Genomic DNA, 279686 nt, shown 5'->3' with positions numbered 1-279686 from the left:
CTTGGCATTTCACTATTATTTAAGTATTAATGGGCTCTAGTTTCCTCCGTAGTTGGCCACGAAAAATAATTCTTGGTTACTTCTTTTGTAGTATGCATGCACGAACTAATAGTGAACGTTAGTGTTTTAGCATGCAATTTGGGTATAGTGTGTTAACAAAGGTTTTTCGTTTTTCAAATTTGAATTTTACTACTAGTTCCATTAAACTTTTTTTTTTTTTTTGGTTGTTCCAAGAGATGTAGAGGTAGCAGTTGGGTGAGCACATTTTCACGTAAGCCTTTGGCAAAACAGTTACCTTGTGGAATATACATTTGTGCATTGGAAATATTGTAAGGAAACAGCTGAGGAGCAAAAACCAAATGTAGCATTTCCTAATAACAGTGAGATAAATATCAGAGCCACCACTTAAAGGACCTAACTTACTGCCTAGAGACTGTGCCAGGCATGTTCAGACACCTCATTTAATCCTCCCAATCTTCTGAATTATTCTCCTTTGATAGACCTGAAGCTCAGAGAAGTAACTTGCTCAAGGTTACCCCATCAGTGAGTGATGGAGCCTGGCCTGTCTTCTGTGACCTTATGAAGAGCTTTCATAGGGCTTTACTGAGTACATTGGCACCGCCGGCCGGACAGAATGACCAGTCTGGTCAGCGTGGCCTATTTCCGGTACACATTTTAGCCACTCTACCCTTTATACCTCCCTTTTGATGAGTCGCTGCATCTCTGCGTCTGACTTCATGCCAAAGGGAATTACGGTAATTTCACCACTTCTGCCTCATGAACTAATGAAGCACCTATAGTGTCGACAGGAAACTGTCTTGGGGTAGATACCTTGTTGTGTAGAACTTTCTTAAGCATTGCAGCGAGTCTTCGCATCCCTGACCTGCGGAGTGCTAAAAGCCAGAAGCACAACCCACCCCCTTCGTTGGACTAGCAAAATGCTTCCAAACATTTCTGCGTGCCCCAAGTTTAGAACTACTGAGTGTGAAAATAGAAGACGCCCTCATGTTAAATATATCCCTCCCTACCCAAAAAACTCAGATCTACATTTTTCCTTATGTGGATGGTCTATCAGCCACTGCAAGAGCCGCTGCAATGCTATTTTGACTAAAAGGCTTCACGACTTACTAGCTGGGCGACCTTGAACTAGGTAGCTAAACTTGCGGAGCCTCAGTTTCATCTGTAAAATAGGGATGAGGCTTCTCACTCGGAGCAGTAAGCTCCAGTGCAGAGCGGTCGTTCTGGGCTTCCGCCCCCCACCAGCTCCTGTCCCTTTCCTCATGGCTCTGAGAACGTGGGAGATCACTGCCTAATTTACCTGCCACAAGGTTAAGGAGCAAGGACGTGTAAAGAAATGAAGTCAGTGGGGAGAGGTTGAGTCCCAGCTTCAGTGCAATTATCTTTGATGGCACGAATGGAGAGGTAGGTGCTAGTCCCCTGGTGGGTTATGTAGTGGCTTTCCCATTTTGTAATGGAGAATTTTCACCTTGGCCCTTAACACCATTTGATTTTACTGAACACAAAATACAGGTCTTGGCTATTTTGGAATACCTTGTACACAAAGATCCCTTAATTTATAGAGGCTAGTTCCGTTAAGCACAAAACTTTATTTAGAACAAATAAAACCAACTCAGTTTCTGACTCTGAAAGTTTATTCCACAAATCAAAATACCCCTCAAATGTTGTCTTTTCATAATTGTAATGGTGTTTTAACCACTTTGAGATTGTTCCAGAACTGTGGGCCACTGGACAATATTAAAACTGGGGAAGAAGAAAGAGTTTTAGATACTGCCTAGGTGGCAATTTAGAGTTAAACCACCTACGCATCGTTTGCCTTGGTACTGGGATTAAGTCCCATGAAATGAAAACTAGCATCTGGGGCGCCTGGGTGGCGCAGTCGGTTAAGCGTCCGACTTCAGCCAGGTCACGATCTCGCGGTCCGTGAGTTCGAGCCCCGCGTCAGGCTCTGGGCTGATGGCTCGGAGCCTGGAGCCTGTTTCCAATTCTGTGTCTCCCTCTCTCTCTGCCCCTCCCCCGTTCATGCTCTGTCTCTGTCTGTCCCAAAAATAAATAAAAAAAAACATTAAATAAAAAAAAAAAAAAAAAAAAAAGAAAACTAGCATCTCTGTCTGCATGGCCTGGGATGGAGCCCTCTATCCAGGGCTTCTGCCCTACCTCTTGAGGTCAACTGCCTGGAGCAGGGGAGTCAGCTCTGTCCAGCATCCAGGCTTATTAATTAGGGCCTCTGCACCTACCCGGAGGAATAAAAACCTTTTCTCGAAATCGCAGATTTCTTTTGATCACCTTTACTCTCGACACTCCAGAAGCCACACACCGACAAGAGGTTGTCCTGTACAAGCAGCTGAGGAAACATGCCGTCCTTGCTGGTAGAGGCTCTCTGTGATCCATGGATATCCTATCCTTCCCGTCCCCTAGTTCTGACACCACATCGACCAAGTGGTTGTTGAATGAGTCAGTGCATGAGTTCGTGACTGCAGGTGGCAAGACTTCTAAAGAGAAAACTGAAAGAAGGCACATGTCTTTGCTCACAGAATTGAGGCTAACTTTCCAAAATCGTAGCAAGATATAACTCAAACAAATGTGAACCGAGTTGGGAGCAACTCCAGTGTGAAATGCACCTTTCTGGGCGGTCGAGCTCCCGGATACCATCGTCCAGCCCTTGAGCACAACTTGCCACGTAGCTTTTTGTCCCAGGTCTGCTTCTCTGCCCTTCTTGGTCCCATGGCTCACACCCAGGGGTCTCTTCACACCTTTTCCCAGCCTTTTCGGTTTCAAAGATTCCCATTATAATAGGACTGTTCCCAGAAGCAAACACCTGGCCTTACTGATCCCCAGAGGATTACAAAAGGGAACAATACTACAAAGGAAGACAACTCCAAATGAGGCTCTGCGGTCCCCATCCCCAGCAGCAGTCAGGAAAGACTCGGTTCCTTGTCCAGAAGCAACACTCATCCCACACCCCAAAGGAACTGCTTAGTCCAAAAGACGGAGAAGATGAGCAACAGGGTGACACTGAGGATGACAGCCATCAGGTAAGCAAAGATCCGGAACTGGGGGTTGCGGAAACACTCCCTCAGAGAGTAGTGGCTGGGGACGGGAATGGGCAGAGACCTGGGGGAAGGGCCTGCGTCCTGGGGGGGCCCAGTTTGGCCCCCGGGCTCAGGGCCTAGGTCCAGCGTGTAAACCCGGGGCTGGCGCAGGAAGTAGCGGCTCTTAGGCTGGTCCTTGAGACAGAGCTGGTGGCCTTCCAGGATGACATGGTGGGGCTCCAGGCGAAGCAGGGTGAGCACGGCAGTATCCGTGGGCAAGTCCGTGACAGGCTGCCCAGAGGCCAGCACCGTGGGCTGGCGACAGAGGGGGCAGAGCAACCGGCGCCGGGCTGGAGTCACCAGGCTGAGGTGGGCCAGGCATTCCACGCAGAAGGAGTGACAACAGTCCAGCACTTTGGGGGTGTGGAACGTGTTGTTGAAGGGGTTCCAGCAGACAGGGCACTCAGGCTCCCGGCCCTGCTGCTCGGCCATCCTCAGATCGGACACCGCGAGGCCTAGTAGGAATGTCCTGGCAGAAAGGGCAAAGGAGCAAAGGGACACCCATTGAGCCCCATCCTTGTGCCTGGCCCTAGGCAAGGAGTCTGTGTGCTGTTGAAAGATACCGTCACCCACATTTCACAGATGAAAAAATCAGCAATTTGTTCCAGACCACCCAGTTCCTAAGCTGCCAAGGCCGGGGCTCCTGCAGCATGCCTTCTATCAGGGCAAAGGCCTGAGCCACCCCACTGTTAACAAGCTGCCCCTGGAGGAGACGGCACCCTGGCTCTGGACACGGATAAAGTGCGCCTTGTGTTCCATGTGATCACCCTTAGCTCCTCAGACTCCAGGAAGAGGGAATGGAACCAGTCAGTGGTTTGTGTTACAGGGCAAATACTTCCTTCCCTGTGGCCTCAAATCCCTGACTCGTGCGTGCAGAGATGGCCTTTGTGAATCCCCCAGTCTGTCCCTCTGGGGACAAATGCCAGGCCCTCTTTCCCTCCTCCCACTGGGCTATCGGGCCAACCCTCCAGAGCCCATTTGCCCATTCTGCGCAGGGCACTGCACTGGCCCGGCAAGGGGGGCCCTGGCGAGGCTTTTCCCCTTGACCTGGAAGCTTAGAGACACCCAGGTCCCCAGATCAGCCCTTCCAGAGCCTCCTCCCAATACTTGGCCTCTCCTGGCTCCTCCTCCCTCCCTCTGTCCCGGGAAACCCCAGGGCACCCACCTGGGCTTCCTTGGCACTAGGTCGGGCAGACTACCTGAAGGACCTGAGGCTCGGGTCTCTCCCTCTCCTGAATCCACAAAGCTTCGGGAGACGGCCTTCCCTCCACCAGCCGCCAACCCCCGGGCCCGTCTCCATGGCAGCACACACAGCACCTGGAGCTGCCAGGGGGCCCGAGCTGCGGCCTCCTGAGCACACCTGCCCGCGGCAAAGGCCACGGAGCCCCCTGGGTGGCGGAGTGGGGAGGTGGGGGACCAGAGTTCCCCCAGGGCGTGGCACACAGTCAACCGTGGAAGCCAAGCGTCTGCAAGATTGTGGCGGTCTCTTCAAGACCTGGGATTCAAGACCTGGGAAGGGAGGGGTGGCGATTTCCTTTTTCTAGATTGTGGAGGGGGTAAGTGAGCCTCTGGGCTGCTTCTCTCCCGGGCCCCCATTTCTTTCCTAAAGTGGCCAAAGCCTCCTCCACACACAAAGGGGCTGCCTCCCCTGTCCTTTGGCTGCTACGATGTTCACCTGCTACACAGTCTAAAATCTCTGCACATCCTCTCTGGTCCCCTTCTGATCATTTTTTTTTTAAGTTTTTTGTTTTTGTTTTGTTTTGTTTTAAGTAATCTCTACACCCAATGTGAGGTTCAAACTCACAACCCGAGATCGAGTCGTGTGCACCTTCTCCTGAGCCAGCCAGGTGCCCCCTTTCTTTTCTTTTCTTTTCTTTTCTTTTTTTTTTTTTATGTTTATTTATTTTTGAGAGAGCATGCACCAGCAAGGGAGAGGCAGAGAGCAGAGACAGAGGGACAGAGGATCCGAAGCGGATTCTGTGCTGACAGCAGTGAGCCCAATGTGGGGCTTGAACTCGAACCGTGAGATCATGACCCGAGCTGAAGTCGGACACCTGACCGACTGGGCCACTCATGCACCCCAAGACGCCCCCTTTGCCGATCATTTAATGTGCCCAGGTAGCTGCAACCATGCAAGTCTTGCTGCCATCTTTGTTCTTAGAACACAGACAACCAGCCTGGCAGGCACTGACCGCTGAGATCTTAGAGTCCAAAGGCCGGCCATCTCTCCACCCTTGGGGACTTAAAAGGGGGAGCCAGGAAGGAGGACAGTTCCAGCCCCGCTTCCCCATTTCAACCAGAAACACCTGGCTTTTCCCATATCGATCGCTTGAATAAGCTGAGTGGAGCTGCTGAGGGGAAGAAAAAGTTTAAGAACCATTTCTCCATCCTAACCACTCACTTTGCAGACGGGAAGCAAGAAGTGACTCTCACCCAAGGTCTCCCAGCTCGTCAGTGGTGTCACCCAGTGGTGACACTAGAGCTTCCAGCTCACCACTATGCTGCTGCTTAAAGACAACACTCGTCCATCAGTTCACCTGCCGGGTGCGTGTTGTTAACTACATAGTAAGTGTTTGCATCTGGCCCGGGGATTCCTCGCACCAGGAGTCTCTCGTGGCAATCCGGGAACCACGCACGGAGCTTGGGGGAACCAAGTCTCTCTTGTGCGCCTCACATGACACCATCTGCCCTGAGTTGAGACCTGAAGCAAAACCTGCTTACACTCTCTTGTCCATAGCTTCCTGCTGTTCTCTCTTCTGTCACTGCTCCGCGTAGGGAAGAGGAAACAAAGGTATGCAGAAGGGGGATGGAACAGTCCTGGCCGAAGCCGGGAGAGTTTACCAAGGATGATGCCTTCCCCTGTGGACCATTCATCCATTCTACAGTTACTAAGTCATTTAATGTTTATTTCATTTTTGAGAGAGGGAGAGCGCAGGTGGGGGAGGTGCAGAGAGGGAGGAGGACAGAGGATCTGAAGCCGGCCCTGCACTGACAGCAGAGAGCCTGATGTGGGGCCCAAACTCACGAATCATGAGATCATGACCTGAACCGAAGTGGGGGGCTTAGCTGACTGAGCCACCCAGGCGCCCCTACAGTTAAGTTATTGAGCCCTCACTGCGCGTGCCCCGGAGCTGGGCACTGGGGAAATGATGAATGAAAGAGGCGTGGCTTTGACCTCAGGGCATTTAGAGTGCTAGGAGGGAAAAAGCTGACTAATGAGTAGTGGGCAATGACTAAACCTACCATTTTACTCCACGCTATAAAGGACAGAAAGAAAAATGGGTTTAGGGAACAGGCTCCCTAGGAAACCACCAGGGAAGGTTTCTTCAAAGAGGTGGTGTGAGAGCTGAGTCTGAAGCACAAGAAACCAGCCGCGCAGCATGGAGGAAGAACACTCCGGGGCCATGGGAACAATGAGTACAAAGCCCCAAGGTGAGAAAAGCCTCTGCCAGATTCAGGAAGTGAAAGGAGGTGACTGAGTGTAGTGGGTGGAGCTGGAGCAGGAAAATGGCTCAGGATAAGCCAGAGGGAAAGCCCCAGGCCCTGGGGAGCTAATCTGGATTTCATTCGGAGGGATGGGGGAGGGGGGAGTTCATCCTATTTCCATTTTATTTTGTTATTTTTTTCCAATTTCCACTTTAAAATCACTGTTGCAGGGGTGCCTGGCTAGCTTGGTCAGTAGAAGGTTGATCTCTGGGTTGTGGATTCGGGCTCCATGTTGGGTGTAAAAGTTACTTAAAAATAAAATATTTTTAAAAATAATAAGAAGGGGCGCCTGGCTGGCTCAGTCGGTTGTCATGATCTCACGGTCTATGAGTTCGAGCCCCACATCGGGCTCTGTGCTGACAGCTCAGAGCCTGTTTCCGGTTCTGTGTCTCCCTCTCTCTCTGCCCCTTCCCTGCTTGCTGTCTCTCTCTCTAAAAAAAAAATAAAGGAGAAGAAGAAGAAGAAAAACAGCATTCCAGCTGCAGAGCAAACAGACTGAAAAGGACAGAGTAGAAATGGCAGACCATGAGGGACTTTATCACCAGGCTGGGGTGGTGGCACTTGATGTAGGCCAGGCCATGGCAGAGAAGGTCAAAGGGATGGAGGAAGAACTGTCTGTGGAGATGAAATCAAAGGCACTTTCCAAAAAGCAGCGGACAGCGTAGATTCTGGAACCATGTTGTTCAGGCTCATGACTCCAGATGCGCTGCTTATTAGGGCTGTGATCCCAGTTGAATTGCTTCACCTGTGTCTCAATATCTTTTTTTTTTTTTTAATGTTTATTTATTTTAGAAAGAGAGAGAGAGAGCACAAGCGAGGTAGGGGCAGAGAGAGAGAGAATGAAAGAGAATCCCGAGCAGGCTCCACGCTGTCAGCGCAGAGCCCCAGTCAGGGCTCGAACTCCCAAACCAAAAGATCATGACCTGAGCCAAGATCAAGAGTCAGCTGCTTAGCCGACTGCACTACCCAGGTGCCCCCTCAATGTCTTCTTCGGAAAAGGAGGCTGAAAGTAGTACGTCAGAAGAGAAGGCTCTTAGAGCCTGGCATCCGGCAAAGACTACGTATGAGGCGGTTGGCATTATCCCTGCAAATGGATTTGAGAGAAAGGTCAAGCCTCGCCATGAAAAAGGTTCTGTGTTGAGCTTTGAGGGGCTCTGAATTCCAGAGTGTGTATGAAGCAGACCTTTAGTACTTATCAAAGCCTTAAAATGTACATGGCCTTGGGGCACCTGGGTGGCTCAGTCAGTTAAGCGTCTGACTTTGGCTCAAGTCATGATCTTGCGGTTCGTGAGTTCAAGCTCCCTGTTGGGCTCTGTGCTCACAGCTCAGAGCCTGGAGCCTGCTTCAGATTCTGTGTCTCCCTCTCTCTCTCTGCCCCTCCCCAGCTTGTGCTCTGTCTGTCTGTCTGTCTCTCTCTCTCTCTCTCTCAATAATAAAAAAAGAAGGTACATGGCCTTGATTCAGAAGTTACCCCACTGGGCATCTGTCCCATGGACATAATCAAGGACTTCTGCTAAGGCTTGACTGTAGAGATCCCCGTAGAAGCACAGCTCTAACAGCGTAGTATGGAAAACTGCTTACTCGTTCAATAGTGGGACGTCAATTAAAGATATTCTGCTCTATCCCCGTGAAGAGACATTTTGCAGCCTTTAAAATGATGTGATAAACCATCTATTAATGTGGAAATGTTTGTGATGCCATTAAGCAAAAAGAAACAGTAATAAAACCCTATCATGACCGTATATCCAATATATGTATGCAGTGGAAGAATTGTCTGGAAAAACAAATACCAAAATGTCAACAATGGTTATCTCTGGGAGTAAGATTATAGGTGTTTTTTTTGTTTTGTCTTAAATTCTCTCATCTGAGGGGCATCTGGGTGGCTCAGTCGGTTAAGTGGCTGACTTCTGCTCAGGTCATGATCTCGCGGTTCGTGCTGTCAGCTCAGAGCCTGGATCCTGCTCTGGATTCTGTGTCTCCCTCTCTCTCGACCCCTCCCGCATTTACATTCCCTCTCTCTCTCTCTCTCTCTCTCTCTTTCAAAAATAAACATTAAAAAAATTTTTTTAAATTCATCTGAAAATTCTTTTTTTTTTTTTGAGAGGGAGCAACTGAGGGAGGGGCAGAGAGAGAGAGAGAGAGACAGAAATGCGGCTCACCTGGGGCTCATGTTCGCCTGAAGCAGGGCACGAGCTCACCCGATGCAAGACTTGAACTCGCAGACTGTAAGGTCATGACCTGAGCTGAAGTCAGATGTTTAACTGAGCCACCCGGGCGCCCTCTCGTCTGAGAACTCTACCTTTACTACAGTACAATGAACTTCTATTACCACGCTTAAAGATCTCTCCCGTACCCCCAAAGCAGACCTACATTTTCTGAAGTTCCATGGCCAAAGCCATAAGAGGCCATTCAAGAGTAGGAATGATTACTGTCGCATGAGTGCCTGGGCCCTTATCTGCCAGGGTCCCCTCAGACATCCACTGTTGTTCCAGGATCAGCAGGTCAGAGACCAGCCTCTCTAGGACAGATTCCGGCCCTGTGTCGGTGTGTCCACCCCCAAGGCAGAACATCTCAGCTGCAGTAAGTCCTAGACAGCACCCCAAAGGCATCACCATGGTCTGTGACCAAGTCAGCCAGATACTGCCTGTAGCGTCGCCCCGAAGTTTTTGCCCTCAAGAGGAGAGAGTTAAGAACTAGCATTTTTACAGGACTTCACAGCTTACGAAGGGTCTCGGTCCTGGCTAGGATCTAAGTGTAGCAACTCACATCTTGATTTTATGATGGTCTTTTACAACTTTTTTCCATCTGATCAAAGCCATTTGATTCTTTAAAACCACCCTGTGAAAGGAAGCAGGATCGGGAGTTGAAAGTGTATGGGCTTTGGAACCAGACTTATTTGCTGTGTGGTCTTAGGTAAATGGCTTATGCTCTCTGAGTTTCATTTTTCTTTGTAAAATAGGCTAATAATCCCGCCTTTGAGGCTTGCCTTGTGAGAAAGGGATAATATCTATCATGTGCCCAGCAAAGCACAGCAGGGGCTCAGTATAGTTAGCATGACAGTTTTCTTTCTTCCTCCTTTCCTTCCTTCCTCCCTATCTCCTTTCCTTCCTTTTTTACTGTTTATTTTTGAGAGAGAGAGAGAGAGACCATGCGCATGCATTCACGCTCGCACACGCACAGGGGAGGAGCAGAGGGAGAGAGAGAGAGAAGCTTTTTTTTTTTTAACGTTTATTCATTTTTGAGAGACAGAGAACAGATCGTGAGCAGGGAAGGGGCAGAGAGAGAGGGAGACAGACTCCAAAGCAGACTCCAGGCTCTGAGCTGTCAGCACAGAGCCTGACGTGGGGCTCGAACTCACAAACAGCGAGATCATGACCTGAGCCGAAGTCAGACACTCAACCGACTGAGCCACCCAGGCGCACCGAGAGAGAGAGAGAGAGAGAGAATGAGAATGAGAGAGAGAATGAGAGAGAGAATGAGAATCTTAAGCAGGCTCCGCAGCCAGAGCAGAGCCCGACTTGGGGCTCGATCTCATGACTGTGAGGTCATGACCAGAGCTGAAATCAAGACTGGGACATTTAACTGACTGGGCCACCCAGGCGCCCCAAATTAGTACGATAGTTTTATACCCATTTTATAGGTAGGGACGCCAAGGCTCAGAATGTGAAGTGGCTTAAAAAAGAAAGAAAAAAAGAATGTCAAGTGGCTTAAGACCTCACAGCTGAAGAAGGGCTGAGCTTGAAAGATGGTCCCAGGAGCCCTTTCCTCCCAGGCCGCAGCATTCACGTTGGCCGACGGCACTGCCTCTCAGGGCTCTGGGACCCTGTGTCCCACCCATCCCTCCGTGCCCCTCTCTGGTCCTTACCTGCTTCCTCAGAGTCCCCTCCGCCTCCTCCTCCTGTCCCCAGTGCGGACCCTGCAGCGTGTGCTCTGTGCTCTAACTTCTCTGGGCCTGGTTTCCAGGCAGTGGGGGGCGGGCCTCATTTGCATGGGTCTCTGGCAGCTCCTGACCAGGCTCTGGTTTTCGTCCTCCTTCTGATGACTTTGACTGTCGGCGCTCACGGGGGACAGCCTGGGAGCTTTGGTTTTCTCTTCCGCCTGTGAGTCACTCTAGCTTTTTCTCTGAGGGGGTCAAAGTCCCTCACCCTTGCAGACCTCTGCTCTGTCTTGATTTCCTGCCACAACTGACTGTTCAGCCTTGACTCCTGCCCAACCTTACTTGGAGGGAAAGCAGGATATCTCTGAAGCCACTTGTCCCTCAGCCCAGATAACTACCCCCCCCCGCCCCGCCCTGGGCCCCTACAAACCGAAATACAAGGGGCTCTTGCAAAATATTAAGGAAAAGGCAAATCATCCAACAGAAAAACAATCAGGGGGCGATTATTTAAGCTAAACGTGAAGAGACTGCGTCAATCAAGTCAGATGTCTGGCTGAGGGTCAAGTCCTTGCTCAGAATCCAGACTCTACTCACTAGCAGTAGAGGCGAGCAAACAGTCTTCTCTAAGCCTCGTTTTCTCACCTGTAAATGGGCATCATAATTTTACCTGCTTGATCTGCAGATTACATGAAATACCACTTGGAGGGTTCACGGCACACAGGAAATGTTAACTACGGCTCTAATGCCGATAGGATCTGGAAGATCGCTGAAGGGAAACATGACGGGATACGCACATAACTGCTCAACCTCATTTATAATTAGAGAAACTCAAATTTAAATAAGACACTGATTTGGGGAGCGCCTGGGTGGCTCGGTCAGGTAAGCACCCGACTCTTGCTTTCAGCTCAGGTCATGATCTCACGGTTCACGAGCTCAAGCCCCACGTCGGACTCCATGCTGACAGCAAAGAGCCTGCTTGGGGTTCCCTCTCTCTCTGCCCCTCCCCTGCTCATGCCCTCTCTCTCTCTCAAAATAAATACATCAACTTAAAAAAAAGGACACTGGTTTTTTAAAGGGACTCAGTTTAAGATTTGTCAGTCCGCTAGGGAAAAAAAACCCCGCCACTATCATTAAAAGTAATAATGGTAGTTTTCTGGGTGTTTTACTGAACGCTGTGATCTGTGATGGCGAATGCCCCCAGCAATCCCAGGGAGCACAGTGCCTGGCGATACGGGACACAGAAAAATCCGTGACTCTTCCTTATTCTTCTGCAGATAAGGAATCTGCAGCTCAAAGCAAGGAAGGGATTTATTTGCCCAAGGTCTCATGAGAACCACTTAATAGCTGGGCCTGTAAATGTGGCTCTGAAATCTGTGCCCTTGCCTTACCCTCTCCTCAGTGTAAGACACCTTTTCTGGCCCCCTCACGGTCTGTGTACTCAGACTCCTCTAACTTTATTCCTTTACTGACCTTTTCCATAGGCTTTGGAGGATAAACAAATAAATGTCTTTTTCAAAATTTTTCATAATGTTTTTTTTTTTTTTTTTTTAACGTTTATTTTATTTTTGAGACAGGGAGAGACAGCATGAACAGGGGAGGGTCAGAGAGAGAGGGAGACATAGAATCCGAAACAGGCTCCAGGCTCTGAGCTGTCAGCACAGAGCCCGACGCGGGGCTCGAACTCACGGACTGCGAGATCATGACCTGAGCCAAAGTCGGCCGCTCAACTGACTGAGCCACCCAGGCGCCCCTCATAAAGTTTATTTTTGAGAGAGAGAGAGAGAAAGAGCGAGGGAAACAGAGGATCTGAAGCGGGCTCCATGCTGACAGCAGAGAGCCCAATGTGGGGCTCGAACTCACGAACCACAAGACCATGACCTGAGCCTGAAGTCAGACGCTTAAGCGACTGAGCTACCCAGACACCCCTAAATAAATGTCTTTGGTTGGCATTGTAATCAATTGTCCTGGTTTCATCATTTTATGTTTCTAAAATTATTTTATTTTAGAATAGGTAACATATTCATGTGAAAGATTTGATTTTGTGGTGAAAATGTTGTGTTCTTCTCCCAGCCACCTCAATGCCCTGAAAATTAAGGTTATTTAAAAAAAAATTTTAGGGGCGCCTGGGTGGCTCAGTCGGTTAAGCGTCCGACTTCGGCTCAGGTCATGATCTCACGGTCCGTGGGTTCGAGCCCCGCGTCGGGCTCTGTGCTGACAGCTCAGAGCCTGGAGCCTGTTTCAGATTCTGTGTCTCCCTCTCTCTGACCCTCCCCCGTTCATGCTCTCTCTCTGTCTCAAAAATAAATAAACGTTAAAAAAAAAAAAACAAAAAAAAAACCTTTAAAAAAAAAAATTTTTTTTTTTCACTTTATTTATTTATTTTGAGAGAGAGCAGGGGAGGGGCAGAGAGAGGGGGAGAGAGCAAAGAGCCTGACGCGGGCTAGAAGCCACGAACCGTGAGATCATGACCTCAGCCGAAATCAACAGTCGGACAGTTAACCGACTGAGCCACCCAGGTGCCCTTGAAAATTAAGGTATTGTACTGTCAGTTTCTTTTGCATCTTCCCAAAGAAATTTTATGGCCGCGCAAACAAAACTCCTTTGGTAAAACGTCTATGTGTCTCTTTTCCTCCTCTTTACGCAAATGTGCACATGATATACACCGTTCTGCACCTTGCCTTTTTCACTTAACAATGCACCTGAAATATCATTCTGGATTAGTACCTAAAAAGCTTGTTTTCAGTTTTGTAATGGTTGCATCGTATTTTATTTTTTTATTTTTATTTTATTTTTTTTTATGTTTATTTATTTTTGAGACAGAGAGAGACAGAGCATGAACAGGGGAGGGTCAGAGAGAGGGAGACACAGAATCTGAAGCAGGCTCCAGGCTCTGAGCTGTCGGCACAGAGCCCGACGTGGGGCTCAAACTCACGGACCGGGAGATCACGACCTGAGCCGAAGTCGGACACTTAAACGACTGAGCCACCCAGGCGCCCCACATCATATTTTATTGAATGAGTCATAAATTACCCAACCATTCCCCTACTGATCTAATTCTTTCATTTTAAATATATAAATATTAGCTGGAGGGGCACCTGGGTGGCTCAGTCTGTGAAGTGGCTGACTTCGGCTCAGGTCATGATCTCACAGTTCGTGGGTTCAAGCCCCACATCGGGCTCTGTGCCAACAGCTCAGAACCTGGAACCTGCTTCAGACTCTGTCTCCCTCTCTCTGCCCCTCCCCTGCTTGCGCGCTCTCTCTCTCTCTCTCTCTCTCTCTCTCTCTCTCTCTCAAAAATAAATAAACATTAAAAAATATATATTAGCTGGAAAAATAAATGCCAAAATGTGGGATTTAGATTAGCCTAGAATTGTGTGAAATTAAGGCTGTGGACTCCAGAAAGTTGCCAATCCCTGGGGAAGATCTCTAAGAAATTTTCCTCTTTCTGAGCTGGAGACAGAGGGAACTCAGGTGTGCCTGGAAGGCCTGAGGTCCCTGTCAGCTCTACAATTCCCTGCTTTTATTTATTTTTTTTTTTTAATTTTTTTTTTTTAACGTTTATTTATTTTTGAGACAGAGAGAGACAGAGCATGAACGGGGAAGGGTCAGAGAGAGGGAGACACAGAATCTGAAGCAGGCTCCAGGCTCTGAGCTGTCAGCACAGAGCCCGATGCGGGGCTCGAACTCATGGACCGTGAGATCATGACCTGAGCCGAAGTCGGCCGCTTAACCGACTGAGCCACCCAGGCGCCCCTACAATTCCCTGCTTTTAAATTTCACTGCTGGTTAACCAAGGTTAGTGGAGATTCAAGACACTGATTCAGCCCAAAGGATCTGCTTTGTGTTTGACAGTTTGGAAACTATGCTTTCTGGTTTGGCAGCATTCGTGCAAACCATGAAGAAGTTCGTACACTTTGACCTAATAATATAATTCCTCGGACGTGCCCAAAAGACATCTGTGACATGGAGATTTATAACATGAAATATACATTTGATCCTTCTATTCCTGGCACAGAGTTCCTAAATCCCTTGGAATTTCCTAAGTGATGGGAACACTAAACGTGTCTTTTGTTATGTGAATGAGAAAACTTTTGGAAAGCGCCCAGGCAACCTAAAGGTGGCTCGTTGCCAGGGCAACCAACCTTGTAATCTTGGGGTTGGAACTTTCAGTCCAGCCTGAACACCCACCCCCTGGGAGAGGAGAGGGGCTAGAGATGGAATTCAATTGCCAGTGGCCATGATTTAGTCAAACATTGCTCTAGTGAGGCCTCCATAAATCCCCTAAAGGATGGGGTTCAGAGAGCTTCTGGACTGATGAACACAGGGCAGTGCCGGGACAGGGCAGAGAGGCTACATGCCCCGTCCCACATGGCCTGCCTGCCCTATGCGCCTCTTCCATCGGGCTGTTCATCTGCAGCTTTTATAGAGATAAAAGCCACAGGCCTTTACATACCTTCTATAATAAGCCCGTAAGGATAAGCAGATGCTTCTCCGAGTTCTGCGAGCCACGTTAGCAAATTAACCAAACCCAAGGTCGTGGGAACCTCCGATCTATCTGTAGCCAGTTGATCAGAAGCCTGGGTGATGAGCTGGACTTATAGTTGGTTTTCTGAAGTGTGTGTGGTAATGGTGGGGGCAATCTTGCGGGAGCGAACCCTTCACTGTGGGAGCTGACGTGATCTCCAGCTAGGTAGTGTCACAATTGAGCTGACCTGTGGGACATCCAGCCGGTGCCTGAGAACTGCTTGGTGGTGGTGAAATATACACATGCGTTGGAATTAGTGTCACAATCAAAATATGCCTGTGTCTTTTGGTTAAGTGAGGATGTTCATCGAAGTTTTAAGTTAAAAAAAAAAAAAAAAAAAGATTGAAAGAAATATAAAAGCCCAACTATAGGGGCGCCTGGGTGGCTTGGTCAGTTGAGCGTCCGACTTCGGCTCAGGTCATGATCTGACGGTTCCTGAGTTTGAGTCCCGCGTCAGGCTCTGTGCTGACAGCTCAGAGCCTGGAGCCTGCTTTGGAGTCTATGTCTCCCTCTCTCTCTCTGCCCTTACCCATTCGTGCTCTGTCTCTCAAAACTGAATGAACGTTAAAAAAAAAAAAAAAAAAAAAAAAAGCCCAACTATAGCACATTAGTTGAGTAGAAAACTACTTTATCACTTAAAATGATGTTGTAGAAAAATTGTTATTACTTGTGAAAATGGTCACGACATGTCGTAAATGGAGGCAGGAAGGCAGTTTACAAAATGGTGTGTGTAGTGTGAGCTAGATTGTGTAAAACAAACTATACATAAAGACTGAAAGAGGGGCACCTGGGTGGCTCAGTCAGTTAAGCATCCGACTTCAGCTCAGGTCATGATCTCGCGGTCTGTGAGTTCGAGCCCTGCGTCAGGCTCTGTGCTGACAGCTCAGAGCCTGGAGCCTGTTTCAGATTCTGTGTCTCCCTCTCTCTCTGACCCTCCCCCGTTCATGCTGTCTCTCCCTGTCTCAAAAATAAATAAGCATTAAAAAAAAAAAAAAAAAAAAAGACTGAAAGACCGTGAGGCAAAATGTTGTATCTCTCGGTGATAAGCTCGCTGGCAGTGTCATTTTCTTTTCATTTATATTATTCTAAGTTTTTATCAGTGAATATGTATTCCTTTTGTAACAGGAGAATTCACTTGGAAAATCAGTCAGCCAGAGTTTTCTGCAGCCAGGAAATCCAGAACTTATAAAGAAAAACAGGGAGGGCATGTAAGTAATCAGTCAGGGCGTTGCAAGCATTGAAATAAAAATAAAATAAACCAGGGTCCTTTTCCGGGTCACTGATTGTCTAGTGAGCAAATGCATTATCACAGTGTCTCCAGGTGGTCAAGGCTAGGGAGTACTTTGCAAACAGCGGAAAGTTTTTTCGGGAAGATACCCAGGAGAGAGAGCGAGGCATCTGAGGAATCTGAATTGAACTGATTTAGTTCATGCTGGGGGGGGGGTGAGGTCAGCCAACCAGAAAAGCACCTCATCTAAGCAGTACCTTGGAACCGGATGAGTGAAGAGTCATGAGACTTGGTGCAGTCCAGCCAAGGTCGGCAGTGGAAGCGCAGGGTGGCATGGCTCCATCTGGGGAGGAAGAGGCAGCAGAAGGCAGTGGAAGGGCAGGGGAGGGTGGAGAAAAGGCGGTAACGAGGCAGGTTTTGGCCAGGTGAAGAGGGATCGTGTTTAGTGAGGGCAGGGCCACCTCTCTCCATGGGGCACTATATTATCATCACTCAGAGTCTTGCCTCAGACCCATCCAGAGTTTGGGACAGTCCCAGCGGGAAGGCATCGCCCGGAGATTGTCCAAAATGCAGAGCTCAGGCTGACTCCAGACCTGCTGTCATAATTTGCCTTTTTGCAAGACCCTTAGGTCTTGTCTTCAGAGTGCAGGGATTTTGGAATTGTGGATAAGGGTTGTGAACTATTTTCTTATTTTCTTTTTAGCATGTATCAGATGGTTAGAAATACTGAATGGGACCACTTCCCGGTATTAGCTAACCTCAGACTTAGTAGGAACTCCAAGATCTAGCTATTGTTTCAAATATAAAGTAGTTCATACACTTCTCATCAAGCAGGTCACATCCAGCGTTGTTATTCCCGGAATCCACAGGGTTCTGTGAAGAGCAGTTGGATTTGGGGGCACCTGGATGGCTCAGTCGGTTAAACATCCAGCTTCCACTCAGGTCATGATCTTGTGGTTCGTGAGTTCAAGCCCCACATGGGGCTCTTGCTGCTGTCGGCGCAGAGCCCGCTTTGGATCCTCTGTCTCCCTTTCTCTCTGCCCCTTCCCTGGCCCCTCCCCTGCTCTCTCTCAAAAATAAATAAAACATGAAACAAAAAATGAGTGAAATGAAGAGTTGATCCCAGCTACCATTAATGTGACATGTCAGAGCTGCGGCTGGAACTTGAACTCGGGGCCTCCACGTCCTGGCCCTGTGCCTCCCTTCCCCTGCTTTCCCTGGCAGACTGCGCATGAGCTCTTGGCCAGCCTCCCCGCCTCAGTCCCCAAGCAGAGAACAGTCTCCAGCTGAAGGATGAGGAATAACAAGCCTCCCACATGTGCCTCCCGGTATGTGTAGGAACACGGAACTGAGATCGGACGGTTCTCTGTCCACCTGCGCTGTGAAGGAAGCATCTCATCTTTCCATCCCCCAGACGTTCAGCCCTGTCGGGGTGGGTGGTGGAAATTAGCCCTCATTAAGTCCTTGGGTTAGTTAGTCCAAGCACATTGAGTCCTCACACTTATTCTGAAGCCTTCCTCCAGGTAAGTCCTGCCAGGAGGACAGTGCCAAGGAGCTGGCTGGAGGCTGTTTGTACCAGGAAAGTCCAAGGAGTTCCCGGGAAAGTCTCCAAGGCCTTCTCCAAGTGCCAGGAGAGACGCTCCTGGGCCAGGGCCCCTTCTGCTCTTAGGATGCTCCGCTGATAACACTGGCAAAGGGACCCTTTCGGAGGGTCGAGATCGGGAAACCGGATGCCTGCCTCCTCTCTGCGTCTGCAGGCATCACCGCTGCTCCTCCTGGGGCCCCACAGTCTCTCACTTTTCTCTGTGGCCCCTCTCCCTCATCTGTGGTACAATCTGTATCCGTGTTGTTCCCCTTCTTTTGCGGGAGTTTATTTTTTAACTCTTTCTGTAGTAAGTGTTCAATGCAGAAAAACCTAGAAACTCACATGAATGTAATAATCCTGACACTTAGGAATCTTCTAGGGGCTCTGCCTGAATCGTGTACCGATCCTGACGACAGCTCTGTGGGGATCGATGCTATTACTGTATCATTTCCGTTACACGGATGAAGGCACAAGGCACGGAAAAATTAAGTCACTTGCCCAAAGTTGCCAGGAAAAGAAGTGGCAGCCTGGGATTTGAACCAGCAGCCTGGTGTCGGGAGTCCACACCCTTAACCGCCACGACCACCACGCCTCTTTATAAGGATTTCAAATGTGATTTTTAAAACTAATTATTATAAAGATATGTGATCCTCGATGAACTGTTTTGTAGCCTTTCTCTCACTTATCTTTCTACATCACAAAATACTCTTCTAAACCTTTTCTTCAGAATGAAAGTAGTCTTGTTTTTGATTGTAAAAGCAATAAAGGAAATAGATTTATGTGTCTCCTTGTACATGCACTGTCTCTGCAAGGACACACAAGATGCTGGTAATAGGCAGACATGGATGAGAGGGAGCCGGTTTGTCCTATAAACTTTTAAACGTCCAACCCTTGATCTTGGCTCAGGTCATTATCTCACGGTTGTGAGATCAAGCCCTGCATTGAGCCTTGGGCCAGGCTGAATATGGAGCTGTTTAAGATTCTCTCTCTCCCTCCCTCTCCCTTTGCCCCGCCCTTCAAAAAAAATAATAAAACTGATTTATCCTCATTGCAAAAACAAAAACAAAAACAACATAGTAAGGCATAAAGCAGAAAATAAATTCATCTTTAAACTCAATACCCAGAGATGACACCGATACATTAAAAAAAATTTTTTTTAATGTTTATTTATTTTTGAGAGAGAGACAGAGCACAAGTGGTGGAAGGGGCAGAGAGAGAGAGAGAGAGAGAGAAACACAGGATCCAAAGTAGGCTCCAGGCTCTGAGCTGTCAGGCCAGAGCCCGACGCCGGGCTTGAACTCACGAACTGAGAGACCATGAGCTGAGCCGAAGTCAGACGCTCAACCAACTGAGCCACCCAAGCACCCCTACACCGGTACATTTTTACTCCATTTCTTCCAGACCTTTATCTATGAATGTACAGACACGTACAGATTTATTTTTACCCAAATGGGACGATGCTGTGTGGTGCTGTTTTGTTACCTGTGTTTTTCAGTTAGGGCAAATCATGGACAGCATTGCATGTAGCCTCATTTTAAATGTCCTCATGGTTGTTAGTTATGTGAAGTTGGCCAGTTTCCACAAGATTATTTCTGAATGAACTGAGAGAGCCAGTGTCTGGGCAAGACAGTGCTGGCTGCCACCAATTCCCATCACCCCAAAGCTGGGCTCTGCACTTTGATGTGTTCAGACCCTGGGGAGATAACCGCTGAGAAAGGATCCCACTTTCTTCTGTTTGTGATCTTTAACTGATGTCATTTATTCCATAGGTCCAGACTCTTCCTACCTGCCCCCGTCCCTCGCCTTCAGGCCCACCACCACCGGGACACCACTGAAAGCAGTGGTGGCCAGGGCTCTGGCCGGAAGAACCAGTCCACATGTCCGAAGACCCGAGTTGCCATGTGGGTTCTGCCACATGCTGTGTGCTCCTTGGCAAGTCATTTTTCTTCTCTGCAGAACGGAGGTAATATACTCCACACTGCCTGTCTCACAGTGTTATGTCATTGGAAGACTCAGATGAAATTATGATTGTGAAAGTAGTATATGAAATATAGAGCACATACGTCTCTGTATTTGAGAAAATGAGGGAATCCTGGATTCCGGGATGTATTACAATTCTTCACGGAAGTACTGGTTACTAGAATGTGTTTGGCTTATGGAGAATCAGCAAGCTATGAACGTAAGGCATCTGAAATTATTTATGATTGCTATGCTTGAGTTAAAAGTTAAAAAGATATATAGTGGCTTGGAGGGGCAACTGGGTGGCTCAGTTGGTTAAGCGACCCACTCTTGATTTCGGCTCAGGTCACGATCTCGCAGTTCATGAGGTTGAGCCCCGTGTGGGGCTCTTCACTGACAGTGAGGGGCCTGCTGGGGATCCTCTCTCTCTCTGTCTCTCTCTGTCTCTCTCTCTCTGCCCTTCCCCCACTCTCTATAGCTCAAAATAAATAAATACATATTTTTTTAAGTTAAAAATATATATAGCGGCTTAAAAAGAATGAAGTTTCATTCTCTTTCATGTCACAGTCTAGCTGGTCAGGCTGGTGGAACAGCTCAGCATTTCAGGGTTATTCGGGGCTCCTTCTCTCCTGCTGTTCTGTCATCTTGTCCTCATCTGAATAGCTGAAGCTGTCCCTGGAGGTCTGCAATGCAGCGAGTGGGAAGGGACCGTGAGTGGCAACCCCAGACAAACACGATCTTTTGGAGCTAATAAGGTAGAAGTTACACACATCACTTCCACTCACAGTCCACCGACAAGAACTTGTTCTCACGGCCATGCTAGTGGGGGATGTAGGCTTCGGAGGGCAGCCTGTGCTAAGAGATGCCCACTCCAGGAAACATTAGCGGACTGCTGCATTTTTCAGGATGAAGCTTTTCTTTACTCTTTCTGTTTTCAAAAGGCTATCCAGAAGTAGTGAAGCTCCTTTTTCACCAAGTGACCTGAGTTCTATACTTGTAATTCCTATGTCAAAATCAAGGTCGTTTCAGACTGAAAACATGTCTCTCGATACCAGTGTTGAAAACATTACATTTCTGCCAGGAAGTATTTCTTCAGTGACGGTAAAACTCAGAACTCTTGGGGAATTTTCTTTAATAATCATTGTTCAAGAAGATAGTGATACTGGGGACTTGATACTTTTGTAATACTGATGATATCTAGTGTATCATAAAACTTTAATAGCTGGTAGCTATTTTATTTTTTAATGTTTATTTTGAGAGGGCGGGGTGCAGAGAGGGAGAGGGAGAGAGAGAATCCCAAACAGGCTCCAAGCTATCAGTGCAGAGCCCGTTGTGGGACTCAGTCTCACAAACTGAGAGCTCATGACCTGAGCCCAAATCAAGAGTCGGATGCTTAGTCAACTGAGCCGTCTAGGTGCCTCTATTTTATTTTATTTTTAAATTTTTATTTATTTAAGTAATCTCTATACCCCACATGGGGCTCAAACTCATGACCCTGAGATCAAGAGTCACAGGCTCTTCCAATTGAGCCAGCCAGGCGCCCCAGCTGGTAGCTATTTTTAAAAAACAATACTTTGAATACAAATTGGGACATAAATTATATACATCCTAGATGCACTCAAATTATATCTTTTCCAGATCATTTTTAAACTTTTGGTAAAAATAGGGGCGCCTGGGTGGCTCAGTCGGTGAAGCGTCCGGCTTCGGCTCAGGTCGTATCTCACGGTTCATGGGTTTGATCCCCGTGTTGGGTTCTGTGTTCACAGCTCAGAGCCTGGAGCCTGTTTTAGATTCTGTGTCTCCCCATTTCTTTCCCCCTTTCATGCTCATGCTCTGTCTCTCTCAAAAATAACCATTTAAAAAAAAATAAACTTTTGGGGCGCCTGGGTGGCGCAGTCGGTTAAGTGTCCAACTTCAGCCAGGTCACGATCTCCCGGTCCATGAGTTCGAGCCCCGCGTCGGGCTCTGGGATGATGGCTCGGAGCCTGGAGCCTGTTTCCGATTCTGTGTCTCCCTCTCTCTCTGACCCTCCCCCGTTCATGCTCTGTCTCTCTCTGTCCCAAAAATAAATAAAAAACGTTGAAAAAATAAAAAATAAAAAATAAAAAAAATAAACTTTCAATAAAAATAAAGATCATCTTGTAAGATAATTTCAGCCACCAAAAACAAAAAAAAATCTTTTAATAATCATGACTCATTTTTCCTGAAATAAATATATTTTCAAAGATTTTTTAAAGTTTATTTGTTTGTTTGTTTAGAGAGCGGGAGAGAGTGAATCCTAAGCTTTGTCAGTGCGGAGCCTGACGAGGGGCTCTGATTCATGAACCATGAGATCATTACTTGAGGCAAAACCAGGAGTCAGATGCTGAACAAGCTGAGCCACCCAGGTGCCTCTAAAGATTTTTTAAAATTTTTTAAATTTTTTTTTTTAACTTATTTTTTAGAGAGTGCAAGCGGGGGATGGGTAGAGAGAGAGGCAGGTAGAGGATCAGAAGCAGGCTCTGTGCTGAGAGCAGTGAGCCCAATGTGGGGCTCGAACTCATGAACCGTGAGATCATGACCTGAGCCGAAATCGGACACTCAACCAACTGAGCCGTCCAGGCTCCCCAAAGATATTTTATTTGTAAATAATCTCTATATCAAATGTGGGGCTCAAACTCACAACCTTGAGATCAAGGTTCACACGTTCTACCGACTGAGACAGCCAGGCGCCCCTCGGAAATAAATATATTTAACTTATATAAGCAAATATATAAATTTCTTTACATTTTAAATATATAATTGGTCAGATTTCAAGGGATTATCTGCTTTTCTGGAAAAAAAGGTCAACTGTCTTTGGAAAATTTCTTTGCATGATTTTACAGGAGCAGCCTCTAAAATGAAGTGTTCAGTGAATGTCCAAAGAACAAATGAATGCATTGTCGTAGTGTGCATCAGCTGAGACTACCTGAGTAGGGCATGTGAGACTAAAAACTCCTACACAAACATTTGCGTTTATTAATCTGCTTTCCACTTAAAATGCACAGATAAGAATTTTTTAAGTTGAGCAAATGCGTAGAGCTCAGGGAAACAATTTTTTTTGCTAAGAGAACCCCGCTAATTCATCAGAGGCCTACGATTCCCTCACATGGACATCCCCTCTGGTCCTCTTCCCCGGGACCCCCTCCCAACCCACTCCCTTAGACTTCCTGACTACAAGTTCAGGATGCGCTAGGACCGTCCCCGAGACACCTGTGTACGGTTTCTGGGCACCTGGCCAGGAGGGTCTCCTCGGAGCCAAAAAAGTTAGTAACTGGTCTAGAAAATACACACACAGTGTCAGAGTCTACGAATTTCTAAAATGAACTTTGTGACATCACGCAATGACAAAGGAGTGGGAAGGAAAGTGTTCTGGCTTTGAGTTGGGCAGACCCTGGCTCAGATCTCCGTTCTTCTCTTTCCTCTCTCCGTGTGTAACCTCGGGCAAAGGACTGAATGTTCCCGGGCCTCAGCTTCCTCATCTGCGACACGGGAATAACACGATTTGTGGCGAGAATAAACGTATCCAGACGGCTGTGGGTGCTCAGTGAAATAGCTTCCTCTCCCGCTATCCCTTTGTCCTTCCAGACCTCAAAGATCCGTAACTTAAGGAGTCGAAGGGAAGCCACAAAAGGACTAAGAGTTTAGAAATAAGATCTAAGGAGAATGGGTGAAGGAATGGTAAATGTTTTGTGAGGAGAGGAGAGTGTTCAGTCCAGACAGAGAGCAATAATTAACTATGGTTATCCTTTATAAGCGCCCGCTACCTTGCTTGGCATTTAATATAGTTTTGTTCAGTCCTCAGAACAGCACTGTCAGGAACGTGGGATTATTCGCTCCACATTATTGGTGAGGAAACTGCTATTTTATACACCCAAGTGCACCCAGCTAAATGGAGAAGTGGAGAGTCAAACTCAGGACTGACACCTTGCACTAGCTTAAGATCATCCCATGGGGAAGCTGGCCCCAAAGAGGAACAGGAGGGAGACAAGGAAGATGGCTGTCATCTCTTGGTATCAGGGACAGGCAGGGGCCAGGGAAGACAAGTACAAAGGCTTTCTTTGGTTGGGACTCATCAGAAAGGGAATCCCCAGGCCTCTGTTGCCTTATGTGTGGACTCGCCTGATGGCAGGAGGGACTCTATCCTCCGTGAAGGAAATGGGCTTGTGAGCACCAGGCTGGGGACTGATGTCTTGGGGGCCACACAGGCTGACCCGAGCACTGTGCCCCTCCTCACCCAGGAGGACTCACTAGCTAGCACACGGTTGAGTCCATCCCTCTGTTTTCTCTATGTTCTGTTGTTGTTGTAAACTCCCATTTGGCTCACGCTGGCCATTCCCAAGAGTTTATATAAAACTAACTAAAAATATTAAAATGTACAAATGAAATTTGTTGTAGCCTTAATCTTGGAACCTCTCCATTTTCTTTCTTTCTTTTTTTTAATGTTTATTTTTGAGAGAGAGAGAGAGAGAGAGAGAGAGAGAGAGAGAGAACGAGTGGGGAAGGGGCACAGAGGGTAACACACCAAGGCAGGCTCCAGGCTCTGAGCTGTCAGCAAAGAGCCCGATTCAGGGCTCGAACCCCCGAACTGTGAGATCATGACCTGAGCCACTTGGGCGCCCAGAACCTCCCCATTTTCTTATGCACAGAACAGGTTTGACAATTAGGATTCTGGGCAAGGCCCTTGGGCTGTTGGCCTTTCCAAGCCACCTGGGGTCTAATTTTCATGCCACCTCAGCACCGGTCTAGGACGTGCCACCTCCTACTCTGCGCCTCCTCCGAGTAGAAGCCAAGACTTCTTTCTTGCCCTAACTTTGGTTCTTCACCTTGCTGAGGAGCAGTGACTGGAGCTTAATCTCATGTCTACAATCCATTTCCGCTATGCAGCTGCGCTGTCCTTCCCCATCTGGATCACCGTGAGGCTGCCAGAACGGTGTGCCTCCCCGCTGCATCTTCTTCTCTCGTGAAGACACGGAACAGGCCAGTTCGACAGACTCAACCCTGTGTTCTGACTCACAGAGGCCTATCACTCTTACACATGCAGGGCACCATTTGGAGCCATAAACTTGGTTTTTGAAGAGCGGTTCTAAAAGGTCACTGAAAACTGTGTTTGGATTTCACCTCGATGGAGAACTTTATGTTTAGTTCATGTTTCTAAACTGCACCTGGACTTAAACTGGCTTCTAACCCTGATATGCCTTCTGAGTGGAACTAAGCAGAGAACCCTGGTCCCACATCACCGCCCACCCCCGCCCCCCGCAAGATCACAGGGAAGAACAAAGCCACACTAAGAAAGGACAGGCCACGGTTTGAAAGTGAATGTCTCTTGGCCTCAGAATGCTGCCACCTCCCGCAGTGCCAGCCCTTGGCTGTAGTCCACTCTGAGCAGGTGAATTCCTCGGCTGAAACTCGCACACAGCAAGGAGACGCTGTCGCCAACAGCCAGGGAAGTCAAAGGTCCTGATCCGTCCAGGGACAAGGTGAACAGGCAGGCTGGGGGAGGAAGAGGGAACCAGCAGCTTAGGCCAAGAGCGCGGCGTCATGGAATGCGAGGTCTCTGAGAAAAACGCGGGTAAGTAAAGCGCGCGCTACCTGCATGGAACCGTATAAGAGCAGCCCCCGCGCACCAGCGGGGAAGTCAACCCGGGGTCAACCGCACGGCTTCAACTACAGAGAATGGCACATGGACCAAACAAGATGTGTATCACTTAGAAGCACGTTCAGACAGTTGGGGCCTCACCTGCAAGGACATGTTAACACATTGCCCTCAATTACCACCTGCCCAGAGAGCAAGGCAGGGGCCAGGGCAGAGGAGGACCGATAAGGACACTGATCTCCAGCTGCTGGCCTCTGGGGTCTTGCTCCCTTCAGGACAAAGGAAATTGGGACCCGAAGGCCAGTCTGAGGGCCTCCAGCTGACACAGTCTCCCCCCGTCTCCATCTTGGAGGCCGTAGGGGCACACCTGGTGGGCAGGGCAGCACTTTCAGACCTTGTTCTCCCCCGGACACGGAATCCCAAAACAGCTCCACTGGGCAGCTCCGGGTGGGGCACAGCTGGGCTGTCCTCCCTTTGGGAGTTTGGCCCATGTGACCACTAGACATGATCTCACATCTTTTCTCCGAGGGGGCTCCCTGCCCTCCCCTCCCAGGAGCTAAGTTTCTGGAAGATTACCGTAAGAGGGATTTGTCGTGAGGTTTGCTAGGTTAATACCGTTCCCTGTGTCTGACAGAACCCTGTGTCCAGGACAAGAGAGTATGGGGGCACCTGGGTGGCTCAGTCAGGCGAATGTCCGGCTCTTGATTTTGGCTCAGGTCATGATCTTACTGTTCGGGAGATCGAGCCCGCGTCAGGCTCTGGGCTGACAGCGTGGAGCCTGCTCGGGATTCTCTCTCTCCCTCTCTCTCTCTGCCCCTCCCCAACTTGTGCGCACTCACTCACGTGTGCTCTCTCTCCCTCTCTGAAAAATAAGTGAACTTCAAAAAAAAAAAAAAAATAGCACGGAGGCAGTGGGGTACTAGGAAGGCAGCTTTCTGGAAGGAAAGAACCCACCACCATCACTCACAGCATTTGCCAGTTTTTGGGGTGTAAATACTCCCGCTATGACCGTATTAAACGTTCCTAAATATTTAGCAATCAGCCAGCAGGAGTGGGGTCTGACACACCACTTTACCGTGTTCCCTAAAACATCTTTCTCTCTGGTGCTCTGAAGTGTCATGACCTTGCTGCGACCTCAGACCTTAGCTGCAGCATCGAAACAAGGCAGAGACTTGTTTTTCTGAGACTGTCTTACTTTCTGAGACTATCTTACTCTACCACACCCCCACCAAAAGCTGAGACTCTCATTTTAGTCCTTGAGAAAGGAATTTTATTTTTTTTTTTTAAGTATTTTTTTTTTTTTTAAATTTTTTTTTTTCAACGTTTTTTATTTATTTTTGGGACAGAGAGAGACAGAGCATAAACGGGGAAGGGACAGAGAGAGAGGGAGACACAGAATCGGAAACAGGCTCCAGGCTCCGAGCCATCAGCCCAGAGCCTGACGCGGGGCTCGAACTCACGGACCGCGAGATCGTGACCTGGCTGAAGTCGGACGCTTAACCGACTGCGCCACCCAGGCGCCCCTAAAGTATTTTTTTTTTGATGTTTATTTATTTTTGAGACAGAGAGAGACAGAGCATGAACAGGGGAGGGTCAGAGAGAGAGGAAGAAACAGAATCTGAAACAGGCTCCAGGCTCTGAGCGGTCAGTACAGAGCTGGACGCGGGGCTCGAACTCGCAGACCGCGAAATCATGACCTGAGCCGAAGTCGGACGCTTAGCCGACCAAGCCACCCAGGCGCCCCGAGAAAGGAATTTTAAAGTGGCCATCCTTGTTCTCCTTTCCAGACATTTTGAGCATCACATGTTAAAACCTGGTGAAGAACTTCAGATAGAAAGAATACTAAGAGCCAAATATAGTTGATCTCTCAGGAACTGGTCTATACAACATGGTACCAGGGCTCATGTGGTGATGGCTTCTAGCCAGAGGCTGAACAGAATCCTGGTCCTCCCGTAACCACTCGGGGCCTGGATAGTGGTAGGACACAAGTGGGTTTGTATTTGCTGAGCAATGGAAAGAGTTTCAAGGAAGCTTTTAGGACGCCACGAAGCTTTGAGAAACACCAACAGCAGGCTCCTTACCTCCAGTATCTTGGTTCCAAATCTTCACTTTGCAGTCATGTGATGAGGTGGCAACTGTAGGCATCAAGGCTAATGCTCTTGGTAGAAAGACACAGGATGTGACAGTCTGGAAATGCCCCTTGTATTCACATATTCTATTCCGCGTCTGCCGTAGGTCCCACAACTGCAGAGTAATGACATAGGCCAGCTCATACATGCATACCTTCCAGCTGCATATGTGCTTCAGTCACTGATTTCCATCTCCCCGCCTGCTCATGAGCCACCCATTCCTTCCACCTACCTACTCGCATGGCCACCCCTCATCTTCACATCCCATCCACACACCGAATCATCTATCTGTCTAGCAGTTATTTTAAACATCAGTTATCTCCAACAACCCTGGGTAAGGGTGTGCCAGGAGAGTTGTTCCTTCCACAACAACTAGGGAAGTGAAAGCTCCACGCCCTACAGCATGATGGGACAGTATGGGGTTGCCTACTGTCTTTTTTAAAGTTTTAATTCATTGGGGCACTTGGGTGGCTCAGTCGGTTAAGCGGCGACTCCAGCTCAGGTCATGATCTCGCGGTTTGTGGGTTTGAGCCCCGTGTCAGGCTCTGTGCTGACAGCTCAGAGCCTGGAGCCTGCTTTCAATTCTGTGTCTCCCTCTCTCTTTGCCCCTCCCCTGCTTGCTCTGTGTCTCTTTCTCTCAAAAATAATAAACGTTTAAAAAAAAATTTTTAATAAAAAAAATTAAAGCTTTTAATTTATTTAAGTAATCTCTACACTCCATGTGGGGCTCAAACTCATGACCTGAGATCAAGAATCACATGCTGGGGCGCCTGGGTGGCGCAGTCGGTTAAGCGTCCGACTTCAGCCAGGTCACGATCTCACGGTCCGTGAGTTCGAGCCCCGCGTCAGGCTCTGGGCTGATGGCTCAGAGCCTGGAGCCTGTTTCCGATTCTGTGTCTCCCTCTCTCTCTGTCCCTCCCCCGTTCATGCTCTGTCTCTCTCTGTCCCAAAAATAAATAAACGAGGAAAAAAAAAAAAAATTAAAAAAAAAGAAGAATCACATGCTCTTCCAACAGAGCCAGCGAGGCACCTGGGGTTGCCTACAGCTCAAGAGCTGCCTTCTATCAGCCTCTTGGCCCCTGGGGGTCCTGTGGAGACCGCAGAGTCAGGAGCACCCTTCTCGTAAGTACACATAGGCGCAGACTTTCTGATTTATTGTCTACGTGCTGAACCTCGGTGTATGAAGATGAGACTCCACAGCAAAGGAGGTGCTGCCAACCCCACTCTCACTGATATGAATCAGACCAGCCAGAGAACAACGTGCAGGGAGGAGAGCCAACTGAATTGTGTGCAAAAAAGCGTAAAATCACCGGACTCCGTGTAATTGAGGAGAATAACATTCAGAGGAGAGAGTGATCCGAATTGTGTCCGAAAAACAATGAAATCACAGGACGCCATGTCAATTGTAGGAGGTGGAAATGTTTAGCTTGGTGAAGAGATGCTACATCAATAGCCTGGGATTCAACACCTCAACCTACCACTTGCTAGAGGTGTGGTCATGGGGCACCTGGCCGGCCCAGTCGGTAGAGGTGTGGTCTTGTGCAAGAGATTTCAACCTGCCATGCCTCTATTTCCTCATCTGTAAAATGGGGATTATTATAGCATTTAACTCATGAGGTTGTTTAAAGGATTAAATGAGATAATGCATGTAATGTGCTCAGGCCAGTGTCTGGCATGTAATGTCTGATAAAATGGGGGCTGTAATTGTTTTATTCGGACTAGATGCCCCTTTAACCCATATTCTACAATTAGGAATCCAAGGTACTTTGGAGGAGCCGAGGCAATCTAACCCAAAATTAACTGCAAGGAAAGATATATGCGTGAGGGATGGGGTGGGCCCTCAACCAACACTGGGGCTTCAAGCTTCCTGAAGAGCTTGAGGCTCCTTTCCTGTGACCACAAGTACAATGGGAATACCCTTGGCTCTTCAAATAATCCCTCCCCTTTCTAAGCCCTGCTGGGAGTAGGGACATTAGCAGGTAGGGACATTAGAAGGTTCTGTGTTTAGCACCTTTCTATCTTGACTCTCATCACATCCCTCTTTCTGCTACCGATTCAGAGAGCCCAAGGCTAATGGAGGTTTCTTGAAAGAAGCTTCTGGAATGTAAAGGCTCACTTACAGTATGCACTTGGAATAGGCCTGAGCCATTAGTAGAGCCTGCCTGTGTAGCCAGTATAGACATGAGGTCAGAGTAAGTAATTTGCTCAGCAACCAGACACCTGGACCCCCACAGTCTCTTACCGTGGCTTCACAGCCTTCCCCTCCAAAGCCGTTGCTGCAGGAGATACATTTGTGTCCATCCTCACTGACCTCGCAGTAGGTCTGAATATGCTGCTTTGTGGGAAACATATGCGCTACCTGCAGCCCCCGACTGTCCCATAATCTGAAAGGAATTACAGCAGGAAATAAATTCGTGGTAAATTTGTCTGAAATACCAACTACCATAAGTCTCGGCTCTTGGCTGCTTCGGGCAGTCACGTTTGTCATGATTCACCTAAAAACAGGAGTATGAACCAGATCAAGCTTGGAGACTCCAAAGCTGCCAGGAAATAACCAATTTGAAAGACATCTGAGCTCTTTCTATTTTGAGATCCAGTTAATAGGAATTTAGACCAAGCATCTTAATTGTACAAGTTAATTTGTTAATCTGGCCCTTTGGGATACTGCTTTCAATGGAGAAGAGGATATTTCTGTGCCTGTGATTTAAAAAAAAAAAAATTTTTTTTTAAGATACTTATTATGATACAGAAGAGCAGTCACCATTCTAGAATCAGATACAAAAGATTTACAGGTCTTGGCCTACCTGGGCCATGGGGTCCATGGGGGAGTTTTTTATTCGATCTCTCATCTCATTTTACCTCATTCCTGCTATTTTCTAAGTAGAATGAATCTCTTCTGAGATCCAAAGTTCCCAGTCTTACTTTCTGCTCAAGAACGATTTACTTCTTGACTCCCCTGGTAGGGATTCCAACCCCATTTCCCTAGACAAGGCTTCACCCGGGGGCTGGCACCCAGCGGTGGCAAGTGGAGCCGGGCAGCTCGAAGTGGGGGACAAGCTTAACGTGAGCTCAACCTGAGTATGTCCTGAGCTTAATGTGAATACATTCACACATCAGGTGAGGGGGCGGGGGGGCGGGGGGGGGGGGGTCAGACAGAATCAGCTGCTTCAAAGCCATCCAGGACAGGGACTTTTTCCTGGCCCGACTTCCTGGCTTCCAACCTCTAACAGACCCCAGCCCCAGAGAAGGGCAGAAGCGGAAGGGCAGAAGGCTCTGGAAAGGCACAGTGATGTGGAGAGCGGAGGGGGAAGGGAGTCACGTCGGCACGGGAACCACAAACCTTCACCAGAAACCCTTTCCCAGCTGCTCAGTAAGCCCACCTGATGGTTTTATCTTCAGAAGTCTGTAGTATATATGGTTCCTGGGGGACCCAGCACAAGTGAGTGACCTGGGAAAAGCAAAATTTTCAAAACTTCTCCATACCGAATCATTCCTCTACTGTAATTCCTGTAAACTGTGCTTGGGGCGACTGGGTGACTCAGTCCTTTGAGCATCTAACTTTGGCTCAGGTCATGATCTTGCAGTTTGTCAGTTCAAGCCCCGCATCGGGCTCGCTGTCGTCAGTACTGAAGCTGTCGGCGCAGAGCCCGCTTCGTATCCTCTGTCCCCTCTCTTTCTGTCTCTCCCCTAATTTGTGATCTCTCTCTCACTCTCTCAAAAATAAATAAACATTGAAAAAAAAATCTGCTAAATAACACCTCTGCCCTACTTCTCAAGGATGCTGACTAGTACATTTGACTTGGAGGGGTTCTATGTTTTGCAGACACCCACTAGTCATGCTCCACTGGCAAACCCCGGATGAGCAGGAGCAATGGTAGCAGCTCTGGGCCAGTTGTGAGTACCCAAACGCATGCAGGCGCCCAAACACGCGGTAGAGAGTTGCCGGCGAGTGGCCGCTAAGGCGAGCAGCCCCCGTTCTACCTTCTACGTTCTACGGTGGGACCATGAAACCCTAGTCTAAGGCCTCACAGGGTTCAGAAAGAGTGTTCTTTCTCTTCATCCCTTGTAGCCCCCTGCTGGACAGGCATGAAACCATTTTCAAAACAACCCAAGGGGACAGGATTTTCTTCCAGCAACCTCCACAAATGTGGAGGGCATAAGGCAAGCATACCTTGCCATGGATAGTTGTCTTCGAAATTGGAAAAGATGACTATGACTGACATTTGATGACCACTACAGGAACATCTACCATGTCAGGTCACAGGATCCTCCCCATTTTATATATGAAGACATATTCTAATTGACTGTCTTGGGGTAACACAGCTTAAAAGTGATGGATGTTGGGGCACCTGGCTGGTTCAATCAGTACAACATGTGATTCTTGATCGCGGGGTTGTGAGTTCGAGCCCCACGTCAGGTGTAGAGGTTACTTTAAAAAAAAAAAAGGGATGGATCCATGATGTGAACCCAGGTATGACTGACCTCAAAGACTGTGGAGTTTATATACCAGTCTGCTACCAGAAAACGCTGGTCTTCATAAACACAGCAAATTATACATAAAGCAAAGGGTCCCGCTTATTTCTCTGCACAATGTTACATGTACAGAACACACAACAAGCATAAGTTGTGAGATCCTGGAGGACGAGGATTGTGTCCTGGGCCGCTAACCCTGCTCCTAGCACAGAAGGTAAGGAGTAACTATATTTTGAGGGAATAAATGAGGACACTACTTAAAATTCTGATATAAACTAAACAGAAGATCTCAAGAGAGCATCCAATCTGATAACCCTGAGAGGCCGAGTTCGAGGTAAGCAGTAATGAGGACCCACACCTCTACTGCCTGGCCATGGATCTTCTGATCTCTCTCTCTAGATTTCTCTGCCTCACCCCATGCTCCCTCCTGCTGTCCTGCTCTGTTCCAAGTTTGAGTTCCTACCAGGTTCCTGGAGATGGAAGCTGTCTCTGCACACTGGCCGGTCCCAACGTCCCACAGAAGCAGGGTGTTGTCCCGAGAGCCAGTACACAGCTGTGAAGAGTCTGGGGAAACGAGGCAAAGGTGGGTCCGTGAGATGGGCCCGGCACGGGGCTTTTCAGAAAGCACAACGGCGCTGGGAAGAGATCTGTTTTACTTCACCTGGACTCACGGCCAATCCAGTGACCACCATGGCGTGGCCAGAGAACTGCTGCCTTGGTTGCGAGGGGCCGTGCAAGTCCCACATCATGACCATCCTGTCACGAGAGGCGCTGAAGAACTGGCTCGATCTGTGCACACAGGCTATCTGCTCGAGAGAAAAAATGCTCCAGTGTGCTGGTCTGATTGGACTTTAAAATGGGAAACAGGGCGGGGCGCCTGGGTGGCTCAGGTGGTTAAACCTCCCTCTCTTATTTTTGGCTCAGGTCATGATCTCCCAGTTTGAGAGTTCGAGCTCCAGGTCGGGCTCTGCGCTGACAGTGCAGAGCCTGCTTGGGATTCTCCCTCTCTCCCTCTCCCTCTGCCCCTCCCCACCTCTCTCTCCCTTTATCTCTCAAACTAAATAAATGAACTTAAAAAACTGTTTTAATGGGAAACAGAGGGATGAGGGTGTTAGGGCTTGAGGCTCTTGCATGCACGGCCCTTGGCACGTCAACACCATACTCTGTGCCGCGGGAGTTGTTGGCTGTTGCCCAGTTTCATTCTGGCAGAGTTTCCATCCCGATTCCGATATTTAGTTCATTTAGGGGGATTCCAGAGAGGCAGTTGTAGAAATTGGCCTTCTCTATCATTTCTGCTGCAAGCTCACTCTACCCTGTAATGCTTTCTTAACAAATTAACATATTTTTTAATTTTTTTAACGTTTATTTATTTTGAGAGAGAGCCACAGAGTGCGAAGCAGGGGAGGAGCAGACAGAGAGGAAGACACAGAATCCGAAGCAGGCTCCAGGTTCTGAGCTGTCAGCACAGAGAGGACACGGGGCTTGAACTCACAAACCACGAGATCATGACCTGAGCCGAAATTGGATGCTTAACTGACTGAACCACCCAGGAGCCCCAACAAAATTAATTTTTACTTAACCATTGTTGGCTTTTTAAAAAATTTCCCAACTAGACTGGAAGGTTCCTGTCATTTTTCTGGCTACAGTGAACACACAGGCAGCCTTCAGTACATGCCCCTGTGGAGTTTAGGACAGTCAGGGGAGTTATTCTGAGCTGTTCTCTGCTTACCACCTGAGCTATTAAGGGCTTGGTGACAAAATAAAAATCGTGTCTAATAGGCCTGCAACAATGGCTGAGTGAACGGTCTGCTCTGTTTTTCCTCGAGAAAGGGTTCACAGCATCCAATGAAGCCCTTGCGTTTTCCTTAAGACTGAATACTCAATCACCCTTATTACACAGAGCTCTTGGATACTCCTTTGTTCAGTTCCAAATTCCCTCCACGAGGATAACCCTTTGCTAAGTACCTTAGTGATTTCTCGTTCGTGTCCTCTGAAACGTCTCACCACATTTCCAGTTTTCCAGTCATAGGCCACGGCTGTCTGCAGAGGGTCATCACAGTCACCAGAGTCTTTGTAATATTTCAATTTTAAGTGAATTTTTATTTAACTGAAACAACAAGCCATCACTTCATTCCCCACCTAATTTCACCCTCTCTGTCGAGCCTTGGGGCTTTATTGTTGCCTCCCTCCTCATGTGCCCCTACACAGTTTCTTTCCTTTCCTCCTGACCAACCTCTAGGACCATGGGTCACTCCTTGGAGCCTTACTGATGGGTTCAGAGGATACTCCCCAAGGGGAACTGACTCAGGTTGAGATTCTGGTTGTAGATGCTGAAGTACAATTCTACATGGGATTATAGTCTTTCCCCCTACTTGTATCGTACTTTTATTTTAGTGTATTTAAAAAAATTTCTCGTGGCTCAGTCATTAAGCCTCTGACTTTGGCTCAGGTCATGGTCTCATGGTTTGTGAGTTCAAGTCCCACATCAGGGGAACTCGAGCCCTGCTTCGGGTGAACGCCGCCTCTCTCTCTCTTCAACCCTCCCCCCTCCTTGCCTCTCCTAGGGATTCTCTCTCTCTCTCTGCCCCCCACCCCGCCCTGCTCACTTACACCTCTTTAAAAAAAATTTTTTTTTTTTTCATTTTTTTTCAACGTTTTTTATTTATTTTTGGGACAGAGAGAGACAGAGCATGAACGGGAGAGGGGCAGAGAGAGAGGGAGACACAGAGTCGGAAACAGGCTCCAGGCTCCGAGCCATCAGCCCAGAGCCCGACGCGGGGCTCGAACTCACGGACCGCGAGATCGTGACCTGGCTGAAGTCGGACGCTTAACCGACTGCGCCACCCAGGCGCCCCTAAAAAAAATTTTTAAAAATTTGCCATCTTAAAAAAAATCACCATCTTAATAATTTTAAGGTGTGTAGTTCAGTGCTGTTAAGTATATTCACACTGTTGAAAAACAGATCACTCTTTTTTTTCCTAATTTCAAAAAAAAACCACCATAATCCCATCTGCCAAAGAGAATCATTATGAAAACTTTCTTTGTATCCTTTTTCCAGGTGTATACTTTAATATTTTGTTGTAAGCATTTCTCCTCCTGAGCAGGAGACTCCCTGTTTAGCATCCTCTGGCCTGGTCTCCGATAGTTCATTGCTAGAGAGTTAAGGAGCATGTCAGCACTGGACCTGGTTAAATCCCAGTTTCTTCATTTGTAAAACAGAGAGGCTAACCCTTCCCTACCTACCTTGAACACGTGAAGATCATATAGATAAAATTTGATACATCTAAGATGATATTGACTTTAAGACGAAATGCTGCCAATTAAATTATGATTACCATGCTTTATCATCAGTTTTTATTGTATTTATTTTTATTTATTTTTAAGTAGGCTCCATGTCCAATGTGGGGCTTGAACTCACGACCCTGAGATCAAGAGGTGTACACTCTATGGACTGAGCCAGTCAGACGCCCCTATCGTCAATGTTTAGATGCGTACTGATTTCCAAGGTGCTAAAGTAAAAAAGCATGAGCGTCTTAGAATCCGTGAACTACAATGTGAAAATGAGAGGAATTAAAAGAATCACTTTTGCTACCAATGTCCTAGCTGTGAGTGCTGTGATAGATCCAGATGTGGGGGGTGGGGGGCCTTCCTGATCCAAAGTGACAGTGGGAGGAAGGGCAAGGGCACCGAAGGGCGAGATCATGACACACACCAGGGTAGGGATTTTGACAAAAGAACTGCATGAGAGACTGGAAGTCTTTTGGCGATGAGTAACTCCTGCATCTGTGTGTGGGTATGAAAATGGATTGGTTGGAATAACACTCTGCATTTATAAAAAGCACGTGGGTGGTCTGGCACATCACCAAAGATCTTACCACCCGATCCTCACCACTGTCCTGGGAGGCTGGCGTTATCATTCCCATTTCATGGATACGGAGACTGAGGCTCAAGGCCAATACACGACTTGCCCAGAGAACAGGAAGAGTCAGAGCAGGGACTTACACCCAGTCTTCCTAAGTCTAAAGCCCATGGTTTACACTACTCAACATGGCTTCCAGAAACGCGAAACCAGCGCCCCCTTCTCAAATAGCTTCCCACGTCCTCAAGAAGCTGGGTCCCTGTCAAGCACGCAAACCCCACCTTGTCTTTTCCTCCAGAGACACACAGGTCTGAGCTCAGAGCAGCAACGACAGACACAGTATCCACGTGGGCTGGGCTATACTCCTGACAAGCTTTAGTTTGAATTCTCTCTTCTAGAATTCCGTCGGGCCTGCTAAAGAGAGGACGGCAAATGAGAGGCCCACCGGTATGGAGTGCAGCAGGGCCAGGGGAAGAGGAGGTGGGCTACGGGAGAGGCTGAGGAGAAACCTGGAAGAGGGGTACAGAAAGGAGACCCACGGCCATTGCCAGAAACGGGATTATTATCGCTGAGCACGTTCAGAACGACTGAAGGACTGGAATCCGATAAAGGGGAATCCTGAAGCCAAGAAGCCAGGAGTCTCTGCTCACCCTGGAGATTATTCCCAAAGCTGCAGGGCCCCTCTCTGTGTGGCTGTGGACACTAGCTAATCAGCTGTTTCTCATCCACAAGAAAACAGACCCAACTGACTGTTCCGGGAAGGTCATCAATAATCGCTCTGGGCCTTCTCTTTCTTTAGTGGAGAATTAAAAAAAAATTTTTTTAAACATTTCATTTTTAAGTAATCTCTACACCCAACAACCTCGAGATCAAGTCACATGCTCTACCAACTAAGGTAGCCAGGCGCCCCTTTAGGGAATTTTAATGCACGTGATAAAACACGGGATCCCCGTCTGTGTAGGACTGCCGTACCTGTACTTGTAAGTGCTATGTTTGAGTTTGCTTTGCAGTTTCCCCATCACTGCATAGGATCTACACAAAACCTTGCAGGGAGGAGACCAGGGCAGCAGCATCCCTTGTGGCTGCTGGAAGATGTGTCCCCTGCTGAGTAAAAAGAACACGTACTGTTAATTTTGTTAGACATGATAATGGTAGGATGCTTATGTCAACATAAATACTTCTTTTTTTAAAAGACGAATTCATCGTGCTCATTCGCTTTTCCTCCTCTCCCTGCCTCCTCTTCAGGCTCTGGGAACGCACCCTCTGGTAGAGCTTTAGCAGATCAGCGAAAACAAAAACAAAAGTAATTAAAAAAAAATTTTTTTTAATGTTTTTATTTATTTTTGAGAGGGAGAGACAGAATGCGAGGTGGGGCGGAGGGAAGGAGCAGAGAGAGAGACACACACAGAATCCAAAGCAGGCTCCAGGCTCTGAGCTGTCAGCACAGAGCCCGAAGTGGGGTTCAAACCCACAAACCATGCAATCATGACCTGAGCCAAAGTCAGATACCTAACCGACTGAGCCACCCAGGAGCCCCAAAAACAAAACGAATTTTAAAAATACAAAGAGGTTTCTCAACAAGTTAATTGTAGAATTGCCGTATGACCCAACAATTCTACCCCTGGGAAGGTAGCCAAAATAATTGAAAATAGGTGTTCAAACAAAAATTTATACATGAATGTTCATGGCAGCACTGTTTCCAATAGCCAAGAGGTGAAAACAACCCAAATGTCCAGCAATGGATGAATGAATAAACAAAATGTGGTATGTCCATACAATGACTATTACTCAGCCAGAAAAAGGAATAATATATTGACACATACGATAACCTGGATGAACCTTGAAAACATCACACTAAGCAAAAGAAGCTAGGCACAAAAGGCTACATATTATATGATTCCATTCATATGAAACATCCCTCATCAGAATCTACATAGACAGAAAGCAGATTAGTGGTTGCCAAGAGCTGGGACGATGGGGGAATAGGGAATGGCTACTTTAACAGGTACAGAGTTTCCTTTATGGATAATGAAAATGTTCTGGAACTAGAAGGTGGTGATGGTTGCATAACATTGTCTGTATACTAAGCAATAACAAATTTTATGTTATGCATATTCTACCACAATAAATACTAGGAGTGTGTATTTGAAAATAAAAAATAATTTTCACCAGTGAAGTTTCTCGAAAAGAGCCTTAGTTATTCTAAAAGGTTATAACCTTCCTAGGGTGTCTGTTTTTTTAATAATTTCACATGGGGCAGCTGGGTGGCTCAGTCTCTCAGTCTCTCTGCCCCTCCCCTGCTTGTACTCTGTCTCTCTCTCTCTCTCTGTCTCTCTGTCAAGTATAAATTAAAAAATAATGGGGCGCCTGGGTGGCTCAGTCGGTTGAGCGTCCGACTTCGGCCCAGGTCACAATCTCACGATCGGGGAGTTCGAGCCCCGCGTCGGGCTCTGGGCTGATGGCTCAGAGCCTGGAGCCTGCTTCTGATTCTGTGTCTCCCTCTCTCTCTGCCCCTCCCCCGTTCATGCTCTGTCTCTCTCTGTCTCAAAAATAAATAAACGTTAAAAAAAAAATTAAAAAAAATAATAATAATTTCACATGACACTTCTCAAAATTAGTGTGCCAGGTCACAGGTAAGAATGAGATACTAGGGACATCTGGCTAGCTCAGTTGGTAGAGTATGCAACTTTTTAAAAAATTAATTCATTTATTTATTTTGAGAGAGAGGGAGGGGCAGAGAGAGGGAAAGAGACAGAATCCCAAGCAGGCTTCTCACTGTCAGCACAAAGCCCCATGCGGGGCTCAAACTCACGAATGAACCGTGAGATCGTGACCTGAGCCGACTGACTAAAACCTGGCTAAAACCGACTAAGCCTCCCAGGTGCCCTGGTAGAGTATGCAACTCTTGATCTCAGGGTCATGAGTTCAAGTCCCATGATGGGTGTGGAGCCTACTAAAAAAAAAAAAAAAAAGAAAACAATGAGATGTGAGAGCTAATGACACTAAGTGAGACAATATAGGTAATGACCCAGACCAGCAGTTCTTAAAGTATGATCTGAGGACCGGTGGGGATTCCTGAGACCCTTTCAAGGAGTCTGTATGGTCCTCCTTTTTCCAACCACATCTCTGCGTGAAGCTTGATTTTCTTCTTACACTGCAACCCCAGTAACGTTGCAATGGATTGAATGCAGAAGCAGATACAAGAACCCAACTGCCTTATGTGGAAGACAAACGTGAACAAGAATTGCAAAAATGTAAAACAATGCCACTCTTTTCCAACCCATTTTTTTAATGTTTTTATTTATTCTTGAGAGGGAGAGAGAGGGACAGAGAGAGGGGAGAGAGAGCCCTGATGTGGGGCTCAAACCCACAGACCATGAAATCATGACCTGGGCCGAAGTTGGACGCTTAACCGACTGAGCCACCCAGGTGCCCGTCCAACCAATTTTTTGTGTGTTTTGGAAAGCACTTTTTTTTTCTTACTTTTTTTTTTTTTTTTTTATAGGCTTTAAGTTAGGGACTTAAACTCATGATCCTAAGATCAAGAGTCACATGCTCTACCAGGCAGCCAGCCAGGCACCCCTAGAAAGCATGTTTTTCATAAAATTACTTTAACATGTAATGGGTTTATTATTATTATTATTATTTGAAAATGAATAAGTAAATATTTTTAAAATATCTGTTTTAACATAAGGGGCACCTGGGTGGCTCAGTCGGTTAAGCGTCTGACTTCAGCTCGGGTCATGATCTAATGTTTTGTGAGTTTAAGCCAGGCTCTGGGCTGACAGCTCAGATATTGGAGGCTGCTTTGGTTCTGTGTCTCCCTCGCTCTCTGCCCCTCCCCCGCTCGCACTCTGTGTGTGTGTGTCTCTGTCTCTCTCAAAAATAAATAAATATTAAAATATATTTTTTAATTAAAAAACTTCTTTCAAATATCTGTTTTAATGTCAATAGGTTTCAGAGTAGAACCCAATATATAACTTACATTAACAAAGCTCTTTGAGATCCCCACTAATTTTCAAGAGTATAAGGAAGTCCTGAGGCCAAAAAGTTTGAGAACCACTGGCCTACAACTTAAGTAATGTCAACAATGGGTGGTATATTAGAATAAATAGAATTATTGTTTTTCAGATTTATTTGCAATGTCCCCAACAACTAATAAGGCTAGAACTAAGACAGGTGAGTTAGACATTCAAAGATGCTAATCCACACATTCACTCAGAAAACACCTCCCAAACACCCAATCTGTGGAGCTCTTATACTGGTGGCCGGTGAAACAGGAAAAAAGTGACAGGAAGACATGGCCAGTGTGCGTTTATCTGCTGGGACTGAAGATCTGATGAGGGGCTGATCTCAGCTACTCTGGGTCACGTGTCCGCTGCAACTAGCCCTTCCAGAAGCCAGACGGTCGAGGGAAGTAAATGGGGGTGGGAGTACTCACTTCCCATCTCCTCTGTGACTCTGTTTAAAGTTTAGAAGATGAGTTTCTTATGGGCATGACTGGCCCAGCTCTAGGAAGAATGGTCTACAGGAAGAAAAGTAGCTAAAATTCACCAAGTATTCTCAGTCATACTATTAAAAAACACTGTTCCAGGGGCACCTGGGTGGCTCACTGGTTAAACGTCTGACTTCAGCTCAGGCCATGATCTCATGATTTGAGCCCCACGTCAGGCTCTGTGCTGACAGCTCGGAGCCCGGAGCCTGCTTGAGATTCTATCTCCCTCTCTCTCTGCCCCTCGTCCGATTGTGTTTTCTCTCTTTCTATCTCTCTCTCCCTCAAAAATAAATAATAAATAAATAAATAAATAAATAAATAAATAAATAAATGTTAAAAAGAAAGAAAAAAAAAAAAACAGGGCACTTGGGTTAAGCATCTGACTTCGGCTCAGATCATGATCTCATGGTCCATGAGTTCGAGCACAATGTCAGGCTCTGTGCTGACAGCTAGGAGCCCGGAGGCTGTTTCAGATTCTGTGTCTTCCTCTCTCTCTGCCCCTCCCCCCCCCAAAATAAATAAACATTAAACAATTAAAAAAAAAAAAAAAGGTTTTCCAGAAGAATTTCAGCTTACACTTTGAGAAACTGCCAGCACTGACCTCCTGACAATATGGGTAGCCAGTACAGAAGCACAGTGCAGTGAAAAGAACACGGTGCGTGCCAACAAGAGCCCTGGCTCCAGCCCCAACCCTGCCTCATCCTACCGTGTGCCCTTGGGTTCCTCCATTTCCTGCTCTGCACCTCGGCTTCCCTATCTGTAAATGAGGATACCAGATTAAATAACTTTTGGTAGACTGTGTACTCCATGAGAGGAAGGACTCTCTCATATTCACCTTTGTACCTCAAGTGGCTTGCACGGTATGGCAAAAACATTTCTTGTTAAGTAGCGAATCTAAGGTCCCTTCTAGTTCAGACATCCTAGGATTCTCTATAACGGGCATAGGATATGCTGACAGAAAAAATTCCAGGATAATTTTCAAAACTCTGGGATGTTGTATTGCTTACAGGTAGATAGAGGTCACAGGGCTTCCAATCTGCCAGCGTAGCCCATTTTTCAACATTATCATCAAACTGAGGACAGATGCCATCCATAGATTCTAGGTCACCAAAAACAGCAAATGCTATAAATGGATTGGCTTTGCTTAAAACTGATTGGATTCTTAGCCGATAGCATCTGGAGAGCCACATTTCCCATGTGAAGAGCATTCACAGGACATTCTAAGCAAAAGATAACTTTTAGAATGACTTACCCCCAAACCAGTAGGATTTTCTGGGTGAGCTGCCGTATTCAATGCTTTGTAACATTTATCCTTTGGAAAATAGTGCAGGCAGCCACTTCCTAATCTCTGTAATTATTGAAAAGACGCTTAAATTAATCTCTTCTCTAAGCATGTTTGTTTGCACTGAAAGGAGATTCACAAGGTAAATAAAGACTTTGTTTAATTAAAGAGATTGTTAAGTGTAGTTTTCCCACACAAAGAAAGAGATATCTTACAAAATTCCAAGATCATATAACCGGCACATTTCTAAAATTTAGGGAAAGTATACCAAAATGTTAATTATGTATCTATTTTAATTAGTTAATTAATGAATTAAAGTTAGTTCTATACCCAATGTGGGGCTTGAACTCACCACCTCAAGATCGAGAGTCACATGCTCTACTAACTGAGCCAGCCAGGTGCCTGGGTAGATCTATTTTTAAATATACAAAGTAGGAGGGTGCCTGGCTGGCTCAGTCAATGGAACATGTGACTCTTGATCTTGGGTCATGAGTTCAAGCCCTGCTTTGGGTGTGGAGCCTATTGGAAGGAAGGAAGGAAGGAAGGAAGGAAGGAAGGAAGGAAGGAAGGAAGGAAGGAAGGAAGGAAGGAAGGAAGGAAGGAAGGAAGGGAGGAAGATACAAAGTAGGGATGGAGAGGCACCTGGCTAGTTCAGTGGGTAGAGTACGCAACTCTTGAGCTTAGGGTTATGAGTTTGAGCCCCACGTTGAGTGTAGGGATTACTTAAAAATAAATTTTTTTGATAAATAAATAAATGAATAAACATACAAAGTAGGATATTTTAAAAAAATTTTGCCTGGCTAGCTCAGTTGGTAGAGCATGAGACTCTTAAATTTTTTTTTTTTTTTTCCAAGAGACACAGTGACGAGGGGAAGGGCAGAGAGAGAGATCCCAAGCAGGCTCCACACTACCAGCGCAGAGCCCAACGAGGGGCTCAAACTCAAGAACCTCAAGATCATGACCTGAGCCGAAACCAAAAGTCGGTGGCTTAACTTAGGCGCCCCATACAAAGTAGGATATATTTAAATGCATCATTAAACATTTTTGTTTTACTCATAGTACTTCTATTCAAAAAGATTTTTAGATTTTTTTAATGTTTATTCATTTTTAAGAGGCAGAGAGAGACAGCGAGTGGGGGAGAGGCAGAAAGGGAAACAGAGTCCGAAGCAGGTTCCAGGCTCTGAGCTATCAGCACAGAGTCCGATGCAGGGTTCAACCCCACGAACTGTGAGATCATGACCTTAACCGAAGTTGGATGCCTAACCAATCGAGCCACTCAGGCACCTCCCCACCAAATTTTTTTTAATGTTTAGTTATTTATTTTTTGAGAGAGAGAGAGAGTACGAGTACAAGTGAGGGAGCAGCAGAGAGAGAGAGAGAGACAGAATCCAAAGCAGGCTGCAGGCTCTGAGCTGTCAGCGCAGAGTCTGATGTGGGGCTTGAACCCCAGGAACCGTTGAGATCATGACCTGAGCCAAAGTCAGGTGCTTAACCAACTAAGCCACCCAGACACCCCATTCCAAAAATTTTCAGAGCTGACTGCTTACTTCAGACCTTACTATTTCTGTAAGAAAGACAATTTCTCCTGTTTACTTATTTTTTTTAATGTTTGTTCATTTATTTTTGAGAGGGAGAGCATGTGAGTGGGTGAGGGGCGGGGAGAGAGAGAGAGAGAGAGAGAGAGAGAGAGAGAGAGAGAATCCTAAGCAGCTCCACACTCTTAGCACAGAGCCCGATGCAGGGCTCAATCTCACCAACTGTGAGGTCATGACCTGAGTTGAAACTCTCCTGAGTTTCCTGAGCACCCCTCTCCTGTTTAAAATAATACCTCAATAAGTATGAATCATAGAATTTGAGATATGGAAGAGTTTTTCAAAAACATCACATATAGGGGCGCCTGGGTGGCGCAGTCGGTTAAGCGTCTGACTTCAGCCAGGTCACGATCTCACGGTCCGTGAGTTCGAGCCCCGCGTCAGGCTCTGGGCTGATGGCTCGGAGCCTGGAGCCTGTTTCCGATTCTGTGTCTCCCTCTCTCTCTGCCCCTCCCCCGTTCATGCTCTGTCTCTCTCTGTCCCAAAAATAAATAAAAAACGTTGGAAAAAAAAAATTTTAAAAAAAAACATCACATATAAACCATTTATTTAATATTTGAAGGGGCACCTGAGTGGTTCAGTCAGTTAAGCATCCCAATAGGGGTCTTCATCTGAGGGTAGTGAGTTCAAGCCCTATACTGGGCTCCATACTGGGCATGGAGCCTACTTAAAAAAAAACCAAAAACAAAAACAAACAAACAAAGAAAAAAAGATCTGAAGAATCAGGGAAGAAACATTATTTGCTCAAAATTCTAACTAGGTAGGTCTCCTGACTTCTAGTCCAGAATTTCCCTTATGAACATCTACAAAGAAGAAACAGTTTTAGTGCAGTTTAACAGCTCTATTTTAAGAATTCAAATAAAAAATTCTAATTACCAACTGACAGTGTAGCTTATTCTAATTTTTTTTTTAACGTTTATTTATTTTTGAGACAGAGAGAGACAGAGCATGAACGGGGGAGGGTCAGAAAGAGAGGGAGACACAGAATCCAAAACAGGCTCCAGGCTCTGAGCTGTCAGCTCAGAGCCCAACGCGGGGCTCGAACTCTCAGACCGCGAGATCATGACCTGAGCCGAAGTCGGACGCTCAACTGACCGAGCCACCCAGGCACCCCAGGGTAGCTTATTCTAAAAATGAAGAGTAAGGGGTGCCTGGGTGGCTCAGTCGGTTGAGCAACCAACTCTTGACTTCAGCTCAGGTCATCATCTCATGGTTTGTGAGACCGAGCCCCACGCTGGGCTCTGGGCTGGTGGCTCAGAGCCTGCTTGGGATTCTGTCTCCCTCTCTCTGCCCCTCCCTCGCTTGCACTCTCTCAAAAATAAATAAATAAATAAAACTTAAAAAAATAATAAAATAAAATAAAACAAAAATGAAAAGAAACACAGCAGAGTCAGAATAACATTTGATTTAGTGCATCGGCATAGGAATTAGACAGACTTAGGTCTGAATTACAGTCTACTGCGGCCTTGGGCAAATTGCCGAAGCCCTCAGGGTCTGTTTCCCATATGTAAAATGGGATAATATCTCTATCACTGGGCTTCGGTAAAGATTAAAAATAGCACTTACAATGTGCCAGGGACTATTCTAAATGCTTTATATTTATTGGCTCTTTTGATTTGTTCCACGAGCCTCTGAGATAGATGCTGTTACTATCTTCAGTTAGCAGATGAGAAAATCGAGGCGCAAAGATGTTAAATAACCTGCTCAGATTTACAGATAAGTTGCAAATAAGTGGCAGGGCTAAAACTTGAAGGTAGGCGGTCCGACTCCAGAGGCCGTGTTCTCCATCAGCTTACTATACTACATCTCTGCTAAAGCTAGCGCGTAGAAAGCCCTCAGTTCAACCTGGCAAATTGTCAATATAAAATGACAGCTACTAGCATGATGGATATATTAACAATGATCTTGCAGCTGAAAGGAGCAGTTTCTGCCAACTTCACCCTGAATACTACTATTTTTTTTTTTTTTTTTTAGTTTATTTATTTTGAGAGTGAGAGGGAGCGCGAGTAGATGTGCAGGGGAGGGGCAGAGAGAGAGAAGGAGAGAGAGAATTCCAAGGACTCTACACGCTCAGTGCTGAGCCCAATTCGGGGCTCAATCCCATGACCTCAAGGTCACGACCCGAGGTGCTATCAAAGAATTGGGACACTTAACCGACTGAGCCATCCAGGCGCCCCTTAATACTACTATTAGTACATATATATTAAACATATGTAACAAATATACACAAAGAACATACACTGGGGCGCCTGGGTGGCGCAGTCGGTTAAGCGTCCGACTTCAGCCAGGTCACGATCTCGCGGTCCGTGAGTTCGAGCCCCGCGTCAGGCTCTGGGCTGATGGCTCGGAGCCTGGAGCCTGTTTCCGACTCTGTGTCTCCCTCTCTCTCTGCCCCTCCCCCGTTCATGCTCTGTCTCTCTCTGTCCCAAAAATAAATTAAAAACGTTGAAAAAAAAAAAAAAAAAAAAAAAGAACATACACAAATAGGTATATGAATCTGAAGGATATCAAAATGAAGCTAATTATGTCTCCTGACCAGAGTGACTGATCATACCAAGAATTCATTAAGTTATATATTATATAACTTAAAGGCAATTTAAAATCTCAATGACAAGGGCACCTGGGTGGCTCAGTTGGTTAAGCGGCCAACTTGGGCTCTGATCTCACGAGCCCACATTAGTCTCTCTTCTGTCAGCACAGAACCCATTTCAGATCCTCTGGCCGCCTCTCTCTCTGCCCCTCCCCTGTGCATGCATGCACATGAGCTCTCTCTCTCTCTCAAAAATAAACATTAAAAAAATAAAATAAAATCCCAACAACAAAGTATATGTACTTGGATAATGTCCATGTAGTTGTGATTTATTATGAGACTAATCTAAGAAGTGAAAATACTATTGTTATCTTCCACTGTTTATACTGTGAACACATAATATACTTTACAGGAGGGGCAGTGTCTTGTTCATTTTTTTTTTTTTTTAACGTTTATTTATTTTTGAGACAGAGAGAGACAGAGCATGAATGGGGGAGGGGCAGAGAGAGAGGGAGACACAGAATCCGAAGCAGGCTCCAGGCTCTGAGCCATCAGCCCAGAGCCCGACGCGGGGCTCAAACTCACAGACCATGAGATCATGACCTGAGCTGAAGTCGGACGCTTAACCAACTGAGCCACCTAGGCACCCCTGTTTTTGTATCTGAGCTTTAAACACAGCCTGGGAGAATGGATGCAGTGCAAATATCTGGGGAATGAATGAATAATTGCACACTAAAGTGAAGAGTCTGCTTGGCAAGAAGTTTTGTGGGGTTTTTTTTTGTTTTTTTTCAAAGTTGGTTCCATGCCCAATGTGGGGCTTGAACTCAAGCGACCTTGAGCTCAGGAGTCGCATGCTCTACTAACTGAGCCAGTCCGGTGCCCTACAAGCTTTTTAAGAACCCAACAACATAAGGGTTCTTTAAAATTGACCAGCAGCAAAACATTCAGTGAAGTTACCTGAGCTTGGTCCCAGATTTTGGTCAGGAGAGGCTGGGGCGGGGCTTGGAAAAGCCATAAACTCAATTATTGGCTTTGGATATCCTTGTTGTTTCCAGATAAAACCAGGCCTAAATCTGAATCCCAGAAACCATTGCTGCCCCAATTTGCTTTCCAAAGACCTTCAGACACCCAGTGGTCACTCTAAACATAACTCAGTGGGGCGCCTGGGTGGCGCAGTCGGTTAAGCGTCCGACTTCAGCCAGGTCACGATCTCGCGGTCTGTGAGTTCGAGCCCCGCGTCAGGCTCTGGGCTGATGGCTCGGAGCCTGGAGCCTGTTTCCGATTCTGTGTCTCCCTCTCTCTCTGCCCCTCCCCCGTTCATGCTCTGTCTCTCTCTGTCCCAAAAATAAATAAAAAACGTTGAAAAAAAAAAAAATTTAAACATAACTCAGAGAATTCTCATTTAACTCTCCAGTGCAGTATTCTTTGATAGACTCCAGCATATATCCAATTGTTATTTTCCATCAAGAAAGCGGGACTCAGAGGGTTGTGACTTGTTAAAGGTCACAGGAGGCAGAGCTGGGGTAATGGATCTTATTTCCCTGGACTCCTGGTCCACTGTTCATGTAAATGCTGATTTCATATCTCCTTCCCTCTCCCCAAATCTCCTTCTGTACACAAGACATCAAAACGAAAGCTCAAACACAAACAAAACCACAGTGGAAGCACTGGAAGAAGGTCTGATTCGACCCTCTAATGGTAGATAGGGGAAACTGAGGCCCACAGAATAAGTGGGTCTTGCCCAGAGTCCCACAGGGAGTCAGCACTAAGGCCAGAAGTTCCAAGGTTGCCCCAAATTTGGGGGACAACCTGTGTACAATTTTTCCTTCCTGTCTCTTCAGATCACAAATGTCCCCCGTTATATCCATGTGGACTGCCAAAGCTTATTTTTGATGTGTTGGGGGTGGGGTGGGGTGAGTAGTTCACCCAAACGAGGTATATAATGCCATCCAACCCAAGGCCTGCCCTAGAACTTCCCGCTTTGGCCAGGTGGGCTGCTGCAGCCTGCAAAGCGCGAGGACTCCCACAGCTCTGCCCGTCCCTCCCATACCCCTTCCTCCCCCCATCGTGCTCCATACCCATCAGCCGGCTGGCCGGGCCGGGAGCTGGGGCCGGCAGGGGCGCCGAGTGGAGGGAGTCAGCAACCACCACGCTCCACAGCCTCCCATGCCACCGCCCCTAGCAACGAGGCGCGCGTCGCTAGGGCAGGAGTTCCGCGAAAAGCCTCCGGGCGCTCTCCCGGCCCCCGAACTGCAGTTCCGCCCATCTGCAGTCTCCCCGAGGCCGGGCCCAGAGCACCCTGGCCTGTTTTCTGACTGGAACAATGCAATGATGAGGTTCCAGAGAAGAGGACGGTTCTGCCCGAAGACCGCGCTGTCTGGGAATCTACAGAATGCAAGAAAAGCGGTACCACCGAGAGAGTCACCGAGAAAGTACTGAATAAATGTCATCTTTTAAATAGTTATTCGCCCCCTTGGAGGTGTTGTTTTAGTTTTTGGAGTTTTCCATGATTCCACCCCGTGATCTCTCCCTTGGACCCTTTCCCAGGTCCCCCCACTCCTATTCCTTTCATTCTTTCTTTCATCAAACCGTTACAGCCCAGCACCACAGCAAAAAGACCCCTCAGTATCATCTTGAGATCCAGTGGGAAGACAGTTCCAGAAACGAACAGCAGCTGGAGTTGCATTGCTTTCAGACTAGAGTCTATTCATTTCTGTATTCCTAGCGCACAGGGCTTGGTGCAGAGTAACGGTTTGTTGGATGGATGGATGGATGGATGGATGGATGGATGAACGAATGAATGGATGAATGGCATCCTAGCCAACATTTCTCTTGCACCTAGTAGGGATCTGCTGCAGGCCTGATCTCCCAGCAGAATCACCTACAACAAAGACATGTGGAGTTTCTGAAAGCTGGGTGACTGTGGGAACAGGAGTAGGGGTGGCAAGAGGAAGTTACCTTCACAGAATAACAGAGCTGGCCATTGGCTCTATCTTCCAATGCGAAGAGGGAATATCCTCCACAACAGTCCTGATGGGGGATCCTTTGCCTCTGTTGACTTCCCTCCCTGATGATGCACTCCTTACTTTTCTGACAGGAGCTGAGGTCTACCCCCATGCATCACTGATCTTAGTTCAGAACTGAGGGCTCTCTCTACAAACTCAATCTCTTTTGCCCACAACAACCTCGTAGACTTCAACCAGGAGAGACTGATTGTTTTGCCCTCAGGCACTGGGCTAGGCTCAGGGTAGCTTAGAGAGTTGACTTACCTGATCCCTGCCCTCAAGATTTTCTTCCAGAAAAGGCTTCAGGTTTAAGGCACCTGAGACTCCCAAACTGGTATCTCTAGCCAGACTTCTCTCTACACCTGTAAATCCACCTGCTTTCTGTCCTTTTCCACCTGGCTGAATAAAATACACTTCATTCTCAACGTGACTCACCCTGGAAACATCATCTTCCCCCCAAACCTGTTCTTCCTCTTTTCTCTCTGAGTGCTGGGCACTACCATTCACCAATCACCCACCCACACCAAGGATCTTGGAGTCATTTGTAACTTTGTAACTTCACTCTCTCTTCTTTGTTCCAGAACAAACCCCAAGACTTCTGAATTCTTCCCCTGAAATAGCCTTTTAAAAAAAAAATCTGTCCACTTCTCTCTACCCACCACCTAGTTTCAAGCCAACATCATGCCAGAGTGTGATAGATTAAAACTGGCCACAAATTCTTTGTAGTTTCTCCCATCAGGGCTGGTCTAGTAACTTATTTTGATGAATAGAATGTGGTAGAAGTGACATCATGCTACTTTTGAGTTTCAGCCCCAATTTGCCAACCCACAGAATTGTGAGCAAATAAACACTTGTCATTTTTTTTTAATTTTTTTTAACTTTTATTTATTTTTGAGACAGAGAGAGACAGAGCATGAACGGGGGAGGGTCAGAGAGAGGGAGACCCAGAATCTGAAACAGGCTCCAGGCTCTGAGCTGTCAGCACAGAGCCCGACGCGGGGCTCGAACTCACGGACCACGAGATCATGACCTGAGCCAAAGTCGGCTGTTTAACCGACTGAGCCACCCAGGCGCCCCTAAACACTTGTCATTTTAATCCACTAAGCTTTGGGGGTGGTTTGTTATAGACCATAGATAACTGATATTCAAAATAAAGTCCAAATTCCTTCACTAGGTCAATAAGGCTTGGTCTATATCTCTTTAGCCTCAGCTTCCACCTCTGGCAACCACACTGTAGGTTTCAATGGTCTAACCTACTTGCAGCTTCTTGGCTCACCTTGCTGCTGCCTTTGAATCCTGGCACACAGTGTTCCCTCTGGCCAGGGCATCTCACCTGTCCGTCTGGCTAACTATCCTCAGCTTAGAGGCCATCTCCCTCTCTACCCTCAGGTCTTCCCTAACCATTTCTCTCTTCCTCCAGATTGAGTTAGCTACCCTTCCTTTGTGCTTCCAAGGCCCCCACACTTTCCCTAACATTGTGTGATTTCCCATTTATTGGCTTATCTCACTGGATTATGAGCTCCATAAAGGCAATGACACAGTCTTGTTTACACCTGTATTTATTGCTGATGTCTAATACAAGATCCAGCACAGCACTGCAATAGAAATTTCTGCTATGATGGAAATGTTCTATGTTTGTACTTTTCGATATGCTGGCCTCAAGTCACATGTGGCTACTGAGCACCTGAAGTGTGGCTAGTGCAACTGAAGAACTGTTTGTTTGTTTTTTTTTTTAAGTTTATTTATTTTGAGAGGTGGGAGGGGCAGAGAGAGAGGGAGAGAGAGAATCCCAAACAGGCTCCATGAAGAGCCCGATATGGGGCTTGAACCCATGAACCTTGAGATGATGACCTGAGCTGAAACCAAGAGTTGGATACTCAACCAACTGAGCCACCCAGGTGCCCCTGAAGAACTGAACTTTTTTTTAAAAAAGTTTATTTATTTATTTTTTTTTTGAGAGAGAGAGAGAGAGAGAGAGAACAAGCAGGTGAGGGGCAGAGAGGAGAGACAAAGAATCCCAACAAGGCTCTGCACCATCAGCAATGTGAGCCTCAAACTCACAAATGGAGAGATCATGATCTGAGCCTAGATCAAGAGTCAGATGCTTAACTGACTGAGCCATCCAGATGCCCCCTGAATTTTAAAACTTTTTTTTTATGTTTATTTATTTATTTATTTATTTATTTTTAATTTTTTTATTTTTGGGACAGAGAGAGGCAGAGCATGAACGGGGGAGGGGCAGAGAGAGAGGGAGACACAGAATCGGAAACAGGCTCCAGGCTCCGAGCCATCAGCCCAGAGCCTGACGCGGGGCTCGAACTCACGGACTGCGAGATCGTGACCTGGCTGAAGTCGGACGCTTAACCGACTGCGCCACCCAGGCGCCCCTTTATGTTTATTTTTGAGAGAGACAGAGACAGAGAGAGAGAGAGAGAGCACGTGCACAAGTGGGGGAGGGGCAGAGAGAGAGAGAGAGAGAGAGAGAGAGAATCTGAAACAGGCTTCAGGCTCTGAACTGCCAGCACAGAGACCAAAGCTGGGCTTGAACTCATGAACTGCAAGATCATGACCTGAGCCGAAGTTGGATGCTTAACTGTCTGAGCCATCCAGATGCCCCTAAATTTTAAATTGTATTTAATTTTAATGTAACTTAAGAAGCCATCTGTGGTTAGTGGCTATGGTATTGAACAGTATAGGTTTAGCACATAGTAGATGCTCACTGAATATTTTTGAAAAAGATTTTTTAAATTAATTTTTTCATGTTTATTTATTTTGAGAGAGAGAGGGAAAGTGCATGTGCACAAATGGGGGAGGGGAAGAGAGAGAGGGAGAGAGAGAATCCCAAGCAGGCTCTGTGCTGTCAGCACAGAACCCAATGCAGGGCTCGAACCCACAGACTGTGAGATCATTACCTGAGCGGAAGTCGGATGCTCAACCGACTGAGCCACCCAGGTGCCTATATATATGTATGTGTATATACATATGTATGTATATATATGTGTATGTATGTATATATATATTCTTATATATATATATACATGTATGTGTATATATATACACGTATGTATATATATATACATACATACACATATATATACATTTTTTAAGTTTATTTTGAGAGAGAGAGAGAGAAAGAGTGAGCATGTGGGCAAGCATGAGTGGAGGAGGGGCAGAGAGAGAGAGAGAGAGAGAGGGAGAGAGAATCCCAAGCAGCCTCTCTACTGTCAGTGCAAAGCCTGATGTGGGGCTCTATTCCAAGAACGATGGGATCATGACCTGAGCCAAAGTCGAGAGTTTGGATGCTTAACCAACTAGCCACCCAGGCAACCCCAGATAATCCCAATTTTATAAAAATAAATATGCTCTGTGCGGCAACCAGATTGGGTGGAGGCTGGCGGCTTGGGTGGTGAAAGAATTCACCTAAAGCAAAACAAAGGAGATAGAAGTTTATTGAATACACCACAAGAGAGCAAGCAGGCAGAACAGCAAAAGAGAGACTGTCTACCAGGAGGCAGCGGTGGGGGGCTACAGTTAAGCACTGAGTGAGGTACAGGAATGCATGGAATTTTCCTTTTATGGTAACTGTACCTGGTTCTAAGTACCCTATTGGTAAGTTAGGGCCTGTGGATGATATTATGAGGTGGGTCGCTTAGTGAACCTGTTTGCATTCAGCCTGGGGATCACTGGGGCCCTTTCACCTTAGTCAGGTTTTTATTGCTCAAGCCTGTTGCCTAAAAGCGGCCTCTCCATGTTCCCACCTATGTCATATGGTAGGGGCTAAAGGATATTCTATTGTGTGTGAGGATGTAAATATATAGCACCTTTTCAGAATGTAAATTGTGTGTGGTTCTTTGGTGAGGGGGGAGCAGAGTTCCTGGCATAAAAAGAAATTTTGCTCTTGGTGGTTCCTCTGCCTGGAAAGCTCCTTCCCCCGATTTTCTCATGGTTTGCTTGCTGTCTTTTTCCAGTCACCACGCTGCTGCTCCAAGAGACCTCCTCCATCATCCTTTCTAGATCAGCCCTCCCTCAAGCCCTGTTTCTATGTGCTTGAGTACTTTTCATATAGCTCTTCTCACTTACCAACATTATTTACATGTCCTTTTATTTTGTTTGTTCAGGAGAGTAGACTTTGTTCTTCTTTAAGGTTGTATTCTCAGCGTCTTAAATACGGCCCAGCATATAGGTAGGTGCTCAATAAATCTGCTGAATGACTAAAACGTAACAAAAGTGTCCATTCTTCTCTGTCCCCAGCTCAGGGTGTTCTGCCTAAGCAAGCCCTAAAGTTCAAGTACAGCCCTCCTCACTCCCACCAAAGCTCCAGAGGTCATTTGAGAGCAGCAGCGCCAAACTTTTTGACCCTGATTCTCAATAAGAAATACATTTGGTAGTGCCTGGCTGGCTCAGTCAGGAGAGCGTGTGGCTTTTGATCTCAGGGTCATGAGTTTGAGCCCCATGTTAGGCACAAGGATCACTTAAAGATAAAATCTTAAAAAAAAAAACAAATACATTCAGTCCCCAGTGCTCACACATGTACATGAATACGTAACTGAAATAAAGAAACTGTACTAGGAGCAACTCTTCTTAAGTTAATTTATTTGAGGAGAGAGAGACAGAGTGCAACTGGGGGAGAGGCAGAGAATCCCAAGCAGGCTCTGTCTGCACTGTTAGTGCAGAACCCGAGGAGGGGCTCGAACTCACAGACCACAAGATCATAACCTGAGCCAAAGTTGAACGTTCAACCAACTGAGCCACCCAGGCGCCCTGTAGGAGCAATAATTTCTCTTTTTTCTTCCTTTTCTTCCTTTCTTTCTTTTTTCTTCCTCTCTTCCTTTCCTCCTCCCTTCCTTCCTTCATTCCTTCCTCCCTACCTTTCTTTTGTTTCTTTCTTTCTCTTTCTTTTGGAGATGCTGGTCTCCGAAAGGTCACCATTGCCCTGGGGCAGTGTTTATATGGGTGGTCAGAGAGCCCATTTGTATTTTAGTTTCAGGGCAACTGCTACAGTTGCAGATTCCTGGCTCCACCCCAGATCTAGTGAAGGAGAATTTTAACGGAGAATGTGAATGCTTAACTACCCTCTCCCCCAACCACCTCAGGTAATTCCGAAGAATAAAGCTTGAGAGCCACACTTGGGAATTTACGAGTATCCTGAGGCCTTGTGTGGGAACTTGGGTCAAGCACCAGCACAGGAAGGGAAGGGGCTGATTCTTCAGTTCCAGTCCAACTCAGCCCCTGAGTTGATCCCAAGTCTATAAAAGTAAATCCATTCCCACCCAAGCCCCTTGCAATTCCTAGTCCTCTGCCTGAAGTAGTTCTGGCAATGTTGCTGCTGCTTCCCTGACTGGGGCCCTCCCAGGGCCACAGACTGCTCCCCAGGACCACACCCAGTAAACAGGCCTCACTTTTCCCAAGGACCTTAACCCCTACTGCCTCTGGCCTCCACAGTCTCTTTTCCTTCACACAAAATCACTTCTGTTTTCTTTGTTTCATTGTAAGGTTTAATAGCCCTCTCCACCCCCACCCCTTAGAACAAAGAAATTCTAACCCCAATCTCTAGTTATGGTGGCCCATTTCCAGCCCCACCCCGGGAAGAGGGTAAATGCTATGATGAAGGCTTCACCCTCCCACTAGAAACGACTTAAAAAAAATTTTTTTTTAACATTTATTTATTTTTGAGAGACAAAGCATGAGCGGGGGAGGGGCAAAGAAAGAGGGAGACACAGAATCCAAAGCTGGCTCCAGGGTCCGAGCTGTCAGCACAGAGCCAGACAACCTCGAGATCATGACCTGAGCTGAAGCTGGAGCTCAACCGATTGAGCCACCGGGGGCCCCTAGACATGACTTTTGATGCCAGGAATGCTGCTTTCCCCTTGCAAAGTACCTCACACAATTTACATTCTGAAGGCCTGCTACAACTGTATTTACATGTCCTCACATACACAATAAAACATTTTTTAGCCTCTAGTGTATACCATACTCCCAACACCCAAGCTCGGCACTTTGCATACAAGATCTCATTTAATTCTTGAAGCAGCCCTCAGAGATAGATACTATTATCACTCCCCTTTAAAAAATGTTTGGGGCATCTGGGTGGCTCAGTCCGTTAAGCGTCTGACTTGGGGTCTGGTTTGAGAGTTTGAGCCCGCCCTCCTTGGGTTCTGTGCTGACAGCTCGGATCCTGGGCCTGCTTGGGATTCTGTGTCCCCGCTCTCTGTACCCCTCCCCTGCTTGCACTCTGCTCCTCTCTCTCTCTCTCTCTCTCTCAAATATAAATAAAAACATTAAAAATTTTAAAATAAAAGATTTGGTTGTAAATACTTTGGGGGAATCACCCTAATACAGATGTTTCTCATTGGACCTTAATATGCAGTTAAAAAATCATTAATCCTATTAGCCACAAATCAAACTGCCTGAATTCCAATCTCATTGCTACCAATTAGTAACTGTGACTCCTTGTAAGTTACTTAACCTCCCTAAAAATGGGGAACATCGTAATACTTTCCTTGTACTATTAACAGACGCTTAGCAATTGCAGCCGCAGTCTGTGCTCCAGATCTTATTTTACCATTAAATGCTCAGCACAAATCCGTGAGGCAGGTGCAGACGCTACCCCCATGTTACAGCCGAGGCCATCGAGGCGCTGTCTGGGAGCAGATAAATGGGATTTGAGTCCAGGTAGCCTACCACCAGAACCTAGCTTCTAGCTACTTGTCTCAAGTTGCCTCTCAAAAAGGGCTGCTGTATTACATGATAAAACGCTTATGAAGCGCTTAGCAAAAGTCTGGCACTTAAATGCTCAATTAAGTTTCCTACGGTCACATTAATGTTTGGTGTTTTATGTTTGTTACAAAACTAACACGTATACAAACGCGATTTAATTCAGCAAAAAAATCACAAAAACAGCCGAAGCGGTTGGACCCTGGGCGGGGGTCGGGGCTGGGGCGCGGACGCCTGGCGGCAGGCCACCCGCCGCCAGGGTAGGCCGGCAGGAAGCGGGGCGGCCGGCGCTCGGGGACACCCGTCGGGGGCCGGGGGCGGGGTCAGGGAGGCCCCGCCCAGCAGCCACCTGCGACAGGTGGAGCGCGCGGCGCCGGGCTCTCGGCCATGTCTGCGGAGAGCTCGGGGCCGGAGCCGGGGCCGCTGTGCCCCGAGCACGGCCAGGCTCTGAGCTGGTTCTGCTGCTCCGAGCGACGGCCCGTGTGCGCCGCCTGCACCGGGCTGGGCGGCCGCTGCCGGGGGCACCGCGTCCGCCGGGCCGAGGAGCGCGCGGAAGAGCTGCGGGTGAGCGGGCGGGGGCGCCGGAAGGCGGGGGGCGCCGGAGGGGAGGGGCGCCCGGATGGCGCGCAGTTGGGGATTTGGCGGAGACCCGGCTGCCGGTCCAGGAGTCCAGGCTCGGCCGTGTCACTGCTGTGGAACGAGGCGGTAAGGGTGTGGCTTCTGGAGTCACGGGAGACGTGAGTTCGAATCCCGCCTCCCGACCTCCCTTGGAATCTCGCTCTGAGCCTCAGTGTCCTCACGTGTAGTCTGAGGGCGCAGTTTTGGGGGTTGTTGTGTGATAGACCTAAAATAATGGGTGAAATGCTCTTTAGCCTACCACAGAGTGGTAGATCCAGCTGCCCCCTCCTCCTCCGTTGCTTTTTTGGGGGGTGAGAGCCGGGCCTGGCGTTGGGCAGTATGCGGTTCCACTGCTCCAGTTGCCCGGGACAGCGTGTGACCCATCCCCCGCCCTGGTGGAAGCTGACCTGAGATAAAACCCGGCTCTCCTATCCCCTCAGCCCCTGGGCTCAAAGCCCCTCCCCTCGTCCACTCTTCATGCTTCCTGGTGAGGTGATTTCTTGTCCCTATCGGGGTTGGCCTTGACTGTACTCCAAGCTGCTTTCACCTGGGTAAACGGAGGTGGGCGGGTTGGATCTTAGAAGGTTCCTGTTGGGGCGCCTGGGTGGCTCAGTCGGTTGGGCGTTCGACTTCAGCTCAGGTCATGATCTCACAGCTCGTGAGTTGGAGCCCTGCATCGGGCTGTGTGCTGACAGCTCGGAGCCTGGATCCTGCTTCAGATTCTGTGTCTCCCTTTCTCTCTGCCCCTCTCCCACTCACGCTCTGTCTCTTTCTCTCAAAAATAAATAAACGCTTTAAAAAAAAAAAATTAAAAGGTTCCTGTTGGACCTCTTAATCTAGAGTTTCTCCCGACCTCCACTCCAGTTTACCCCCAGGCTGGTCACCTTCATCACCACCCCCACTTCCCCACCCATCTGCTGAGATTGAGGAGCCCAAGTCACCCTAGGTTTTCCTCCCTCCTTCCGCCCTAGCTGTCACCCCTGGGGATTTCCTTGCCATTCCATTAAGTGGCTTGATTTCCCCACCCTCACCCAGGTTCTGCCCATCTGTGAGGCCCTGAGGGCTCTCCCTGGGGACTCAGACTGGGGTGTAATAAACACACCCAACTGGCCTAGAGGGATTCACTTACTCAGTGACACCTGAAAGCTCCTGGTTGGTCCTACCTGTCACCACTATCCATCCTCAATAAGTGGTGATGAAAATCAACTTGGGTAATGTGGTATAATAAACTTGCATCATGGATAGAAACTTTATGAGTACCAGAGCACTTAAATATCCATCATCTCACTCCATCCAGACCAAGCTTTTGAAGTGGTATCCTATCTACATTTTACAGATGAGGAAACTGAGGCCCAGATCAGGGCAGTAACTCCTCCAAGGTTCCTCATATTCAGGAGCTGGACCAAGGGAGTCATTGACTAGGCCAGAGAAAATTACCTCTTTGCTTCCGTTGAGAGAGGAAGTGATGCTAATGGGTGTGAGATTTTAATAAAACCCTTTTTAAAAAGTTGCCATCAGAGCTGAATCTGAGTGGTAGAAGGGGATGAAGGCTGAGCAAGGGTGGCAGGCCTGGTGCTTGATTCGGAATGAAGTCAGCCTTCTCTGAACCCCTCCCCGCCGAAGCCCTAAGCACATTCTTCTCCTCTGCCTGGAGGGAGGTGTTTCTTGCCCTTTCTCCAATTTTGAGCATATTATGGCATTTGCACACTCTTTCTGCTGTCCTTCTAGCCAGCAAAGAAATTTTGCCTCAGGGCAAGATGGTCACTGAACTGGGCACCTGCTCAACTTCTCTCCTCCCTTCTGGATTCTTGTCCTGCAGCTTTTTGGAAGCTAGTCTCAATTTCTTTGGCCCTGTGGCGTGCGGTGATCACAGCTTCCTCCCAGCCAGCCCAGTATTTGTGTGTGTGTGTGTGTGTGTTTCGTTTGTTTGTTTTCACTTAGTATTTGGACCAGCAAAGTATAAGACTAATTCCTGATTGTGGGGCTGGGGGAAGGCCTTGCAAGGGCTGCCTAGAAGAGGAGCTGAGTTGCCTTTTGACAGATGGAACTGGGGCAAAGCTCCAAGGGGAAGTAGTGGAGGAGCTGTTGGCTAGGAAGGAGTTCAAGTTCCTGGAGAAATGGAGTGGAAAAGCAGGGCCTGGCCGTATCTTCTTGGACAAGTTACTTCTATGGGCTTCAGCTTCCTCATTTCTTTTTTTTTTTTTTTTAATTTTTTTTTTTTTCAACATTTATTTATTTTTGGGACAGAGAGAGACAGAGCATGAACGGGGGAGGGACAGAGAGAGAGGGAGACACAGAATCGGAAACAGGCTCCAGGCTCTGAGCCATCAGCCCAGAGCCTGACGCGGGGCTCGAACTCACTGGCCGTGAGATCGTGACCTGGCTGAAGTCGGACGCTTAACCGACTGCGCCACCCAGGCGCCCCTCAGCTTCCTCATTTCTAACAACTCTCCCCTGCTCTCCTGGGGGATGCTCCCAGCTTTGGGGGATGGGAACCGCTGAACTTCGTGGGGTCAGAGAAGTGGATGTTCATTCATTCAACAAATATTTATTCAGGGCCTCTTATGTGTAGGAGGAACTTTCTTCTAGGTAGTGGGCCATAGAGAACAAGTCAATGTCATGGTGCTCATGTTCCAGTGGTGGGGGGAAAAATACAAAAAAGTAAACAAACACATAATATGCAGGCAGAGAGTGATAAATGCAAGGGAGATCTATAAGCAGAGTAAGGGAATGGTGTGTGGGGGTGGCCGGAGAGGGCTTGAGAAGGGGTGACCCTGAATGGAGTGGGGGAGGGGACTTGTAGATAGGTGTATATAGGATACAGTGACTACTGGACGCAGGAGGAGCCACAGGTGCAAAGACACTGTTGTCAGGACAAGTTTTGGTGTGTTTATGGAACAGGAAGAAGGCCGGCGTGGAGAGTGCTAGGAGGTGACACTGGAACAATAGGCAGAGTCACATCAGACAGGGCCTTGTTGGCTAAAGTGAGAAGCTTGATCTCACTGTGAGGATGCTGGAAAGCCATTGGAGGGTTTTGAACAGGGACATGACCTGACCTAATTTCCTTACACAAGGTGGCAGTGGCTAACTGGGGGCCAAGCCCAGTGAGGAGGCTCTGATAGCAGCTTTTGTGACAGATAATATGATGATCTGGGTAGAATAGCAAGAGTGGAGGTGACCAGAAGTAGCCAGAGGGGAGAGAGAGACAGACAGACAGACACTTTGGAGCCAGGGCTGATAGGATTCGCTGAGGGATTGGATACATGCAGGGTTGGAGAGTAACTCCTGGGGTTTGGTTAGGGTAATGAGGTTTTGTTGTTTCACCAACGGGGATAATTTAGGGAAAGGCCGTTTGAGAAGCCATGTTCTCCCACTCAGTTGTGGAGAATCGGGGAGCTCGGTTAGAAGGAGCATTGAGTGAGGGGCGCTTGGGTGGCTCAGTCGGTTAAGCCTCCGACTTTGGCTCAGGTCATGATCTCAAAGTTCATGAGTTCGAGCCCTGCGTCAGGCTCCGTGCTGACAGCTCAGAGCCTGGAGCCTGCTTCAGATTCTGTGTCTCCCTCTCTCTCTGCCCCTCCCCTGCTCTCTCTCTCTCTCTCAAAATAAATCGACATTAAGAAAAAAAAGGAGCATTGAGTGTATGCAGGAAAGTGACTGTAATGTTGAGCCACGGTTTCAGAATAAGGAGAGAATCACCAAAAAAGTGGGTGATGAACACTGAAAGTGGTAAGACTGATATACTGGCGGTTCCCGCTAAGCTGAAGAAAGAATTGTTGGACTGGAGAATCTAGAGTTAGTGATGGAAGTGGTGGAAAGGGTGTGGGCCTTTTTTTTTTTTTTTAAGTTTATTTATTTATTTTAATTTATTTATTTATTTTAATTTAATTTATTTATTTTACCTGCTTATAGCAGGTAAGCAGGGCAGGGGCAGAGAGTGAATCCCAAGCAGGCTCCACACTGTCATCACAGAGCCCTATGTGGGGCTTGAACTCACGAACCACGAGATCATGACCTGAGCTGAAATCCGAAATCGAGAGTCAGACCCTTAACCAACTGAGCCACCCAGGTGCCCCAGGGGGTGGAACTCTTGAAATGAAGATTTTGCAGGTGCTATACTTTTTAGTACTAATGAGGTCTGGGATATGACGGTGGGTGTGAGTGGCTGAGGTGGGGTAAAAGGGGAAAATCACTGGGAGAGAGTGAATGGATCCACGAGGATCAAGATGCCATGGGTGTCATTTGTATTGCAGAACAAGATTGTGGACCAGTGTGAGAGGCTGCAGTTTCAGAGTGCCAGCATCACCAAGTATGTGGCTGAGGTCCTGCCAGGAAAGAACCAGGGAGCAGTGGTAGGTAGTTATCTTTCCCCTCTACTCTGGACCCCTCCTGGGATAAGACTCCAGCCTTAGGGGCATGGACTAGCCTAGGATCCCTTCCCAACCTCGCAGACTCAAACTGTGCTACTAGCAAAACGGTTTCCCATCTCTCTGAGCCTTGGTTTTTGCCATCTGGGCAGAGAGGACTATTCCCAGTACCACACTGGGGCAGATACTGCTGGAAAATGACTTTCTTGGGGTAAAGCATCAGGAAAGGTAGCATTCTTCCACCATCTAAGTATTTCGTGGTCAGCCCCTGATTTACAAAATAACTTCAGGACTTTTACACTGAGTATTCTTTTTTTTTTTTTTTTTTTAATTTTTTTTTTTTTTCAACGTTTATTTATTTTTGGGACAGAGAGAGACAGAGCATGAACGGGGGAGGGACAGAGAGAGAGGGAGACACAGAATCGGAAACAGGCTCCAGGCTCTGAGCCATCAGCCCAGAGCCTGACGCGGGGCTCGAACTCACGGACCATGAGATCGTGACCTGGCTGAAGTCGGACGCTTAACCGACTGCGCCACCCAGGCGCCCCTACACTGAGTATTCTTTATGACAGTCTTAACGCAGTAGGTGGCAGTAACAACCCTGTTTACAGATGGGGAAATGGGCCACATAGAGGTTAAGTGACTTGCCCAAGATCCACAGCCTCCTGCCAGAGTCAGTTCCAGGGTCTGGATCTTCGGACTCCCAGGCCAGTGCTCCTTCTGCTACCCCCACTGCGGATCCTTTATTCTGTTGCCCCATTGCCACTGCTGCCTCTTCACTCTCAAGTATGTCCCCCACAGGTAGGGGCTGTGAATTCTTTTGCACGTCCCCTCCCCTCCCCAACATGTACATGGAGCAGCCTTGATACTGTCTTAGTCAAGGTTCTTTTGATTGTGTAAAAGGAAACCCAGTTGAACTAGTATGAGCAAAACTATTCTGTGTCCATTTTTGCTTCTCTCAGCATGATGGTTTCTCTCTTTTTCTCTATCCTTTTTTTTCTCGTTTTTTTTTTAACATTAAAATTTTTTTTTTTTACTTTAGTGAGAGAGAGAGAGGGAGAGGGAGGGAGTGCAAGCCGGGGAGAGGGGCAGAGAGAGAGAGAGAGAGAGAGAGAGAGAGAGAACGAACCTTAAGCAGGCTCCACACTTAGCACGGAGCCCGATGTGGGACTCGATCCCAGGACCCTGGGATCATGATGTGAGCCGAGTCAGATGCTCAACCAACTGAGCCATCCAGGAGCCCCTTAATTTCTTGCCTTAACTGCACTGGCTAGGACCTGAGTACAGAGTAGCAGATGCTGACTTCAAGGGGTATACTCATCACATTTCATCATCTATGTATTTATTTAACAAATCTATTGAGTACCCACCACATGCCAAGGGCTGTTGTTCTGTGTGCTAGAGATTCCACAGTGAACAATAAAAACATGTGAAAAATCCTGTTTCTGTGAAACTTACATTGTAGTCAGGGGGGAAGGATAATAACAATAAATACATGCTATGTCAAAAGTTGAAAGGGGCTACGGAGAAATATAACACGGGAGGAAGGATGTTCCTTGTTGAGAACGGGGGTTGCAGTTATAGATGCTGTGATCAGGAATGACCCAATTAAGTATTGATATTGTATTGATACAAAGTTTACAGAATGGTCCATATATCTGGGGGAAGAGTGCTAGAAAGAGGGAATGGCAAGTGCAAAAGCCCTAAGGTGGGAGCGTATCTGGCACATTGGAGGAGCGGCAAGGAGGCCTGAGAGGTTGAAGCAGAGTAAACAGGGGAGAAGGCAATAGGAGGTGAAGTCAGAGGGGCAGGGAGTGGCGGGGGGAGGTGGATAGCATCCAGAGGGGCTTTGCCTTTTGTTTGGGTAAGGTGGTAAGTCACTAGAAATTTCTGAGCACAGTAGGATGACATGACTTAAGATTAAAAAGGAGCACTCTGGCTGCTGTGTTGAGAAGGGACCATAGGCAGCAAAGGTAAAAGCAGGGAGACTGAGCAGGAAGCTGGTACAGGAATCCAGGTGAAAGTCAAGAGTCGTGTGGACATGAGTGATGGTGAGGAGTGTCTGGATTCTATGTGTATTCTGAAGGGGGAAACAGTGAGATTTGCTGATGGAGTGGATGCAGGCAAGAAAGGGAGAGGAGGCAGGATAACTCTTAACTTTTTTTTTTTTTTTCCTTAAATTTTTTTACTTGAGAGCTGGGAGGATGGGGCAGCCATTTACCATGGGGGAGAGTTACCCAGAGGTAAGAGCATGGGCATTCATCCATAGAAATGGAAGGCAGAGTGTATAGACACAGGTGCAGGTAGATGGGTAGCCTGACCCAGGGCTCGATCCCACGAACCTTGAAATCATGACCTGAGCCAAGATCAAGAGTTGGACACTCAGCCGACTGAGTCACCCAGGCACCTCCTTAAAAGTTTTCATTTAAATTCTTGTTTGTGTGTATTTAGTTCTATGCAGTTTTATCACATGTATAGATTCATGTGACCTTTCCCACAACCAAGATACAGAATGGTTCCATCATAAGGATCCCCTGTGTTACCCTTTTATCACCAAACCCCCTCCCCTCCATCCCCTGTATCATTGTTGTACAAAATTCTGAGTTTGGATTGCTAATCTTAGTTTGGGTTTTTAAAAAGGATTTTTGTATCTATACTCAGGAATGAGATTAATTTATGAATTTCATTTCTTACAGTCCTTTTCATATTTTGGTGTCAAGGTTATATAAACTCTATCCAATGAGTTGGGAAACAGAACTCTATTTTCACTGGAGGAATTTGTGTTAAGATTGGAATCATTGTGCTTTGAATATTTGGTGACACCCCCTGTAAAACTATCCGGGCTTGGTGTTATTTTTGTAGGTAGGTTTTTTTTTTTTTTTTAATGAATTCTTTTTGTTGTTGTTTTTTTGTTTATTTATTTTTGAGAGAGAGACAGAGTGTGAGCAGGAGAGGGGCAGAGAGAGAGGGAGACACAGAATCCAAAGCAGGCTCCAGGCTCTGAGCTGTCAGCACAGAGCCCGATGCGGGGCTCGAACCCACGGACTGTGAGATCATGACCTGAGCTGAAGTCTGACACTTAACTGACTGAGCCACCCAGGTGCCCCTGTAGATAGATTTTTAACTACTGACTCATTTCCAACCATGACTATAGTATTCTTTCTTTTCCTTTGGTTTTAGTAAATTTTTTCTAGATAAATTACATATTTTGTCTATTTTAAAATTTAATGGCATAAAGTTGTTCTTAAATTGTGATTAAAGTTGCCACAGTTTTGGGGCGCCTGGGTGGCTCAGTCGGTTAAGCGTCCGGCTTCGGCTCAGGTCATGATCTCACGGTCCGTGAGTTTGAGCCCCGCGTCGGGCTCTGTGCTGACGGCTCAGAGCCTGGAGCCTGTTTTGGATTCTGTGTCTCCCTCTCTCTCTGACCCTCCCCCGTTCATGCTCTGTCTCTCTCTGTCTCAAAAATAAATAAACATTATAAAGTTGCCACAGTTTTGTCTGTTTTGTTAGTCTTTTTGAAGAACCGGCTTTTAGTATTTTGATCCTCTCTTGTATCTTTCTTTTTTTTTTTTTAAGTTTGTTTATTTTTTCTAGTAATCTCTACACCCAGTGTGGGGCTTGAACTCAACACTGAGATCAAGAGTTGCATGCTCTTCCATCTGAGCCAGCCAGGCACCCCTCTTTTGTATCTTTTTTTTTTTAATTTTTTTTTTAACGTTTATTTATTTTTGAGACAGAGAGAGACAGAGCATGAATGGGGGAGGGGCAGAGAGAGAGGGAGACACAGAATCCGAAGCAGGCTCCAGGCTCTGAGCCATCAGCCCAGAGCCCGATGCAGGGCTCAAACTCACAGACCGCGAGATCGTGACCTGAGCTGAAGTCGGACACCCAACCGACTGAGCCACCCAGGCGCCCCTCTTTTGTATCTTTAAATATAAGTATATTGTTATTTCCTCTTATCTTTCTTTTTTTTTTTAATTTTTTTTATTACGTTTATCTACTTTTGATAGAGACAGGTAGAGCACAAGTGGGGGAGGGGCAGAGAGAGAGGGAGACACAGAATTGAAGCAGGCTCCAGGCTCCGAGCTGTCAGCACAGAGCCTGATGTGGGGCTTGAAACCACCAACCATGAGATCATGACCTGAGCCAAAGTCAGACGCTTAACTGACTGAGCCACGCAGGTGCCCCTTTCCTCTTATCTTTCAAATTTTTTTCTTTTGAATTTTTAAAAAATATATTCCATTGTTTTATAACTCCCCTAGCTGAGCACAGTCTATACATTTTAGTCTGACTTCTTTCTCAAGGTCAGCATTTAGGCCAAATATTTCCTTCTAGGTATTGCTACAGGTACCTCTCACAAATTTGATGCAGTATTTTCATTCAGTTATAAGTTGTTGGTTTTTTTTTTCTTTTTACAGTTTATTTATTTACTTAGATAGCATGAGCAGGAGAGGGGTAGACAGAGGGGGAGAAAGAGAACCCAAGTAGGCTCCGCACGGTCAGCACAGAGCTGGATGCCGTGCTCCATCCCATGAACTGTGAGATCAGGACCGGAGCTGAAGTCAGATGCTTAACCCACTGAGCCACCCAGGTGCCTCTTTCCCACTAATTTCTAACTTAACTGCATTATAGTCTGCATATCAGTTGTTTGAAATTTGTTGAGACTTGCTTTATACCCTAAAACATGGTCACTTTAGGTAAATGTTTCTCTGTACTTAACAATGTTTTTTTTTCTGCTAGGTTTACTGACTGCTGACAGGGGCATTTATAGTTTCACATCATGCTGTCGACTTGTCTATTTTTCCTAATAATTCTGTCCATATTTTGGTTTTCTTTCCTTTTATTTCAACTTCTCTATGTACTTACATTTTAGGTGTATCTTATTTTTTTATTTAAAGAAAATTTTTTTTTAATGTTTGTTTACTTTCGAGATAGAGACAGAGTGTGAGTGGGGGAGGGGCAGGGAGAGAGGCAGACCCAGAATCCGAAACGCTCCAGACTCAGCTGTCAGCACAGAGCCCGACATGGGATTTTTTTTTTTTTTTAATGTTTATTTATTTTTGAGAGAGACAGAGACAGAATGCGAGTGGGTTAGGGACAGAGAGAGAGGGAGACACAGAATCCAGAGCAGGCTCCAGGCTCTGAGCTGTCAGCACAGAGCCCGATGTGGGGCTCGAACTCAAACTGTGAGATCATGACCTGAGCCGAAGTCAGATGCTCAACCGACGGAGCCACCCAGGCGCCCCCCGACATGGGATTTTAACTCACTGACCGCGAGATCATGACCTGAGCCAAAGTCGGACGCTTAACTGACTGAGCCACCCAGATGCCCCTTAGGTGTGTCTTATAACTGGGTTTTGTTTCCTTTTTTAAAAAATCCAATCTGAAAAAAAAAATTCAATCTGATAATCTCTGCCTTTTACCTAGGGAGTTTAAACAGTCTATCACTATTGTGGTTGCTGATACACTTGGATTTATAGCTATCATTTTATGTTTTCTATATAGTAGAAACATATAGGAGTTTCTATGCTTTTTCTGTGCTTTTTCTTCCTTTCTTGTCTTTTGGGTTAATCAACCCCTCCTCTGTCTTTGTCCCTACATTCTTGGGGTGCCTGGGTGAATCAGTTGGTTGAGCGTCTGCTCAGGTCATGATCTCATGAGCTCACTGTTTGTGAGTTTGAGCCCCACATCGGGATCTGCGTTGACAACCTGGAGCCTGCTTTGGATCCTCTGTCTCCCTTTTCTTTCTCCCCCTCCCCTGTGTGTTCTGTCTGCCTCTCTCTCTCTCTCTCTCTCCCTCTCTTTCTCTCTCTCTCTCTCAAAAATAAACGTATAAAAAAAGTTATACATTCTACTTATGGTCTATTTTTGGTACCATTAAGATTTTAACACAAATATTTAATGTTTCAAATGACTCAACCTGAGTAATACAAGTACCATAAGAATGCTTTAACCTAGTAACCCCTCTGGTCTTACATGTTGTCCAATATTTTCATTAAAGTACATCTTTTAATAAATTCTCCCATTCATAAGAAATATTCCATTTCTGATTAAAGATGTCGTTATTGGGACATGTTAAGTTGAAAGGAGTGTAAAATTTTAAAATAAATCACAAGCTGCATTCAGGGCAGTTGAGTCTCTGCTCTCAATTACTCTGCTTTTCAGTTTCCTTTCTACTTTTGGACCCCAGGGGATTTCCTTTACTTAGCTGCCAGAGCCCCTTCACTTTTAAAAGGATGCTTTGGACTATTTTCCCAGCATTTCTGTGTTTGGTTTTAGGACGGTGTTTAGTTTATTCTGGCATATCTTTGGAAAGGGAAGTTTTTTTTCTCTGCTATCCTTTTCTGGGAAAAAGTGAAGAAATGTATCGAAATTGATTACGGTCTTCTAGTTGGAGAATATCTGATGCATCTCGGGTGAGGGTCTGTTTTTGAACCTGATCACATACATAGAACAAACACTGAGTACAGACACCCACCGCTGTGGGCAAGGCAGCAAGGTGGGATAGAGAGAACAACAGCTCACGTTATCACGTATGTGCCAGGCTTTGTTCTGTTAACTTTGTATGTAGTAACTCATTTAATCCTCACAATAACCTTATGAGGTAGGTACTATTATTCTACTCATTAGAATTATTATCTCTAATATTATCTCTAATTATTATCTCTAATTATTTCTAATTAGATTAGAAAGCTGAGGCACAGGGAAGACAAGTAACTAACATGCTCAACTGTTCCACAGGTGGTAAGTGGATGGACTGAGATTTAAATCTAGGCACGGTGTCTAAAGCCTGATTTCCTAAGTACTTGTGTTATGTGGTCTCAGGGAACACTGAAATTGGAGTCCAAACTCCTGGGTTCACTTAGGCCATTCATTCTCTTCCTCTTCATTGGGCAAACTGTGGGTCTCCGTTTCTTCTGTAAAGCAGGGACCATTATCTCCTGTACTTGGCCTGTGAGTGCTACCAAGATATGTTTGACTTAGTCAGGAAAACTTTCCCCTCAGTCATTCAGTAAATATTTGAGTACTTACTGTGTGCCAGACACTGTGCTAATTACTAGGAGTCACGTCAACGTCTCTGGAGAATTGATTTCGTGCCTCCTGTGTGACAGATAAGAATTCTACCACGGAAGCCATTGGAGTGGACAGATTTAGGAAGTAATGAGCTTTTTTCACTCAGACAGAGTCAGAATATCAACTGGACTTCTGTTGGTATGGATCCTGTTGATGGGGATGACTTTGTAGGCCTTCTGCTCCGCAGTTCTACAGTTCTCTGACCTTGGTCCCTTGGCCTTGGTATTGTCAGCTGGGAGATAATGGGTTCTAGTTGATCTCTAGACCATGCCCAGTTCTTCGATTCTGCGATCCTGCCTCTGTGAGATATGACCTGGATGTCTGGATCTCACATTTCTTTACCCTAAACCAGATTTGGGAACTCTTAAGGCTGAGATGGCTTAAACACAGTTTCTTCCATTACCGTGCCCGTGGCGGACATTGCAAATCAATCCCAGCATTCCTAAACACTGAGCCCAAGTCCTCTTCATCTTGACCGGGCTTTGCCAGGACCCGATTCCTTGTTTTATCCCTCATCAGAGCACGGCCAGCGCGGCACGGGAACTGGTCATCCAGAGGCTGGGTCTGGTGAGGAGTCTGTGCGAGAGTGAGGAGCAGCGGTTGCTGGAACGGGTACACGGCGAAGAGGAGCGGGCCCACCAGAGTATCCTGACACAGCGAGTACACTGGACTGAGGCACTGCAGAAGCTCGACACCATCCGGACCAGCCTGGTGGACATGCTCACCCACCTGGATGACCTCCAGTTGATTGTAAGTCAGGCAGGGGTGAGGACACAACCAGTGAATCAAATAAGTTTAAAACATCGAGAATGTTTATGAGGTAGGAGCTGGGTAGATAAGGATACTTTGGAGCAGGGATGAAGCAAGGGAATAAAATTATATGGATTTTTTTTTTTTTTCTTGTACCTGACAGCTCTTCTTTCAATAGTGAGCAAGTATTTACTGAGTATCTGCTATGTGCCATTGTGCCACAGGGTGGAGTTATAGGATACAGCTGTTAGTACCCCACAGCTTTAAGAAATACACAAACTGACAACTAGGATAATGGAGGGTTATGTCCCATAGTAGAGGACCTCACAGTCCAGGCTTAGGGGTGGCAGTGGTCAGGGTGGGCTTCCTGGATGCAGTAACTTAGAAGCCGGAGCCTGAGAGATAAGAGTAGCAGCTATGTTAAAGGAAGTGGAGAGGTAGAGAGCGTTCACAAATGTGTAGGGGGAGGGAACTGACAAGACGTCCTTAATCTGACCACCCAGAAACTACTATGGTTAATATTTTGGTACATATCCTTGCAAAATACTTTATACAGATATGCAGATACTTGCTGTTTTAATGGGCTGGTTTGACATCGGAGTAAACATGCCACAAAGAGAAATGAGGATGTGGAACAACTGAGCTGTTCTTCACTGAGGTTCAAGTAGGGCAGTTTGTGGAATGCCCTAGATTGTGCATTCATTTAGCCACACAGCTTTCAGGGACAGAGTACATTCTGTCCCAAACACTGGGACGGTCACATTAGAGGATTCAGTAAGAGTGCCAGCCATCTAGGAGCTGACAGTCTTGGTGGGGGTGAAATGTTAGTAAATGTGTGAGTGTCCTTAAGTGTTACTTAGGGAAACTGGGGATGCCATGGGGCACAGCAGACAGTGATTCATTCTGAGTGCACGATGGGAAGGTGCGCAGAGAAGAACCCAGATAGCTTTGTTTTGGGTCTTCAAGCAGGAATAGCATTCTTGTCCTAGGGTCCGTCCACATGGCGTCCTCCATATGCCAGTTGAGTATGTTCAAGTCTTGACTACCTGCTGACGTCCTGGTTCCAAGCCTGACTCTGTTTTCTTTTCTCACAGCAGAAGGAACAGGAGATTTTTGAAAGGTGAGTATGGCCCCATAATTTGTTGGGCAGTCACGGAAACCATTGCATTCAGGCCCTGCTGCTCTTGGGAGAAAGGCCAAGGCGTCCAGCTGAGTGGCTTCCCTGGAGTCATGCTCCACGGATAGGGGTCTTCCTGCCCCTAACTTGGAGAACTGCTTTAGATCCATGTGGAAGGGTAGTGAAATAAATACTTATTAATCAGAGGTTGGTCATGGGCTTTCTTAAATGTTATCCTATGAAAAAAAATAGGGGTGCCTGCGTGGCTCAGTCGATTAATCATCCGACTCCTGATCTCAGCTCAGGTCTTGTGCTCAGGGTTGTGAGTTCAAGCCCTATGTTGGGCTCCATGTGGGGTGTGAAGCCTACGTTAAAAAAAAAAAAAATCCAGTTACCCTGTTGGAGTGTTTTACATCCCCCATCTACAGATGAAAATACTGATGTTCCAAGATGGGCAGGGACTTGCCTAAGCCCCAGAGTTGGGGCATGGACCGATACCCGACACCTGTCCCACCACTGTCTTCCCTGCCTCACTCGCCCCTTCTCTGACAAAAGAATCTTTGAGGGGCATCTGGGTGGCTCAGCCAGTTAAGCATCTGACTCCTGATTTCGGCTCAGGTCATGATCTCACGGTTCTTGAGTTTGAGCCCCTCGCTGGGCTCTGCACTGACAGCGTGGAGCCTACTTTAGGATTCTCTCTCCGTCTCTTTCTGCTCCTTCCCTGCACCTTCTTTCTCTCTCTCTCCCCCTCCCCCTCCCCCTCTCTCTCCCTCCTTTCCTCTCTTTGTCTCAATAAATAAACTTTAAAAAAAAAGAATCTTTGAAACTTAAGTCTGTATTACCACTCAAAATTTGCATTTTAATTAAGCAATTATAAAAGCATTTCACCAAGTTCTTCCTAGGTCCTGAAAAGCTGAGAGCCAAGAGCCTGAGGAAGTAGCCAAGAAGATGTAATTTTCCAGGCAAAGAAATTAAATTCTTGGGGCGCCTAGCTGGCTCAGTGGGAGGAGCATGTGATTCAGTCTCGGGGTTGTGAGTTTGAGCCCCACATGGGGTGTAGGGATTACTTAAATAAAACTTAAAAAAAAAAAAAAGGCTAAGGAACAATTCCAGATTAAAAGAGACCAGATGGATCAAGAAACAAACAAAAACCCACACCAAACACTTTTAAGAACTTCTGTGGCACAAGTGGCAACGTTTAACTATGCACTATATGTCAGATATAATAGTAGTATGTCAACGTTAACTTTCTGAACTTAATAGGGTTTCTGTAGTTGTGTAAGAGACTGTCTTTGTTCTTGAGAAAAAGATGCTGAAGTATTTAGACATGAAAGGTCTCACTTTCTGCAACTTATTCTCAAATAGGTCAGAAAAAAAATAAGTGTCATATATTCACTCATTAAATAGATAGGAAGAGAATGAGCAACAGACCAAGAAAGAGCAGATTTTTTAAAAAGAAAAAAAAAATTCTTACGTCTTCGGTGAGAGATTGCAGAGCTGTACTTGAGGAGCACAGACCATTGTATATTTTCAATGTTTATTTTTGAGAGAGAGAGAGAGCATGCAAGCAGGGGAGGGCAGAGAGAGAGGGGGGCAGAGGGTTTGAAGCAGACTGTGCTGACAGCAGAGAGCCCGATGCAGGGCTCAAACTCATGAACTGTGAGATCACGACTTGAGCCGAAGTTGGATGCTTAACTGACCGAGCCACCTAGGTGCCCCCATTCTTATACATTTTTATATTTACAAAATTTTTTAATGTTTATTTATTATTTAGAGAGAGAGAAAGAGAGACAGAGTGTGAGTGGGGAGGGGCAGAGAGAGAGGGACACAAAATCCGAAGCAGGCTCCAGGCTTTGAGCTGTTAGCAGAGAGCTTGAACTCACGAACCACAAGATCATGACCTGAGCCGAAGCTGGACACTTAACCGACTGAGCCACCCAGGTGTCCCTATTTTTATATTTAAATTTCAGCAGTAATACATGTGCATGAGAGAAAGAGAAAACATGCCACCAATATAAAAACATGTAAAATTTCAAATGTCTCAGGGCACCTGGCTGGTTGAGATGGTAGAGTATGTGACCCTTTATCTCAGGGTCATGAGTTTGAGCCTCATGTTGGTCATAGAGATTATTTAAAAAAGTTGAAACATTGTAAGTGTCTCCATCACCCCTTCCCAGTCCTGTTCCCTGGAGGTGATCAGTTTTAACAGTCAGATGTGTGTGTCTTGTGGACTTTCCTATGTAGATAGAATCCTAGGGGTGGTTACCACTCAAAAAAATTTTTTTAAGTTTATTTATTTTGTGAAAGGAAGTGGGGGGAGAGGCAGAGAGAGGGAGAGACAGAATCCCAAGCGGGCTCCGTGCCCTCAGCACAGAGCCCGACATGGGGCTCGAACTCACGAACTGTGAGATCATGACCTGAGCCGAGATCGAGTGTCAGACACTTAACCGACTGAGCTACCCAGGCACCCCTAAATTTTTTTTTTTTTTTTTTTTTTTTACCAGTTTGGTTTCTTTTATACTTGCTGTTCTTGAACTTACCAGGTTCTTTTGGAAGCTCTCCATGTCAGTATGTATAGATGTATGTCACTCTTTGGAAAGTCTGTGAAGTGATGCCCCCAATTTTATTGTCTCCTTTAAAGGCTTAGCTTGTTCCTACTTTTTCCCTCTTAGAATCATTCCACACGTCTGCTAGTCTTTCCTTTCTCCTTTACCTTCTTCATCTTCCTCTAAAACTGTCCTGTCTTTAATTTCAAGTTGCTCTGTGTTTTTGAAAAAAAAACCTGATCTTTGATTTTTTTGTTTTGAAATATTTCAAACGTAGAGAAGAGTTGCAAAAATAGTACAACAGACTCCCCCTAGAAAGCTCTATTGTTAACATTTTGCTACATCTGCTCTCTTTCTTGGTCTGTTGGTCATTCGCTTCCTATCTATTTAACGAGTGAATACTTAACACTTTTTCTTCTGACCTGAGAGTAAGTTGTAGAAAGTGAGACCTTTTTCAGCATCCTCTCTCAAGAACAAAGACAATCTCTTACACAACTACAGGAACCTTCAGAAAATTTAATGTCGACATAATACTATTATATCTGACATACATTCCGTATTTAAATATTGCCAGTTGTGCCACAAAAGTTCTTAAGTGTTTGGTATGGTTTTTGTTTCCTGAACCATCCGGTCTCTCTCTTTTTTTTTTTTTTTTTTTTAAATTTTTTTTCAACGTTTTTTATTTTTATTTTTGGGACAGAGAGAGACAGAGCATGAACGGGGGAGGGGCAGAGAGAGAGGGAGACACAGAATCGGAAACAGGCTCCGGGCTCCGAGCCATCAGCCCAGAGCCCGATGCGGGGCTCGAACTCACGGACCGCGAGATCGTGACCTGGCTGAAGTCGGACGCTTAACCAACTGAGCCACCCAGGCGCCCCTCTCTCTCTTTTTTTTAATGTTTTATTTATTTTTGAGAGAGAGAGAGAGACAGAGTGCAAGTGGGAGAGGGGCAGAGAGAGAGGGAGACACAGAATCCAAAGCAGGCTCCAGGCTCCGAGCTGTCAGCACAGAGCCCGACCCTGGGCTCGAACTCACGAACCGTGAAATCATGACCTGAGCTGAAGTCAGACGCTAAACCGACTGAGCCCCCCAGGCGCCCCCCCACCCCCCACCCAATCTGGTCTCTTTTAATCTGGAATTGTTCCTTAGCCTTTGTTTTTTTTTTTTTAAGTTTTATTTATTTAAGTAATCTCTATACCCAACATGGGGCTCGAACTCACAACCCTGAGATCAAGAGTTGCTTGTTCCTCTGACTAAGCTGGCCAGGCGCCCTGTTCCTTAGCCTTTTAAAACAACAACAACAAAATACTTTTAAAGAGCCTAGAACAGTTTTATAGAATATCCCTCAGTTTTGATTTATCTGCTGGTGCCACATCCACGTCTGGGCTCGGCCCTGGCTGCCACAGCAACAGGTCCGGCTGCACAGACAGGCATTCGGATCCCAGCCCCACCGCACTCCCACTCCTTTGGGGTCACAGTTTCCCCTTCTGAACCATGGGGTGCCGGACTAGCTGGTTGTCTAGACGCTCGTGTCAGCCACTGGCCTCAGCTTTGCCTTGGGTTAGCTCAGCGCTGCCAACACAGGCACTCCTCTTTCCTCCCCGCCTGATGGCTGGGGCTTCTCCAGCCCCAACTTCAGCGCTTTGAGAAGATGGCAACAGACCCTCTCTTGTCCTGACCACAAAGGGCCTTTGTTACCAGAGCCTGCTCTCAGCTTTCCTAGGGCTCTGTCCATCTTGCTCCTCCCAAGCCAGGACAGTCAGTGACAGTCTCGCAAAGAGCTTGCATCCCTAAGGAGACATGCCCCACCCTCTCTCCCTGCTCCTTCACTGTGGGCAGGGCCAGGAGATTTGGGGAAGAGTGCGTGCCCTCAGAACTGCTGCCTGATCTCAGGGTTGGGGGCGGTGGCAGAGCTCTTTCTCAGCACCCAGTTCAGGTGTCTGCAAAGCTCAGTGATGGACCCTCACTTTGTCCTACACCCCTTAATCACTTTCATTTTAGATCAAGGGGGAAATTATGTTGAGGGGTGCCTGGACTCCAGACTGGGTTTGTTCTATTTCTGCATGGAGTCAGCACTTGAACCCAGCTCCCCTTTTTAAGCGGAGTGCGTTCTCTGAATCTCTGTTCTTTCCTGTCAAATGGGATAACAACTACCTCCCAGGTTATAGCAAAGATTACGTGAGATTCTACAGAGAAAACCTGGATACTTAATAAATGGTAATTCTCCCCTCCTAGGCATCTTCTGTTCCCATATTCCCTCCAGCCAAACCCAGTGCCCTTCTGAGCCAAGGAGAGGTAGCTATTGGGAGCAAAGCACCAGAACCTATTTATGGTTCAGGTGATAACGGATAGTCCCTTCTTGTGGGATCTCTCAAAGGTGTTTGCATTTTAAGAGCAGAGGAGCGGCTGTACCTTCTGACCAAACCAATAGGTTTTGCTGCAGTAGGTTTTGGAAGGAGGTGAGATTTTCTCTGCACAGGATGGGGGAGTGGAAAGACTGGGGTGTAAGAGGCTCAGGTCGCATCCCTGCTCTGCTGCTAACTTAGAGACATAGCAGGTTGCTTCCCCTGCAGAGCAGACAGACTCCAAGTTCTACCACTGGCACCAAATATTTACTTCCCTGCAAATCATCTGCCTGGCTGGAATTAATGTTCCGGGGGGTGGGGGGGGGGGTGCATAAGGGGAAAACCCGTTTTTCTGTTTGGCTCAAACCTCCTTTGGGGGCTCCTGTGTGGGGCTGGCTGCCAATCTTGGGGTCACCCTCATGGGAAGAGGATTTTATTTACTTCTGTCCCCTTCCCATCACCCTATATTGATCTAGATCCATTTCTGGAACCTTCCTGAATTTCTGTCTAGTTTTTTGTTTGTTTGTTTGTTTGTTTTCCTCCACAAGGACTGAGGAAGCAGAAGGCATTTTGGATCCCCAGGACTCGGACAAGTTAAACTTTAATGAGAAGTGCATTCGGAGCTCACTACTTACCCAACTCTGGGTGACCGCGGTTCTCGGGTCCCTCTCAGGTTAGGAGCTGTTAGGGCCCAGCACCAGCTGAACACCTGGCTGGCTGGCTGACTGGCTGACTGGCTGGGGGGTTGCTGCTGGGTCAGGCTGGGGACCAGAGCATCTGGCTCGGTAGCTAAGCACCGAGTGACGCTGGATGCAGCCTTGTTGGTGGAGCCAAGGTTCCGGACTGGCTTGGGGCAGCTGGGCCAGGTCCTTTCCGTTTCCAGACTAAATTGCTCTGTTGGGCCTAAGTGATATCTTGTTCCCAGAAATCACATCTATGTCCTGCCCTAGTGGGACAGCTCAGTATTCTTAATTGGAACCTTAGTTTCTCTTTAAAAAGATATCATTGATGGCCAACTGGAAAGCATCTGGAGCGAGAACGGCGGTGCCTGGATTCACCTCACTTGTTCACTTAAACGCTGCTGACTCAGGCAGACCGTGGCCTGGCCTTGTGCCGTATGCTAAGGCCTCAGATGTGAATGCCACACGGTCTTTCCCTGCAGGAATTCCCTCCTAGCGCCGAAGTTCTCAAAGCAGAATCCCCCAAGCTAGATGGAAGCTTCTGTGTTCCTAGTTGTCGTGTTTGCACAATTCACAGAGAGGTTTGGTTAACGGATTGAATTTTTCCTCAGTTTTAGCCCTCCTCCCCCATGGGTTAGCCTAAAATTTTTAGTACAAGCTATCGCTTGTCTTCTGTAGATGCTGGTAGCAGAGAGTGCCCAATTTGCCAGCAGTCCCATTTAGTTAGTTGTTGGAAAAGTGAGTATCTGATGCTTCCTGGCTCCCAGGGGTCATTCCCCCAGGACAGGCCTGATCTGGAGGCCACAGATAGGCCCAACTGGAATCACTGCAGTCGATGCCGGGTGCTAGATGTAGGAACAAAATCTTCATTTTGCCCTGCTCCCAACTAGGTGTGTGACTTTGGGCAACTTGCTTCTCCTCTCTGGGCCTTATTTCTAGTTTACAGATGAGGATCCTGGACTAATAGTAACTACTGTTATCATGGCCACAATTTATTGAGCACCTATTAATACTGGGCACTTTGTAGGTATCATCTCATTTAGTCCTCGTGTCCACCCTGTGGTAAGTCCTATTTATCCCCATTTTACAGATGAGGGAACTGAGGCTCAGAGAGAGTAAATGGCTTGCCTGAGGTAACACTGCCACTGGGTGGTGAGGGAGCCCTTTGCTGCCTGGCAGGACCAGGTTAGGGCTGAGGTTGGCCTTGGGCAACTCTGAGAATTGTTTCTGGCAGGCACAGAGGACGTGCGTATTGATGAGAGGACCGTCAGCCCCTTCCTGCAATTGTCAGACGATCGAAGGACCCTGACCTTCAATGCCAAGAAGTCCAAGGCCTGTGCAGATGGCCCGGAGCGCTTTGACCACTGGCCCAATGCCCTGGCCGCCACCTCCTTCCAGGCTGGGCTGCACACCTGGATGGTGAACGTCCAGAACAGTTGTGCCTATAAGGTGGGTGTGGCCTTAGGCCAGCTGCCCCGAAAGGGCTCTGGCAATGACTCCCGGCTGGGCCACAACGCCTTCTCCTGGGTCTTCTCCCGCTATGACCAGGAGTTTCGTTTCTCGCACGCTGGGCAGCACGAGTCCCTGGCACTGCTGCGTTGCCCCGCCCAGCTGGGCGTGCTATTGGACTTGCAGGCACAGGAACTGCTGTTCTACGAGCCGGCCTCGGGTACGGTGCTCCACACCCACCACGCGCCCTTTTCTGGGCCCCTCTTCCCCGTCTTTGCCGTGGCCGACCAGACCATTTCCATCATCCGCTGACCTTTGGCCACGGGGAGCCCAGGCGTCCTCCCTACTACGCCTCCAGGCCATGTTCCTGCACAGTGTCCTTTTCCCAAATGTTGCCCTGAAGGGACAGCTTTAGGGGGGGTAGGGATCCATTTCAGATCTGGGTACAGCTGTTAAGTGCGAGGTATCTACAGTAGGCCTGCTACTCCCTGGCCTTAGTCTCCCAAATCCACCATACATCAGGTCCTCCGAGGGTGTCTCGTTCACCACTTTATCTCTGGCATCCGGCATGGTGCCTGGTGCCTAGTGATTGTGCAATAAATATTTGGCGAATGTATGGACGGATGGAAAGGTGCCTGGGTGTATGTGGTAGACTCTTCTGGGAAAGCACAGCCTTCCAGCCCTCTGCCCCCAGCTTGGAGCACGTCCTGTGGCTGAAACTCTTTCATCCCTCAGTTTGGTGCTTCTGAGTCCTTTTCCTGACAAGGCACAGAGAGAACATCTTTTTCTAGCACACGAGGACAACCTGAAAGGGATCCCAAACTCCTGCTAGGCTGCTCTTGGCCACAGGGGGCGCTGTGTCCCACCAGGTCCAGCCTGATGGTTCAGAAGACTGAAGGGATCCTACCTGCAGGTAACTCGACCGCAGCACATCCATTGGCAGCTCTGCCTCAGACTTGGCAGCTGAGCTCGGCTGTGGCCACCTGTGGTCACAGGGACGAACTTTTCCCCCACCTAACACCCCCCTCCCTGCCCAACATAACGTGGAGACCTGGGGTAAGGGCTTCAAGTCCTAGAGAGAGCTGAGGGAGTAAGAGGGCCAGCCTTACCGAACACGTATGTTATTAAAGGTTTTACAAGATTGAAGTTTCCTCCATGTTCTTTGCTGGTAATTGGGCAAATCTCCCAAGTGCCAGCTCACGTCTTAAGAGGTGCACTTGCTAGGAAATCAAGGTCTTTCTCACCCGCGTCCGCATTCCCAGCTCAGCACACACAGCCAAAAGAGCCCTGAGACGGTTTCGTGCCCTGCATGGCTGGCACCGAGGGCAAGTCCCTTCCTGTTCTCTGAGGTCATATTAGACCAGTGGTCATCACAGTGGTTTTATCTGGGAACACGGTTCAAAGGCAATCTTACCTACAACTTCAGGCCCCTGGGCTCAAAGATGGGGGCCAGAGCCCTCTCCACTCTTAAGTTTGTTCAATAATTTACTTGAAACATTGGGTTGATCAAATCCAGTCCACAGACCTAATGGCAGCTTGTTTGGTTGAGATGACTTCTAAGGCCCTTGCAGTTGAGACTGCAGCCCATGACCCACGTCCTCACTGCCTGACATGTGGGAAGTAATGTCCTCTGGCTGTGACACCACGCCCAAGGAAGACAGAGCCAAAAGAGGTGTGGCCTAGTCTGAGAAGAGTCTCCCTCCCCTCACATGAGTACAATGTCTACCCAGAAACCTGAGGCAAAGCCAACCTTTCTACTTGGCAGCTGCAGGCCCCCAAGCCATGCTCTCCAAACTGCCAATCTAACTCCCCATGGCAGCCCTCACTCAGTCCATAGTTCACGGGCCTCCTGCCAGGAATGCGTGTTATTCCTCTGCCCACCTAAATGCCACCCCCAATTCAAGGCCACTCTAGAGCCCTCCCTGGCTGTTGGTACCAGAACACTGTGTAGATATGCCTATGTGCTTTTCACCGGAGTTATCCCCTGTACAAGGAAGATGTGTCTAGTAAATCCTAAAGAGGTGTGAGGGGAGAGGAGCATGAAGAGGGGATAGGAAGTTAGAGACATGGAATTTTTTTTAAAAAATTTTAATGTTTAGTTTTGAGAGAGAGAGAGATTGTGAGTGGGTAAGGGGCAGAGAGAATCCCAAGCAGGCTCCAGGCTCCAAGCTGTCAGTACAGAGCCTGATGCAGGGCTCTACCTCACAAACTGCGAGATCATGACCTGAGCCAAAGACACTTAACTGACCTGAGCTACCCACACGCCCCTAAGACATGGAACCTTCAAAACCTAGCTAGCTTACGTCCTTCAGTCTCCAACGACTCCCCGTTTCCTACACTCCTGTCACCTCAAGCTCCAGTCCCTGTTCCCTGTGCTGTCCTCCCCCCGCCCCCAGTGCGAACACCTACGACTGGAGTGCCCCTCAAAACTGACCTCTAGAAAATCTTCCCTATTCTACCAGGATCTCCACTGCACCATGTCCCATGGAACACAGCTCTCTGCTTGCAACTTGGTGGTCAAGCCAAGGGCTTTGGAGTCAGGCATGCCTAAATCAGAACCCTGGCTCTCTCACATACTACCTGTGACCTCAGGCAGGCTCCTTCTAAATCGGTTTCTCATTTGTAAAGTGGAGGTCACACTATCTCTGCCCATCAGGTAGCTTTGAGGGTGTTTTATTTACTGAGGGTTCTATATGCATATAAAGGACTAACACGTGGCAAGCGGAAATGAAGTTTCTTCTCATGACTAATTATGGTGCTCCCTGTCTAAAATCCTGCAAACACTAGAGGCATGTCCTAGAGGGCATGTCCCTACAGCAGAGCTTAGCACCCCAATTTCCAAACTAAGCTCCTCTGAACTTCCACTTCTAGGGAGTTGAGGCTTCAAGGGCCCGACTGAGGGGCTCTAGGACCTGCTTTGGCTCTAGCAGTTTCTCACTTTTCCTGTTTTGCATATTGGGGTTCCAGTAAGATCTCCAGTAACAAAAGGGCCCTGCTGCTAATACAAAGTTTGACAGTGCCTGGTTTTGTTTTGTTTTCATAATTTTTTAAAAAGTTTATTTTACTTATTTTGAGAGAGAACGAGCACAGGAGGGGCAAAGAGAATCCGAAGCAGGCTCCGCAGTGACAGTGCAGAGCCCAAGGTGGGGCTCTAACTCACCGACCGTGAGATCATGACTTGAGCCAAAATCAAGTGTTGGTCCTTAACCAAACGAGCCACCCAGGTGCCCCGACAGTGCCCGGTTTTGAAGCTAGTTGGGCCCTCGGTGAATCTTGTAGGTGAGGGAGGTGGGAAAGAGACACAGGTGTGAACAACTTCAGCAACCAGAAGCAGGTTGGAGCAGGGCTAAAAGCCCTGTTTTCACTGCTTTATAGTCACAGTGCCTTTGGACGCTGCAGGGAGAGGGGCAAAGGCCAGATCTCAGGAAAGAAGGGGCTCTCTGCAGCGTTTGCTGGGCCCAGCCACTTCCCTCATCAGATTCAAAGTTACGGGGGTGAGACTTCCAGGTGGTCAAGGGCAGGCAGGAGATGGGACAGTGAGGGGAGGAGGCATTCTTGAGACACAGAATCTTTGATGGCAGCTTCCAAAGGCTCTGGGCCGACCACCAGGAAGCTGTGCATACCTACAGCCCGCGCCCCCTTATAATCACAGGGATAACTGTCCCCAATATGGGCTGCCATTGCCGGTTCCACCTGAGCAAGCCGCAAAGCCTCATGGAAAATTCGGGGGTCGGGCTTGGGCCAACCGAAAGCCTCAGAGGTCAGCACAAAGTCAAAGTATTCCCTCAGGCCAAGACCCATCAGGATGTCCTCTAGACGCCGGTCAAAGTTGGAGACCACTGCCAGCTTCAGACCTCGTTTTCGGCACTCCCTCAGGGTGGCCTCAGCCCCCTCCAACACCTGCCAGGTGAAGGGCTTGCTGAAGTCCTCGTACAGCTGGTCAGCGATGGGGGTCACAGCCTGGGCATCTCGAACACCTGCTAGGTAGAAGGTCTGTAAGACCACATCCACCCACCACCGGCGGGAGGTGAGGCCTTGGCTCAGGCCATAGTTGGGGAAGCTGAGGCTCTGAGCCCTGTACGCCTGCCTGAAGGCTTGTCCCAGGGAGGCGGCCTCCACCTCCAGCCCGTGGGCCCGGGCCTTGGAGGCATATTCCTCTCCCACGGGGTGGCGGAGCCTGAGCAGCGTATCCTTCACGTCCCATGTCAGCAGTCGTAACTGTAGCCGATGCGCCATGTGTCTGCAGGAGGGGGGGGCACGTCCACCCCAGGTCTGCCAGGGGTTAAAGGGAACCTGAGCTGGACAAGACCCCCTCCACAACCTAAAGGTCTTCTCTTTCCAGGCCTTGTGTGTCAAAGTTGCTGGCGCTTCCTCGCAGCAGAAGATCCTGGAATGAGACAGCAGTGATGTGGAAGTTCAGGCCTTGGAGTCAGAGACAGATTGGGTTCAAATTCTGATGCTGCCAACTGACTGTGTGGCCCTAGGAGTGCCACTCTCTGAATCTGTCTCCTAATGGAAGAGGAGCACCATGTCCCAGCCTCACCAGATTGTTGCATTAAATGAGATCGTCCGTTCATTCCACGACAAATTTCTGGGCACCTACTGTGCACTAGATACTAGGGAACAGGATAGATTTCCAGCCCTTGTGGCATTTAGACAAAAAACTATGCAAACACTTAAGCATAACGAAGTCAGCATGTGCCACAAGGATGTAAACCCAGGGATCCCATCTAGTTTGTTGAGCTTCGTAAGAAAGTCAACTTTCAGTGGAGATCTGAAGAATGACTATGTAGGAAAAAGAGGTAGTTAAGTGTTCCTGGCACTGGAAACTGCAAGTGCAAAGGCCCCGAGGTAGGTCAACAGCAAGTCGGCTGCTTTGGATAGATGGGGGCTGCTGAGGCAGGGCCTTGTAGGTCAAGGTAAGGAAACAGTTATGATTGCTATTACTATTGTTAACAATGCCAAAGACACAGACGCAGACCATGTGACCAACCCCTTGTTTTGGGAAGAATGAGCCAGAGAGGGGCAGATACTTGCTTAAGGTGAGTCTGTGACACAGCCAACACCAGAACCTAAACTTCCAGACTCTGGCCAGTGCGCCCTTCCACTGCATCATGCTTAGACAAATGTGGATTTTAAAACAATCTGGTTTTGGTGAATCTGCACAAAAGGCAGACAGAGAAGCCCAGTCCTGACTCTATGCCGGAGCCCCAGCTTCATCTTCACTGGAGGTAACAAGGTCGGCCTGCCTGGGTGCAGAGCCAATGAAAGGATCACGGACTCCATGCACAAGAAACGAATTCCTGGGGCGCCTGGGTGGCGCAGTCGGTTAAGCGTCCGACTTCAGCCAGGTCACGATCTCGCGGTCCGTGAGTTTGAGCCCCGCGTCAGGCTCTGGGCTGATGGCTCGGAGCCTGGAGCCTGTTTCCGATTCTGTGTCTCCCTCTCTCTCTGCCCCTCCCCCGTTCATGCTCTGTCTCCCTCTGTCCCAAAAATAAATTAAAAAAAAAAAAAAAAAAAGAAAAAGAAACGAATTCCTCAGCCTGTGGTCCAGAGGCTGGGTGGAGCTTCTTGCCCCAGACACTGGATTCCAGACGGTCCGAGGTTGTCTAGTCGCAAACTGAGGGGCCAGAGTTCAGAGCACAGCCAAAAGTTGCCGCTGAGGAAGGGAAGTGGCTGGTGAATCTGGGGACAAGCCTTAGGGGAAGTCTGTCACGGAAATGAATTTAAATGAATCTGGAAATTATGGAGACCCATCCAAAAGACCCTCTCTCACTTTACTGGTGGGTAGATGGAGGCCCGGCGAGGGGCGGAAACTCGCCCAAAGCCACGCAGGAAGTGAGTGGCACAGCGAAGACTAGAACAACGAGCTCTGGCTCCCGACCCACAGCATTTCCCATTTCTGGAAGCCGGGGCTGAGGGCTCTGGCCTACAAGCCTGAATTGCTCGGCCTTCCTTCTCACCTCCAGGGCTCGATGGCGACAAAATCCAGGTAACCCGTTGTTAGAGCGAAATCTCTACAGCTGCCGTTTGCAGCGTGACCTGGGGCGTGACGTGGCTGCGGCCGCGCTCCTGGGGCCCGTTCTCAGCTCCAGCGCGCCCCGAAGCCTCGGCGCCCGCCCCCGGCCCCCGGCCCCCGGCCCCCGGCCCCGGGGCTCAGGACCCACTTACTCCGCAGTGAAGCCGGTGCAGGGAAAGCCGCAGCAGCCCGTCGGCTCGGAAGAGGCGCGCAGGCGCCCGACCCCTTGGCGGAGCCAGAGGCCCGCCCCCTCCTCGCCCCGCCCCCGGCCCTGGGCCTTCACCGCTCCTCCTCCGGCCGCTTCCTTACAGCCTCTCCCGGCTCCCGTCCTCTCCGCCTCCCGCCGCACCTTCGCCTGCCTCAGTGCGGCGCCCTCGGTCACCCGCCCACACTGCACTTCTCTGCCTTCCTTCTCCTTTCCGTCTCCCTCTCTACGCGTGCGTGAGACCCCACACCCTCTCATTCCCGGTCCGCCCCGCCCCACCCCGCCTCTCCCGGTCACCTTGCACACTCTCCTTCCTCTTTGCCTGCCCCGCCTTCGTCGTCTGTCCCTTATCCCCCTTTGTGCGATTTCTCCCTTCTCCTCCCCAAACCCCTCTGCCTTTCTCGGATCCGGACGCCCCCGGGAGGTTCCCAGGATGACTTGGGAAGAGGGGGATTTGGGTCCCCTTCTGGATTGCTGAGTGCTGTGTGGACTTGGACAGGGCGCTGTCCCTCTCTGGTTTGAGTCTCCAGTCGGTACTAGGAAGGAACTGCTTTCACGTGGAAACTTGTCTAACCCAAGGCAGTTTGCTGAGGTTAGGGTCCTCTGCAGTAATCTAGCTGCTTTTTTTTTCATTTGATATAAAATAATCATCCTAAAAAATGTTTAAAAGTATGAACTGTGCAAACTAAAAAGCCCAATCTCGCTCACTAACGACTCATTGAGCATTTCTCTGCCCTGACTCTGTCCTTCACTGAGGATGCGGTAGGGGAGAAAAGACGGGATTCCTGCCTTCATGGAACATGAGAGGGGCAGACACAGATCAAGTAAATGAGATTTCAGATAGTGATGAGTGCTATACAGGCAATAAAAGAGAATGGCGTCAGAACAGTGTGGGGGCCTCTCTGGGTGAGATGGTTAGGGGAGGGGCAAAGATCTGAATGGCTGCCTGGTGAAGATTAAGGGACAAGTACTGCAGGTGAGAAAACTGGGAGAGCAAAGGTGCTGGGGCCCCAGCCTGTTTACTGAGCTAGGGCAATGGCTCATGGGGGCAGGGAGAAAAGGAGGGTCTCTGCCACCCCACCCTCCACCCCCTTATTCCCCAGGGGTTGCTGCAGTAGCAGATTTGGTTATTATGCTATCATTTTTCTAGGAGCACACAAACCTGCATATATTTTTTCTTCCTTCTTCTCTGCACCCCACCCCCTCTTTTTAAAACAAAACTTCCTCCTATATTCTAAGGCTGGTCTGTTCGCTTCATTCAGAACCACCTGACCCTCACTGGGCTCAGGCCTGGGAGGAAATACAAAGTGCAGAGTCACAGACCCTAGTGCTGTCAACAGACAGCAAGGGGGAGCTTGACTTCCAAGCTTATTATGTGTTACAAGCGTGATTCCTACGAAATAGAAAGGGTGAGTAGGAGGCCAGAGGCCCATCTGCATTTCACAGAAGGGAGTTCAGGTTCCAGGGTTACCTAAAGCGCATTTCCTTAGGTTCTGGTCCCAACTCTGCCACCTGATTCTTGGTGAGCCCTTCACTGAATTCTTTTCCTCTCTGGGCCCCAGTCTCCAATATGCAAAATTGGGAGATTGGACAAAATAACTTCCAACTGAAGTCCAGGCCAGCCTCTCAGTTAATTTCCAAGGTAATTAACTTTGTCCACAGAACCTCAGTTTTTCCATACGTCAGGATTAAATGAGATCACATGAAAAAAGCTCTTTGAGAAGATGATTCTTTTTTTTTTTTTTTTCTTTCAATTTTTTAGGGGCCTCGGGCTGACTGAGTAGGTAGGGCATGCGACTCTTGATCTCATGGTTGTGAATTCAAGCCCCACGTTGGGGCTTACTTTAGAGATTCCTTAAAATATAACAATACAACAAAATTAAAAACAAATCTGAGTATAGTTGACACACAATGTTACATAGTTTCAGGTGCACAACATAGTGATTCAACTTCTTTATATACAGCATAACCTGTGCTCACAAGTGTAACTACCACCTGTCACCATGCAACACTATTACAACATCACTGACTGTATTCCCTATGCTGTACTTTTTATTACCATAACTTATTCATTCCATAACTGGAAGCCTGTCTCTCCCACTCTGCTTCACCTGTTTTGTCCGTCTGTCCATCCCCTAGAAGATGATTCTTTTCAGATAATTGAGTCTCCTGAGAGGTTCAGGATTTTGTTCGGTCATGTAACTATTTCAACCCGGGGCACTTGTTGCACAAGGCAGGTGTGTCCCTTGTGATCCATGCGAACGTGGCCCTCATTTTACCGTTTGTCCTTTACATTCTGCCTTTTTCTTTCTCTGAGTAACATTTCAACAGAGATAAAGGAGACTTGAGTGTCACAGAAAAGCCAAGGGCAGGTCCCTGCTGTTCTGAAACAAGAAACAAGCTTTAAAAAAATTTTTTTTAATGTTTATTCATTTTTGAGAGAGAGAGAGAGAGAGAGAGAGAGAGAGAGAGAGAGAGAGAGAGAGAGCATGAGCGGGGGAGGTGCAAAGAGGGAGGAAGACACAATCCAAAGCAAGCTCCAGGCTCTGAGCTGCCAGCACAGATCCTGACGTGGGGCTCAAACCTGTGAACCGTGAGATCATGACCTGAGCCAAAGAAACACACTTAACCCTGTGCCACCCAGGCTCCCCAGAAACAAGCTTCTTTCTGGTTTGCCAGTTCAAAAATGGGTACACTTGGGGCACCGGGCTGGCTCAGTCGGTAGAGTGGGCGACTCTTGATCTCAGGGTCACGAGTTCAAGCCCCACATTGGGTGTAGAGCTTAGTAGTTATAGTTTCCTAAGTCAGATGGCAGAAATCCTCCTTGGAGGGTTTCATCCCTTGACCTATCCTGTGTGGGCTGTGGCCTCACGATTGCCCCTGGAGACACCTGGGGTGTGATTAGACCAAACACTGCCATAGATCCACTGCTCGTGGAGGAAGCCAAGTTTTTTACAGGAGGCTTTCGCCCTCGAGAATCTCATGTTCTCTCATACATAAATAAACCCAGCCTGGGGCCGCCAGACAGCTCTCCCTTTACCTAAACATTTTCATGTACTTATAGAACTTAAAATTATCATAGAGGAAAGTGCAAACAAGTGCCCATGTCCTTGAATTTTTACAAAGTAAACACTCCCATGCAGCCAGTACTCAGACCAAGAAAAAACATTTCCAGAACTCTAGAGACCTAGTCCACTTCCGCTTGCTTACCCCCGCCTGGTTCAACTGGCTTTTGATCTGTAATATAAACAGGATAATACAGCATACACTCTTTTGTCTTGCCTCTTTTGCTCAAGTTTTGTTTGTAAGATTTATCCATGTTGCTGTGTTCTTGCAGGTCATTCATTCTCCTACCTGTAATATTCCATGATACGAATATGCCACATTTTATTGTTCTTTTAAAAATGTTATTATTTTTCAAGATTTTGTTTTTAAGTAGTCTCTACACCCAATGTGGGGCTCAGACTCACAATCCCGAGATCAAGAGTTGTGTGTTCTACCAACTGAGCCAGCCAGGCGCCTGTTTTTTTTTTTTTTTCTTTTTTAATACGAAAATTTATTGTCAAATTGGTTTCCATACAACACCCAGTGCTCGTCCCAACAGGTGCCCTTCTCAATGCCCATCACCCACTTTCCCCTCCCTCCCACCCCCCATCAACCCTCAGTTTAGTCTCAGTTTTTTTTTTTTTTTAAGTGAACTTTTTAAAAAGTACTTGGGGCTTGAACTCACGACCCTGAAATCAAAGGGTCACGTGCTGTACCAACTGAGCCAGCCAGGCACCCCACCACAATGTACTGTTGATGGGCACTTGGGTTATCTCCAGTTTTTGGTTATTACAAACATTAGAAAATGTTGATATGAACATTCTTGAATATGTAGGTCTTTGGGTGAACATCTGCACACATTTCTGTTAGGTAAATACCTAGATGTGGAATCATGGAGTCAGGAACTATCTATGTGTTCAGCTTTAGTGGATAGGGCCAGTTTTCTGAAGTGGTTGTACCAGTAATGTCTCAGAGTTCCAAAAGCTGCACATTCTCAACCATTGGCTTATCTCTTTTTAAAACTAGGCACTTTGATGGAAGAAGTATGGTGGTATCTCATTGTGTTTAAAAAAAAAAATTTTTTTTAATGTTTGTTTATTTTTGACAGAGAGAGAGAGACAGAGACAGAGCATGAGTGCGGGAGGGGCAGAGAGAGAGGGGGAGACACAGAATTGGAAGCAGGCTCCAGGCTCTGAGCTGTCAGCACAGAGCCTGACGTGGGACTCGAACCCACAGACCGTGAGATCATGACCTGAGCCGAAGTCGGACGCTTAACCGACTGAGCCACCCAGGCGCCCCATCATTGTGTTTTTAATTTGAATTTCTATGTTGACTAATGGAGATAACACCTTTTCATATATGCATTGGCCATGTTTTCATTTATTTCTATTTACACAAATAACACACAAATATAACTTTCTTAGATAAAACACATGAATATAAAAATGCATCTGAAGCTAGGATAACACCTAAAAAGCTAAGGTTCCCCTGAAACCAATCCCTTCTCCAGTTTTGAGCACTGGACTTGGTGTTTGGAGACCTGAAGCCCAGCCCTGGTCTGCCAATGGCTTGTGTGGATTTGAACAATTTCCCTTTCTGGGTTTGTCTCCCATCTATACAATTAGAGTGTGTAACTAGATGGTCTCTAAAGACCTCTTTGCTGTCCTGATCACTGTTTGAGTGATTACAAGACACTTCATATGATGAGGATGGCCATTTGCCCCTATATCTATTCTCTCTTTTTTCCTTAGTAACTTAATCCAAGTTTCAGCTGAGCCACCTGGCTGCCCCACTAGAGTCTGTTTTCCAGCCTACCTTACACAACTAGCTGCGACCGTGACTAAGTTCAGACAAGAGCATACGGACAGAAGTGATATGCGCAACTTTTGGGGTGTGCCCTTATAAAGAAGCATCTTGCCCTCCATTCATCTTTCTCCTCTTTCTGCTGACTGGAGAGGAGCTAATGGTGGGAACTGAACTCGCCATCTTTGACCATGAGATGGAAGCTGAGATGTGTTTAGGAGGACGGAACAAGGAGGGCGCCTGGACCCACCACACCATGTAGCTGACATGGTCTGGACTGCTCAGAGAGAAATATTTTCTTCTTAGCTATCATTACCTTGGCTTTTGTTATGACCACTGAACTTGAGTCCTGACTAATACAGAGTAACTGGGGAATGACTTTAAATTGGGTGTTAGGGCAGGGTTTCTGAGGAAGTGACGTGTCAGCCAAGATCTTAACAATAAAAAGGAGACAGCCACACAGATTCTGGGGAAAAGCATTCCAGGCATGGGGGACCACTGCTGCAAAGCTCTGAGACTCCACTAGACTTCTGTGTAATGAGGCAGACCTGGTCAGTCATGGTGCCACATCTCCCATGCCATTGTTGATGGTGACTGAATGAAGAGGCTGGTTCATATGACCTGAGTGGGGCCAGTCAGAGAGCTCCAGAGATTTGTCGTGAATGACGGGAGAGGGTCTTTCTTTGGGATTGTAAGTTATAAGGACCATTTAAGGATCCTGTGGCTGTCAAGTGGCAAAAACCTATCTTAGAATAAAGCCAAGCTGAGGCAACCATATAAGAACTATGAAGAGACATAGCCTCTATGACAGCCTTTAACCCTAGACCCAAGCACACCTGACCTTATTGAAATCCAGTTATAAAAACCAATCACTTACTTTTTTGCTACTGAATTGGATTCTGTCACTTGCAACCATAAGTATCTGGAATATGGGACGCTGGAAGTCACAGGCCCTTATATGTGGAATTGGCACAGTCCATGTAGGCTATGGGGTATGGGGCAGGTCAGGAGTCCTCCTTTCCTAGCTGGGGAATTGTTAGTAAAGTGGTTGGTTGAAATACCTGTTGTTTTTGGGGACCCTCAACCATTTGCCCACTGAAGGTGTAGTTTTAGGGATCGTAGTAGAAAACAGAAAAGTGAGATTGGGGAGCGCCTTGGGTGGCTCAGTCGGTTGAGCGTCCGACTTCAGCTCAGGTCATGATCTCACGGTTTGTGAGTTCGAGCCCCGTGTCGGGCTCTGTGCTGACAGCTCAGAGCCTGAAGCCTGCTTTGGATTCTGTGTCTCCTCCACTCTCAGCCCCTCCCATGCTCATGCTCTGTCTCTCAATAATAAACAAAAAAAAAGAAGTGAGATTGGTGGAATGTATTGGCTATTTGTTGTGGCCTTTAGGAAGGACCTATAAGAAACAGACAAGCTACCATCTAAGCAGGCACATCAGAGGGAAATAAAGTCAAGTCTCATTAAGAGAGGCCCTGAATGCTCACCAACTGCCTGTGATGCTTAGAAGTCTGAGAATATGCCTTGCCAATTGTGAAAGCTGAGTTCTCTCTGCACAAGGATAAAATTATGACTAGCAAGAGCAGGGCACATAGCAGGAAGACTGGGGCTGTGGAGGAACTAGATCCTTCAGGACCACCTAAACCCCTTCAGCTTGCCTGCCTGGCCATTGCCTCTGGAAACAAAACAGTGGGGCTGGAGCAGATACTAGGTGGCTTCTGATGACAAATCCTGACTTCAGAGGGCACCACTGCACATAGACCATGATGCCTGAAGGCAACTCAGCCCTTGGTGTACCCCCTTGAATAGCATCATGTTAGATCCCTAATTTATCTGTTCACTAGGAGATGGTGTGCACAGTGGTTAAAGGTAGAGGCCTTGGAGTTGAGCTATGTGGGTTCAAATTCTAGTTCTAACCAGAAGTGTTTTCAGTGATGGGGTTCTAGATCCAGTTCTGCTACAACTTGAGTGGCCCTGGGTGAGTCATCAACTCTCTAGGTATAGCTCCCTCACTGCAAACCCAAGCTAAATTTAGGACTCCCCCTCTACCCTCTCTCCCAAGCTTTCCCATCTTAGTAAATGGCCCATCAGCCACCAGGAGCTCAAACCAAGTTTATCCTTCCCATGAAATCGACCTCCTAAACCCATTCCCCTCTTCACCCCCTGTCACCACTTCAGTCCAGGCTACAAAATCTCTCCTCTGCGCTTTGCCAGTGCTGTCAATTGTTTTCATCAAATGCAAAATCAGAGTGCGTCGTTCGCCTGCTTAAAATCCTTCAGATGGCTTTCCTTTCTCTTGGAATAGGGTCTGGAAAGGCTTCCATCTTCCTTACACATGGCTTTTGACCCCTGCGTGGCTCGGCCCTGGTCTTTTTGCCCTTCACTGTGCTCCAGCCACACCTGCTTTGTGTTCTAGCTCATTCTAGACATGGAGTTCCTTCTGCCCGGAGTGCTCTTAGCTTGGCTGCTTATCCTTCAGGTCAAGGGTTAAATGTCAGCCTCTCAGGGAAGCATTTTCTGACCCTTCAAACCCAGTCAGGTCCTGGTGACCTTCACAGCGCCCGTCACATCACCGGTGACACATCGACCTCCTGGTTCTCCTCACGGAGACTCACCATCATTCCGCTTAACGTTTACTTCTGGGGGAGTCTGGGACATATGCAGAGTGGTTTGCCTCCTGTGGAGTTTGTACCTAAAGAGCAAGGTCTGTCTCCTGTCTCTCTATGCTGACAAGAACCAGGCCTCATATTGGCCTGGCAATGATGATTCTGGGATGGTGCTGAAGAACATTCCCTTTCATACTAATCAGAAATGAGCTCAGGGGTCAGGGGCCAAGGGGCCAGGAGATAAGAAGCTAAGAGGCTAACACAGCCAAAGGTTCTGGTCTGGTCAGAACCCTGAGGCCCATCAGTGGCTCATCTCTAATTAGAGCTCCAGGCTCTGGCTCCTTGGAAGGTGAAGCTTTAGGACTCTTCAAGCCCTGGTTTTGGCTGGCCACCTCCCCAAAGGACAGGGTGAGATCGGGTCCTTATTTAGGTCAGCCGCAGCTCTGACTCAGCCAGAAGTCAGAGGAGACTGGTCTGTCTACAGGAGCTGCCGGGAGTTCGTAATTGTACTACTTAAAATGGATTGTACTGCTTTAAGGTCTGAATTGAACCTGCTTTGGCCCGAGATTTGGGATTTCTTGTCACTTTGCAGATGGGCAGGGAGACTTGCAAAATGGCCCCTCTATAGCCAGGCCTTAACCTTTCCTAAGAGGAACATTATGCCGTGAGTCTCGGAAGAATGAAAGCATGCATCCAGGCACTCAAGCCAGAAACCCATGAGGGCACCCTTGTTTCCTCTCGTTCCCTAGACTTACAAAGCTCAGGCAAAATCTGCTAATTCTGCCTGAATTAATGTATCCTGAATACTTCTACTCCTTCCTGCCTCTGCTGCCACCACCCTGGTCCAGGCCAGTGTCAGTGCTCTCTGGGGTCTACGAGAGCCTCCCAACCAGCCTCTTTCTCACGCTTCCTTTTTTTCATGGCAACAGAATGTGGGAAAGTGGAACACACATAACTCCTGGTTAAGATCCTTCAGATGGCTTTCTATCAAATGCAAAATAAGACCAAGCTTCTTACAAGGCACAGGGCCTACCTTTCCAGCCTCCAGTCTGGTCAATCACCCTCCTCTTCCTCACCCTGCTCCCAGGAGCCCTGCCAAGCTCCTCCCACTGCAGGACCTTTGCACACTTTGTGTCATTCTTGCAGCTTCTGGTGCACTTGCCTCTGTTCTCTGGGAGGATCCCTTCTTGTCCCTTGGCCTCAGGGAGGGCTTCTCGACCACCCTCTCGAGACACACCCATGGTCTGTTATTTTTGGTGTCAGACCCTTTCTTTCCTTCAAAGCGCTTATTATAACTTGTAACTGCTTTGTTTTCTCATTGTTGTCTGTCTCCTTATTATCCCTGCATAGATTTCATACACAGAGACAGGCTGAGGTCTGTCCTGCTATATCCCCAGTACCCAGCATTGTGTCAGGTCCTGGTGACCTTCACAGCGCCCGTCACATCACCGGTGACACATCGACCTCCTGGTTCTCCTCACGGAGACTCACCATCATTCCGCTTAACGTTTACATCTGGGGATGTGCACCGGGCAGATGTTCTCAAAAATTTTCTCGACAGAAAAGCCTTTTTGGTGGTGGCATCTTGAACAGCCAGGGACTCTCTCTTTGCTTCTGAGCTTTGATCTTCAGAAGGCAGCGTTTCTGCTCATGAACAAGTAACTCTTCTCTGGGTATATGGCTCAAAGCAGACGATCTCAGGCAGCCTGGCAACATGGACCCAGGTGGGAAGCACCTTCTGGAGGAATCGTGGCAAATCTCAAGTCTAACCCGAAGATGTCAATCTAGGCCTCTGTCCCAGGGCCCAGCTATGCTGCCAGAGGCCTCGGGCTTTCCAGAGCTTCTCATGATTCAAGATGCAACCGCCCTCCTCTTTCCCTAATGCTCCAAGCCCCTCTCCCGGGCCCTGCCAAGCCTGTGCCCTTGGCTCCTGGTAGCTTTCAAGATGAAGCCACGCCAGAGGAAGGAGCTGGGGTGGTGGAGGAGGGCCTCAGGGATGACCCAGGGGAGGGGCAGGGAAGCCCGGGATGGCCGGTGAGACTTGAGTGGCGGGATCTGGCATGCTGGCAGAAAGCACCTACCAGCATGTGAACAGGAAGAGCGCGCGGGCACAGTTCTAAAGCAGCATTTACTTTGGTTTTCACTTCTCCAAGGCCCCGGGACCTTTTAGAAGTTCTATTTATGGGGTCTTGTACGCCGTCTCCATCACTCCTCCTTCAGCCACTGCAATAGCTGAGGCGTGTAGTAGGTGATGATGATGTCGGCACCTGTCGGGGGACAGAGGCAGGAAGCGGGGAGAGGCCAGGCATCAGCTCTGGGCACACCTTCCGGGAGATGAGGGTCAAGGGTGGGGGAGGCGACTACCATGAAGAGGCACAGCCCGTGGGCGTCACAACAGGAGACTGAGCCCAGCTCCGGTCAGTTAAGGCTCTGCACACTGTGTAACCCTGGCAAGTCATTTTCTCTTACTGGGCCTCAGTTTGCCAACAGATAAAATGCACGACAGGAGAAATAAGTAAGTTATAAGTGCCCTTCTGATGCTGTGCACACCAACAAAACCGGTTCCCGTTTACGGAGTGGTGAGCATTTGCTGATTATACATATCATCTCATTTAATCCTCCTGACAGCCATGCATCAGGTACTTTTTATCCCCAGTTTACAGACAAGGACACTGAGGTTCACAGAAGTGGCTTGGCTGAGGTCTCAAAACCAAAATGTAATAGCCAGCTCTGCTGTCTTCACTGTTCCATGTTCTGTTCTGCAATTCCATATCCCCTCCTCACCCTGTGTTTCTTTACATCGCTGGTATTTCCAGGCATAAGGCTCTAGGCTGTCTCGTGACTTTATTTCCCTTTCTAGGCAAAGTGCCTATCAGCCCTGTGGCACAGGTCAAAAACCCCCAGCCCGGCCTGTTTACCTGCGCGGCGAAAGGCGGTCATGGCCTCCAGCACAGCGGCCTTGAGATCAAATGCCCCGGCCCGGGCTCCGTGCCACAGCATGGCGAACTCTCCAGAAACGTGGTACACAGCAAGTGGGAGCTCAGGGTGCTGAAGAAAAGCAGCGGTGGGTACATGAATTGAAGTGGAATGGTGGCGTGCCTCCAGGAATGTCCCTTCCTCCCTGCTCGACCTGTGAGCATCTGGAGCCCCATCCCCTGTGTCACTGCTGCTGGCAGCCTGGCCCATTCTTCTTCTTCTTCTTTTTTTTTTAAATAATGTTTATATTTTTGTTTGAGAGAGAGAGGAAGAGGGAGGGAGGGAGGGAGGGAGGGGCAGAGAGAGAGGGAGAGAATCCCAAGCAGGCTCCGTGCTCAGGGCAGAGCCCGACAAGGGGCTCGATCCCATGACCGCGAGATCATGACCTGAGCCCAAATCAAGAGTCAGACGTTTAACCAACTGAGCCACACAGGTGCCCCTAGCCTGGTCCCTTCTTGAACTGTGAAAGCATAGCTGCTCAAAGGCCCCTGTGAGCCCCGGGGCCGATGCCCGTGGGGGTTCCGAGGCATGGATGTGGTGGAAGGATTCCTATTCAGGGGCCGACTGCTCTGAACTCAGAGTCTGCAGTCTCCCAGTCTGAGGTCCCAGAGTCTGTGGACAAACTCGCTCATTTCCCTGAGCCTCTCTCTGCTGGTCTCTGCTCCGTCTGCTCACCTTGTCCTTCACCTCTCGCACGATGTCCAGGTAGGGCATTCCTGGCTTGACCATGAGCATGTCGGCTCCTTCCCGCACATCCCGCGCCTGAGGGATGAAGTACTGTGTGGGTAGTGCCCGGGAGGCGAGCTGGGAGGGGGACGGGCCAGGTGGGGCTTGAGGTCTGGTCACTCACCACTGCTCGGAGGGCCAGGCCCCGTGCTCCTGGCGGCAGCTGGTAGCAGCGGCGATCTCCAAAAGCTGGGCTTGACTGGGCCGCGTCCCTGGGAAGCAGAGGCATCAGGGTGGGCGCCAGCTCTACGCTGATGGGTCAGGGGTTTGAGAGCAGGCCCCTGCCAATCCCCACTTACCGGAAAGGTCCATAGAAACAGGATGCAAATTTGGCGCTATAGCTCATCACTGATACCTACAGGGAGAAAGTGGGGGTCAGGGTTCAGGCAGCTCTTTCCAGATGTGTCAGGGTGAAGTGACAGGGAGAGAAAGGATGTAGGCTGGGAAGCAGAGTGCCCGCGGTCTAGTCCCATTAAAGCTCTGGACCTTGGTTTCCCCATGTGAGGTGCAGAGGTTGAGATGGATCCCAAAGGCCTCGTCCAGTGCTGTTTTCACTTCTGTGATTCTTTTTTTTTAAGTTTTTAAACTTAGTTTGTTTTTGAGAGAAAGAGAGAGAGAGTGTGTGTGTGTGCGCGAGGGGCAGAGAGAAAGAGAGAGAGAGAAAATTCCAAGCAGGCTCCACGGTGTCAGCACAAGGCCTGACACGGGGCTTGAACCCACGAACTGTGAGATCACGACCTGAGCCGAAATCAAGAGTCGGATGCCTGACCGCGCCACCCAGGCGCCCCTCACTTCTGTGATTCTTAGCACATGTGGGGACAGGGCCGGTCCAGGCTGTCTCCTTGCCCTCCCCACACCCGTTGCCACACTCCCCACCCTACCCTGTTGCCAAGTCCATGTGCCATCAGGGCCTCCTTGATGGCTTCCACACGTCCGTCCATCATGTCCGACGGGGCTACCACCTGACATCCTGAGGGGCAGAGGGTGGCCTTGAGAACCCCGGGACCCCCGTATGCACTCTGCCACCTCCCTGACCCGGAGCTGCTCATCTCTGCCGGAGGCTCACTCACCTGCCTTGGCATAGGCGAGTGCCACTTCTGCCAGCCGCTGGCGGCTCTCCTCGGCCTGGAATGTGCCGTTCTTGCCCAGGAGCCCTGCAGGACAGACGGCCGGGTTTGGGGGAGCGTCTAGGTCCCTGGCCTATCCCACCTGCAGGAGGTCTCGGGCAGCAGGGCTTGGGGAGGCGGGGGAAACTCACCACAGTGACCGTGAGAGGTGTAGGGACACAAGCAGACATCACAGGCCACCAGGAGGCTGGGGAACGTCTTGCGCAACAAACGGATCGCCTCGACGGCTGGGGAGTCCTCAGAGTCGGCTGCAGAGCCCCGTTCGTCCTAGTGGCCGGGGAATGACAAAGCGGTAAGTCTGTGACCTGAAGCCCTCCGGAGGCAGGACGGCCAGACCTCACGGACCACCCGGCTCCCTGCGTGGGGACGCAGTAAGGACTGTCTCCATTTTGCACAGGGCACTTGACCTACCTGGTCAGGGTGTCACAGCCCTACTAGGCTTCCTGTCCCTCCATGGGTGCAGTCATTAGACAGGGGCAGTGTCCACTCACCCAGGCCCCAAGGGCCAGCACGTGGCGGTAATGAGAGTGTGGTCAGCGTGGAACCTCAGCTCACCCTCACGCCTCCCTCCCTTCCCCTCCCCTCCAACTCTGCTTCTGGTTCTCCACCTTAGGGACTCTGCTGGGGACTCCAAAGACCAGGACACAGCGCAGGCCCTCTTCCACCAGGGGCTTCAGCATCTCTTCCAGCCGGTTCACACCATATCTGCATGGGGGTGGGGCGGAGGGCCCGAAATGAGGTAGGTCCCAGGCAAGGGGTCCCCTCACCTGTCTGTTAAGAGCCAAGTTGCACACGGCACCAGGATGGCTCAAGCCCCACAGTACAGGGAGGGGTAGGAATGCACCCACCAAACAGATGGGAAAACAGAGGCCTGCAGAAGCAGAGCTATGGAATTTAGCTCTGGAAGGCCCCTCCAAGGTTCTCGCTGAACTCCCATTTGCAGTCCAGCTCCCCCTGCAATAGACTCTGCTATGACATCTCTGATGATGAATGGGTCACTCATCCCTTTATGAGGCTGCCTCTTGTGTTGTGGAGCAACTCTGTCCCTGAGAAAACCCTTCTCTCTACTGGGCTGGGGAGCTTCTCCAGATCTATCTCCTGGGTCTGCTTCCTGGCACCTCCACCTGGGAAATCTCTCCCTCCATCCTCCCCTGGCCCTCCCCACCACGTTCCCTACCTGGCCACTCCCGGGAGGCTGTCGATGGGCTGTACGTCATCAGGAACATCCCTGCAAGAGCGGGGAGGGGTGGGCTATGGACTGGTGGCTGTGGGAAGGGCCTGTGGCGAGGGAGTGACCGGGAAGGATGGCTGGGGAGATGGGAAGGAGTAGAGAAGCGGGGACGGTGGGAGGAGGCTGGGGTCCAGTGTCTGGTTCCCTGCCTGGCCAAGCCCAGGGCCTGAAATAGTAACAGGAACGACAAAAGAGTGACAGTGACAACAGAAGCGACTGGACTAAAAGAACAGTAATCACAGGAAGGAGTCAAATAGCTAAGAACTTGGACTCTAAAGTCAGCAGGCCCTCGCCTGCCCTCCCAGCCACTTACTGGCTGGGTGACCTTGGCCAACTTGTACCATGTCTCTTTGAGGCCAGGCCCTTCATCTGTATTTGGGTGGATTCGTTCATTGATTCAACAAATATTGAGCATTTATTATGTGCCAGGTACTGTTTACTCTCTGGAGATACAAACTGAACAAAACAGACACAAATCCCTGCCCTCGTGGAGATGACACTCTAGGGAATAATAGCCATACCTTCCTCACACAAATACTGTCAGGACTGAATGAGAGAATACATGTAGGTGCTTAGCATAGTACCCGGTACACAGTAAGCACTCAATAAATGTCAGCCATTGCTATTATTATTTTTTTTTAATTATTTTTTTTTCAACGTTTTTTATTTATTTTTGGGACAGAGAGAGACAGAGCATGAACGGGGGAGGGGCAGAGAGAGAGGGAGACACAGAATCGGAAACAGGCTCCAGGCTCTGAGCCATCAGCCCAGAGCCTGACGCGGGGCTCGAACTCACGGACCGCGAGATCGTGACCTGGCTGAAGTCGGACGCTTAACCGACTGCGCCACCCAGGCGCCCCGAGCCATTGCTATTATTAATAATCACGGCTGCCACCTCTTACATGTACATAGCTCTTTACAAATCTACAGAATGCCTTCTCAGCTTCTGTCTTGTTGCAAAAGCTCAGGATGGCAGGCTGGGGTTATTATTCTTATTTTCCAAATGGGGAAGACTGAGTTCTTTCAAGGTTTGTTTGGTTCCTAAAACTTGTCCTTAACCCACTCTCAATCTCTCTCTGTTTTTCACACACACACACATACACACACACACACACACACTCTCTCTCTCTCTCAAACACACACACACACACACACACACACACACAGATCAGAGACCTGGACCATTCCTGGGACTCACGTGACAAAGATGGGGTAGATGAGGTTGGAGGCGCTGAGGGTGGCGGTGGCCGTCTGCCAGGCGCGAAGCAGCGGGTGGAAGTAGCCGCTGTGCAGAACCGACTGGGGCTGCATGGTGGGCAGAGCAGTAGGCAGCCAGCTGGTTGAAACCGAGGGCTCCCGAGGTGTCTGCTGTGCCCTCAGCTCTGTGTACAGCTCTGGGGGACAAGAGGAGGCACATGAGACGTGGTCCCTGTCTCCAGGAGATGCCCCCCCCCCCCCCCCCCCCCCCCCCCCCGCCCAAGCTCTTCCAGATTCCTGCCTCCGCTGCTTTCTGGCCAGTGCACCTCCGATGTGGTTCACCAAGGCCTGCCGGTCTACGACGAGGTAAGTAGAGAAAAAGAAGTCGGTCCTTCGGACACTCTCCTGGCTACTGGAACCTAATAACATAAGATTTGGACTTGTGTTTTATATGGTCTCTCTCTTTTTCTCAAATAACATTTCTCCAGCAATTCAATTTTATTTTATTGTATGTTATTCAAGGAAATCAATCTGTGATGGATTAGAAATTAGGATGAGAAGCACTGATACAGCCAACATTTAAACTTTGTTTATTCCATGAAAAATGTTCATGTGCTTGGCAGAAATTTTAGATAAGCAAAAAGAGAAAAATCTCCTGTAATTCTACCTCTAGAGAAAAGCACCATTAACTCCTCGGTATGAGACTTCTGGCCAGGGGCAACACACACTAAGAGGATTAAATAGCACCTGACAGACAGACTGGCAGACAGAACTCCTGTAGAGTGGCCATGGAAGCTGTCTTTTCCAGCCTCACAGCCTCCTGCTGCTCCCCAAGCACAAGCCACACTTGGCCTTGGCCACTTTCTGGAAGTTTTCTGTCCCCTTTACCTAGAAGGTTTGTGCTCTCTCCACAACCTCCTCGCCCCCAAACCCTACCAGGTGCCGCTTCTTCCCTCTCCCACTAAGCCTCTCTTGCCCAGATCCTAATCTCTCTTATGTAACAGCTCTTTGTGGATCTAACTTATGTCATTCCAGTAGACAGTGCTTCTGCAGGGCATGGTCCACAGTGAGTTCACTTCTGCCCTCCTCCCCACCCCCCAGCACTCTGCCACACAGTAAATGTTTAACTACATGAAGTATAAGACAATATGCCCTAATGCCAAGTAAGTGGTGTAAGACAGAAGGAAGCTGGGGCATTACCATTCATTTCTTGAGCACCTACGACATGCCAGGCCACGCTGGGCACTTGTACACATGATTTCTCATCAAGGTGGCACTACAGTCCAGGCGGTAGGGTGGATGGAGTACCTCTCAGAGAGGAACCACCACAAGCGTACCAGGAGTTCCAATGTGAGTTTGGAGGTTGGAAGAAGCTCGTTGGAGGAAGACAGGGGCTTAAATTTGGATGTTTCGGGATGAGTGGGTTCAGCTTGGCAGAGGGAAAGGGGTGAATGTTCCCTCAGAAAGGGAAGTGAGGGGCAAAGGTGGGGAAGGAGGAAAGGCTGTTCTGAGGGCTGAGAAGACAATTGAAGATGTGTGTCCTAGGGAGGGGACAAAGGGAGGCCAGAATGAGGACAGGGAAGATGGGGTAGGGGAGGGAGGTGGAGGTGGGGAGGTGGGAGTAGCCTAGTCAGAGCCTGGCTTTAGGAAGATAACTCTTGCAGGCTGAGAAGAGGAGCACAGAGACTGTGGGGGTAGATGGGAGGAAAAGGAAGGGCCACTGTAAGGCAGCCAAGAGTCAGTCTCTTGGGACGGATGCTCTGAGCTTCCGTGACCCAGACGGCAATGGAGACAGGGACAAGGCAGGAAGAGGGTGGTGGGGAGCTGAGTTTTTGGAGGTGCCTGGGACAATACTCAGTAGCCAAGTAGGGGGGAAAAAAAGAGCCACCAGTCTCTCCTTGTATGAATGGACCTCAAGGCCCAGGGAAGGGCAAGGACTTACCCAAGGTTACACTTAGCAAGTTAAGAGGCTAAAACAGTAGGGCTAGAAATCTAGTGTGTCAATTCCTAGGCGGAGAATGGGGGATGGGGGTCCTTGAGTACGCTGATAATGCCTTTCTCTCAGGTCCTTTTAGCCCCCCTCCCAACCAGCTCAGGGACCCATTTTATCCAATTCTCCTCCTTGGCAGGGCTGGGGTTATCAGGAGCCACACAAGGACCCACCCTACTACCACACCCCTCGGCCAACCACATCATTGGACACAGAGGCGAGTCAGGTCTCCCCAGTGATGTCCTAGCCCCTAAATGAGCAATCAGTCATTCAGCAGATGCAAAGTCCTAAGTGCCCATTTTGTGCAAGACTTTGCTGTCAGGTCTGCTAGGGGTTAGCTCAGCTCAGAAAGGTTAAGTCCTCCGCCTAAGACCACGCAGCTGGTTAGTAATGGGCCAGAATTTGAATCTGTTTTAGACAATGAGTATAGGGTTTTATCTACCATACCCATAAACACTTGATAAACACTTGATTCAACAGGCATCTCTCTGTCTGTACTACCTTTGCCTTGTGCGTGGGAGAGATGGATAGGCAAGAGAAAAGATACTGAGCGTACGTTATGTGCTGGGCACTGGACCAGGTACCTTTACATGTATCTCATCTAACCGCAGTGGTCCTTCCAACTTTTAGTGATAAGGAAACGGAGGCTCGGAGAGGTTAAGTGACTTGTTTGGAGCCCAGTCAGATTTTGAACGTGCCTCTGATTCACCTCCTAGAGAACAAATTTGTAGCAGGACCCTGGCTTCTGGAATCCAAAGCTGCATTCCACTGACCTCAACTCCCCATCTACTTTAGAAGGCGGGGCCAGCAAATGCCTTCTGCTTATCAGAAGCAGCACAGCAGGGCAGCCAAGGTGCTTTGCAGCCCAAATTTTACAAGGAGGCTGGGAGGTTGGGGGCGGGGGCAAGGGTGACAGGGTTGAGGGGGAGGCCTCACTAGGGCACAACCATTTGTGTCTGTTTCTTCTTCCTTTTTTTTTTTTTTTTAAATGTTTATTCATTTTGAGAGAGAGAGCCAGAGAGAGCAAGAGAGAGTGAGAGTGCACACAAGCGTGAGCTGGGGAGGGGCAGAGAGAGAGAATCCTACGCAGGCTCCGTGCTGACAGCACAGAGCCCAACACGGGGCTCGATCTCACGAACTGTGAGATCATGACCTGAGCCAAAATCAGGAGTCGGCCGCTTAACCATCTGAGCCACCAAAGTACCCCTGCATCTGTTTCTTTAATTTTAGGATTAGGGAGAGATTTGATTTGGGAAACGGGTGTCAGTGCTGATAAAATTAGAAAGTTGAGAATCACCAATCCTGTCCATTTCTTACATTCTGATGTGGAAAACGAGGTGCAGAGAGGTGACAGGACTTGTTTGACATCACACAAGGTACAGAGCCGGGCTTGACCATGAGTCTCCAGCCTTCTAGTCCAATGCCCTGTCACCTACACCACACACTGTCATTCTGTTACAACAGGCACTTAATAACTAAATATTTGCGGAATAGAAAAACAGCCTCTAAGCCAGAGTTGCCTGTTTGCAGAGCCAAATCCATGCCAAGGTTTTGCTTTGCAAAAAGTCTCTCAAGACTGGGAGATTTCCACACATTTGGGAGGGCACTTCTTCCAAATCAAGGGACCTGCAAGCCACAGCTTAAATCCTGTGACACCTCAAAGACAATGGCAAGTCACCGTGGGATTCACCACGGGACCACCTATGCTCACCCACATTAGAGCAGGTTAGCTTAGCTGGAAGGCAGCAGCACAGGGTGGTGTAGAGAGAACCTTGTTTCAGGGTCATAGAGGCCCAGGTCTGATCTGTGCTGTGTGGGTGACTTCAGGGAAGGTTGCTGGCCTTTCAGGGCCTTCATTTCATAATCTATAAAATGGGAATGATACTACCAAACCTGCAAAGCTGTGGAAATTAGATTAGAGATAGTTAGGAGGTACGTGCCTGGCACCAGGTAGCAGCACAGTAAACGTGTAGCTACTTTTATCATCATTCGGAGCAGAACTGAACTGGAAGGAGATCTGGAGTGAGCCCAGCAGTGCCTTCCCCACCACACCCAGAAGGGAGAACTTGCACTCAAACCTGTGTGGCTGCAGGGTCTTCTGAGATACCACACAGACGCTACCGTAGAGGGTGGACTAGATGTTAATCTATGGGAGGCGCCTGTGTCTCCAGGAGCCAAGGATGGCTTCGTGCAAGAGGTAGTTCTGCAGACTGATCATGAAGGTACTTCCTTCCTTAAGTAACTAAGTTGGGACCTGAGAGCTGCCAGAATGGGGGTGAGGGGGTGGGTCAGAAGGAGCTGCAAGGCCTGAACTTCCCATGTTATGCTCTGCTGAGGATTTCAGAGGCTGTGCTCTTGGCGCAGAGGGTGGGGAACTGCTGCCAGCTCTGGCAGGCTCTGCCACTAGTTGGGGAGGAGGCAGTCAGGAGGGCCAACTAAGTAGAAGGTGGCCAGGGCTGAGAAATCCAAAGCCCCAGAAGGGCCCAGGACAGCAGCTGTCAGGCAGTTCTGAAAAGGGACCAACTAACCAGCATTTCCTGAATATCTACCCTGAGCCACCCCAGTGCTGGATACAGGGATTAAAGAGAAGCAGGAGACCTAGGCCTTGACCTAGGGCTTTGAAGAGCCCAGCCTCTTCTGGGCTTAGCCATTTGGAGCTACAACGAGAATCAGCCAGTTCCACAGACTCCTAGAATATCTTGTCTAAGAGGCTCCTTAAAGCTTGTTGATTACATCATCGAAATAATGGTGAACTGGGCTCAGAGAAAGGCAGACACTGGCTCAAGATCTCGCAAGGGGTCAGTGGCAGATCTGGGCCTAGAATCCAGGTCTCCAGCAGCCCAGTTCTCAGTGCCCACCATTAGCCCTTGCTACTTTAAGTATAGATCTCAAAGCTGCTTACCAGCAGAGTTGGGCTTGTGGAGAACTCTGAATGAAGTAGGGGGGTATGAGGAAGGAGGCAGAACGTTGACTCTGGACTTGGCTACAGCTGACAGCCTGATGGTTAAGCGTGTGGGATTTGGAGACGGTAGACTTGGGTTCAAATCCTGGTTCTGTCACTTTTCAGCTGTGCGATCTCAGTTTCGTATCTGGCAAATGGGGACTTGAACCGACCTCAACGGGCTTTTGTAGCCTTAATGGGCCAATGGATGTGACTTATGTATAAATCTAGCACAAAGCGACTGTTACTGTCTCCACTTCCCTCCTCCTCCTCCCCCCCCCCCCCCCCAATCCTTCAAGGCACCTCAGGCTCTGCACTGATAGAGAACGCACCAAGGGTCTCCAGGGGAGTGGACCCCAGAGAGGAGATGCAGAGCTCGGAGCCGGGCCCCCAATGGCTACATCCCCGCGGAGACCCCAATCCTGGGTGCAGCAAGGCAATCTAAACAAGGGCCCCACAAGGACTCTGCCCCCGGCTGCACCGCCAGCGCTTTAGGCGCACGGCACATTTGGGTCTGGGGACAAGGGACTCTTGGTGCCACAGCCTCCACCTCCAAGTCCGCCGTCTCCCCGAGTCCGGCCCCCACTCACCTGGCTCCTCAAGGGCTCAGAGCTGCAGCTCCCGCCACCGCCGTAGCTGGTTTTAGTCTCCCGGGGCCCACGTGGGGGCGGGGCAGCTCACCCGGAAGCATCTCCCACCTTGAAGCCCGCCCCAATCAGCGTTAAGGCCACGCCCCCTACGGGCACTGGGCTGGCGGGCTGGTCAGCTCCGGCCTCGGCCCCGCCCACACTCATCGAGGCCTGGCCAATCAGGTGTGCGAAAGGGCAGGAGGGCCCTCGTTTCCCTCCCCCCTCCTCCTTGCTCCTTACTTGGGGCCAGAGCTTGGGTAGCGGAAGGACAGTGGGGTCCTATGTGGGGGCGCAGGGGAGGTGCAGTAGGGGTCCCTGAGAGTCGGGCTCCGATGCGGTTACAGCCCTGAGGTTCTCTTTACAGTTTTCTTTTTCCCAGGCTAGTGCATACTTGGCGCTGGTTAATCGTTGAAAGAATAATTGGATGTCAAGGACGTTAAAACAACACCTTAATACCGAAAACAATAGCTACGTCCATTTTTGCAGACTGAGTGTTTTAAAGCTGTTGAGTTCAGCACCAGGCGGCCTTCCAGGTTTTCAGAGGAAAATTTATTCCAGTGTAATTACTCAGAGCCTGCTCTGTGCCATGGATTGAGAGAGGTGATGTGAAAAGACATGGGCATTCCGGAAAAGCTCTAAGTCTGATAGGGGCATCGGGCCAGTCTAGGATGGGTACAATGCGACATTTGACCAAAGGTCTGTGCGCGGTTTGAGCAGCATATGTGCAGGGGCAGGAGGGAACCAATGAGGCTTATGGGGCTTGGGTGAACTGGTAGGATTTGGGTGAATGAAGTAGGGGGTGGAGATCAATGCTCTAGCAAAGGAATGCCCTTATCAAGGTGCACTAGGGATTATAGAAAAGCTGACTTTGACTTGTAGAGGAGGCCAGTGAGTTGGTTGTATTACCCTTACTCTCACTCTCAGATTTTATTTCTCAAAATTGGTACCCGGAACCCGTTTTATACCTCTTTACATTCCAAGTTAAATAGGCAGAGAGGCTTAATGCTAGGGAAATATGAGACCTGTGTAGCTTCCAGCTACTAGAGTTCTGATCTGTGGTCAAATAAGGGAGGTGGGACAATGAGGTCATATTTTTTGTGCATTTAAGAGTCAGGGACACGGGGCGCCTGGGTGGCTCAGTCGGTTGAGCGGCCGGCTTCGGCTCAGGTCATGATTTCACAGTCCGTGAGTTTGAGCCCCGCGTCGGGCTCTGTGCTGACAGCTCAGAGCCTGGAGCCTGTTTCAGATTCTGTGTCTTCCTCTCTCTGACCCTCCCCCATTCATGCTGTCTCTGTCTCAAAAATAAATAAACGTTAAAAAAAAATTAAAAAAAAAAGAGGCGCAGTATCATGCATTCACTTACCTAATTTTGATGACAATTATGTTACTATCCTTGTTTTACAGACTGGGAAGACAATCTCTGGGGAGATTAAATAATTTGCCCTGCGTCACACTGGGTTTTCTCTGCAATGCCTACTAGTCATGCTCCTTCAACTCATATGGGTAATTAGTGCCCCCCACTCCCATGTAGATCCCCTGCTCATTTCTTTCATGACACCAGTTCCATCTCAGAGTTTATTGATAACTAGGTATAGTTAGGACTATTTACCTCCAAGAGCTGAGTAGGAGTGGAAAATTTAAGAATGCTGCTGTTTGGTGTGATCTATTTCTCACATTTTGTTCTTGGCGAGAAAACCTGTTCCCATTCTCTACCCTACCCCCAAAATTTGAAAATACTTTTAATCTTTCCATCTTATCCATAAAAAGTATTGTGAATGCAACAATGTGACTAGATCTTAAACATAATGTTGAGCAAAAGAAGTCAGGCACAAGAATACATATTGTATGATTTCATTTATATAAAATACAAACCAGGCAAAATTCACCTGTGCTGTTAGAAGTTAGGATAATGATTACAGTTGAGGAGGAGAGTGACTGGAAGGGAGACCAAAGGGGTTTATTAGGGTGCCGGTCATGTTGTTTACTGATCTGAGTGCAAGTTACATGGATGTGTTTGTGCAAATTCATCCAACTTTACATTTATCTGCACCATTTAGTAGGCATATTATACTTCAATAAAAAATAATAAAAAAAACCCCACAAACCCCTCAAAACCTACTATTGTGAGTACTTCCCAGGGAGGTACAAGGCATGGTGCTAAGTGCTGTCAAGTGCTAGCAAGAGATTAGTGGTTGCTGGGGACTGGAGGGAGGGAAGCATGAGCGAATAACTGCTTAATAGGTGCAGGGTTTTATTTTGGGGTGATGAAAACGTTTTGGAGCTAGACAGAAGTGGTGGTTGCACAACACAGTGAGTGTGCTAAATGCCAGTGAATTGGTCATTTAAAAATGATTCATGTTATGTTCCGTGAGTCTCATCTCAACTGAAAGGTAAAATTGGTTCATTGAATGCAATGTAGTATTCTGGAATGGATCCTGGATCAAAAAAGGCCTTTAGTGGAAAAAGTGGTGAAATATGAATAGTTTGGTATTTGGTAATTTTCTGTTTTGACAAAGGTACCATGGTTATGTAAGATGTCAACATGAGGCAAAGTTGGGTGATGATCATATGGGAACTCTGCACTCTGCAACTTTTCTGAAAACTAAAATCGTTCTAAAATAAAAAGTTAATTAAAGAAAAAAAGAGAAATAGAAGGCCATGAACCACTAGAACAGGATCCTGGCTTTCATAAATTAGTGGTAAGATCTTAAGCAAGTCACTTCTCTCTGATGAGCCTCCATTTCCCATCAGCAAAAATAGAATTAGGCTGCAAAAGTAATTTTTAAACGATTTTTAAGTTTATTTTTGAGAGAGAGTGAGAACGAGCTGGGGATGGGGACAGAGAGGAAGAGAGAGGGTCCCAAGCAGTCTCCACACTCAACAGGTGCTCCACCTGGGGCTAGATAGGAACCTGAGTCAATATCAAGAGTCAGAGGCTTAACTGACCCAGTCACACAGGTACCCTGATTTTATTTTATTTTTTAAGTAATCTCTACACCCAATATGGGGCTTGAACTTACAACCCCAAGATCAAGAGTCACATGTGCCACTGACTGAGCCCACTAGATGTCCCTGCAAATGCGATTTTACCTAGGTAAGGATGAAAACCTTCTCACCCTCCAAATCCAGATCAGAATCTCTAGGCATGAAGGGAGGTGGCTTACAAAAGATGAGATTTTTGCCTTAACCTAGTAAGCAACCTTCAAAATCCGGATACCCCTACAGGAATGATTAGGGTGTGCTTGGAAAAAACTGGTTGATAACCTCAGATTCCTCCCAGTTCTTTTAAGTAATCTCTACACCCAGCACGGGGCTTGAACTCACTACCCTGAGGTCAAGACTCACATATTCTACCAACTGAGTCTGCTAGGCCCCACTTCTGTAGTTTCAAGTCATAGTTCCCGCTCTCAGGAAACATGGCTTAGGTAGTCAAAATGTGCTAACTAAAACCATGTGCAAGGAGAGTTCTTTTGGGGATTCAATGACTGGAGACTTACACAATAAAGTAGAAATGGATTGGAATAGATGGTAAGGCAATCCCTCCTTAAGCAGGTTTTGTGTACCAGGTTTAAGTATGGATTTAACGGGACGCAGTGAGGGGCTGGAATACAGCTATGTTCCAGGAAGATCCACTTGGCAAGCAGTACACAGAAGCTAGGGCAAGCAGAGATGAGGCAAAAAACTGAGCTCAAAGGAAGCCACAGGAGTCCAGATGGGACTTGAGAGTTTAGCTCAGTGGTGCTCATGGGAGTTAAGAAAGGATGTTTCTTTTGTGGAAAAGGAAAAACCACCAGATCTAGTGACTACCGGGGTTGTACCTTTATGAAATGTTATTTATAAATTCATGATTTAAAAAGTTCTGTACATTAGAGAATATAGCATTGTGGCTGAGATCACAAAGGTAACAGTTCTCCTTGATAGAGTTTCAGAGTTTATACTTGAAAGCATTTAGAACGGTGCCAGCCTCATAGTAGGGACTCCATAAATGTTGAGTCATTGAGCAACTAATACGCATAGGTTGCCCAGCAGAGCCATGAAAACCTCTTGTTGTGGTCGAAGAGCAGCATCTGCTGGCCACCCAAGGTAACGCAGGATCCCTTGTTTACAAAGATCTGGGCGGGTCCACATGTCAAGAACTCTTTGAGGCAGGATCAGTGGGTCCTCCCCAAAAGCATACTATAAACAAGCAGGATGAAAGGGAGTCACCACTTTTAACAAGAATGTCTTTATTTATACAAAGCATTATAATTTTCCTCAATAGTCTTCACTCAGTTGTCAACAAACTTTTGGCTGTATTCGTTTAACAAATCAACAGTGTCAAACTACATACACCTCACTACCTGTCAACCTCCAAGCGCTCAACTTAGAGACAAACAAAAAAGTGCTTGGGGCACCACATGTCAAGGGAAAAAAAAAATAAGATCAACAGAGTTACTTTAGAAGCAGTTAAAGGGGTTGGCTTTTGGGGGTGGGGATTAGATTCCTGAGCACCATCAAATTTCTGCCCTTTAAGCAGGTTATCCAAGTTTCAGGGATGGCAGATGTGAGAAAAGGAGGGAGAGAGAAAGTGGAATGGGGAACAGAAGAGAGGCAGAAGAGAGACAGGAAGGGAGAAGCACAGAGGGACCAAATGTGCATAGAAGAAAGTTTGGAACTTGTCAGGAATTGGAAGAATGAAAAAACTAAAGCCACAAGCCTGGGAAATGGACTACAAGAAGAGAAAGCCTGGAATTTTATACCTTCCAGGAGGTGACGATAAAGGGATACAGTGGCAGGCAGTGAGGTGCAACTAAGACTAAACCATCTGTGTTTTTTTTCCATTTTGTTTTTGTGGGGTTTTTCTGTTTGTTTTGGTAAGAGTACGATATTGGCACACTTGCTTGACTAACTCCACTCTACACTGCTGTTTTAAAAGCTTATGAGGCCAGAGAGCAGCCACCCCGGCAGGCCAAATGCCTACCAGGCAATATAGAGGGGCTGCAAGCCAGTGGGTCTGGGGAAATCAAAATTCAATGTTACCTTGAAGTGAAGAGACAACAGATTTCATTATTCTCCTATAGTCTTTTAGTACTTTCCTAAAGCTAAGCCATTCTAACCACTTGTAATAAGCTAGTATTGCCATATCCTGTACAGTCACAACCGGCTGACCATGCTCAAAGCCCCAATTTTTCCTGAGCTTTGACTGCCTCTGTGATCTGGAACACAGCAGGCAGCATGGAAGTTATTATTACTTTTTTGGGGGTGGGGTCAGAACGGAACTGGGGATCAAAAACTGCCTAACCACGTATGTAAGGAAACAGGAGAGATCAGATCGACTAATTACATTAGCCGCCCAGAATCCCTCTCGCCTAAAAGTCATTACCTTCAGACTGATTTAGCAACACAGGACCCTGCTACTCAGATGTTCTGACGGAAGCGCTGGTTTTGATGATGATTCAATCGTCAGTTTTTATTTTGATCTTCTCAGGCTCTTCTCGCTAAGACTACTCTGCCCAGCAGGGAAAAGCTTCTCACAAACGTACCACACGTCAGGGTGGTACTTTCCAGCGTGCCACAGTCTTCCCATCCCGTTAGTTGTCCACTTCCTCCTCCTCATTCGGCTCTTCTTCTTCCAGCCTGTCCTCGTCTTCATCGTTGTCCTCATCCCTGCTCTTGTCTTGCTCTTCCGAATCTGTTTTTTTGTCTTTGTCCTTCTTCTTTTGCTCTGAAGCTTCCTTCTTGCCTTTCTGCTCTCGCCTGTAGGCTGTAAGGAGGAAGGTGGGGGGTTAGGAGGCAGGGCTGAACCAGCAGACTGCAGCAGCTAACTCCACTGTATAACTGGAAAAGCTGGGGCAGAGAAGGAAAAATACAAATCAGATCTGAGGTGGTGCCAACAGAATGGATTCTGAGTCACGTCCAATACTTGTTTCCTGTTCTTACAGGGACCCAAGCGGAGAAGACTCAGGGCCAGGTGAGCAGGTGACACAGGATGAACATCTACTTGGCTGAACAAAGAAGAGGGTCATTACCTTCCAGAGCTTCTTTCAATGGGGTAACGAACCGCTGGAACTCCATCTCTTCCATGGCTGAGAGCACGTCACTGGCATTCAGTGTCTTGCGTTTCCCTTTCATCGCAAAGTTGTTGGCGCTGAAAAAAAAAAAAAAGACAAAAGGGTTTCAGGGGCTGTCAGACCCCCTCTTGCCGCCTATGGGGTGGCTGGAAAAGGGGCACCAGAGGTGGTACGGAAAAGCCTAGATCTCAGATGCAGGGATTTTTTTGTGACGTGGTTAAGTCCCTCCCTTCCCCGTACAAAAGGGTTAAAGCAAAGCAATTTTGTTGCTTTAGTTTGCTTCAGACCTTGCAACAACTGGATGAGGGCTGAACTTCCCCGCACGGGGGTAGGACACGATTACTGGGGTCTGGGCCCCAGGCGGCGAACTCCGGGGGCAGGTCTCTGCGACCCCCTTACGCCTCAACCCAGCTAGGTTCTGGCTAGCTCAGCCTGCCTCACCAGGAAGTGGCGTACAGCACGAAGACGCTGGCGGCGCGGGAGATGGCGCTGCGGGCCTCCTTGGAGATGTTGACACCGTCCGGGAGCTGGAAAAAGAACGTGGGTGAATAAAGCTGCCGGCCCAGGACCTGCTTCCTCTGCTGCCCGCTCGTCCGGGCCCTGGCCCATCCGCCCGCCGAAGCTGCTCACCGCCTCCTTGATGATCCTGGTGATGACGGCATTGGGCAGGTTTAGGTCCTCGGGCCTCTCCGCCATTGCCGCCACCGGCGCCCGCACCTCGGTCTCAAGCGTCTTCTTCAGGCCGCTACGGCGTCCGGACTTCCCGCGTCCCCGCAGTCTGACCCAAAGAGGCTTCCGTCCCGCCCCACGTTGCCCACACGGTGTCCCACAGTGCCCCGCGCGCCATAGCCTCCCTCCTCACTCAGCCCCGCCTCCGCCTCCGCCTCGAGTCGTCCAAGGATCCGAACTTTCCCCGCCGCTACGGTTTTGGCCCGCCCGGGCTTCTGTCCGACCCCACGGGGACTCAGTGTCCCTTCCCATGCTCGTTTCTCTGCTTCACACCGCCACCACATCTGGAGCCTTCTCATCGGATCAAGTATGGCTCACTGGAGCTTCCGTCCCTTTCCCACAGTGCTCTGTGCCGCTGCCTGGCAACGGCGCTGCCTGGCGGCTAGAGTGGGAGACCGAGGCTAGGACCGAGCGGACGGGGCGGGGCTCCTCTTCCAACGGAAGGCGGGGCCTGGAGGGCGGGGCCCCGCCTCTTCCACCCGGTCTCTGGAGGGGACCGGTTTTCGGAATGCGCTACGGCGTCCCGACAGTTTGGCGTGGCTTTTGGTAGCGCGGCCTTCCGAGGCCAGACTTTCCCACTTCCCTTTTGCGGAACGAAGCGGGTATCTTTTTTCGATTCTACGGGACCTGATGTCCATCTTTAATCTTTTCACCCCTCCCAACTTTGTAATCGCATTAAGGATGTTTGTCGCCTAGAATTGTTGAACGCAGACTTCTTTGCCAGTTACAGACCTAACGCTGGCGACATAGAAATGGGCATGACTAGACCTCGGACCTCAGTTCGGGCTTGTCAGGTAACGAAAGGGCAGTAAGCAGCCGGTGTAAGAATAACGCGACAGTGCCTTCCATTCAAAACCAAACCCTGTTAAAATTGTATTTATTTTTTAGTTCATTGGATTGAGGATCATACATCTTTCCCAGTCAAAAACATTACCATGGTTTTGCAGTGGTTTCTAAGTTGTATCATTTTCATGTACGTAGAAACTGTCCTCGTTCCCACTGAGCACCAATGTTTTGTTTTTTCCCTTGAAACATGCTCTCACGTCACCCTTAATGATCCTGCTTTAAAATATATATATATTTATTTTGAATAATCGCTACAAGCAACAACCTAGGGCTCAGGCTTAGGACGGGAGATGGAGAGTCGCATGTTCTACCGACTGAGCCAGCCAGGCATCCCAATTTTCCGGCTTTTGACAGAGACATGAGTGTGGAGATGACTTCCTTATCATGAGAAAAACAAGAGCAACTGCAATGATAAAGGGCAACGGAAGTAGCATTGGTTAGAGATTATAGGGTTTGGTGGCTGACCTCTCCATCTGGATAGAACAGTAGGTCTGGTTTAAAGCTACCAGGAGATGCTTAGCTCCATCCAATTGCTATCTAGTCAGAATTGGGACCACCGTGTTGTCAAGTATTTTGATCTTTAAGAGGAACCAGAAATCTGAACATTGTGGACTATTTCCATTTTAAAAAAATGGCTCAAAGTGCAGACCAGACAAAACAAGTCATGGGACAGGTGTGATCCCATGCCAATAGGTCACTATCTTTGGTCTAATTTATAGGCTCTTCAGAACAGGGACTTATTTTGAAATGCTGTTTTTTTTTTTTTTTTTAATGTTTATTTATTTTTGAGACAGAGAGAGACAGAGCATGAATGGGGGAGGAGCAGAGAGAGAGAGGGAGACACAGAATCCGAAACAGGTTCCAGGCTCTGAGCTGTCAGCACAGAGCCCGACGTGGGGCTCAAACTCACAGACCATGAGATCGTGACCTGAGCCGAAGTCGGAAGCTTAACCCCCTGAGCTACCCAGGCGCCCCAGAACAGAGACTTATTTTGTTCATTACTGTTCTCTATGCCTGTAACAGGTCCCGTCACATATTTGGCAGTCAATAAATGCGTTGAATAAAAAGAAGAAGAAATTGATACTGTCTTTGAAAAGTTATCAGGGATCACGTGGTAGTGATTGCCTAAAATATTTCCGGAGAGAGAAAGATGATACTACTCATCGAGCCCCTATTGTATATGATACATAAAAGTACATTTCCTTTAATGCTCTTCAATTCTACTTTGAGATTTCCCATCCCCTCTTTATATGAGGAAGCAAGCTGAGGGAGGTGAAGTCACTTGCCTAGGACCATACAACCAGTAAATGAAAAGCCAGAGGCCTCTGATGTGACTGCAAGCCTACTGTCTTGATGTTTGAGTAAACCCACTCATTTCTGGTGGGTATTTTCGTTGCCTGTTTGAGAATTGGAGCATCCTGAAAAATGAAGCACGTTTTCCAAAGGTTCAAGTCATCTGAAGGCATGTCAAGCACTTCTGTGACTGCCTTAGTTCTAATTTGATAAGGCTTTTTGGAGATGGTGGTGTCTTCTCCCTAATGATTAATGAAGGGGAAAAGGAAAGGATGCTAATATTTAATTTTGAACTCCATGCTTTTTTCAAATTTATTTTTCTTAAATACAAAACAGCTCTAAATAAGATGAGTTTAGTCAGCCTCGCTTCTTCCTTATAAGACCTTTTATTTTTTTATCTTTAAATATTTTTTTATTTTTGAGAGAAAGAGAGTGAGCAGGGTGGGGGCAGAGAGAGAGAGAGAGAGAGAGAGAGAGAGAGAGAGACAGGATCCGAAGCAGGCTCTTTGCTGACAGCAGAGAGCCCGATGTGGGGCTCGAACTCACAAACCATGAGATCATGACCTGACCTCAAGCTGGATGCTAAACCTACTGAGCTACCCAGGTGCCCCACCAGATCTTTTCATATCCATTAACTAATTTTTATAATGACTCTGTGAAATAGGCTTATCCTCATTTTACAGATAAAGAACCTGAAGCTCAGATTGCTTAAGTGCCAAGTCACTCAGCTACTAAATGGCCAAGTAGGAGACGTGAAGTTAGTTGGCTCCAAAAACTCTAGCCCCCTCCATTTCATGCTGAGCCGTTTTCATACTTGCTTGTTAGCCAGGCTTCTTTTTATTTTTATTTATTTATTTATTTTTATTATTATTATTATTATTATTTTTAACGTTTATTTATTTTTGAGACAGAGAGAGACAGAGCATGAACAGGGGAGGGGCAGAGAGAGAGGGAGACACAGAATCGGAGGCAGGCTCCAGGCTCTGAGCCATCAGCCCAGAGCCTGATGCGGGGCTCGAACTCACGGACCACGAGATCGTGACCTGAGCCGAAGTCGGACGCCTAACTGACCGAGCCACCCAGGTGCCCCGCCAGGCTTCTTTTTAAAAAATGTTAATTCTAAAATACTTAACATGCAGAGTTATATTAGTTTCAGGTGTACAATATGGTGATTCAACAATTGTATACATTTCTCAGTGCTTATCACAATATACTCTTAGTCCCTTTTACCTATCTCACCCTTCCCCCACCCCCCACCTCCCTTCTGATAACCATCAGTTTGTTGTCTACAGTGAAGAGTCTCTTTTTTGGTTTGTGTCTTTTTTTTTCTTTGTCCGTTTGTTTTGTTTCTTAAATTGCATATATAAGTGAAATTAGATGGTATTTATCTTTGACTTTTTCAGCTCTCATCATTATAGTCTCTAGATCCATCCATGTTGTTACAAATGGCAAGATTTCATTCATTTTTTAAAAATGTGGGGAGCAAGTGGGGGAAGGGCAGAGAGAGAAGGAGCAAGAGAATCCTAAGCAGGCTTTGTGTTGTCAGTGCAGAGCCTGATGCAGGGCTCGAACTCAGGAACCGTGAGATCATGACCTGAGCTGAAATCAAGAGTCGGATGTGTAACTGACTGAGCCACCCAGGTGCCCCTTATTCTTTTTAATGGCTGAGTTGCTTGTTACCTAATTTTTAAAAAATATTTATTCATTTTTGAGAGAGAGAGAGAGACAGAGTGCAAGCAGGGGAGGGGCAGAGAGAGAGGGAGACACAGAATCTAAAGCAGGCTCCAGGCTTTGAGCTGTCAGCACAGAGCCTGATGTGAGGCTCGAACTCATAAGCTGTGAGATCATGACCTGAGCCCAAGTTGGATGCTTGACCAACTGAGCTACCCAGGTGCCCCACTTGTTACCCAATTCTTAATTATCCTATGACCATCACTTATGTATATGGGTTCAATAGAAATATTTTATGCTTTGAGTCCAAATTAAGATCTGGATGTCACGGCTAATGTATAATATGCTCTAATTATGTGGTTGTTGTTACTCTAGAGGGCTGGAAAGCTGTGCGATTGGCTTTTGTCCTAAACCAGTTGTAGCTATGGACTTGCCAGATGAGAGCCAGTGGGATGAAACCACCTGCAAGTTGGCTGTTTGTCAGCATCCACAGTGCTGGGCAACGATCCGCCGGGTTGAGAGGGGCCACCCTCGAATCCTGGGCCCTCCCTGCAAAACAGCTCTGAATAATGAAGGTGAATTTAGTCAGCCCTGCTTCTTCCTTGTAAGATCTTTGAACTATTTTCGCTTGGCTCCCTTTTGACATTTTACATGTTTTCTTGTCTTTTTTCTTAGACAAATCCCCAGTGCTCACCATTGTAAACATCTCAGATTCGTGCTTCCGGGCCAAGAGACTTGCTCACGGTCATTTATCAGGATTTACCTTCACCAAAGCTCCCTCTTTATTGTGTCAAGGTTCAAAGTTTGACTCCAAATTTCAAGGCAGGTAAATTATCATGGAGTCTTCCCTTATGGGCCTCCTATCTCAAAATTCTGAGTGACTTCCTTGATCCATAGACTCTGAGAAAGCTAAATTAGAAATAAAACACCAGTTCAGGGTGCCTGGGTGGCTCCAGGCTCATAGCCTGGAGCTTGCTGCGTATTCTGTGTCTCCCTCTCTCTCTTTCTCTGCCCCTCTCCAGCTCGGGTGGTCTCTCTCTCTCTCTCTCTCTCTCTCTCAAAAATAAATAAATTAACTTAAAAAGGCCACTAGTTCAGTTAGAGAAATGGTGAATAGGCAGTGGGAAACAAAAGGAAAGCTTTATTTTTATTGTAGGACTTGGTTAAAATAGGGTTATATTAGTTTGCTAGGGTCACTGTAACAAAATACCCTAGGCTATGTGGCTTAAACAACACAAATATATTTTTTCACAGTCGAGAGGCTAGAAGTCCGAGAATAAGGTGTTGGTAGAGTTGTTTTCTTCTGAACCCTTTCTCCTTGGCTTGTAGGTGGCCTATGTCTTTTTTTTTTTTTTTTATTAAAAAAAATTTTTTTTAATATTTATTTTTGAGAGAGAGACAGAGCATGAGGGGGAGAGGGGAAGAGAGAGAGAGGGAGACAGAGAATCTGAAGCAGGCTTCAGGCTCTGAGCTGTCAGCATAGAGCCTGACGCAGGGCTCAAACTCACAAACTGCGAGACCATGACCTGAGCTGAAGTCAGACACCTAACCGGCTGAGCCACCCAGGTGCCCCTAGGTGGCCTATGTCTTAACATGATCTTTCTTCTGTGTGTCTTTGTCCCAATATCTTTTTCTTCTTTGTTAATTAAGTGCTTAATTTTAACTCCAATATAGTTAATATTATTATTATGTTAGTTTCAGGTGTACAATATCCTGATTCAACAATTCTGTGCGTTACTCAGTGCTCATCATGATAAGTGTACTCTTAATCCCCTACCTCCTTTTCTTAATAAGAGCACCAGTCATTGGATTAGGGCCTGTAGACAGGCCTAATATGACCTCACTTTGCCTTAATTACTTCCTTAAAGACCCTCTCTCCAAATACTCAGGGACTTAAATTCTGGGGTACTGAGGGTCAGGATTCAACGTAAGAATTTGTGGGCACAATTCAGGCCACCACGGGGAGCACCTTGTCAGCCTCTGCAGGTCATCAGAAAACTGTGTCCATACATGCTCTCTCTCTTGTCTTTTATTTTTAGGTATGAAACTATTTGTAAGCTCTTGAAGGCAGAAACAATGGTTTCCTTTTGAATCGCCCACAGAATCTAGGCTCCCAGTTACTGCTTGCTGATAGGGGAAGTGAAGGGACAGACGTCTGTGGAGAACTTAAGACTTGTTAAATTTGAAACCTTATGGCCTGGAGTCAAGGCACTCCTGGAAGTCCTTGTACCGGTTCGTTTTCTCCTGTTTGATGTAAGCAACCTTTGGTGGCTTCTGGTGGGCTAAATGCCATATGGAAAAGGGTAGGACTACTTTCTGGTTCTCTAGGACTTGAACCTCGGGAAGAAGATGGCTTCTCCCAGCCAGGGCCTATGGAGGCAAAGGCCATGACGTCACTCATGTCGTCACTCATTGAATTCACAAATGTATCTTAGTGGGGGCCACTTTGCTGGGCTCTGGGAATTCAGTGGTAAACAAGATTCAGTATTTTTTTTAAGTCTTTTATTTTTGAAAAGGGAGGGAGGGGCAGAGAGAGAGGGACAGAGGATCTGAAGCAGGCTCTGTGCTGACACCAGTGAGCTGATGCAGGGCTGGAATTCATGAACCGCGAGATCATGACCTGAGCCGAAGCTGGACGCTCAACTGACGGAGCCACCCAAACCCCCCAGCAAGATACAGTCTTTACCCCCAAAGGGCTTTCAGCCCAGCTGGGGAGGCGGAGAACCGTTCCGTGTGCCGAGAGTGCCGAGAGCAGCACCCCTGGGTGCGTGGAAGCACACAGGAAGGGTTCCTCAGGGCACTGTCTTCTGTGCAGGTGGTACCTGTGCCTACCCCTGAAATTTGGACAGTCTGGTGAAATGGGGCGTTGCAGGTGGGAGGTGGACGTGAAAAGTGTTCTGGACTACAGAAATAGCATATCCAAAGGCCAGGAGGCAAGAGGAAGTTCTTTAGGTATGAGGAAAAGGGTCCGTTGTGTATGCAACATAGAGCAGGAATGGGAGGGTGGGCAGAGGTGAGGCTAGGGAGCTGGAGAACAAACAGTGGCCAACATCACATAGATCAGGCTCAGGAGTTGGGTCTTTATCTTATACTTCCTTGGAATATTTATTCGTTCGTACACCTAATGTGTTTTAACAAATAAATATAATGCAAGTGATATGAAAATGTAAGGGGACAGTATTTTTTTGTGGTAAATATGTGTTACATTAAATTTACCATTTTAATTGTTTTTAAGTGTACAGTTCAGCAGCATTAAGTTCATTCACAGTGTTGTGCAACCATCACCACGATCCATTTCTAGAACTTTTTTTTTTTTTTAATTTTTTTTTAACGTTTATTTATTTTTGAGACAGAGAGAGACAGAGCATGAACGGGGGAGGGGCAGAGAGAGAGGGAGACACAGAATTGGAAGCAGGCTCCAGGCTCCGAGCCATCAGCCCAGAGCCTGACGCGGGGCTCGAACTCACGGACCGTGAGATCATGACCTGAGCTGAAGTCGGACGCTTAACCGACTGAGCCACCCAGGCGCCCCTAGAACTTTTTTTTTTAAATTTACATCCAAATTAGCATATAGTGCAACAATGATTTCAGGAGTAGATTCCTTAGTGCCCCTTACCCATTTAGCCCATCCTCCCCTCTCACAACCCCTCCTGTAACCCTCAGTTTGTTCTCCATATTTAAGAGTCTCTTATATTTTGTCCCCCTCCCTGTTTCTATATTATTTTTGTTTCCCTTCCTTTATGTTCATCTGTTTTGTCTTTTTTAAAATCTTTAAAAAAAATTTTTTTTTAACGTTTATTAATTTTGAGACAGAGAGAGACAGAGCATGAACAGGGGAGGGTCAGAGAGAGACACACACACAGAATCTGAAACAGGCTCCAGGCTCTGAGCTGTCAGCACAGAGCCCGATGCGGGGCTCGAACTCACGGACCGCAAGATCATGACCTGAGCCGAAGTCGGACACTCAACCGACTGAGCCACCCAGGCGCCCCTGTGCTGTCTCTTAAAGTCCTCACATGAGTGAAGTCATATGATTTTTGTCTTTCTCTGACTGACTAATTTCACTTAGCATAATACCCTCCAGTTCTGTCCACGTAGTTGCAAATGGCAAGATTTCATTCTTTTTGGTTGCCAGAATACTCTATTATATATGTACATACCACATCTTCTTTATCGATTCATCCATCGATGGACATTTGGGCTCTTTCCCTACTCTGGCTATTGTTGCTAGTGCTGCTATAAACATGGGGGTGCATGTGTCCCTTTGAAACAGGACACCTCTATCCCGTGGATAAATGCCTAGTAGTGCAAATGCTGGGTCGTAGGGTAGTTCTGTTTTTAGTTTTTTGAGAAACCTCCATACTGTTTTCCAGAGTGGCTGCTCCAGTTTGCATTTCCACCAGCAATGCAAAAGAGATTCTCTTTCTCCACATCCTCGCCAACATCTGTTGTTGCCTGAGTTGTTAATGTGAGCCATTCTGACAGGTGTAAGGTGGTATCTCATTGTGGTTTTGATTTGTATTTCCCTGATGATGTGTAGAATTTTTTTTATCATCTCAAACGTGAACTCCGTACCCATTAAACAGCAACTCCCCACTCCCTCCTCCCTCTAGCTCCTGTTAATGTCTATTCTACTTTCTGTCTGTATGAATTCGCCTACTCTAGCTACCTTATATAAGTGGAATCATACGATATTTGTCCTTTTGCATCTAATTTATTTCACTTAGCATAATGGCTTCAAGATTCATCTGTGTTGGAGCGTGTGTCAGAATTGCATTCCTTATTGAGGCTGAAAAACATTCCATCGTACAGAAATACCACATTTTGCTTATTTAATATGCTTTGAACGTTTACATCAAAGGTACTCAGTCAACTTTTATTGATGGTGACATAGCTCTCTGTGGCTGGAAAGAGGGAGGCATAGGCTCTGAATTCAGTTTGATGCAACAAACAGTTGTGAAGTGTTTGCGGTGTGCAGTGTTTGGGAGCTGTTCTAGAACAAAGAAGCAAGCACAACTTAAGGGAATGGGGAGACCATACATTCACTCAGTGAGTACTAAGCCCCGAGATGTTCTGTGGATGAGCACAAGGCTTTTCCTCATAGCACCGACTGTTGTCCCAGTAAGTTGTTCGTGTCTCTGTGTCATGTTTGGAAACTCTTATTTTTTAGGCCTCGGAAGGATCTACCTGACAAAGATTTCACCCACTATACTGACAGGTCTCCTAAGGTAAATCATAGAATTAAAACGGTACTCCCTCAGCATTTTCTGTTTACTAGTGGGGATAAAATACTTGTCGTTATTTAACATTGAGGATGACTAGAATCTGAATGATGACAGTGATAACTAACTAATATTGGGCCCTTAGTATACGCCTGGCTCTTGCTAATGCCTTTCTTTACATACTATACTGTTTCCAGAAATCCCAGACACAAGTGGGATTGATCTGTGGCCGTTTGGCATAGGTAAGACTTTCCTGTCTGTGTCCTACACAGAGCATGTTCAGCTACAAAGTAAACCCTGGCATCTCATAGTGCGGGGAAATTAAAATGCTGGAATGTCACACCCAAAATGGCCTTTAGGTCATCTACTCTGATAACTGTCAAACTTTTTTAACTATGACCTCCAGTAAGAAATACGTTTTGCAACAGAATAGCATAAAACGACCCTTACCCTAAGTATGAGTGATGTTCTTTGATAGTTTTTGTCCTATTCTATTTTATTCTCTTTTTAAAATTTATTTATTTTGAGAGAGAGGGAGAGCACAAGCACATGCACCTGAGTGTGAGGAGAGGAGAGGCAGAGAGAGAGGGAGAGAGAGAATCCCAAGCAGGTTCTGTGCTGTCAGTGCTCAGGGAATGCTACCCTAATGTCACAGGGAGGCAGGGGGACTCTTCGCTTAAACATGCTCACTTGTGTAGAGTACCCATTCCGGTGTCTGGTTTCGTGAGGCAGCATTATAAAGACGATTTAGGGGTGAGAAATGTCTTTTTGTCATCTGCACCACCATCCCCTTTAGGTTAGCCTGATAATTCGGTTCTTAAGCCAGTTCCGAATGCGTCAGGAGCTGCTACCTTCAAGCCATATGTAGGCTTCACGTGTTTCTCTTAGCTTTCAGTGCTGAATCTGAATGAGACACGAGTTCCCAACTCTCAAGATGTTAGAAATATGGTTGTCGTCTGGATCCCAGAACAACCAGAGAAGCGTGCGAGGTGAGTGTTGTGTCTAGAACATGGGGGCCTTCAACTCTTGTGTTCTGCAAGTCCCCCCCGCCACCCCTCACTGCCCTGTGCAGGCCTCATTTACGTGATCTCCTTTTTAGCCACCTCAGTGCAAGCATCAGGAGGCCACGTAGAGAAGAAGGTCATGGTCTCTTGTATTTGCTTCTTGCTCCACTGGGGTTCTATTTAATGCACTTTGTGCTTCGTGTGGGGGGGCTTCTCTACATCAAATCATGGCCGTAAATAGCATGCAACATAGAGCCCAGTGTGTTTGTGGGGTCTAAGAAACAGATGCTTCCTGACTATCAGTTTTTTTTATTAGTCGTCCCCAGCTAGTGGAAACGTTTTCAGTGAAGCATGTGAATGTTTGGTCTCAGCCCCAAGTCCCGGCTCCGTGGCACAAAGTGGATAGTGGGTAGAACCTATGTGCAAAGCAGAAGGATCATTTGGTGAAGGCCCAAAGGCTTGGCAATGCCGATAACATTGAAAGGCAGTGTTTGGGTTTTCTTTCATGAGTGCTGAGGCTTTCGGATCCTTGTTAAGTGACTGTTTAGATGTGGTGTGACTTAAGAATCTTATTTCATTTTATTACTTTTCTTTTTTTTTTTTTTAACATCAGATGGGTACTATGCTGAGGTTGTAACAAATTTTGAGGGAAGCACCTGAACTACAAAAGGATCTTATTCTCTTTCCTTTTTTTTAAAGTTTATTTATTAATTTTTTTAATGTTTATTTTATTATCTTTGAGAGAGAGAGAGAGAGAGAGAGAGAGAGAGAGACAGAGCGTGAACAGAGAGAGAGAGAGAGAATCCTAAGTAGGCTCTGTACTCACAGTGCAGACGCGGGGCTGGAACTGACAGACTGACGCGAGGCTGGAATTCATGAACTGTGAGATCATGACTGAGCTGAAATCAAGAGTCAGATGCTTAATCAATTGAGCTACCCAAGAGCCCCTCATTGTTTGTTTTTGTTTTGTTTTGTTTTGTTTTTTAATGATCCTATCAGAGGGGCGCTTGGGTGGCTCAGTCAGTTAAGCGTCTGACTTCAGCTCAGGTCATGATCTTACAGTCTGTGAGTTCGAGCCCTGCGTCGGGCTCTGTGCTGACAGCTCAGAGCCTGGAGCCTGCTTTGGATTCTGTGTCTCCCCCTCTCCCTGCCCCTCCCCTGCTCATGCTCTGTCTCTCTGTCTCAAAAATAAATAAAAACATTAAAAAAAATTTAGAAAAAAGTTCCTGTCAGTGATTCTGCATTATATGCATTTGTGTGTGTGTGGGTATGTGAGTGTGTGTGTGTGGGTATGTGAGTGTGTGTGTGTGTGTGTGTGTGTGTGTGTGTGTGATGTAAACAAAAAGCCCCTAAGGGTTTACTTCCTTTTATGTAAAAAAAAAAAAAAAAAGCCCAGTTGTGGGTGGGCCAGGGCTGGTATGTCAACTCCATGAGGTAATCAGAAACCAGAGCTCCTTTTGGCTCTCTGGTCATCATCCTTAGCCCATGGGTTTCATTTTCTCAAGGTGTTTCATGGGGGCTTTTAAGGTCTAAGTTGACTGCTAGAGCTCCAGCCATCATATCCACATTCCAGGCAAGGAGGAGGAAGATGACAGTATAAAAAAAATACTTGAGCATCTCCTCTATGGTGAGCAGTGAGAATTCAGTGAAAAACCAAATTGACTTTGGTCCTTGACCTCCTACAGTCTTAGGGTGGTGGTGGGGGATTCAGACCTTACACACATCACCACACCTAAGTGTATACTTACTCATTTAGATTAATGCTATGAAATCAAATAACGGGACCATATGAGAGAATGGTAGGGAACCTAATTTAGATGTAAGGTTAGGTCTTGATTTTAGCAGCTTCTGGGTAGTTGGTCCCTTTGGACTTCTAGCCAGCCATCTTTGAGTACTGAATAGAGGATGGAAATCTTCATGGTCACCATTCACAAATACCCGTGGTGCTTCTGTTTAAGATGGCTGGGAATAAGTTGTGGTTTTTCTTGTTTCAAGACCAGCTGAGAAGAAGTGCATTGTCTCCATCCAGGATGGCAGAATGAACTGTGTAGCTGTAAGTTTGAGGTTTTGGTCAAACCTTTATGATATTACTCTGTACAGAGTTTTGGTTATTTTATCTCATTTTTCCTTTCATCTACATTCCCCCTTTCTCCGTTCTTTTTAAATGAACAGAATCTGCAAAAGAAAACCCCTCTTAAGGAATAATTACCAAAGCATTTTCTATTCTGAGACTCTCTTCTCTACCTCCTCCCTGTAGGAGGGTGAAGAGTATCTTGAAGAGAAGTTAGGAGGAAGTGTTGGGTATTCAGGGGGAATTTTTGGCCGATTAAAGACAAATTCCCAGTGTGACAAAAAGAGAACTTCAGTGGACTAGGGGTTATAATGGACTTGAGTTTCTCATTCTCATGCCACCCCTTATGAGTAAGTGTAACCCTGAGTAAGTCACAGAGCGGGAAGATTCCTCTATCTGGGAGAGTATCTCTTGCTCCATGTTGTTCACTGCTGAATCCCCAGCCCCAGCCCTGTGCCTGGCACATCACTGGCCAACAAATACTTGTTCAGTTTTCTCAGTGAATGAATTAATAACCTTTTGGGAAAACGAAACAACTAGTCCCTGTATGATCTGAATTCAGCAATAGGATGGGGAGCCAGGGAGCGAAAATGTGGTGGCCCTCACAGTGCAGAGGAGGGTGCTGCTGGAGTGGGTCTGGAGACCAGGGGTTTGGCTTGCCAGGGTTGTGTCTGGGAGGCTGGGATGTTCATGGGAAGGAGTGGCTCTGAAAGGAGTGCTTTGTCTTCGCTGTTGCTTTTCTAGAAAGACCATTTTCTCTATAGAAAGCAGAAAACAGAAACGCAGCTGGGACCTCCAGGGATGAATGTGCCTCCCCCCTTGCCAGTACACAGTTTTGAGCAACTAACTTCAGAGTCCATACCTTTCTGGAACCAATTTGACTTGGAACCATTACCTCAGGATCTGTTGAAGAAGTGAGTGTCCTGTGAGCCTGTGGTAGAGCCAGAGCACCTGCTCTTCTCTGAAGCAGAGAAGGGGCTAGTAGCCTGCTTATTCTGAGTAGGGACAAAACTGTCCTCTTACTTGTGCAGTGAGTTCTTAGACTTACCAGTGTGCCACCATTTACCAAGTACTTACACTTGCCAGGCCCTGTGCTAAATAAATAAGCACATTATGTATATTCTCTCACTTGAACCTCCACGAGAACTGTTACTCTCTTCTGACTTAAAAAAACTTTTTTTAATGTTTATTTACTTTTGAGAGAGACAGAGTGTGAGTGGGGGAGGGGCAGAGAAAGAGGGGGAGACAAAATCTGAATCAAGCTCCAGGCCCTGAGCTGTCAGCACAGAGCCCGATGTGGGGCTTGAACTCACAAACCGTGAGATCGTGACCTGAGCCGAAGTCGGACGCTTAACCGATTGAGCCCCCCAGACGCCCCCCCCCCTTTTTGTGTTTAAAGTAAGCTCTATGCCCAATGTGGGGCTTGAACTCATGACCCGTAGATCAAGAGTTGCCTGCTCCGTGGACTGAGCCAGCCAGTCGCCCCCCACTCTCTTCTTTCTGTAGATGAGTTATGGGTAAGTGGGAGGCAGAAGGGAAATGTGGTTTGGAGTGAGACAACCTTTGGATTTTGCCTTGAAACTTCCTGGTTTTGTGCATTGTGGTAATTTAACTCGCATCTTACATTTCATTCCCTTATTTGCAAAATGGGGGTAAGAATGCCTGTCCTCAGGGAGCTGAAAACACCTGTTGGTACAGGTCTTTTCAGGCCCAAAGTGGAAAATGTATTCAGATTTGTAGCCCTTTTCGTCTCTTTTTCCTCAGCCACACTCTCCAGGAAGAACTGTCGCTGACTGTCTGGCTGTCTCTGTCCCCTTCAGCCTTTTGCCTGATGAAGGGAAAACCAGGCCTTCTCTGGAGATGAAGACACAATTGGCCATGATGAAGAAGAAACTTGCCCTGGAGAAGAGCCGACCTGACAGTGCCATTTCTGCAAAGATGTTTTTATCTGTGCACCGCCTCGCCCTGCAGGTAAGAGCCAGGGGGCCTCGGAGAGGGATGTCTAGATGCAAATCCCAACTCATTACTTTCCAAGGCTGGAGGAGGCGACTTTCTATTCTTTCTCTCTCTCCTTCCATGCTGGACCCAAGCCCCATAGAAGGGCTGGGCTGTATGTAGTGAAAGCAAATGTATGGTGTATGGAGAGGGGCTTGAGGACAGCAACATTCTCTGTGTCTTCTGCACTTCCGCACCGTTTCCTGTCTCCATAGCTCCTGGTATGATGTTGCCCGCACTGGGTTCTCAAAAAGTGCTCGTTGGCTAGATGGGTACCTGCATTTGAGGGATACATTTTGGGAAAAGGAAAGAACTTCAGTAGAGCTTCTCTTCTTCCTTTTCCCCTTCCCCGTCCTCTCCTCCCGCCCCTCCTCCTTCCCCTCTTCCTTCTGCTCCTCCTTCCCCCTTCTCCTCCTTCTCCATCTCCTCCTTCCCCTCCTCTTTCCCCTCCTCCTCCTCCCCTTTTCCTCCTCTTTCTCCTCCTCCCTCTTCTCCTTCTCCTCCTCCCCCTTCTCCTCCTCCTCCTCCCCCTTCTTCTCCTCCTTCTCCTCCTCCCCTCCTCCTTCCCCCTTCTCTTTCTTCTCCCCCTTCTCCTCCCCCTTCTCCTCCTCCTTCTCCTCCTTCTTCTCCTTTTCCTCCTTCTCCTTCTTCTCCTTCTCTTCCTCCCCCTTCTTCTCTTTCTCCTCCTTCTCCTCCTCCCCCTTCACCTCCTCCCTCTCCTCCTTCTCCTCCTCCTTCTCCTTTTCCTCCTTCTCCTTCTCCCCTCTCTCCCTCTCCTCCTCCCCCTTCTCCTTCTCCTATGACTCCTTCTTCTCCTCCTCTTCCTTCTCTTTCTCCTCCTTCTCCTCCTTCTCCTCCTCTACTTCCTCCTCCTCCTCCTCCTCCTCTCTTCCTTTTCTTCTTTTTCGTCTTTTCCTTCTTTTTCTCTCCAGAGACCAGCACTGAGATATCCTGAACATTTGAAGAAATTGTGTTCTAACCTGAACACAGAAGGTAGATTTTCTGGTGCTGTCAGATCCTCAGGTACTGTTCCCCCTCAGCCCACAGTGCTTATACTTGATCTTGGTCCCAATTTTGTTATGTTTGTGGCCAGAGTCATACAGGATCACATGTAGAACTCAGGAAACTGCAGTTTCAGAAAGCAGCCCTCTTCCCCGCACCCCCCCGCCCAATGGCTTGGTTCTGACAAAGGGGTTGTCGCCATTGTGGAGCAGGGCAGAGCAAGCAGCCCAGGGGCGGGTGGGAGCTGTCAGGGAGAAGAGGACTGAGCCGGTGCTCTGGTCACCAGGTCACAAGCAGCAGCAGCAGCAGCAGCAGCAGAGGCTGGTGAAAACACCACCTAAGAGACAGGTAGAGGGGCAGTGAGGGGCGCCCTAGGACTGGCTGGGTCTGGGGCAGGGGTGCAGCCTGGAACAGGAAGGGATGTATGAGGTGTCCACCTCCCTGTTCTCTGTCCGGTTGCAGATATTGACTTCCTTCTTTTAGACTCTTTCTGAAATGTTTTCTTCACTTCCGAAGGTCCTAATTCAGTTCCTCCTCATGTGGGTTTCAGGAGGCTAAAAAGAAACCCAAGAGCGATCCAGGGAGCCCGAACATTTTGCATAAACGTTCAGGTGCCATGGTTAATGGCCCACGCCATGGTAAGGAGAATGTGGGTTTGGGAGGGACAGAATCTCAGGACGTAGCCGAGGGCAGGAAGAACTGAACTTGTCCGTCATCTTGGGACCTGCCTTTGTCGGGCATTCGGAATTCTTCTTGGAACGTTTTGGCCGGGCTACCATACATCATCCTTCCATCAAACGTTTACTAAGGAAGCAAGCTGGGCCAGGTGTCTTTTTCATGTGGGCATTTGAGAGATGACCATGAGCATGAGTCAGAGGCATCTTTCCTCATGTCTTTAGAAAAGACAGAGTGATTTGAGGATGAAGAGCAAGCAAGGAGGCAGGAAAGAGCCAGGGCCCCTGATTAGCCCCCAGAGAGTTCTAAAGAAGCAGAATCCAGGGCCACTTCCCAGCTACACGTTAGTTCCTGGAGGCTTGGGTTGAGATCATACTATCTAGTCCCCTGTAGGAGGCAAGTAGCCGATCTTGATAGGAGATTCTTTCCCTCTGGTGTTCATGCTGGATGCAAGAAGAGATATTTCCCCCCCTTTTGGAGTCCTTATCACGTGTCTGAGCTGAAGGATATACTTACCCGGTCTCTCTGACATTGCTCAGTTTGAGTGCAGAAAAAAGAAAGAAAGAACAGAAGGGAGAAAGAATGCCCTGAAACCTTAGAAGATTCTTAGTGCCCTATTAAGACTGGACATTGCTGATCGTTTCAGCATCAGAATTTGCTCTCCAGCCCTGGGGCAGTGGGAGGGTCAGGAGAGCTGTTTCCTGAGAAGAATGCTTCTCTCTCTCGGTTTATTTCCCATCCCATTGAGCTCTCAGATGCCAACAGTGGCCTGTGACCTGAATTTCTAGGAAGCTTCCTGACCTTCATGTGGGATGTAGACAGAGCTAGGGCTGTTGCCCAGGGTGGGGCTGACTGGTCCAAGGTTAGCTCCTCATCTGGGGTGATCAGCACTGCCCTGAATTCATTTAAGTGCTTTTCGTTCCTCTTCCTGATGCCTCCAATAGGTGATTGGGTGCTCCCCCCCCCTTTTTTTTTTTTAAGTAGGCTTCACACCCAGCATGGAGCCCAGTGTGGGGCTTGAACTCACAACCCTGAAATCAAGACCTGAGCCACCCAGGTGCTCCTGTTTTTAGAGCAGTGGCCTGTCCTCACCGGGTTGAGAAAGGTTTATGGAAGAGTTGATTTTTGCGTTGGATCTTGAATGTGTGAGCGTTTTACTGACATGAAAGAGAATTCCCAGAAGTGGGAATAGCTTTAGCAGAGGCATCTTGGAGGAGTGTGGCTACTCAGGGAACACAGCAGTCCATTGTAGCTGTCGGTTATTTGAGAGAGAGTGATGAAATGTTGGGCTGAAGAGGTAGGTGGGAGCTTGTGTAGCCTGCTGAGGTGTTTGACCTTTGCTCCAGGTCGTGGTGCTCCCCCTTGACTGCTCGCTGAAATCAGCTGAGGGGCTTTTAAATCTCAAATACCCAGGATGCACCACAGACCTATTAAATCAGGAGTTCTGGTGTTGGAACCTGGGCCTCAGTAAATGGAACCCCCAGTACTCCCAGTGTGCAGCTAGGGTGAGAACCAGTGCTGGTAGGGAGCCAACAGAAGTGTTAAGCAAGGGAGTCTCTTGTTTGGCTTTGCCTTTTAGCATAACATCTCTGGTGGCAGCTTGGAAGATGTTCATTTAGAGGAAGGGAATTGAGAAAGGAAAGGGCGGATGCATTCAGGGACTAGATGGGGAAACGACCGACGCAGAAGAATCCTAGAACTAGAGCTTTTGGAAGGGAGGGGTTCCATTTTTGGAAGTGAATACGGAGACATTAGGGTTGGTACCACAAGGTAAGAGGAGTATTCGTAAACTGAAAACCTAGGGTGAGGGCTTCTTTCGCTGCTAAGATGTGCAGATACCTGCCCCTTAGGTTTCTTGGAGGAACTCTAATTCATTGAGCATACACTTGAACTTAATCTCTAGTTCTTTTTAAAAAGTTTTTTCTTTCAACATTCATTTATTTTTGAGAGACAGACAGAGTGTGATTGGGGGATGGGCAAAGAGAGATAGGGAGACACAGAATCTGAAGCAGGCTCCAGGCTCTGTGCCATCAACCCAGAGCCTGGTGCGGGCCTCAAACTCACAGACCAAACCGTGACATCATGACCTGATCTGGAGTCGGACGCTTAACCGATTGAGCCACCCAGGCTCCCCGATCTCTAATTCTGTAGTAGATGTGGTCACAGTCCCAGGTGAACAGATTCACAGGTAGAACTCGGAGGCCGAACTCCCTTCCACCTCCTCTAACCTGTCTTACCCTAGACGGGGTAGGGACTTATAGACTAGGGGTCACCTAGAAGCCCAACAATGGGATGTGAAATACCAATAAGCAGAGAACTGAATTGGCTTTGTGATCACTAGGTCACAGAACTCTGTTGGGTTGGAAAAGTGACCAAAAGCAGCCACAGTGGATGAAGTTAGAAGGACTCACCTTGAAGCAGGTAAGAGTATGGGAGCTGTTCTGCCAGGGCCCTGTTTCTGTTATCTATTCTTGTAGAACAGACCACCTAAAAGCCGGAACTGCAGTGGTTGATCATCTCTCGTGATTTTGAGGGTTGACTGGATGATTTTTCTGGTGTTGCTTGATGTCATTCAACACAGTTGCTTTCAGCCAGTGGCTGGGGTGGGACTGTTGGCCAAATTGCCTTGGTTCTCTTCTGTGAGGCCTCTCCGTGGCTTGTTTGGGCTTCTTTTAAAAAATTTTTTCTTAATGTTTATTTTCGAGAGAAAGAGAGAGAGAGAGGAAGAGACAGAGTGTGAGCGGGGAAAGGGGCAGAGAAAGCAGGAGACACGGAATCCAAAGCAAACTCCAGGCTCCAAGCTAATAGCACAGAGCCCGATGTGCTATTGAGATCATGACCTGAGCTCAGATGCTTAACCGACTGAGCCGCCCAGGCGCCCCTCATGAAAGCATGTTCTTAAGAGATGGGGCTGAAACTGGAGCAATGTCACTTCTTCCATATTTTACTAGTCACAAAATCACAAGCCCAGCCCAGATTCAAGGGGAGAGAAAACGTACTCCGTCTCTTGGTGGGAGGGGCAGCATGTGCATGGAGGAATTGGAGGAATTGTTGGGAGCCACCTTTGGAGGCAGTGCACCCTAAGCTGACAGGTGGGAATGGAGAAAAGTGGGTTCTGGCTTCATCTGGTCAGTCTAGAGGGCAAAGAGTGTGTGATACACGCTTCTCTCTTTAGTCTCAGGAGGTGGCATTTTGTCCTGTCTTAGATGCTAATTTTTCCAAGAAAAGCATCTTTTAGAAAAACCCTTACTTTCCTAAAGTCTTGATTCAAGTTTCCTTACACTTACTCTAATGAATTTCAGGATTCCACAGAGAGACCACAGATGAAGAATTATCTGGATTTCTTCCCCAGTAAGGATGGTAAGTTCCTAGGGTGGAGGAAGCTTAGTAAGTCATTTAGGCCCGGGAGAGCTGAACTCCTGTTGACAAGGATGGTTCACCTCCCTGGAAGCCATAGTCCTCATCCCTCAGAAGGGTCCTAATGACACGCAGCCCTTCCTTTTCTGTCCTGCATTTGGCACAGTTGGGAGAGGGCTGCGGGTGCAGCTAATGGCTGGGTCTTCTTTCAGATCCTGAATTATCTAAGACCAAACCCTCTAACAAGGACATCAGCACTCAGGAGGACGCTGTGCTGGAATCCCAAGAGAGGAGCCCAGAGGACCTTTCAGATGGTACATCTAGAACAAGGTGGAACCCTGAGCTCAAACTACTGAGGATTCTTCAGGCCACTGACGATGAGGATGAGGAGAACTAGCTCTCCAGGTCAGAGAGTGGAGAGTATTTCAAGACTCTGCAGGGCAGTCTTACTCCAGAGCAGAATGCTTGGAATCCTGAGGACAGTGACCTTGGACATAAGGGCAGAAAGCAGAGGGGACTTCTGCTCCCTGGAGGCTTTACCGGGGCCTGACCATAGAGATTCTGCTTTTTTCGTTCACTTCTCCTTGCCTCTAAAATAATTGAGGAGAAAAAGCCTCATCCTTTTTAAACTTAGATTGTTTCTCTTTCATTAGGAACAGAATAATTTTAGTGATTAAACACAACTGCTGCTTAAGCAAAAGACTCATTCTGTTTCTGGGAGGAGGGGAGACATGTTTCTGCTCATCTGTTTTCTGGGTCACTTTTATCTCCCCTCTGAAGCTCTGAAAGGTTTCCAGTTAAAGGAAGATGAATTTTGGGACTCCTGGCAAGCTCAGTCGGCAGAGTGTGTGACTCTTGATCTTGGGATCGTGAGTTCGAGCCTCACGTTGGGCATAGAGATTACTTTAAAAAAAGAAAAAAAGGGAAGATGAATTTGGCCCGTGAGACACCCTACTGTGTTCCCAGCTTTTCCTCTCATTCTCTGGAAGTGGTTTCTTTTAGAGATGGCACCCAATAATCATTTTCATATTAACCTGAAAGAGTCTATAAAGGTCTAGTTTCTAAATTATTGAGTCTGTAGGAATGTTTCAGTGATACTTGTAAAGACTCAGAATTTCAGAGTCTCAGGGGACCTTGAATTTGGTCTTTGGAAGGATTTTTTTTTTCTTCACGTTTTTGTCCTTCAAGTTGTTTTTTTTTTATTTTTTTTAACATTTATTTATTTTTGAGACAGAGAGAGCATGAATGGGGGAGGGTCAGAGAGAGGGAGACACAGAATCTGAAACAGGCTCCAGACTCTGAGCTGTCAGCACAGAGCCCGACGTGGGACTCGAACTCATGGACTGCGAGATCATGACCTGAGCTGAAGTCGGACGCTTAACCGACTGAGCCACCCAGGTGCCCCTCAAGTTCTTAATATAGGAAAATTTCAAGATTACCTAGAAGCAAAGAGAATGATATAATGGAACTCTCATGTACCCAGTGTGTTAGATATGGGCAGTGAAGGCCTTTACCCTGGGCCATGAGCTGGGGCAAGGGTAGCTGGAATCCATTATTCTCACCAGCTCTGCACCCAGGGTCAAGTCTCCTTCCCATAAGGGGGAGCTAGGTGGAAGAAGAGAGCCCCCACTATTGTTGGTACTCACTAGCACTTAACTTCAGCCACCAGTAGCTGGGGGCAGGATGAGAAACAATGACATTTTGTTCCTCTTGGGGAGAGAGCCCTCTGTCTTGGGGCCGGGGGAGGGAGGCCTGTGTCCATGGGCTGCAGCAGTCTGGAGTGGTTTCTGTCTCACTGAAGTTGGGGTGGGGCATGGCTCTAGGGTCACACAGCATAGACTGTTCTTACTGAGATTTTGTGGATTTTCTTGAACAAATGTTTCTTCATGTGCTGTATGCTGCTAAGGCCATTTTCAGAGACATAATCATTTAAAAAAAATTTTTTTTTAACGTTTATTTATTTTTGAGACAGAGAGAGACAGAGCATGAATGGGGGAGGGTCAGAGAGAGAGGGAGACACAGAATCCGAAACAGGCTCCAGGCTCTGAGCAGTCAGCACAGAGCCCGACGCGGGGCTCGAACTCACGGACCGTGAGATCGTGACCTGAGCTGAAGTCAGACGCTCAACCAACTGAGCCACCCTGGCGCCCCGACATAATCATTTTTTTAAAAAAATTATTTTCACCAGTTTCACTGGACAGCACTCTGCGGAGCATCTCACGCTGTTATGCCAGAAGGGGGAATTCAGGACTGGGTCTGACATCTTTCTGCAAGAGAAACTTATCCCTCATCAATTATTTGGTTCCCCTAAGTACAGTTTGTACAAAGAAAGGCAGATTAAATGTTCAACTCTTTTTTAACATTTGTCTCAAAACAGACCAAATTAGACAGCTAAAACTGCTGCCTACCCATTCCTCTCTTCTAAGCCAAATCAAAATTCTATGACACCATTTGTGTTACTAGACTGATCTATACTTAGCTGAATCTTCATAGTGAGAGGAATCCAAGAGGCGTTATGTGGGCTGTTTTCTGAAGATAATTATTTCCCAAACATATGTTACATTGCAGAATGACTTCTGTGGGCTAACTTAAAAATGTACACATTTTTTCAATTCCTTAGTCTCCCCTCAGACCTGTCCACACGAGCAAACCTGACTCCCAGTGGCCAGTAGTGTGGCTGAGGATGGGGCAGGGCTTTGCTCTCACTTGCTCATTTTATCTGAAGACTCAGAAGAGAAATTCTAGTTACTTTATTACCAGTTCAACTACTTCGTAAAGCCACTCACTGCAGTTGGCACATTCTTTTCAGATTTGTTGATGGGTACAGAGTTCCCTCTCGAATCATGACATTTTGAGTGAGAAAATGTTTGCTATTTGAACACTGGCTTTTGCTTCTATTTTCAAAGGGAAGAAAACCATTTGCAGGCTGAAAACTGTTTCTCCTTTGTTCTACCTATCCCTCAAATCACAAACAGAATTTAGGGCTTTTCAAGGCAGTGTATACCCACCGTTTTTGTTAGTTCTCTGGCCAACTCTATAGATAGATGTGGATTGTGTCCATTTTACAGACTAGAAAACAGGCTCAGAATCCAGGGCTGATGATAACCCATTTGAGGCCTTAGTGAATTAGGAAAAAAAAAAAAATGCACCCTTTATGACACTTTACTACCATCTGTTGAAAAGTTATCTCAACGAGTGTACAAATCTACAATGATTACAGTATGATCGGCACCCCGAGAGTTGGTCCACAACCCTCGTCACAGTACCTGGGGGCCTTGCAGGAGAGGGTAAGTAATTTGCCAGAAATCAAAGGCCACCAGGTGATGGGGGCTGGGCTTAGAACCTGGGTCCTCGCTCCTCTCATCCACTGGACTCTGATGCGTCTCTGATTCCCTCTCTTTAACACACAGCAGAGCCTGGGGCTTTGATCAGAAGCCGTCTTTAATCAGAAAGGAAGAATGAGACCACGTATAAAAGAATTGACTGAGGGGAAGAAGCTCTCATCAACGCTTTGCATCAACCTCTCAATGTTCTGAGGGAAGAGGATCCAGGTAACTGTTGCCAACTGCCATTTCCCCACCATCTGGGCCATAAGAATCAGGAGAATTACGACCTAACAGCCAGGAGGCTCTAGCTAGGATTGCTTTATGCACTGAAACAGACAAGAGGTCTTAAGACTTAGCTAGTTGGAATATTGTCCTAGTAGCCTTAAATTCCTAAGGAAGTAGTCTCTGGCCTCTTTTCTTCTTTTTTATGTTCTTTGTGATCCCTACTAGCTGTAGGCCACTTTGTTTGGGTCACCATGTTTTCTGAGCACACTTTCCAATGACACCTGGCCCGGTTTGACCTGTGCATAGAAGCAGAGTCAGTGAAACAGTCTTCAGACGGTCTGTGTCCACACTCCCCTCCTTATAGCACCAGCTAGTCTTTTGTTTTGGTGTTGGTCCTGGTATCTGGGGTAACAGACTCTGTTCTTCATTGTGTTTGGATTACAGTAAGCTCCCTTTGATGGGAGTGGGTCAAGGTTTCATCCATGGTAGCAGTGACCCTTTAAAAAAATCTGTTTATTCAAATGTGCCTAAAGGAATTGTTTGCTAAATTAAAGACAGAAATACCCCTGGCTGTTAGATAAGCATGATTAGAGGCCCTTTGGAATCCAGAGGAATCTGGGAAAGACTTAAATTGTCTCTTTTCAGTTGCCATAAGGTACCAGGGTAGGAAATTATTTTGCCCTTCTGTTTATACATTTATTTAACAATTATTGAATACCTACTGTATGTTAGACAATCGACCACAGATTATCTTTTTTTTTCTTTTTAAAAATATGTTTGTTTAGGGGTGCCTGGGTGGCTCAGTTGGTTAAAGCATCCAACTTCGGGTCAGGTCATGATCTCACGGTCCGTGAGTTCGAGCCCCGCGTCAGGCTCTGTGCTGTCAGTTCAGAGCCTGGAGCTTGCTTCAGATTCTGGGTCTCCCTCTCTCTCTGCCCCTCTCCTACTCATGCTCTGTCTCTATCAAAAAATGAATAAACGTTAAAACAATTTTTTTGTTTATTTTTGGGGCACCTGGGTGGCTCAGTCAGTTAAGTGTCTGCTTCGGCTCAGGTCATGATCTCATGGTTTGTGAGTTTGAGCCCCACATCGGGCTCTCTGCTGTGCACACAGAGCCCACTTTAGATCCTCTGTCCCCTTCTCTCTCTACCCCTTCCCTGCTTATGCACACGCTCTCTCTCTCTCTCTCTCTCAAAAAAAAAAAATTTTTTTTTGACAGAGAGAGAAAGAGAGTGAGGGAGCGCATGAGCACGAGCAGGGGAGGGACAGGGAGAGGGAGACAGGATTCAAAGCAGGCTCTGTGCTGACGGGAGAGAGCCCATGGGGCTCGAACTCATGAACCATGAGATCATGACCTGAGCTGAAGTCAGATGCTTAACCTACTGAGCCACCCATGTGCCCTGACCACAGATTATCTTGATAGAGAAACAAAAAATTCTGGGGAGATGAAGTTATTCCCAGGAGTGTAGCTAGAAATTTTCCTGGATTACTTGGTGAAGTTGTTTGGAACCACTAGGTGGTGATATTACATTAAGGAAATGATATTCTTCCAAGACTGGAGGCCTCTGGTTCTTTCTGAAGCCAGGGTCTACACAGTCAAAGACATTTCCTTGTGAGTAAATGGAGAAAAAACCCACATTTACCAATGAAATATATGATCCAATTTAAATGCCCTCACAAATGAATTTGTCTTTGAATAATTTAGAATGCCATTGTTAGAACTATTTCAACAGTGTGACAAATTCTGGAACATGCCCAGAGGCCTAGGATTTGGGGGAAATGGGGGAGCTATTGAGGATCCTGACAGTTCTCAGTTGGGCAAAGACTCAGAGAGGCAGCATTTGATAAGTAGAAATACCACAAATTGGGGCGCCTGGGTGGCGCAGTCGGTTGGGCGTCCGACTTCAGCCAGGTCACGATCTCGCGGTCCGTGAGTTCGAGCCCCGCGTCAGGCTCTGGGCTGATGGCTCGGAGCCTGGAGCCTGTTTCGGATTCTGTGTCTCCCTCTCTCTCTGCCCCTCCCCCGTTCATGCTCTGCCTCTCTCTGTCCCAAAAATAAATTTAAAAAAAATTAAAAAAAAAAAAAAAAAAGAAATACCACAAATTATCTGAGGCTCTTCTAAAATTTTCTTGACCAGATTTTGCTTTCAGAGGTGAAACCAATAAATTCAGTTTTGTTCGTTTGTTTGTTTTTGAGCCTATATTACTTCTAAGGATGGCCCTGTTTTGGAAGGGATCTCCAAAAATAATTAAAATTCTCCCTTGGCCTCGGGATCAAACCCAACCCCTTTTGCTTGTCTTACAAACCTTACAAAGTAGGCTTATGGCCCAGGTGCGCCCTGCTTGTCTCCTCAGGCCCAGTTCCCTCCTACTCCCCCTGAAGCTCTGTGATTTTTCCCTTTTGGTTGTAGTGAGTCTTGTCTTCTCTTGCCTTCAGGCTTTAAAAAAATTTGTTTTTTTCTGTACTTTTCCTTCAACGTGGACAATTCTTTTCTTCCCTTCTCTGCCTAGTTTCTACTCATCCTTTAGATCTCAGCTTGCATGTTATTATTTTGGGAAGCTTTTTCTGACCGCTGTCGGGGTGACGTCCTCCTCTTTCACTTTCCCTCTCCCGGCCTCTGTGGAGTTCGTGGCTTCTCTCTTGCCACCGTCCACAGCCAGACTATGAGTTCTGCGAGTCGTATCTGTCTTCACTGCATAGCATCAGTACCTAGATGAGTGCCTGGCACATCATAACTGCTCAGTAATATATGCTGAATGGGCAAATGAATAAGAAGCAGATATGACATATCTCCTTTTTTTAGGGTACATGTAATGTAGCAGTGTGAGCTGAGTGATAGAGAGTGTGAAGAAAGAGGGGCCCTTTGGATGCTCCTATCTGAAGCTATTAGGTTTTGGCAGTTAGAGATGTTTGTGGAGGTGGCCTTTTGGTGGAGGGAAGCAATGCAGGTGAAAGAAGTTTGGGACATAAGTAAGTACTGCCATATTCCCATCTGGAAAGGGTGGAAGGTGGGGTCAGAGACAGCTTGTGTCCCCATTGTTCAGGGCCTTGGATGGCGGGCTGGAGGCAGTGGGTTCTATTTGATAGCCAATGGGGAGCCATCGATGGCTTTTGACTAAGGGAGAGATAGGACTAAGGAAGTGCTTTAGAAATTGTTAATCTGATGGCAGGAAAACATGAATGAATCTGGAGGGCCCAGAAAGATCAGTTAGGAGGCTGTCATAGGAGTCAAGGTGGGAGGTGATCAGGGCCTGGATTATGTGGGCGGCAACAGAATGGAGACAGAGGGGCATGGTGCAAAGGAAAAATTAACAAGAACCTGGAAATTGGACAGAAAGAGTAAGGGGAGAGGCAGGAGCCAAAGAGTTTTCAGCCTGATTCAGTGAGATGCTGTCATGATCGGAAACCGGGAGGCCAGAAGGAGAAACCAGTTGAAGGAGAGAGAAAGAGATTCCTCCCTCAAGCCTTTACAGTGGAGTTATGGTTTTGTGTGGCTTCTCACTTATGGAAGTTCAATCAATGTACAGAGCCAAAAAATGAAGCACAAGTGGGCAGGAATGACAGGGGAGTACAATGCAGCTGGCGGGGGCTGTTCAAGCTCTGTCACTCCATGAAAATACAGCTCAGAGGGAGTGCAAGATGGGAAAAGCAAATTTGCTGTTCCCCTTTTAATTTACAATGCCATGGGTATTTTCTGGGTGACTAAGGGCTTATTTGAAGGTAATTTGGCTATTCACAATTTATGCCTTGTATGCTGATATTAGATCTGAATTTCCTGGCAAGACTTGACTTTTTCAAATGTGTGCCAGATGCTAAGGTGGGAAGTAGGCAGCTACTAAGAAGACACACCTCTGTCACTGCATTAGAGGTGCTCACAGTCTAGTTTGGTAGAAAGATATGGAAGCAGACAGTTAGGGCTGGTCTAGGTGAGCAGCCAGGCAGAGAGCCAGTGCAGAGAGAAAGATTGTTGGTAAGTGTGTCAAAGCAGAGGTGGCCCTGAGCTTGGGGTTGGAGAGAGATCTGGGCCTTCATCAGAACAACACAGAGCAGCAGCCAGAGTGGAGATCTTGGAGGGACAGGGTATTGGGGCAGGAAGGGGACAGAAGGGCATGGCTGGGGAACATACCTTACGAGAAGGCAGGAAGAGCCACAAAATAGAGGAATTATCAGAGAAACAAGAGGAAAACTATGGCAAGGTGGATGAGGGCTGAGAATGGACACCTGATTTTCATAATTAGGAAGTCACTGGTGACCTCTGAGTTAACAGTTTCAGTAGAGCAGTGGGGGCAGTCAAAGGGGCCCAGGAGTGATTGGTGAGGGTCTGGAAGCAACGGGAATACATGCCACCTCTCTCAGTTACAGCTCCAGTCAAACCAACCTAGATGTATTCCCTAGCTCCCAGTGAAATTTCCCTGGAGGACCTTTGGGAGCTCTGGATGCCATGACCCCTGTCCCTATATTACTTCCCCTGACAGTACGCTGATCCAGAGGTAGGCTTTGTCCTCCATAAGCCTCATAGTCCGGCTTGAGTGCACGTGAGCCAAGCCACATCTTTTAGCTGTGCCTGCTGTACTTTATACTAAACACATCTAAATTATCCTCTTCCATAAGTAGGATCCACACTCCCACAGGACTGCCAGCGCTAACTTGCTAATTGCTTCCCTGGAGTTTGCTTCTTGCAATTACTTTGTCAGAATCTAGACAAGGCAACATAGAACAATTTATTCCAGGATGATGTTTTTAAGTCAATGGTTCCTTATCCTAGTTATGTTGTTCTTTTCTTTTTTATTTTATTAAAATTTTTTAAAAAAATGTTTATTATTTTTTGAGAGAGAGAGCGAGCACAAGTGGGGAAGGGGCAGAGAGAGAGGGAGGTACAGAATCTGAAGCAGGCTCCAGGCTCTGAGCTGTCAGCACAGGGCCCAATGCGGGGCTCAAACTTGTGAACCATGAGATCATGACCTGAGCCAAAGTCAGATGCTTAACCGACTGAGCCACCTTGTTGTTCTATTAAAGAGATTAAAATAGTAAGAAATGTATATACCCACGTAGTTTACCGTGTCTAGTGTTCCCTTGATTCCTTTGTGTGGATCAAGACTTCGAGAGTATCATTTTCCTGCTGCCCAGAGATTTGAACATGTCTTGTGGTGCAGGTGGTGTCCACGATGAATTCATTCAGCTTTTGGAAGTCCAAAAAGATCTCTATTTTCACCTTCCTTTTGGGAAGGTATTTTTGCTGGATAAAGGATTTTAGGTTGGCAATTTTTTTTTTTCTTCAATGAAGATGTTTCACTGTCTTATGGTACACGTTTCTGATGAGAAGGCTAATGTCATCTTTGTTCTTCTGTATGGAATCTGGTTTTTTTCTGGCTGCTTTTAAGATGTTTACTTTATTTCTGGTTTTAGGCAATTTGGTCATGATGCGCGTTGGTACAGGTTTCTTCATATTTCTTTCACTTGGGATTCATTGAGCTTCGTGGATTTGTGGCTTTATAGTTTTCATCAACATTGGGAGAATTTTACCCATGATTTCCTCAAATATATTTCTGGATCCTACCTCCTTCAGGGATCCAACTAGACATGTAGTCGTCCTGCTCACTGATGCTCTTTTTGTTTATTTTTTGGAGGGGTCCTTTTTCTCTGTATGTTTTATTTTGAATGGTTTCTATCTTCAGGTTCGCTAATCTTTCTTCTTGTCTAATCTGCTGTTAACCCCATCCTGTGTATTTTTGCATCTCAGACATTATATTTTTCACCTTTAGATGTTCAATTTGGTCTTTTTTATTTTTTCCACATATCAACATGCTTTTAAAGTGCTCCTTGAACATAAGAATACAGCTGTAATAACCATTATAATGTGCTTGTCTACATCTGTGTCATTCCTGGATTGGTTTCTGTTGCTTGATTTTTCTCCTTATTATGGGTCACATTTTCCTGCTTCTTTGCACTCCTTGTAACTTTTTATTGGATGCCAGACATTGTGAATTTTACCTTGTTGATTATTGTGTATTTTTTGCATTCCTCTAAATATTCTTGAGCTTGTTAAGTTGCTCAAGCTTTCAATCCTTTGGGGTCTGACTTTTGGATAGGACCAGAGTGTCATTTAGTCCAGGGCTGATCACTCCCCACAACTGAGGCAAACCCTTCTGAGTCCCTACCCCTTACCCCAGTGCCCCCAGGAATTAGGAGGTCTTCCCTACCAGTCTGGCTGATGAGAATAAGAACTATTCCTGGCCCTGTATAAGATTCAAAACTGTTTCCTCTAATCTTTTGAGTGGTTCTTTCCCTTGGGGTACTTTACCCTTTTCCCTTAGCTTTGGGTACTTTCCTCATACCTGTGAGCTTATAGGCGCTTATATGAACGTTTGGAGAGAGATGCTGTACAGAACCCTAGGGGTCTCTCCTGTGCAGCTCTTCCCTCTCTGACACTCTGTCCGATGAACTCTAGCTGCCCTGGCCTCCTGAATTCTTCAACTCATGGATATGGAATTGGCCTATATGCCCTGTCCCTTTTAGAAAATCTTTCTGGGCAATAAGCTGGGGCAATCGTAGGGCTCATCTTGTTGGTTTTCTGTTTCTCAGAGATCACTGTCCTTGTTGCTTGAGGTCTAATATCTTTTTTATTTTATTTTTTTTATTTTGCACAGAGGGAGAAAGTGTGAGTGGGGAGAGGGACAGAGGGAGAGAGAGAATTTTTTAAAAATGTTTATTTATTTATTTTGGGCGGGGTAGGGAGAGGCAGAGAGACAGGGAGACAGAATCATAAGCTGGCCCTGCGCTGACAATGTAGAGCTGGATGCGAGGCTCGATCTCACAAATCATGAGATCATGACCTGAACTGAAATGAAGAGTTGGACAGTCAACCGACTGAGCCACCCAGGATCCCCACTAATATGTTGAACATCATTGTTACATTTTTTTTTGTCCAGTCTTTTATTTGTTTCAGTCCCAAGATGTCCTCCAATCCCTCCACCTTCGCTGGAGGCAGAAGCGTATATTTAAGTGCAGAAGACTTTTTGAGGGCTTCTGGAACCCTTGACTGTGCCACGCCAAGTTGCTCATTGTCAGGCTAGGAAAAGGGCTTCCAACATAACTATAAGGACACTGAGCCATTCTAGGAGAGACTGGGGACTCTGCTTTTCCCCTCTGGCTTTTGTCAAGTCTCTGGCTTTTGGACTTGGTCTGCTATTTCACAATCCTCTGGTGGTGAGGGCTTTGGTCTCTTGTATTTTCAAAGCTTGTTCGGAGGTTCTAGCAGGGGAGCACTCATATACCCTTGACCGAATAACAGTCCTCCTCTATTGGGGAATGTCATCCACTTTGACCAAGCCTGCAACTTTGGGAGGAATACACATGGCACATGGAGCAGTTAGGGAGGAGGAGGATACTCACCTAGCCAGACAGATCAACTGAATCAATGCTGGTCATCAGTGGGGTGACAGATGCCACAGCCAGATTGCTTTCATATCCTGGTCTCTTCTACTTTGGAATAATACCTCTTGGCTCACTTGGAATCTTGTGTTTTTTACTTGGTTCCCAGTTAGACCCTGTTTGTGTATTTAGATCACCAAAGGCTTCTCCATCCGAGGCACGTTTAAGTTTCTTGGTGGTACTTCCAGCCACCAGCATCTGCTCCTGTAGAAAACCACTAACCCAAAGATACTGGGTTCTACCCTGAAGAAGAATTACAGACATACTTTAAAAAAGCAAATCCTGTATTTCAAGGGTGAATAAAATACCAGTTTACAAAGAATTCCAGCTGGTTAAATTTATGACAAGAAAAAAACCTGACCCAAGAATATTCTCTGGCTTCGAGCCCAGGGTATTTTTCCTTTTAGAGTGAACTTGGTACGTTTTCATTCATGTGGAGCTGTTGCCTCCCGGCATTTTATTCTGGGATGGAAGGTCAACAATGACTGCCTTGTTGCTAAATCCAATGGACACTTCTCAGTTATTAACCTATTTGACTTCTCAGCAGTATTTGACATTGTTCACAAGTATTTCCTTCTTAATATGCTCCCTGGCTTCTCTTCTCTCTCTCTTGCCTTTCTTCCTCTGCCTGTATTTTCAGTTGCTACTCTCCTTGGTTCTTTCCTGAGCCTTCCTCTCACATTTAACATGCTCCTTGGGATCTCTTATCCATGTCCATGGCTTTACTGGGAATTTCTACATCTGTATTTCTGGCCTAAATATTTTTCCTGAGCTTATTGTCCGGTATCTTCAGCTGTTCACTTGACATCTCCACTTGGATAGCACATGGGTTACTCAGTCTCAGTTCGGCCCTTCCTCTCATGTTCTCCATCTCTGTAAAGGGCACTTATTCTTCTTTTTAAAGTTTATTTATTTATTTATTTTTAGTAATCTCTACACCCAACATGGGGTCTGAACTCATGAGTTCAAGATCAAGAGTCGCATGCTCTGCTGACTGAGCCAGCCAGGCGCCCCTGTAAAGGGCACGTCTAAACATCAAATTGCCTATGTCAGGATTCTTTTTTTGCATTTTATCTTCCAATCAATCACCAAGTCCTATTGATTCTACTTGTTTCCATCCCTTCTAGCTACTATCATCTTCTGTCTGGGCTCCTAGAAAAGACTTCACCTAACACTACTTTCTGTTCGCAACCCTCGTGCCAGTCCTCTCCCCCATCCATTTTTTTTTCCAACTCTGGCCAGAGTGATCTTTTTAAAATAAGAACTAAAGTCTTTTTTTTTTTTTTTAATTTTGCTTAAAATCTTTTTTTTTTTTTTTTTAATTTTTTTTTTCAACGTTTTTTATTTATTTTTGGGACAGAGAGAGACACAGCATGAACGGGGGAGGGGCAGAGAGAGAAGGAGACACAGAATCGGAAACAGGCTCCAGGCTCTGAGCCATCAGTCCAGAGCCTGACGCGGGGCTCGAACTCACGGACCGCGAGATCGTGACCTGGCTGAAGTCGAACGCTTAACCGACTGCGCCACCCAGGCGCCCCAACTTAAAATCTTTTGATGACTGGCCTGTGCTCTTAGGACAAAGCCCCAGCTCCATTTTTTTTCTTTTTTTCTTTTTTTTTTGTTAACATATACAAAGATTCTTTATTGTGAATCCCATATAGTGAATTGATTCTCGCAGGATGTGTCCATTGATTTTTTCCTAACTCTTATATCCATAGTCAACCTACAGTTTCAATTAAATGGTGTTTTGACAAATAGAGTTACATCCTAATCTGCATAATCAACAAACCAAATAAAGCCTGTATTTGTGGGGCACCTGGGTGGCTCAGTGGGTTAAGCATCCAACTTTGGCTCAGGTCATGATCTCATGGTTTGTGAGTTCGAGCCCTGCATTGGGCTCTGCACTGCCAGTGCTTGGGATTCTCTGTCTCTCTATCTTTTTCTGCTCCTCCCCCACTCACTCTCTCTCTTAAAATAAATAAACTTAAAAGAATTAAAAAAAATTTTTTAAAGTCCTTATTGAAATACAAATCAGAACCACACTGAGATACCAACGCACACGAGTCAGAGTGGCTAAAATGAACAAATCAGGAAACTATAGATGCTGGCGAGGATGTGGAGAAATGGGAACCCTCTTGCACTGTTGGTGGGAATGCAAACTGGTGCAGCCACTCTGGAAAACAATGTGGAGGTTCCTCATAAAATTAAAAATAGAATTACCCTATGACCCAGCAATAGCACTGCTAGGAATTTATCCGAAGGATACAGGAGTGTTGATTTATAGGGGCGCATGTACCCCAATGTTTATAGCAGCGCTATCAACAATAGCCTAATTATGGAAAGAGCCTAAATGTCCATCAACTGATGAATGGATAAAGAAGATGTGGTTTGTATATACAAGGAATACTACTCAAAGATGAAAAAGAATGAAATCTTGCCATTTGTAACAATGTGGATGGAACTGGAGCTGATTATACTGAGTGAAGTAAGTCAGTCAGAGAAAGACAGACATCATATGTTTTCACTCATGTGGAATTTGAGAAACTTAGCAGAAGACCATGGGGGAAGGGAAGGAAAAAAATTAGTTACAAACAGAGAGGGAGGCAATCCATAAGAGACTCTTAAATACTCAGAACAAACTGAGGGTTGATGGTGGGGCGGGGTGGGGAGTGCGGGGGGAGAGGGGAAAATGGGTGATGGGCATTGAGGAGGGCACTTGTTGGGATGAGCACTGGGTGCTGTATGCAATTGATGAATCATGGGAATCTATCCCTGAAACCAAGAGTACACTGTATACATTGTATGTTAGCTAACTTGACAATAAATTATGTATTTAAAAATTGGGGCGTCTAGGTGGCGCAGCTGAGTGTCCGACTTCCGCTCAAGTCATGATCTCGCGGTTTGTGAGTTTGAGCCCCGTGTCGGGCTCTGTGCTGACAGCTCAGAGCCTGGAGTCCGCTTCGGATTCTGTGTCTCCCTCTCTCTCTCTGCTCCTACTCTGATCACGTTCTGTGTGTCTCTCTCAAGAATAAATAAACATTTAAAAAATTTTTTAAAAAAAATTAAAAATTAAAAAACCCCCTTATTTGTAACACTTGTTAATCTCTTTAGTGCAAATACTCCCACTGTGTTTGGGTTCAAGGTACCAGTGTGATGTCACTGCACATAGAGTTGGGGAGAGTTGCACAGTAGCATATACATAACAATAAAATATGGTAAAATAACTAGGAATGAGTTTTGAGAATTTTCTTTAATGTTTATTTTTGAGAGAAAGAGAGCACGAGTGGAGGAGGGGTTCCGAAGAGGGCTCTGTTCAATGCTGACAGCATTGAACCTGTGTGGGGCCTGAACTCATGAGCTGTGAGATCATGATCTCAGCTGAAATCAAGAGTCGGATGCCTAACCGACTGAGCCACCCAGGTGCCCATACATAATGTAATTTTAGTAATGGCTCTGTCTAACAATCAGCTTGCAAAATCTTGAAAATTGAATCTTCCCTCACACATTATAAATATGCATTTCCTAATATGGGTTGAAGTTTAAAAGAAAAAGATGAAAACTGTCTAGAGACCTATACTTTTTCAGGCTGGGTTTAACCCAGTCTTCACGATCTCCAGGGATGAAGCTGCCTACTCTTACGCGGAACGAACCCATTTCCTTCTACAGAAATACAAATGCTAAAACTTTCAGGAGGTACATTTTTGATAGTTCCTCTGGGTGGTGTCTATGTAGAGTTTCTGCTCACCCAGCACTCTTTCTGCTTTTCTTGGGGTGGGGGATCAGGCTCTGATTTTCATCTGGAGAACCACCTATGAAGATCCTTTTTAATAACACACGAAGCCCTGTGTGTTTACCTTCTTGCATATTACTCCTATGCCCACACTCTGACGTTCTCCTCCACGCTTCCCATCCTTGTGCTCCTCAAAGAACGATGATTTGCTCTCCTTTTCAGGCCTTTGCTTGTTTTGTTCCTTCTGCCTGTAACCCTACCTTCACTTCCTTTGCTTGGCTAAATCATCCTTCAGATCGCTTTCTTTGAAAAGTCCTCTCTGACTTCCTTTACTGTCTCAGTCCGCGCAGCTCCCCAGACCGAATGAGCCGTTAGTCTGTTTGCCACAGGTTGACAGGACGGTTCCTCTATTGTCACACCCATCCAACCTCCCACTAGATCATATGCTCCACCTCGTTCACTTCTAGAACCCCAGAGCTCAGTGTAAGGCTCAGCATGAAGTAGTGTTTAGCTACTGAATTGAATTTTTAAATTATTTTTTAAGTTTAATTAGTTAATATATTTTTAAATGTCTTTCTTCCTTTCTTTCTTTCTTTCTTCTTTCTTTCTTTCTTTCTTTCTTTCTTTCTTTCTTTCTTTCTTTCTTTCTTTCTTTCTTAATTTCGAGAAAAGGTGTAAGTGAGCAAGGGGGAGAGAGAGAGAGAGAAGTGGGACTTGTGTTCACCCAAAGCGGGGCTCAAGCTCACCCGATGTGGGACTCAAACTCATGAACAGTGAGATCATGACTTGAGCTGAAGTCGGATGCTTAATGCCTGAGCCATCCAGGCGCCTGGTTGAACTGAATTTTAATGTGTCAGTATCCATAGGAGTCTTGGCCCCCTTGTTTGTAACCTAGCCTTTCTGATCAGGAGGACTGGTATGAAAGATGACATTCTATAGTGATTCTTTGGCTGGATTTGGATTTCTCCACTGTTTATTTACTGCTTTGGCAACCTGATACAGTTAACAACGCTGAACCTTAGTTGCCTCATCAGTAGAAATGCTTGGACTTCCTGGAGGCGGATGATATTTTTCTGTCTCTGGTTACCAGTATTTTATCCATTAGTCAATTACACTGCCTCTCTGGTGCAATGATTATTCATGTTTCTTGGTACATTTATATATTTTTCTTACTGATTTGTAAGACTTCTTGATTCATATATACATATTTGCCATATATTTTATAAATATTTTAAATTCATTAAAAAATTTTTTTTTATGTTTATTTATTTTTGAGACAGAGACAGAGCATGAACAGGGGAGGGGCAGAGAGAGAGGGAGACACAGAATCTGAAACAGGCTCCAGGCTCTGAGCTGTCAGCACAGAGCCCGACGCGGGGCTTGAACCCACGGACCGTGAGATCATGACCTGAGCCAAAGTCAGACGCTTAACCGACCAAGCCACCCAGGCGCCCCTAAATTCATTTTTTAACTAAAAAATTTTAAATTGTTTATGGCCACAGACAAGCTTCTAATTTTTTCCAACCATTTTAAAGTGTAAAATCCATTCTTAGTCCACTTATAGGCATAGTTTGCCAACCTCTGATCTAACATGCTCATTAAATTTGAACGATCTTTGCATTCCTAGAATAAATACCATTTGATCATGAATATACTGGCAGCTTTGATTTGCTAATATTTTAGTTAGGAATTTTGTGTCTATGTTCATAAATCAGATTGGTCTAGTAGAGATTTCAAACTAGTTATAGGACAGAGACATACTGTATTTGGCCTACAAAATATTTTACAGTTTTTCTTTTTAAAAAATATTTATTTATTTTGAAAGAGAATGAGAAAGTGCACACGCGCCCATGAGGCAGGGTAAGAGGCAGAGAGAGAGAGAGAGAGAGGGAGGGAGAGAGAGAATCCCAAGTAGGCTCCTCCCTGTCAGCTCAGAGCCCAATGCGGGACTGAAGCTCACAAACTGTGAGATCATCACCTGAGCTGAAATCAAGAGTAGGTCAGTTAACCTACTGAGCCACCCAGGCACCCCATATTTTACAGTTTTTTGAATGAATTGCCCATGTTAAAAAATTGGTAGATACTAAATTAAAAATTTGAGATGTCTCGCTTTTCTTTAAAAAACAGAATGTGGCAAAACTGGGAGAATATGGGCTCAGTTTTGTCACATTTTTAATAGAGCACCTCTATGTATGTTTTGTATTTCACCAATTTCTACTCTTATTTTTAAAAAAATATTGTATTTTTAAGTAATCTCTACACTCAATGTGGGGCTCGAAGTCACAACCCTGAGATCAAGAATCGCACGCTCCACCGACTGAATCAGCCAGGTGCCCCTACTCTTATTTTTCTCTTTGACCTTTGGTCTGTAGTTTTCTGTTGCTAAATTTAGCTGGTTTTTGTCTTTGTCTAACTTTGTACCTGGCACTGACAAATCTTCCAGTTTTTTTTCTAGTTCTGAAACAGGTTAAATTACATAGGTACTAACTGTTTTTCAAAGGTCTTAGAGAATTGACCTCTAAAACTCTCTGGGTCTACTATAATTTTTTCAGGTAGAGTTTTGATTTCCCTTTGTATTTTATATATGGTTAGTTATCTACTAAAAATTTCAAATTCTTATATCAATTTCAGTAATTAATAATTTCTAGAAAATCACCCATTTTCCTCCTAGATTTTCAAATTATGGAATGAGGTTGCATTGGTTTTCTCTTATAATTTAAAGAATTACCTTGATCCTTTATCTTGTGTCATGGCTGTCTCTCTCTTTCCTACACTTGTTGATTTGTAGTTTTTTCCTGTTTTGCCTGAGTTCTAATTTATTGGTCTTTTCAAAGAATCAGGCTCTGGTTCCCTTGTTGAATTCTATTTTTTTTTTTAAATAAATTTCAACTTTAACTTAATTGCTCCTTTAAAAATTTTCCATCTGAGGGGTTCCTAGGTGGCTTAGTTGGTTCAGTAGGTTCAGTGTCTGATTATTGATTTCAGCTCAGGTCATGATCTCACAGTTCGTGGGTTTGAGCCCTGAGTAGGGCTCTGTGTTGAGAGTGCGGAGCCCGCCTGGGATTCCCTCTCTCCCTCTCCCTTCCCCTCCCCCACTCTCACACATATTCTTTCTCTCTCTCTTTCTCAAAATAAATAAACATTAAATTTTTTTTCACCCAAATTAGTTTCTTCCTCTTTTAACTTTTTGAAATGAATCTTCAGTTAAAAAAAAAAGAAATCTTTCTTGTTTGGGGTGCCTGGGTGGCTCATTCAGTTGCGCGTTGACTTAAGCTCAAGTCATGATCTCAGTGTTCGTGGGTTTAAGCCCTGTGTCAGACTCTGTGCTGACAGCTCAGAGTCTGGAGCCTGCATTGGATTCTGTGTCTTCCTCTCTTTCTACCCCTCCCCCACTCATGCTCCTTCTCTCTCTCTCTCTCTCTCTCTCTCAAAAAGAAACATTAAAACAATTTTTTTTTTAATTTAAAAAATCTTTCTTGTTTTCTAAATAAAATCATTGAACTTTTTATTCTTTTCTATTGATCTGCTTGTCTTCTGTCTGGTACTACATTATTATAATTTCATTTAACATCTGGTAGTTCTAGTCCCCTTTAGTATAATTTTCAAAATGTTTTGGATATTGGGCTACATGATATCTCAAATGCACTACAATTCTTTGATAGCTAATGTAAAAATGTACCCAAATAAATCCTTTTGGTCCCTTCCCTCTAACCCAAGTGATCTTTATTCTTCTCGATACAAAATCACTCTTTAAAAATGCCTATAATCGGGGCGCCTGGGTGGCGCAGTCGGTGAAGCGTCCGACTTCAGCCAGGTCACGATCTCGCGGTCCGTGAGTTCGAGCCCCGCGTCAGGCTCTGGGCTGATGGCTCGGAGCCTGGAGCCTGTTTCCGATTCTGTGTCTCCCTCTCTCTCTGCCCCTCCCCCGTTCATGCTCTGTCTCTCTCTGTCCCAAAAATAAAATAAAAAACATTAAAAAAAAAAAAATGCCTATAATCAATCTAAGTTTGTGAATATGGTGTATTTAAGTATGGTGTGTGTGTGTGTGTGTGTGTGTGTGCGCACATACTTTGTGTTTGTGTATGTGCTAAGGATGCATCTGTAGTGTGTAGGGTGCGTTGTATCTATGTGTGAGGTATGCATGTGGTGTGTGTATTTGTGTGTGGTGTGTATGTGTACGTGCATTTGTGTATGTGGTGTATTTTTGTATGTGTGTGCATGGGAAGTGTTCTGGTGTGTATATGTATGTGTGTAGAGTGTGTGCAATGTGTATACAGTGTCTGTAGTATGCTTGTGTATGTGTGGGGTGTGTGAGGTGTAAGAGAGATACTGAGGCCCACAGCCTGGGGTGCTAGAGGGCCCAGGGCATGCCAGAAAGACAAGCTTGGTCTGAAAACTTCCCCTGCCTTCCTGGGGAGAGCAGGGCTACAACCACAACCCTTTATGTATGTCCCACGCTCCTTTTTTATTGTTTGTTTATTTTTGAAAGAGTGAGAGAGAGAGAGAGAGAGAATATGAGTGGGAGAGGGGCAGGCAGAGAGAGACACAGACTCTGAAGCAGGCTCCAGGCTCTGAGCTGTCAGCACAGAACCTGACATGGGGCCCAAAACCATGGGCTGTGAGATCATGACCTGAGCCGAAGTCGGATGCTCAGCTGACTGAGCCACCCAGGTGCCCCCTTGATGTCCCCTTTGGACAGTAGTGTGGGTAAATAGGCCCAGTTTCTCCTGTGGTGCCACCAGCCAGGCTCCCACTCACTTCTGTTCTCCCTCTCCTGAGAAAAGAGTGACCTCCCCCTTTAAGAGAAGGACGCGTCCAGTGTTCTACTAAGGGGCCTTACTGTTGATGGTTTAGGTGGTGGAGAAGGTGCCACTCGAGGGGTCAGATCAGGATCAGAATGGCATTAGGTTTTCCCAACTGAACAGGTTAGCTGCTGAGTGCGCCTTTATCCGGAGTGGGGGTGAAGCGCCAGTGTGGGCTTCAGTCTTTACCCCCAGGCCACATTCAGATAGTGCAACTCTGTCCTCTTCTGGGTCCCACCCTCCTGAGGGTGCATCTGCACTTTGCTCAGTGGTCCCTGGTAGAGCTGCGAAAGGGCCACTGTCACCTTGGGCACATCACTCTCCCCTTCCCTGTGGACCTTCATTTGCCCTGGCTCTAGAACGCCATGCTTTCTAATTCCTACTGGGAAAGAGCATCCCTCTCAGGCGGCATCTCAGGTTATGCCTAACTCATGCTTCCATCTTGTTCCTGCAGGTCTATAACACCTGTAGCCTCGGTGTCCTTTCTGCGTCCTGTGGCTTGAGCCCGAGGTTGCCCATGTTCCCTGGCTGGAAGGAATGGCAGGGCCAGCATACCACTCTGCACAGAAAGGATGCCTGGACTCAGACTACCCCAGCCAGGAGGAGAATCAGGCATGCTCAAATCCAGGGTGCAGGTAAGTCCATCTGCCATTGGTTGGGGCCAGGGGAATAGGCTTGCCCCTGCTACCGGCAGTGCTCGTGGCGTGGGGGTTGGGTCAAGGGCAGAGCAGGGCTTCACAAAATGCCAGGTTTCAAACAATCCATTGGCCTTTATGTGACTCATTTGCACTTGACCACTAGTTTGCTGATTTCAGGGCTCCTTCTCTAGTTTCTGCTCCCTGCTGGTAGCCAGCTGGCCCTGTGGCCTCAAGTTTCCCTACACTTGCTGTTGGCCATGGGGCAGGCATGGAGGCCAAAGAACAGATAAGAGGATGGCCTTTTGGGCAGGCAGGCCTGGGTTCAAATTTCAGCTCCGCCAACCTTGGACAAGTCACCTACCCTCTCTGCCTGAGGTTCAGATGTATCCCTGGCAGAGTGGAGCTGCTTCTTTCTAGGATCACTGTGAAGATGAAATGAGATGATGCGTGTAAATTGCCCAGCTCAGCCCCTCGCGCCTGGTACTCAGTACATACAACTCTTCTCCCCACTTTCTCTCCTGCATCCTCCAACCTTGTCTTGAGTAGATCCCCTAGCCACAGATATCCATCTGGCAGCTTCCAACACCTCCCATTTTTAGACCACCAGCAGCTTTCCCTCCTACAGCAGCAACAGTCAGAGATTTGCAGAGCAGATGTCTTGGTGTGAAACTATTCCCAGGAGGTGTTCCATGAATGTTTGCTGACAAAGCAGTGCAGGGACTGACCTTCCTTCCCCCTCTGCCTCCTGGTACCTGGCTCTGGATATTGAAAGCGCCTACCCTCTGTGCATACTGTGTGTTTCTGTCCCCTTACCTACTGAGGGCCTGTGCTCCAGTTCCAGGGCACCAGGCTGCAGATGGGGGGTGGGGATGGAGGGGGGGTGGCTGTGAGGCTGGCTGGAGCAAGCTGCTTTGGTCTGGACCTGTGCCAGGCTGCTCTCATCCAAGAGGAGGGTCAAGGGGCAGATAGGGCAGAGTTTGGGAAGGGGTGGCTTGAAGCATGAACACTTTTCCAAACCCCACTGCACTGGGCCGGGAGGATGCTCCTTTTGCCCTTGCTTGGGTCCGGTGATTACAGGTCTGAGCTTCAAAGCAGGTTACAAACCTGGCTAATTGCTGGCCTAGGGGAGCTGGGTGAGCAGGCCAAGCCCGCCTGCGTGGACACGCCAGCGGCCGCGGGCCTCACATGGGGCTGGCACTTCCAGCCCGGAGCGGTCCTGGAGCCAGGAGCCCCGGTGTGGCCGCCCAGTCCTGTTGGCTCCTCGGGGAGGGCTGCGGTGGGGAGCTGGGAGGACGGCCACCGGCTGCCGCTGTGGCCGCTGCCCTCGCTGTTGGGGCGCCAGCGCCTCCTCTCCTGGGGCCGGCGTCTGATCGGTCAGGTGGAAACCTCCCCATTCAAACCTGCGCGGGCCAATCAGGGCCCGGCGCGCCGGCCCATTCAAACGCGCGCTGCAGCCGGCCTCCCGCTCCCGCCTCCGGGACACTGGCGCGGGGCGGGGGCGGGGGCGGGTGAACCTGCTGCCTCGGTAACTGGGGAGCAACACAGACGCCTCGGGTTACGGGCGCTCCTGGCAGGCGGAAGCAGGACGCCATGGAGCGCTCCCTGCACCGCGTCTCCCTCGGGAGCCGGCGTGCCCACCCGGACTTGTCCTTCTACCTCACCACCTTTGGTAAGTGCCCGGGATGGCTGGCCGCCTGGGCTGCTTCTCCCTGCGCTCAGCGCCCGGAAAGGCCCCCACCCCCGGCCCCGTGATAGGTGAGGCTGGCAGCAGCGGGTACCTCCTCTGGCCCCTTCCTCCTTTGGGTGCCCAGGAGGAGCTCAGGGCACACGGACCCAGGCTGAGCGAGCCACGGGGCGCAGCACCTGCTGCCTGGCCAGTGGTGTTAAGTGTGGCTGGCTGTGCCTCACTTGGCTGGAATCATCACACCTCAGTTCATCTTTCAGAGACCCGGTTTGCTCCACTGGGGTTTCCCTCTAGCCAACAGTTCAGGGTTAAATCAGGGTCTTGTTACTATATCTCAAGGCCTCCTCCATCCTCTTTCCTTTGGCTCAGGGACAGGACAGGTGCCAGGTCAGCCCGGGTGGCCTTGGCTCCTTGTGGGCTCGCGTTGGAAGCTCCAGTGGATGTCGGACTCACAGCACGTAGGGGAGAATTCTCTTCTTCAGGAGTGACCAGGCTCTCAGGAGGGTCCCAGGGCTGCCCTGGGGGCTTGAGGTAGAGAGCAATGGGCAGTGGGCCCCTGCCCCCAAACCCCTAGATAGCAGGATTGGGTTCCCCCAAATAACAGCGGGGCAGCAGTGCCCCAACAGCCTGGGCAAACCCAGCCTTTCAGGTAGCCATAATAGAGAAAACAGCCCTGTCCCAGGAACACAGCCCTTCACAGCTCTGCGTTTCTTCACTGGGTCTGCAGCTCCCTGTGGAGAGTGGGTGATATTTGGGTGATATTTCCTCTGTGGAGACTTGAGATCCAGAGAGAGGAAGGTCGCCCAGTGAGCCAGACTGGTTGGTACCTGAGTTCAAGCCTTCTGAGACAGCTTGTCCAGCATTTTTTCAGTTTTTTTCATAAAGGTTGGGGGAGTTACTGCAACATACTGGACTTTGCCCAGGTTTCATAGACAGAACACTCCTGGAGTCAGGCCCTTCCTGGGGCTCTCCTATTCTCAGGCTTACCTCTGCCAGCACACTGGGTTCCTTACAAACTGTCCTTTTCTCTAGGAGCAGAGGGAGTGATAAAAAAGCAGTGGCTTCACCCCTAGAACTGGCCTGTAGTCTGGCATCCTGGAATTTACGGGTCTGGTGGGTGGAAGGAACAATGCGGGTAATGAAATAGCCACCATCTGTCCAGCACTTACCATGTGCCGAGCCTTGTGTCAAGGGCTTTATCTCATTTAATCCCCCCAATTCCCATGAACCCTGCTGGGATGTGGGAGTCTACCAGACAAAGGAGGTGTCTGGGATGACCTGAATTCGTGGAGCTGGGGTCGTCAGGAAAGTGCCACGGAGCCGTGAGGCCCTATTATCTTAGCTGTGTGCTGATTTAAAAGTAAATATATATTTCATTGCTCCCCCCCCCCTCATTATTATTGCTGTAAGATGGCTTCATTGCTGAAAACTTAGTGAAAAGAACAAAGTGAAAAATCCCCTGTACTCTGATTCCTTAGAAAAGACCTTTGTGGCTTACCAATTTGTTTTATATCCTTCCAGACTTGTGTGTGAGTGTGTGTAGGGGTGTGTTTAATTTTAAAAGAATTGAGACCATATTGTATGTACAGTCTTAGAATCCTTCCTTACTGGATTAAGGAAGAGAAATTCTCTTCTTTACTGGTACAGCGTGACTATTCCCTACCATCAGTCTATAGTCTTCTATTGAATTAATCATCCTGACAGAGATCTGGGAAGTCGGGGAGTGTCCAGACCAGCAGGGAGTGGATCCCCTCCTCTCCCCGCCCAGCCGTGGCCTCAGGGCTGGGTCGGATGGTTATCTGGGAAGGTTTCTACTGGAACCAGTGACTGTGACCTGAGTGTACCCTTGTGGGGTGGAGAGCCTCCTGCTCTTTTTTTTTTTTTTTTTTTTAATTTTTTTTTTTCAACGTTTTTTATTTATTTTTGGGACAGAGAGAGACAGAGCATGAACGGGGGAGGGGCAGAGAGAGAGGGAGACACAGAATCGGAAACAGGCTCCAGGCTCCGAGCCATCAGCCCAGAGCCTGACGCGGGGCTCGAACTCACGGACCGCGAGATCGTGACCTGGCTGAAGTCGGACGCTTAACCGACTGCGCCACCCAGGCGCCCCCTCCTGCTCTTAATGTACGCAGTCTCCTCTCCCATCTCCCCGAGGACACAGGTTGACACTGGAAAGTTCTTTCCTGTTTCCTGCTTAAATTCTGTTTCCTTGACAAACACTGCCCCTCTTTCAGGCGGCTGATTTTCTTCATGCACGGTGTGATCTGTGCTTGTCTGCTCATGAATGAAGATTCGTATCAGTGATTCCCAGACCTGGTCACTTATCAGAAGCACCTGGCGAGTCTGTTAAAAACACAGATTCCTAGGATCTTCATAGGTCTAGAGTGGAGCCTGAAAATCTGTAATTTTAAGAAGGCACACAAGTATTTTAATGATCAGCCACGTTTGGAAGCTGTGGATTTAGTCAGTTTTGGTAGCCAGCATGAACTCTCTTAACGTGAAGGTCTTTGCTAAGTTTTCCTTGGTTCACTGGCCTTTTCCCAGCATGGCAGGTAGTCCTGGTCTTCATCAGCGGGCTTTGCCCTGGTAGAACCACATGAAGGTTCTGCCTACCCGATGGCTGGCTGAGCACAAATATTCAAAGGGAGCTAATTTTCCAGGATCTCTGGAATTATATATATATATATATTTTAACGTTTATTTATTTTTGAGACAGAGAGAGACAGAACATGAACGGGGGAGGGTCAGAGAGAGGGAGACACAGAATCTGAAACAGGCTCCAGGCTCTGAGCTGTCAGCACAGAGCCCGACGCTGGGCTCGAACTCACGAACTGTGAGATCGTGACCTGAGCCGAAGTTGGACGCTTAACCGACTGCGCCACCCAGGCGCCCCTGGAATTATAATTTTTAAATGTTTATTGATTTATTTTGAGAGAGAGAGAGAGAGAGAGAGAGAGAGAGAGAGGGAGAGAGAGAGAGAACAGGCTGGGGAGGGGTGGAGAGAGAGGGAGAGAGAAATCCCAAGCAGGCTCTGCACTGCCATTGCAGAGCCAGATGTGGGGCTCAACCTCACGAACTACGAGACCATGACCTCAGCTGAAACCAAGATTCAGATGCTTAACCAACTGAGCCACCCAGGCGCCCCATGGATGGTTTCACCAAATGGTTTCACCAAAATTCCTTCCAGGGAGAGTACTGTATTGTACATGGCGAAGTTTATGTATTGTGTGTGTGTGTGTGTGTGTGTGTGTGTGTGTGTGTGTGCCTGCACATGCGCATGGGTACAGCGCCTTGTCCCTCGATAAGAGGCATATTTGAGTAACATTAGTTGACCATACACTGTCTTCTAAGGAGGTGTTCTGGCTTCAGGAGAGGGGAGTGTGTATGTAAACTGGGCCTAGAACCCAACTCCACCAGAGATGACAAATGCATTTTCTGTAGAACAGTTGCCAGCTAGCTGCTCAGTGTGTTGGGCAGTGTGCGTGAGGCCCTGAACTGGAGGCTGCAACCTGGCCCTGCCAGCTGCCCCTGGCTTCCCATGCTGCTCTGAGCCGGGGACACACAGTTCCTGGACTTGGCTGGGAAGCTCCTCCAACTACTTCTCAGGACCCCATCCTTTGCTGGTTGGGGTCCTCAGCATTTACTGGCTGTTCTGTCATCTGGGGTCCTTTTGCTTGGGAGTGTTCAGAAATTCTCAGTTTCTGGCCCGTCCTCTTTTCCAATTCTGTTCTATTTTTTAAATTAAGAATTTATTTGAGAGAGAAAGAGAGAGAGAGAGAGAGAGAGAGAGAGATTGAGAATCCCAAGCAGGCTCCACGCTCAGCACTGAGCCTGACATGGGGCTCGATCCCATGACCCTGGGATCATGACCTGAGCTGAAATCAAGAGTCCAACTGTCAACCAACTGAGCCACCCCAGCACCCATCTGCTATATTTTGTAATTTAATTTAATTTTTTAATTTTTTAAAATATGTATTTATTTTTGAGAGAGAGAGAGAGAGAGAGAGAGAGAGCACGAGGCGGGAGGGGCAGAGAGAGAGGGAGACACAGAATCAGAAGCAGGCTCCAGGTTCCAGGCTGTCAGCACAGATCTTGACGGGGACCTCGGACTTGCAAACCATGAGATCATGACCTGAGCTGAAGTCGGGGGCTTAACCGACTGAGCCACCCAGGCGCCCCTATATTTTTTAATTGTATTATGAAATATAACACACACACAGAAAAACATTCCTCCAAATAATGTGTAGTTCAGTGAATTATCACAAAGCAAATACCTGTGTAACTTTCATGAGGGTCAAGATTGCCGATATCCAGTTTGACATGTAGTTTTTTTCTTTGTCACTCAGTTCAAAATAGTTTCCAATTTTCATAGTCCTACTTTCTCAAGTCTTTAGATTATTTGGAAGCATATTTTTTAAATTTGCTGGGGATTTTCTGGTAATACTGGGGATTTTCTGGTACTATTTTTTTTCTTTCTTTCTTTCTTTCTTTCTTTCTTTCTTTCTTTCTTTCTTTCTTTCTTTCTTTCTTTCTCTCTTTCTTTCTTTGAGAGAGAGATAGTAAGCGGGGGAGAGGGGCAGAAGGACAGAGAGAGAGAGAGAATCTCAAGCAGGCTCCATGCTTAGTGCAGAGCCCAATGCAGGGCTTGATCCCATGACCCTGGGATCATGAACTGAGCTGAAAGCAAGAGTCAGACGCTTAGCCAACTGAGCCACTCAGGCGCCTCTCTTGTTCTTTATTCTACATTTTGGTCTGAGAATATATTCTGCGTCTTTTTAGTTCTTTGATTGATCAGGATATAGTCAGTTTTTATAAATGTTCTGTGTGTACTTGTGCAGCACCTGAGTGGCTCAGTCAGTTAAGCGTCCGACTTCAGCTCAGGTCATGATCTTGTGATTCGTGAGTTTGAGCCCCACATCACGTTCTGTGCTTGGAACCTGCTTCGGATTCTGTGTATCCCTCTCTCTCTGCCCCTCCCCTGCTCATGCTCTATCTCTGTCTCAAAAATAAATAAATATCAAAAAAGAAAAAGAAAAGCTCTGCAGTAGTTAGGCATAGTAGTTTTGTATGTGTCGGGTTTAGGTCAGGTTTGCTAATTATATTCTTCAAATATTCTTCTTTAATTTTTTTCAACATTTATTTATTTTTGAGAGATGGAAAGAGAGCAAAAGAGCAGGAGGGGAAGAGAGAGAGGGAGACACAGAATCTGAAGCAGGCTCCAGGCTCCTAGCTGTCAGCACAGAGCCCAATATGGGGCTCGAACCCACGAACTGTGAGATCATGACCCAAGCTGAAGTCAGACGCTTAACTGACTCAGCCACCCAGGTGCCCTGTTGTTCAAATGTTCAACATCCTTGCTAATCTCTTCCCCCAATTTGTTCTATCAGTTACCAAGAGAGGTGTGTTAAAATTCCTGCTATGGTTATACATTTGTCTGTCATTATAGTTGTCAGTTTTTTCTTTATATATTTTGAAACAATATTAAGAGCATACACATTTAGAATTATTATCTTAGTAATGAACTGAAACTTTAATTATTAAGAAGCCTACTCTTTATTTCTAGTGGAGATAAAGTCTACTTTTTCAGACATTAACATCACTACCCAGCTTTCTTCTGCTGAACAGTGAATTGCCTGGTGTATCTTTTTCCACCTTATTTCTGTTGGTCTTTATGTTTCTTTTTTTAAAACGTGTATTTATTTTTGAGAGCACGAGTTGGGGAGGGGCAGAGACAGAGTGAGACAGAGGATCCAAGGCAGGCTCTATGCTGACAGCAGCAAGCCAGATGTAGGGCTTGAACTCACCAACCATGAGAGCCGAAGTCAGACGCTCAACTGACTGAGTCACCCAAGGGCGCTGGTCTTTCTGTTTCTTTACATTCTAAGTGTGCTATGTCTCTTGTAAATAGCAGGCACAGAGTTGTTATTTTGCTTTTTAGTGCAGACCTAGGGTGATATCTTCCTGCAAAAAGATCTCTATTTGCTTCTGCCAGGTGCTTGGGGTGACTAGAAATCTGGGATAGTCGTAATGTTAGGGGTTGGGATTATTTGAAGTTGAGCTTCAGTGCCCTGAGGAACTGTCTCATCATGGTTCATTTGTTCCTGGGGAGCCACCCTTTAGGGTTCTGACCCAAAAGGTCAGGGCTCAGAAGGACCCCACTCTCAACAGGCCCTAGTCTCCAACTCCTGTTCCTCTTGCCCTGTGAGGCAGACAGAAACTCTGCTCAGCCTCTTGGCCTTTCCGTCATCTCTCTGGAATTTGAAAACACCCCAAGGAGAGAATTAGTCCAGGCAAATATTAAACTTCATTCCATGGACCTCCATGCTCCCTGAATCTGCTCTGTAGTTCCTCTCTGTCTTGTTGTGTCTCCAAGAAGCTGCTTTTAAATATTTTCTCCAGCTTTTCTAGATTTTTCCTCAGTGGGTGTGTCATTCCAGAAATAGAAGTCCCCTGCATGTATTTTCTAATTTTTCTGAGTCGTTTTTACTCTTTTCATCTCCTCCCCCTCCCTCCCTCATTTTCTTCCTTCCTCTCTCCCTTTCTTCTCTCCTTCCTTTCCTTCCTTCCTTCCTTCCTTCCTTCCTTCCTTCCTTCCTTCCTTCCTTCCTTCTTCCCTCCCTTCTTCCCTTCCTCTGTTCCTTGTTTCCTTCCTTCTTTCATCCCTCCCTCCTTCCTCCCTTCCACCCTCCCTCCCTTCCTTCCTTCCTTTTTTCCTTCCCTCCATCTTTCCTTTTGTCATATCAGTGAGAGTGCTTTCTGTTTGCCAGGTGCTTCTCATACATTAGTTCTCAGTTTTACAATAGCCCTCTCAGAGCTGAATTATTATTATTCTTTCCATTGTACAGATGAGGAAACAGAAGATATAGTGATTCAGGATCATCAGTGGTGGAACCAGGATCCAAGCCGGGTCTTACTGACTCCAAAACCCACGCTTTGCTCATGGTTCCTTCTGGGCTTCCTCTCTTGTGTTTTCAAAATGAGGCTTGTTCTGCTGGAAAACTTTGATAGTGAAAAAAAAGAATACAACTGTGGGGCGCCTGAGTGGCACAGTCAATTGAGTGTCCGACTCTTGATTTTGGCTCAGGTCATGATCTCATAGTTCGTGAGATCAAACTACATTGGGCTCTGCTCTGACAGTGTGGAGCCTGCTTAGGATTCTCTCTCTCCCTCTCTCTGCCCCTCCCCCCTCAAAATAAATAAATTAATTAAAGAAATGAACACAACTGTAAAACAGAATGAAAATAAATTATTGACTTCATCGTGTGGCTTAATGCCATCAGCAAGGATGTAACAGATGCTCGTCATTACAAAATAACATATTTAACTATAGAGAAAAAGTCTGTAATATGAAATAGATAAGGGTGGGGAGTAATTCATAAAATGTGGTGACACTGGAAATTTTGGAATTAAAATCATTATAATAAAATCTAAAGGAAAATCGTGAAAGGCAGAATAATGTGAATTTTCTATATATTATGTATGATATTGTACACGAACGTATATAAAAGAAAATCATTTGCTCTGCAGGTGAATCATTTTCGTGAATAGGCTGGGCTTGGGTTAACATGGGACAATTCCAGATTTTGCAGTTTAATGGGTCATAAGTATGGCTTGAATCTATCAAAATTCTTTACTGAGAAAACCAAGGACCTCAGAAATGGAAGGACTTTTGTTTCCTCAGTCATAATATGCTGATTTATCTTAGGACTGTAGTTTCTTAAAAAAATTTTAATTTAAAAAAATTTTTTAAATGTTTATTTGTTTTTGAGATAGAGAGAGTGACAGCTGGGGATGGGCAGAGAGTGAGGAGAACAGAGGCTCTGAAGTGAGCTCTGTGCTGACAGCAGTGAGCGCGACACAGGGCTCGAACTCACGAATCACGTAAGATCATACCCTGAGCCGAAATCAGATGCGCAACTGACTGGGCCACCCAGATGCCCCTCTTAACAATTTTTAAAATTGAAAAATGGCCTCAGAATTGAGATCAGGTTTGTTACCTAACTGGAGGCAATCTGGGTATATATTAATTACCTATTGCTTCACAACAAAGTACCCCAATATCTATTGCTTAAAAAACCCAAATATTTATTATCTCCCGTTTCTGTGAGTCAAGACTTTGGGAATGGCTTTGCTGGGTGGTTTTTGCTCAGGGGCCGCTCAGAGGCGTTGCTGTGAAGATGTTAGCCGACGTGTGCTGGCCAGAGCCATTTATTCCTGGAAGGAAAAACAGCTGGGGAAACCAGGTTAATGTCAGGTCTCACAGGAAGTGGAGAGTCAGAGGAGAGGGGTTGGATTGGCCCATCATCACCTTTATGCCACCGCCGCCCCCTGCCCCCTTTGCCCTGCAGGCCTCCTTCTGCCAGCAGGCACCAGACCATTTCTCTGAATGGAACTCAAGATTCTCCCTCTTCAAAAGAACAGACACTTGAAATGCTCCACAGGGCTGCATGCCCAGACTGGATGGCTCCCATTTCCCCGTCACCCCTGCAGCCTATCATTTCTCCTTTAGGGGGCAGAAAGTCAAATGCGTAAACGTGTGTAACCCTCTCTGAGCCTCCGTCAGGCTGCTGTGTGGGTCACACAGCCCAGGATCACAGAGAGAGGGTTGGCTGCCTCCCGCTCTCCTGTACACACAGCTTGGGGTGCAGCCTTGTCCCCAAAAATGGAGTGTTGGCGGCTGGCTAGGCTCCATGTAGGCCCAACCTTCTTTGTGCGTTTTTTTCCCTGATGTCATCCCCTTTACTGTGGCTTTCGACACATGACAGCTCATAAATGGGGAATTGCTTTGGAGGTGAACTGGGGTTTGGATGACCGCTGTTTCACGTTAGCCGGCCAAGCCCCTCATCGATGTTCTCTGCAGACCCCAGGGTGCCATGAGCTCCCTCTAGCACACGTTCCTGCTGCTCCCTGAGTCCAGCAGTGGTTTGTCGCCCCATCTTCTTGCTTTGTGTTTTGAGTATGTCTCTCCCTGAGTGTGTTCTGAGAGTCAGAGTTCATCTTCCTGTGGTCCTCGACAGAGTGAGGTTTGCCAGATTGAATTTCTGTAGCTGGGTTCCATACCCCTTTTTCCCCAGGGCCCGGTGAGTCCGAACTCCCCGGGTCCTGGGCCAGCAGAACCTGTACCTTCTCTGTGCCTTCCGAAGCTCACTGTTACCTAGTGTTTTTCCTGTCACGTGTGGCCTTGTCTGCTCTTCCTTTGTCTCTGGGCCCTGGCTCCGTGCTTTTCTGCAGCCTCTCAGCACCACCCTTTGCAGAGTTGGTCCCCAGCACCAGCCCATGGAAATTGGGGGCGTGCCGTCTCCAGGGCCTCTGAACACCCCAATAAGGATGGTTTCAGGCCCTTTAGCCTGAACATTCCCGGGCACTGTCACAGGCCACTCCCTGATCCAGGGGGGAAAGTGGGGATATTGATAAGATCAGAGATTTGAGGGGCCGGTGAAAGGCTTGGTTACCTAGATAGGCAGATACCCAGGGATTCAGCCTGGCTTCCCCCCCTCCCTCACCCTTTATAAAAATGTTTATTTATTTATTTTGAGAGAGAGAGTGAGAAAATGTGAGCAGGGAAGGGGTAGAGAGAGAATCCCAAGAAGGCTCCATGCTGTCAGTGCAGAACTGGACATGGGGCTCAAACCCGTGAACTGTGAAATCATGCCCCGAGCCGAAACTAAGAGTTGGGCCAACTTTAGTTAACTAACTGAGCCACCCAGGAGCCCCTTGAATTCCCCTTTACCCAGTGGTTTATTTATTTTTCCCCTCTTTTTAAAATTTTTTAACGTTTATTTTTGAGAGACAGAGAGGGAGAGAGATACAGGGCACGAATGGGGGAGGGGCAGAGAGAGAGGGAGACACAGAATCCAAAGCAGGCTCCAGGCTCTGAGCTGTCAGCACAGAGCCCAAAGTGGGGCTCAAACCCATGAACCATGAGATCTAGTTGGACGCTTAACTGACTGAGCCACCCAGGCACCCCACCCCCCACCTGCCCTCAGTGGTTTATTTCTTTAGACTTGGGGATGTTTCTTTGAGCCTGCCCTCCTTTTTGGCTTCCTCTTGGCTTCTCAAGCAAAGCTGTGGCACCTTGTCCTGTGTCTGATGTCTCTCTCTGCTCCTGAATCCCAGGGTTGCACTGCACAGATGCAGTGGGGCACACTGGTGGCTCCAGAAGACCCACTTGGTATACAGGCAAGAGTACTAGAGTTGGGGCAGGATTCTGGTCTCCCGTTCCGGCCTGCGTTACTCTGGGCCCAGGGCAAAGTCACCCTCCATGTGTGAGCATGACTGTTCTGGCTTTCAATTGAGGAGGCTGGGTAAGATGACTTCAGGGCCCTTGAGGCACAATCATTTGATGGAATGGGAGAAGCAGAGGGGACAGGCATGACCATGTGGTGGGAGAGGGTGGGTCGTCTCGTTCTTGATTTTGCCCTTCTCTGTGAGCCCAAGGATAGGTTGGGGGAGGGTGTGTCCTGTGCTGGGGGTCTGAGCCTGGTCTGCTGGGCTTGGTTTCTGTGCTGTAACAGGGTACAGAGCATGCTGATCCTCCCCGAGGAGACCTGCACGGCAAGATCTGGAAGGGCAGCTGCATAGACTCCTCTGATGTCCGAGTCAGACTTTGCTCCAGGCCTGTCCTGTGCTCCAGCTCCACTTTCGGCCTTGCCCCTGCCCCTGCCCTAGGCACTGGGCTGTGAGTTCCCTGAGGGCGGGCACTGGGCCATTCAGATCTTCCTGACTCAGGGCCCCATGCAGGTGCCTGGCAAATGTTTGTCAAATGGACTTAGCGAGCACTTGTGTTGGGAGGCTTCCCCATCCTGATTTCTGCGAGAGGGTTGTTGATAGGTGATGGTGTTGTGCAGCTCAGTGATTCTTACAACTTCGGAAAGCCAAATGTGTGTGGGCCAAAGCCGGCTTTGCACTGGTAATCATTTCAGAAAAAATGTTTGGTGTTAAACAGAGTTGCCTTTGGGTTAACGAAATCTGATCTGTGACCGCTGGCCATTTTTGTCTGTTTCAAAACCTTCCACCCCACACTGGATCCGGCCCAGTTTCTGTAGGAGATTTCTCAGCCCCAGAGAGCCCCAAAGTGATAATTGCTCAGATCTTGAGCTAATAACACCATGGGTTCTCTTGGCGCCTTTCACCTCCTCACCCTTCAGCATTATCTGATCCGCACACAGCTTGGCGAGTGCAGTAACCCCTGTTATTAGCTCCACCTCACAACTGGGGACAATGTGGCTCTCAGAGAGAGGAGGCTAAGTCGGGGCTGGAACTGGAGCAGGCCTCCGGGCTTCTGAGATCCGTGTCCTGGGCAGGAGAGCAGCGGGAATTTCTGATGGGCGAAGAGCTGATCAGGGGTTTCCTGGAGCCTGGATTGCTTGGGCTTGCAGTTTCAGCACCCCAAAGTACGAGGAGCAAGAGGTTTCCAGGTCACAGTGGTCGGGGGACTGCTGCACAATTTCCCTTCTTTCTGTTTTCCAAACCCTGCCTGGCCTTCCTCCAGCCGGCAGCAAAGCACAAGCCCCAGCCACAGTCCCAGTTTCACGGGGCGTGTCCGGAGATGAACGGTTGGGATGTTGAGGGGGCGTCACTGTGGATGTCACTGAGGAGCGGTAAAAGGACTTTAGGCTTTAGATCTAGAAGAGAGAGCCCAGAGACTGACAGCAGAACCACAGCTGGGCAATGAAAGTTACTGAGAGGCCACTTCTGTCTGGCTCAACATAAGATGGAACGTTGAACCATCAGAGTTATCACAAAAGAAAAAGGGCTCCCATTGCAGGAAGTGAGCTCCCTATCACCAGAGGTGATCAAGCAGAGGCTGATGGCTGTGCGACAGGGTTGTCATGGATGCAAGGGCTTCCTGGTTGATGTGTGGGATTGCTGCAGGCTGGGAGGCCCTGCCACATCCTCCTTGCCTCCCCAGTGGTGTCCACTGGGTGGATTGAGTTCAGTGGCTTTTTGAGGTTCTAAGAAGAGTCTACTGGACTGGGGAAATTTTTCAGCATGTCATTGAGGAAGAGGAGTATGGTGCTCCTCTCCTCAGTCCATGCTGAAGGACCACTGGGCATCTGTGAGGATGACTTAATGTTTTGTTTTGTTTTTATATTGTCTTTAAAAAAATTTAGAAAAGCTGGGGGAAAAACCAGCTCCTGATTCTTCCCCTGCTTTCCAGCCCTGGGCCTTCTGTTATGTTTACATTTCCCCCTCCCTCCCTCTCTTCCTCCCCTCTCCTCTTCCCTCCTTCCCTACTCTCCATGTTCCCTCTTCTTATTTTTAATTATAGAAGTGCGATAGTTCATATAATTTGCATTGTTGAAGCAACAATAGTGATAGATTTAAGTTCCTCTTGACTTCCCTCCCTCTAATTCTGTCCCTTCCCTAGAGGTGATCCCTGTTTTTCATTTCACACACACACACACACACACACACACACACACACACACACCCCTATGCCATCTGTACTGTTCTGCAATTTGCTTATTCCTCTTAAACACTTATCACAACAATGTTCCCATGCTGGGAAATACAGAGCCCCCCATTTTTTTATAACAGCCCCCTTATTCTATAGCACAGCTAGACATAGCTTTTTTAACCATTTTCATATTGATGGACATTTCAGGTGTTTCCAGTTATTCCTTATTTTAAACAGTGTTGGAGAGCCAGCCTTGTGCTCATGAGTGCATTTTTGTCTATGACAGTTACCCGAAAGTAGAATTACTAGGCTGAAGGACATTTACAATTAAATTCTAGCAAATGCTGCCAGAAATTATCCTCCATTTACATTTCCAACAGGGTGTGATAGTACCTGTTTTCTTACATTTTTAACCAACGTTTGACATTATCTGTCTTTTATTTTTAATTTAATTTTTAAAAAAGATTGTATTTTTGGGGTGCCTGGATGGCTCAGTTGGTTGAGCATCTGGACTCTTGGTTTCACTCAGGTCATGATCCCAGGACTGTGGGATTGAGCTCTGTGTCAGGCTCTGCGCTGAGTGTGGAGCCTGCTTAAGATTCTCATTCTCTCTCTCTCTGTCTCTCTCTCTCTCTCTCTCTCTCTCTCATCTTCTGCCCTGTCCCCCTCTTGCGCATGCTCTCTCAGTCTCTAAAAAAAAAGATTCAAAAATGTTTTTTTTTATTAAAAAAAAAAGATTTTATTTTTATTTTTTTTTTTAAATTTTTTTTTTCAACATTTTTTATTTATTTTTGGGACAGAGAGAGACAGAGCATGAACGGGGGAGGGGCAGAGAGAGAGGGAGACACAGAATCGAAACAGGCTCCAGGCTCCGAGCCATCAGCCCAGAGCCTGACGCGGGGCTCGAACTCACGGACCGCGAGATCGTGACCTGGCTGAAGTCGGACGCCTAACCGACTGCGCCACCCAGGCGCCCCAAGATTTTATTTTTAAATAATCTCTACACCCAAGATAGGGTTCGGACTCACAACCCCAAGATCAAGAGTTGCATGCTCCACCAGCTGAGCCAGCTGGGCGCCCCAACATTATCTATCTTTTAAATGACCTGCTGAGCGGATTGATGGGAAATGGTATTTTGTTAATTTGTGTGTCCCAGATCTCTGCGAGGTTGAGCATCTTCTTGTATGTTTATTGGCTGTTTTGTCTTTTCTGAATTTCCAGATCATGACCTTTGTCTATTTTTCTATGGTATTTTCTCATAACCTTGTTTATGATATCTTTAATTGTAATGGACATTGAAAATTTTTATGGAGTTAAGAGTTATCTCTTTCCCTGTTGCCTCTGCATTTTGTCTCTTGCTTAAGAGGGTCTTTTCCAGGCTTATAGACATGTTCAGAGGCTCTTTGGTGAGCTCTAGTCCAGGGCTCCTCAGCCTTTAATGTACCTGTGCCTCCCTGGGGATCTAGTTAAATTGCAGATCCTGATTCAGTATGCCTGGGGTGGGGCCTAAGATTCTGCATTAAAAAAAAATGTTTATTTATTTTTTGGGCAGAAGGGGCAGAGTGAAGGAGAGAGGGAGAGAGAGATTCTTAAGCAGGCTCCACTCTATCAGTACAGAGCCCGACACGGGACTCAATCCCATGAACCCTGAGATCATGACCTGAGCCCAAGTCAAGCGTCAGACACTTAACTGACTGAGCTACCCAGGTGCCCTGAGAGTCTGCATTTCTAACTCTCATCCAGATGCTTCTGATGCTGGTGGTTCTCAGACCACACTTTGAGTAGCGTAGCTCTATGTCAATGCCACAGAAAGCCTCCTTATTTTTTCTTTAGGGAGATCAGGGTTCTGTGGAATGACTGAAGGTGATAGCATCAACTTTGAAGGAATTCTCTGCCCACACTTGATCTCATTTCTTTTGCTTTCCCCCCCAAATCATTTGTTCCTTGTCCTTGTGTTGTTTTTGCCCTTCCAGAACACAGCTAACTGTCTGTCACAGTGCAGGGCTTTCCCTGACCTCCCCCTCCCCCTTCACCTTTTCACCCCCCCCCCCCCCCCCAATGGACTCTTGACCAAGGCCCAGGCTCCTTAACTCTCCAATCTAGGCTTGTGATGATGTGGATGCAATAACTTTTCCAACTGTCCCAGTGGCGAGAGCTCTCTAGCACTGGCCTAGACTTCCTTGTAAAGTAGTGAGCTCCCCATCACCACAGGGGTGTAAGCCTGGGCTGGAGAACCACTGCTGGGTGTATTGCAGAAGGGACTTCTGATGTTCTGAGGAGGCTGAACTAAGAGGCTTCTGAGCTCCCTTCCAACCCAGGGACTGAATGGATCTTTGAATTGCTTCACATGAACAAAAGAACATTCCCATCTCTGTACCCCATTTCTCACCCAGCGAGGAGACGAGGTGAAGTTGTTTCTCTTGTTGTTTCCTTAGGTCAGCTGAAGCTGTCGATCGATGCTCAGGACCGGGTTCTGCTGCTCCACAGTGAGTATGGGGCCAGGCCATGAAGGTCCTAAATGCCACGCAGAGGACTTTACAATGTACCTGTCCATTTATCCATTTGTTTGTCCTTCCATCCAGCACTCAAGTTCTTACTGAGCTTCTGCCATGGCCTTTGCTGCCTGGACTCTTCTGTTTAGCCCAGCAAGCCCTGCCTGTCTCTCCAGCCTTCGTGGCTCTTGCTGTTAAAATCTCCCTTCACCTCCTGTTGTGTCCCCCTTGAGGGCATCATGCTTGCTCATGCCTCTGTGCCTTTGTACCCACTACTTCTTGTGTCTGAAATAGCCTGCCTTCTTTTTGAATGTCTTTTGAAAAACAGCTCTCCCTCCCTCTGAGTTTGCAAGATACATGCCTGCCTTCATCATCATTAAGACTCAGGAAGGAAGGCTTATTTTGCTTCATTTTTTTTCCCTCCGGGAATCACCCCCTGACCTACCTGAGTATGTTGTTTCCCCCTCTGTGTTCTTATTGCAGCTCTGACTGCGCTGTGTCACTCTGGTCTGTCCAAGAAGTGCAGTGGGGCAGCAGCCATGTCTGCCCCACCTGCTCTGGGGGCCAGGGAGACCCAAGCGTTCCTCAGGTGGGGAGCCTGCCCCCCAGGCCCACGCCCTCGAGGGGCAGGGTGCACACAGGAACAGTAGCTGGGACACCAGGCAGAGTAGACCAGCAGGCGCCTGGGGTCCTCCGGTCCTGGCCTTGGGGAGGGCCCAAGGTGAAGTTCCCAACGACCGGCAGAAGGGGGTTCTTTGCCAACCAGAGCCTGACAACAGCTGTGCAAACAGATTTTGCAAAATGCATCTTGGCCTCCGCCACTTCATTTGTCCTGTGCCGTTTGCTTTGGCTTCACCCCAGTCTTAGAGTTCTTCATCCCTTCCAGCCTGTTCCTCTCTCTCCTTTGACTTCATGTGCTTCACGCCTCAGACTCTGGGAGCCCCATTGGAACCAAACCCCAGGGCCCAGCCCAAAAGGAACAGAGAAGAAAACAGCAAAGAGGCTCTGCTTCTGTTGGACCTGCTGCCTGATTTCTGCAGACCTCAGGCAAATGGGCTGTGCTCGCTTTCGAGATCAGGCTTGCTCCTCACCTCCCACCTGCCCCTGGCTTTTATTTAGTACAATTTTTTCCTTTGGCAAACCTTCCTTGAGCAGTTCCTTGCTTGCCAGAGACTCTGCTAAGCACTTTAGATACATTCTCTCATGTAACCAGCACCACTACCACATGAAGCCGATGTTATAATCACTAATCATTATCTTATTATCACTCCACCATTAAAAAATAGCTAATTCAGGGGCACCTGGGTGGCTCAGTCGGTTAAGCGTCTGACTCTTGGTTTCGGCTCAGGTCAGGATCTCACGATTCGTGAGCGTGAGCCCCACATCGGGCTCTGTGCTGACAGCGCAGAACCCTCTTGGGATTTTCTCTCTCCCCCTTTCCCTCTGCCCCTCCTCTGCTCCCTTGCTCTTTCTCTCTCAAAATTAGTAAGTAAGCTTTAAAAAAAAAATTTTTTTTAAATTGCAAATTCAGTTGCAGAGAGACAAAGCAACTTGCTCAAGCTCTCCTGTCTCATAAGTGGTGAGTTGGCATTTGCGTTGGTCTGTGGACCCACAGGCTGTCTCTGGACCTAGGCGTTTGCCTGCTGTGTTACACTGTCCACCAGCCACAGCGCAGCTGACGGGGCAGAGTGAGCTCTCCAGCCTGGCCCCTCCATCCCAGGAGGCAGTCTCATGTGGAGGAAGGAACACAGGACTGGGAGTCAGGAGATACAGATCTAAACCCAGCTGTGTGATTCCTATTGCTCTGATTACTCTGTGACTTTGGGCAAGTTTCTTACAGTCTCTGGGTCCCCGGGTAGTCTCATCTTTCCCATTGAATGAGGGGTTAAACTCAATAAATTTTATGTTCTCTTTCAACTGTAAGATTCAAGGAATTGAGTGCACCCTGAGGGTGCCGGCTGCGTGTGGGAGATGGTGGGAATGGACTAGACCAGAGAGGGGTTAATAGCCAGTAGTTGTTATACATGGTAGGGGCTAGTAATAATCCTTCCTACCCACTCAGCCCAATATTTTCATTCTCTGTTTAGTTATAGAAGGCAAAGGCCTGATGAGCAAAGAGCCTGGCATCTGTGATCCCTACGTGAAGGTATGCTGAGCTGGAGGTGGGGGTGGGGGTTGGTGGCATGGGGGACGGTAAGGGACTATGTCACTAGTCTGAGTCCCAAGGTCTCAGCACATCTGTGGGCCCAGTGCCATTCGAAGTGGCAGCGACCGCCTCACTCTTTGGTCAGTAGGCATTTATTAGGGCCAGTGATGAGGCCCTGAGCTAGGATAGGCCCTTCCCTTCGCCCAGCTTGGTGCCTAAGCCTTCCTGCCAGAGCTGGAATCTTATAGGTGATCTTGGTCATCCACGTGGGTGAGCACCGTGAATGTGTGGGTGATGGAAATCCACAGAAAATCCCAAGCCCTCTCATGACAAGCAATGTTTTCACACTTCTCCCTGGCAAAACCGGAGGCAAGGCAGCAGGTTTGGGTGGTGGAGGGGAGGGAGTGTCTCTGAGGCCTAGAAGATCCATCCGAGTGGGGCCCTTGAAGTGAAGACAGAGGCCCCGAAAGGTGGAGGGCCTACTTCTAGCCAGAACCAAAGGCCAGGCGCTTCCCAGAGTGTGCAGCTGGGATGCCAGGTGCCGGCCCTGATGCACCCTTCCATGTTCTCCCCAAAGCCTGGTCAGGGCCTCTGTGGGCAAGGACTTGGTCAGGAGCAGGGCAGGAGCAGAGGCAGGGCAAGGGCAGCCAGAGGACGAGAGTGTGGATTTGGGGCCTTAGCGGAGGCCGACCTGGAGCCTCTGGTGAGGGAGCACCTAGCAGCTGCTGGGAACTTATAAGAGAGGCCCACACTTAGAGGGAGAGTAGAGCCAGTTGAGGTATACCCCATCTATGGCTGGGCCTGTGGCTGCCGGCTGCGGGGACCTGTCCCCGCATCTGACTCCAGTGCCTCGGCTGGGGTTTCTCTTTGTTCCCCAGCATCTGACTGAGGACTCCCCTCTGTCCTCTGCAGAGGCTGGTTTGAAGGACACCTGGGAAGCCTTTCACTTGGGAGATGTGCAGAGTCCGCTGCAGGACTTTTGTGATTCTGTGTCCCACAAGTAATCATCTCACGCTTACTTTTCCCCAATTCAAGATTTCTTTGATCCCTGAAGATAATCATCGACTCCGTCGCCAGAAGACGCAGACCATTCTAGACTGCAGAGAGCCGGTCTTCCACGAGCACTTCTTCTTGTAAGAGTCTGGGGCAAGCCAGACCCTCGAGAGGAGAGGGAAGGAGTGTTTATCTGGAAACAGCTCTCTTTGCCAAATCTAGAGGTCTATCTAAGCAGAAAAACAGGGACTTCTAAAGGATGCCTTTGTTTTCTTGTTCACGTATGTCCTTGCATCCCTGGCACCCGGCCCAGCAGCGAGGTCCACGGTGATAAGGTGTCACTTGGCTGGTTCTCACAGCCAGAGTGCCCAGCCTGAGGCTGGCAGCCCCTGGAGAGGATGCATTTTCCCAGTGTGCCTCGGGCCAAGCCTTCTCTTTCAGTAGAAGAAATTTTCCAAGATCCCTCCCCCTTTTGAAATTTGCTAACTTCCTTGAGCCTCAGCTTCCGTGTTTGTAAAATGGGCTTATGACACTACCTTCCTCAGAGAGCTCAGGTGTAAATGCGACAGTGTAACACAGCGTCCGCTTTTGCTGTTTAATATTATTACTACTACTACTGTTATTATTATTTCTTCCCCCATCCATGAACTCTGGGGCCCTGGGAAGGAAATGGACGTTTCGTATTTTGTTGGTGAAAGTTAAGATTATTCTGTTTTTTTTCAAATTACACAAGGTAATTTTGCTTATGGTAGAAGAATAGGCCAGCATAAACAAAGAAACGAGAAGACGCCCCAAGCCCTACGACTCATGACACGCCTCGGCTTCTTTCTTTTCAGATCTTTGAGTCTGTGTGGGTGTGTATGTCTGGGTATGTGTAGGTGTTTACGAAAAAATGGAATTGTTCTGTAGTATTCCACGGTGACCTCCCTTTTGTCCCAAACCATATAATGTAAACCCTTCTGTGCATGTGAATACCGACCTCCCACGCTACTGGCATTTGAGCTTCCTTAACCAGCTCCTTATGGTTGTGTTTAGGTTATTGGTAAATTTTGCAACTTGACAGGCTCCAGGGGTCTAGCCTGGAGCTCGGCCCTACTAACACGCTGGCCGTCTGGTTTGCTTTGCAGTCTTGTCCAAGAGGAAGATGAACAGAAGCGCCTTCTGGTTACTGTGTGGAACAGAGCAGGTGACTCCAGGTGAGGGGAGGTGCTGAGCCGGAAGGGAGAGCCCGCTGTGAGCCCGCGGGTGGCTGCCGGTGGCCGGGCGGCCAGCAGACGGCGGGGACTCGGTTAATACCTGTTGGATGAATGAGTAGTAGTGGCAACGCTAAATCTGAGAGGCTGCCGGCCCCTGGGTCCCTGTCTCTCCAGGCGACGCTAAGGATCGCGTTGTCCGAAAGCATTTGCTGTGCCCTTGGCATCGACAAGACACTGGGTTGGCCACCAGCCTCCATGTGGATTCTGTTCTCCAGGTGCCCACTTTCAGGAAGGGACGCCAGGTGCTTCACAGATACAAATTACAGTAACAATAGACACAGGCTCAGCTCCACAGGAGCAAAGCTCCTAGGAAAACAGGCCCATTTCTTTCTTAGTCATTGCTGTACCCAGTGCCTAGCACGCAGATGTTATGTAAATATTGTTTGAACGAATAAAAGAATGAATAAGTAATAAGGACAGTAAGTATGGGAAGAGGAAGAGGGAAGTTCATCGTGGGCTGAGGTGATCAAGGAAAGCTTCATGGAAAACATGGAATTTGGAACTTGGGGCAGAGATCAATAAGACGAGGAGAGAAGGTTTTGCATGAGCAAAGGTGAGGAGGCAGGGATATGCATGCTGGGCTCAGGCTGCCACAATGAGGCAGCGTAGGAGGTGCAGAGGTTTTATGTAGGAGAGTCCAAGCAGGCTGGTCTTGCTGCCCGGGGCACAGGAGGCCGGATGTTTTCACCAGCATGGGGTTTCCTACAGCACAGCAGAGGAGAGCTGGGTGACGGGGAGAGTCAGCTTCCAGACAAAGGCGGTGAGAGCAGGTGGACTGAGTGCCATGGCCCATTGTGAGCAGTAGGGGTTCATCCACCTGGTGCAGCCCAAGGAATCTGGGAGACCCTATGACCAGAGCATTTGTTGAGTAATCATAGAACCAACTGGTGACCGAAAAAGTAGCTTGGTGAATAAAAATCAGCTCCACTCACCAGCTTAGACTAGAAAATTATTTTGGGCTTGCATGCTTTAAAAACATTTTTTTTTAATGTTTATTGATTTTTGAGAGAGAGAGAGAGAGAGAGAGAGAGACAGAGTGAGTGGGGGGAGGGGCCCCAGGCTCCAAGCTGACAGCACAGAACCCGAGGCAGGGCTTGAACTCATGAACTATAAGATCATGACCTGAGCTGAAGTCAGATGCTTACCCAACTGAGCCACCCAGGTGCCCTGAATGCCCTTTTTTTTTTTTTTTAAGTTTCTCCATTCTGAGAGAGAGAGGAAGGGGCAGAGAGAGAGGGAGAGAGAGAATCCCAGTCCCAAGCAGGCTCCATGCTGTCAGCACAGAGCCTGATGTGGGGCTCGATCCCACAAACTGTGAGATCAGGACCCAGGCTGAGATCAAGAGTTGGACGCTCAACCAACTGAGCCACCCAAGCACCCCTGGGGTTGAATGCTTTTTAGTATCTTCTATTTTATAGCTGGTATGCTTTTCAAAATTGAGCCTTATTCAACCTTCATAATGAAGGATATTTCTTTTAATAGAGCATTTACTTTTTCTCATGGAATGGGGCTTATGGTGCTGTAGGACTCATTCCTTCAGCTGCCATTTCCTGGGTACCAATGTGGCAGCGTTGTTCTAGATGCCGGGGACACAGAGGGTCAGTCAGAGACTGTCCTGCTCTTGAGAGGATCACTGGTAGAGACTTGGAGATGTGGGTAAGGAGGAAGGCATCACGTTGATTCACCAGAGCAACCAGTTACTGGGTGTCGACCACAAGCCAGGAGATGACAGTGTGTCATCTCATTTAATTCTTAACTCTTAAGAAGAGTATGTTTTTGCCTTACATCTTCAGAAGAGGAAACTGAAGGGAAGAAAGGGAGTCTCTTGCCCAAGGTCAGACAGCCAGTGAGGAGTAGAGCCAGGATGGGGACCCAGACAGTTAGACCCCAGAGTCCTCACTCTTAACACTCTACTGCCTCCTGGGGTACGAACAAAAGGACAGAAGAAAACCAGCAGAGTAGAGAGGGCAGGGCAGGGCAAGAGTGGGGAGGGATGGCCAAACTCACTGGTGTTGTAGGAGGGTCAAGTACAAAGCAGGGACCAGCTAGAGATAAGACGAAGGGTTGATGTCAGCCAAATCACATGATTCTGTAGGTGTTCTTTGGTTCATGGGCTTCCTCCTAAGGGCCGGTGGCTCTTAATCCCAGGTATGCGTCAGCATCTCCTGGGATGCTTGCAAGGAACCCAGGTTCCCAAGTGCCACATCAGATGGACTCAGTCCAAATCTTCATGGGCAGGATGAGGGATGTGCATTTACACAAGTTCTTGAAGGAACCTCATGCCGCCAGCTTGGTGTTTGGGAAGCTGGTGGTGGAGAGATACTGAGGGGTGTTGAGCAGGGGGAATGACAGTTGTGTGTTCTAGGTCTGTCATCCTGGTAGGGCTTTGGAAGGCTGGGGAGGAGCTAGCTGATCCTTGCAGTAATCTGTGAGAGAGATGCTTTAGGGATGGAGAGGAAGGAGACAGACCCAGGACAGATTTAGGAGATTAGGTGAACGGTACTTAGTGGCGGTTTGGCTGTGACATCAGCAGGGGAAGTCAGGGATCATCCTTGGGTATTGGGTGGTGTCCCCAACCAAACCAGTGTGCTCTGGAGGGGGAGGGAACCAGCTTCGGATACACAGAGATGTAGGGGCTGGAGAGCAGCCAGTTAGGAGCTGTGTAGGGGGGCAGCCTTGCTGACACAGAGCTCAGGGGATAGAGAGGTCTGTGCCAGGTACAGGTGTGGGAGCCATGGCCACCGAGGTGAAGGGCTGAGTAGGTGGGACCGCCTAGGATGACCGTGAGTGCCAAGGCTCAAGGGTCAGAAGCCCATGTTGACAGGAAAGCCTGAAGAAGACAGAGGAGGAGTGTCGGTGGGACGGAGCATGCCTGGGGAGCCCACCAGATGGAGGCAAGGAGGGGAGCAGGTGCGGGAGACAGGCACCACGCTGGGATCTGCCACTGAGGTCTGCCCTCCTGGGAGACCAGAGCGAGCCAGGCAGAGTGCAGCTCACGGTTTTTGGAAAAGAAAGCGAGGCCGGGGAAAGTGAGTCAGCGCCCAGCGGGGCAGTGTGACAGAGGCAGTGTCTCCACTTGTTGCCTATTTTGGGAAAGTGAGATTCCTTATTAAACCAAACACAGTTGAACTCGTGGTCACCATCCCAACCCAAAGCTCAAGAGGGGCAGGGCAGGCTCCGACAGGCCTGCCACGGAACAGATCGCCAGCCCCACGGAGGCCTGCTCAGCCGCAGGCAGGCGCAGTGTTGACCCGTCTCTGAGCGAGAAAGACCTCTGAGCTGGGGGAGGCAGGCAGAGCAATGGCAGGAAGCTTCTGCCCTGCGGAACGCTCTCAGATCACATTGTGCTTCCCCAAAGGACGGACACGCAACTTACCAACGCGAAAGACCATTACAGAAGAAAGGAAACAAATATGTATTGAACTCTTCTCTGTGGCCAAGCACTTTACATGCATTATCTCATTTAATCCTTGTAACAACCCCGAGAGGCAGGAATTATTATTGTCCCTCTCTTCATAGAAGAGGAAACCGAGGCTTACAAAGGTTAAGGAACTTCCCTGAGGTTATGTAACAGCTCACATCAATTAAGCACTTAATGTGCACTGTGTGTGGGCATTACATACCATATTCTAGGCATTGTCCAACTTAGTCTTCACAACACGGTATAAATAGGTATTCCTGTTGTCTCTCTCTTACATGTGAGGACACAGAGGCACAGAGAGGTTAAGTAACTTGCTCAAGCTAATGCAGCTAGGATGTGTTGGAAACAGGATTCAAGTCCAGGCAGCCTGGCGCCAAACCTGTGTGGTCGTAACCACATTATAGCACACTTGACTGTGTCGCACAGGCGATAAATGACTCCGAAGCTGTACCCTGTCGGCGTCAGGACAATTGTTCCTCGGAGGCTGGGCTGCTTCCCGTGGCATTTATAACGCGGTTGTACGTAAGTCATCCAGCTGGACATGTGGCATTTACGTTTCGAAACGGGAGATAGAAGGGAAGCATCTGTTTCACGAATTCTCACGATCCTTTCAGTGATGGCCATAAACTTGTGTATGGGGAGCAAAATGGTCTACAGAGACGTTCTGGGGAAGGGCTGGTTGATGTCATGGGGACACAGTGGGAACCAGGGGAGGGGAACCAGGCCTTAGAGTGGAGATTTTGGCTCCAACTCACTATGAGACCTCGGGTAAGTTCCTTCCCCGCTCCGGGCCTCAGTTTCCTCAACTGTGAAATGCAGTGAAAAATGCTAAGATATTCAGCTTTCAGGTTTTGTGAGTTTTCAAGAAATTATAGACATTTTCAAACATAAGCAAAAATAGAAAATATCATATAATGAACCCTCATATGTTCATAGTCCAGCGTTAGCAATTATCAATGTATGGCCAATCTTACGCATTCTCCCCTCCTCCAGTGGATTATTTTAAAGCATATCCTAGACATCATCTCATCTATATATATCTCTCTAAAAGATGGCTCAAAAAGACAACCACAATGCCACTATCATGCTTGACAATTAACAGTAACTCCTTAATATCACTGACTATGGCTATTTAAAAGTTTTGTTTGGGGGCACCTGGGTAGCTGAGTCGGTTAAGCGTCCAACTCTTGGTTTCGGCTCAGTTCATGATCTCACGGTTCATGGGTTTGAGCCCTGCATGGGGCTTGTCGCTGGCAGCGCAGAACCTGCTTGGGATTCTCTGTCTCCCTCTGTCTCTTCCCCTGTTCTGCTTATGCATACATGCGTGCATGCACACTCTCGCTCAAAATAAAAAAAAATATTTTAAAAAGTGTCCTTTAAAAAAAACTAAAAGTTTTGTTTGGTAATATGGCGAAGAACAGACTGAAGCTTCTAGTATCAATCATAGTGCTTTCAGAATCTGTGGCCAGAGAACAGTGTTAGGGTTGTAATGTCACGCACCAAGTTAAAAAAAGAACAACACACACACACACGTGTTTGAAACACATCATCTTTTATGCGAAGAGTATGCACATTTATGGGGAGTCTGCCTGCTGTGTGTCATGCCCTGTCCTGGGTATTCTAAGTGTTCTCTGTCCTTTAATCTACTTTCCAGACAGGACTCTAGTGCCAAGTACAGTGCCATAATGTTAGAGAGCTTGTGACCAGACATGGGGAAAGAAAAGGAAAGAAAAAAATGGATGGAAAAGTATGTGTTCAATTTAAGCCATCCAATTAAAAATAAAATTGCTATTAAATGCTGTAACCCTGTAACAGAAATAGTTTAAGGCCCCTGAGAAAGAGAATTAAAATGCATTCCCTCAAAATAATGCATTTTCATTTTGTTGTTTTTTTAAGTGTATTTTTTGAGAGGTGGGGGGAGGGGCAGAGAGAGAGCACGAGACAGAGACGATCCCAAGCAGGTTCCGCACCGTCAGCACAGAGCCCGATGTGGGACTTGAACTCATGAACTGTGAGATCATGATCTGAGCCAAAATCAAGAGTCAGATGCTTAACCGACTGAGCCACCCAGGTGCCCCTGCGTTTTCATCTTGTAGTGGGTCTCTAATCCTCTGCTCAAAAGGCGACTGAGCCAAATACCATTCCCCATGAGTGTTCCATGAAACTTTATCTCTGAGCCTTTGTGCTGGCTGTTCCCTCTGCCTGAGGTGCTTTTCTTCTTACTCTCTTTGGCTTAACTTTTCAGGCCTTCTTCCTGCATTTCAGCCCTAAACCAGCTCTTGCCTCCCCAAGCTTTCAGCATTTGTTGCCTGCGCTGTTCATCTGTCCATCTCGCCCTGTCTAGTTATAGCCTTTGTATTGCTGTCTTGGGTTGCTATTTAAATTCCTGCATGTTTGTCTTCTTTCCTTAATGTTGCGGCTCCTTGCCCAGTGCCTGCCAACCAACCGTGGGCATGATGGATTCATCCATTTGTCAGGCCTTCACTGAGTGCACCCAGGCCTGAGCTCAGGGTTTAGCATTCAGAAGTAACCAAGGCTTGGCCCCTGAGACTTTGTGCTGGTGAAATTTTCAGGCAGTCTCCAGGGTGAGACCTAGTTCCCAAGTTTATAAGCTGACTGGTATATTGCTGTGTACTCAGATTACATGTAAAAGAAGTCTTTCTTCCTCCAAAGATTTCAGGCTTAAAGGAGTAGCTAATTGAAGAACACTTAGAGTTTCCTGCTTATGGACATTAATTGTGACAATTTACTTGGCCTGAATTAGCATGAAATCATTGGAGGCCCCTTAGCAGGAAGCAAAGCTCATGGGAGGCTATTAACCATTTAGCATTCTCTAAGCACCAGGGAATAAAAATTCCACTTATTGAAGAGCAAGAGGAGAGGCAGCCTGTATTACAGCTAAAGCATTGTGCCTGGAGATTCAGAGAGTTACAGCCATAGCCAGTGTGAAAGGAAAGTGTGTAGCAAGGCAGTGTGAGCACCTCGATACCAGCTGGGTTGCTCTTGAATGTGTTGACAAACAAAAATTAAATTGGTGGTGAGGACGTTGGTAAAGTCTGGACAAGGCTTTTCTGGAATGGCAGCTCTGATCAGTGTCTGCCACGGTCACCACCACTTAATGCTGACTTGGCCGCTTCCCAGGAGAGAGGCACGTTTGTTTCCGATGGTGGGGGCTGGCGAGATGGGTGTGGAAGGGTTGCTTGACCCAGGGTGAGCACACTGGCCTCTTTGGGTAGATTATTAATATGGCCTTGTCTGATGGGAGGGGGCAAGGAAGAGGGGAAGCAGGTGGAGCCCAGGCCACAGGAAATGGGGCCAGGGGGAGAGAGCAGGGGGAGTAGCAGAGTGACAGGAGCTGGTGAGGCACGGCCAGGTGTGGAGTATGCATCTGCAGGGCAGGTGTGACAGTTATGAGGATCAGTCCCTAGCAGTCTGCAGCCCCAGCCCCTCACTTGACTTGGTTGTCTGCAAGAAGCCAGTTTTGTTTTGCTTAGGACTGTCGGATGGTAAGCTGCCACCCTTTCCGGAGAATGCAAACAATATGTATTTATAGAGACCTAGTCCACTGGTCCTTGACTGGGGCAGGCACAGGCGGGTGCCCTGCAGGATTCCCAGGACGGCTTTTTTTTTTTTTTTTTTAATTTTTCTTTAATGTTTATTTATTTTTGAGAGAAAGAGACAGTGTGAGTGGGGGAGGGGCAGAGAGAGAGAGAGAGAGAGAGAGAGAGAGGAAGACACAGAATCTAAAACAGGCTCCAGGCTCTGAGCTGTCAGCACAGAGCCTGACGCAGGGCTTGAACTTGGGAATGGTGAGATCATGACCTAGGCTGAAGTTGGACACTCAACCAACTGAGCCACCCAGGCGCCCCAGCTTTTTTTCTTTTTCTTTGTTTTTAATGTTTATTCATTTTTGAGAGATGGGGAAACAGAGCATTAGTCGGGGGGGCACAGAGAGAGAGAGAGGGAGGCACAAAATCCGAAGCAGGCTCCAGGCTCTGAGCTGTCAGCACAGAGCTCAAACTCATGAATTGTAAGATCATGACCTGAGCCAAAGTCGGATGCTTAACTGACTGAGCCACTCAGGTGCCCCAAGAGTACCCTATATTGATGAGCAGTGAGAAATGTATAGAGTTGTTGAATCATTATACTGTATACCTGAAACTAATATATGTATGTTAATTATATTTTTAAAAAAGGAGAAAAAAAAAAAACAGACCCAAAGCTTATGGGTAGCTCTGAGCTTCTGTGGTTGGTGGAGGGAGTGCTGTTCTCTGATCCAGGATGCCTGGCTTTCCCACGGGACTTTACTACTAACTAGTTCTGTGACCTTGGGAAGAGGACTGGTTCTGAGCCTCAGCCTTTTCCTCAGTGAAGTGGAGAGAATAAACCCTTTCCAGCTTCACTCACAAAGTTGGAAAGCACAAATTGGGTGATGCTGGTAAAAGTGCTTTGTAAACCACAGTGTATCAGGCAAACCTACGTTGCACTTGATAATTGGCCTCCCGACAGAGCCCTCGAGAAGGTGCTGACTCCAGCCTCTGTTGTTCTCCCAGACAGAGTGGATTCATCGGCTGCATGAGCTTTGGGGTGAAGTCGCTCCTGACTCTGGACAAGGTGGGTCCCAGAGAAGCCTCTGGCAAGGTTGTCCCATGGAGGCCAGGACTAGTACGGGCAGAGACCTTGGTCTGGAAGCCCTCGGGTGGGGCTTCTGTCTTGTGTGCTTCATGACCTGAATAACAACACTTTATCATCTGAGTGACCAAGGGTTTGGGTCCCCTTCTTGGTTCCTTCTTGTCAGAAATCAGTTGTCCAGGCAGCTCCAAAGCTTTCCAGGGGGCTCTGAGTCTGTTGTCTGCCATGAAGGATGCTGGCAGGTCCCTCCCTCGGAGTTCAGCACTGCTGGGCTTGCCCTGGAGGAGGAGGGCCGGGTGGTTCTCCCCCTCTGACGTGATCTACCAGGTCTCATGTTTTTGAGTCTAGCAAGTGCTCAGGGATGGAGTGAGCAGCGACATCCCCTGTGGAGCTTTCCTTTAGGCTGAGTGAAGACTCTCTGGAATCCTGAGACCCTCCCTCTGGGTCGTGGGTCCCTTATCCGCCTCTGCACCGTACCGCCTCCCCCTACCGCCAAACTGGAGGCTTTTGAGGAGGCGAGAGACATGCTCCTTTTGCACATGCCCAGAGATGTCCTGGTGGCCTCTGCATGGAGTTGCCAGGTGGCCCTGCCACTTGGTGTCCTGGAAGTGAAGTCTGGGGGTAGGTGGCTGAGGAACCTTTATCCTGCATGTGGGCGCCAAGTATCTTCTCTTGATGCAGCTGTGGCTTCCTTCCCTCCTGGGGGAAGATGTTCCCTCCATGGGACCGCTCAGGGGCCTCAGGACACCTACTCTCTGGCCTCTCCGTCCCTCCCCCACTCCCTCCCTTCTGTTCCGTCAACATCTATTGGGCTCCTACTGTATACCAGGCACAGTGCAAGGCACATCAAAAAGCCTGTGCACAGCCTAGTGGGAAGACAGACATCCAAATAGACCACTGTTCTCCAGGGCTGACAGACTGTGGGAATTCAGCAGAGGGGAGACCAACTCTGCCTGGAGCATCAGGGAAGGCTTCCTGGAGGTGCAGGCATGGCATCTCCCTTTGGGGCAGGGCCGCCGGACTGTCTGTCTCTACAGAGACGCTGCTCCTGAGGGAGGCTCTCCAGCTGCTGCTTTTTGAGGGGCGTTGGTGGCTGCCTGACCTGTGCCTTCTGCCTCCTTTGTCTGAGCATGTCATGCCTTCTCTCACGACAGGAGATCAACGGCTGGTACTACCTTCTGGGGGAACACTTGGGCCGGACCAAGCACCTGAAGGTGGCCAGGCGGCGACTGCGGCCCCTGAGAGGTGCATGGACACCACCTTTGGCTTCTGCCCAGACACGCTGCTCCACTCACCCCCTTGGCTTCTCCCTTCCCTCCCTTCCTGCATAGTAGCATCACCCCGGTGTTTTGTGGCATCTGTCACCCCTGGCTGCAGTCAAGTCAGGGGTCCGGGTCTCACAAACACCTGCTATGATGCAGGCTGCAGGCAGCCTCTTGCCTCCAACACCTTTATTTATATGGTTGGACCTTCCTGGGAGAGGGTTATAGGCCTGACGCCATGCGGTTCAGCAACCTCCATTCTAGCTTATGGAGGGCTGGGTTTCAGGAGCTTTCTGCATGACTCCTCAGGATTCTCCCATGGGCTGCCTTGCTGGCCTCAGTGTGTCTACCTTGATAGGCAGGGCAAGTGGGCCCTGCCACGAGTCCTGAGGCTCAGGACCGGGATTTCATGTTCCCTTCTCTTCTTTCCTTCTCACATGTAGTCCTGGCTCTTGATTCCCTGTTTAGCCTGAGCTCGGGCACCCCCACATCCTGGAGGCCAGCAGTGACTCGGATAGCCCTGTGGGCCTGACACTCTGGCTTGTCCTCTGGGTGGTCTCTGGAATGGGGCCCTTATGTGCCAGGAGGAACTTTCCAACTCTTCTCTGTCATCTTCCAGGCCCGCTGCAGAGAATTCCAGGATATGGGGACACTGAGAGCGAGGAGAAACTCAAGGTAGGTGGGGACACGCCTGGGTAGGACTGACAGGGCCTGGGCATCACCCTGGGCTCTAACTTTCTCCTGGTCTGTCCCTTGGCCCAGGAGACCCCTATTAGGACCGCCTTTGGTGCCTGACACTCAGGTTCACTTGGAGCTTGGAAATTCACATGACATGCATTTTTATTTATTTATTTTTATTATTTTATTTTAACATTTATTTATTTATGAGACAGAGAGAGACAGAGCATGAATGGGGGAAGGTCAGAGAGAGGGAGACACAGAATCTGAAACAGGCTCCAGGCTCTGAGCTGTCAGCACAGAGCCCGACGGGGGGGCTCGAACTCACGGACCGCGAGATCATGACCTGAGCCGAAGTCAGCCGCTTAACCGACTGAGCCACCCAGGCGCCCCAAGGCATGCATTTTTAAGTGATTATTTCTTGTGCTTTTCTCAGGTTACTCTTGCTTGGGGCAGTAGTTGGGGGAGAGCCAGGCCCGGGCCCCTGGAGATGGCTGAGTCTGGATCTTACCAGCTTTCAGTCTCTTAAATCCGAGCGTCCCCTTTCCCCCCAGAACTCTCAGACAGCTCGGTTCCCCTGGCACCGTGGCCAAATCACCCTCTGCTTAGGCCTGCTTGATGTCAGCGAGCAGCCATGAGTCTGACCTGAGACCAGTGGGTCCTTACTCCATAAGGCTGTGAATCTAGAGAGAAACCTTCACATAGGGATTTTGGTGAATTCCTCCAAATTCATTCCATCTCTTGCAGAACATGGCAGGGGACCATGGTTTTCCCTAACAGCCGAGAGAGGGAGAAACAAACTCCCAGTGACTGAGAAGCCGCTCTGTGCCAGATGCTGTTGTTATCTAATTTAATCCTCACTGCCACCTCTGTGATGGTCGTCGCCTCCCCATCTCACAGATGGAAGGCTCAGAGATGTTAGGTCCCTCTCCACGGCCACACAGCCAGCTAGTGATGGAGGCAGGACCTGAAGCAAGGCCTGGCTGCCTCTAAATACACTGTGCCACACTGCTGCTTCATGTGGCCTACCGGGAAGATATGATGGTGCTGTTTTCCCCGATAACATGTTACATGTAGGTGCATGATATTCTACAAAACATCTTCCCTTTCATTTGCTCAATTCATTCCCCCATTCGTTCATTCATGCATTGTCTATTGAACATTCTCACGGGCTAGACCCTGTGCCGGGTGCTGGGGTACAGCTGTGTGCAAGTCAAAGGTGCTTGCCCTCATGGAGCATATAATCTAGAACGGCACGGTCCAACATGGTAGCCACTAGCCTCTTGAAGAGTGGCTAAGGTGACCGAGGACCTGAATTTTTCATTTTATTTAACTTTAATTCAGATTTACCTGGCACATGTGTCCTGTCACTAACACATCGGACAGCACGGTATTAAAACCATTTGCTGGTTACTATATTCTGTGGCTTCGCTAGGAGTTTAAACCTTCTAGCTTCAGTGTAGGAGCTGCAAAGACCTCTCTCCCTTTCTCTGTACCTGCCCAGCACAGAGAAGGCAGTGACCAGAGAGCCTTCCTGGTGGTTTGTAGGAATGACACAGACACGGGCATCAACACTGCACGTTTCTAGGTGGCTTCATTCTGGATCTGCACCCAGACCCTGACCTGTGGGGACGTTGTTCTGAGGCCCATTTGATTTTCCCGGGCTTGTACACTGGGAGATGTCCACAGGACTCAGCACAGTGGGGGCGGTCGTCAGAAGCTTGGTTGGGCTGAGGGAGAGCCCCCCAGAGGTCATCTGCTCAACTCTCCCTTTGTACACATGGGGAGGAGATAGAGGTCCAGAAACCTGGGTGATCTGCCCACTGTCACGACAGCCAAAGCTGGGCTGTACCAATGGACACTCTCTGGCGTCAAGGACATGAGTGGCGGGGTGGGTTTCCCCAGAGACGGTGAGGTGGTGTAAGGGGCGCGGGGCTCACCAGGTACTGCTCTACAAGGCAGGGAACAAGACTGGGGGCCAGCTCCACCGCACCCTGCTGCGTGACCTTAACCACCACAGTCCTCAGCTTCTCGATGGGCAAAACGAGGAAGCCAGATCATCTAGTGATTGGAACTCCCTTCCTGATTTGCCTTTATGGTCTACATGTCGTCAGATCCTTAAAGCCGAGGAAACTGACTTTTAAGCAGCTTCTGAATGGCAGGCTGTTCCTCAGACTCCACATGTTTCGTGTTCTCTGTTTTGAGATGGGCTGTCTGTGAGTGCAACCCCCTAAGGCATCCTTGGATTCTTTAGATTGTGTTAATCCTCTGGATTTGCTACCCGGGACCCTGGGATTTGCAGGGGGAGGTGGCGTTGTTATAGAGCGGGCCGTGTTTTCTGCCTGGGTTCTCGTCCAGCCAGGGGTGTTTGTGAGAACATTGGAATCACAAAGTGGCCCATGGCGGAGAATGCAGCCAGAACAAAGGCGCCCTCTCCCCGCCGGGGGCCGGGGGGAATACTAACTAGTTGACAGGAATTTTAATATAAAACTCTCCCTCTTCCTTGTCATTCTGAGGTTTCAGGAAGCCTTCGGGCTTATCGTGCAGAGGCACACAGCACAGACAGGGCTTGGGGAGGTGAGAGGTGATTTCCTGCCATTCTTCTGCGGGGCGGGCTTCCCAGGGCGGTCATGCCAGGCTGACTGGGCGCAGTGTGGACTCCCACTGCTGGGGGGAGAGCTGGGATTTCATGGGGCGGCAGCTGAGACAGGACCCGCAGCCATGAACCGGTTCAATGGGCTCTGCAAGGTGTGCTCGGAGCGTCGCTACCGCCAGGTGGGTTCTTAGCCCCTTGGGGGCGCATAGGGTGTCATTGGGGGTCGAGGATGGGGACTCACCTGAGCAGGACTTCTCTCCCTGCAAGTCCTTCCTTGTTTCTTTCTGCTCATTGCAGGTTAATTTCAGTCTAGGGGGAGGATAGAGGTAGGAGCTGGCCCCAAGATCCACCCTTTACCCCCTCTCTAGGGGCAGACCAGGGCCAGCTCTGTATCATCCTAACCACAGATGTGTGGTGTCCTTGGTGAGATTATCTAGTTGATTTTCTGTTATTTTTATCTGGGGGCAGTGTGGGTTAAAAAAAAAAAAAAAAAAAAAAAGGCCTCCCAAGCTTGAGATTGGAAATGGCTGAGCAGTTGGGTTTTGTGTTTTTGCTAACTTTACACTTTCACCAACTTTCCCTACTTCTGATGGGACAAGAGTGCCTGTCCTGCATTGTCTGTGTGTGACTATGTGTTTTCACATGTGTTGGTGTGCACTTTTATGTGAGATGGGACGTTTCCGTGTATATGTGTGCACACATGATTTCCTCCCTGGTAGGTGTGATGCCTTGGGGTGGTTCCGGAGTCCTCAGACTCCAGCCCATCCTCACTGAGAAGGCTTGGCCTCTCAGCCTCCTGTCTTGGATGCGGGGCAGAGTGGGAGTGACGATCCCTTAGCTTCAAGGCTCTTCTGGAGCTGCGTGGGGCCCTTTTTCTTATAAACAAGGAATGGGGACAGGGAGGGTGAAGGCAAAGGATGTCCAGATTTTGGGAATGTCCAAACTGAGGGGAGTTCAGGAATGGTTCTGATTTTAAAGGTATAGAAAAATCCCTCTGTGTATTGTAATGACCAGACTGCAATGTGGGTCCTGAGTCCTGCAGACAGGCAGCCTCAGGTCCTAGGGAGATGCCCAGAGGGGCCTCCTGCACCTCGGCTTGGACCCTGGGACCCATCTGTTCTTCCTGCTGTGCTCTCCAGGCCTCAGGGCCTGGCCTGCCCTCCCAGAGTCTGGCAGAACAGCCCCTATGACACCAGCAGCTGGGTGCAGGGTGGTAGGGCAGAGGGCGCTGGATGGAAGGTTGAGAAGTTTTTGGTCACCTTGGGATATGGCGCAGAAGACTGAAGCCCGCTGGCTGTTAGAGTAGGGCCAGGCATGGATATGGGTGGGGCCTGGGGCTCTGGGACTGAAGTTCGAGACAGATCCTATACTAGGAGCCAGCACAGTATTTGGGCACCAGCTTTTTGCTAGACCTGGCTCAAACTCAGCCCTGTCCTCTTTTTTTTCTTTTTCTTTTTTTTTTTTTTTTAAGTTTTTAAAAAGTTTATTTATTTTGAGAGAGAGAGAGAGAGAGAGAGAGAGCACAGAGAGAGAGGGGGAGAGAATCCCAAGCAGGCTCTGCACCAATAGCACAGAGCCTGATGCAGGACTCAAACTCACAAACTGTGAGCTCATGACCTGAGCTGAAATGGAGAGTCAGATGGCTAATGGACTGAACCACCCAGGCGCCCCAGCTCTCTACAGTGCCCTTAGCTGTAGCTCTTGAGCCTCAGTTTCCTTATCAGTGGAGTTGGGATGGTAATATCCAGTGACGGTGCTATGAGGCGAATGGAAGGCTGTGTACAGAGTGCCTGTGCAGCGCCTGGGATGGACATCTAGGAAGTGTTCAGTCAACAGTGGCAGTCAGGGACTCGGGTGGAAGTCTGGGCGTGACAGGGGATCAGAAAGCAGGCAGGAGGGCAGAGGTGAGGTGCTAGCCTGGGTGAGAGCCGGGAGCAGTGACGGTCCCTGCCTTGGACAGGAAAGAGCAAGAACCACCTCCAGGAAGGATGGCCTCTGCCAGGAACTGCTCCCCTCACCTCCTGATCCTTAGGCCCCAGGTCACAGAGGAGGACTGAGAGCAGGGCTACTTGCAGCTTCAGCTTCCTTCTCTGTGCCATGGGCATGCTAAAACCAGCCCCGAGTACTCCTCAGGGCTGCAGTGATGATCAGGTTCCCTGGGTACTGTCCCCAGGGCTCATGATGGACAGAGCATAATTCTGCCTCCTTTGTGCGGTCCCCCTTGTCACACTGAGCCCGGAGGGGAGCTTGCTTCCTGGCACCCTTTCCCTTTCCCTTTCCTTCCCAGCCCCCAGCTGGCTTAGACTTTCCTGGGCTGGTTCTTCTTAGGCTGGTGTCTAGGAAGGCCCAGGGGGTTCAGCCCATAGTCCTGCCTGGAGGGGCCCAGGGTGTGGGAGGGGGAGGCTGTTTTGTGGGAGCACACGCCTTCTCTCCAGATTCAGCTCTGGGGCCAGTTCCCAAACTGTTCGCATTGAGCCCATGGGTGTTAGGACCTGTTTGCAGAGCTGTCATCCCAGGCAAGAGGACTGTGGTCCTTGCTGGGGTAGGACTGGGAAAGGTCTAGAAAGACTTTGTAATCCCAGCTTCTGCTTGGGCTGAGGATGGATTGAGAGGCCCCCTGAAGTCCTTGTGAGTCACATGGAGTGGATCAGGCTCCTGACATCTTCCCTCAGCCCAGCCTGGGCTTTTCACACTCACTCTACGGTTTGTTTTTCTTTCTTTCTTTCCATTTTTTTTCTCTTCCTGTCTTAGCTGCGTGTTTTCCCAGAATTCTTATGGGAACAGGGTATTTTCCTGCCCCCTCCCCCTTCCCCTTGTCTGTCAGATTTCCTGTTTTACAAACTCGCTTTGAATCCAGGCCCAGGGCTGGTGGGAAGCAGAGCCTCAGGGGCCTCCCTGACAGCCTCCAAGGGCCTTGGTCACCCTGGGTCCCCCGGCCCTCCCCTTCCTCATGCCTGGCCTTCGGGACAGCTGGCAGGTGAATGCCAGGTGCCCAGCCTTGAAGAGACAACCCCTAAAGGAAGGAGACACGAGTGTCCTGACAAGGCCACTGGCCCTCGACCTTTTCCAGCTTGTTGAGCTGGCTTCTTTCTCGACCTGCCCCCCTTGTGCCTCACCAGGGCCCCCTCCATGTCCACTTCTCCCAGGGAGTCTCTTGGGGCCCCGCTCAACCCCTTTCTGACTTTGACCCTCTTAGGTCTGTAGCTTTCATAAACCTGCTCAGAGCAGCCTGGAGTTGCTCTTTGGGGAGGCAAGGTCTGGGCTGTCCGTACCCCACCCAAAGTCTAACTGGCAGTATGCAGAAGGGGAGCAAGGCTGAATTGAACCGGCTAGCAGACAGCACTGCACCCCGACAGTTTCCTGCTGCTGGTGGGACAGTGCTGGGCTGTCCTCACTAAGCACTTGCTGAGTTCCTACCGCACACCGAGCCTGCCTTGCACTGAGCCTGCCGTCCAAAGCCAAGCACAAAGAACTGTTCCCAGCTCTGTCCTCATACTCGGCTCTGGTGCATGTTGTGTCCTTCGTTTTGGAGAGATCTGCATATTCTTGTCACCCTCTAGGACCCAAAGACCGGCCCCCCCATGCCTTGATACCTCAGCAGAACCCGGCATGCATCAGGAGCTTGATAATTTTGTGTTGCTTTGGAAAGAGATCCGAGGGCTGCCTGGTTGGCAGCAGAGCGTCTGACCCTTGATCTCAGGGTCGTGAGTTCAAGCCCCATATTGGGTGTGGAGCCTACTTTTTAAAAAGGGGATTGGGGAGCCTGGGTCGCTCCATTGGTTAAATGTCCGACTCTTGGTTTCGGCTCAGGTCGTGCTCTCATGCTCTGTGAGTTTGAGCCCTGCATCAGGCTCTGTGCTGACAGTGTGGAGGCTGCTTGGGCTTCTCTGTCCCTGTCTCTCTGCCCCTCTCCCCAACTAGTGTTCTCTGTCTCTCTCTAAATAAATAAACTTGAAAAAAATAAAAGATCCAGGTGGTAGGGCCCCTTCCTGGGACTTCTGAAAGTAGGGTTGTGGATCTGCCATGCAGCAGGCACAGTGAGGTCAGTGGCTAGTTCAGGTTCACTCAGGAGGCCCGTCTGTGCCCTTGCCTGCCCCCTCACCTGGGAGCCCTCACTGGATGCCTTGAGGCCCCGGCAATGGACTTCCCTGAGAACCCTTGCACTTGTCCCCTGACCCTTGGCCGGAGGTTGTGAGTACATGTGTCCCTCTCTTCCCTCCCCTGTGCCGTGGGAGAGTAGCAACCAGGTGGGCTTTGTTTCTGGGCCTTCCGCACAGGGCCAGCCCTGGACAGATGCTCTGTGAATCCCCGGGGGGAGGGGGGGCGGGTGGTGGGGAGGAAGAAGGAAGGGACCGAGGTGGAGATGTGCAGGTCCAGTGGGCTCTTTGGTAAAGGACTGGACCGTGTGTCTGTGGGGTCTGAGGAAGGTGAGGTTTGCACTTCCAAGGCTCTGTCCATCCTAGGCCCTGCTGGGTCAGCCTGGCTTTACCTCCTGAGTTCCCAGCCTTCCTGCTTGGCCCACAAACCAGTGCTCAAGCCGCCTGGGCCAAGATAGGAACGGCAAGAGCTGGCCAGCCTCCTTCTTGGCTCCAGCTCCCTTGGAGAGGAGGGTGGCTCTGGGGTAGGGCCTGTGGGCTTCTCGACCCTGGAGCAGAGGCAGCAGCCTTGTGGCTTCTGGGAGTAACTGGGCGGGGCTGTGTCCTAGATCACCATCCCGAGGGGGAAGGACGGCTTTGGCTTCACCATCTGCTGTGACTCTCCGGTTCGAGTCCAGGCTGTGGATTCTGGTAAGTGAGCGGCTGGGTGATGCCGGTCCCGCTCCCCTCACCACGCACCTGGCTTTGCAAACAAGATGCGAGAGTTCAAAGGGGAGCCCCAACCTGGAGCAGTGTCCTCGTTTTTCAAAACCAAAGAATACTATTTTTAAATGTCCACACATGAAACTGAGGTCTATGAAAATAGATTCACAATTTTTTTTTTTTTTTATCAAAATGAAAATAGGTTTTTTATATTTTGTTTCCCAGTCATGTTAAACAGGAACTAAACCTACATTTTCAGTAAGGGCTGCATGGGAAAATGAGAGTCATTTATGGACTTTATTTGGAATCGGTACTTTATCCTATTCCAAGCCTGATTAGCACTAAAAATAGGCATGCTCTCCCTATTTTTCACAGAGGGGAAGCCAGGGCTTGGGGATCGGGGTGTGTCCCCCCCGTGCCTGCATGGGGACCGGCACAAGGCGGGCACTCAGGGAATGGTGTTAAAGAATGAATGAAGTGTCTGAGCCTGGCAACAAGGAAGGGTTCTCGGGGGAGGAGGGGGGGAACCCTTGGGGAGTGAGAGCGAGAGCGAGAGTGAGAGCGAGGTGGGGGCCTGGCTGGAAGGGTGGACGGGCCGAGGAGTGAGCAGGCAGAGAAGACGTGAGGGCGAACGGGTGCCTCCCTCCGAGGCCCCCGCGAGCCACTGAGGTTGGCCCTGCATTTCGCAGATGAGGAAACAGAGAGGGCCAGACTTGTTGAGGCCGCCGCGGGGGCCATGACTCTAGGTCATCTCATGGGTCGTGTCATTGGTGTGTCAGGGCTTCGGGAGCCCTCAGGTGGCTTTTCTTTGTCCGTGCAGGGGGTCCGGCAGAGCGGGCAGGGCTGCAGCAGCTGGACACCGTGCTACAGCTGAACGAGAGGCCTGTGGAGCACTGGAAATGCGTGGAGCTGGCGCATGAGATCCGGTGACAGGGGCGGTGGGCAGCTCTGGGCCTCGGGCTGATGGCACACCTCCCCAAACCCCCTGCCCTGGGCACAAGGCGGCTCCCGCCCCCTCCTCCTCGCAGCTGTGAGCAATTCACTTTGCTCCTCAGGGGATGGGTTTCTTGGCCCGAAAATGGAAGGTTCAGGGTCGGAGCAGTTTTGGATCCCGGAGCAAATAGCGGGGAAGAAGCTCTCAAACTGACTCTGTGGCTCACGGCGCGGCTCCAGGGCGTCACTTTCTACTTCAGCTCGTTATTTTCCCGTTGTTTCTAAAGGACGTGTAGATGTTGGGAATGTTTCACTTGCGCACTTGAGAAATTATTCTTTGGAGTGTTTGGGTCCCCTACATTTGGACCCGCTGGGGTAAAACTCTCATGACCCATTTTACGTTTGTTTCTAGAATGACTGTAGACGGGGTGGCACGTAGGTGGCTTGCTGGCTCCTCCCTTGCTTATACTTTGCCCATGACCCACATCACTGGTTGAGTTTGGTACTCTCGTTTCACCTGGCCATGGCCTCAGGGTCCTTCTCAGCCACTGCCAGTCAACTAGAGTTGACCTAAGGGACCCCTTCGCTGTCTCTGCTTGAGGTGGCCTCTTACCTCCCTTCCTGCCTGACCGCCGGGGCTTCTCTCCCCCTCCCCCACCCTTCTTCTCTGCCCTTTAGACCCTACCCTCAACTCAACTTCTCTGTGTGACCCCTCCCCCTGCCAACTCTAGGAGCTGCCCCAGTGAGATCATCCTGCTCGTGTGGCGCATGGTCCCCCAGGTCAAGCCAGGGCCAGACGGCGGGGTCCTGCGGCGGGCCTCCTGCAAGTCGACGCACGACCTCCAGTCGCCCCCCAATAAGCGGGAGAAGAACTGCACCCACGGGGCCCAGGCACGGCCTGAGCAGCGCCACAGCTGTCACCTGGTGTGCGACAGTTCAGATGGGCTACTACTCGGTGGCTGGGAACGCTACACAGAGGTGGCCAAGCGCGGGGGCCAGCACACCCTGCCTGCACTGTCCCGTGCCACCGCCTCCACTGACCCCAACTACATCATCCTGGCCCCACTGAACCCTGGGAGCCAGGTATGGACAGCGGGTTCGGAGAAGGTGATGGGCGTGCGCTGGCCTCGCACAAGAGCATGCAGGGAGGAGCCTGCAAGGGGCTGGGAGTGCCAGTGAGGAGGCAGGGTGTGTGTTAACTCTGGCTGCCCCAGGGCTGTTCCGGGGGAAAGAGAGCAATGGGTCTTTGTGGCCTCCGGGCACAGATCCAGGGCCAGGGGATGTCATAGGGTGGAAGATTTCACCTCAAAAGAAGGAAGAGCTTTCTGCCAGTCTGGGCTTTTTCTACAGGGGGATAGGCTGCTGTGATAGGGGTGACCCCCTGTCAGGGGAGGTGTGAAAGCAGACACTGCCCGATGGCATGATGGGGTGCCGGAGTTCATGCCCCAAAACATTAATCCCGTGAGATACTCTGGGAAAGAAGTGTCTGAGGTCAAATAAGTTTGAGGACTAACCCAAACTCTCCTCCTCTTCTGGACAAGATTCCCCATGTGGATGGAGTAGGTTACTCGAGGCTCTGAGGGTATCCTGCAGTAGAGGACGGTTTAACCCAGCATTTTCGGAATTCCCCTGCTGGTACAGCCGTACGGCAGGCCTCTTAGGGTCCTGCAGTGCCGGTGTTCCCTGGAAGGCACTTCGGAACCAGCCGCCATCCAGAAAGCTGGGGACTCAGCCTAGGGGTTATACTGGATGAAAGCTAAAACCTTGTTCAACCCTAACATTCTAGAAGATTCTGGATTCTCTGATCCCTCCAAGCACCTCCCTGTGCTCCTTAGCCTGGCCGCTGTTTTTCCTCCTTTCCTATCCCCAGGCGGTGGGTGAGCAGCCCGCCTGGTTGGCCCTCCCCGTTCCTGGAGCCAAGCTGATGCGATTCTTCTGCCTTCCTTTGCAGCTGCTGCGGCCTCTGTACCAGGAGGATGCCATCCCCGAAGGTGGGTCTGTCCTCTGCTGCTGTGCCCTCCCAGCCCCAGGGAGATGTGAGGCCAGTTGTAAGATCCCCAGCATACTGACACAGACCGTCTTTCCTCCCCACGCCCGCCCTCCCTCGCTGAACCAGTGTCTTTCATCCTTGGAGCCTCAGCTGAGAACGAAGACGGGATCTTCCCACAGCAGCCCAGGAGATAGTGCATTCAACTGGGATTCACTCACTTTTACTGAGCAACCAATATATGTTAGGTGCCACAGGCACCGTGGTCGGGCCTGCACGGAAGTGGGGCAGGGAGGGCTCAAATCAGAGCTGTGTGGCCGTGAGCAATTCATATTCCCTCAGTGAGCCTCGGATTCTTCATCTATAAAATGGGGCTGATGATTTCCACCTCAGAGGGTTGTCGGGAGGGGCAGTTGTCTGCCCACTGAGAGAGGCTATGCAGAAGATGGCTGTCTTGGAACTCGATAGGTTCTTCTCTTTTGGCCTTTGAATCTGACCCTATCTTTAAAAAATTTTTTTTTCAATGTTTTTATTTATTTTTGAGAGACAGAGAGAGACAGAGTGTGAGCAGGGGAGGGGCAGAGAGAGAGAGAAAGACACAGAATCTGAAGAGGCTCCAGGCTCTGAGCTGTCAGCACAGAGCCCGACGCGGGGCTTGAACTCATAAGCCGTGAGATCATGGCCTGAGCCGAACTCCGACGCTTAACCCACTGAGCCACCCAGGCACCCCTGACCCTATCTTTTTTTAAAGTTTATTTATTTTGAGAGAGGGAGAGAAAGCATGAGTGGAGGAGAGGCGGAGAGAGAGGGAGAGAATCCCAAGCAGGCTCCGCACTGTCAGCACAAAGCTCGACGTGGGACTCGAACCCACAAACCACGAGATCATGACCTGAGTCGAAGTCGGATGCTCAACTGACTGAGCCACCCAGGCGCCGTCCCACCCCCGTCCCTATTTTTTAAGATCCAGGGAAAGAAGCTGAGCTCAAAACCAGGGTCTTCTCAGGGTGCCTGGTTGGCTCTGTTGGATACGTGACCGACTCTTGATTTTGGCTCAGGTCACCATCTCACAGTCTGTGAGTTCGAGCCCTGCATTGGGCTCTGCGCTGACTGCGAGGAACCTGCTTGGGATTCTGTCTCCCCCTGTCACAGCCCCTCCCCCACCTCTCAAAATAAATAAATAAACTTAAAAAAACACAAAAAACCCAGGTCCTTCTCCCAGGAAGGGAGATACCAGTCTTGGTGCCGCAGCTGACTGGGCGCTCCTATAGGGAATGTGCCTACGTGCCTGCCAGGGTCCAGCTGACTGGAGTCCAGCTGGTGTCTGGAAAGCTATGACCAGCCTTGCCTGGTGGTCCTATGCTTGAGCCCTTTAGCACCTACGGAATACCTGTTGACTTCCTTCCTTGAGAGGGGCCTTTTCCCAGCCGCTTGCAAACTCGCTTCCTTGCCTCCCTCCCCAACAGCGGCGTGAAGTCGATGCTGGCTGGTAGCAGGTTCTTGGAAAAGTACCCGCGCCTTTCGGGAGGGAAAAGGGTTCCCATCAGGCCCAGAGCTGCTGATGGAAGGCATCTTCATTCTCTCCAGGGTAGGCCATTCGGGTGGGTAGGCCTGGTCTGTTGGAAATGAATCTGCGTTCCTTCTGGAGAGGAGTCGGATAGTGATTCAACACTGAGTTCTTGAAAAGCTTTTAGTCAGCGCATTAGGTTAGAGTGGAGATGTCACTGCTAAATGGTGACTTCATTAAGGGCAGGGCCTGGGCCGCCCCATCTCTGCGTCTCCAGTGCCGGACCCAGGGTGTGGCAGACAGCGGGTACTCGGTACAATTTCTGCTGAGTGACTGAGTGAAGGAGAATGACGCTGGCTGGTTGCTTCTAGGGCTGAAAGGCTGGTCACAGAGGAAGGGGGCTGGAGGGGTGTGTTGCCAGTAGTGGGCTGGTGGTGTGGGAGTGATTCCTTCTTGGCCTCAGAGATGCCTCTTGGTGTCCTCCCAACCCGTATCCACAGATTTAGTGAACCAAGAAGGGCCCGGTCATCAAAGCTGTGGAGAGAGAGAGGGACAAGTAAGGACATGATGACGGTGTTAATAACAACGGTGGCTTTTTGAACGCGTTGTATTAAGAATTGACCTTCCTTCATTTATTCTCCATGACGATAGTTTTTTTGGGTATACAAGAACATCTTTTCTCTTTGTCAACCATCAAGTCTTCATGGCCCCAAGTCCCGGATTTCAGAGGAAGGGGTGAAACTGAACCTTTCCTTAAACACACTTGGGGTTCTCCAGAGGCTGGGGCTGTCACCGCGGTACCGACTTGTGCTTCCTCCTCTGGTTGGGCTGCCCAGGCTCCTTTCGTGGGGCAGGATGGAGCCGTCCAGAGTTGAACGGGATCTGGTACCATTCCGAGGCCCAGGGCACTTGCTGCTTGTAGCTGGCATGTTCCCCAGGGCCGCTGGGGCCCTCAGCATTGTCCCCTGCCCTTCGAAGGGGCCCAGCCTCAGATTCTCTACTGCCAGAGTGGGATGGCTGCCAGGGCTCGCCTCGGAAGCCAGAGCAAAGCCGAGTACTTACTGTGTTTGGTCAGTGAAGCAGGTGTCCTAGCAAAAAGGGGCGATGTCGGGGCTTGGACCAGAGGATGTTAAGAGGTAGCAGGTGGGAAGTCAAGGGGGTTGACTTTGCAGAGCTCAGCAGCTCCGTTGCAAACTGGACTGTTTTTTTAAAAAAGATAGTTTAGAGAATCCTTTTTGGAGAGCCATGCCCATTTATCACAGGTGATCCAGGGTGTGTGGAGATGGGGCTCCCAGGCATGACTGTTGCATAGGTTGAATTGATCTTGCTTTGTACCATAAACTGGCCAGATGTCCCTGGAAAGTCACCCAACCACTCCAGGGCTCAGTTGCCTGGTCTATAAAATGGGGCTAAGCAGACTTTTCCTACCTGAAGGCAGAGGCATGTCACACGGCTTATTTTTGGCTCTGTAGGCCCAAGGCGAAGGTGCTGTGACGACCCTGTGTGTGCAGCTGGGCTAGGGAAGGGAAGACATAGATTCTTGTACAAGCCTGAGACTGGACCTTCAGGGCCCAGATTTTGGCATCAGCAAATGGTACCCTTTAATTTTGGTCTGTTTTGCCCCAGTCCCTCACTTGTCAGCCTTGTGTGGTTTTGCCATCTCTGGTCTAGGCTTGGTCATGTTCAGATAGAGTGTCTAGTTTCAGATTGACCCTGTGACCTCATTCACAGTATGGTTTGAGACCCAGCAGCCCTGTCCTAACACCAGCCCTGATGCGTTTATTATCTGTCGGCTTGGGTTTGTGATAATCCCCTGTGCACCCCACTCTGGTACCGTTCATGAAGCCCTTTCCCTTCAGGCCTGTCGTGAGAGCCCCCCACCAGCCCCACTTAACAGAGGAGAAAACTCTAGCTGAGAGGAGGAAGGAAACTGTTCAGGGTTGCACAGCCAGAGTCTGGGGGAGCCAGGGCTCAAGTTCAAGTTTCTCGACCAGCTCAAATCCAGTGCAGTTCTTGAGACCCAGGATGGGCTCTTTCAGCAAAGGGCACAGACCCCCCCTGGGGCTGAGGTCCATGGCCAGATCAGAGTAGGAGCTAGCTAACTAGTTCCATGCATCTGTCCCCTTCCCCCACCCTTTCTACTCTTCTCTAAGCCACTCCTCAAAGAGGCAGGAAGTGGTTTAAGTTATTATGGTTTGAGTCCTGCCCCCAAGTTATGGCTGTGATGGGTGGTCACTTGTGATGGGGGAGCTGACTTGTTTTTCTCACCCTGCTCGGGGAGAAGGGGCATGCGGTGGGCGGAGGAAATAAGTGTGAAATCTTCCGAACTGAGTTTTTTCCTTTGAGGCCATGGACCTCGCGTTGGTGGGGAACTTCCCCCAGAGGTAGCTGGGGTCAGACCACCTGTTTGCCCCCTGGCTGCCAGGACAGGGGAGTGGTGGAAAGGGACCTGGGTCCTGGGACATGGGCCAGGCATCCAGGTCAGTTGCCCACCAGGCAGCAGGAGCCCCTCGGAGGGGGCCCAGGTGTATGCAGAGCAGGAGGATCTGAAGTTGGCTTCCTACCTGCTCACACCTAAGAATCCCTGACTTTTTAGCTACTCTGTGCTTTGCGCCTCCGCCCGGTGGACAGGGCACGAGAAAGACCTGCTTGCTACTGCTTGCTCTGTTGGGGGTGTATGTCCAGCAGTGTCCCCTGCTGGGCAGCCTTCTGCTCTCTTCCCTGAAGGTGCTTCCTTCTCTCTCTCCTTTTCCTGATTAGAATAATGGTGAGTTGGTGGCCAGCCATAGTATCTTCTGGCTGCAGTGAAGCCTAGGATTTTCAGCCTGTGGGGCACCTGATTGACTTGCTTTTCCAAGTGGAGGAACCACAACAGCAAGAGCCACAATAAGTTAGCAGCTAACTTTTCTGGTGCACTTACCGGGTTCCAGGCATCATTGTGGATGCTTTACTTGGAGCATCTCATTGAATGCTCACAGCAACCCATTGAACTTGGTAATATTATTGCAGCGGAGGAAAGCAAGTCTCTAAGGGTGGGGGAAGTGAGTGGCTAAAGGTCACCAAGCTAGTAAGCAGAGAGGAAAAGGGTCTGGGCACAGCCATGTGGCTTCAGAGCTGGCGCTCTTTCCCGAGACCTGGGGCAGCAGGTGCACCGCTCATTATAGACTGACTTACGTGAGCCAGGCCGTCCCCGCCCCCGTGGCTAATAGAGAGAAGGCTCCCATACAGCCTGGGGAAGCCCAGGTTACCACTGGACCTCCAGTCCCTTTGTCCGAGGGACCTGGGGGGCGATGTAACAGGTGAGCTGTGCTGGGCATGTCTAGGGAGCTGTGGGAATGGTGGTGGCAGGGAGAGCGCGCATCTGACACACAGGGCAGTCCAACTGACGGATGCTTCTACGTGGGACCGTGGGCCTGGTGAGGTCAGCTCGTCTGATTTTTCAAATAGGAGAGGTTTCCCAATTTTTTTAAAAAAAAATTTTTTTTTTTCAACGTTTTTTTTAAATTTATTTTTGGGACAGAGAGAGACAGAGCATGAACGGGGGAGGGGCAGAGAGAGAGGGAGACACAGAATCAGAAACAGGCTCCAGGCTCCAAGCCATCAGCCCAGAGCCTGACGCGGGGCTCGAACTCACGGACCGCGAGATCGTGATCTGGCTGAAGTCGGACGCTTAACCGACTGCGCCAGCCAGGCGCCCCAGAGGTTTCCCAATTTTGAAAAGTATGAGGCCAAGCTGGTAAGTCTGATTCGGATTCTGGACACTGGACGGTGCCCCTAGCCTAGCTGGTGGTTGCCAGCTCCATCTGAGTCCTGGAGTCGCTTGTTTATGTGTAACTCCCATTGGAGTGTGAGGGAACTCCTTGAGGCCTGAGGCCCTTCTGAGGCCCCGCTCTGTTCCCAGTACCTTGCATAGGGCCCTGCATGTAGCATATGCTCAGTAAATGGTGATGGACTGGCTGAGTCTGTGTTCCCCGTGTCTGCGGAAAGGATGTCTTTGCAGGTGATGCAGGGATGGCTTTGCGTGGAAATGGCTCATGGTCCCCCATTTCTGTTCCACAGAATCAGGTGGTCCCAGTAAAGGGAAGTCCTACACAGGCCTGGGGAAGAAGTCCCGGCTGATGAAGACAGTGCAGACCATGAAGGGCCATGGGAACTACCAGAACTGCCCGGTCATGAGGCCGCACACCCCACACTCAAGCTATGGCACCTATGTCACCCTGGCCCCCAAGGTCCTGGTGTTCCCGGTCTTTGTTCAGGTGAGCTGGTAGCTGGCCCCATGGGCTCCCTCAGGAGATGAGAAAGAGGAGGGTCCTTCGCCCCAGGGTTCGGGGATGGTGCCTCGTTCCAGGAGGGTCCCCTTTGGGGAAAGAAGAGTGCAGGTGCTCAGGATTCTAGGGGTTATACTGAGGGGGCAGAGGTCTCCAGGAGGGTGGGGGCAGGGAAGCTGAGCACCAGGAGGATTTTCTCCCTGCTCCCTTTCCTGACTTTCCCTTTCTCTGGGGCCAGGACAGGCACACTCCAGCTATTTGTTGCATTGTCACGGGCCTATTTGCTGAGGCTTCTGCTTTCTGGCTCATCCAGTGGTTCATTGTTTGGAACTGGCCAAGGGAGAGCCTTGAGGTCTGGCATCTTGTCTGGCCTCCTCGGTCTTCACAAACGTGCCTGGCCAGGATTCCAGGATTCGCTGGTGGCCCAAGATTCATTTACATCTCCCCTCTCCTGCTTCTCCCTCTGCTTCTTCCTTCTCTTCCTCCCCATTTCCAAACCTTCGTGTCTTCCACCACCCAGACACCAGCAGTGTGAACATCTAGGTGTCTTCTGTGTGTGCATATACACGTTTCAGAAAGAAAGCTAAACCGATCTCATTGCACATTTTTCTATCCTTCTGCCTTTTTTAAATGAAAATTGTAGCACAGACATTTCCCACATCACTAAATTCTCTCTGAGCCTTTCTTTTGAGGTGATTGCACACTATTCTATTCTCTGGCCATACCATCTGTCTTTAACTGGTTCTCAACGTTTTTTATTTATTTTTTTGGGACAGAGAGAGACAGAGCATGAACGGGGGAGGGGCAGAGAGAGAGGGAGACACAGAATCGGAAACAGGCTCCAGGCTCCGAGCCATCAGCCCAGAGCCATCAGCCCAGAGCCCGACGCGGGGCTCGAACTCACGGACCGCGAGATCGTGACCTGGCTGAAGTCGGACGCTTAACCGACTGCGCCACCCAGGCGCCCCTGTCTTTAACTGGTTCTCTACTTGGATATTCTTCCGTTTACTTCCTTTGCTATTGTAAACAACTCTGTGATGAAAGTCCTTGCCTGTGACCTGCCCCTCGGATTATTTTCCGTGGAAGAGATCTTTAGAAGTGAAATGACAGGGTCATGGGTCATAAACATTTTAAAGACTCTTTATATATATTGACAAATTGCTTTCTAGAAAGATTGTGTTAGTTGGTCCTCTTCATCAGCAACATAGAGATGACATAGACCCAAGGGCTTCTTTTTCATTTTTGTTTTTGTTTTTTTGGAGAGGGAGAGAGAGAGAGAGAGAGAGAGTGAGAGCAGGGGAGCGGTAGAGGGAGATAAAATCTCAAGCAGGCTCCAGGCTCAGCACGGACCCCAATGCGGGCTCCATCCCATGACCGTGGGATCATGACCTGAGCTGAAATCAAGAATCGGATGCCCAACTGACTGAACCACCCAGGCGCCCCAACCCTCCCACCCCAAGGGCCTCATTTCTGACCATGCCTTCCTTCTCTGGTCTCCCTGGCATCCCATTCCGGAACTGTCACTGTCCAGTGGACGTTAGAACTCACACTTTGTCAGGATGCACCACATCAGTGGCAGGTGACCTACCTCTCCCCAGATGACTCCTGCCTTTTCTTTTTGTTTTTTCTCTTTCTCAGGATGGAACCACCAAGGTCTTGGCATCCACAGGGATTCTTTTTCACTTTCATTTTAAGATCTTTGTTAAAAAATTTAAAATTCGTTTTCAAAACATTATAACAACTTTTAAATTGTAAAGTATACAAGCCAACGCGTGAACCAGTATAGTAACGAATAATTGCAAAGCAGGTGTCCACGAAGGGACAGCTATAGGCCGTTGCTGCCACTGCAGAGGCTGCACATGTCTCTTCCTGATCGTAGTGCCTGACTCCACACTAGTCATTTCCTGGCTTTCCCTTCCTTTTACCATCTACGTGTACTTTCCCAGGTCACATGTTTTGTTTGGCCTCTTCTGGGGCCTTGCTTCTTCTGCCTCACGTTCCTTGTGAGATCCATCCAGGTTGTTGTGTATAGATGACATTTGTCCCATTATCTTTCTTCCATCACCTTGCTTGGTTCAGGTAACCCGGAAGCCACGTTATAAATATACATTCACAGAGAATAAGTCCTGCTGGGTAATCCAGATCTTAGGGAGGTTTCTCTGGGCTGGGCAAAGGGCTCCTCAGTGGGTATGAGGCAGGATGCTGGGGTGGGTAGGAATTCTGGGTGGAAATTGGTCCCTGGGGACTGATGGCTGCAAAGGAGTCTGTTAACTCAAGCAGGGACTGGCCTGGCTCTGAAGGGACTTAAGTGACCAAATCTGGCATGAGGCTCTCAGGAAGGTGTCCTGAGAGCCTGGGCCTGGCAGCAGGGACTTTCCCATGAGGCCTGAACGGGACAGATGGAGGAGAGTGGGGCCTGGCAGGGCCCTGGAGCCCAGTGTAGTCAGGGAGCTGGGGGAAGGATTGCGAGGGCTTAAACATGTGGTCGGACTTCCTGCCACAGTGTGGCTCTTACAGTGAGGCTTGGTGGGGAGGGTGGCAGCACCAGTTCCGCTCAGGACAAGAGCATCTGTCTTTCTGTTTCCACCTGTGTATGAGGGGGCGTCTGGGCTCCCAGGGTGGGGGGAGGCTGGAGGTTTCTCGTTGTCAGTTGAGAGGGTTCTCTGTGGCTGGCTCTGGCAAGCTGCCTCTCCCCACACCCCATCTCCATTGGACTTCTCTGAACTGCCCACATTGTTTTCAGCCTTTAGATCTCTGTAACCCTGCCCGGACACTCCTGTTGTCTGAGGAGCTGCTGCTGTACGAGGGGAGGAACAAGGCTGTGGAGGTAAGCCTCACACACATGTTTCCCAGGTGGGGTTTCACCGGCATCCTCCAGGCCCCTAACTTTTCTCTTCCTGGTGGTCTTAGAATTGTACAGTCTCAGGATAGAAAAATCCTGAAGTCTTCCACCCTCCTCCCCTTCCATCCCCCTCCTTACCGAATGGCTGCCCAGCTTTTGCTTGTACATCTCCAGCGATGGGGAACTCACTACCTCTCAAAGCTGTCTGGTTCATCTTTGATGGTTAGAAAGTTTTCCAGCCCCTCAAGACATCCCATTGTTTATGCCAACTTCCCCCAAGGAGCAGGAGAGATGGCAGTTCACCCCAGCTGTGATGAATGACTTTGTAGGTAAGAAGATTAGAGCTGTTAGCCAAAGAGGATTTTTGAAGGAGCATCACTTACTCAGGTTTTCTGGGTCCGTACTAACCCAAATCCCAAATCCTCTGGGCTCCAGCTTTGCCAGCCGAGGCCTGGGTGTGGAGATCATGCCATTCTTCCTGGGAGCTGGCCTCTGCTTATCTCTAACTGGGGGAATCTCCCTCCCCGACACAATCCCCAGAGCCGGCTCAGTCCTGTGAAGTCTGTGTGGCACAGAAGTTGGAGCCCTGGAATCTGACTGGACTACCTGGGGCTTGCTGTTCATCAGGCCGGCAGTGGGGCTTGGCTGAGCTGAGTGACAGCTTGGGGTGGTAGAATGATCAGGAAACTTGGAGGAGGTAGAAAGCATATAGCCAGCTCCTGTTCTGCTGCTGGCTGGCTTGTGACTTCTCCGTCCTCCCTCCGTGCCCTCATCTGAACAGTGAGGGTGTGTGTATTAGAGGCAGCTGTGGTTGGCTGGTCTCTAAGGGCCCGTTCAACCTCAGCATTCTGGCATTCTGGGACATTATGTGTAATTGTGGCTAAGCAGGAGGCTGCTTGTGTGTGTGTGTGTGTGTGTATGTGTTCAACAAGAGGACCAGAACTCATATGTTCCAAATGAGCGTTTTCTTTTTCACGGGAACTCCCTGGGGAGACCGCATGCTTATTTCTCCCACACGGGCTTTGAGCTTCCTCATGGGGACCTTCCTTAGGAACCTTTGCCTATCTTCTGAATTGCGTGTGAGAGAGTAAGACTTTGTCTTGGTGAGGGGGGATTTGAGTTTTAGGAACAAGAAGTCACTTGGAACTAAGTGTGGTGGAGCTAAGTCAGGTGGCCAACGGTCCGAAAGTGAGGTGTGGCTGTAAATCCACAAGACCCAGAGGAAGGCAGAAATGACAGTCATCCTGAAATACACACGTATGTCTGGATTTGCTCTCTTGTTTGTCCTCTTGCCATTAGGTGCTCAAACACCGAGCACTTACTGTGTATTCTCACTGTGCACGCATTTTACATAGTAGATCTTAAATTAGCTCTTGCAGTATCCTCTTGAGAGGCGCAGTTGTCTCCATTCTACAGATGAGGAAGCTGAGGCTCTAGGGAGATTAACTGGAACTCAAGGGTCTCTGCTCTCTGGCTCAGCAGCACTTTCATGATCCCATGCTGCCTCCGGCACGTTTGTTTAAAAACAGACTGGCAAGCACATGGTTGGAGCCACAGTCTGATTATAGTCACAGTTTGTCCAGAAAATCTTTGTCTACTGAATCTTTGGTACCTTAGAGCTCAGAGATCCCTTTTGAAGATTGAAAGAAGCGATACAAAGACAAGTAAAATAAATATATGTCTTTTTCATGAAATATGCTAGGAAGCAAATACATGGATCTTGGTATCTTGAGGTCAAAAGTCTAAACCAGTTCAAGAGGGGCTTGGATAAGTTTGTAGAATTGCAGCATTGATTGGGCCCTCAGGAGTTGCCCGTTCTGATGGCTTCCCTGTAACTTTCCAGCTGATGGCTTTCCAGACAGTTTTGGATCTGTAGAGGCAGCCTCTCCAGGCATGGGTTATGTTCCTGGAAAGTGCTAGATTGTAGAGAGTTCTCCCTTGCCCTCACGTTTATTCCTGGCATGTTCCTCCTTGCTCTTCCCATCTCTTCTCCAAGCGTCCTCCTGTGTGCTAACGTCTGTGAGCTGATGCAGTATCGCACTGAGCTGCCCCCCATCATACCTCCTCCCAGAAGTCACACACTTGATTAATGGGCCCTGAGATCAAATCAGCCTTCTGGAGTAGCCTCGCTTACACGTTCAAACAAGAGCTGTTGAGCATCTACTGTGTAGTCAGGCCCCGTGCTGGAGGTCACAGGGGCACAGGATTGACACACCCTCACTTTATGCACTGACTCACTGAGTTTACCATTAACTAAGGCACCGAGGTCTTTTCGGCAAACCCTGCCTTTAGGCAAGATCTCCAGAGAAAACTTGATTAGGGCTGCTTGGGAGAAGTGACCCTCCAAGTCGCAAGGATTTCCTAACCAAGCAATCTCTCAACCCTTGACCCTTTGGGAAAACAGATGTGCCCTTGGAACCTGTGTGGGGAAGACGCCTGGCAGCCCCCCTGGCCTTTTGTGGAAGGCAGCCGGGTAATTGGGCCGTGGAGATGGGCATCACTCCACCGTGGGTTCTGTTGGAGGAAGGCCAGCACGGTGCTGGTGACCTGGGAGAGAGGCCTACCTGCCCTCCCCTGGCACGCTTGCCCCTCTGCCCTGCCTCCTGCTGTGTGCCAGCTCTGTCCTTTCCCTGACCCGACCTTTGGGGAAATTCTTCATTCATGCCTTAATCACTTCCTGTCTAGACCACATTCTCAGCTCTGGGAATCAGGGCCAGAGTAGTGGCCTGGAGCTTTCTCACCTTGCCTGTGGTTCTTCTCCCGTTGCCGTCCACCCAGCTCTCTCAGAGCCTGGGACATTTTTTGACTTATTAGGTTCCTGACAGACCACCTCCTCCGACCCTTCCCCGACCAGCTTCCCCATGGGTCTGGAGGTGACTGCCAGGTTTCTTTGTAGTGGGAAAGCCTCTAGGTTTGCTCAGAGAATCAGCCCCTCAGATCCTTCTCAGCTCTTAGATCATCTTCTTCCCCTCCCTTGACTTCAGTTTTGGTCTCCTTTGCTTTTCTGTTTTGGTCTCTGTTTGGATTCTTTCACATTCAGGGGCAGGACAGCTGTAGGCATATTGCTACCTCTCCGTATAGTGAAAGCTTTGGGGTCAGCTAGACCTCGGCAGTGGCCCTAGCTGTGTGGCCTTGGACAGGTCACTTAACCTCTCTGAGCTGCAGGGTCCTCATCTATAAATAAAGGCAGTCATGTAATTTACAAGTGAAAACTCACTGAGCAGAAAGAAAGAACTGAACAGATGGGAGCTTCTTTTGGGCTGTGGTGGGTCAGGACTATGGTCTGGAAGGAGGCTGGAAAGAGTCACTTCCAGGATCCCTCCCAGCCCAGGGTTCCTGAGCTCTTGTATTTGGTCCCCATTGGAGAAGCTGGAGCCACTGGGAGCCTCCTGTTCAAGGACACCCCTATTGTCTCTGTGACCCAGATGTCTTCAAATGTCTGTTTGCACTGTGCTCAAGGAGCCAAGAGGTCCTTTGAAAAATATTTATATATTTTTAATGTTTGTTTATTTATTTATTTATTTATTTATTTATTTATTTATTTTTTAACATTTATTTATTTTGGGACAGAGAGAGACAGAGCATGAACGGGGGAGGGTCAGAGAGAGGGAGACACAGAATCTGAAACAGGCTCCGGGCTCTGAGCTGTCAGCACAGAGCCCGACACGGGGCTCGAACCCACGGACCGTGAGATCATGACCTGAGCCGAAGTCGGCCGCTTAACCGACTGAGCCACCCAGGCGCCCCAATGTTTATTTATTTTTGAGACAGACGGAGACAGAGCACGAGTGGGGGAGGGTCAGAGAGAGGGAGACACAGAATCTGAAACAGGCTCCGGGCTCTGAGCTGTCAGCACAGAGCCCGACGCAGGGCTCGAACTCACAGACTGTGAGATCATGACCTGAGCCGAAGTCAGATGCCCAACCGACTGAGCCACCCAGGCGCCCCTATATATTTTTAAATCTCGAAAGTAATAGACTCTCTTGCAATACAGTGCAAATTAAACAGAAATGTATGGAATTCTACTCCCCAGAGTGAAGAGTGTGGTGGTGAGTATTTTAGACAAAAGTACAAATTGACAGTTCCATTTTACAAGATTGGACTAAACTGGAGGCATTCTTGCACGTTGCACTATTTGACTTATATAGTGCAGGGTGGGCACTCTGCCCACACAATTTCTGCCCGGACAGCTTTCCTTTATTCTTTTCACTGTTGCATACAATTCTACCATGGGAAGGGGGGAATAATTTATTTCATCCACCCTCTCTTGATGGGCATCTGTGTTCTTTACTTTTTTATTACAAAGATGCTGCTGAGAACATCCTTCTGGTTTCACATTAATATATCCTCGTAAGTATTTCTGTAGGAGAGGGCATCAGAAGTGGAGCTGTTAGGTCTGTTAACAGTCTGATAGCTAAATGTCAACATGTTGACTGTTTAAACTCCAGCAACTGTCCAGTACACGCTGGCTGTGGCCTTCGGGGATGCATGCGAAGCCCTCTGGCTGACTCTGCTTACCCCACGAGAAGTGACATGTCAGGTTTTGACACCTCCAAGGGAAGTTCACATAACTAATAATATTTTGGCCTCTTCGGAGAATGTAAAATTGGATCTTTATTGCTTTTAACTAAAGGCCACTGCAGGATTTACAAAACAGAGAGCAGTGTAATCTTCAGTGGCATTTGGGGATCAAGTGGGTTTTTTTTAGCATGAAACTATGCTGAGCATGCCTGTTGGTTTACCTATAATGTCTAAAAATAGCTTCCTCCTTTATTTTTGGAGCAGCTAGTGCATAAAAAAGAGATAAAAGTTCCATACATGTCTGTACTGGCGCGTAAGTAACTGGCTTTTTCTTGAACCGATTATGCATTAATGCAGTTAAAATTATCCGCGAGGAATGTGACAGCAAGGACTCACATTGCATGATGCTTCGATTCACAGTCTACACAGGGCTCATGAAAGAAGCCTGTGAGGGACCTGGGCAGGGGCTGTCCCGTGTCTATATGGATGACAAAACCGAAGCTGAGGGTTCAGGGACCCTAACCAAGTTTCCACGGCTCCTGAGTCGGGTAGGAGCCTCAGGACTTCTGATTCCAAGTGCAGTGTGCTCTTTCAGCCAGACGTTTAGAGGAGAATCCGAGCAAATGTGCAAACATCCCTCAGCTCACAGGTGGCTCCAAGCCAGCAGTGAGCCAGTGGCACTGGGCTGGAGATTCCAGGGGCGGTTAGGCAGAAAGATGGCCTGGGGGTGGGGGGGGTGTTGGGCTGTGGAGACACCTGCAGGGGCCATCTGCCACCAAAGGTGAGGGTCTTGTGTTACGCTGTTTTCCCCACTATAAGGAGTGGGGGTGTAGAACACCGTAGAGAGAAGGGTAAGTCTGATTGCGGATCAGGTGTCTGCCTTTGGCCGACGCCACACTGAGAGTCTGATCTAGTCTACTTCTGCCCGAGATGACAAGGACCCCTTGCCCAGACATCCTGGGGAGGCTGTGGCTCCTGGCCTCTGGGACAGCAGAACAGCCGCTTGTGTTTGCTCCTTCACGATGCAGGTGACGCTATTTGCCTACTCGGATCTGCTGCTCTTCACCAAGGAAGATGAGCCGGGCCGCTGCAACGTCCTGAGGAACCCCCTCTACCTCCAGAGTGTGAAGCTGCAGGAAGGTAGGTGTGGACCCGAGATGCCCCGGACTCCCTCCCACTTGCCCCGAGCCCCACTACTCTGGGTGGCAGCTCCGATGCCCAGCTCGGATCAGTGCCTCCGACAGTGGGGCTGCCAGCCAGCCATGGGGCATCTGAGCATGTGTAGTCGGGTCAGGCCCTGCCCCCAGGCCGCCAGGCTCTCCGACACCTGCCTTCCATTCTAGGCTGTACCATACCCCCGGAGCTTTGCTGGGAGGTTTCTGTCCCGGGCACGTTTCAGGGAGGCCGTGGAGTGGAGTGGGAAGAGCTATGGACTCAGACAGACCTGTGTTTAAACCTGGGCCCTGCCCCTCACCACCTGTGACCTCGGGCAAGTTTTACTCAACTTCTTTGAGCCTGTTGCCTCACATGCAAGTGGGGCCACCAGTAGGTTGCTGTGAAGATTAAGTTAGGTCAGGGGCGTCTGGGTGGCTCAGTGGATTAAGCATCCAACTTCGGCTCAGGTCACGATCTCATGGTTTGTGGGTTTGAGCCCCACGTCGGGCTCTGTGCTGACAGCTCAGAGCCTGGAGCCTGCTTCAGATTCCGTGTCTCTCTCTCTCTGCCCCTCCCCTGCTCATGCACATGCGCTCTCTCTTTCTCTCTCTCTCAAAAATAAATAAAACTTAAAAAAAAAAGATTACATTAGGTCATATGCAGAATGCCCGGCCCACGCCAGGTGCCCAGGCCGTGCTAGCTGCCGCCCCCACTCCCCACACAGAACCCCGATGGGCGTGCCCCACTCCGTCGCCACCCAGCTGCGTCGCCCAGGCCAGAGCCCCAGGAGCAGGGAGCGCGTGGGAGCATGACGTGAACGTCTCCCGCAAACTTTCCACTCGGAGGAAGAGGGGAAGGGGAAGCCAGCTGGGAGTATCTGTTGAGCGATTTGGTTTGGCGCCTGAAGTCTCTGCCGAAAGGGGCTCGATTTCCTCTCGCAGATTATGAAAACAACAACAGACCTGTTTGAGTATGGGCAACAGGGGCAGGGAGGAAAATATTACCCAGCGAAAGAATTCTGTTTTGACGGGTTTTGCTCCAGGAAAACTTCCTGCCCGTTTGCAGACCTGTCCTGTGTTCCTGTGTGTTCGGCGCCCCCACTGTTCTTCCTCCTTAGAAACCCAGGGGGTGTGAGAACCTCCACTGGGGCTGCCCCGCTCAGGAAGTCGCTCACAACTTCTCCTTCTCTGTCTCGAGCTTTCTGCTGCCCACTGCCCAGGGCAGTCCCTGAGGGGGGACAATAAGCAAGTCGCCTCTCCCGGGGCAGCCCTTCCCTTGGGGCGGCTGGGCCTGACCAAGGAGGTGAGGAGCGACCCTCTGAGCAAGTTCTGCTGGGACCCTGGCTCCCTGGTGCCCACGGGAGGGGGCAGGTGAGAGCTACAGTGCACTCCGCCCTTGGCTTCCCTGCCCCTCCCCGTTTCCCTCATACCCAGCTTCCCCCCCACCCCGCACACCGTTCTCCCTGCCACCCCCCTGCGCTCAGACTCACACAGGCACTCGCTGGGCAGTCCCTTCCTCTGTGGGCTCAGACCATCAGGGCCCAGTCAGGGGTGGGCTGCTCGGTAATATGGGCTGACTGGTTGTAAGAACTGAGCCTTCACTCAGTTGTGCTCATCCTGCTCCTCGCTCGGGTCTGGGCCCCTGCGTCTGTCTGCTCAACTTCCTGAAGGAGGGAGGGGAAAGAAGAGGGGCTCAAACTGGCTATGCTTTGGGTCGGGGGTGGGTGGGAGAGAGAAGGGGGCAGTGGAAGAGCCGAGGGTAGTAGCTGGGTGTTTGGAGTCTGGGCTCGGCTTTGCTGCTAACGTGCTTCAGTTGGCCCTTTGCCTCTTCTGGGCTCCGGCGTCTCTGTGAAAGAAGGGTTGGGCCAGCCCTTTATGTTCTTCCCTACCCCTGACATCCCCACACGGACCCTGAGGTTGCCGTGAGATGCTGGACGGTGCCCATATGTCCTACCTCCACCCTTGGGTGGGTCGCCTCGGCTGGGAATTGGTGGGATCTTCCCCTCCTGGAGCCCTCAGACCAGGGTGAGCCCCATCTTCCACCGGGTGGCAGCTGGTCAGAGTGGGTGGGGTGGGGCCTGAGGCGCCGCAGAGAAACCTTCCAGATGCTGAGCTCATGTGAACAGCAGCCTTGTGCAGGCATGGCTTCCTGGAGCTGGAGACCACATCCTCTCCCTGAAAACGGTGGGCTGAAGGTGGCCAACGCCAGGACCCCTCAGGAGAGATGACCGCGGTCATCAGAGCCTATCGGGTTGGCCTGGGTGTGGGGCATGTGCACGTGTGTGCCTGTCCTGGGCTTGCGGGGCAGATGGTTTGGTGCAGACACGTTGTCTCACCCTTCTGCAGCAGGTGCCAGCCAGCTAACAGCAAATGCGGCTCTCCGGGGACATGGCTCAGTGACACTGAGCACCCGGGTGCACATTCCATCGTTTACATTTCTCTCCAGGCATTGGTGGACTCCCCTGCCTCCTCCCCTGCCCCCATGCCCCGGAGACAGGCTGTGGGTCCTGGGGTTTGCAGAAGTTCAGTGTCCCCTTCTCCTGCATTCGGAGTTGGAGCTGTGGGACCCGGGGTCCTGGCGCCTGACTCCCTGCCCATCTCCCTGGCGCCCAAAGAGACCTGCTGCTGTAGCAAGTGCCTGAGTGAGGCCCTTAAGAGATCCATTTAGGACCTCAGCTGGAGCTTCTGGTGGCAGAATGGTTTCTGATTCATGTTGCTTGTGCCTCGCAGGTGTGTCCCTTTCAAGTCAACATGTGTGGCAAGTTCACTTGGGGGCAAAGATGGTAACAAGGAGCACACTGGCCTTTCCTGCAGGCTGGGGCTGGCGAGGGCTTTTCCTGGGGGCGGGGGAGAATCTATCCCACCCAGGGACCAATGACTCCTGTGTGTGACTTGCCTGAATGGAGCTTAGCTCTGCTGGCCAAGCATCCTCCCAGGGTCTAGCACAAGGCACAGACATTGTGGGTGCCCAGTGAATGGTTATTAGGTGAACGAATGCATGAATGACTAGAAGGAGACTAGAAGTGCTGCCCAGCTTGGGGGCTGGGGACACACTTCTCCTCCAGGGCTCCCAGCTGGTGGTGGCCACTTAAACCTGCCCTCCTCCTGCCCAGCACCCCCCAAGCTTCAGCAGGTCCGAACGGCAGTGTAATGGGAACAGGCGGAGAGCTGGCGCTAACAATTGGGACATCTCCGGTCATCCGGGGCCCATTGTGGCCTCTTCCTGTCTCTGCCGCCCACTGGCTTTGCTGGTCTTTGTGTTTCTGCCTCCCAGGCGGCCAGCATCCCACCCACTGGGTGTCTTCCTGGCCTGCTCTGGTCTTTCAGGATGGCCTGGAAATGTCCAGCTGATTCTTGGGCTCTCCATCTACCCCGGGGGGCCAGGAGCCCAGTCTTGGGAACTCAGTTGTGTAGGTCCCAGCTGCTGGACTGCCTTGGGGTTAAATTTAGTCAGTTGACAATTGCCGAGCACATCCTCAGAGCTCACCTCAGTGCTGGCTGCCAGGGCGACGACAGGGGAAGAGATGCACCCCCATCTCTGGGGTGGCACCAGTGTGGGGAGCAGAAGTGTGATGCGGTGGTCAGAACATAGGCTTCGGAGGCAGCAGTCCTGGGTTCAAATCTCAGCTCTGCCCCTTACTTGCTGCATGCCTGGACATGTTGTTTTCTCTCCCTGGGTCTCAGTTTCTGCAACTGGAAAATGGAAACAACATGCCTCCAGGCTTGTCACACAGGGTGGAGAGGGCTTGGAGAATGGCTGAGTCTGGGATCTCAGACCAGGCTTGAGAGGGCTCTGGAAACATGACAGAGGGGTCAGACCTGGGTGGGGAAGCCATCTGTGCGCTTCTGGGACCCTTTTTGCATGGCCCACGATCCTCGGGGGCGGGGTGGGGGAAGCAGGGTTCACCCAGGAGCCGATGACTTCTTGTGGAATTTCCAAATGGTAAAGGCAGTTGGAACGTTGGGTGGAAAACCCACCTGTGTGCCTCTGTGTCCCTTGTCCTTTACACTCACCCCGTTTCCAGAGTGTGGAAACATCAGCCCAGTCTGATGTTGCAGAAGGGTTTCTGATGGCCGAGTTTGCTCTCCTGGGTCCTCCAGCTCGCGGCCTGCTTTTCTGCAGCTGAGGCTCCTTCCTGGCACCCTGGGCTCCCGAGTCTTGTTGTCCCTTTATGAGGCTGTGAAACATGCTGAGCACTGACCCCATTCCGTCCTTCTCTCAGAGCGCTGCTAGCACAAGGCCGTGATGTGCAGTGGATTTCAGTGAAGGTTTGGGGTAATGTAGGAGGGTGGTGGTAGGGCGTGTCACAGCACAGGAAAAGTTGTCAAGCAATCATCAACCACCCCCTAGCCATTAGGGGTATGTAGTAGGCTGAGTTTCCCCCAACCTCGGCCTACTGTCTCCCTGAGTCTCCCATTTCCTTGGCTTTCCCCTCCCTTCTAGAGCCTTCTTTCCTCTCACTGCCAGCATCCAAAACCCAAATTTCTGTTATTTTCTTACATAGAGCTTTTTGTTTCCCCCTTGGCACTCAGATCTGCTTCCGGAAAGTCAAGGAGACATCCAAGTATGTTTTCTTAAACAAAAGAAACCACCTTCCCTTGTCTCCATCCTCAACAAGGCAAGGAGTTGGCAGAAGCTTTCAAATGGGAGGTTTCTTTTAAGTTTATTTATTTTGAGAGAGACAGAGACAGCATGAGTGGAGGAGGGGCAGAGAGAGAGAAAGAATCGCAAGCAGGCTCCACACTGTCAGCCCAGAGCCCGATGCGGGGCTCCAACTCATGAAACCATGAGATCTTGACCTGAGCCAAAACCAAGAGTCTGACACTTAGCCCAACTGAACCACCCAGGTGCCCCTCCTGGGTTTTGAAACATGATGGGGCCCTTTAGGTGGGGCCCTCTCTCTCCCAACCCTCTTTTATTTATTTTTTATTAAATGCTTATTTATTTTGAGAGAAAGAGAATGAATCCCAAGCAGAGCTTGGGGCTTTGATGTAGGGCTCGAACACATGAACCTACAAACTGTGAGATCGTGACCTGAGCTGAAACCCAGAGTTTCAGTAGAGGCTTAACCCACTGAGCTGCCCGGTACCCCTCTAAACCCTCCTTTAAATGTGGAGAAGTAGAAGGATTTCTTCTAAGTCCAGAGTGAACCCCCTACTTACTTACGGACTTTTTTTTTTTTTTTTAAATAGGCTCCACGCCCAACGTGGGGCTTGAACTCATGACTCTTGAGACTAAGAGTTGCACGCTCTACTGATTGAGCGAGCCAGGCGCCTCACTTATGAACTATTTTTATCTGGCTCTTGCTGGCACCCCTGGCCCTAGGGATAGTTTTGCCCAGGGAACCACCCATGTACGTGCTTCCGGAGGGGACCGGCCTTCACCCACACAAGGGCCTTTTCTTAGGAATTGGCTTGACCGACTGCCTCTGTTACCTTGTCACCTTAACTTTGCAGCACGTTTTGGTTCACTGGGCAATTTCTTTGATTCAAATATGTGTTGAGCCTCAGTCTCCTCACATGAATCATGGGTGACAATCACCCCTGCCCTGGAGGGGTGTTTACAAGGGTTGGGCTTATACACGGACAGCGTTTGGCACCGTGGTTGGTGCATGGCACCGTACGTGTGTGTTGTTACACGTGTTGTACTGTTCCTTCTCTCAAAATGACAACCTGCCCAGTGAGGCCAATTGCTTGACATTCAGGAAATCAACCATGCCAGGCCTGTGCCCAGAAGAATGCCCTGATGGGGAGTAATGCCAGGGTCCGGGGAGCAGCCCACAATGGTCAGGGAGGGGCAGGCCTTCTTCACACTTGCTATACCTCGAACCACACCGTGTGCTTCTGTACCTACATGCCTTTGTTCATGCTGTTCCCACCTCCCAGAGTGTCCTTTCTTCCCATCTTGCATTCGAGTTCAAGAGGATCCTCCTCCAAGAAGCCGTCCCCAACAGGCTGGGGGCCTCTCTTGATCTTTGCATTTCTGAAGCACCCTGACTAAATACATCTTCTGTAGGTGCTCTTCCTCCACTCTTCTGCTGCAGGAGCAGAGAGCCTGATGGTCCTTCCCAGCTGCCTCCCAGGTGGAGAGGTGGAGGATGGTTGAATCTGGGATTTGAGATTAGGACTCCAGGAAAACACCAGGGGGCTGGGCCTGGGCTGGGAAACCATCTATGGGTGACAGCCAGCCCATGATTGGGGAGCTCACTGCACAGCCCACACATTCCTAGGTCCATCCAGCAAATGTGTGGCTCCTTGTTGAATTTCAAAATGGTGAAGGCAGTTGGGAGCATTTGAAGGAAAACCCAAATATGTGCTGCCTCCGTGTCTCTCATCACAGGGAGCGGGGAAAGACGGAGGCCTCCTAAGGTGGACGACGGGTCCCCGCATGTGGCTGTTTGATGCCCAGAGGGTGCTCCTGGCTGCCTCTCATGAGGGTGGGACCTCAGCATTCCTTGAGTGAGGCCCACTTGTGGACAGAGGCCTTACTGCTGTGCCTCAGTCTGCTTGGCCATTAAGTGGGCTTTCCTCCAGAGATTCCCCTGTCCCCTGTGCTTGCCTCTTTCCTCCTCTTTTTCCAGGAAGTACTGCATACAGGCTTCTGGGCAAGGCAGCTGGCATTACTGGAGCAAGCTGCTTAGCCTCTGCAGCCAACTCTAATGCAAGTCTTACTTTTTGTTTCCTCCAAGGTTCTTCAGAAGACCTGAAATTCTGTGTGCTGTATCTAGCAGAGGTGAGTCCTTGCCCCTGGATCAGAGGAGAGAGCTCCGTGGGCCTGGTGCTAGTGAGACGACATTGGTCTGGGTCTAGTCCAGGGTTCTGGTGCCAGGCTCCACATCATCTTGTACAGTGGTCCTGGTCAGGTTTCTCCCCCTGTAGAATGGGGACAGCAGTCCCTACCTCAGTGCCTCTCACCTCTGCGTGGAAGAGCAGTGGGCACAGAAGTGCCTAGAGGGGACAGAAGGACATTGTGATCCCCTGCTCAGGAACCTCTGGTCACCAGCACCTGCGGGGTTCCCAGAGAGGGTGTGGCCTGACAGCTGTGCATCACCTTATTTACCTAGTTGGTAGCCCTCCTTCTGGAGATTTCCCCAATTCTTGTGCCTACCTCTTTCTTCCTCTCTTTCCCGGAAGTACCACCCATGACCCCTCCTACAGAATCTTGTCAGTGTTTTAAAAGGCCTGAAGGTAATTGCATCTTTACCTGGGCCAGATAATGCAGGCTAAAGAAAATATTAAGTGTCCGTGTTTGGGGCTGGAATAATGTGGTTGGTATTCTTGGTTATTTCAGTCTGCTCAGAAGCTCATACGAGCAGTGCTATCCCTTTGCTGAACAAAATCAGGCAAACGACTTACTGCTTTGGAAGACAAAAATATCTTCAGACCAGGGGTTTAATTACAGAAGTCCATGGCTGTGAAAAAGTTGAGAGCCACTGAGCCATACGATGACTTAAATTTTCCGCAAATTTTCTGTTCCCGACCTTGGGTGTCTGCTAATATGAGCAGGGGCAGTATCTGTTCCAAGCAAGGATTCATTAGACCCATTTCTGTCCTCTGCTTCTGCTTGAGTCGGTCCCACCTCACAGTCTGGGGAACGGGCCAGTCTTATGGGACAAGATGCTGGGGTAGGGCATGGTCTACGCTGGCCAAGAGGAGTACACCCTTTTGGGAAGGAATGTGTATGTGGCTTGTGATTGAAAAATCATTCCTTTGTTTCCTGGCTATGAAAAGAGGTGCAGGCCTTCAAGAGTGTCCCCTTGGGTGAACAGATGACTGGGGGAGATGACAGAGTTGACCAGTTAGCTTCAGGGGAGAGCAGAGAGTTCCAAAGGGCAGTGGACATTGTTGGAGCTGAGCTGGGGACCTCGGTTGCCTACAGTGGCAACCTGAGGGCCAGAAAGGCATTAGATGTCCTCCCCTGGGTTGGCACATCTCCACCAGGCACGGGAAGTATCTGGCAAAGGCAGAAAACAGCCTAGGAGCTGTGGACCAGGCTGGGAAATGCCAGAGCCCTGGCCCCTCAGCCTCACCCCTCTGGATTCCAGTTCTCTCTGGTAGGGGCTGAAATCAAGCTCTGGGTTCTTTAATGCCAAGAGAGCTTCCTGCCAGTCTGGTTTGTTTTCGTAGAGAAAAGCACTTCTGCTTATTGGCTTCCAGGGAGTTGTGACCTCCTAGCTCTCCAAAGCTGATGAAGGGATATTGATCCAGGGGCCTTTTATTTCAGTAAAGCGCCAGGAGTTCTGACCCAGAGGGGCTGGGAGATTGGAGCTCACAGGCATCCAGAAGCCTCTCTTTTCTCATAACAGGGCTGCTGCTCGTGAGGCATGTCTATAACAGGAAGACAAGATGCCTGCTTGCTCTGTAGCCCCAAACAGGCTCCACATGGTGGTCTTGGGTCCCCATGGGGAACCCCAAACTCACATCTTAATTGGAACTTCTGACAAGCGATTTATCTTCATTGTCTAACATGCATGGGGCACCCAAAAAGAAACCAGGGCAAGGGAGTCAGGATTTGGAGAGATTTTCCCACTTCATTAGAAAATCCCACTTGCCTGGGTGGCAGCATGCTGGGTTTTCCCAGCAGTAGGTCCCCGGTGGGATTGTCCTACGTAGTCCTTGGTCCTGGAGTCGCTATTCTCCCGGACAGGTATCCTTCAATCCCTGCAAATCCATGGGACAGATGTGGCCTCCCTACTGGCTTCAGAACACCGGGGGCATTGGGTCAAAGGGCATGTTGGTCAAGGACCAGTCACTTCAAATCTGATCCTGCCTCTATTAATCGAAGAGCCTATGCTTTGGGGTTAGGAAGACCTAGACTTGAATCTTGGCTCTGCCATTTCCTAACTGAATGATCCGGGCAAGTCACATAGTCCACTCTGAAGAAAGGCTGATGGGGCCTACCTGGCAGGGTTGTTGTAATGATTAAATGAGATTCAATAAGATACCCTGTCCAAGGCACTTAGCACAGAGCCTGGCACACAGTGAGTACTCCATAAATGGTAGTTATTATTATTGTCATCTTCATAACAGGGGGAGAGCTTTTCATATTCATTTATTCTCCATTGGAGACATCACCAATGATTTATTGACCTTTTAAAAAGTAAGCTAAGAGGGATATCTCATGTTGCTTGTAATGTGCATTTAGAGTTATACAAATGTGGTAAGGTTGCAGGCTCTGGAGGAGGCAGAAGACAGAATTTGAATCTCCTTTCCGGAGGTCTCCTGCAGCATCTGACTTAACCTCTCCGAGCCTTAGTGTTCCCATCTGGAAAATGGTAACAGCTGTGCCTTTCCTTCCTACCTGTGTCATAAGGTTATTAGAATTAAATGGGAGGACTTTTATCAAAGCAAACGAACAAATAGTAGCAGAAGAGGTTTTAGTTCATACAAAGATTATATTAATTCAGGAACAAGGAGGTAAGGCAAGATGTTGATTTTTTTTGATAATTTTTTTTAATGTTGGGGTGCCTGTGTGGTTCAGCCGGTTGAGCGTCTGACTTCAGCTCAGGTCATGATTTCACAGCTCACAAGTTTGAGCCCCGTAATGTTTATTTATTTTTGAGAGAGAGAGAGCAAGGGAGGGGCAGGGAGAGAGGGACACAGAATCCAAAGCAGACTGCAGGCTCTGAGCTGTCAGCACAGAGCCCAACGTGGGGCTCGAACTCGTGAGCTGTGAGATCATGATCTGAGCCAAAGTCGGAGGCTTAACTGACAGAGCCACCCAGGTGCCCCAAGATGAGGGTTTTAAAGAGTCCAGGAGGACCTGGGTTTCTGGTTGGATTTGAGGATGCTCATGTTTGAATGCAGTTGTCCGGGCCCAGTGCTGTGCCATCAGGAGGTCCTGCCTCTGAGTGAGTCATGTGAGGATGCCTTCAGGGCTGTTTACAGCCTTGACCATGGGTCCTGGTATTAGAGGGCACAGTGTGCAACAGCATCGAAAGCAGTGAGGTAGATCACATGGGGGATTAAGAGAGACTGTTCATATGCAGGCCGCCAGGCAGGCAATGAGGTCCCTGATATGGACGGATTTCCACAGCTGGGAATTTAGCTTCCCTGGAGGGAGCTGGTTCTGTGCTCTCTCTCTCATCCAGACCAGCCTCCAAAGTTCCTTGAAAGGAACCTTGGGAGGAAAGGCCTTCCCAAAATGTTTGCCCATCTAAGACAGCCAACCCCTGGCCCCAGGCTAGGCCTGGCTTTAGGTCTTCAGTGCCTCAGAAGGCTTCTGGATTCTCTAGCATTATGGGGCTCTCAGCTTCAGGCTCTCAGAGCCAGACACCCAGCTTCCCTGAGCTCTACTGTTGGGACAGGTCATATGGTCACCATCCCAGGTAGAGAAACAGGACTTTCTAAAAGGAGATTATCCACAGGGGAGGGGAGAGGAAGTGGTTCTTGTGGATGTCAGGAAAATGGAGAGAGTCACAGCTTCTACCTTGCAAGTTGTTGGAAGAAGGACCAAGACCCCACCGGTGAAGTGCTTCGCACTGTGCGAAGCATGGCGTGTGACGGGGATGTCTCAAGCTTAGGATGCTGGTAGCTCTGTCACTGTGAGGGGAGGCTTTCCTGCACTTTTGTGGGAAGGGACCGCCATCCTGGAGCTTAGGGCAGGGCAGGGTTATACAAAAAGCTACCAGTGAGCTCTGCAGCTGCTGTGAGATGCGTTGGCCGAGAGAGCTCTTCTGAAAGCTTTGCAGGCTGGCTGCCTCTGGGCTCAGTCTGCAAGGGGGAGCATTTCTGCCAGCCTCCTAGCTGGGGATGGAGCTCTCAACAGGTGGTTCTCCAAGGCTTCGGGCCTTTGTTCTGCTGCTCACTGGCCACAAGACCTCCCGAAGGCCTTAGCCACCCCGAGCCTTTGTTTTTCCCTTCCTTGAATTGGGAGTAACCGTCCAAGCCCTCTCTACCTCTTCATGGAATTGTCAAGATCAAAATGAGAGCATGGATGGGGAAAGTGCTCTTTAAAATTGATGATGAGGTAAAACGAATTGTTATTTAGGCAGAATTCCAGGTTCAGAACAGAAACCGAGGAGGAAGTTTGGCTCGGGGAGATGAAGGGATTTGCTGGAGCCCAAACAGCTAGGTAGAGGCAGGGCCAGCTTTGTGGAGATGCAGCGTTTCCAAGCTGGAAAGGACCATGGTCCCTGCCTCGCCGCTCACCCGACAGGGGAGCCTCACGAGACAGGTCGGCTCCCGCCCCCAGCTGGCTTCCGTGCGGGGAATCTTGGGGTCTTTCTTTGCTGGGCGTGTCCTTCCCCTGCAGTGGGTTGGGGGTTCTGAGAAATGGAAGGAATCTGTTGTTAAGTGGTAGGATTGCCTCACCGCATCCTCCCGGTTCCCCGAAGCCGAGGGGCGCCACTTTGTTCCCTTTCTCCTCTGATGCCTTTAGGAAGATCAGCTTCTGAGCACTTTGGGGCAGGAGAGGCAGGGCTGGCTCCCCCAGGAACACTTAGCACAGGAGCCGGCCCCGCCCTGAAGGGTGACATCCCTGAGGGTTGGGTGGGGTAGCAGAACAGAGAAGAACCCCCAGCGCTATTAGATGATGCTGGTAGCCACCCCAGCTCAGAGCCCTTGCATGTGCTGTTCCTTCTCTCTGGAACGATTTCTCCCGAGCACTTGCCTTGCTGGCCCTTCGGAGAGGCCTTCTCTGACCACCAGGCTCAAATAGGATCTCTCCCTTTTGGCCTTTTCACAACTGATAATGTTATTTAATTGTTTATTGGCTTATTATCTCTGCCACAACCTGAGGGCCAAAGCTCGTTCTCTCTTATTTGTTTCTTCACCCCCAGGACCTAGTATAGTCCCTGAAAATTAGCAGGTGCTCAACAAATATTTATTAGATAAATGAAGTACGGGTAATAACAACAGTAGCTGCTGTTTGTTGAGGTCTCCGACCGCTCTCGTGCTCTCTTACTTACCGGCTCACTATCTCTGAGAGGGAGGGATGTTACCACTCCCATTCTATAGACTTTCCTGGGGCAGACAGCCAGGAAGTGGCAAAGCTGGGATTCAACCAGGTCTGTCCAACTGCAAAACGGGGGAGGACCGCCTAGAAACACTGTTGTTTTCCTCTGTTCCAAGCCATCCAGCTCCTGCTCTTAGCTCCCTGCCTGAGCTCATATAATCGCAGCGCTGTGGGGTTATAATCAAATTCCAGTGGAGTCAGAAAGAGCCTGCCGTCCTCGGACCAGCATGTCCTAGAGTGGATGATGGCCCTGGGCTTGCTGGACCGCCCCACGTGCTGACTCCCCAGGGGCCGACTCCCTGGGTCTTAGCAGCGCCCTGGCGCTGGTGCCAAGGCTGGCCCGGGTTTGACCTCATCCCGGAAGTGCCTCCAGGAGCCAGAGCTCACCGAGGCCGTTACTTGCCAAGTTCTGCGCCGGGCTAAGGTGGAAAAGGCCCTCCCGGAAGGACTTTCTGGTCTAGTTGGGGAGACGAGCCTGCACTTAACAAGGTCAGATAGCAAAGCGAGATGTAAACGACAGCAGTGCCGGTGCCCAAGTCTGTTGGCGTGCTGCAGAGCTGAGTCGTCATCGATCACACCCAGCTCATGTGTCAGGCGCTGGTGGGGCTGTAGGAGGCCACATGACCGTGCCTGCAAAGACTTTCTAAAGGGACCCGAGTTTCTGTTTGCATTCTGTTGGTGTGTCTGTCCAACTGCCCATCTGATCTCGGCCTTGTGATCAGAGAGTGTGCTGAGGTGGGAGGAGGGGAGGTTCTGCGAGCTGGAGGAGGGGTCCTGGCTCCACAGAGCATCAGAGGGCTGGAGACCTTGGCCCTCTGGGTTCCCCACGTGCTCCCCCAGCTGCTGCCTTGTGCTGCCTGTCCCCAGGGGTGACCTCACCATTGCTGCCCTGTGGCTCTCCACAGGCCTCCACTGTGTTGGGAACCAGCGCCTCCCACCCTTCCCCCAACCCGCGGGCACACTGCTCGCTCGCCAGCTGGCCCCCAAACCGGCTTCCTTGCTCCTCTGGCTGCCTCGATGTCACTGGGGATTGGTGTGCATTTGTGGCTTTTAGCGGGCATTCCCCTCCCTGCTTCAGCCTCGCCCTCTGGGGCCCGGGGATGGGCTTGGGCCTGGGAGCCCCCTGAACCAGGGAGCAGCCCTGACCATCCTTTTCTCTATTTTCCCTGACGTCAGAAGGCAGAGTGCTTATTCACTTTGGAAGCGCACTCACAGGAGCAGAAGAAGCGAGTGTGCTGGTGCCTGTCGGAGAACATCGCTAAGCAGCAACAGCTGGCGGCCTCGCCCCCGGAGAGCAAGGTAAGGGCCTTGCCAGTGGCCACAGCCCTGGCTGCCCGGCTTCCCCTCCGCCAGCCTGGACCCTCAAGCCTCTGAATTGAGCTTGGGACCAGCTCCAGCTTAGGACTTGGATCTGAGCAACAAGCTGTTGGCAAGGAGGCCCGTGCTTGAAGGTCTCTCCCCTTTGGCGTTTCACTGGGTCTGTTGAGTGGATTTCGATTTCACTGGGTCTGTTGAGTGGGTTTCACACTGCTCAGGTAGAGTGACAGAGCCTAATGGAGCATGGCCATCACTCTCAGCTCTGTCCGATTGTTTGCCTGTGGCAAGGTCTAATTTGGATTGGCCTGCGACTGCTGCCTGGCATGTGGCCCCCCTTTGCTATTGGATAGGTCGTGCCCAGGGGCAGCAAGCTGGTGCTTAACACTGGCCAAGGGGAGGCATTGCTGGGAGGAGATGTCTGCGACAGAAACTGTTCTAATTCGATGCAGGCCACAGCCAAGTGGAACCGAGTGGAGTTTGCTGGGGACTGGGGGCCGGCCAGCTGGAGCATCACGGAAGGTCAGAGCCTCCCAGCTGAGGCTGACCTGGGATAGGCACCTGTCAGCTGGTCCCGTGCCCCTAGTAGAGGGGATGGGACGGGACCCGGACCATAGCCGTCCCCTTTGTCAGCCGGATGCCAGCCACAAGGCACGGTTGTATTTCCCATTTGAGGCCCCACGGGTGGCTTCTCTTAGGTGGAAGTGTTGGAAATTTGGGGATTTGGTTTAGCTGGCTGTGAAAGGATCTGAGTTGTTGGTCTGTTGACTCAGGGGGAGAGGGTGAATGACAGTGAGCGCCAGCTGGGAAACTCGCTGATCTCCTTTCTTCTCCCCCCTGCTTCCAGCAAGCATACGGCGGGGGCTGCGGGGACAGGCCTGCTGAGGGCAGAAGGTTCCTGGGCAGCCTCGTCTGGAACAGCAGTGGTGCACGGCCGCTCCCGAGCTCTTCCCTAAGGAAGGGAGTAAGAGTCTGAGAAATCTGTAATCCCAGACTTGAAAGTTATCTTGTTTTACGCTAGCCAGGGGCAGGAGTAACTCTGATGAGGGAGGATAGTGGGAAGAGTGGGGGCTTCGAGTCACACTCTACTGCTGGCTGGTGCTGTGACCTTGGGCAAGTCGCTCTACTACCCAGTGCTTTGGCGTCCCCGTCTGGGGACAACAGTTCCTCCTCCGAAGGGTTGCTGGGAGGATGAAATGAGATGGTGCATATGCAGTCCGTGGCACAGTGCCCGGTATGCAGTAGGTGCTCAATCAATCATAGTTGATGGGTTGCTCACTGCCCCCACCTCTGTCCCAGCTGCTTCCTGCTACCGTCCCGCTGTCAGGTTCTTCTACTAAACAGAGACCTGTCTCTGAGGCTGTAGGCTGCCGGCTTGGTCACGGTCAGAAACCAGGCCACTCTCTTCACCGGGGTGGTCCCTGGGAGGTCCCATGGCTGAACTCACGCCCCCAGCTTTCTTATATTTGGCGCTTAGCTTTTTATGGTCCGGGGGAAAGAGTGCTTTCCGCTTTAACTTCAGAGTTTGCAGGCTCTGGAGTATGTTGGCAATAATCTTCTCAGGGCCTTGGGAGGTCTCTCTGTCTTCGGTTGGGAGGAAAGTTTGAGCGACTGAAGATAGTCTGAGTTTCTTTTCTTTCTTTCCTTCCTTTTTTTTTTTTTTTTTTAAGTTTATTTATTTATTTTGAGAGAGAGAGAGAGAGTGCCCAAGCAGGGGAAGAGGCAGAGAGAGAGAGGGAGAGAGAGAATCGCAATCACCGTCAGCGCAGGGCCCGATGAGAGGCCTGAACCCGCGAACCGTGAGAGCACGACCTGAGCTGAAGTCAGACGCTTAACCGACTGAGCCACCGAGGCACCCTAGTCTGAGTTTCTGAGACGGGCTCTGGTCCCTGTAGGCTGCGGATTTGGCTAGCTGACGCTGGAAGGGCCTCAGGGTTTGGGGCCTGGCTTCAGGGCCATGCCAGGACATACAGGAACCCTGGGCTGGCAACAGTTAGACACTTCTTCAAATCAAAACTCTTGAAGTGTGTGTTTAATGGAGAAGCTGTGTGTTGGGTGGAGAAGCATAAAGGAGGGCTTGACCACCGAGACAACCTCAGAGTTGCCTCCTTGCTGACAATGGGGCCCTGCCCCAGCCCTTGCACACCCCCCTGGCTCACTCCTTAGAAGGGAGTTATGGAAACATCTTTTGTTAGGTGAGCCCCTTGGGGTCTCAAGCGCAAGCTCCCTCACCCCCCACCCCCGGCATATACACTTAAAGAGCCTTAGCAACTTATTTCTTCTCGTCTCTTACAAAGAGCTCCCTGAGAGAAGTTCCGGTAAATATGATTTTCTCATCCCGTAGAGTGGCCTGGTGGCCATCCAGCTGGCCCAGCAGCTATCCACCAGTGCTCAGCTCTACCAGGTCCTGGCAGCCTCAGAGGTGACCACGGATGTCTTTGCCAAGGGCTGGTCCACAGCCTTTCTGCTAAGGTTGCTGACCTCCAGGGAGACTGAAAAGGGAAGGCCAAGCAAGCAGCGCTCAGGCCTCAGCTTCTTGCTTTTCAGGCAGAAAGAGTCCCACTTGATCAATTTGTCCTGACTGAGTAGCATGCCTTTTTTTTTTTTTAAAAACACCTTTTCTTTGTTCTTTCTGGGAATGCTCCACCTTCTGCTGTACAAGGGAAACTGCTGGCCAGGCTGCTCCCTGCCCTAACTCAGATGCCTCTCCGGGGGAAGAGGGGTTTGCAAGACAGCTCCCCAAAGTCTCATGTTGTCCCTTCTCAGCCCTGTTCAACAGTGTTTGCTGGCACTTTGGATTGAGGGGCTCTTCAAACATCTCAAGGAACACAAAGTTCTTCCCAGATTTGTGAAACATAAATGGGATGCCCTGAATGTGAAATCCTTGTTGGGAAAGGTAGAGGGACCGGGAAGAAGGTGGATGCAAAGGACAACATAGATGCAGGTACCGCCACCTGCTCTGTGACCTTTGGCAGCTTCTTCCTCAGTGGTCCCTCATGTATTGGTCAGATGGGTCTTTCTAGCTCTTGGAGCTTTGTGATTATCATGAAAGCTTACCATGGAAGATGATCCTGGAGGGCCTGGGGTCATCCAGTCTCCATCAGGGAACCAGACCCTGCGGATTTCCACATGACTTGACTGCCTGTCAACTCTGCTGCCTTTAGGGCCCAGAGCTTTTCTTTCCCCTCTTGGGGGTGCGGCGGTCACAGGCTTTCTGTGCTGTGTCTGAGGTGCCTGTGGGTTGCAGCTGGTGGGGAAGGGAGGATCCGGCTGTGGCAGTGTGGACACAATGAGGCAGTCAGTGTCCAGCCTCCACCCCTTCTCTGGGGGCCCCCTTGCCTTTCTCTGGCTCACTTTGAGCTGACCGTGGTGGGGAGGAGGCTCCGGGTCGGGTCGGCCTGTATGAGCTCTCCCTCTCTCTGTAGAAATGAATGACCCAGCTTCCTTCTGTTCACCACACCCTTCTTTCTTATCAGAACCTGCCCACTTGCTTCTTTATCTGTTTCTGGAGGGAACCTACCTTTCTTCTGCCTGGGATACCTTTTACTAGACTCCCTGCCACAGGGAGTGCTGTGATGCTTCTAATCTAGAATAACTCACAGGTGGTCCTGCCTGTGGCCACTGAGGTTCTGAGCCAGTAGGGAGAGACCACTGCATATTATTTTGGTTATTCAATCAAATATACATGATAAATGCCAGCTCTGTGCCAGATGCTAGGTCAGGTCCTTTGGGGTCACAGAGATGGATGAGACCTGTCCTATGGAACTCTCCTTTAATGGGGCAGAGGTGACTGGGAGTGGCAGTCCACTTATTAAAGGCGGTGCCTGATGGGACCTAAGAGCGGTCCGGTGGGGTCACGGCTGCACATCGATTGTTTGCTCGGTGAACCTCCACTGAGCCCCCACCACATGCACAGCACTGGCCCGGGCGACGGGAAGCCTCTGAGGAGAGTGGGCTCCCGACAGCCATCAGGTATGAGAGGAGTGCGATGCAGTACCCGCTCTGTTCTCAGGGTGCTCCCTGACTCGATGGTGCGAATGCGCGGACGGATCTGCCACACTCTTTCCCTGTGAGATCGCAGTCCGGTGGTGGAGACAGATATGCCAACGGATTGCTCAATAATAATATGGCAGGCGATATGGGAAACGTAAACTCTTACCACTCTGTGACCTCAGGGGAGGCACCGAGCCTTGCTGAGACTCAGTTTTTTCATCAGCAAAGTGGACGGATTAACAGGGTTCTCGTGAGGATTAACTCATGCAATGTGCACACAAGAAGAACTCTGTGAACTAGCTGCTATTATCATTATTTTAAAGCTCTGTCTGTATAGGAAGATTCATCTAGTGGCCTTGCTTATTGAAGCTGAATGCTGCTGCTCTGCGCTCATGCGATGATCGCTCCGTGCCACTTCCTGGTAACCACCTGCTGTATTCCAGGGCCCAGGCAGGGAAACTGAGGCCTCCTGGGTCTGCTCTGGCTGTGAGACTTCTCCCAGATGTGACGCCGAAGTGCATGCCACCTTGTCGTTTCCACTGGTCAGCTAGAGGCGGGGCCCCGGAGATGCCAGGGTCTGTCTGGGCACCTTAGAAAGGAACAGGGGCAGGTCCTGGAGTCAGGCAGCCCTGGCCAGAGTAGACAGCGAGCTAATTCCAGTTCTGTCTGGTTCCACAGAAACTCCACCCTTATGGCTCTCTCCAGCAGGAGATGGGGCCTGCCAACTCAACCAATGCTACCCAGGATAGAAGCTTTACCTCATCAGGACAGACTCTGATTGGCTGAGCAAACCCAAGGGCAGGACTCTGCTTCTGGCAACTTAACCCTTTCTTGGGCATCCCCTACCACACAGTAACCTCACCTCAACTGGACCCAAAACGGAGGACCAAGATGGTGGGCCTCGGGTCATCTGAAGGGAGTGGCCCCACAGGTGTGTGTGGACTGGCATCAGAAGGACCACAGTGGTATGAGAGGCCCTGTGGGTACATGTACACTGGCATCAGAAGGTCCCAAAAGGAGAAGACTCAAACCTTTTCCCTACAAGGAAGAAGGAGAAGAAATAGCATCTGGGCTTCCTGCGGTTCCAGTGCCTGCCGTGGGGGCAACAGGAGAGAGGTTGGCAGAGGTCAGCCCTGATGGAGAACAATCTCATCGTCCTCCACTGCCAGAAGATATCTCCACTCATTCACTTATTTTGCATCTGTACTCATTCATTCATTTCTTAATTCAGCGGATATTTTGGGGACATCTACTTTATGCCAAGCTCTGGGCTAGGAGCTGAGGGTTCTGTGGAGAATGAGGTGGACATAGTCTCTGCTTCTGTCAAGATTTCAGTCCTGGTAGGGGAGCGAGCATTAAATAGATCAACACCAACACATACACACATGCACACACGTGATTACAAACTGATCATCTACGAAGAAAAAGATTCCTTTAAGAGAAAATATTATTTAGGTTGTTGTGTGTGTGGGGTTGTTGGTGGGGGGCAGTGAATATATCATAACTTTTAGGTTGAGACCTACAGGCCAGAAAGGGGTTAGCCAGTCAGACTTTGGAAAGAGTGTTCCAGCAAATGGAAAAGCCTGTGGAGAGGAGAGATGGGAAGGAGGTTGGTGTGCTGGGGCCAACAGAGGCCAGGCCAGTGTGGCTAGAGCTGAGTGAAGAGGCGGACCAGATGAGTGAGGGCCAGATCGTGTAGGGCCATGGTGGTTAATGTTTTACGGATTTCATTCTAGATACAGTGGGAAGCCACTGAAGGCTTTGAGAAAGGGAGTCAGTCTCAGGGACATTTCTAGAAGATCAGAGGGCCCAAGGAGGCATCCAAGTGGGTAGGAAGAGATGAGTTAGGGGGTCCCTTCAGTCTTCCAGGGGCTTGGTGGCCTATCCTAGGTAGGACCTAGGACCCTTCTGAGGGGCAATGGTTGCCTGTCCTAGGTAGTGGTTGGGGAGGTAGGTATGTGAATTTCCAGACCCTTGGATATGGTGGAGGCTCTGGGATAAGAAGAGAGAATTCCCTGCCCCCCACCTCCCCTTGTTCTCCTCTACTGTGTCTTGCTCTCTCAGTGACCTCCTAGGACCTACTAAGGGACAGTGATTAGAGCCCTGCCGGCTCACTGCCTGGAGCCCAGGGTTGGACAGCTCTCATACCATTCTGTAACTGTCAAGACCTAGAGGGAGGGAAGCCCAAGGTCACGGGTCTGAGTGACATAGCTCATACACAAAAGGTGTGTGTAGGACCATAGTCACTTGCATAGAAAAAGGGGGTCAAAGAGGCTAGAGAGATGGCTCAGACCAGAGAAGCCTCTGGACCTTGGGTGGTCTCTGCATTGTGTCCTAGAAGACCGTCTCAGTGTCTTTAGAGAGGGCTCTTATGCCTGGTGAGGTTGCTCAGCTGCTGTGGCCACTTGAACTCCAAGAAGCATGGCCCAGAAGAGACTATGTCCATCACCTTCCATTTAGGCAAGATCAGACATCCCCTGAACAGGGGATGGGATGTATCTGCCAGCGACCAGGCTGATGCCCCCACCCCGCAGGGGAATAGGCTGGGGCTGCACTGGGGCAACTGATATACAGCATCTGTCAGCCAGGACTCAGCCTGCAGGGTTAATTCTGAGAGGCGGAGCGGCTGCGTCTGCACAGACAGCAAGCTGCACTTTGATTTCATTTGATTCCCTTATAAAATGACATTAAGGGGAATGTGAGGCCCAGGAGAATCGCCTGTCTGGGAAGGCAGCGACCTTGACTCTCCCAGACCTGGTGACCTACCTCTATCCACCAGACAGGTGCAGAGGACAGGAACTCTGGCCATTCTCTGAAATGGAGAACGAGAACATAACACCGAGCCCTGGGGACAGGGCTTTCCTCCCATCCGGTCCTGACAAGCTGCTGACTTGGGGTCCTAGGCCTAGCCACTTCCAGGGGGAGCAGACGTCAGCTCCGGGAGGGCCTGGGCCAGTCTTCCCGGTGACTGTGGGGAGCCCCAGCGCCACTGCTGCTCTGCCTCTCAAATCGATAAGACAATTCATTTGGCTTCATGGGCTGGAGAAGATGAAACATGACCGGGTGGCCACTGCTCTTCGGCATCCGGGTCCGTCCCAGCCATCCAGGATGATGAACATGCTATCGAAAGTGCATCTGAGAGTCATAATCACGGGAAGCGTGGCTGGGCCCCGCCCTCCACATAAATCATGCTGAGAAGCCTACACAATGGCCTCTTTCCTGATGGTCCAATTGTCTTCGTTTGGTGTCTGGGGCTTGGGAGCCGGGAGGATGGGAGCACAACCATTTATTGTTGAAAAGGCCATCTGTGAGATTTGAATACAAAGTGATCCCTTAAGTTTCCTTCACACCCTCTGGTCCCGTTTTTGTGTTTGCTTATGTCTCAGGCACTGGGTCTTTTGAAACTCTCTCTCCTGTAAACAGCCATGCCCAGTCTCTGCTGGCCTGGCCTTTTGACCCTTTGGGAGCTGGAACCTATTGGAAATCATGATGACATTTATTTATGGACGTCTTGTAAAAAAAATTCTTTCTTTAAAATATTTTTCATAAATTTTGCCACCAAAGCCCTCATTTCTTACACACGGCACCTAGTGAAGGCAGAGGGAATTTGTGGGAGGGTTCCGTACAGGGACAGCAGGGGCTTCTGAGATAGCGACTGGGGTCCCCAGGCATTATCTCCCCAGGCCACCAGCAGCCTCGCTGTATAGATGAAAGAGACCAAGACTCGGAGAAGTTAAATGATATATCCAAGGTCACACAGCTAGTAAGAGGCTGAGCTAGTCTTCAAACCAAAGCCTTTCAGCCCTAACCCATTGCTGTTCCCAGATCCAAAGTTCTACTTTTTAGGGATGGAAGTAGAGAAATCAATCATCTCCTTCTGGAAGAGGCAGGAGGGTGATAGCCTTCATGTAGAAGCCATGGCCCTTTAAGCTCTGGAGGAGATGCTTTAGGACGAATGAATGAGACGTCTCCTCCATATCGCAGAGAACAAGCTTCCAAAGTTTGTGTGTCTGAGGGGTGGCCCAGAAAAGATCAAGAGCTTCATGCCAGATTTGATATGAAAAGCGGGGTGGAGCTCCTTAAGACGGGATCACAGGGGCACCGGCACGGTCGGCTGATGCCCCTTCCCCTTTTGAATCTGGTGTTTAAGAGGATCAGCAGACACAGTATTGGGTACCCAGCAGTGAAGGAACTGTGGCCAAAGGCAGAAAGGGACAGCTTCAGGTTCAGGACCTGGTATGGTTGAACATGAGTCTTGGAAGCAGGCCTTTGACTCAAGCCTCGCTAAGGGTGGGAAGAGTCCGCTCTGGGTTGTGGGCCCAGATTTTGCTAATTGACTGGTTCCAAGTCTCAACCAAAAGTACCTGGGAATCAATTGGACTGGATTTCAGATATCCCCTCAGAAAGCACAGTCTTTTCCCTGAAAAGCTCAACCGTTTTCCCATCTCTCCTGCTTTCCTCTCTCTGCTGCTTGAGGCCCATTTGGCTACGGACAGACCACCTGCTTCACCGTCTTGCTTTTTGCCTCGGCTATGGCGCTATTCTTGTTTTCGCTCTTAATGAAGACAGCATGACCTTACCTTCCATCCTCTCTTGACCTTATCTTCCCTTAAGCCTTTCTCTGAGCAGAGCCACCATCCTGCAATTGTTTCCTTATCCTTGGTTTAAGGGTAGAATAATAACACTAGGTGATTCGGGGAGCAGTTATACGGTGATCTATGTTGTCCCTCTAATCCTCACTACGGCCTCATGAGGTTCATCGTCCCCGTTACACATCTACTCTCGTTACACCCAACTGGTAGATAAAGACGCCGAGTCTTAGAGAAGTTAAGAAACTTGCCCAAGGACACACAGCTAGGGTGGCTAGGATTCGTACATGGCAGTCCAGCTCCAGAGCACCTGCTTTTGATTGCTCTGTGCTACTGCTTCCCGGCAATCACAGACCATCCAAGCTGCGTCCAGACCATTTGGGAAGCTGTCGTCCGAGTAAAGCCTAGGTCTCGGCGTGGACCTCAAGTGTCTTCCTGGGTGCACTGTACTCCTGCTTTGTGGTTGCAGCCCAGCCACGCTGCATTATTTCCCCTTCTAACTCCTGGTGTACATTCACATTTAGGCTGTTCCTTCCACCCAAGGTTGCCTGCCCTGCTCTGCTCTCCCTGTCGGACACAATCCTCAGCCTTTAAGGTTTGGCCACTCTCCTGAGACACCTTTCTCAGGCGTGCATCAGAAGTCATGGCTTCCTTCTCTGTGCTCCCATGGTATCTTGTTCCTCCTTAGCACAGTGTGTTAAGCAGATATGTCTCATCTGCAAGACTGAGCTCCTTGGGAGCCAGTGGAGGTCATAATCTTATTTATTTCTTCTTCTGTGACTGCCCCATCCTTAGTACATGCTCAGTAGATGTTGTAGAATTGAATTGGGTCATATGATTCAAGCCTCTCATATTCTAGAATTTAAATGAGGAAACTGAGGCTCAAAAAAAAGGAAGTGACCTGGCCACGGTCATGGGACAAGTTAGTGGCCAAGTCAGGGTTAGAAGTCAGGTCTCCTGACTCTCTTGTCTCAAAGCTTTCTCTGTTGTACCTCCAATTTGTGAGACCATAGCCTGGATCCCCACTTAGCTTATTAAGCAATCTGGCCAGGTTCATTTCAGGGTCATAGATACTACCGTATTCCATGCTGACTCCTGGCATGCTTGGAGGCGAAGGAGAACTGACCAGAACTGCTTTCACAGTTCTCTTCCCCCGGTGTGTGGGGCTCTCTTCTCCCTGAGCCCCTTTCCCTCAGAGAAAACTGGAGCAGGATTCTGAAGGTCTTGGTTCGAATCCTGATTTTGCTGGTAACTCACTGTGTGGCTTTGTGCAAATAGCTTTATCTCTCTGATCATCTGTTTTCTTTACTAAGAAAAATGAGGGAGTTGAATGTAGGTGATCTTCAGGAGTCATCTTCAAAGCCTCAGGACTTTAATAGCACATTAAAGGAAGAAAGAAAAGACATTTTGGTCTTCACATTGAAACAAGGGTGTATGCGCATGGATATGTACAAATGCTGTACGTGGCTGATATTCATCACGTACTCGTGACACATAGGTATACTTGTGGATTTTATATGGGAAGGGTCCTCATCACCGGTACCCACATTATAAACACACCCCTGCCTCCTCCCCACCCAGAGATGCCTCCTTCCAGGCTGGCCCCTGGGAAGCCAGTTACAAGGAGCTCTCCAACCCAGAGTCTTCCCCTCTTCCTTCTTCCTTTCTATGCACTGCACTCTTTTGTTTGGACTTCACATATATATGTATGCACGTCTGTTGTTTAACTTTCCCAACTACTGAGTTTATGGCCTAAGCTAACTTTCAAGTGAAATTTGCAGTAATCAATATGCAGTGCCTTTCATTTCTCATGTGGTCAGATTCTCCTTTGGACTCTTCCCCAGAAGTCACCATTGACTTGTTTCGTTGACTTTACTGTGCATCTTCTTTTACTCAAACCCTGCTGCAGGTAAACTTTCTACGACAGTATCTTTGAAATGTCCGTGGTTTTCTGTTATGGTGTTCTGTTGGTCCTTGTGGAAGAACATTAAGGGTTCAGTGGGCTAGCCTAGGAAGCTGACCACCATTTATAACACTGATATCGGGGGAAAATGCATTCTGAGACCCTAATCAACTCTCAGATGGACTTTGGGAACACGACTCGGCACATATCCCAAAGCAGATGAATGTAGCGTTTATTTTATGAACCACTAGAATTTTGATAGAACCATAGACCCTGGGAACATGGAACTGAAAATCATCCCTCCTCTTACACCAAGATCAACTGATTAATAAGCTGATTTATAGAAACCAAGACCAAGTTGGGGCGCCTGGGTGGCTCAGTCTGTTGAGCGTCTGACTTCATTCAGTTCAGGTCACGATCTCACTGTTTGTGGGTTCGAGCCCTGCATTGGGCTCTGTGCTGACCATTCAGAGCCTAGAGCCTGCTTCAGATTCTGTGCTTCCCTCTCTCTGCCCATCCCCCACTCATGCTCTGTTTCTCTCTCTCAAAAATAAACATTCAAAAAAAAAAAGAAGAAGAAAAAGAAATCAAGACCAAGAGAGGGGTAAGAACTTGGCCAAGGGCCCAGCAGTTGGTCTAGAGTTCTAAGTAGGATGCAAACCCCTAGCTTCTAGCCCAGTGCTCCTCTTTAATGACTTTTGAAGACTCGGCCAGGTTGATGGCAGGGAGGGGCACAGATTGTCCTAGAGATGCTCCCTTGTCTCACTTAGCTGTGTTGTCATTAGGAAAAGTAAGTCACCACTTCGGGCTGTAATGGAAATAGTGAGAAAGAAATGGTCCAGCTCATGGTCCAGGGGAAGAGGCTGTCTAGTCAGCTGGCGGGTCTATAAATTCCGGGTGTGTTCTTGCTGCAGTGGAATGAATGGGGCCGCTGTTTTACCTGGAGCTCTGGGCATGGCAGGGCTGGTGGAGATGCTCCCTGTGGTCTGTTCTAAAAATAGTGGTGGGAATGTAGCTGAGGGGAAGAGGAGGGGGCTCCTTTGGGAGCTGGGTGGGGTGCCTCACCCCCTTCCTCTTCCTGCCGGGCCCTATGTGAGGAAGGGCCAGAGATTCAGAGGACTTAGATCTGGGAGGTCCTGGAGCCATCAGCCTTCACACCCCGTCCTGTAGGTCCAGAGAGGGGACAGGACTGGCCAGAATCGTTGAGCCCAGGGAGAAGGTCCCAGCTGGCAGACTCTTTTCCTCCTGCTGCTTTAGCAGGGCAGCTGCAGGCCTTGTGAGGTTTTCTCTTACTGCCTCTGGGCGTGCACAGGGCCTGGGAACTCCTGGGGCCGGATGTGGTTGGGCTTCCTGAAAGTCGCCCAGCAGGCGAGGAGTACCGGCTAGTCTGCCCCAAGCCCTGACCTCTGCCAGCTGGCCTTCCCTTTGCTGGTGTCCCCACCCTTGCTAACTTGTTCTTCTGTCGCCCCCTGGACTGTCTGCCGGGATGCCGGGAGGGCCTATAGGACAGAGGGCCTACCAGCTCAGGACCTTTCTCTGCCATTCCTCAGGAGCAAGCAGACCTAGCCGAGGTAGAGGCAGGGACCTGCATTCCAACCCCAGCACTGCTTCTCATTCGCCGTGCAATTACTGGGGATCAACTCGCATCTGCCAGATGAGATGCTGATGGGATTCTTGTGAGGATTAGAGGGATGGTCCCTGCAAAGTGCCTGGCATGTAGTAGGTACTCAGTAATGGTAGCTGCCATTGCCAGATCAAGTGTGAACACACGCTTGACTTTCTGCAACCTCCTTTCTTGGGGCTTCTTCCGATGGAGGCATGGCAGATGGTTTTTTGGGTTTTTTTTGTTGTTGTTGTTATTTTTGTTGTTTTTAAATGCAGTTGACTTTTTTTGTGTTGTTACAAAACTGATTCATGTTTATTATGAAGAAAACATTTAATGCAGTCGAACCAGGAGAAGGAAATGAAGTTCACTCTTAATTCCAACACCCAGGGATAATCACTGTTAACATTTTGGGGTATATCCTGTCAGGCATTTGTTTCTACACACATATATCTACTTTGCAAACTGGGGTTACTGATGCACACAACTTTCTAACTTGTTTTTTTTTTTCCATTTGGCAACGTAGTGTATCCATGTTTCCATGTTAATAAATATTCTTCTACAACATCATCTTTAGTGCCTGGGGAGTATGTTATTGGGTAGGTGAAATATTTTTGTTTAAATAATCTCCAGTCATTCAACATTTAGGTTGTTTCCAATTTTTCATTGGTACAAAAACCTGAGATAAAAATCCTTATAGGTATTTCTTGGTATCCCCAGCATCATCTAGTATGTACATGTTTGACCTTCCACGAATGTTTGTTGAATGAATGAATAATTTGTTCGAATAAATTCCAGGTAGCAGAATTTCTAAGCCAAAGGGTATGTATTTATAAAAAAAAGATTCTTGATACTTATTGCCAAAAGACTCCCTGGAATGGTTGTACTGATTTATGATCAGTATCTTATTTTTATTTTTTAAACTTTATTTATTTACTAGGAAGGAAGGGGCAGAGACAGAATCCCACGCAGGCTCCACACTCTGTGCAAAGCCCGATGCAGGGCTTGATCTCAAGACCATGAGACCATGAGTTGAAATCTAGAGTCAGATGCTTAACTGACTGAGCCACCCGGGTGCCCCTATGATCAGTACTTTTTTTTCTTTTTTTTTTTTAGTGATCAGTACAATTTATTTTATTTTGAGAGAGAGGGAGAGAGAGAGAGAGAGAAATAGAGAGAGGGAGAGGAAGGGAGGGGCAGAGAGAGGGAGAGAGAGAATCCCAGGCAGGCTCTTTCTGTCAGCAAAGAACTGACGGGGGTGGGCAGTGGTAGGGGCTTGATCCCAGGAACCGTGAGATCCTGACCTGAACCGAAATCAAGAGTTGGTCACTTAACCGACTGAGCCACCCATGCTCCCTTTTGGTCAGAACTTTACATTGACTGGTGTATCCTGCTTTGCCCAAGACTTTCCCTTTTTAGCACAGAAAGTCCTGCTTGCTGAGAAACCCTTTAGTCCCAAGTAAACTGGGAGTCTGGGTGAGAGAATGCCCATTTCCCCACAGCCTCACCAACAATGCATTGTTACATTTTTAAGGAGGATAATTTCTTTGATTACTGGAGATGTTGAATATTTATTTATATGCCTTTTAGTCATTTATGTTGTCTCTTTTGTGAGTCGCTTGTTCAAGTATTTTTGCACATTTTTTTTAAACTGGGCTGTTTATAGTTTATTAGTTGACAACAGCTCTTTATATAATAAGGATTTTTTGTGTTTTATTTTTTTATTCTTTAAAATAATATTTTAGATGGTTTTGGATTGATAGGTAGTCAGTCATGTCTATAAATTGTTTTCATAGCAGATTTTTGAGATCTTATCCCTATATCATAGAATTCATTCATTTAAAGTGTATAATTCAATGTTTTTTTTTTTCTGGTGTATTCACAGACATGTACAACGATCACCACAATCAATATGAGAATATTTTCATTATCTCCAAAAGAAATCATACCCTTTAGCTGTCATCCCTCATCTACCCCAGCCCAAGGCAGCTACTAAGACACTTTCTGTGGGCTTGCCTATTGTGGACAGTTCATATAAATGGAATCCTATAATATTTGGTCTTTTGTGACCAGCTTCTTTCATTTAGCATCATGTTGTCAGGGTTCATCCATATTGGAGCAGGTGCTACTGCTTCATTTCTATGACTGAAGCCTATTTCATGGATGGATGGAGCCATGGATATACCACATTTTATTTGGTCATCCATTGATGAACACTGGAGCTGTTTCTACCTTTTTTGCTATTATGAATAATGCTGCCATAAACGCTTGTGTGCAAGTTTTTGTGTGGACACATGTATTCATTTCTCTTGAATATATATATACCTAGCAGTGGGATCCCTGGATCACATGGCAACTTTAACTTTTTGAGGACTTGTTAGACTGTTTTCCAAAGGGGCTGAATGATTTTGTATCCCCACTGCTAGTGTGCGAGCGAGCGTTCCAATTTCTCTATAGCCTCTCTAGCAACACTTGCTATTTTCCCATTTTAAAAACTATAGCCATCCTGGTGGGTTTGAAGTAGTATCTCACTGTGGTTTTGAATTGCATTTTTCTGATGACTAATATATCTATAAATTTTTTTAAATATTTTTTTTGGGGGGGGGGCACCTGGGTGGCTCAGTTGGTTAAGCATCTGACTTTGGCTCAGGTCATGATTTCGTGGTTTGTGAGTTCGAGCCCTGCATCGGGCTCTGTGCTGATGCCTCAGAGCCTGGAGCCTGCTTCAGATTCTGTGTCTCCCTCTCTCTCTGGCCCTTCCCCTCTCAAGCTCTGTCTCTCTCTCTCTCTCTCTCTCTCTCTCTCTCTCTCAAAAATAAATAAACATTAAAAAATTAAAAAAAAATATATACATTTGCCTTTGATGTTGTGGTCTTCACCACAGGATTATATAATCTTCACTCCTTCCCCCCTTGAACGGTATGGTTTTATTTTTCAAGTTTTACCTCCCTCCTCATTTCCTCATTAATGTGTCTATTCCTACGGCAGGTTGAGACTTAATTACTATAGCTTCATGATAAGTGTCACTTGTGTTACAAGACTGCCCTCCCATTATTCTGCAGAATTTCCTCTGAAATTCTACACCCTAACTCTAGTCTCCCAGGGGTTTTACCCTTATCTTTTCCATAAATGTATTTCAATATCAGCCATGACACCAGATCTAGAATAGTTTGTCCTCACCTCCGACTGCCCATAGTGAATGTGTTAGATAGCACATACTTCTCTTTGCTTTCCTCTGTGCCTCCTAGGGATTGTTGAAATCGTCTGGAACTTTACTTTCTGTTTTTTTACTTTTTTTTTACTTACTCTTTTTTTTTTTTTTTCTGATTTTTACCATTTTGAAACATTAGTCCTGTTATGAAGAGTCATTTATTTAGGGGCACCTGGGTGGCTCAGTCAGTTAAGCGTCTGACCTTGGCTCAGGTCATCATCTCAAGGCTTGTGAGTTCGAGCCCCACATCGGGCTCTGTGCTGACAGCTCGGAGCCTGGAGCCTGCTTTGGAGTCTATGTCTCCCTCTCTCTCTGCCCCTTCCCCACTCGCATTTTGTCTCTCTCTCTCAAAAATAAATAAACATAAAAAAAGAGTCATTTATTTAAATTGCACTTAACTCCTCAATTATGTTATCAGCAGTTAAGTGTATAAATGTTTCTGGTTTCGCTCCTCCCCCATTTCTCAGGTACCCACCATCTCGTTGACTCCTTGATTCTGATTCTTTTTTTTTTTTTTTTTTTCCTAGAGGGCTCTCCCAAGTAATTTTTCCAGAAGGGGTCTGTGGGTGGCATCTTTCTTAGTCTTTGTAAGTCTGAAAATATTTGCCTTCACATTTGAGTCATCCCTTTCCTAAGTAGAGAGAATCCGACTAGAGTCCTTCTTCTCCAGAAACCTGAGAGTGATGCTCTGTCATCCTAGCCTTTAGTGTTGTAAGAAGCGCAAGCACTCAGCTGGCTCTCTAAGGTTTCTTCATGGAAACTAGCAGGATTTCTCTTTCCAATCTTGGGAATTTAGAAATGTCACCAGATTTTTTCTAGCTGTTTGCTGTCTATTGGTAGTTTGTCCTGGAAGGCTTTCAGCTGGTATTAGTTCAGGCAAACAGGTGAATGGTGGTGGCATTCTCCATACCAGGAGCGGTCGAGAGGGAACAGTTTGGGTGACAGGATCGTGCATCCCAACTGCAGGTGTGGGTACTGTGATGGAGGCCTAGTTCGTGGGTTCTCGTGGAAACAAGAACATTTAGAGCAAGGCTTCTTCAACCACCTGTGGGGACGAGCCTCATACTTTTATAAAACTCACACCACATGTGATTCTTCATGCCGGTTTGATAACACCTGGACCAGCCTTGTAGCCTATTCAGTAGGCCCAGTCCACTGGTCTTGCGTTTGGGTATCATGGCCGTGTGAAATTGCTACAGAAGTTTCCAAACGCTTGATTTTGCTGCTTGCCGAATTGCAAACCAGTAACAAGAAGTTGCACATCAGTCCCATTCTGTGGACCACACTCTGAGTAGCACTGACCTAGTCAAACCCCAGTGCTCATTTTGGGAACAGGGAAGCTGAGGCCCAGAGAGGGGATTGGCCTTGCCCTGGGGCTCAGAGAAGACAGCAGCAAAGTCAGCATTTCAGTCTGGTATTTCCTCTGCCGACCCTCCTTTGCAGTGGCCTGGGCCTAAGCCCAGCAGTCCAAGCAGCGAGCAGACTCAGGAGGCACTGTGTCTAGCAGCCAAGGTCACGGGGCTGGCCTCCACATATCTGAGTTGGTGGCTCTGTGCTGAAGGCTTCCCAGGAATTTGGTAGTCCAGACCCGGCCTGACCCTGGAGCTCACACAGCACAGTGGGTTAGGGATCGCTCCCCAAAGCCTGAAGTCTCCCGCCAGCATGAGGCTGGTTGGACTGCAGTCAGGAAGGGAGATGGCCTAGGCCCTCAGCCGCCTGTGTCCCTGCAGCTGCCTAAGGTCAGGCTGACACTGCTGAGGTGACAGAGATGTGTGCCCAGGTTGGAGGCAGAAGCCAGCCAGGGACAGTCTCGGGGACGGCTCTGAGGGTGGACATTTGGTCTCCTGGCTTTTACTGCGTGCGGGTTTCTCCTTGTGGTTGGGGCACCTAGCTCCTGTGAGCAGATTGGGAATCGGCCTTGCTGTCTGAAGTTGCTGAGGAAGAGGAGGATGGCAGGAGGAGGAAAGAGCCTGGGGAACGTGACTTGGGAGCAGAGCGCACAGGTTCAGAGCCCAGGCCGTGGGGCCATATGGCCTGTTTTGCCACTGTTTTTGCCATGTCACCTTTCTGTGCCTTAGTTTCCTCACGTGTAAGATGAACCTGTTGCTCAGTAGATGGTAATGACTATCACCTATTAGTCCATGCCAGGCACCATGTCAGGGCTTACGTGTCCATTAGACCCTCTGCAGATATTTTCACATTTAACTTTACTCTTAAAAAAATTTTTTTAATGTTTATTTATTTTTGAGACAGAGAGAGAGAGACAGAGTGTGCACAGGGGATGGGTAGAGAGAGTGGGAGACAGAATCCGAAGCAGGCTCCAGGCTTTGCGCTGTCAGCACAGAGCCCAACATGGGGCTCGAACCCACGAACTATGAGATGGTGACCTGAGCTGAAGTTGGATGCTTAACCGACTGAGCCACCCAGGCGCCCCCATTTAACTTTACTCTTTACATCGGCCCTCTCAAGGTGAACTCGGTCATTTTCAGAGCGTAGCCACAACAACGACAACACAACAACGACGTTGTTACTTCCTTGTTGTTACACACTTACTGTGTGCGGGCCACTCTGCGTGCACCAGCTCGTTTGGTCCTCCACAGGGCCCAGTGAGGCAGACTGTAATAGCCCCATTTTACAGACGAGGAAACAGAGACTCAGAGACATTAAAATGACTTGCCCAAGATAAGTCACACTCAGATATTTTTTCTGGACTCCAAAGCCTGTGCTCTTTCTAAAACCCACTGACCGAACTCATTCCTTTAGTGAGAGAGCCTGGAGGCACCTGGGATTGGCCACTGAAAGTGGGGGAGCAGAGCTGAGCCCACTGGACACCCCTCTCTAGCCTCATTTTAGAGATGGAAGGCTGAGGCCAGTAAGGGGGAGGGGTCTCACCTAGGTTCTGCAGACTATAGGCCAGAAACCCCATGCATTTGAACTTGAGGATGCCTGCTCTGTCCTGTCCCACCTCACCGCTGGCAGTACGGACCCCAAGAACAAGGCTAGTGCCACCAGGAAGAGCCAGGTACGTGCATGTAGCAAGTGGTAGGAGAGCGTGCCCCCTGGCATTAGGGTCACAGAGACCAGGACAAGGCAGGACAGTCCCTGCCTGCAGCGTCAGCACCAGCATCAGCGATGTTCATCCTCCAGGTCAGATCTCGGGAGCAGGCTGCTTCCCTGTCTGCCTGCGTCCACCATTCTGAGAACAGGCTCCAGCACATGTAGGGATTCAGTGGCTACTGAAATAACAAATAAATGGGTCTTAGCTGACTCTTCTGTGGGGAGGGCCATTCCAAATGGAATCTGTAGACCTCTAAACTAGGGATGGGCCCTCTCTCTCTGACCCTCCCCCATTCATGCTCTGTCTCTCTCTGTCTGAAAAATAAATAAACGTTAAAAAAAAAATTAAAAAAAATTAAAAATAAAAAAAAAGGGCACCTGGGTGGCTCAGTCGGTTAGGCCTCCTACTTCGGCTCAGGTCATGATCTCGCGGTCCGTGAGTTCAAGCCCTGCGTCGGGCTCTGTGCTGACCTCTCAGAGCCTGGAGCCTGTTTTGGATTCTGTGTCTCCCTCTCTCTCTGACCCTCCCCCATTCATGCTCTGCCTCTCTCTGTCTCAAAAATAAATAAACGTTAAAATAAATAAATAAATAAATAAATAAGTAAATAAATAAATAAACTAGGGATGGGAGACCCAATGAGTAAAAGCCCAGAAATTCCTAAGTGAGTTAGCAGATTTAAAGCTTGGGCTGGGGTGGGTGTGTACAGATAATTCTACAGTTTCCTAAGGCAGCTCAGGCTCATCATGCTCTTTTATAGTACACTGGGGCAGAGGCAGGGCCCTGTAGAAGGTGGGGCCAGCATACCCCAGCCCAGGCTTTCACTGCCCCGACACCCGAGCACAGGTCTGGCTCCTTCCTGTTCTGGGAAGAATGAATGCCCGAGCAGCTGCTGGTGGAGGCTGGGGTGGTCTCAGTCCGTCATATGCTCTGGAATTCCTGGGACCACACCTCTCCCCGGCTTGTGCCTGGTTTCTGCCATAGCCGCATCACCCTTCTTCCCAACCCGGAACAAAAATCTCAGTGGACTTTGGATCAGAAGCCAGGACAGGGAAGCTTATTAAATAGCCTTTGGCAAGTACCCTCCTTTCCTTGAGGAGGGCATTGCCAACACTTGGCCTCCCTTAAGTAGAGTCTGCAGGAGAAAGGAAGGGGGTGGGTTTCCATTTGTGCAGGGCTCATGATGAGGTCTTGGGGACACAACCCCACGCACGTTGCAGTGGAGGCAATAAGGGAAACCGGTGGATACCTGGCCGCGGTGCGGCCCCGGGGAATGGCCTGTCCGGGTTGCCTGGGCTGCTGAATCTCCCTGGGGGCCTCTCTGGAGCCTTGGGCTTTGGCTGGGGCTGCTGCTCCCCGCCCCCGAAATGGGAGGTGCATACACACAGGTTTCCTGCTGACCCTCCCTGGTCCTAGCCCTGGAAGCTCCTGCCAACTTGTCCGAACAGTGAAAGTTTGCCTGCATGATTGGGCCGTATGGCCAGCCAGCTTCTCAGGATAGTTGGAGGGCTTGTCTGTTGCAAGGGATGCCCTGCGCAGTGGACTGTGCTTGACCCCTCGCTCTGCACTTACTAGTATGTGACCTTGAGAATGTTTCATAATCTCTCTGCCTCTGTTTACTCAATTGTAAAATGGGGCCATTAGACATCATCTCTGATAGGGCTGTGAAGGTTTAATGAGTCAATAATTGGCAAGTGCTTTGAACAGTGCTGACACATAGTAAGTGTCAAATCAATGTTTGTTAAATAAAATATGTAGATCCATAAATGGGGCCCAGGCCCTGAGTGCCCAGATGCCGATCCTGGTGGAACTTTGGGCCACCTAGATCTTGCCGTTCCTTAGACCCCAGTTCCTCCTGTGCTGAACAGCACCATCATTTATGTAGATCTGAGAGGCATTGGGGTGCAGTGGAAGGAGCACTGGACTGAGAGTTAATTCCTGGTCCCAGCCCTGCCACTCACTTTCTCTGTTTCCTTGGAAAAGTCACTTTCCCTCTCTGGGCCTTAGTTTCACTGTCTGTAAATGGGGAATAACAGTGAGAAATCTGCGAGGGCCTTTCTGGCTTAGATAGCCTGAGTGTCCATGACTCCTTCTCCTGCCCCATACTCTACACCGGGAGGCCCACCTGCTTCTCTGATTTGTGTCTGGAGCTCTGGAGAGGCAGAGAGCAGTGGCTGTGTGGGCTCCCCTAGGCAAGAAGTGCTCTCCTCCCCTGCTCTGGCAGGCTCCTGGGTCTCAGGGCGCTGAACTGCTGGGTCTTTTCCTCATTATCCTTGTGGTCCAGAGCATCGATGAACGCATTCTGGATCTGTTCTGGACCCCCCCTCCTCGGCTGGCAGAGCTGTTCTGCCCATGATGGCACAGTGTCTAATTACAAACTCACTAGTCTGGCTGTGTGGCTGACGTCTGTCTCCCTCAGGAACTTTGTGAGTACAGGGCCCCGGTCTGTCCATTCTCTACTGCATCCCGAGGGCCCAGCACAGAGCCCGGCGGGTAGTTGGTGCTCCAGAACAGTTTGTTGATTGAGAGGTGAAGACCCAGGTGAGACCTGGGGACTCCTCTCATGTTAGAGAACCCTGTATTCAGGCTCTCCACCCTAAGCAATCTTATCTCAGCACCAGAAATTCCACCCTGGGCACTAGTCAGCCCCACTGGAACTGCACTCTTTTGGACTCACCTTCTTAGTTTCCTAGAATGAGGTAGGCCCTGCTCCCCAGGAGCCTACAGGATGATAGTCTTCCAATCTGGAAGGTTCTTGGGCCCTGCAAGGGCTGCCTTGGCTCTGCCCCCGGGGACAAGACAAAGTATTGGTTGGAGTCTGTAAGTGACCTGTTCAGATGAGGGCTGTTCCAAGTGGGTCCTGATATAGGATGTTTTCTTACACCCACATGCATGCGTATGTTTGTATGTGTGAGATAAGGCAGGAATGGAGTCAGAGACAGAGGCAGGGAGATGGGCATAGATAGACTTTCAGAGCCATTGAGACTAACACAGGAAGAGTAAGAGGGAGAGGATAGCACTTCAGCCCAGGGCCACCAAGGCGGGGTGAGGTGAGAAAGGAACACAGGGGCTCCTTCTGCCTGTCAGTTTTTCCGTGTGATGTCCCAGGGTGCCTGCCTGTCCGGCAGTAAAGCATTTTCAAGTTGGGGCTGCTGTGGGATGGGCACCCCCAGCCTTGGCCCCACGCGTAACCCAGAGTGCGATTGCTGACATCAGACAACCAACTGCAGTGGCCATTGCCACGACATCAGACAGCTCAGTGCTGGCAAACAGCCTCCTGCAGTGGTGAACTCTGCAAGGGCCATAGGAGCGGGTAGCCTGGACTTGGCCCGACTGGTGTTCAATCCTGGCTGGACAGCCAGCTAGCTGCTCTGACTCTATTCGGGCGCTGTCTGCTGTCATTCTGGACCTTAGATTCTTTGTCCATTGAGTAGGGCAGTAATAGCCCCTGCCTCACAAGGTGCTGTGAGAATTAAATGAGTTCACGTTTTGGGAATAATGCCTGGCATGGGATCATTGAATGCTCTCTGAATCCCACAGGTGGGCAGGTCAAGGGTTGTCAGCCCCATTTTACAGATGCGGAAAGCAAGGCTCAGAGGTGGACAGGGACTTGATCAGTGATACCCAGCCTCCTAGTCCAAGGCTCTTTCTTCTGCCTCCCACCCCCTCCTGCCACAGTCCCTCTGTTAAGGGATGTCTCTCCTTCACTTGTGGCCCTAACTCCCGAACTATTGTAATGTGCCCCTCCCAGCCATGGTACCGTGGGGGAGGAACCCCCATGCTCTCGGTCCATCTGATTCCCCAGAATTTGACATACAAGAGTGCTCAGCTCCAGCTACACTGGAGGGTGCTGCTGTGCGCTGAGTGAAGCAGTTACTCCCCTATCCCAAGGCAGCGACATTCTCGGAATCAGCAGAGTGTTGGCTGCAGGACCCCCAAGTTAAATTGCAGCGGTGCGCCGATCTCCGAGCAGTGTGGGGGTGGGGGTGGGGGTGTGACGGGAAGCCCCGGCGATTGGTTCCATCCTGCCAGAGCAGCAGCTGCTGGCTTTGCACTGCCCCAGCCAGGGGAGCCGTCAGCATGCGTGTGGGGTGCACCCGGCTCTGGATCCCAGTGCCCGGGGCTGCCGCCGCCGTCGTGAGTGATGGATGCCTCTCCCTCCAGGGAGGCACTTGGGGGCCCAGCCCAGGCCCTGGGGACGGGCGCAGGGGAGCCAGGGCCCGTGAGTGTGTGAGCACGTAACCCGGGAGCCGGGGCCCCTTGCAGGCTCAAGGACTGGCTGGCCGAGGATTAGAACGCTTCCTGAGACATCCCGCTCTCCTCCTCGGATGAAAGTGGCTTGGGAAATCAGAGTTTTCTACTTGATGGAAGAAAGAAACCCAGAGCGGCAGCAGCCGGCTGGACAGGGTGTGTGTCTGGAAAGGAGAAAGAGGAGGAGGAGGAAGAGGAGGAGGGCAAGCAGGAGGAGGAGGAAGAGGAGGAGGGGCGAGTGATGCAAGGGTTTTGAAAACGCTACCTAGATGTGGGAGGTGGAACCTGGTCATTTGGTTCAGCTTTTCCCAGCAGGTATCGCTCCCCTGGGGAACTTGGGTAAGTCCATAAATAGCTCTGCTGACACAAAGGAGCTCTGTCTGGGGAAGGCAGCTGCTTGACACGGGCCGCCGGGCGGCCAGGAGCTGCCACAGCCACGGCCGCCCGCCTGCCCGCCCGCCTGCGGGAGGAGCCTGGTGGAGACCGGGCTGGCGGGCTGGCCGGCAGGAGCGGCAGCTAAGAGCCTCCTGGGTCCCTGCCGGAGTGAATTGGGTAGGTGCCTTGGTGACAGGGTGTGTGTGTGGTGTGCGGGGGGCTCTTGTCCAGGCCACCCCATGCCCCTGTTTCTATTGTTTCCTCCCCAGGGCAGCCATTGATGGCATGTTGCAACTAAAACGTGTGTATTATGCTCTTAGATAGCTCTGTGTGTGTGTGTGTGTGTGTGTGTGTGTGTGTGTGTGCGCACACGCGCACGTTTGTGTGTGTGTGTCTTTCTCAGGGTCGAGGACCTGCAGGGTTAGGGCTATGCTACCACTGTGTGCGGCTCCCCACTTCCAGGCTGGCCAGCCGGCTTTTCTTTCTGGGAGAAAGGAATGTTTGGTGACCACAAGTTGGGACACTGCCTGGAGAGGGCGCATTCAGCCAGCCATGCTGGTGATCCTGTCAGGGATGCTGACCGTACTCCAGGCACCAGGGATGGCTGCTTTTGCCTACTTCCGTGTCTGGGAAGGAGGTGGTCTGGGGGAGGGCAATCTCAATGGGGGGCTTGGCTGCGATTCGACAGACTTCTGCTGAAATGTACACAGGAAACATAAGCGGGGATGCTCTGCCTCCTGAGCCTCTTGGGAAAGGTCCTGCACCTGCTCCCTTGGCTCCAGTTGAGATCTGTAGGGAGGGGGTAATTGTTAGAGACCTGCTCACCCCGCAGAGCTAGCCACTATGAGGGGACAGAGGCCAATTCTTTTATCAACTTGGAAGCCCCACATCTCTACTCTTGTCCTGAGGTGTCCAGGAAGAACCTTTGTGCCCCGGGGCCTTAGAGCTGTGGAAGAGCCTATGGTCCAGATTGGGAAGGGGCCATGTCCACGCTGCAGGTCTTTGGCCGGGACCAGGATAGAGGACTTCTGTCTCCTGGAACAGTGAGGACAGGATACATGGGTGCCATTACCCTACCTGAGCTGCGTACCTCCCTTCGGAATGTCGCGTTCCTGGCTTGAGATGCCTAATTAAGTACAGGGCCACCGGCCCCTTCACGGAAAAATTTCCACATCCTGCTGCCCTCAGGCCTATGGCGGGGGACTATCTGGCTCCTTTCTTGAGATGGCTGGAGTGGATATATCTCTTGGAAGGAAGGAAGGAGCTTCAGTGCCTGCCCACCAGTGCCTGTGGATCCCAGCTGGGGCACTGCGGCCATAGTCAAACTTTCCACCAGGGCCCCTGGAGTCCTCTGCACCCAGCCAAGGGCACCTCCCTTCTTCCCCAGCCCTAGCACGTGGCATGGCTTAGCCCGGGGCGGGCCCTTCAGGGAGCCAAGTTCCACAGCAGGGCTTGCTTCAGGCCCAGCCTGGCATCTGAAATAGCCAGGGGGACAGTGAAGATGGAGGCAGCTGAGGCGAGTGACCCCCTGTTGGGAAGCCTTCGGGGCCTCGAACCAGAAATCCTTTCGGGGGCTTCCGATGATAGTACTTGGTATCAGTGAAACCATCCTACCCCCCAGCTTTCTTGCCTTTGTGCATATCCCCGCCGCCTGGAAAGCCCATCTCTTCTGTCTAGGTCTTGATCCTGGAGAACTCAAATTTCTACAACTAGAGCAGATACTGCTGTTGGAACCTGTCTCTCCATTGGCGGTGGCACCCAGGGTGATTGCTTTCGTGTCCTATTAGGTCTTCTTCATCTCTGAGTCCCTGGGCCTGGGGCCCAGGACATGGTAGGAAAGGGCTAGGATGGGCTTTCCTTGAGGACAAGCACTGACATCCGAGTCAGTTCCCTCTGCCCACCTTCTCGCTCTTTGTGGCGGATAGTGGGCCCTATCAACTTGAGGACCTGGTGCAGAGTCCCTTGGGAGGAGACCTAGCTTCTGTGTGAGGCCAAGGGGCTATTTTGATGCCACAGGGCCAAGGGGTTGGAAGGTGGGATTTGACAAGAGGTGGGACAGGGAGAATCTTGTTTTCAGCCTATCTGAGGCTGAGGTCGCCGTCTCGAGAGCCCACCCAGGAGTCATACTGGGCTGGGTGGTGTTTACATGGTCTGGGTCTGGGCCATGGAGGATGGAAGGGGAAGCCCCGGCTGCTTTTTTTTTTTTTTTTTAATTTTTTTTAATCTTTATTTATTTTTGAGAGAGAGACAGAAGTGTGAGCAGGGGAGGGAGACACAGAATCAGAAGCAGGCTCCAGGCCCTGAGCTATCAGCACAGAGCCGGACGTGGGGCCCGAACTCACGAACCGTGAGATCATGACCTGAGCCGAAGTCGGACGCCTAACCGACTTAGCCACCCGGGCGCCCCCCGGCGGCTTTGAATGCAATGTCCATGGTCCTTTGCACAGACTACAGCGGTTTGGATCCGAGCTTGGGCCCCCTTGGGATGGGGCCCCACCATGGACGTGGGTCTGGGGTTTTGTGTGAGGGTGGTTCTCAGCCAGTGGTCCGCCTGGCTTCCCCAGAAGAGGCAGAGTTGAGGAGGGAGTGCCCATGCCCAGTTGGGTTCCTGGAGGTTCCTAGAGCTTCTTCCCATTTAGTTTCCCAAGGCCCTGGAGATGACTGAGTCCATTTGCTTTCTGGACAGATAGGGGACTGAGGCAGGGGAGGAAGGACTTGCCTGAGGTTACGTTAAACTCCGCAGCCAAGTGGGCACGAGAACCCAGGTCTCCGGTTCCCCAGCTCAAATCTCTGTGTCACACCAACTGGATGACTCAGAGTACCTGGCTTTCATCTTGATGTTCCCCCCTTTTTCAGACTCCCCAGTGACACATTCCTTTCTAGAACCCCTCTGGCTTACCAGCTAGAACCTGGCTTTCCTCTGAAAAACTATGTGCAGTAGAGAAAGCTCTTGCTTGGCCAACAGGCCAGAGACTGAGGCACATTCTAGCTCCTACTCACTGGATGATCTCAGGCAAAATTCCGCAACCCCCCCCCCCCCCACCCCGGCTCAGTTTCCCCTTTGGAGCAACCAGGAGCTGGACCTTGCAGCCACCCAGTTCTTTGAGTTTCTGTAGACCCTCTTCTCTTCTGAGCATTACTGGTCAAGGCCAGGGTCTGGCTTAGCAGGAAAGCAGCCCCTAACCTGCTATTCAGGCAGTTTTGGTCAGAGGCCTTCTCATGCAGGCTGGAGCCCAGGCCAGGGCTGGGAGGTTTGTTGTTGTTTGTGGAGCCAGGCCGTTTCCAAGATGTCATTGCTCAGGGAAAACCGTCATTCCTCCCAGGGATAAACAAGGCTGCTTATGGCTCAGCCCGCTAAGCCCAGAGAGGCTGGAGCCACTCACAGCAGGCCAGCCAGGCTCAGCCCCAGGGAGCTGCCACCTTCTCCTGCACAGCCAGCTGCACCCAGGCGTCTGGGATTGGGGTGGGGGTGGGGCAGGACTGGGGAGAGGGGTGCTGGGGCCAGGAGGTGCTTGGCAGATCGGAGCCTCCAGGCACAGAGGAGGGGGGGGGCTCCCAAGAGACCCTCTTACCCTCTTTCTCTGGCGGTGGGCCTTGACCATCACTCCAGATGTATGGATAGCTGCCAGGTGTGCTCTCTGTTCCAGATGGCCTGGGGCTTGTCCCCTTCCCTTGCCTGCGATGGGCCAGCCTGCTTGCACCTGGCACCATAGATCAGGCTGCTGCTAGAGAACTGTCAGCGGCTCCCAACTTAGAAAGGCAGGGGGTGTAGTAAGTTATTTGGAACCGGGCATGCCTTTCTCTGCGTGGCCAGGGCTCTCTGTGGTGTCCTCAGTTACCTCCTGGTGGGGTTAGCCTCAGGCCAATAGTGGAATCAGGCTTTCAGGGCATGGTGGCAGAAGGTGGGGGAACATGGGGGGAGGGGAGAAAGAGCAGGGCAGAGCCTCTGGGAGCCAGCTGGCTGGCCACAACCTTGGAGATAAGGTGGGGGCAGCCGGGGGTGGGAGGAGGGCCGTGGAATGGAAGGTCGTGTGGCTGTGCTTCTCCTTAAGTCAGGGGCTGCAACCAATGCCCATCCAGGACACTGAAACCATCACTGCTCGGACCTTGATTAATTGAGTTCCCAGCTGATCTCACTCAGTAACAGCTCTGAACTTGTCTGCTCTGCCTCCCTCCCTCCCTTCCACACTTGTTAAATACTTGCTAGGTACCATGCATCGGCCAGGTACTAGAGGTATAGACATAAAGGGCCCAATCTTCAATCCAGTGCCAACGATGGGCATGTGATGGATGGTAGCAACACAGCTCTGATGCGGAGACTTGGGGAGGGGGGAACCCTGAGGAAGCTTCCAACCCAGCCTGGGAGCCACAGCAAAACTTCCTGCAGGAGGTGAGGCTGAGTCTGGATGCATGGGTGCTTGTCCATCGAAGGAGCAGGTCTCTGTCCCTGTCTCTCCACCCTTCTGCAGTGTAGACGCGGTTCCCGCCTAGCCACAGAAATCACCTGTGTGTGTCCAGGCACTGTTCCTTCTAATCCCAGGGGGAGGCTGTGTAGTGTGCTTCGTACAGGTGCGTGGGCTCTGGACTGGAGAGAGAACAGGCTCTCCCATGCGTGGTACAGCTGTGTGCCCTTGGGCAAGACACTGAACCTCTCTCTCCTTGCCTGAGTCTCTTCAGGCAATGGCCCGGCCTCACTGGTTGAATGAGATGATGTGTGTGCATGAAGCGCTCCGTGTGCACTAACGCTGAGTCGTGGCAGTGGCTGAGTGCCACTCGCATGTCACCTCACAGTGGCTGTTCTTGAACAAGATGATGTGGGCGAAGTGAGGCGCTTGGCGTGGGGTCTGACACGGAGTTGGTGTTCTGGAAACAGGAGGTGGTGCAGCGGCTTTTGGGGGAGTCCGAATGTGCTATCAGAGATGTGCACCAAGGAGAGGGGCTCATGGAGGAAGGAGAGAACAGGGGGACACCAGGATGAGGGCTTTTGTTTGTCTTTAAATAAATTTCTCCGTTGAAATGCAACATAGTTTCAAAATAGTTGGAACTATACAGCTGATGAATTTTCACAAAGTGAACAAACTCTCCAGGTCAAGAAATAGAATATTCTAGTACCCAAGAAATACCCCTGCACCCTCCCCTTTCAGTCACTACCACCTCAAACATAACCTCTGTCCTGCCCTTCTCTCATTGATTAGTGTTGCCTGATTTTGAACTTTGTATACCTGGAATCACCAAGCATGCACTCTTTTTAAAACTTTTTAAAAAATGTTTATTTATTTTTTTAGAGAGAGAGACAGACAGACAGAGTGTGAGTGGGGGAGGGGCAGAGAGAGGGACGGAGACACAGAATCCGAAGCAGGCTCCAGGCTCTGAGCTGTCAGCACAGAGCCCGACTTGGGGCTCGAACTCACGAACTACAAGATTATGACCTGAGCGGAAGTTGTACACACTCAACCAACTGAGCCACCCATGCGCCCCAAGCATGCACTCTTTTATGCTGACTTCTTGGGGTCTGCATTTTGATGATGAGACTTGTCAACGTAACTGTATGAAGTTTTATTTTGTTCCTTCTCACTGTTGTAGGATATTTCGTTGTGTGACGATGTTGCAATTTGTTCATTTCTCCTGGTGATGAACATTTGGCTTGTTTCCAGCTTGAGTTTAAAATGAAGAGTACTGCTCTGAAGAATCTCATAGATGTCTTTTGATAGGCTGTATCTACTTTTCTGCTGGGTAAATACCTAAGGTTTACAACTGCTGAGTCATAAAGTGGGTATATAATTAGCTTTAGTAGATACTATCATATAATTTCCCAGGCTTGACACCATTGCCCTCTTTGAGCTGTGTAGGAGAGAGCTTCTGTTACTCCACATCCTTACCACCACCACACCAACCAGTATTAGATATTGTGATAACTACATATGGTTTTTTAATTTGCATTTCCTTGGTGACTAATGAGGTTTGGGACCTTTCCATATGTTCATTGGCCACCTCTTAGTGAAGCACCTGTTCACGTGTAACCCTCCTCTCCCCCCCGCCCCCGCCACATTTTCTATTGTGTTGTCTGTCTTTTTCTTATTGGCTTGTGGAAGCTTAAAAAATATTCTGGGTATATTTTCATTGTGGGATATAGACATTGCAAACATCTCCTTTTGCTCTGCGTCTTACCTTTTCATTCTTTTGACGAGGGTATCCTCTGAAGTACAGAAGTTCTTAATGCAGTCCAACTTGTCAGTCTTTTTCTTTACCGAGAGGGCCGATCGAATCCCGTTTCTTTGCCTGTTACCAAGTTGTGGGTGTGTTCTATGTTATCTTCCAGATATTCTGTCGTTTTATGTTTCATATTTAGATCCAAAACCTACTTGAAATAGATTCTTATGTATGGTGGATGGTGAGGTCAAGACTCATTTTCTCAGGGTGGTTATCCAATTAATGAAAACACCATCCTCTCTCACTCTAGGGCATCATCATCTTTGTCGGCAATCAAGGGGACAATACACGTGTGGGTGAGCTCAGTTTTGAAGGATCAGTAGGAGTTTGCCCGGTGGACAAGGGAGGGCAGGGTGTTCTAGGTAGGAAGTACAGTGAGGAGAGGTTTCGAGGTGCCTGAGAGTGGAGTGTGTTTGGGGAACTACAACTAGTTTAGACTGGCTGGGGGAAGAGAAATGGCGTGGGGGGAGGTCAGGTGGCAGGGGCCAAACACACAGGGTAAGGAGCTGGGACTATCCTAGGGGGATAGAAGGGTTTGCAGCAGGAGAGGAATATAATCAGGTCCGTGTGAGGGAGATGAGAGAGAGAGTCCCAGGCCAGGAGGAGGCCAGAAGGATGGTTTTGGAACTGCAACCCCAGATAAACCCAGCGTCAACGTCACCCCTTAACAGAAAGTGTGTCTGCTTCAGAGAGGCGGGGGTGGAGATCACAGCGTGCTGGGGAGGGCCTTGGAGGTAACCACCAATGGGTTGTGGCCAGATACCCATTCTGGCATCCTGGAATGGAAGAGCCTCCTCCCTCAACTCCCCCCACCCAGTACCCCCGGCACTGAAGGCCCTGAAAGAAGAATATTTTAGGAACTGGGGCGGACAGACAAGCATTGGGGTCTATGAAGAAGGGGTGCTTTCTTCTCCTCCTGCCCTCCATGTGCCCACAAGGAGACCTGACCATACCTTGAGCCCTGATTCCTCCAGGCTGGCTGAGATTCAGTGCTGGACAGACCCCCTCCAGAAGATGTGGCCTGGAGAGGAGAAGGATTTGGCTTGGGCCACACAGGGAGCCAGACTGACCCAGCCTAGGGGAAACCGAGCACAGGCTCAGCTACCTCTCCAGCCTCCAGGGCCTTTGTTACGGGCCTCAGTTTCCTCCCCTGGAATGCACAGATAACAGTGCCCCCATCTTAGGGGGAAGAATGTGCCAAGTGTCCTCTCCCAGAGTGGGATGCAAGGAAGGAGACTGGTGATCTCTGTGATGACAGTAATAAGTCTGATTACAGGAATTGGAAATGTTCATTGAACACATACTATGTGGATTACCTCCCAACAATGCCGTGATGTAGGTACTCGTGACTTACATCACCACTTACAGATAAGAAAACTGAACCTTGAATCGGTTAAGCAGTCTGTCCAGAGGTTAAAGGCACCTAGCTAGGAAGTGGCAGAGGCAGGACATGAACCTGGGTTTGTCTGTCTCCAGACCTCAGTTCTTCACCAGCATTAGGCTTCCCCCACCCACGACCCCCAGCTCTGAAGGCACCTCTGTTCTCAGAGCTGTTGCTTGGAGTGAAGCCTGAGATTTCAGGTTGGTCCTTGTACCTGCTAGGAGGGAGAGCCAAGCAGTGGAGAGGGAGGGCCCCCCAGTGGGCTGAGCACTGCTGTGCCCCCTGACTCAGCCACAGGAAGTGAGATTGGACCCCAGGCCTGCCTGATTCCCAATCCTGGTTTCATGACCACAGTGCTATTTGTGCCCTTCCCTGGGGTCCTCCCAGCTTGGCGGAGTTTTTTTGTTTGATCAGCCCAGCATAGAATATCACAGAGAAGCCACACGCTTCTGGCTCACCCTGCGCATGAAGTGGTCTCTGGAGGGAGACGGTTTGGGAAGGTCACCAGATGTGTGGAATTCTACCCCACTCTGCCCCCCGCCAGGCGAGTCAGACATCTGTCCCTCGGTCTCCAGCAGTTTGCGGTATGAGCAGGGCCCCCGAGTCTGGTATCGCTCACTGTGCCTAGCACAGTGCCTGGCCCAGATGGGTGCTTGGGAGGGAGGGGGTGAGGAAGGGCGGTGAAGGGGCAAGAAAGGAGGAAAGGAGGCCATGGGGTAGTAGAAAGAGAAAGGGCTTTGGAGCCAGGCTGACCATGGTTTCAGTTCGACTCCTCTGCTCACTTGCTTTGTGATCTTGCACGTTACTTTAACCTCTCTGAGTCTCATTTTCCTCATTTGCCAAATCGGGCCAATGATCCCTACCACACAGGGTTGCTGGGGTGCAAGAGTGTATGGAAAGCAACTGTCATGTTGTTGGCATTTGGTAGACACTCAATTTATGGTTTCTTTCTTCCTCTCTCCCCCATATCTTTTTCTTTGTTTTCTGTTTCCATCAACTCTGGCTCCACCTCCCCTATCTCTACAGCAGCACGTAAACACTGCTCTCAGGGTCCAAGTCCAAGTCCAAATTCTTTACCATATCCATGCTTCTGTTCCATAGAACCACCTGCACTTCCTCAAATGTTCCATGCTATCTCTGTTTCTGGCCCGGACATCCTCTCCCATCCCTGTCCCCATTACCTCCTCCAAGAGCCATTCCCATCTTTCCTGCTGCCTCTGTGCTTCCACAGCCCCCTGGGGGAGCAATGGGCATGTGGGTGGTTGACGCGGGTCCTTCACCTGGCTCTCTGCCCCATAGATCAGCACCTTCCGGGAAGGGAAGGTGTCTTGTCACTTTGCCCTGCACAGGCCCTGGCACATGGCTGGAGATCTGTAGGTATTCGCTGAGTAACTCTGGGGGTGGGGGTGGGAGGGAGTGAGCCAGGGACATAATCTTGATGAGCCAAAACAGGGCATGCCCAGGACCCTGAGAGCAGGGCAGGCCGGGCACTGGCAGGAATACAAAGAGCTCCCTAGCCAGGGCATCCCAAGGAGCATTTCACTGGGCTCCAGAGGATGGGAAGGAGATGCACTTGAGGAGGGGGACGCAATAGGAAAGTGAGTCCCTGCAGACACACATGTGGACCGGGCAGAGAAAGGGGTGCCAGGTGGGAAGGGGAATGGTGGCAGGGCCCTCAGGGGGCTGATTCTGAGCAGAGAGCCCCGGGGGCAGGAGAGGCCCCCGGGGCTTGGCGCTCTCCTTCTGACAGAGGCACGGGTCCCTGTGGGGACAGGAAGCAGCTGGGACAGCCCTGCTCTCCACTCTTACAGCTTTCCGGAGAGAAGAGGGCCAAGGTGTGTGGCAGGGGTCTTTGGGCTGTGGGGGGCCACCAATCCAGGCCACCCCCACACACTGAAGCAGTGGCATCTGGGACCCAAGGGAAGGAGCTTGGCAAGGTGCGGACAGGGGAGCTTTGTCCTGGAAACTCATACCTCGGGAACTGCTTTCCCTGCCCAGTGAGAAGCTGGGCATGCAGGATGGTGCCGGGCATCCCATCGAAGCGCCAAAGGCCAGGCCTGAAGACATGTCCTTCAGGCTTACCCAGGTAGCAGTACCAAGAGTAGGGAAGCTTCTAAGAGGGTTCGCCTCAGTTCTCATTCCTCAGTGTTCTTCTTCCCTGTGTGTTGGCTTTGTCCCGAGTTTCTGGACTGGAAGAGCTGCTTCTCCTCTGTGCCTCACTATTGCTTTGAGTCAACAGGTATGCTCCCTGTTGTGATGTGTTGCCGTCCTGAGTCCCCAACAGACCCATGAGTGTAGTCGTGGGATCCTTTAGGGATGGAGAATTTTCCATCTGTATTCAAATTCCTCCTTCCTTTCTCTCCTGGATTTGGGCCTCTGTTAATAGGAAACATGAATGGGTAGCTTGCGAGGGAGCTTGCCAGCTCCTTATCTGGGGACGAGGGGCTGCTGAGGTCATGCCTCTTCTGCGTGGGCCTCCGTTATGGCGGGAGCGGTGTTTGTTGGGACTGGTCCTGCACTAAGTTCTGGTCTGCACATTCTCGTCCTGATTCTGTTGTATGGCCTCGGGCACATCGCCTCCCTTCTCTCAGTCCCACCCACCTTATCTGTTAACTGGGGCTGCTCCCCAGAATTATCTGTGGAGTTAGAAAGAAGTCAAGATACCAGCTCTACTCTCAGGGAATCTTATCCAGTAAGTCTGGAATTGAGCCCAGATACAGATATTTTTAAAATGCTCCACCGGTGATTCTAAAGTGTACCTCTCTTTTGAGAACCAATAGTCTGGATCAGTGCTATTTTTAACGTGCAGATTAATCTCTCGGAATCTTGGTAAAAGGCAGATTCTGAACCAGGAGTTGTCGGTTGAGGCCTTAAGATTCTCTATTTCAGGTGCGGTTCCAGCTGCTGTTGCTACTGCTGGTTCAGGGGCCACACTTCAGGTCCTAAGAGTCTAGATGGTCCTGTGACATTCACTGGATTGCCCATTCCTTCCTTCCTTCATCCATTCATCCATCCATTCATTCTCATCAAACACTTAAGATGGGTAGTGGTAGGAGGTGAAGTCAGAGGAAGACAGACCCCAGGCTCTCTCAGGGCTATAGGATTGGGACTTACCTGGGGGGCATTGGGGAGCCTTGACAGGGCTTTAAGCAGGGGAGTGACAGGGTCAGATTTGCATAAAAGGCTCCCTGGCATGGCCGCTAAAGGGGTCTGGGCTGCCGCCGGGAGGTCCTCCTCCATTCCGGTGGGAGATGACAGTGTCCTGGGGGGAGGTGGTGGTAGTGAAGGTGGAGGGAGTGGAGAGATTATTTTTTTTCTAAGCTAATACACCTTGTTTTTAGAGCAGTTTTAGGGATTGAGAAGAAAGTATAGAGAGTTCCCGTATACTCCCTGACCCCATACATGCATAACCTACCCCGGGGGAGTGATTCTGAAGATATTCCCAGAGACAATCAGGAGGTGTTGGTGGCTGGCCAGAGTAGTGGGGGTGGTAGTGAAGGGAAAGGGAGAAAGGGTGGAACCCAGGTCCCTGGTTTCGGCAGCTGGTGGTGTCATCATTGATCGAGTGGACTTGCATTCAGCGTGAGGCATGTTGAGCTGGGGGCACCAGCGGGATATGCAGAGGGAGGTCTCTATCTCTGTGCCTGGGCCCTAGCCACACAGGCCTCCTCTGTTCCCCCACTGCGCAGGCGTCCCTGGTGAACCCTCTCCTGCCCATCGAGCAGATCTGGGGCTCAGTGTCATTGCAGAGTGGGCTTTCCCATGTGGCGCTGCATTCTCTCCTGTGGCACTCTATGGTTTTCCTGCCCATCAGCGATCACACTTTGCATCTATTACATGTTTCTGTGGGCGACTGACCGACGATGTGGCTCATGTCAGTCCTTCCTCTCTGGCCTGGAAGCTCCCCCAGGACAGGGATTGTGTCTCTCTCATTTCCCATTGTGCCCACAACGCCTAGGACAGTGTTCTGGAGCAGCGCTGTTTCATGAGTACTTGGTGAACACTCACCTCTGGAATCTAGACTCAGGAGACAGGTTGGAGCCGGCAGTGTGGGCTCGGGGGTGGCAAGATGCCACGGATGGTGACTGAACCCCAGGGGAGCGGATGGGTGCACAAGGGAGTAGGCAGGACTGAGAGGGGCAGGAGCCTGGGACAGGTTCCCACGGACAGGCCAAGAGGCTCATGACCTCATGGGGTTGTCAGATGGGTGGGAGCAAATCCAAGGAGAGAGATGTCGATGATGGGTGGTCCTGCGGTGGTCGTGGCTGCCATTCCAGTGCTTCGTGTGGCCACACGGTGCCACGCTGTGGGTGCACACCAGCTCAGCACGCCTCCTGCAGCACCGGGGAGCTGTTATGAATCCCATGTTACAGCTGAGGAAACTGAGGCTCAGAGAGGCTATACCTGAGGTCACCCAGCCAGGGAGTGCGGTGGGGCTCAGTCTCCAGAGCTCTCTCCACTGTACGGTGTCATCTGTCTCCTCCTTGTTCGGTGCCAAAACTGCCAGGTTGGGGACAGGGGAAGAGGACAGCTGCCGGGAGGCAGGCAGAGGCAGGGCCGGGGGTGGCTCCAGCCTCTCTGTGTCAAGAAATCAGGCTGAGGAGCTGCACCGAGGCTGGGCTGGGGGAGCTAAGCGTTGGCCAGGCAGCTGAGGTTCCTGGAAGCCAGCACCATGCCAGGGACCCAGAAGCCAGGGAGCTGCTCAGGAGCCCAGAACATGCCAAACTTGAAGGAGCAACCCTGTCTCAAAAGTCAAGCCTGGAGGTCTGAGGCGCTGGGCAGGAATTCGAATAACCTCTCCCTTTCTCTGGCGACTTTCCAGTTGACAGAGCACTTTCCTGTCCTTTCTGAGACTTGGTCCCCTCAGCCCTCTGGGAGGGGGATGGGGCGTGTGGCAGGAAGTGTCCTCACTTCATGGCCCATTTCATGGCTGAGAAAACCAGACGCCATAGCCTGGTCGCACAGCTAGCAAAGGATGGAGGGAGGATTCCAGCCCAGGTCTTCTGGCTTTATGTCCAGCGCTCTATCTGTAAAATCCTAGCTGTGTAAGCATGACCCAGAGACAAAGGCAAACCCCAATTCTCAACCCCCACCTCCCGCGCCAGTGCAGGAAGTGGTTTTTGAGGGCAGATACAGAGCCCGGGGCATCTGTGGTGGATGTGATGAGTCATCTCAGAGTGAGAGCTGCAGGTTGACTCTGGGGTCAGCAGACCTGGCTCCACATTTAGTGGCTGTGTGACATTGGGCAAGTCACTTCCAGGAGCTCGCTGCCACCCTCCTACCCCAGTAGCAGGTATAGGGGTGGGAGGGCTCTGGGGCCCAGGAGATGCTCTGGGAGTCCTACCTGCCACCCTTCCCAGCCTGTTCTGAGTCCTGGATTGGACTGGGGGCAGGGTTTGATTAGATCCTAAACAGCAGCTTCATTTGGAGGGCCTGGCTCATTTCCTGTGTGCTTCTAGCAGGCAAGACAAGGACAGAATTCACACTGGTCCAGCCAAGCCAAAGAAGTGATGGATGGGAGAGATACGGACTCCCCACAGCAAGGGGACAGCTAGCTGCACAGGGCACTGTGGACCCAAAGCCCTGGGCCAGCAGGCCGATCTCTCTGGAGCACCGTGGCCGGATTCTTATCACCCCAACCTGTTGCAAAGCTGCCTAACTGGGTTTTGCCAGCTGCTGCTGCCTCCCCCATCAGAGCACTCACCAGACGCGCCAGGACCAGTTGTCCAGCCTCTGTTTTTTCTGCTCAACTGAGGGCAGGGATTGTGTCTGACTTGTCCCCGTCTGTCCTCTCAGGGCCTTACTCAGTGCCTGGAGAATGAACGAACGCTTGTGTGTTTGTATGCATGCGTGTCCCGTGGCCCTTCCCCCACCCCCATACCCTGCTCACACTGCTGCTCGGAGCATTTCTGACGTAGCAGGGCTCTGCAGGTGTCACTCTGTTCCTCATAGGACAGTCCCGCATCTGGCATCCGTTGTGACATGCTCTCACCTTTATCTCTTTTTCTGTCCTAATTCCTTCACTTGCCACCCCTCCCCCCTGCTGAAATTTCTGAGATTTCCTATATTTGCTTCAGAACCTGCCTTCCCCAAGGCACTCCCAACCCCAGCTCTCCCAGGAACACTGGCCTGACCAAACCTATCTGGGCATTCACACGAGCCTGGTCCTGGAGCACAGGAAGGAACCAGAGAGCTCAGGCCCTTCTTTGCGAGTATCTGCCCTGTGTGTGTGTGTGGGGGGGGGGCGCCAGGTGAGGGGCCTCAGGTAGTGTTCACTTGTGTAGACTCCTGGGTCCACCATACTTGTGTATAAGGGCCCAACGAAGCCAGGAGACATGAGTGCTAATACTAAATCAGCCTCCAATTTCTTAGGTCATTCCCTTAGCTTCTGAGACCTCAGTTTCCCCATCTGTAAAATAAGATTGGACTGATGATAGCCACCATGTTATCAAATGCCTCTTCTGGGCCAGTGTGACTCTTCTGAGTCCAGTGTGATGTCGTGGCCCTGCTCCAGGTGAGGAGACGGGGCCAAGAGGGCAAGAGGCTTGCCAGAGGTGCCCAGCCGGAGGGTGACACCACTGACATGAGAACGTGGCTCCCTGGGCACCCTGGGAGCCCTGAGAGCTCGTGGGGTGGTTTCTCTGCTGCCTGGGGCGAGGGTGGGGAGATGGGGACAGGGGCACTTCCCCTTCTGGCTTTGTTTGGTTTGGCCTCCGTTTGGGGCAGGATTGGCAGAGGCTGGCTGACTTGCATTTCTGGTTTTGGGTCTGTGGCTGCGCGCTTGCGCGCTTTCAGAGGGGTAGGAGGGGTAGGCGGGCTCAGGCTCTGTCACCGCTGGGACGGGCTGGCCCTACCCCCACCCCTAGGAAAGGGGAAATGCCCCCTGCTCCCCTCCACCCCCCACCCCGTCAGGGCCACTCCGTGCCAGGCCCTGAGGAGCACGGGTTGCTGCTTCCTTCTGTGGGTCCTTCCAGGTTGCGGGGGGGGGGGGGGGGGGTCTGGCCCAGGGGGAGGGGGACTGAATGTGGGTGAATGGGGGGGCTGGCTGTTTGTTTTTCTGGAGGAGAATGCTTCCCTGCGGGTGGGGTGAGGGGCGGAGGACTGGGCTGCTCTGGAATGAGCTGGAAAGAAGGAGCCAGAGGCCTTGCTCCAACCCCAGCCTAGCAGGAGCAGCCGATTGGTGCGGGTGTTTGGGGACTTGTCTCTAGGTCACTGTTCCGGGCTGGGCTGTCAGTCAGCAGGGGGGCCTTCTCTCTCCCTGGGAACAGTCTGATGAGGCTAAAGCACAGACCTTAGTTTCCAGATGAGATTTCTGGACTGAGAGGCCTGTCATCACAATCACCAACTTTGATTCTGGGTATTTGGCCAAGTTTGCTTCCAGGGGGCCATGGGCAAGATGTGCCACTATTTGAGGTTCGTGACTTGAGCGTTTCCCTTTAGATCCGCTGTTTAGTCACCACTGATACCACCACCAGTATCCCGTTGAAGAGTTTTATACTTTTGGGGAGCCTGGCTGGCTCAGTGGGTAGAACATTCAGCTCTTGATCTTGGGGTTTTGAGTTCAAGCCCCACATTGGGCGTGGAGCCTACTTTAAAAAAAAAAAAAAAGAACTTTATACTCTCTATGGTATGTTCTCCTGGTTTGTCACTTGGGCATGTTGGTTATCTCAGTTAATGGGTGGAGACCTTGAGACCCGGAGGGTTTAGCCCAACTGGCTTTCCCTAGTCCCACTGTGTGATTCGCCCTCTCTGGGCCTCAGCCTCCCCCTCTGTGTGCTGCAGACTTGGGATCACTGCCGTTTTGGGGTCTGAGGGGTCCCTGGGTGGAGGGTACAATCCTTTCCCAAGAGGGTCTTTGGGTGTGCCTGAGAACCAAACCCTGACCAGATCATCCCAGAGTCCTCTGAGGTCCTCCCTGCTACCTTGCTCAGTTCCCTCTCCACTGGGGTGGGGTGGTGGGGGGACACCTTTCACTTTCCTGCTCCCAGGCAGTAGCTCTTACCCACACTGCTCTCACATCCCTGGTGCTCCCAGATGTCAGTGGGACCCCTGACACATGTGGGGAGCACCCTACCACTGGGGTCACGGACTCCCAGATACGAGCCTGGCTGAGGCTTCACTGTCACACACTCCCCAGAGCTTAAAAGATTTCTCTGCTTTGGGCATAACCTTTTGGTCCCGGGCAGCTTGTGCAATAGTGGGAAAGTCACTGCTGTTTGCGCTCAGCATTGTCATCCGTCAAATGGACATTAACGCTCTCTACAATGAGAGCTCCTAACCTATGTTCTGGGAGTACTTACCTCTCAGATTCTCAGCCAGTGTCCACGCGCGCGTGCGCGTGTGGGCACACACATGTGCACGTGTGGCCAGGAACGCGTGGCCACTTTCTCCTTCATGAGACAGCTGTGGCCTCTTGATGGGTGAAACCTGGATTCCAGATAGTTCTCATTCCAACATTCCAAATCCTCGAGTGTGATGAGGGGCCCAGCCCGGCCTCGAGACCTGCTTCCCCTGTGTGGCCTTAGCGCGCCTGGCCTTCTCCGAGCCCCAGTGTTCCTGTGAGCAAGCTGCTTTTCAGACTTCATCAAGGGCCCTATTTTTCCCTTTGCAAATGAAGTCTGTAGGAATCCAGCAAAAACTTTAAGGGTTCTGAGGGTTGTATGTCAGACAGGAAATGCTTTCTTTGCTGTGCAGAACTCCTGAGGTTCCTCCAAACACAGTTTGAAAATCACTGGGTGGAGGATCCCTCAGCAAGGTCCCATGTGCCTGGGACATCTGTTTAGTCCAAATAGGGCAATATTTTGAAGTTCTGATTTCATTCCAGTTTACTGGTTTCAAAGAGATACTTAAAGGGGCGCCTGGGTGGCTCAGTCGGTTAAGCGTCCGACTTCGACTAAGGTCACGATCTCGTGGCTTGTAGGTTCGAGCCCCGCGTCGGGCTCTGTGCTGCCACCTCAGAGCCCAGACCCTGCCTCAGATTCCGTGTCCCCCTCTCTCTCTGCCCCTTCCCCCACTCACACTCTGTCTCTCTCTCCCGCAAGAATAAACATTAAAAAAAGAAGAGAGAGAGAGATACCTCAATATTCAGAGTGAGTCTGGTTTGAATAGGATTTTTTAGAACTTTAGCTCAGGTAGAAGATACCCTTTGGCCAGGTCTAAGCTTCTATCACTTTGTGATTGCTCTGACTTGGGACTTGAGTTGGTGGAGACGAAGGCAGAGACTGCCTGGCTCCTCCTTTACTAACAGGGACACCATGACACTTCCTTTAGGGGGCTGCTGGGAAGACAGTACAAGAGGAGTGTTTAATCTGGCGTGACCCTGGCACACCATAGGAGCCAGAAAATCATGGTTACCTCTCCTCCTTCTCCCGCTAAATGACCAACCACGTTTTTGATAGAGCAGACAGAAGATTCAAGCAAGGAGAGAAGGGTGGGAACCCGTGTACAGCTAACCCAAAGGGGGGGGCACTTTAGCTTTTAGACTGTGGGGTGTCAGGTGTGGGGTTCAGGCCTTTGCCTGATTTATTTCGGCCTCTGTGATGCTGGCTCGTGCACGGTGCCTGGCATCTCATAGCCTCTCATTCTGAGCTTTTCTTGTTTGCTTCTTGTTTCCCAGATGTTTGAGCCAGAGGCGGATGAGAAGAGAGAGATGCCCTTAGAGGAAGGGAAGGAGCTGGGTGCCGAGGACCCCCCACCCAACAAGGACCCCTCTTCTGGCCAGGAGCCTCCTTCAGGACAAGACTTTCTACCCAATAAGGAGTCCTCTTCTGTCCAGGAACCTTCTCCTGGCCAAGAACCGCTGTCCAGCAAAGACTCACCTTCCTGCAAGGAACCTCCTCCAGGCCAGGAGCCCTGGCCGAGCAAGGATTCCTCACCATGCCAGGAACCCCCTGCCGTCCCTCCCTGCCAGGACCTTCCTACTAGTCAAGAACCCCCTCCAAGCCAAGACCCTCAAGTCAGCCAAGACCTCCCTGTCATCCGGGACCCCCCTGCTCAGGAGCTTGAGCCCTGTCAAGATCAGGTCCCCCTGCCAGCTAAGGAGACCACAAGCTCTGGGGACCCGCCAGCAGCCCCTGGAGATCTGCCTGTGGCCTCCAGGCCAGCCTTTGTGATCCCCGAGGTCCGGCTGGATAGCGCCTACAGCCAGAAGGCCGGGGCGGAAGGGGGCGGCCTGGGCTTTGAGGAGGATGCAGAAGAGGCTGAGGAGGGGGACGAGGGGGACGAGGAGGAAGAAGAGGAGGACACAAGTGATGACAACTACGGAGAGCACCATGAGGCCAAGCGCAGCAGCATGATCGAGGCGGGCCAGGCTGCCGAGGGGGGCCTCTCCCTGAGGGTGCAGAACTCCCTGCGTCGCCGGACACACAGCGAGGGCAGCCTGCTGCAGGAAGCCCGCGGGCCCTGCTTCGCCTCCGACACTACCTTGCACTGCTCGGACGGGGAGGGCACCACGTCCACCTGGGCCATGCCCTCGCCCCGCACCCTCAAGAAGGAACTGGGCCGCAACGGTGGCTCCATGCACCACCTTTCCCTCTTTTTCACAGGACACAGGAAGGTGAGAAGGCCGTGGGTGGGTGGGAGTGGGTAATAAATGAGGCGGTAGGGAGGAGGGAGGTGGATCCCAGAGCTGCAGGGTATGAGCATTCACTGTCCCACCCCTGCGCCCCTCTAAGCCTTCCAGGGAGCCTTCTACCCATTTGGCGGAAAATAAAGCTGAGGCATGGAGAGACCAAGAAGGCAGCACCTAGACTTAAGCCCGTGACTCTGTGACTCCAGATGCTGTGTTTTTACAGCTCCTCTGGATTGGGGGTCCTTGCCGAAAGTAGAGCAGGTGTGGCCTCACCCAGGACATTGTGCATTTGGATCAAAAAGGTCTGAGACGTTAGCTGGAGAGCTGTCTCCTGTAGTAGAATAATTTAGACTAGGTCCAGGCCTCGTCCTACTGGAAATCCATCAGCCAACAACGACAGCACATATTCCCCCTGCACTGGCATTGTTCTAAGCGATTTTATGCGACCTCACTAATGCTCACAACAGCCTAGGAAGTAGACACCATTGGTGTTCCCCACAGATGGGGAAACCGAGGCACCGAGAGGGTATCTCCCTTGGCACCAGGCCACACGGTTTATAACTGTCTGAACCAGAATTAGAGTCTGGCTCCGGGGCTGGAGCTCTTAAGCACCATTTATGCAAATATTTATAAATAGATGAATAAGTGTTTATTGATTTCCTGCTGTGTGCCAGGCCCTGTGCTCTGTGCCACTGCAGGGCCCCAGTTATCTGCGAGGCTGATCTCAACTTGTGAGGAATGAGTTATCTGTGGGTCGGGAAGGTGGCCCAGCAGTGAAAAGATTGCACCATGGCCTCGAAACCCACCAGCCAGCTTGCGCCTGGGCTCTGTCTCTTATTTACTGTGCGGCCTTGGGTGAGTCATTGGGCTCATCCGAGCCTTAGTGTCATTCTGTGAAAAGCAGAGACTAATTGCACTCATGTCCCAGGATGGTTGAGGATGGAACGGAAGAACCTGGTGCCTGATGGTGACATTAGCACAGGAGCTCGTAGATGATGGTGAGGTGCTAGCAGCCAGCACAGTGCAAGGTGTTGTTATGACAGTGTTGTGAGCTGGGTGGGTGGGGGTGGCCAGGGCCCACGGAGGGCAGCTGACCCCCAGCGACGTGGGAGTTCAGGGAGGAAAGACCTCAGGGTCTAGGGGCATCATGGAAAGCTTCCAGAGAAATATGCCCCTCGGCTCGGCCTTGATGGTTGAGCAGCTGTAGAATAAAGAGAAGATGAGACAGGCATTCTCTGTAAGTGGACGTGGCCTGGACAAACTGTCTGTAGAAGCCAGTTTGGCTAGAGCAGAGGATTCCTAAAGTGCAGGGTGGACAGATACATGGAACTTGGACTGCCATTCCTGCCTCCACACCCGTGGCAGGCATGACTAATGGATTCCAGCACATTTCCCCACCGAGCTGGGACATGGCCCCAGAGGTCTTCTTAGCCTCAGCCACTAGCAATAAGGCCAACTTGGCACTTAGGAGGACACCTTCTGCAAGGCAGCTGGACTGGAAAGGCAGGCTGGAACCCCCAGAAAAGGGCCTTAAACTTTGGGCCCAGGAATTAGAACTAAATCCCAAAGGGACTGGGGCTGGATCTGTTTCCTCATCAGCAAACATATGTGATTCTCACTTTGATGTGCCCTGTAATCACCAGGAAGAGGTTAATAATACATAGATTTTGAAGTCTCCAACCCTAGACTTCTGGAATCAGAATTTCCAGCAGGTGGTGCCCAGGCCCTGCATTTGAAACAAGCTCCCCCAGAGACTGTGATGTTCCCCATAGTTTGAGTATCACCATCTTAGGCCATTTCTTGATGCAGCTACTATAAGAGAGGGTTCAGAACTGTGCCCTACACAGGTGAGGCCTCAGGCTCACTCAGACCAGGCCTGGCCATTCCCATCTTGAGGGCGCCGAGGTCCCAGGCCTCACTGCCTGCTGGGCCCCCTGATCCTGACTCCGCACCCTCTCTCCAAGACCCTTCCAAGTTCTGTTCTGTAGGTAAATACTAATATTTATATACAGACAAATTCACACACATTCATGCACACACTTCTAGTTCCCCAAACCAGCTGAACTCAGGTCCTATTTGGGGGCAGATGACTTGTGTGTGGGGTGTCCAGCATCCCAGACCAGCTCTGTCCTATTTCAGCATCCTCCTTTGGGAGCCGGAGGTTTTCACTAGCATCCTTTCTTCCCCACCCGCTTTTGGCCTCTTGTTTCCTTTCTTGGGCTTGAGTGACTGAGCTGGCGGGGGCCTCAGAGACTGCCCTATGGTGGCTGCCGTTTTGTGGCTTCCACTTACCCAGCTTTGAGTCCGTCTTCGTGTACATCCTGCTTACTCCAGCCAGTCGGCCTCAGGAAGAACGCTGCCCTTGAGGTCGAAGCTGGGCAAGCCCCTGGTCTCGCTCTATCCCTCACTGGCAGTTGGCCTTGGGCAAATCCCTGCCCTTCTCTGAACCTCAGTTGCTTCGTCAGCGAAATGGGTATGGCAATAATACCTCCTTTGTAGGGTTGTTGGCAAGATTAAATAGCCTGACTTGGGTAAAGTGTTTAGGGCAGTGCCTGCTACTTAGAGCTTGCTGGATGTCTCATAAATGGGAATCATTGCTGATGAGGAGGACGAGAGAGCAGGAGCGAGAGTGGTGACAGTTATGGCAACATTCACAAAATGCCTCCAATTCCCTTTTCTGGCCTTCCCCCCCGTACTTGTCCTCCAGCGGGGAGGCTGAGGCTGAGGGAGAGGTGTAGTGCTGGAGCTGGACAGTGGCCTCACCCTGTCCAGTCCTCCCTGGCTGTACCCCGGACCCTGCACACCTTAGACTGGTGAGGGACAGGGCGTGGGGACTGGCGGCGGGGAGAAGGCAGTGGGTTCCGCCATGACTTCCGTCCTCCTGGCTGGGGCCTGGCTTTTTTGGGAGGGTCAGCTGATGCCTACAGGCCACTGTTTCCAGGCTGCTCCAGGCAGGAGCTGAAGAAGGAGGGAAGTCTTCAGGCTGTGGAGTCAAACAGCCCCAGGTTCAAATCTCAGCTCTGTCTCCTCTTCCTGGTCCTGAGACCTCGGCCAAGTGATATCTTTCTTTGAGCTTTCATTTTCTCTTGGAAAATGGGAGTGCTAAGCGTTCATGGAGTTGTCCCAGAGATTTAAGGAGTTGCTCTATGTAGAAAGCTGTGTCCATGGCGGTGATCCTGTCATGAAGTGAAACCCAGGAGGGCCAGACAGCTGGTGTGGCCCTCAGCTGGTCATTGTGCTGCCGTGTGGCTAAGCTGAGGCTGCCTGGAGCACATGTGGCCTGTCACAGGAGAGACAGTCCCTGTGTTACTCCTCCCCCTACCTGTCACCCTTGTGCACTGATTTCTGCTGTGAGTAGGAATATCCGAACCACACAGATCTGAGAGATGGTCCATTCGCCGGGGCCATTTTACAAATGGGCTGCCTAAGGTTCCGAGAGGAGACCTCCCCACCAATGTCATCCCTTGGGCCTTCCCGCACCCCCCCCACCAACGCCTGGCTCCCTGTGCTGAGTTGAGTTGCCTCACAGTGCCCTCTGCTGCCCACTTCTGCCTTGCTGGCTGCTCCCTGGTGACCCTGCGGGCAGACCCACAGGCCCATGCCTGGCCTTTTCCTGGGAGGCAGAGAAGCCCTGGGTGTATCTGTGTCGGTGCCCAGAATGCTTCCAGTGAATTCTGTCTCAGCCTGGCCTGGCTTGGCCCAGGGTCATAGGTCATTCTTTGACAGTTGGGAGACAGAGGCTGCAGGCCCTCCCTGGCCATGCTTCCTTCCCCCGCTCCTCCTACAGGGACTGGCTTGGGCAGAGGCTGTCAGCGGAAGGTGCTAACCTTGTCACGCCAAGCTTCTCGCCTAGGCCAGAGGTCAGACAAGAGGGCCCCTAACATGCCTTCCAGATCCAAGATGTGATTACACCTTCTAGTCTCCTATTTTAAAAAAGCTTAAAGAAGTTATTTCCTATGTCTAAACAAATACGTGTAGCGTTTAGATCCAGTGTTTCCACAAGGTTCTACGGGGTCTGCCAGGCAGAGCCAGGTCAGAGAGAGAGCAGCCAGTCCTGGCCAGGTGGCCCCAGAAGTTGGGTCAGGACCAGTAAGAGAAACCAGACGACGCCCTGCTCATGAGAGCCCTCAATCATGGGTGGGGTCTGGAGCCAGACCTGAAATTCTGCTACTTGCCAGCTTGTGGACCCCGGGCAAGCTGCTGAGCAGTCCTGGGCCTCAGGTTCCTCAGCTGTCAACTGGGGCAAAGGACAACAAATAGCTCTTAGAATTGTTGTAAAGAAGAGTGAGATAAAGTGTGTTAAAGCACTTCAGCTCAGTGCCTGGCGCATAGTGAGTGCTCAATAAATAATACCAATAACCACAATAGCTGATCGTCACCGAGCACCAGGCACTGTGCTCAGCACTTCATATGTATTAACTTAATTAATTCCCACAATACCCCTAGGAGGTAGGTCCAGCTATTATCCCCCATTTTACAGATAAAGAAACCGAGGCACACAGAGGGGTTGTAACTTGGCTAAGGTCAATTAGCTAATAAGTCACTGAGGTAGGATTCAAATCCAGACAGTTTAGAACAATTGACACTCTTAACCACAACTGTTATTATAGTCATAATTACACTAAGAATTATAGTTCTTATTCCAAGAGGCGGGGAGCCGCCAGTCCCTGGAGAGGCCCAGTGGGGGCTGGGCAGGCCCCAGAGATTCCTGCCTGGAGTGAAGGGAGGGCTGGTGGTTCTGGACTCTCCTCCACTTCTTCAGCAGGGAGGGCCCTGTGGAGGGGCAAGGCAGTGGGGAGATGGGAGGGAGAGGCCTCTTGTGTGCTGGGTACTGGGCAGGCCTTACTTCAGCTCCTGAAGGGGGAGCCTTGGGGCCCACTGTGGGGCTAGAAATCCGAACCCTGACTTTCTGGCTCAGTTTCTTCTCTGTCTGGCCTGCAGGTCCCCCTCAGCGCCTGGGTTTCCCTAGCTGCTCTGGGGGCCGACTCCCAGGGCCTGAGCTACCAGGCCGATCGGTGTAGGCTGGTCCCTGCCGAAGATGACCCCCTCCCAGCAGTGGAAGGAAGAGCCCATTTCCCAGCAGTGCAGAGGCTGGGGGTGCAGCGGGGCGGGAGTGGTCCCCAGGCCCATTGTGTGGGCTCGATAAAGTACGGAAGCTGAGGTTAGAATGGCAGGAAGCCCAGCGCCCGTGGCCCTTTCCCACGGGTGGGGGCTTCGGGCACGGGCGTGACTACAGCCTGTGTGCACAACGGGGCGACAGAAGTAAGACTCACTGAGCAGTGAACGCTGGCAGCCCTGGTTACAGAGGCCACCAAGATTGGGCCACAAGGGCCTAGACTTTATCCTGGCGAATCTTCCAGCAGCCAGGGCTGTGGCTGTCACCACACCTAGGCTATGGCTAAAGAAGTCAGAGCTGAGAGGCTAAGAAACTCCTCCACAGTCAGTGGAAATAGGATCAATACTTACTTCCTGTAAACCCAAGCTCTGGAATCACACACCAGAGGTGGGTGTGTGCCTGTGTGTGCACGTACACACACGTGTTTACAACCCTGGCTGGGCAGCCACCTCAGGAAGGATGTGGCATTTCCTCTGAGTCTTTTACTGAGAGTATTCAAAATGTGCCCTGTCCTTACATTTGAGTAGCAGCATCCTCTGGTGGAGAAGCACGGGTCTTAAATGCATACAGGCCCAGATTCCAGCTGTCATTTACACTCTGAGTGTCTTTGGGCAAGTGACTGAACTTCTCTGAGCCTCCGTTTGTGGACTTACTTTGAGTATTAACGAGATGGTATCTGGATAATGCGCATTCCGGGGTTTGGTCTGCAGTATGAGTTCCATAAATGAAGCTCTAATCCCATCCATCCATCCATCCATCCATGGGTGGGTACTCTGCTGAGGCTAGTAGCCCCCCCTGCTGGCCATATCTGGAATAAGGCCACTTTTCTTACTTGAATTAAGAGCACTTTAAGAATTAGCCCGTCTTTATTTTACAAATGAGGGAACTGAGGCCCAGGGTGGGGCTCCTGAGGAGTCAGAGCTGAAGTCCACACCTGGTAGCATGCTGTCTTGTCTTGGGACATAGTGTCCATGCCCAGCCCGCTCTGAGTTCTAGCGCCTCTCCCATCCCAGAACATTTCCTGGGCTCCTGCCCTAGGGTGGCACTGTTGGGGCCCTGGGTTTCCCCTGGAGGAAGATGGACAAGCACCAGCAGGGCAAAGGGAACAGAGGACAGCCCTGGTAGCGATGGTGGAAATCTGGAGGGGTTGGGAGAAGAGGAATGACAGACCGGAAGGAGATGAGAATTGGCGGGGCAGGAGGGAGAGGAGAGAGGGCATTCCAGGACAGGGACACAGCACAGGCAAAGGGGAGGGAAAGGGTGGGGGGTGCGAAGTGTGGGCCCCAGTGGAGCAGTGGGGGATAAAGTTGCAAGCCGTGATTTAGGCAGTGAGGGCCTCAAGACTCATTGTTCTCAGTCTGCTTTCCTTCTCTTGATTCATTCATTCACCTGACAAATATTTGTTGCGCTTCAAAATGTGTGCCAGGCCTGTGAAGGTGATCCAGATGGACAGAGGGCTTGCTTTTGAGAACTCACAGTCAAGCAGAGGGGACAGATTTAGAAAGAGCCATTTCAAATATGATGGGGACCCCAAAGGTGTGCAGGGGGCACACCCTTGGTCTAAGGGTGCTCCCTGGGTGAGGAGGCATTTAAGGGGCCTACCCAAGGTCTAAGTCTTTCCTGAGGCTGGGTCTTGGGAGTAAAGGGAAATGGGAGGGTCACAAAAACGTCTCCCATGGAAGGTATAGCACATGCAACGCCTGAGGTGACAGGACAGGTCAGGTGAAGACATTCCATTTGCCTGGAGGGCAGGGTCAAGGAGGTTGCCGGAGCAGGGGTCAGGCTGGAGAGATAACTGAAGGAATTGTAACTGATGTTAAAATGCAACTTTCTACCCAGACCCTGTGCATCATGTTACGGAGTCTGAATGCTACCCTGGGGGCACCGGGGAGTCATGGAAAACTTTAAGGCAAAAGTGGTTCTCTCAGGCTTGTGCAACAATTCACTTTACACACTGCCAACCAATCTCAGGTCTCTGTCAGACCTCAGAATCCTGAGTTAGTCATTATGATCTCAATTTTGAAATTAAGAAGCAGAGGCTCACAGAGGGACAGCGAGTGGCTGAGTCACACTGCAGAACGCCTGCTGTAGCCCTGCTCTCCAGTCTGCCCTACTGCCTGCCGTGATTAACTGCCACGTCTCTGGCTCTGCCATTCGGGCTGTGTCTTTGGCTTCTCCCCTGCAGCCTGGGTTCTTAGTTGCACCAGGGGGAGACGCCTTTGGCTGGGGGATCTGCCAAGCCAACCGTACTTCATGGACAGGCTGTTCCCAGTAATGGGTCTTCCTGTCCCTCACCTGAGGGGTGGGGGCTTTGCAGGAGAGGGGTGGCATGGCTGGCAGGAGCTCTTGGATCCCTGAGCCTGTCTTTGCTCAGGCAGCAGCCTTCGGATGCCCAGACTGTAACGTGTCTATCTTTCTTCCACAGATGAGTGGGGCTGACGCAGTTGGGGATGACGATGAAGCCTCTCGGAAGAGAAAGAGCAAAAACCTGTACGTTGCAAAGATCATGATCCTCAACCTTGCAATCAGGGAGGCTCCCCAACCCCCTTTTCCTCCTCTATCCTCAGACTTGCCTCTCCTCCATGGGTCCAGGTGGGGAGAAGGGGCTGTGTCCAGTCCTTCCCTAGACAGACACCAGTGAACAAGAGGATCTTAGGACTTAGCAGTGGCCCCAGGGTAGGGTCACGAGGGTCCTGAGCATCCGGCACTGCCCTCAGCATTCATGCGAGTGATGCAGTGTGCTGATTCAGTACCTGGAAGCCCCAGGGAGCCAAGCAGAGGCAACCAGCCAGGTTGTCCTGGCCCCGGCCCAGCCTCTGAGTCAAGCGGTGGCTGAGTGCCCTTGACAAGTTCTTTGCTGCCTCTGAGAAAGGACTGAACCGACAGTTTACTGGGATTCCCCCCTTTTCCTCCTAAGCCCTTGAATGCTAGCTGTCTTGGGAATTACCGGGAGGTGGCGCTGCTGGTCTAGGTAGCAAAGCCCACATTCCCCAGCCTTTCTGGTCACACTCGCCTTACACTTCCGTTTTGGAGGTTTGTTAGAGGTGCCAAATAAATGAACAGGGTGTATGTGCATTCTCCTTGGGCCTCCTTGTACACCTGGGTCCAAAGCCCTGGAGACTAGGGGGAGGGATGGAGAGAAGGCAGTGGGTCACCTGGAGGCCCCCAGAAGGAGCCCCCCCTCCCCTCTAGGTCTGGTAGTACCCACCATTATTTACCAGTGGGGCCTGGGGGAGGAGACAGGAGTCTTCCCAGATGCCTCTGGCAGCCTTTTCCCTGGCCTCCACTTTGGCTCGTGTCCACTACCTGAGAAACTCTTTCTTTTCAGCTCCTTTGCCCTCTCCAGGTTCCTGTGCAATTGTAGGCTTCTCTCACTCTGCAGCCAGGAACAGTCACGCCTTCTCGGGAAGGCAAAATGCACAAAAAATAGCCCTTTGCACCCACCATTGGGTCCAGGTATCACCAAAGCCACTGTGGGTGTTGCTCCTGGGGGGGATGCAGTAGGGGGCAGTAGGGGTGGCCACCTGGGGGTGCTGGAGCCATCTTGGTCCACCAACACTAGCCTTGCTTTGGGGTGGGCGCTCTCTGCCTTTGAATGCCTGAAGCTCACATAATCGAGGACTCTTAGAATCTGAGATAGCAACAAAAATAACTAATATTTATTGTGCCAGGCACTGTTCTGTGTGTATTCCATATATTATCTAATTTAATCTTTACCAGTATTTTAAAAAAATTTCTTAATGTTTTATTTTATTTTTGAGAGAGAGAGAGAGAGAGAGAGAGAGAGAGAGAGAGAGCAAGCAGAGGAGGGGTAGAGAGAGAGGGAAACACAGCATGTGAAGCAGGCTCCAGGCTCTGACCCTGTTAGCACAGAGCCCGGACACGGAGCTCGAACTCGTGAACCGCAAGATAATGACCTGAGCCGAAGTCTGACTGAGCCACCCAGGCGCCCCTCTTTACCATTGTTTTTATTTTACGTTTCCTTTTTTTCTTACCCTATCTTACAAATGAGTAAATTGAAGCAGAAAGAAGCTAAGTTATTTGTCCTAGGTCACGCAGCAAGTAAGTGGTAGAGAGGGGATCTGAAACCTGGCGTGCTGGGGCTAACAATAGAAATAGAAATACATAGGTATTTTTTCTTCAGACCTCCTCTATTGAAGCTCCGAAGGAGGTTCACGGCAGCCCTGCAAGGTAGTCTTTGAGCCCCTAGAGATGAGAGCCCAGGCCCCAGAGCCCACCCCTTCCATGTCTTCATGGCTCCGATTGGAGGAAAGTGTTCTTTTAGATTCCTCTTATGGGTCCCTATTCTGCCTTCTGGACCCACGTGGGGACACGTGGCGCCTCTCTGAGCCCTGCCATCCTGTCAGACAGAGCACTATGCCCCAGGAAGTCATGTGCTGGCACCCAGTCTCCCGGGTTTGCTGAGGGCCCCAGTCCTCACCCAGACGCTGCCAATCCCTGGACTCCTTGGCCTTAGCTCACGGCTTAGACCTGCCAGAGCAGGGTCCCCAGCCCTGGGCAGCTGCCCCAGACCCTCAGGACACTGTGGGCCTCAGCTCTAGTCTGAGCATTTTTGCCCTTGGCAATGTGCTTAAAACTCTACGTGCAGTTACAACCCTAAGCAGCTGGTAGGTACTACAATCATCGCTTTTTGATGGATGAGAAAATTCGACATTCTGAGAGGTCAGGTAACTTGACAAAGAGCGCACGGTTGGTAACCTCTGGAGCCGGGATTTGAACCTGAGGCTGTGTGGCTCCAGAATCTCACACTTAACCTCCACAGGGTACCACCTCCCTTAACGACTTACACAGAGTGTCCCGTAGGCCTTAATGCTACTTTAAGCTGGAATAACTGCAGAAATGTAATTACTACAAACTTACAAACACCAGTCTGAAAGTTGAATTATTTTTTTTTTTTTACTGTTTACTTATTTTTGAGAGAGAAAGAGAGGAAGGGTCAGAGAGGGAGACACACACACACACACACAGCATGTGAAGCAGGCTCCAGGCTCTGAGCTGTCAGCACAGAGCCCGACGCGGGGCTTGAACCGCAGACTGTGAGATCATGACCTGAGCCCAAGTCGGACGCTTAACCGACTGAGCCACAAAAGTTGAATGATTTAAATTCCTTTTACGCTTAGGTAGCACTGTGATTTTGCCAATGCATTCTTCATTTTAACTTTTGGTTTCAAGTCAGGATTTTTTATATTTAGAAGGACAGAGACCAAAAATGAAAAATGTTAAAGTTTATCATTCAAAATTCACAAAACTGAATGTGTGTTAAACAAGTTACATTAATTAAAATCCCAAATGACATTTTTGAAAGTTTATAGGATTTGTACGTCTGAAGTTATTTGAGCTTAAGTTTGTACTAAGACTTTTGGGGCATCGTGCATATTGGTGGCGGCTTGTATCCAAAGCCCACGACTGAGGCTGAGGCCAGCTGCCAGGAGCTCTTCTCCTGGAGGTGCCCGATGGCACCGATGGTGCCTGGGGGTCTAGGGACAAGGGGGGCACACTGGAGCATGGGACATTTAACCCCTTTCTTGCCAGCAGCTTTGCCCAGCTGCCTCCTGGGGGAGTGGCCAGACTAAAAATGATTCCTGGCTAAAAATAGCCAGTCCAGCCACCCCGGTGGGCAGAGCCTCCCGTCCCTCCCTTCCAGCAATTTGCTGACTTGTTTTCTCCTCCTTCCCCTGGCGCTGCCATGGCAACGGGGAGGCCGGTCACAAATAACTGGGTCTGGCTCTCCGCCGGGCGGGCCCCAGAGGCCGCCCCTTGCAGACACATGCCCCTTTCACGGGCTCCCTCTCAGGGTTGGCCGGGAGGGATATTTTTTTTTCCGCTCCCCGTCCTGGGCCCTCCCATTTCCTGGCTCCTCCCGTCTGAGTCCCAGCCCGGCCTGCGCCCGGGAGCCCAGTCCTCCGGCCGAGATCGCGGCGAACGAGCGCTCGCTCGGCTGGCGGCAGCCCGCGGCACCGTCGCTGCCTGGCGCCCGGGACGCAGGCCTGGGGGCAGGAGCCTGGGGGGCGCTCCCCGCGGACCACCCCGGGCCCCAAGGTGGGGGGCCCCGCGGAGATGCTCCGAGGCATGTACCTCACGCGCAACGGGAACCTCCAGAGGCGGCACACGATGAAGGAGTAGGTGCCTCTCACCCCAGCGCACGCCCTTCCCGCCCTGCATTTGCCGGGGCTGAGTGTGCCAGGCTGACCGACCCCCTTCTCTGCTTCTGCCCCCAGAGCCAAGGACATGAAGAACAAGCTGGGCATCTTCCGGAGGAGGAACGAGTCCCCTGGGGCCCAACCTGCGGGCAAGGCGGACAAAATGGTGAAGTCATTCAAGTAGGTCCCCCCCCCCCCCCCCCGCCCCCGACCCCCGTGACCCCTCAGGCACTCGCTGGTCCCCGGGGAAGCAGGGCTGGTGGCCGGCTTAAATGCACAGGGCTCTTTTTGGCTGGACCCAGCTCTGGGGTGGATGGAGGCTCTCTCAGAGAGCCTGGCACCTGGCAAGCAGCAGCCCTCACCCGGAGCAGCTGCTCTGGGAAGGACAGCCAGGCAGGGACAGAGGTGGGAGCTGGAAGTGGTGCCGGCCCATGGAAGCGGGGTGGGCCCCCCTTCTGGGCTCCTCAGCTGGGCTGGCCACTGCCCGGCCCGAGGGCAGCCGACAGAGTGCCCCCAGCCCCAGCCACCCCACTTCCCCAAAACCTCCCGGTGCCTCACTGTGTCCCTTCCCTCCCCACCTCAGGCCCACCTCAGAGGAAGCCCTCAAGTGGGGTGAGTCCTTGGAGAAGCTGCTGCTTCACAAATGTAAGTGGGGGCCGGCCGGCCTGCTCCCCTCCCCGTGTTACCTCCCTCCCTCTTCTCTTTGCTCCTCTCCCAGACCCAGAGACTGAGGCTGGTCCCAGAGAGGTAGCCTTTCCCTCTCTGCTGGGTCCCCCTAGGGGCCTCTGCTGTCGGGAGAGGCCCTTGGGCTGGCCTCGGCGCCGGCTTCTGCCAGCGCTGCCCTGGCCACGGGAGCTGGCATTGCCTGCCAGAGGCCACTGGGACCTGTGTGCTCAGACCCGGAGTCCCAGAGTAACAATAAACATTTCCACGTACCCAGGGCTTACGCTGGGCCAAATGTGCCCCGCGTCTCGTGGGCAGGATCCCCTCTGATCCTCGCAGGGCTCCAGGAAATAGACTCGTGACCCCCACTCTACAGATGAGGGAGCTGAGGCACTAGACAGGGGAGACACCTGGCCAAGGCTCCCAGAGAGGCAGAGTGGCAGGGGTGGGTCCATGGCCCTGGGCCCCTGGCTCTTGGAAGCGGTTATCTTACTAAGCTCTGCACCCTAAAGGCCCCTGGAGGGGAAGCTGGGTGGCCAGAGGGCGGAAGTAGCTGGTTCTGCCTCTCACAAAGGGCCTGGGCTTCTCCTCACAGATGGGTTAGCAGTGTTCCAGGCCTTCCTTCGCACCGAGTTTAGTGAGGAGAACCTGGAATTCTGGCTGGCGTGTGAGGACTTCAAGAAGGTCAAGTCACAGTCCAAGATGACAGCCAAGGCCAAGAAGATCTTTGCTGAGTACATTGCGATCCAGGCGTGCAAGGAGGTAAGGCCTCAGGCCGGGCCCTCAGGATCCCCATCCCCATCCCCAGTGGCCTCTCAGTGATCGTAGGTACCTGGCAGCCTCAAGGAGCTCAGGAAGAAGAGGCCAGAGTGACCTTCGGGGACCATGTGTCCAGGGTGCAGAGGAAGCAGACAGGGGCCCTGGGAAGAACAGAAATGGTCACTGCCCAGGCACCGGTGTGGCAGGCACCTGCTAAGCCCTTTATGTGTGTGTTCTTTTATTTAACCTGACGACAACCTGTAACGGGTTTAATATTCTCTTCATTTTAAAAATGAGGAGACAGTCTCAGAGAACCTAGTCAGAGTAACCCACACCTACGGAGTGCTGACTGAGTGCTAGACGCTGCGTGCAGAGTCACAGTGGACGATCTATCGATTTAATCCGTATGTATTCAGCATGGATGACCTTGCTTAGTCTTCAATGCTCTTTGAGGGACAGACTGTTCTTCCTAGCCTGCAGACGAGTCAACGGGACTCAGAGCACTTAGATGACTCGCTCAGGGTCACACACCTAGGTGTGGCGCTGCCGGGATTCGAACCAGGCAGTCGGACCTTAGAGGGGGTGTCCACAGGCCCTATACACTACCAGCCCTACAATGAGTGACCGAGCCACGACTTGAATCGCTGACCTGAGGACCTCCACTCTGAGCCTTAAGACGTGGAGCAGAGGGGCTCGGAGGTGAGAGGCCGGGTAGGTCACGTTCCTGGCCCTCCACCCCCAGGATCGCCCCCCTGCAGGTAGACCTGAGCGCACTGCCCTCCGCCTCCGCAGGTAAACCTGGACTCCTACACACGGGAGCACACCAAGGACAACCTCCAGAGCGTGACCCGGGGCTGCTTCGATCTGGCGCAGAAGCGGATCTTCGGGCTCATGGAAAAGGACTCGTATCCGCGCTTCCTCCGCTCCGACCTCTACCTGGACCTCATTAACCAGAAGAAGATGAGTCCCCCACTTTAGGGGCTGCCAGAGTAGAGCTCGGTGTTCACATCAGGCGGGCTGGGCCCCCTTCCCACCTGCCTCTCTCCCCCTGCGACGGAGGGGGCAAGCAAGCCCCCGGAGGCTGTGTCTCCGGACGGACAGACGGACATTCAGACGAGAGGCCTGGACCGAGAGAGGCCCAGGCCACTGGAGGAGAAGAAGGACCGGCCCCGTTGGGTCCTCACTGCCCCGGTACGAGGGGGCCCAAGGGCCCTGGCAGGTCAGGGGCCCTGGCTGAGCCAGATCCGGAGCTGCTGCTCTGTGCTGCAAAGACTCAGCATTGACCAAGTTCCTTAAAGAACTGGCTGATGGGGCAGGGGGCCTGGCTGTGGGCTCCAGCGCTCTCCTTAGGGGCCACTGGGGCTGCAGCTCAGACCCTCACCTTGAGTTTTATTTATTTAAACAGTAGTCGGATGCTTGGCACGTTGTCCTGTAATAGGAAATTTTTGCCTCATCAGTGTTCCTAATTTACAAGTGCAATATTTTAACCAATGCCTTGTGAAAAGCCACCTTGCAGAGAGGGTGGACGCCACTTTCCAGTTTCGGGCACCAGTGGTGGCAGCTGCGTCTTCCGGACTGATGAGGCCTGGAGGGGTGGGTGCCGCCGTGTGACCTCGCACAGAAATCCAGCACCTGCTGCGTGAGGTGTCCCTCAGGGGCTCTGGGAAGGCGTGGCACCCTCAGACCACACAGCAGCCAAGTTCTGGAGCAAATAAAAGGCCTGTGTTATTTCTCGTTCTTGACCCTTTCTGGGTGTTCCCGGGTTTGAGCTTTCCCAGGGTCACTGGGGCTGGGAGGGTCAGAACGGCTTCTGTCTCGCCATCACCCGCCTCCCATCCCAGAGCCATATACACGATACACCGGTGATTGCCCCTCCCTGACAGGGTGCCTCCCTGGGCCGGACACTTGGCCGTGCTTGTCCTGTTTACCATCTCATCTTCTCCACAAGCCTGGGAGGTGAGGGTTATGCCCATTTCACAGATGAGGAGACTGAAGCACAGGCAGGTGGGGTGACTTGTCCAAGGTCACACAGCTGGCAAGTGGCAGACGGTTCTGCGTGGGCCCAGCTGGCTATAAAACCTGTACTCTGGATTGCTGTCCTCTACTCGCCACAGAGTGGAGTCCTAGCCTGGCCACCAACTGGCGAAAGCCCTTCATTTTTCTGCCCCCCACCCCTTACCCTGAGGTTCTAGTGGGACTTTCGGGTGGCACAGGGCTTGTTGGTGGAGGTGGATGAGGCCGGGCGTGGGCAGGCCCATGCATGCCTTTAGGATAGAAAGCAGAGCTGGGCAGGTGACGAGGAACAGGGATTACAGAGAGTCCCTCTGTGTCCCTGGGGAAGGCTTCCCACTCTGTGCCTGATGGGAGATGCAAATTTAGGAAAGGCCCCGTCCAAAGCTGTACTTCACCGGAGGCCCTGGACCGCTTGCCTGGGGGAGGTAGAAGGGAGCCTGGAACCCAGGCCAAGCTGATGCCAAAGCTGCCCCCACATGCCACCTGCCAGAGTCTGGGGCGCAGGGGCCTGGACATGGCCTGGAGTGGGGACTGGCCCAGCTGGGCTGGCTTTGATGAAGCCGGACGGAATTGGTGCAGAAGAGGCTGGGCCCCATCTCCCTGGATCTGTTCCCTGCCCGGGGTCCTGGGTTCACATCTGCCCGCAGTAAGTTGGAGACACAGAGGACACAGGGCTGTGTGGTCAGTCTCCTCCCTGCCTCCCCTCGCTGTTTTTCCCTGGAGGCCTAACCTGGGGCCAGGCATACAGTAGGTGCTCAGCACACGTTGTACAGCCTTCTTTTCTAGTACTGGAGTGTGAGCTCTTCTAGGAGTGGAGATGGGTCTTCTTCAGGCACCAGGGCCTGGCATTGGACCTGGCCTGAGCCCTATTTGGCCTCGTAATCAGTGAAGAGCTTTCCCACCATGGAGCCACCTCAAGGTTTCTAAAAGGATGGTGAGGGGCAGAGATGTGCCCCTAACTCAGAGCAAGGGCACCTCGCAGATGGCATCCGGGTCTGAGATTGGGGGTCTGACAGCTGGGAAAACAGGCCCAGAGGGGACCACAATACCGCTCCTGTTCCTCCCACGATGGCCAGCAGGCAGAGCTGGCAGCTGACGGAGCCCTGGACTTGAGTCTCAGCCTGGCCCGACTTCTCTGGTGCCCTTCACTTGGAGGAGACCCTGTGCCCCTGAAGAGCCTCACCTTCCCCTTTCTTCGGGTTCCAGGGGTTTAGCCTTGGGCCAAGCCCTCCACCTTCCCACCCCCGAGTTGCCATGGAAACTGAAGTCCCGGAGAGCAAAGTCAGGCAGATGGAATTCTCATTTCGGAAGGCCCCATTGCCTGGTTCCATTACTCACACTGGGTCCCTTGGCCCAGAGAGGCTTTGACTCTGCTGAGCAGCTGGATGGCCCACTGGAAAGGTGCCTGGATCCCCCTGCCCTGGGCCCTGACTGGGCTCCCTGGGGACCTTGGGCACAGCCCTCTCCACTGAGGCCTCAGTCCCCTCACGATATAGTGGGCTGTCCCCCACTTTTTTTTTTTTTTTAAACATGCAAGGAAGGATCAGTCCCCTTGCTTTCTGTCTGGCAGTCCCAGGCTGCTCAATGTGGGACATGAAGGCTGTGAGGTCATTATGTCCAGGTCTCTTCCCATTCTACAGACGGGAAGACTGAGGCAGAGGGAGGCGCAGTGCTGCATAGAGGCGAAAGGCCCAGGCCCTGGCTCCATTGCTTACTACTAGATGTAAATCTTGGAAAAAATCACGCAGCCTCTCTTCGCCTCAGTTTTCTCATCTCTAAACTGTGCGTATTGGCACCTTTCCCAGAGCTTCGGCGACTAAGGGAGGTCATGCCTGCAGCAAGTTTAGCCCACAAGCACGGGGATGTGTTCCTTCAACGCAAGCTGCTGTTAGTGACATCATTATTCAGGGTTCCAGGGGGGTGGCAACGCTCATGCTAAAGTTGTCCAGGCCGGGACTCTACCCTGATCGGTGCGGACAGGGAGCCTTTAGCCTCAGGCCCCAGATCTCTGTCCTTCCAGGAACATTTAGCTAGAGGACAAAGCCAGCCAGTTCCAGGGAGTGTCAGAAACAGCCTGTCCTCACACCACTGCCCAGCCGGCCTGGCTGGGAGCACTTGGGGTCAGCCTGCAGATGGGGTTTGAAGGGTGGAAAGGGGAGAGGGCACGGTAGGGCAGTGGCTCTCCACTGGATGCCGGTGGGACGACACTCAGCATTGGCCTGCCTATGGCCCGGTCCCTCCAGCTCTTGGCCTCTTGGCCTCTTGGCCTCGCTTGGGGCAGATGTGGCCTCCCCGGCTCTCCAGCTGGGAAGAGACCATCTGGTCTAAACGGCTGACTCATGCTTGAGTCCCTTCTTGGGTCTCTGCTTGCATCTCCCCTGTGACAGGGAGCTCATTATCTTCCAGAGCAGCTCAGGAGGGCCTGGGAGCCCCTGGCGGTTCTAAAGTTCTTTCTCTGTGAAGCCAGGATCCTGGGGCTTGGTGGGGTAATGGGGGCAGGTCAGTCAGTAGTAGCCCCCGTGGGTCGTCCGCCCCGGGAGCCCCCTACTCGCTCCCCGATTCTCCGGCTTCATTTTTCTCTGCTCCCCACACCCTCACTAAACTCCTCTGCACTCCCCACCCCCATGTCTCTGCCTTGGTCCTCTAGTTCCTCCTGTCCCCTCCCTAGGTCCCCTTCACTGCTATCCTACTCTAGAAAGTCTCCGCAAGTCACCCCTCTGCTCCCCTCCTCTCCCTCAGTGCTCTCGTGCCCTCAGGCAACAGACCCTGGGCCTCAGACAAGTGCTCTCTGAGCTGTTCTTTGGCTTATAATTGGCACCATCTGTGAAACATCTGACTCTGCCTATCCTCTCCCTGGCAGGGCCCGACAGGAGGAAAGGGGGTGCCCTGGGCCCCCTGCCGCCAGGGTGCCCGTTTCTTGGGTTGGAGGAAACGGTGGGGGGGGGGGGAGGGGGTGGTGAGGAAGAGCTTCAGGGCTAGTCCGGGCCTGCTCGGCACGGATGAGAGTGAGGGTAGCTAGGGTTGGGGGAGAGGGCAATGCCAGTTGCAGATAAAAAGTAGTAGCTACTGGGGTGCCTGGGTGGCTCAGCTGGTTACACCTCTGACTTTGGGTCAGGTCATGATCTCACTGTTCGTGAATTCGAACCCGGAGTCGGGCTCTGTGCCGACAGCTCGGAGCCTGGAGGCTGGTTCGGATTCTGTGTCTCCCTCTCTCTCTGCCCCTCCCCCGCTCACGTTCTGTCTCTCTCTCTCAAAAATAAATAAACACGAAAAAAATTAAAAAAAAAAAAAAAAGTAGCTGCTGGCCACACAGGGGCACACACCAAGGGCATTCTATGCCTTATCTCCATCAGTCCTCACAGCAGGCCTGGAGGAGTTCAGAGTGTTGTTTTCCTTTCACAGATGAGAAAGTTAATGTTCAGGGAAAGTGGAAAGGTATGTTGTGGCTGAGCAGAGACTGGAACCCCAGTCCCTCATGGTGGGCAGCCTCGCCTCCGGCCGGTCAGAGGGAATTCATGGACAGCACAGGTTCTCCTGGTCTTGAGGGTGAAGCTTTCCTAAGGAAGGACAGGAGCTTAAATGTGTGGGGATGTCTGGTCCTGAGCCGAATCCCAGTCTTCAGTAGAGCTTTTGATAAATTGCCTTACCTCTCCAAGCCTCCGTCATCTCATCTATAAAATGGGAATAGTAAATCCCACCTGATGGGTCTCAGGGGGACTCAGTGAGATAAGGAATACGTGTAAACCCTTAGCACGGGGCCAGCCGCAGAGGGGGTGCCTCACGTAGGCAGATGGAGGGGGGCCCTGGGCTGCCACTGAACATCAAGAGGTGAGGTCAGGCTAAGGAAGCAGCTGTGCGGGAGGAAGCCGCCCCCCATCGGCTCGACAGGCAGTTTTTAAGACAAGGCCACCAGTGACTCAAAGACAAGGGCAGGGCCACAAAAGGGTGGGATTGGGCCCCAGGGTCAGTGGGCTCAGCAGAGTCCTGCTTGCCGTTTGAGGAGCAACCTGAGTAGCACCCATATAGGCGGGCAGCTGGCCTGTCCCAAACCCGTGTGTGACCTTGTATGAGGCCCTTCCTCTCTCCTGGTGGTTTCTTCCGGGAAACAAGGAGAACCAACTTTCCTCCTGCCTGAGGACCTTCTGAAGGGGCAGATGGCGCTTTGTGCGATGCAAGGGGCTAGAATCCAGGCCAGGTGTGTCTGCGTATGGTGGGGGGTGTGGGGAGGGTTGTCAGGACTACAAACAGAGTCTAGCCACTTCCGCCCTAGAGGGGGAACTAGAAGGACTGACTGGGATGGAGCGGTCTATTTGCCACCTGCCCTGGAGTCCCTACGGGTTCATGCCGCTGGGGACGCGGCCGCCCATGACCTCTAGCCGGGCTGAGTGGAGGAAGCCTGTGCCGGCTATTCGCACGTTCGTTCCCTTGAGGTAAAGTCCACACCTACCCCACCTCTGTCTCACACACGCACCCCAAGCCCAGGCCAGAGCAGCCCCGTCCAGGGGCCGAGCTCAGTTTGCAAAGGCAAAGCTCACAGTCCCCGGAATTGCGGGAAGGAAACCAGCAACCCAGGGTCTACTTCTGCGGCCAGTTTATGGTAGGTCCCTTCCTTCACTGGGCCGCGACCTTCCCCATCTGAAAAATGGGTGGGGGACATTCCAAGTTCCCTCAAGGAGCCATCTGCCTCTGACACCTTAGGTCGTGTTTGCCTCTCCCTCTGAGGTGCCCTTGCAGCAAAGAACTGGCCCGATCCCCGGAATCTGTCCCATCGCAAGGCAGCAGAGGGTGGTGATGAGGAACATGGGCTTCAGAGGCCAACAGACCTGGGCTCGAAGAATGCTTTCAGTTAGACGAACCAAAAATTGCGTAATTACATCATTTGGGTAACGGATATATAAGGAAGTTATTGTAAAACAGGTCATATCACAAAAAGTGGTTTGTTTACAATATTAAATATTTTGTGAAATTACCTATCATGTCAAAAGGAATTTCTGACAGTTTTAATTTCAATCTTATTTATTTATAAATCACATTAACAATCATCATGGTTTTATTTAGTTTGAACATTAAAATGTAAAAACTATTTGGAAAACAAACAGAACTGGAGAATTCTGTGCTTTGCGTAAGGCACAAGATTTCAGCTTCTTCATCGGTCAGATGGGACTACTATGCACTTGATTGGGATTGTGTGAAGGTTAATGAAATCAGTATATGTAAAGCACACGGTGGGCATACAGATACAGTTCTCTCTTCTCTCCGAGTCCAGGCTCAGATGCTCACTTACTGTGGGACTGTGGGCAAGTCACTTAACCTTTCTGAGCCACTGTGTCCTCATCTATAAAGAGGGGATACTAATAGTTCCCACTAATGGGGTTCTTGTGAAGAATGAAAGCAGGCTGTGAGCTGTATGCATGCAGCCGTTCCAGCCTGTGTTCAGGTCCTCGAAGGCGCCACCCCCCCTTCCTGGGCTCGGATCTGCTCTGTGCAGAAGGCTCAGCCTCTACCCAGGGGCTCACTGAAATGAAAGTGGTTTGGGTTTTTTCTTTTTTTATTGTTTTTAATGTGTATTTATTTTTGAGAGAGAGAGAGAGAGAGACAGAGACAGAGACAGAATCCAAAGCAGGCTCCAGGTTCCGAGCTGTCAGCACAGAGCCAGACGCGGGGCTTGAACCCACGAACGTGAGATCATGACCTGAGCCGAAGTCGGACGCTCAACCGACTGAGCCACCCAGGCGCCTTGGGTTTTCTTTTCAATGTTTAACTTTGAAATAATTATATATCCCCAGGAAACTGCCGAGAAATGTCCCATGTACCCTTCACCCAGTTTCCCCCAGTAGCTACCTCTTACATAGTTATGGTACAATCTGGAAACCAGAATCTGACATCGGTACAACGTGTGTGTGTGTATAGTTCTATGTTATTTTGTCACATGTGTAGATTATGGAACCGCTGTGGAAGTGGCAACACAGAACTATGTCCCCACAAAGATATCCCTGGATACTCTTATAGTCACACCCATCCCCCACCT

The 279686-nt window shown here is 49.7% G+C and overlaps 8 protein-coding genes and 1 long non-coding RNA gene across 41 annotated transcripts; 3 read left to right on the top strand and 6 right to left on the bottom strand.

Moving 5' to 3' along the window:
- Window positions 1–2113: 2113 nt before the first annotated feature.
- RNF183 (ring finger protein 183) lies at window positions 2114–10797 on the bottom strand. 2 transcript variants are annotated; one of them, XM_058694467.1, is made up of 2 exons: window positions 10462–10797; window positions 2114–3579 (listed from the first exon to the last, which is right to left on the bottom strand). In XM_058694467.1, exon 2 carries the CDS (start codon window positions 3540–3542, stop codon window positions 2970–2972), a length of 573 nt encoding a protein of 190 aa, XP_058550450.1. In that variant the 5' UTR covers window positions 3543–3579; window positions 10462–10797; the 3' UTR covers window positions 2114–2969. The 2 variants fall into 2 exon arrangements, with proteins under 2 accessions (XP_058550450.1, XP_058550451.1); XM_058694468.1 differs by lacking the exon at window positions 10462–10797 and adding an exon at window positions 4276–4965.
- A 12170-nt stretch (window positions 10798–22967) lies between these two features.
- WDR31 (WD repeat domain 31) lies at window positions 22968–47925 on the bottom strand. Of its 8 annotated transcripts, none has more exons than XM_058694458.1 (11): window positions 47823–47925; window positions 41593–41688; window positions 36818–36949; window positions 36127–36259; window positions 33952–34026; window positions 32648–32792; window positions 32450–32550; window positions 30894–30961; window positions 29756–29897; window positions 27466–27628; window positions 22968–25345 (listed from the first exon to the last, which is right to left on the bottom strand). In XM_058694458.1, the coding sequence occupies exons 3-11, from the start codon at window positions 36916–36918 to the stop codon at window positions 25053–25055; spliced, it is 1221 nt and encodes a 406-aa protein (XP_058550441.1). In that variant the 5' UTR covers window positions 36919–36949; window positions 41593–41688; window positions 47823–47925; the 3' UTR covers window positions 22968–25052. The 8 variants fall into 8 exon arrangements, with proteins under 8 accessions (XP_058550441.1, XP_058550443.1, XP_058550440.1 ...); XM_058694460.1 differs by lacking the exon at window positions 47823–47925 and adding an exon at window positions 46702–46834 and having other exon boundaries at window positions 36127–36256; XM_058694457.1 differs by lacking the exon at window positions 47823–47925 and adding an exon at window positions 46702–46832.
- A 7860-nt stretch (window positions 47926–55785) lies between these two features.
- Window positions 55786–77552, top strand: BSPRY (B-box and SPRY domain containing). 3 transcript variants are annotated; one of them, XM_058694448.1, is made up of 6 exons: window positions 55788–56027; window positions 60332–60430; window positions 68039–68269; window positions 69367–69389; window positions 74826–74950; window positions 76192–77552. In XM_058694448.1, the coding sequence occupies exons 1-6, from the start codon at window positions 55851–55853 to the stop codon at window positions 76716–76718; spliced, it is 1182 nt and encodes a 393-aa protein (XP_058550431.1). In that variant the 5' UTR covers window positions 55788–55850; the 3' UTR covers window positions 76719–77552. The 3 variants fall into 3 exon arrangements, with proteins under 3 accessions (XP_058550432.1, XP_058550431.1, XP_058550430.1); XM_058694447.1 differs by having other exon boundaries at window positions 55790–56027; window positions 69364–69389; XM_058694449.1 differs by lacking the exon at window positions 60332–60430 and having other exon boundaries at window positions 55786–56027; window positions 69364–69389.
- Window positions 77553–79063: 1511 nt separating this feature from the next.
- On the bottom strand, window positions 79064–82685 carry HDHD3 (haloacid dehalogenase like hydrolase domain containing 3). Of its 2 annotated transcripts, none has more exons than XM_058694455.1 (2): window positions 82578–82685; window positions 79064–80793 (listed from the first exon to the last, which is right to left on the bottom strand). In XM_058694455.1, the coding sequence occupies exon 2, from the start codon at window positions 80640–80642 to the stop codon at window positions 79893–79895; it is 750 nt and encodes a 249-aa protein (XP_058550438.1). In that variant the 5' UTR covers window positions 80643–80793; window positions 82578–82685; the 3' UTR covers window positions 79064–79892. The 2 variants fall into 2 exon arrangements, with proteins under 2 accessions (XP_058550438.1, XP_058550437.1); XM_058694454.1 differs by lacking the exon at window positions 82578–82685 and adding an exon at window positions 82370–82550.
- A 9506-nt stretch (window positions 82686–92191) lies between these two features.
- On the bottom strand, window positions 92192–102969 carry ALAD (aminolevulinate dehydratase). Of its 3 annotated transcripts, none has more exons than XM_058694450.1 (13): window positions 102861–102969; window positions 97641–97758; window positions 97341–97536; window positions 96089–96139; window positions 95520–95616; window positions 95043–95178; window positions 94855–94938; window positions 94666–94754; window positions 94084–94139; window positions 93909–93996; window positions 93734–93820; window positions 93001–93130; window positions 92192–92349 (listed from the first exon to the last, which is right to left on the bottom strand). In XM_058694450.1, exons 3-13 carry the CDS (start codon window positions 97451–97453, stop codon window positions 92288–92290), a joined length of 993 nt encoding a protein of 330 aa, XP_058550433.1. In that variant the 5' UTR covers window positions 97454–97536; window positions 97641–97758; window positions 102861–102969; the 3' UTR covers window positions 92192–92287. The 3 variants fall into 3 exon arrangements, with proteins under 3 accessions (XP_058550433.1, XP_058550435.1, XP_058550434.1); XM_058694452.1 differs by having other exon boundaries at window positions 97666–97758; XM_058694451.1 differs by lacking the exon at window positions 97641–97758.
- A 1769-nt stretch (window positions 102970–104738) lies between these two features.
- Window positions 104739–109714, bottom strand: POLE3 (DNA polymerase epsilon 3, accessory subunit). The gene is made up of 5 exons (XM_058694456.1): window positions 109580–109714; window positions 109391–109476; window positions 108908–109026; window positions 108422–108642; window positions 104739–107075 (listed from the first exon to the last, which is right to left on the bottom strand). The coding sequence occupies exons 1-4, from the start codon at window positions 109643–109645 to the stop codon at window positions 108470–108472; spliced, it is 444 nt and encodes a 147-aa protein (XP_058550439.1). The 5' UTR covers window positions 109646–109714; the 3' UTR covers window positions 104739–107075; window positions 108422–108469.
- An 81-nt stretch (window positions 109715–109795) lies between these two features.
- C12H9orf43 (chromosome 12 C9orf43 homolog) lies at window positions 109796–132334 on the top strand. Of its 9 annotated transcripts, none has more exons than XM_058694441.1 (15): window positions 110017–110472; window positions 113864–114063; window positions 114164–114314; window positions 118659–118716; window positions 119599–119699; window positions 121710–121767; window positions 122530–122699; window positions 123606–123756; window positions 124713–124803; window positions 125069–125130; window positions 125333–125420; window positions 127799–127878; window positions 128760–128817; window positions 129027–129219; window positions 132228–132334. In XM_058694441.1, exons 2-14 carry the CDS (start codon window positions 113913–113915, stop codon window positions 129209–129211), a joined length of 1404 nt encoding a protein of 467 aa, XP_058550424.1. In that variant the 5' UTR covers window positions 110017–110472; window positions 113864–113912; the 3' UTR covers window positions 129212–129219; window positions 132228–132334. The 9 variants fall into 9 exon arrangements, with proteins under 9 accessions (XP_058550422.1, XP_058550425.1, XP_058550424.1 ...); XM_058694440.1 differs by having other exon boundaries at window positions 132225–132332; XM_058694438.1 differs by lacking the exon at window positions 132228–132334 and adding an exon at window positions 111780–111904 and having other exon boundaries at window positions 110018–110472; window positions 129027–129502.
- On the top strand, window positions 132267–273379 carry RGS3 (regulator of G protein signaling 3). Of its 12 annotated transcripts, XM_058694424.1 has the most exons (24): window positions 132267–132365; window positions 148784–148964; window positions 165487–165537; window positions 167631–167689; window positions 168725–168822; window positions 169810–169878; window positions 177913–177973; window positions 179146–179236; window positions 179873–179928; window positions 187233–187314; window positions 188147–188252; window positions 188991–189342; window positions 190211–190250; window positions 195810–196006; window positions 198762–198845; window positions 204410–204521; window positions 211225–211268; window positions 217668–217790; window positions 257993–258931; window positions 266488–266552; window positions 270302–270403; window positions 270807–270868; window positions 271482–271648; window positions 272438–273379. In XM_058694424.1, exons 2-24 carry the CDS (start codon window positions 148847–148849, stop codon window positions 272621–272623), a joined length of 3264 nt encoding a protein of 1087 aa, XP_058550407.1. In that variant the 5' UTR covers window positions 132267–132365; window positions 148784–148846; the 3' UTR covers window positions 272624–273379. The 12 variants fall into 12 exon arrangements, with proteins under 12 accessions (XP_058550407.1, XP_058550410.1, XP_058550408.1 ...); XM_058694425.1 differs by lacking the exons at window positions 132267–132365; window positions 148784–148964 and adding an exon at window positions 150486–150636; XM_058694427.1 differs by lacking the exons at window positions 132267–132365; window positions 148784–148964; window positions 257993–258931; ... (3 more) ...; window positions 271482–271648; window positions 272438–273379 and adding exons at window positions 150471–150636; window positions 222477–225147.
- On the bottom strand, window positions 190777–199751 carry LOC131491467 (uncharacterized). Its single transcript, XR_009251470.1, has 2 exons — window positions 199244–199751; window positions 190777–192284 (listed from the first exon to the last, which is right to left on the bottom strand). It is a non-coding gene; the product is annotated as an uncharacterized LOC131491467 (long non-coding RNA).
- Window positions 273380–279686: the final 6307 nt, after the last annotated feature.

The sequence above is a fragment of the Neofelis nebulosa genome, chromosome 12, assembly GCF_028018385.1.
Source record: "Neofelis nebulosa isolate mNeoNeb1 chromosome 12, mNeoNeb1.pri, whole genome shotgun sequence".
NCBI lineage: Eukaryota > Metazoa > Chordata > Mammalia > Carnivora > Felidae > Neofelis > Neofelis nebulosa.
The sequence above is the reverse complement of the archived record's forward strand: the minus strand, read 5'-3'. Positions and strand labels throughout refer to the sequence as shown.

Excerpts from the sequence above, each read along its gene's own strand:
- POLE3 (XM_058694456.1), bottom strand. The coding sequence starts at position 109,645 with ATGGCGGAGAGGCCCGAGGACCTAAACCTGCCCAATGCCGTCATCACC. Across the intron at positions 109,027-109,390 it reads GTGCTGTACGCCACTTCCTG|CGCCAACAACTTTGCGATGA; the intron begins GTGAGGCAGGCT and ends TTTTTTTTTCAG. Across the intron at positions 108,643-108,907 it reads ATTGAAAGAAGCTCTGGAAG|CCTACAGGCGAGAGCAGAAA; the intron begins GTAATGACCCTC and ends TCCTCCTTACAG.
- BSPRY (XM_058694447.1), top strand. The coding sequence starts at position 55,851 with ATGTCTGCGGAGAGCTCGGGGCCGGAGCCGGGGCCGCTGTGCCCCGAG. Across the intron at positions 60,431-68,038 it reads GAAAGAACCAGGGAGCAGTG|AGCACGGCCAGCGCGGCACG; the intron begins GTAGGTAGTTAT and ends ATCCCTCATCAG. Across the intron at positions 68,270-69,363 it reads TGGATGACCTCCAGTTGATT|CAGAAGGAACAGGAGATTTT; the intron begins GTAAGTCAGGCA and ends CTTTTCTCACAG.
- WDR31 (XM_058694458.1), bottom strand. The coding sequence starts at position 36,918 with ATGCTGCTGCCCTGGTCTCCTCCCTGCAAGGTTTTGTGTAGATCCTAT. Across the intron at positions 32,793-33,951 it reads ACGAACGAGAAATCACTAAG|ATAGCCTGTGTGCACAGATC; the intron begins GTACTTAGCAAA and ends TCTCTCGAGCAG. Across the intron at positions 27,629-29,755 it reads GGGAAGGCTGTGAAGCCACG|TTGTGGGACCTACGGCAGAC; the intron begins GTAAGAGACTGT and ends ATTACTCTGCAG.
- RGS3 (XM_058694424.1), top strand. The coding sequence starts at position 148,847 with ATGTTCCCTGGCTGGAAGGAATGGCAGGGCCAGCATACCACTCTGCAC. Across the intron at positions 198,846-204,409 it reads GGAGGAACAAGGCTGTGGAG|GTGACGCTATTTGCCTACTC; the intron begins GTAAGCCTCACA and ends TTCACGATGCAG. Across the intron at positions 204,522-211,224 it reads GAGTGTGAAGCTGCAGGAAG|GTTCTTCAGAAGACCTGAAA; the intron begins GTAGGTGTGGAC and ends GTTTCCTCCAAG.
- RNF183 (XM_058694467.1), bottom strand. The coding sequence starts at position 3,542 with ATGGCCGAGCAGCAGGGCCGGGAGCCTGAGTGCCCTGTCTGCTGGAAC.
- C12H9orf43 (XM_058694441.1), top strand. The coding sequence starts at position 113,913 with ATGGACTTGCCAGATGAGAGCCAGTGGGATGAAACCACCTGCAAGTTG. Across the intron at positions 124,804-125,068 it reads TGGTGCTGTCAGATCCTCAG|GTCACAAGCAGCAGCAGCAG; the intron begins GTACTGTTCCCC and ends TCTGGTCACCAG. Across the intron at positions 125,131-125,332 it reads AAACACCACCTAAGAGACAG|GAGGCTAAAAAGAAACCCAA; the intron begins GTAGAGGGGCAG and ends TGTGGGTTTCAG.
- HDHD3 (XM_058694455.1), bottom strand. The coding sequence starts at position 80,642 with ATGGCGCATCGGCTACAGTTACGACTGCTGACATGGGACGTGAAGGAT.
- ALAD (XM_058694450.1), bottom strand. The coding sequence starts at position 97,453 with ATGCAGCCCCAGTCGGTTCTGCACAGCGGCTACTTCCACCCGCTGCTT. Across the intron at positions 95,179-95,519 it reads TCCCCAGCAGAGTCCCTAAG|GACGAACGGGGCTCTGCAGC; the intron begins GTGGAGAACCAG and ends CCCGGCCACTAG. Across the intron at positions 94,939-95,042 it reads CACCTCTCACGGTCACTGTG|GGCTCCTGGGCAAGAACGGC; the intron begins GTGAGTTTCCCC and ends TCTGTCCTGCAG.